Consider the following 252,555-nt stretch of genomic DNA (forward strand, 5'->3'; position numbering starts at 1 on the left):
GTAAGATATTGGCGGCATTATATATCAGTGTGCCCAATGTAATTGTTTTGGATTAACAGTAGGCTCTCCCGCCAGTTAAATCCAAGTATTCAACATTGTCCGGTTAACCACAGTGTAAACAAGATAATACAAAGGTTAGTCGCTATAGTGATATTGGCAACCATGATCGAGTAACGAAGTAACATTGTATTTGTATTTGTGATATTTTGTGAGCGGCGATTGTTTGCGTAGCGGCCATTTTTGTTAAACTTTTTCCGTCCATAGCGTGGTTTACCAGTTAAATTTTTCTCACACACACACGAGTCTAAACTTCGTGTAATTTGTTTGTGAATAATCGTAACCGAAATCTACTGAAGATGGATTTAAGTTTGGACGAATTAATCAAGAGCAAACGGTCAACGTCTCGTGGTGGACGTCGTGGTGGCGGAAGACAAGGCGGTTCTAGAGGCGGTGGTGTCAAACGCGGAGGCGGTGGTGGCGGAGGATCGAATTTCCGATCAAATGGTGCTGCCGGCGGTGGCGGAGGTCCTATGCGCAGAGGCAGACCGATGGCTAGGCGTTCAAATGGATTTAGTCCTTATTCCAAGGTGAAAAACACGTGAAAATTAGCGAGCTTTAGAACGGCAGCTATTATTTTTGTCCGCCTCAGTAAAGTAAAAGTTACAGAAGTTACCATAATGTAATCAATTTTGCTGGATGTTGATGTGGGGGAGTAAGATTTATTAAGTTTTCCCGATAAAACATTTAGCATCCATCGTTATTTGTCGCACATAATTCATGAATCGTAAGATGGATCGTCGTTTGTGTCGTGTGTACTTTACAGAACAAAATTTTGATTGTTGCTTACCATTAATGTTATGGTAATGACGACTATCTTTGCTCAAAACAAAATCTGTTAACATTTATCATTTGATGACTGCTGTCATGTATTTTAAAGCAAACTGAATTGGTTTCTAAGTAATTTATATTTAACAGTAACCATACAAAGAATTATTTTCTTAAATATTGCTATGTTTTTTATCATTATTGATTATGTATTATATTATCTACAATATATATCATTCAGTGGTGTGGTAAATGGATTTTTGATGCTTAAATGTCTTGGAATTTTTTAGGTGAGTGGGTAAATTATGGTATAAAATAATGTAATTATCAACTTTCAGTTTTTGCTTCTCTTCAATTAGAGTTTTTGAAAAATTATTAAGGATATCTTTGTGAAATAGGTGAGGTGGATAGGTGCTAAAATAATAAAATTATGGGTACCTATTATCAATGACTTATAACCGAAAACTGAATTTCCTAAATATTACTTTATTATTATATATGGAGTTTATATTTTTTGATGTTTATTTATTTATAACTATATTTTTTTTAGGGTGATGTAAATGGATCATGGACTCATGATATGTACGAAGGACCTAAAAGACAACAAATGAGGGGTGGCCTATCTACTACCAATATTCATAAGATAGTCATCTCTAATTTAGATTTTGGAGTTACATCAACTGATATACAGGTTTGATTAAGAGTATAATCTAAATTTATTTGTCAATGGTTTTTTATTAATAACACTTTTAAATGCCTGTTTCATTTTTGTTCCTAATTTAAATTGTCAATTTAATTATCTTTCAAACATTATTTTGATTTATTTAAATATCAATGTTTGGGTACAGTTAGTTGAATTTTTATATTTCTCAAATATATAAGTACCACTATGAATGGTATAATTATAATCCTATAACATTTTAGAAAAAATATAATGTTAATTTTTGTTTTTTTAAACACTTATCTATTAACTAAAAAATATTTAGTCCTATACTTAATATCAACTGTAATTTGATTTACACAAAAACATAACTAGTCTTAAGTTAATGAAGATGAACAAATTAATTAATTGATTTTTATAAATTTCTTATTGATTGAAATCTGGATAGTTTTCATAACCTGGGAATATAATACAATTTATTAAATAGTTATCTGCTAAAATTGTTAACTACTTATCATTATAGGCTTCATTTTAATTATTTAATGTGAATAAATTCGAAAACATTATTTTTCCAGGCATCTTCAGCCGATTGCAGCTTGAAGATACCTAGATAGAATGTTCACCACATGTTAGATCCACTATTGGTTCAAAGCTGGGGTTTCATTTGTGTTGTAAACAGCCTTCCGACAACTACCCACGGACAGTGTTTTCTCTTTATAATTTCTATACCTGGCTACTCAAGATAAAATTATTACAAAAGAATTCGGTTTTCACAACATCTAATGAAAAAAATTTTTTTGCCTAAATTTAATTGTGGGAAATGACCCAATATAAATAAGCCACTGACTACTAAATATGATATTTTGTAACTCATTTCTGAGTATACAAAATTTACATTTTTAAAATTGGTATATTTATCATAGTGCCTTAAGATATTATGGTAGTCATAAGTGCTTCACTGAATTATTGACAAGTATGAACAGTGACAATTTTAATTTAAGTAATGCACATGGCATTTTGAAAAGTATTTTTCACGGGTACACCATTTGTATTAATTTATTTTTGTTTTAAAAACATCACATTTATAATATTTGAAATTTATCTTCATGCTATCTACATCGTCAAGTATATCAATTCTACGTCGAAATTTAAGAAAAACAACAATATCTACATCTTTAAACAGAAGTCATTTTATCACAATTGGAAGAAGATTTATTCAAAATTACACATTTGGTGTACCTGTTGATAAAATCACAATTTTATTGTGCTATTACTCTAAAAAATATAAAATTAAATTATACTAGGCTATTTAAAAAAAAATTTTAACCTTCCTTTTTATGGGATGACCATTCAATAACAAAGTTATGTTGAATGATATGTTTATGAATTGAATACAAATTTCTGAGTTTTTAAATAGTATTGTTCTACAGTAAATAACATATTTATGAGGTACTGATTTGGAAATTAAATAGTCGGGTACTATAGTTATTGAGATTATAACTAATTTTGGTGATTTTTCTTGGATAAAATTATCTTTATGAGTTTTTGGTTTTTGTTGTTTTGTTGTTGGATTCAATGGATTGTCTGTAATATACCTTTAATTCAATTTGATATGTTGTCTTTAATAATGCTGCTGATACATTGGAGAATTCAGAATTGCAGATAATTAAACGTCCAAAAAGAAAATTTATTGTTCAGTTTAAAAAAAAAAAAATAAGATTTATAATTTTTGAACAAATCATATCTAAGAAGTTATGTAAATCAACATTATATTTGCAAGAATTCAGTCAAATGAACATAATAACTTCATCAACTGATTAAAACAAAGTAATTGATATTGTACGTTTTAAAGAAAAAATGGATTTTAAGAACACGTTTTTAAGAAATATTTACTGGATAATTAAAAAAAAAAAAAAAAGAAGAATTTTATTGATGCACTTTAATATTATCCGGTTATGTCAAGATTATTGTACTGAAAAGCTGCTGAATAAACATTGCAATGATGATTAAAGAAAAGTTATTAACTTTTTCTAGCCAGATAATATAAAAAAAAGTATATATAAATTAAGAGAAAACCTAATATCGAACCAGGAAGCTTGAATTACAACCAACACCATCACTATCGTCATCATCATCATCATCTTATAAACAACATCAGTCTTCTGAAGCTACACGATTGATTATAATAAAGTAATGATATTACTTGATGATTAAAAACAATTTGCTGCTGTCATTTCCTCTCAGTAACTAAAGACTTTTCAAAAAGTAATCTAAACTTTAGTTTATTCCTTGATTTTCTGGACTTATAAATATTAAAATTTGTCTTGTGAATGATTGTTTTGTATTGGCATGGATGGTATATATTAAGTGAATTGAATGTAAAAGATCTATTATAATGATATTTTTTACAGGAACTTTTTGATGAATTTGGACCTTTAAAAACTGCTACAGTTCATTATGATAGATCAGGAAGATCATTAGGAACAGCAGATGTTGTTTTTGATAGTAAGAATGCTGCATTGAAAGCAGTTCGTCAATATAACAACGTACCCCTGGATGGTATTTATTTTAATTATTAATTAATACATTTTTTTAGTAGTATTTAATTATGAATTGCTTATTTAAGGTCGTCCTATGAAGATAGAACTTGCTACGGACTTATCTACTGTTGCCAATCTTGCTACACGCCTAAGTAGACCAGCGCAATTGCCAATCCGGGGAACTCGTGGTGGTATGAATGAATCCAGCAATGTTTTACTTTGAAATAATATCAGTATTAACTTAGAAATATTAATTTGTTATAAAGGAGTTAGAGGTAATCGTGGTAACTCCAGAGGTGGTCGTGGTAATAGCCGTGGCAACACCAGAGGACGAGGCGGAGGCAGTAGCAGAGGTGGCAGGAATAATGAAAAAAAGATGCCAAATAAAGATGAATTAGATGCACAACTTGATAGCTTTATAAAAAGCAAGAATAACTGATTGATTTATATTGTACTTATTTCTTTATTTTCTAATATCTATTTTAAGTATAAAATAGTGTTTGACAATTAAAACAGCGTTATTAGTTATTAATTTAAATAACTCGTAATAATTTCTATTAGGTTATAAAGTAAATTAAACCTACAATTATACACTTTTATAATTTAACTATTTTCCAATTATTTGTATATTATTCCCTTTAAGTTTTCATGCAAAATACAAATTTTTTTTATTGTAATTCATTTATATTTTTTGTTATTATCATCAAAATGGTTGAAAATTCCTTGTTAAACATCTTCCATGTCAATTTTATTGATAAATATTATTCAATTGGGGTGACAGATATATACATAATATTATATATGTCTGTGATTGGGGTATATTTTTATATTCCTATTAGAAGTTTATTGTCCTGTTTACATTATATACACGATAGATTATCTATCATTATACATCAACATCAAAAAATTAACTAACAACTGTGTCACCAAAAAAAGGGTATTTTTTCATAATCTAACTACTGCTTTATAGAAAAATGTTGAAGGTGAATAAGAATTGGTAGGAGTGATGGAGAATGCACTACCAATTCTTTTAACAAGTAAACTTGACTCCAGGACCTATAAGAGATAGAGCCCCCTTAAACAGAAATCAAATTACATAGTAATACTAGAAAGCCTAATGCTAAAGAACTTTTTCAATAAATATAATTAATTAAAAAGTCTATTGTTTTCTTTTTAATGTAATAATTCTGTGATTTCCCTCAAACATGGATATACTTTTGGGGGTTAAATAAATATGCCACTTTTATATTCTTTATTATTAGATGGATGATAGCAAATAGTTTTATTTTTATAATTCTATGAGAATGTAATAATGACAAAATCAATTTGAGTATTTGACAAGATAACTAATAGATTAGAACTCTTAAGATAACTTTAATATGTTAGTAAAAGAAAATATTCTCATATAGTTTATTTTTCATTCATTACATATTGAGATAATCTGAAAAAGTGTATTTTAGTATTTTTATAATATATTCAATTTTGTTATCATTTAATAGTAAACATAATAAAGGTTCAATCTAATATTAGGAATAAAATTTAACATCATGTATTTATATCAATTTATATTTATTTATTGTAACATTCTTTTAGATAAGGAACAAAATATATAAATTTTTAGAACATTTTAAATTATAATAAATTATCTATTAAATATTTTATATACATATAGGTTACAAATTTTTGAAAAAGTGTAACACTTGTTTGAATTCACATAATAATTGAATCTTAATTTTATTACACAGCAACCGACAAAAAAAGACACACAAATTTAAATTGGAAAAATCTAGTCGTTTAGTAGGTATTCAAGAAACTATAAAATACAATGACGATGTTTGATGAAGTTTCACCCAATATAATACAAGTTAAATTATTTATAATCTAAAGTCTTTTTAATGTTTTCCTTTTGTCTTTAGTAATTTTTTTCTTTTCTAATGTTTTACTACCAGCATGTTTTTTTGCTAATGGACCATCGCTTGAATCATCTTCTCGTCCTATCTTCATACTCTTTGGTATCTGCAATAATAAAACACTGATCATTGTTAATTCATACTACTCTTAAAAGAGAATGCTACATTCACATATATTGTCTTCTTAATAACGTGCGGATAGAATTGGACTGTATTGATAGTTAAGACTACAAATTGATATATAATATGGCTGAGAATATTATTATTGAAATATTGTTTTTATTTTATTGATATCACATATAAATTGTTCCGAAAATCATAATCTTTTTGTTTTTAAACTTGAATAACTTTTTTGTAGTTCTTATGTGGTGAAAATGTTATTACTTAGTTATGATTGTAGCCTTTTTAGTTCTTTCCCATGTAAAATAGGTTATATCATGTTTTACATTTGTAAGATGGAAATATGCAGGTGTAGCATCCTCTTAAACTATTAATTTTGTAAATTTAAAATTCATAATACTTATTACATCTACATCATAAATATATTATAAAACATATACTCTGTCCCAAAAGAGAATACATACTTTTTCTACATGGTAACAGGTAGGGCTGAGACTTATGTCCTTTACTTTTCTAAAATGGTAAAGTAAATGTTTTGCAAAAATAACAGAGTAGAATTGTGATTGCAGAAGAGTAATACTAAGTTATTGGTGTAAGTGGCCCATGACTGTTTAGGGTTAGTTGTTTAGGTATTATTATTTTTGGAACATAGTATAGGTATACCAATACAGTATTTATGATAATAAAAACAAAAATGATATATCTTAAAAATCTAAATACAAAACTGAAATGTATACCGGTGCATGAATTTCTGTTATCATTTGTGCTCTTTGGAAATAATGGTCATATTCTTCTAATAGAAGTTTGCCAGCTTCTTCATTTAAAGCGGATTCTGCATTTGGGACTATTAATAAACATTTAATCGTCTACAAATAAAATAAAATACATTAATTAAACATTTTTAATGAAATATATATTAAATTACTTACAAGAAGAATATGTTTTATTCCTAAATCTTGTTTCCAATCCCTTTTCAAAGTGTTGACACATATTTCACCACTGCTTGCAACGTTGGGATGGAAAATTTTGGTAAGGAAATATGCCTTTGGTGGTGTGTGTGGAAAATCTTTACCCAACACCAACTTTACATTAAACCGACCGCCCGCATATGGTGTACCCGCTGTGTAATCAAAACATGTTCACTCAGAACTGTTAGTTTCTACATTAATAGTTTTGAACATACCGGGACCGTCGATGAATGCTTGGATATCGGTGACATCAGAATCATTGACGACAATCCGTATACCTTCTGGAGGGTCTTTTATCAGTTCTTCTTGTTCCCGGACTAGTCTGCGGATAGTTTGCGGTGACAGGTTTTCGACGTTGGAAATCTTGAAAGTACAAAAAAGAACGTGAGACAAACAATAAAATCACGAAACAACGTACGTTGTTAATACTTACGGAACTCATATTAGTCTGCTAACTGTTAAAATCCGATGGTACACACTACACAATTAACTTTGTTTAATATTTTAAAATATTATTTCGAACGCCGACCAACTATATACTCATTAAAGAATAAAATTTGCCTCCGTATTTCCGCGATAGGAGAGAATTCAAAATAAAAATCTCGGAACAATAATAAAAACGATATCAGTATAATTCAGTTTCTGTCGTGGCGTACAATAATAATTGTAAGACGGTCGACACGGACAAAGGTAGCCATTTTAACGTTTCATTCTCTCCACACCCCCACCAATGTGTGTCGAGCCAATGGGATTTTGGATTTCTGAATTTTGAAACGTAACGGTTTACTGTGATTGTTCGTAACTGTGGAGGGTCGACGAATAACAAGTCGCGTTATAAAAATCAGCCGTTGAACCGTCGGATCCAGATGAGTGCGTTATGTAATAACTAATAATACAATTAATGATATGGTAGGTAGTAGGATTGTATAAATACTATCAAGATCAAGCATGTATTCACGATCAATTTTCGTTGTGTACGTGTTTGGTGGGGGGGAGGGTAAAATATTTACAATACATGATTATATTATAGATATATGATGGCTACTGTGTTATTATCACAGAATAGATGAAATCTATTTATTTATTTTATCTATTCTGTGATATTATTGTTCTATTGGAATTTCTACATTCTACACTATAGTTACATTAATAAGAAAAAACCAATAACTATTTTCAGTTAAAGTAACACAATTATACCCGTGTATTATATTATTAAATATTTAGATATTTTATAAGTTAAATTTAATTTAAACGATACTATATGCAGTATCATTACTGTCATAAAATAACTAACAAGTGTCAGTCATTACAAAGAAAAAAAAAGATACGTGTACCGTATACGTCTTAGAAATAGAAAAGAGCATGTTATTTTACATACTAGTTGTGGTTATAGAACATAGATAATATTAAATAAAATTATAGCCGCGATGAAGACTAGAGTCAAGAATAATTTAATCTTTATAGAACTTAGTTACTATGTAGAATTTTAGAATATTACATCTCATTTTTTATGATTTTAGTTTAGTATAGTCACATAATAAATTAAATTGTGGTATAGTATATTACTATTTACCTATTTACCATATAGTACCATAACTCATGAGGCATGAATCATCATAGTTCGTGATTCTAATAGGTAATATATATATATATATAAATCATGAACTAAGATTATCTTATTAATATATAGTAAGATCATTGTCCTGTGATAAAATATACCTTAGGGCTTAGAGACTAGAGTATCTTAGTTTACGATAAATGTAAATATATCTGTGGCACGAAGTAAGATATACAATATATCTTAATTCTTAATTAGTGATCTGTGGTGAACTGGTGATACTACTGTTATTAGTTATTACCACGAATATAGATATCTATATCCATGACTATTACACTACTACCACGGTCAGGTCCATAGACCTATCAGCGCCGACAATTATCGACATCACGTATTTCTGTTTTTATTCCATGAGCAGAGATCGACCGCGGCCCGCCACACCAAACATTATGTGTCTTGATGATGCGGTGGGGAGTGGGGTCGGTGGAGGACTTGCGACGAACGTATATTGTATACGTATAATGGCGTCATATTCCTGTCTATCGGTGTTTACGCGTTCAAATACGCGTTCCACGGCAGAAAACGGCCCGGAATAACGTACTTCGGAGTACGTCCGACAAACGGTTGAGCGACGGGGTGAGTACATTTGACATTGTCGAAATTTTATTAGGTTAGGGACAAAATTGTCGACAGAATATTGGAACAAACATGTCCGCCCTTGGCAGATGTGACACTGTCTGGGTTCAGGACGTTTTCGCCACATCGAGCGTGCTTGGGTTTCTTCCGTTCTCTGGTCAAACGTAGAATATAATAATTATTAATTTATAACAATTGAATAATTTGAATCCCGTTCACAGGAGACGTTTATTTTATGAATATATATGTGCGAAAAACGATAATTAAAAACTAACCATGAAAAATAAATAATAATGGAGGAAAAGATGGCGAACAGAATTTTTTAGGTTATACACTTAAAGTCGGGTAAATAATAATATTTACTCGGTGCTTCGGTGGGAAAATGTTTAGTGTTTACTCGATCGAACCGATCCGTCGGGGTCGGTCGATAGTCGATACGTCGAACCCGACTTTCGGATTTCGGAGTATTGAATACTGACTACTGAGTACCGTTTTCACATAATGTATTGTAGACGACAGACGTACGTTTAAACGTACCTTATATGTGGCTATGTCGTATACGTCTGTGTGCCCTGGGTCATGGGATTCATCTGAATAAGATGATCTCGGGACCTCGGGTTGTATATCTAGTTGTATTATTTCTATTATTTTGTATCCAAATTTAGTTTTTAACGAGTTTCGGCGTTATGTATGGATTTATTAGTAATTGATTCTCAGTTACTGTCGAGGATACGGACGATCGTTATCGATCGTTCACATTCAAACTGCAGATATGTTTCTTTTTAGATTTTCCCTTTACCATCACCCCGTTTAACCATGGACACTGACTTTGTGGAAGAAATCGTGTCCATCAATTCTGGTAGCCAAACACTAGATTTTGATAGAAAGGACTCTATTTTATGTTCGGACAGTGTTAACTCTATTGTCAAGACAGAGTTCTTCAGTCCGGACAATGTTAATAACTCTATTGTCAAGACGGAGTACTTCAGTCCGGACGACATTGATGATGCTATGTCGTCTGACAATTGTTTAATACAAACCATTGAGCCCTCGTATTTCACCAACAGTGGTACACGCGAAAATGAGCTCAATAATATGACTAGAGCGGTCATGGAATCTGTGCCATATGCCGATGGGTTACAATACTTAGCTGCCATATCTTCATTCAGTGATAATTTTAAGGTAGTAGATTGGTTTTTACAATCTAATACTACCTAATCATATTTTACATTTTTATCTAAAATTATACTTAATTGTATAGGAAATGGACCCCGGGCAGCGAGTCAAACAAGAGCCTGTTGACCCTAGTGATTTATTTGAGTCTAGTGATGAGGAAGTTGTTCAGCAAATGACCCAAGAGGAATACCAGGAATTTTTTGATGTACAAGAAGAAGTTGTCGTTCAAGAATGCCCTGAGCAAGAAATAATCACTCAAAGTTGGGACATCAATCGCTCTACTAATATTGACACGTGAGTTTTGATTTAAGTTTCTTACCGAGTATATTTTTTTCATGCTTAATTAATGATTAACTGCCGGAAATTTGATGATAAGTTTTTGTCCGGTAGATACAGATGAGATAACATATTCATCTATAATGAATAATTGTACTTGTGAATCAGAATTGCTTATAAATTATGACCTATAACATTTCTGGGAAATTATTTTAGTGGTTGCAGTAGTTTTTTCAATTTGATCTTTCCCTATTTTTTTTTACACTACTAACTCTTACTTAGTTATTGATTATGCTCATTTAATATGGTACGTAGATTAAGTATGTAATAAACCATTTATTATTAAAGATCTAAAATTGAAAATGCAATACATAATTATAATTCATAATACAAATAATATTGCACAAAAAAAAATTGTGTTTATTAAATATTTTGTTCATTGTAATATTGTTATTAGTAACTTAGTAATTTATTAGTAATTTAGTAATAAACAAGTTAATTACTTATTTTGAGATATTTAATCCTCAAAACAAGTAAATCATAATATTTTTAAATGTTACTAATCAACTTTCACTTCAATAAGATTCATAAGCTTCTAGAAGTACTTGATAATATATTTTATATTTGAGTTCTTTTTAAAGATCCTTGAACTATTAACATTATATAGTTCTTTGGTTAAAATTATTTTAGAAAATAGTTTCTCTTCTAGAATCTTTCAAGTAGGTATAAAGGTTTTCAGTAGTAATAGATCGAACTCTTCGAATCTCAAACCGAACTCTTGATAATCGGTTCAGTTCAAAATTCAAACTCAACATGAAAAAAATTCAAACCGAACTATCAAACATTTTTTACTGTTCAAAAATTGAACTTGAAAATATTTTTCAAGCCAGACTTACTGGCCACAATAGTTCAAAGACCAAATATTTGTACAATTCTTTAAAAGTTATTTAAAAAAATAAAAGTTGATAATCATTATTTATAAATAATTAGACTATAAGCGATAGAAAGTTATAAGCTGTAACAGGCACTTTATATACCATTTATAATAATAATGATAAAAAGTATTTAGTTCGAGTTTGACTTAAAATAATTTTAGGTTCTGTTCAGTTTGATTTAAAAAATCAGGGTTCGACCCATTATTAGTTTTCAGATTACTCAATATTTTAAATGACAATAACAGAAAATACTGCTCAATTATAGTTTAATCATATCATATAAATTTAAGCTTAGATACTTTATTGATAAGTTATCTTTTTTTTTATGTTTCTTTTATGTGTAAATCAGTGTGGTATTATCTCTTGTCCAGAGTTATTATTTCTTATACTAATCCATGTCCCACAATATTTCTCATGTTCATCCCCAACATTTTTTCTTTCATAGAATTTGATTGCTTTTAAGTTTTAATACTTCATTAAGAGAATGTCATACCAACATGTGTTGTCTTCATCTTACAAACATACAACATGGAAAATTTTCGTTTATATTGTTAATATTAAAGTAAATTTACCTATTATCAAACTTCAAAGCTGGGTATTAAGACATTATTAAGTTAATTTAACTTTTTAACTTAATGTCTTAAGATCAAGCATATTGAAATATTTAAAATTATATTTTTTTCTTGAAATGCTAATTAAATTAAATGTAAGTTCTTCATTTCATATTGTATCATTCTCTATTATTCATTTATATTAATTACTGTATTCTAAAAATATGCTACTTGAGCAATCTGAATAATTATGTAAACTACATAAATTGGGTAGGTAGCTTAGTATCATATGATAAATTGTAGCTGTTACTTTATAGTATAATTAATATTTGATTTAATGATTTAAAAAAATGTTTCAACTTTGAATTTTCAAAAAAATATGAATAAAAAAGATTTTTGATGCATTTGCATATTTTTTGGTTAATTTTATTGTAAGCTTAAGTAAGTACAAAATATAATTCTTAATATATTTGATCATATATTGAAAATTAGTAACAAAAGTAAATATTCTGAAAGTTAACAGTTAAATCTTGCAAAAATAAGTATATGTATTGGGAGTTGGTTTGTTAGTAGGTGTATTTCACTTTTTTTTTTTTATGCATTAGTCCTTATATTTTGTTAGGCAGAGGAACTGACTTCTGTAAAATATTATAAACTGTGTTATAGTACAACATAAGATTATAATAATTATGTGTAAACGTTATGTGTATAAACTTCTAAAGCTTATAAAACCAAAAAGTTAAAATTTGTGAACCTAAAGAAAATAATAAAAATCAATAAAAACACAAGAACAGTGCTGGTAGAGTTTTAACTCAATAATGGCATTTTTAAGTCATTTGTAGTTTAATTTTTTTTTAGTTTAGGTTAAATATAAAACTGTATACACGGAATGATTTTTTTTTTCATGAACCACTCATTATTTCAAAAAGTAATCATGTTTTTGAAAACATTTTTTTACATAGTTTCAAGTTGTTAAAAAATCAATGTTTTTATTAAAAAATTATATTTTTTTAATATTTTTTATCCTTATATTTTTTTAAGTTTTTACTTTTTTGAATGACAACTTAGAGTTTTAATTTCATATTCCAAAGCAGAATAATTTTCTTAGTATTTTGATACATAAAAATCAAATTTAGGGCGAGTAGTTAATGAGTTGTACGTATTTAAAGTTTTGACAAGCGGAGTAGCGGATAGACATTTTGCGGGGTAACCCCGTACCATTCCATTCCGCACATCTAAACTTTAAATATTTATAACTCGTACACTATTTGCCCTAAATTCGATTTTTATGTACCAAAATACTCAGAAAAATATTCTGCTTTGAGATATGAAATTAAAATTCTATTCGTTATTCAAAAAAGTAAAAAACTTAAATAAAATTATGGATAAAAAATATATAAAAATATAATTTTTTTAAAAAAATGTTGATTTTTTAACAACTTGAATCAATGTAAAAAAATATTTTTAAAAACATTAATACTTTTTGAAATAATGAGTGGTTCATAATAAAAGGTTATATACAAGGTTATCACCCTGTTTATTGTATACTTATAAATGCAATCATAAATACTGTAAATTGGGGTACGATTAATTCATTCTACGTCTGGATACAGCAAAATATTTAAAAACCAATTCCTCATAGCCGTCTTTTCAATCTTAAATTATACTACTATACTAGTGGAGTAATAGTTAAATATTTCATGTTATGTTTTGTTTATAAACTGTTACCATACCACCTACAAATGAGGTTTAATAACATATTATCCATACTGTACTCTCAAATTGTGGGTGGGGCCCAACTTGCAACTTAATATTTATTGACTATTTGCTTTTTCTTTCATCCCATAAAATTATTCTAAATTACTTTATATCTTTATTTATTCTCAACTTTTCTGATTCCAATGCTTTTTCCTCTAATAATACCATCAAAATAAAAGTCATCTTCAATTTTATTTTTCTTCTTGGGTTTAAAATTTAATTGTTTAAGCTTTACACATGAACCATTCTTCTTTGTTTTTATTTTAACTATTATTTCTATGTGCAGTATAAATCTATATATTATCAATTATTATCATTTTTTTTCTTTTTATTTATTTTTCTTTTCATATCGATTTGTCTTCAAATAATTGAGATATAATAATTTATTGTTAACAGTTAATAATAATAATAAAAATATTCTGACTGCTGACTTGGTTATAAGACAGAAAAGTTGGATAAAATGTAGTAGTCACAATAACTATGATACTTGTGGTAGTACTCAAATTATTAGCTAGTTGCGATAACCGATAAATAACAATAATAAAGTAGCAATTATTTTATTTAGATATTTATTTTGTTTTAGCATATTAGAAACAGAAGTTGAATGTATGTCATCAACTGATGATGTTGATATACCCATACCTGAAGGCGAAGAAGCTTCATCTTCTGTTAATCCATATCCATGTGATTTTTGTAGTCGGAGATTTAATCGAAAATCACATCTTATGAATCATATGGTTACTCATCAATCTGAGCGTCCCTTTTGTTGTGCATTATGCGGTGTTCGTTATCGACGTAAATGTGATTTAGCTAATCATATGAAAATTCATATTGGTCCTGATAATCAATCAGATAATGGTTTAGGTATATAATTAATTTCTAAGAATATTTATATTAAGTTATGCATAATAACTTTAATATAATATTATTTGTAGATAACCAAAATGTATCTGTTACAAAAGTAATGAACAAATTAATGTTCGTGGATCCAATACATAGAAGGAGTGTTACACCTGGTGATGATTCTGAAGATAAAGGAGACACATATCAAGAACCAAATACAAAAATTCGTGGCCGTGGTAAAGGCCGGGGTAGAGGAAAAGGCCGTCCAATGAAAGATCGGTTAATTACTCTTGGTTGGAATTCAGAACTTTACTCAAAACCACATACATGTAATCCATGTGGAATTTCATTTACACGTGAAAAAGCACTTCTTAATCATGCTCGTCTTCATCATATTGATGATGGTGTAAATATTGTAACTACTCAAAAATCAAATTCAGATAGTTACGAGCTTACAATATTAGCTAATTCTAAATCCAGTGATGTGACTTCTTATTCTTGTGATTCATGTGGAGCAGTATTTGACAGATTTGATTTTTTAAAACGTCATCAAAGGTAAATAATTTAGTTTTTGATGACATCAGTCCTAAATTGAACTAAAGAGAAGCCAAAATATAAAATCATTTTTTTGTAATTTTTTTATTGAGTCAGTTTATATATATTTTACTATAGTACCTATTTGATTTAATATTAAATAATATGATTAAAAAGAAATTTTAGGATAATTATTAATTATATATATAAAAAAAACCGCTTATATACTTAAATAACAAATATAATATATTATGGTTCTTAATAACTCATTTTGAATTAAATATAGAAGTATAGTTGATATATATGAATAAAATATAAATTATATATTTTAATTATTGTATTTAAATTTGTTTATATTTAGGCAGCATATGAAAAAAGAACTTGGAAATGCCGAAGAAGAAATATACGAAGAAGCGCATATGTGTATACATTGTGGATTGTTCTTTAAGTCTATGCCAGAGTTAGATATGCATACTGAGCAACATTTGATTCCTACAAACATTTCTGAAGTATGTATTTTATTATTATTTTTTTTTAATATTAAAATGTTATTTATGAAAAATAAATTTAAATATTTATTATATAAATATTTAAGTAACTTAATCTATTTACTGTTTAGAAATCAAAATGTTTAGTTTGTGGTGAAACATTTGATAGTACAGATGAGCTGTCTGATCATGTATCTCAAATTCATACTGATTCATTAACTGAATATTCGTGTAAACTTTGTGGAAAACTATGCAAAGACGATAAAGCTCTCCAAAAACATTTAATGATTCATGACACATCTGATAATAATTGTATAATGTGTGGTAAAAGATTTCATTCCAGAGCACGTCTTAAACGGTAATTAGTAAAAACATTTTTAACACCTATGTTTTATATGTATATAAAGAGTGATTCTTTTATTATTAAATATTCATTATTTCACTAAATATTGACTTTTTCAAAATATATTGGTTCATGCTTTTCTCAAACTAAGATTTTTATGTTTTCACACTTTTATTTAATAGTGAAACCACTTTTTTTTGATTTTCCAATGGCAATCTGTATTTAAAATCTATTAAATAAATAAGGCTATTTTTTTTATGAACTTTATTGTTTAAATTATTATTTTTTGTTAATTTCTTAGCTAGATAAGCTTTTTAAAATTGGGTGATTTTTGGTTTTTAGACTACTTCTTGTTTCATATGTAATAAACTTGTTATCGTCTATTGATGTAATGATGAACTTTGTACCTGTAGTTACCAATGCCTCACAGCTGTAATAACCTGTAGGACGAATTACAAAAAAACCTCGAACCACTTAACTTCGAGGAGCTATAACTCACTAGCAGTTTAATGAAAAATAATAATTTAAACGTTAAAATTCATAAAAAAAAAAAAATAGTCTTTCTATTTTATAAAATTTGTATACGTTGCTACTTGAAAATCAAAAGTTGATAGTGATTTTACGATTAAATATACAGGTGAAAAAAAATCGAAATGTTGTATAGTTTTATAAAAGCATGAAACTAAAAATGTTGAAAAAAAGTCAATACTTTTTAAAATAATTAGTGTTTAATGATAAAAGGATTAACCCTGTAATCACCCTGTATATATATTATAAAAAGTTTAAATTGTAGTAGTAACATTTTTTTATTTTATTTTTTAGTCATATGGTAACTCATCGAGAAAAAGGAGTAATTTGTGACATTTGCGGTGAAGAAGTAGCTGATAAACGAGCACTCATTAATCATAAAGCCAGTCATGCAAATACTGTTAGTATTTCACGAAATTCAATGACTGAAAAAATATTTCCTTGTACTAGTTGTGGAAAAGTGAGTAGTTACTGTATTTATTTATTAATTTTTATTTATTATACTTCAGTAGGACCTTGGTTGTTTAGCTTGTAGCATAAACATTATATTGTCTTTGCATTGGCAGTTTAAAAAGTATAATATTTGTGTTAATATTTTACTAAATACTGGTTGTATGAGTATATTTTAATGAGTTTCTGTTATTTCATATGCATTTATATATTAATAATAATAAAATAAAAAATACTAATGCATTTCTTATCCATAAGTCATGTTTAAATGATATTTGCTATCACGAAAACTGTTTTTGTGGGTGTCATTATGTAAAAAAAGACCAATAGTAACTATCAAACTATTGTGAAAGCAACTATTGTACTAATAGTGGTGAATCCATTGTGCCCCAACTGTCAATGGACTACAGACAAATTTTTAAATGGTCATTTTTTTATTTATATATAGATATAATTTAAAAAATTAATAAATATCTATATAATAATTATATAGTCAGTGTTGAAACTTAATTCATATATTTTATATAATTTATTTACCGAAAAAAAAAATGTGCATCATCACTTGAAAAAAAAATGTCTAGATACTAATCATATATGCATAATGGTTTGAGAGCAGCTATCATGAAAGTGATAGTGTTGCTCTAAGTTTTTCCAGTTCTGGAATTCCTCCCTACATTATTAAAATTGTTACTGTATGGTTATTGTAATGCAACAAAATATTTCAAAAATAATATATTAAATAATATTTAAACAGAGGTTTTTTTAAGAATATTTTGATAATCGATTCATTTATTATGTAAATTGTATATAATAAAGAAATTTATATATGATTATGGTTTTAGCTAATGTAGTATATAGAATTTATTATTTTATTTAGGTATTTGGATCTAGATCATCTCAACAAATACACATACGAATACATACAGGAGAACGGCCTTATGGTTGTAGATATTGTAATAAAGCTTTTGCTGATGGTGGTACTCTTCGAAAACATGAACGAATACATACTGGTGAAAAGCCATATGCTTGTCCTGTCTGCCCAAAGGCATTCAATCAAAGAGTAAAATTATTCAGTTCCTATAATATTTTTTACTAAATACTCGTATCTATATTTTTTATAATGTAATATTATTTTAGGTTGTATTGCGTGAACATATACGAGCACATCATGCTGGAACTGAGGCAAAAGGTGGTCAAGTAAATTTTTATGAATGTAAAGTGTGTGGATATTTGTTCCGATCTTCAATGGAGCTTTGTTCACATTTAGTTCAGCACAGTGATGATAATACTAAACGATCTAGAGTAGTACCTGTAATTTTCTTTTTTTAATTTGTATTATATGTAATATGTATAATTTGATTAAATAACAAGAATATAATTATTTATCCTAGATTGGACCTCGCAAGTATAAGCGTCGTAGCAAGTTGGGTAATCGAAAAGATACGTGGTGCTTAGTAGAAAAAGTATTTACAGTTATGTCTGGGCAGTCCGACACAGAGAGCTGTGAAGATGAACCCATGCCTACAGTAGAAGAGCAAGCAGTACAATCAATAATAGAACAGGATGATATGCCTTACAATCCTCCTACTATAACTCCTCCTAGTCCTCCTAGTAAGTCTCCAGTTAAAACATACAAAATTGTTAATGGCAGGTTAGTAAAAAGTGAACAGAAGTCTTCTAAACAAGGTTCAAGTGAATCAAAACACACAATTCCCAAGCCAGAATCTATACCAAAAAAGCATAGCTTTGTGCTTAAAGATGGAGAGTGCACTAGAACATGTTCAACTGTTCTTTATTATTCTTCAAGATCTGATCCTACAGTTATGGATTCATCATTAGGAGAGGAATCCAAAGAAAATGATAATCCAGAAGAACCTGAAGATCAGATATCTGTAGAGGATACAGATTTTAGTAACATGAAGATCGAGGCAGTTAGTGCCCAGTCAATATTTAATGTACAAGATTTAGACAACATATGCAACATTGATTTTTCTGGTGAAAACGGAGTACAATATTTTGTAGATAATTCTGATGGTCGATATGGTGATCATTGTGATTTAATTGTGGAAGCTTCAAATGATGATTGTTTGATTGAAACAGAACTAGTGTTTGATACAGATTATGTTGAGGAGGTTGGTGCTAACATTGAGCTGAGCACTGAAGAAATGGCGCCTGTTTTTGCAGAAATTATTTCTTGTGATATTTGTGATGAAGTATTTGAGGATAGAAAGGAACTTATGAGACACATTCAAACCATGCACATTGGATAAATGATGGACTTTTTTTTTGTGTACTACTACTACTTAGTTGTAATATTTTCTTTGTATGTTAATAAATTTTTTTTCTGTATGTACGTTTTGCACATACATTTATATTTTAATTGCTATAAATATAATAAAATGCTGCCATTTTGCACCTAATTAGATAATGTGGCCAAGATGATGTTACCATATTAATATTATTTATGAGGTTTGTGTAGTGTATAAATTCTTTGCAATATTTTTGATATGATAAATTTTAATAATTTCATCATATTGAAATTATGTAAAATCTGGTTTTATTTATTCACAAAAAAAAAAAAAAAAATTGATTTTGAACAATTAGTTGTTATACTTGTGATAATTAAAATTTGTATTTATTGAATTGTTTTTGTTTTTATAAAACTGTAAAACAATTATATTTAATTTATTATTTGTATGTTGATGCATTATTTTTGTAACTAAATATACATAATGGTTTAAATAAATTCATCAATTTAAAGAGGCTGAATATTGAATTTTAATTTGTCAAATATATTAAAATCTATTTGACTTTAACTTTATTAAACAATATTTTGTAATATTGTTACATACAATTATTCTAAATGTGTAAAACACAGAACTATAACTTAGGTTATGCTAATAATAATTGTTAATACTAAAAAGTGATGCTAAATGAGTACAGTGTAAAATATTACAAAGAAATAAAGCCTATATTTTTTTTCACTTAATCTAAAACTGTATTATATTATATAATAAATACAATTGTTTTAAACCTTATTATGTACACATTAAATTCTTCTGATATGTTGAAAATTGTTAATAATAATTGTTAAAAGAATAAGTGTGTGTACATAAGAATTATAATTGTAAATACAAAATTATTATAACCATATATATATTTAATATAATATTTATAAAACATGTAAATTGACACATTTAATTCTTAGTATTATTATATAATATTATTAAATTATATTAAGTGCATATTATGTAATTTTATTTATACATATTTTTTTCACATAAGTTATAAGATAATTTCTTAAAATTAAATGGATTAAGTTGTGTAGCTGTGGTAAATTGACATAATGTGTATATTTTAATTTCATAAAAATTATCGTTATTATCTTTTTAACATTTATTTCGTTTATTTTTTATAAACTAAACAGCAATACCTATTATGTTTTCCTTTAAATTTATTTTAATTAGTTATACACGTTATTAGTTAATGATAGCATATGCTGCTTATGGTTTTACCAATTATGAAAAACTTATTTAATATGGTTTATACCAATATATTATATTTAATGTAACTTTTTTTGGTTCAAAATTGTTTTGAGGTTTAAAATAATTGTTAATGTTTTTAAAACCTGGGTTTAATATGTACTCATTTTGAAAGGTATATGTTTTATTTCTGTTTAAAATCAAAATAATGCAACTATAATTGTTTACATTTTTATTTTTTTGTTTTATATTTTTTTTTTTTTTTTTTTAACATAAATTTTAATACATCTATTTAACAGTAGTCTGTTTTTGATAGGTTGACATTTATTTACTAGATAATTATTATACACCTAAAGTGTGAATTAGTTAATATAAAATCAATAACTAATATTTTTCTTTGAGTTTAGTTAATATAAATTAGATAAATGGTCAAAGTTGAAATGTAATTTATATGGGTTTAATGTATAAAATAATGAATTAATTTCTTAGAAATTGATACATTTTTCAAATTACAGTAAAAATAAAAAAATAACAAATGACTAGATAGATTAATATAAAATTTTATTATCTAAATTAACTTACAACACACTCAACAAGAAAACGACTGTAAATTCTTTAATTTTTTTCGTATAGTTATTATTACACGTGGATCGCCACTAATACATTTTTGGCTTTTGGACGTCATAGGTAACAGTTAATTAAAAATGTAGATTCAGATGAGTTAACATTTGAAATTTAAGAAGTAAATTATTTCATACAGATTTAAAAATAGTCCAAGGTTGTTTTAATTTGCTACGTCTTGATATTTTTAACTAAATGCTTGATATAATGATTTTTAGTAGAACAATAAAAAGATAGTGTAGGCGCTTGTAGATAATTTACTTTACTATGTGTTGTATATAAAATAAATTAGTTATAATAATTATTAGGAAATTTCTTTGGTAAATCACGTTCTTTAGAGAATTTACGTTTAGGAATGCCATTAAGATTCCTCAATGTATATAATTCATATCACCTTGATTTCAAAATAGTCAATAAATAATAAACATTGGCTTGTAAGTGGGCATGAACTAATAATTTTGTCGGAAACTCGCCTAATAAAACGTCTTTGGGAATAATAATAATAATAAAAACAACGTAAAATTATATTTAAAAACGTATAATGCAATCGTCATTTGAATAGATCATGCTAATTTATAAAGTATCGTTTTTAAATCGTTGTTTGTCAATTTTATGAAAGAAATAGGTGGCTACTGCAAATAGGTATATAATTATTTATGAATTATGAGGTTTTACAGGAATTTGCTGTACCTATATTAACATTGTTACCTACCGATGTACCGTAATATTAATAAAAATGTCTGCACACTTGAAAATAAAAAGCAGGTAATTCCCAATTCGCATTATCGCCGATTATTAATATTATAATTATATTAATGTAATGATTATTGAGGTGAGTTTTATTATAATACATTAATACCGATCTACCTATAATGAGTATTTGATCTAGCCCACCCAGTCTGAATTTTTTTTTTTTGATATGTAGGCTTAACAACATGAAAATATAGAATATCGTTATGTATTTATTTAATAGTGAATTTATTATTTTTATTCTTATTGTAATATCTAAGTATAATTGTATTTACTTCAAAAATTATAAGCATCGATTGTATAATCATGTTTAAGAGATTGCAGGACTTAGAAAAATAGTTAGGCGTAAGTATAAACATTTTGGTACATGTACCTGGAAAATGAAGTTACCTAATATTAAGTTTTAAAATTGATATTATTATAATTTAATAATTGTATACCTATTAATCTGTTTTGAATAGAAATTAAGAAAAAATGATTGTACAACGTCCATTTGTGCTGGGGACCAAATCATGAGCTAGACCATTTTATAGCGTGCTTATATTTTAATATAATATGCAGTGTAATAATAAAGGCAGCCATAGATAGGTAGGTAAAAAACATAACGAAATAACACTTGATATGGAAAGTTATTAGTTTTTTTTTTATTATTATTTCCGTTATTTTAATCGATTTTAGCAAAACAATTTTTTCAATATTTTTTCTTTTACAATTACAATACATGCATATGACTTGACCTATTTATATAATACTATATTTGAGGAGTTAGACTGGTGCATATCGTAAAATCACTTAGTAGTTGGTGTATTGGCCATTGGGCATTGACTAAGCCAAGTATATGTATCTACATGTTCTACAACGTTCGAGAGAAACACAGCAATAGAGGTACCTACCTATTTATAATACAGTTTAAGTATATGAGATACCTTAGACTCTTATAGGCTATATTCATAATATTTGGTACCTAGGTATTTGTGTGATCGATAGTCATATTGCGTTGTACTGATGTGTCGTGGTAAATTTGGTGTTAGAATGACATAATGAACATCCATAAACAATTTCGAAATCACAGTCATTGAGAAGCGGGTAAGAGATGATGACGATGGAACAATAGAAAAAAGAAATAGTATCGTTTCCCCTAAAATTCGATAATACCGCAGCAATAAAAGTATACAACTATATTATAATAGTATATATTATTATGAAATAATAGTAGGTATTATGGGTAGGTAACCTAATAACCTAATCTGTAAGTTATGGCTATTATTAAGTAGTTATAATTTATAAATACCTATATTATTATAATAATTATTACGTATAAACAATAAATATGGTTGTTTTACGTCAATTTCTAAGGGACGGGCAGATCTATTTATGTTATAGGTACTCTTTTATAGAACACATTAATATATTATTAAATATAATAGTGTCATCTAGTGTCTAGATCTATCTATCTATGTATCTATTATTATTATTTTTAATTATTATAATATATTATTATGCGTATATGTATCGCGTATAAAAAGGAATAGGTCGTCACGTTTTAATATATAGGTATATAGGTATTTTATATAATAATATTTAATATAATATAGTGCGTAGAAATTTATGAGTAAAAAATAATAATATTACAGGCCGACCGTAGCGGCGGCCGTTACAACTGGGTGGGTTGCACGTTATTGTCGTTGCACGTGGACCGGGACGTCATGGTGAGCGCGGTGGACGTGTTCTCTTTGCTGACCAGTTCGGCGCGGCCGACGAGCGGTCCCGTTTCGCCGCAACACCCGCCGCCGTCGTCTTTGCAGCAACCGCCCGCGCCGCCACCGCCGACGCCGCCGCTGACCGCCTGGCACAGTATGGTGGTTGCGCGTCCGGTCCGGCCGCCGCCGCGCTCCGAACCGCCGCGGTTCCGGCGCGGGAACGTGCTGTTCTCCTGGTGCAGGCCCGCGTTCACGTCCTTGCCCGCCGCGCACGTGCACGCCTTGAGGAAGCTCTTCTTGAAGTTGTCGCTGAGGAACGCGTACAGGATCGGGTTCATGGCGCTGTTGCTGTAGCTCAAGCATCCGGCCAACAGGAATATCGTGATGACGATCTTGGACTGGCACTGTTTGGGCGGCGTGAATATTAGCGCCACCTGCGTGATCCAATACGGCAACCAGCACAGCACGTACACCGTGATCACCGTCAACACCAGCTTGGTCACCTTCCGGTGCGATTTCTTCTTCTCCTTCGACTTGTTCACCGGTCCTACCTGTGACCGTCACACGTCATAAGTATGGGTAGGATAATATGTAGGTATACATGACATAATTATAATATATAAGCAGGTATCATATTATTATTCATAATCGGTCACTATATTATTACATGGGATTTATATATATATATATATATATATATATATACATAATATTATACAAATTGTATTACTTCTAACTTATAAATTATGATAGTATAGGTTAGAGATATGAAGAAGACTACTATGTCCCATATAATCTTAATTAAGATGACCCGTGGGGGGGGGCTTCATATCTACTATCTAATAACGGAGGACGGAGGTGACTTTGGCTGATCAACTCGACCAAGTCCTCCGACGAGGTCCCCTAAACGCCTTCCTCTGTTTGCGACTATAATATGTATGTTATAAAGTGGCACTGACTCAAGTTTGGGTTTATTATAATATTTAGTTAGGTATAGGCAGCAGTGCAATTTTGATAATCTTAATACTAATAATATATTACAGTAATACGTATAGTTAGAGCCTGCTATAGTAGCGTATAACTTTAAATTTTTGATCTCTCGATTGAAATACTCAACGGCCCCTTTCTATGTAGTTTCATATCTGGACATATATATTATTCATAATGTGTCGTTTTAGACTTTTATGTTTATACAGGGGCGCCATTTGGGGTATCGCAGGGTATACATTGGTGGCCCTATTTTTTCCTATAACATATTAGCCTGACTTAATTTTATACTGCGTCGGTACAGCTAAAATGTAATAAATAAACTATTATAATAATTTTCGAAAAATATTTTATAAATAATAAGTATATTGTTTTAATCTTTATTTTCTTGACAGTTGTAAGATTATAATCAATGGATCAAAATTAAAAAATATATTTATCTGTCTTATTAGCTTCTTAAGATTGTGATATAAACATAAATTATTAAAAATTTGTAAAAATCAATCTTACCTTATTCATTTTGCTAATTATTTACAAACTCTTAATTTCAAACTTCAAATAATTTAACGATACAAATAACTGCATGCTAATAGCTTACACTGATTTTTTTTATAATATATTGCTTACAGCTTTATTTGTATAATCAAAAATTTGATTTGAATGATAATAGTCATAATAATTATTTTTTATAAATTGAGGTGATTAAGTTAAATGTATGAATTATATTTATAGATAATGACAGTATAATCAAGATTCAAAGTAAGTGTGTAGGCTGGTTGTGACTGTTGTGAGACTTCTACAAATAGGCTAAAATGTATAAAGAATGTCGCGCGCCCTATTTTTTAAGTTTAATAAATTTCAATATTTTAACTATGGTCTGATATGGTGGACAAATTTGGCCTGCTTAATAATTTGGCAGCCCTATTTTAAAACTGAATTGGCGCCCCTGTGTTTATAATAATATGATATGCATCTACAGTTATAACTTGTAAGTTGTAAGATATTTTTATACAGTAAATATTACAGAAAATGTTTTCGATTAATTAATTTTTTTATTGATGTTATTTTAAGAGAACATCGTCCTGGCATGCAAAACCGTGCCATTAAGATTTTGCGCCCAGGGTAAAATTAAAAATATTCGCCCCTATTTTATTTATCATTATGCGTTTCAATTTTTTTGGCGTCCCTTTAAACCATGCGCCAGGGGCGCATGCCCCCTAGGCCCCCCACGGCACGGCTTTGCTGGCATGTATTATTCCTGTCTGTTTTATAAATGTATTGTATAACTAATCTATACGTACCGATTTCTTATTACAGTTTATTAAATATTTAAATTTGTAGGTTTTATCTATTAGAAAAAATTTATATAATATGATCGATTTGTAGAGGTTAATAATAGAGTTTGATTTTTCATATTTTTATTTTATACTTGCAATGATGAAATTAACTTACAATTGATTATACTTACTTGAATAGTTTTTAAATTTCAAATTTATATTACTAGTTTTAAAATAAAAGTATGAAAAACACGCTTTGCCTAAGCGTAGTTTATATTCTCCTCTACAAAGTCGATAATATAATATAAATGTGTCCTACTATTAACTATAAGATAAACTTGTAGTATATAAGTATTAGTGTGTAAGAATGTAAGATAGAGACAATACATGCGGGTATGACGTTTGTTTTTTCCTTAAGTCTAAAGACAACTTCGCAAAGTCCAGTTTGGAAAATGCTGCCCTACCCAGCTCAACTCCTTGCAGCGATAACGATTCGTTTATTGTAATAAATTATTATAGATCATAATACTATCTAATATACCTAGTACCTACCTGTAGATGGCTGTTATTAGCCGTGAGAGCTACACACAATATGTACGTATAACTTAAATTAGAAAATGTTCACTTTAATCTATCTGTGGTACATTACTGTATAAACTTAATGCGCTTTATCATTTTGTAGGTATTTATTACACACACGAATTTTGACGCGGAAGTTTTAATGCATATGTATTATCATTGACTATAAATATATAAATAAATATAGTATTTATAATCAATGGTATTATATAATATAATATATATAACATATGATAATATATGATATTATATTATGCATTTAGTGCAAATCTTAACACGCGCGCCGGTGTATTTGTCGCGTTTTAGTTTTATATATTGTATAATATTCATAAATGTTATATTCTATATTTCAGAAATGATCTGGTCTCCGTATCTACGGTTTTTGCATAAGTTTTTAATAAAACGTGGCGTTGGCGACGGCGACGGCTGTGGTATACCGCACCCTTAAAACCGCTTTCGACAGCAGCCTGCTTTGCTCCGGTAGTCGGGTATAATATGCAACGTGATGTGTACCTACGATGTGTACCTACGATGTATCCACGGTGCGGTGGCAAAGCGAAAAGCGATTTCTAAAGGACAACGACTACGACACAAAGTTCGCTTTTATACCATTCGGTTTAGTATACCTACGTGTACATTATTATATTACTACAGTGTGTGTGTACGTATTGGGTTTGCCACTTTTGTAAATAATATTACTCTGTAAAGAGTGGGTTACGCCAAAAACGAGCTTTTACTCTATATATTCAGTACGCCTCATCCTCACCTAAATACAAACGGAACGCGTACACGTGGATATACTTATGTTATGCAATGACAATGATATGCCGTTTTCACTCTGTAAATTGATGTGACAGAGAATAGAGTAAGTATTTAGCATAATATATTTTATAGTATTCAAAAAATACAATATTGAGTAATAGTGTTAATAATTTGAAAATCAATGGTGAGATTCATTCAAGACGAGTTTTGGAGGCTCCAATAAGCCACTATCACTTAATATTTACTCGATTGAGAAGCGTATCCTGGGCGTCACGTTCAGTAATATCTCATTTATATGAGATTAACATTTTATACATAAAATTATGTTATAGTTATATTTTTTTATATAACACTCGTTGCTCAAGGGATATTTTAATATTTTATTGTAAACTTGGTCTGTTACTTACTTTAGTAATTATAATAAATTATACAAAGTGGTACGAAAACTGTTGGCGTGGAGGTCGCTTTGATTTTCGTTCCGATTTCCGTCGTTATGTTCGCAGCAAAACGTATTATATGATATGCATATTATTTAGTATAATTATATAGTCTATAATCCTATATGCTAATATTCGTATTGCTTTGATATATCCTTTTACTCATAATACACTTTGCGTATCATACTCATCAGTTATCACGGTAGTTAGATACAATTTAACATTATATACTATAATATTATACTGTATATAGATATCGTTTTAGTTCATACGAATTGAAGACGTTTAGCGAGATTTTTCTTTAAAAACATTTAACGTAATGTCAATTTATAAACTGTCATTTTTGACATTTTGTTCAAATTCCATATAAAGTATAAAATATCTTTTAAATAAACAGTTTATAATCTATAAAATTAAAAACATGATGCAAATTTGCTGTTTTGGACAAATAAAAAACTGTTTGGCGTGAATGAAGTAATGAAAATGTCAGAATAGTGAAATTAATAATTATTCAACTAAATACTAAAATTACAAATGTGACAAGAATAATATTTAAAAATAAGATCTAATAAGTTACGTCCCTATACTTATTATCATTAATTTTGTTATTGTTCTGTATTATTTTATTTTATTTTTGTTAGTAAAACATATATTTTTATATTTTAAATGCTAATCGGTCTTAGAATATATTTATTAATTCTATTATGTTATTGGTTCTAAACAATTATCTATAATATGATTGCCAAATGGCCTATGTTGAACAAAACAATAAGTCGAGTCGAAGTTATATATTATAAAACAAATGTTTTCACCATAAAAATTTAAAATTTCCTCTTGGATAAAAATATAATCCCAGTACAATATTATGATTAAAATTTTAAATGAAATAATTTTAAAAATACAAAAATGTTAATATAAGCGAAGAGTACCATTTAAAAAAAATTTTAGGAGGGATGCATTTTTTTAGACAAAATAAGTAGAGAGATGAAAAATGTAGGTTTAAAAAAGTAAAGGGATGTCATCCCTCCGTATCCTCTCCACTTCAGGCACTGAATACACTGATGGGATTTTACACCGATAGTATCATTGCCGACACCAAATAATACAGGATTAGGTCATGAATAAAGAATTAAAATAATAACGAGTTAATTACTACTACGATATGAATAATATTTTCTATTCTCATAATCATTAATCCTTTTACTTTTCTGTTTGATATTAATATATTATATTTTTTGAATATTCACCTATACTGTTATTATAAATTATTATTTCTTTAAAGTGTGGTAACTCAATTTTTTAACTCGTTACCACGGATCCACAAAAACAACTACTCAATTTACCAGCATATTTCTAAAATTAAAAAAAACAGCTTTGCTTACTTTACTTATTAATGCTTATTTATCATAAACAGTAAAAAATATTCATATCTAAAATTATTTCTAAAAATTAAAACTTTGCCTTCATCGTATAATTTGAATTTTGAATAATGCAGAAATAAGTGTTTATTAATTGTGAAAAAGATTATCAATATCAAGTTTCATGTAAAACTTAATATATAAATATTATTTACAATTCAAATTTTTCCACCTCTTTTAAAATAATTTTTTTCTTAGAAACCCTTCTTTGATGATGTTTAAAATATAAAACCATCATTCTCTCCAAATTTTAAATTTCTATTTATATAGTTGACTTTAATCAGTAATCGGTCAAAATATCCAAAGACAAAATATCAAATTGTACACATTTTATTTTCTAGTCCTTCCATTCACATTTGAGCAGAACCTTAGGGGTTGGTTTAGTTTCATGAATTAGTCGTGTGTTACGTCCTAATAGTGTTTAATAATTATAGTATTTGATGGGTACGCAACAGAAAGAATTAAACTTTCGTAGAAACCGCAGAGTTCCTTTTGAATATTATAAAGTATATATAGTATGGATTATGGATATTCATTACGTTTATAAATATATATTTTATATTAATATTTAAAATATGGCCATACTAACCCTTTCGTTCTCATAATTTGCGTTTTACAGTAAGACATGGACCGAAGTTTGGCCTGATATAAAATTTACGTTATAATTTATAAGATAAAGTTGTCAAATTGTTTGAAATCTTGGTTAGATCAATTTTTATATGATAAAATGCGATTGTTTGATTGAATTTTTTCATCAATAGTTAGTAGTTTATTTGAGAATTGTAATGTCAATATGTCTGCTATCACATATATTATGTTTATTATATTTAATATTTAAATTAAATTGTTGAGACTTATACGGTCAACAATTGTAATGCATTGAAGGAATGTATATAAATAGTTTTATTAGAATCTACGATATTAGTAAAGTATTAATCTAATGATAAAAAGAATATTGACCAAAATAAGTGAAGCGCTCTGTAAACCGAATTATAGATGCTCATTAAGTTATTTTGGTGATGGTATAAGTGAGGTTTTAGACATTACTTTTAATATTTTAAACTAAATAAAACCCTTTACCGTCAGTTTATTATACAATAATAGTCATTAAATTTTTTAATGCTCACACAAAATATTTACTAAAACCAAGTGTATTATATAAATTAAGTATTAATCAATATATTTATTAAATGTCATATAATATACAGCATAATTTCTGAAACGCGAGGTGTATAAATATATGTATACCATGGATTTTATGTATTCCCATTAAATAATTTATTATGTATTAATACTTATTATTGATATTAACAAATATAAATATTTAAATATAATTATGTGAGCAATATATATTTTACATCTCATAATGAAAATATTATGAAATAACAGTATGGTTGTAAGCAGTATCGGTTGTTGATGTGGAACGTAGATATAACCTAATGTAGATCATATATTTTATATAATTACTATTGTTAACAAATTAGATTGTCTTCTATTTATAAATTTTGAACGGATTATAATAATTCTATTTATTACCGTTTAGTTTAAAATTTTGGAATATTAAACTAAAAATTTCAAAAAATTTTGTTAGAATTTTTTTTCACTAAGAAAGAAATATCATGTATATAATATTATAATAAGATCAAATATTATAAAACAATAGTAATAAATCTATTTTTTTCTTCGCTTATTTTTATAAATTACGATTATTATTCCATAAAATTAACAAATTAGGTAAATTGTGAATACATATCGACATACTGTATAAAAAACTCAGATACTGCGAATGATATTGAGAATATACATGACATTAGGTGGAGTATTTTTAAACCTAATTATAAAGTAATTTTTGGAATTGTGCGTCGGTAGTATCAGTATGTAGCCTAGCACATATATTATTATACATCAGTTATATAGGTACTTACTACTTACATATTAAAACTGTAAATATTTCTCATGTAACATATTATTATGTTTTATTTGCGCCGACAAACAAAACTTTAACACAACTATTTGGTCGACGCCTTTATAGTCGAAAGAGAAGACAGCCTGACTAGATTTTAAACTCACCAAAATAATTGTATACATAATATGTATATATATATATAGTCTTGCAAAAACCTTTTTATAATCAACTCTGACCATATGTTTCTTTTCCACCGCCGTTAAGACGTTTAACGCTATTATATTATAATATGTTTTTTTTAATTTTTAATCTTATATTAGCGTTTCGCTTAAAATTAATTCAGTTTTTGTTTTAAGCTATTTTTTGTTATTTTAAAATATTAAATAGAAAGGAAAAAATTTGTATGTATTATGGTTTTTCGCACCATATCTTATATACATACAAAATATCCAAGAAGTTTATTAAATTATAGACTAATATAGTGATAGTATTTCTTTTTAATTCTAAATGTTCTAAGTGTTTCACCGATAAACAATAATATAAAAGGATCATTTTCTATACCCACTAACTAACTATCCAATCATTTTTTATCAGCTTAGTAATAAAATAAGATATTTTTATTTTTGAGTTAAATTTAAATTGAGATGTGTGGAGAAGGCTAATAAGTATATGATATTATATAAAATATAATAATATATATGTAATATATTAATATATTAATATATACTTATATTAATAAATATATAGTTTAATAATATTAATACAGTGGAATGGCGTCCACTAAGTGGATTGAAAAACAATTTTTTGATAAATATTCATATAATTTACCTGCATATTAGTTCTATGAAATTAAATTGTTATTTTTTAAGACATTAACCAATTAGAGTGCTTCATAAAATCGGTTTATAAGACTACTATTTTTAGTGATCTTGTATTTTTTATCTACTAATAAAATATTTGTATTGGTTACACGGCCAAATGGCTAAAAAATACGTTTAGTTGATTATCGATCACATCATAATAATATCATATAGTGGTTGGACCTATAACCCAAGGCACCGTCTAATTTTAATGTACTTTTCATAAATTATTTACATTAGGGATACAAGAGCGTAGGTTAAAAGCTTTATTTAAGAATTAAAATAAATATTTTTGTTAAACTTTGTATTATCTGAGTAGCTTAATACTCAATATATTTAACTCGGACTTTCGGTAATATCGGCCAGATATATGGAAACGCGTAAATACTCGTAAGAGTTGGTCTTCTGAATATAACTATAATAATTGTTTAATAATTGGCGAATTTCTATATTATTTAATTTAACACTCCTTAAATGCACTAAACGAAACAAAAGGTTTTACAAAAGTTGTTGAAAACGTTTACAGGCCGACTGAATAATGGTCGATATTAATTTAAATGTTTGTACCTTTGTATATTATTATAAATTATAATTATACTAAGCAATTTATTTGATTAAGTATCGCATAACTGAAAATATTTCAAAACAATGTCGTTTATAATAATTTTGTATTTATAACGTGTAGGCATGCATTAAGCAGTAGGTATACAGTATGTTTGTATATAATTCACCAAGTGGATATATAGTGTGTAATATTATATTTTCAGTAAGACGTGCGATATATTATATTATATAATATTATATATAGTTATTGCATAATATTACTCGAGGTTTTTATTTGTTTTGTATGTACTGTTATTTGATACGTAACAATGAATTATTTCAGAGAACCTATAGTAATATATGAAATAGGGAAATAATTTTTACTTGGTTTGAAATTGTATAGATTTTACACGCGCGGGCGCATATATGAAGTGACTACTTCTATAGGCAATATAATATTATAATGGCTATCAGAAATTTTATGTTTTCGACACGTGAAGAATGAAAAACAGCTACCGCGAGTATGAGCTAACGTAGTTTATGAAACTGCTAACGATATGTTTTATGCTTCTGTGGCTTCGTATATATAGTTCGTTTTTATTACGATAGGTGACACCTGAATGTCCTGCTGCAACGCGTTCGGCAATTCTGTTGGTTTTTATCGAACGTGGTCGTGATTTGATTTATATTTTACACACTTGTTTATCCATAAAATTGTACGTTTTAATATCTATCGATGAATCACAATATAAATAAGTATATATGTATTTGAATTTATAAAATGCGACAGGCGTACTGTGTGCAGTGTTCGGCACGTGTAACTTAAAATTTTTTTTAAACCATTTCTCCGTGTAATGTTTGACTGTTGAATTTAAGCATACACACGTCACACGTACAGTCAATGTAATATACCTATATGGCTATATTTTATATTTTATGACATAACAGGTATAAAGTATCAAGCTCTGTCGTAATGGCGGGTGCAACACACTAATGCGTACAATAAAAACCGATGTTTTTATTTGAATATTTTATGGATTTTGAGCGGAGTGGGAAACGCGTATACCTATAATCTACAGTAGGTGTTACAACAATAGTGTTGGTTTTTTTTTTGTCAAAAGTTTTCGTCAAATGTTGATGCGTTAAGAAATAATGCAAGCAGAAATCACGGTTTCGAAGAAAAATCTAAAAGCTAAGTTTTTTTAAACGCAATGATTTATTATTGTTTCTAAACTAAATATACCTATACCGCAGTGATGAGATGAGTATGCCGAGATGAGTGTCTAATACCGTGGTCCCTTTAAGTTTTTTGTGAAACAACTGTAGAATTTGATATCATCCGAAGTACAATTTATTGTTTATAGAGCGGCATGTAATGAAACTTTTCACTTTCCGAAAAAGCGTTAATCTTCGATGAAACATGTACAAAAGTTATGAAACCATCATACATTATTCCCTTGCTATGAACAACTTTTCATTAGCCATATTATGTAATATCACTACTTAAGAGAAAAATAAGTTTTTGATTTAAATCCAATAAACTTGTGGTCATCTATATTAGGTATATACTATACTATTATATGCACATTAAATTATCGCTATCGCTATAATATATTATTGTTATGTTATAATAATACAGCAATACACCCAAAACCGATAGGTCGTGATTTTGTTAATTTTATCGAAGTCATAATCATTTTTCCTCGTCCGGAATATTGTAAATTTCTTACTTAAGGCGGCTGTATAGATATAATAATTGGTGTGGACGTGTGTTATGCCATATATTATTAATATTATTATTATTATTACAAATACGCAATATCATAAAAAAAATGCAATAACGTAGGTACACGAAATTTTTATATTTTTGGCGGCGGTAACTATAGTTAATCCGCAACACGCGCTTACGACATTTCTCGTCTCGAAGAGTGTTTTCGCGATTTTATTATTATTGTACCTACGTTCATGAAATCTCGCGAGTATTAAATTATAATGTTTTCAACGTAAACGCACGTAGAGGTTTTGACACAATTATTATACTGCTGTACGTGTGTTGTACCCGCCGACGAAATGCAAAAGCGGCGGTGCGAAAACTCTATTACCGTGTGCGTATAACGACTGCGGAAAGTCGTATGTAATAATATAATATACTCTACTCGCGGCGGCGGCGCGGGAAAATTTGTCTCGCGAGAAATGTACATCGCTATATATCACCGCGATCGTGTTATAATCGCGAGACTGTTGGCCTGCAGTTCTATATTCGACAATAGGTACCTACGCTATATATTTGCATAAAAACGAGTCTTATAACAATTTTATGATAGTATTATCAATACATCACAGTGCGTGCTGCATAGGATAAAATCGTATAATATATCAATATGAGTATAATTAAATCGCGATAAGCCAGGCGAGTGTGTGTGATTGGTACCGTATACTCGGTTATGTGTGGCTTTTAAAATCACATTATTTTATAAACCATAGACCGATGAAAAAAATTGAAAAAATTCTGGTTATTATAAACGGTCGTGCTATTTTACTTCAACTGTATAATAATGTATATTAATGTAAATAATATTCTATTCCGTAATTGAAGTGAAATATAATCACTGAAATTCATTAAAAAAAAATAAAATCTCAGTAAATTAAAACTATGAAAAATATTAAAAAAATAATTTGTTTTCAAAATTTTTGTTATAAACGGCTTAAAATCATGTACAAATATATTTTCAAAATAAAAATCATTAATAGTTTATGAAGCAATATTAAGTATCATTCGATAAGAGAATAACTCTGCAGACTCACGTATTATAAATTTATACTGTATCTTGTTTTATTTTAATCCTTGTGTATGCTCCGCAAGATCTCTATCGCCAGTGCTTTTTATTAAGTATTTTATTTTCATCAGTCATCTACACGTATACACGTAGTATATGCTATAGTTTAAGCACATACGGGTACATATTGCGCGTTCGCCGTTCGTATTTACACGTCATGATCGTCATATATATACTATATTATATTATAACGGTAAATCGCACTTAAACAATAAAAATAAAATAAACAGGTCATATATAAAATGAAATACGGACCGTTTGCAGCTTCCTTATGACCAGTATGTAGAAGACGAATATGAGCATGAGCGGAATGGCGAACCCGAGCACGAACGAGTAGAGCGTGAACGCGGTCTGTCCGCTGAACAGGTCGTTCTCCGGCCATATGATGTTGCAGCTCTTGACGTTGCCCTTGTCCATTGTGTTGGCGTACATGATGACCGGTATCATGAGTATGATGCTGAACGTCCACGCGGTCACCGACACGATCTTCGACACGTACGCAGTGCGCACCTTCGACGACGATATCGGATGGCATATGGCTATGTACCGGTCGGCGCTCATGATCATCAGGAATATGCTGCTGGTGAACTGGTTGACGCTGGTGGTGGTCATGTACACCTTGCACATGACGTTGCCGAACGGCCAGAACTCCATGGACATGGTGACGATCAGGAACGGTATGCCGATCAGGAAACACTCGTCGGCGATGGCCAGGTTGACGATGTACATGTTGGTCACCGTCTGCATCTTGGAGAACCGGATCACCACGTATATGACCAGCGTGTTGCCCACCAGCCCGATCACGCACACGATCACGTACAGGATTTTGGATATCAGGTACAGCGACGACTCGTGTCCGGACGTGTCGTCGCAGTACAGCGCGTCTCTGTCGGTGCCGTTGCCGTACGGGCCCAAGTCGGTGCCGTTGTATCCGCCGGCGGCGCCCGATGGCGGTTCCGTCAACGTCCAGCTGGTCGTCAGGTGCATGGCTATTGGGTAGTCCATCGGCGCCGCAGCACGTGATCAGTCAGTTAACCGCAGTGCGTCGTGTCCGGCGGGTTAGTGTACTGCGCCACCTTCGTTGTCACGTTAGTAGTTGTACACGGTCGCTGTCACATTGTCGTCGCCGTTGTCGTTTTCCTGCGTGAAACAGAGTAAAAACAAAAAAAAAACATTATAAACGAATGCGTAAAGTCACCAAAACTTTTTCTCGAGAGACCTGCTTTTACGCGCTTATTATAGGTGGTGGGTAAATGGGTTGGCATTTTGGAAGGGAAAACCGCGATTCAACGCGTTTTTTCGCAAGGACTTGGTTTGAATGCTTATGTGGGGGAAGGGGGCTAAACACGTTTATTGAATGGTATAGGCTTCTCAATTTAAAATGCTATCTAACTTAGGCCGATTATGATACCCGGAAAAGCTTATTATGTAATATTATGCAAACATCGATTTTGAACGGCATGCCATCATTATAGAAAACTTTTTTAAACGTTCTAAGAAGTCACTAAGGGATTGCGTATTAACGGCGTACATTGCCTCGACGTCGAGATTTGTGATTAAAACGTTTTGAAAATAATTTGTAATATTTATTTTAATATGTATAATATGATATCGAGAAAATGGATCCGATATGGTGCACTATCCTAATGAAAATAAGAATAGTCCTATAAAAACTGTGTGTCTTATCGTACAAAAATTAGACTTTTACGATTTTCTGAAGACAGTTTACTTTTTATCTTTAGTTACTTCATGTATTATTTTCTACTTCTCGTTCACTAATAACCTAAGTATTTGTGAATGTATAGGTCATCATATTTTATAACATAGACGATCAAAATAAATTTCAATAGCAAAGCGGTTGATTATAATATTATTGGGTAGATGATAACGACAATAGTTAGTATAGTATTATTATTGTAAATATAGTGATCTACAGACTGGATATATTTGCTTCAACGGCATTGAATATTGTAGTTTAAATATATTTGACTGAGAGTTTGGTAATAATTATTACTAATGATTGTGTGTTTTTTGAATAAACCGAGTTACCGTGTGTAATTTTTCCATGTTTACATGATATACGATATACTTATACTTAGTGTTAGTGTATTAACATTAGATGTATTATTGTGCGTAAATCAATTAATGTGTAGGCATCAGTTACGTGTATATAGTACATAATAATTATTATGATGCACACATTTTTAAAATATTTAAGAGAACGATAAATAATTATGAATGTTTAAACGCTGAACCTATGAAACGCTCGTAATTATATGATAAATACCACAAATAACATACTATAAAATATGGTGTACCGGGATTTTCGTAATATTCCAATAATATCGGTAGCTTTAATAGTTTAATGTATCATGAACAGTTATTCGTCTCATATGCAGTTATTTGAAGAGGTCACTATTTCGAACGCGTGCCGTATATTTATTACGTACGAGTTTTAGGTTTCGTAAGCTTAGGTCGGTGGTGGGCGATCGTTTTGGATAGAAAACCGTTTTAACACATTCAATTACGTATAATTTATAACCATCGTACCTAATCACCGCGTCATCTGCAGCAGTGACTGGTCGATGAATCGGTCACTTATATTATATCGGCATTTTATTAGTTTTTTTTTTGATTATGTTAAAAAATAATAAAATGGTTGTTTTTTTTTATACAAAACTGTTATTTGTATACCTTTTTAAAGTATTCATCTTTATCGATGATTTATTACATTTTCGACGTGGTCATGCTTATGGAATAGAAAATTTTTTTGAAAGTTTTGTAACCGCAGTTAAAACTAATGATTATTGTGTTTGGTGGGTGGTGTTATATCTCTTCACAGTTCTGTTAACGAGAAATTAATTTTAACTTAAATATCATGCATGGATTTAAAAGTTAACACATGTTTGTTTAGCGATGACGTCTTATAATAACATTTATTTTTTGCTCCACAGTATTGTTAACTCAATTTTTTCGCCGACTGCTATCCTGTCAATCATCATATTAGTATTTATAATTATAATGCATCAAGTTATAAAGTATATACGATTATGATTGCAACAATAAAGTATTCAAATAATAAACTATTAATATTAGCAATTATTCTTATTATATTATCTCTTTATATATTTAAAAAAACCATTGGAATAATATTGCTCCTTTTGAAAGTTTACATACCAAATAGCTACTAACCATGATTCTTAGGTCCATTTTATAGAATACTGCACATATTGTTCTATGTGGATACATTTTACAAAAATAATATTTTTATGAGTATTTTGCAGCTGTGGTTTTAATCTTGTGCCCATCTCACAAATATTTATAATATTTCTATATAAATTCTCTCTCGAATTTTATTAATTTTAAGACCGTTTTCACTACGAAAGTAATTACAAGTTGATTTATTTAATATAAATCATAAATTAAACTTCGATTACTTGTATGCGTCTGCTACGGTATACGTGCCAAATAAATATAGTTACGATATTACTTTATGTTGGAAATTCGACCCACATATATTACAATAAGTAATAACGCTTTAATTATAACTCGTATGTGGCATGACTTTTTATATTGAAAATTGAAGTGTACATTGGTAATTCATTTTATGTTATGCTATTGAAATATTAAAAAAAAAATATTGTACTAAGAATAAGCTTGTACGTTATAAGATACACGTCAGTCGTAGAGACAATATTATAATTTAGCAATACCCACAGTGTATAAACTAAACGAGTTGATAATAATACATGGATACATTACAACCCTAAACCGTGATCAAACTCATCATGAGTTTATGTTAAAAATGAATTCGATTGTATTCATAATAAATGTACGGTTTCATAACCTGAGTTTTTGTGTGATTGATTTTCTCAATAATTACATTACACCTCCTTTTTAAATCATGAAGTCTGATTGTATAACTGAAGTATTGGGTAATACCAATCAAAATACATAAACTTCACATAGCTGGAAAAATGTATTAAAGTAATAACTTTCCAAATTTGAAGTAGTTTCATATTATATTATGTGACAAAAATTGATTGGATTTTTTTTTATATTATCTATATTCTATATTCTAGAACATGGTGATTTTTCGATTACAATAATTCCAAGAAGTAGTACTAGTATTCAAATCAAATCCTATAAGTGGTATAAGAAAAATATACAAATTTTCAATAGTTTATAAAAGGCACAAAAAAATTGATGGATGTACGTATAATATAATATGAACTATTTACTATATACGTTAAGATAAATGTTCGTCTTAATTTTTTGGCCTTAATATTATTATTATATATGAAGGAGAACACGAATTTAAAATTAATATTAACATCAATTATTAACATCAAGAGATAATATATAAAAAGAGTTTTACAGAAAGTCTTTTGATTATAGCAGAAGAATAATACAAAATAAGTAACATTTTACATAAACAACTTTTTAGACTTTCCACGACGTTATGAATATTCTGTCTTATCATAAGATATCTGTCAAACAAGTATGCCAACACAAAAGTTTTGCTTTACTTAGGATCTTTTTATACGATATGTGGTGCTCACTATTGATGGAAACAAAGTCACATCACATGATGTTTATGAATTAAAAATGATAATAAAGGCATTGTTTTGATATTTTAACTTATTATTTTAAAGTTTACAAAATTATGCCCAACAGTACATAGGAATATTTTGATTTTATATCGTACATTTGTTTCTCTATCCTATTTAGTGTATGCCTATAAAGATACAAACATCTGTATTTATGGTATTAAAATGTTGACTATAAAATTGAATTTAAGAGTAAAATACAATTTGTTTGAGCTTATCTCATTATATAGGTTTAAATTTTATACGAACTTTCTTGAATCGAAAATGCGACTTTGATTATATTAAATATTGTCATTTTTATTGTCATTTTATTGAACAATACAACTTAATGATATTCTTTATACGGTTTAGTATAGTTTTTGATTGGATCTTCGCGTTTTAAATATTTTGATTAATTAGCGCATATATTTTATGTTTTGATGGCTAAAGATAATTAATTTTAAATTTGAATGAAGGTTTTTTTTAACTGATTAAGTCATATTGTTACATAACTTAAAATGCACGTCACTGAGTTGTATAATAATAATAAATAAAAATATTTCAAATCTTTAACAATGCATTAACACCATAATGAAAAAAAAAGTTGGGCATAATTTTATTTTCATTGATTTGTACACGTTTGTTACACATATTATAATTAATTGTTTGAACTTAAAGTCATATACTGTAACCAGTAGGTATTTTCGATAAAAAGTTTAACTCGTAAAAATAAAACCAAGCTATTGAAATTAAAGGTTGCTTGCGAAACTTAAATATAGTATAGGTACTTAATATATTTGAATTCCTTTACTTTGTATATAAGTTCAAATTAATTGTTTTTTTTTTTATTATGTAAATAGTAATTAAATTAAATTATAGTACCTACATGCCAACGGTTTAAGTATAAAGTTAAAATTGTTTTTGTAGAGTTTAAAAATTTTATTTAACCGATGCCCTCGGGACCCGAATTCACCGTAGTGGTTGATTGCGGGCTAATCAAAATACAATAGATTTAATTTTGTTTCACAAACTATTGTTTGTGTTTTAGATCAAAGTTGTGGATACAATTTGATAAAATCCAAAAATATTTTTGATTTTCAAGTTTTGAAAAATATAGTAATCATGAACTTGTCGAATTCTTTTCGCCATTTTTAGAAAAACATATAACCATAACCAATTTATAAAAATTCCGCAAGAAACATTTACATTAACCGAGCCTGTAAGTTGCAGAAAAAACTAATATATACGTTTTATATTTTATAAATAAAACATATATATGTGGGTTATACAAAATGTGCTGGTCAAATGTGGTTTGAGTATGAGTGCATTACGAGGGAGGAGAGCGGTGTATTATAGAAAATGTATTATACTATATGATACATAAAAAATTGGAGACAGAATACTGTTATTGCTTTTCATTTGAAGTTCTGGATAATTTATTGTGATGTTTGAATGGTTGATATTGTTAGTTTGAAATGTTTACGGAAATAAAATACATCAAGTTTTGTTGCCGATAATAGTATTATCTAACGGTATAATGTTCATAAAAAATACACTGTATTCGAATAAATGGCCATAAATTGTTTTTCCGTTTTATTGGACCGTTTCTTTTGTGTAAACGAAACGCTTAATTAAATCTCGATATTTGGTCGTTTATACATTTTATATAAAGACATTTTTATGTAGTATGTTTGCATTCGGAAAACACATTCACATTGATAATAATTTTATATTCTGTTTGATAATTTTCTTGATCGGATTTAATATTCAAAAACAATAACTATTGATTTCAGTGGCGTCGAAGGGTATACACTTGCGTATTTAAAATCCAACATTATAGTAAATTGGCCCACGTTATAAATTGATTGCCCTGAATGATTGATAGTGGCTTGTGCTTAAGTGGCCTGATCTCTATGCCATGCGTATTAAAAAACAATTTGAAATGACACCACTGATTTACGTTCTCTATATACGCGTTTCCTAATACACCAGTTTTTATTAATAATTGTATTGTATAATATGTAGCGTACTAGAGTCGTCATTTCAATTATATTTTAAGTAATAATACTACACTGTCAGTGACTAATGGAGTAATAATATACTGACAATTTTTTCAAACATAGCATAGTAGAAATTAAAGTTTGACAAATAAATAATAGATAAATATTATATGCCCGAAAATTTAAATGATTTTTATTAACATCATATTTTATTCGTTTATGGTTGATGTGAGTATAAAGTATGATATTTGATAATACGTTTTTAAATGTAGTTGTTGATGACTGTATTAGAATAATAATATCTTCGGGAATTGGACAAATTGTATCCTATTCAATTAAAATACTATGGTATGTCATGTTTAAATTTTCTAAAAATAATAATGTATGAAAAGATTTACATAAAAGCGCCTACTTTATATATTATAACCTATTATATGTTATGTATTATTTAGTAAGCACACGTTACTCACTGTTATAAATGTAAATGTATTATTAAATAACAAGAATTAGTGTTTAGAATTTTCGTTATTCGCAAACCTACCCTTAAACTTGATATTTATTTATATTATATTGGTAATCGAATTATATTGATTATATTATTTGAAGATCGTTTGGATTTAATATTTATCCGTTAAATATTAAATTATAATGAAAACGTGCACACGTATACACTTTTTAATACGTTTGTACTATAATTATTGTTTTCGTGTCATTGCATCATTATTGGTTAGTAATATTGAACATATATATCTAATCAAAGCGAATTTTATTCGTTTTATACACTCAAATATATCTAAATGAATAAAACTTATCCGAAACGGTTTCCTTTTGTTTTATTCAAAATAAGTACTTATTAAAGGTGAAATTTACTATTGTTAATTTTACATTTTTTTTTTAAAATTATATGAGATATTAAGAACACCGAGAGAATAAGTGAAGTGCTTAGTAGTGACATCTAGAGTGGCAGTTAAATTGATTAATTTATATTTTTCTTTTTAATGTATGAGTCCGTCCCTTTACCAATTACAAAGAATTAATCTGTCTATAGCTGTGATGAAGAGGACGAATTTTACTTAAGAGGTATATAAAACACCGAAATAGGAACTTGGCCAACTGCAAAAAAAATAGGTTCTAATTAAATATTTCGGTAAAAAAATAAAATGCATAAGCAAGTGAGCAAAGATTTTAATAATTTAATTTATAGACATTTATAGCACTGTGGTTGCGTCAAAAATATAAAAATAAATATTAACTTCATACGTTACTAAAAATATGAATTTACGATTTCGAAAGTATCAGTTAGATTATAATATATACGTATGAAGCAGGAACTTTTTTGAACGTTCAGTTATAAAAATTATAATTATATTTATTGATTCTTTAAATTATTGTATATTTATAGTCTAGACGACTATACCTACTTTATAAATTCGTTATACACCCCCCTCCTATGATTTTCTTCACAATCAATATGAATTTGTAATTTGGCATACCTATATATTGCAGGTACTGAAGTAGTATGTATATTTTATAGAAAATAATTTAGGGTCTTTGATAAACTATGAATAGATGATAATATAAAAATAAAAGTTTCCATATATGTATACATAGTGTTATACGGTTAAACAATATGCTTCAAAAATGATAATTTTCTTAATTTAAATCACTCAAACGCCGTTAAAATGGAATTGATTACTATTTTATAACACGATAAGAATATTTTAATTTATAAGTATTCATTCATAAAATATAATATTATCTGTGAAATGAAATCTGATTAAGATTTAAATATTGCATGATGTGAAATGCAGTGAAGTTTAAACAATTTATCTCATTTAGAAATATCATACAATTAGCGTAAAATTAAATTATTTTATTAAAAATACGGATAATCGCATAGTTAAAGGCAACAAACTTTTTAATGGGACTAATCGAATCGTATCAGCGCAGAAACAAGAACAAAATTAATATTATTTACAGTATTATGTAAGTTGTTTCTTTTAATCGTGTCCCAGACGAGTTTTACGGGGGAGTGATTTTCTAGTTCAAAAACCATCAGACATTTTTGTCTCATTTTTCTATTATACATGTAAAATGTAAAATGTTTTTATTTCTTATCACAAAACTCTTATCTTGTCATCTCACTGTCTCATTAAAAAAAGAACAAAAGAGATGTATGTGTTATATTGTTATACGTTAAATTTATTTTTTTCATCAAAAAGAGTGTGCCGCAGGTGACCATGTAAAAACATGTGCTGAAAGCCTCAGTAACGACAGTAACATAATTATTATTACTATTATATTATTATATCGTTGTAGGTATACATCATTTCTTGTACCTAGCGATTTCAGTTTTGTGCAACTTATTTATTATTATTAGGAACTTTGGTTCTCAACCGGTGTCACATGAAGTATGTAAATTTTTTTTTTTTTAATTTTTCATGTTATTTATTAATAATTTTTGATCTCAATGAATTAAGTGTATTGTTTTGAAAAAATAGTTGAGAACCACTGATTTAGTATATTAGTACACATGTTAAACACTATAAATTGTATGTATTAATATAAGTAATAGGGAAAATCGTGGCATTTATATATTATTATTTTAAATTTTATATTATTATTACTTACTGTAGGATCTAGTGTGTCCGCGGACCACCAGCATTGCCTGTTCATACGCGCGAAATAGTAAACAGGTGTGCGGTACGCGTATGTACGATATTGTGCCGACTATTTTTTCCTTACCGTTTGGAATCATTCCCGAACGTTTGGCAACTGGCTACGATATGCCTACCCCCGCCGCGTGGACTTAAAACGAAATAAATCGTGCCAAAATGGTCGATTGAGGCGAGAGGAAAAAAATATCGCAAAAAACATTTCCGACTACCTTTTTTTTTTGGTTGTAAAACTTGACAGATTGAAAAAAACCCATATATACGGTTGCAGAATGTACTGAATGTAGTGTAGCAATAGTGTGCCGACACATAGGCATAGACACATTCACACACACACCCCAAACTAATATGAATACCGATGTACAGGATATTCCACGATGTTTTAAAAAAAAAAATTATATTTTAAGTATATAAACGTAATATTGTATGTAATGACTCGCTCATCGCCCCATTTTGAACAAGTTAAGCTATCTCTTACGGGTCACCCTATATAATGTATTTTATGTATAATATTATATTGTGGTTGTTATGATAAGGACACAGTGTCGTCAAAAAATCATTCAACAGTCCTCTAAACATAGTTTCGTATAGCATGTGCACAATACCGAGAAGTGTAATTCGGAAGACTTAACAGAAAAATTATTTTTTTTTTTAACGAATTGGTTTGGTGTAAGTTTCAAAGCAACAAAACACTTAAAATATTCTTTTTTATTTATTTATTTTTTTTTTACTTGAGAAATAAAACCTTGGAAACTGTGGCAATTGGTCTGACAGTAACTTAAATTATCACATTATTACATTTGATACATATTTCTTTTTATAAGACAATATATTAAATATTAATAATATTATATGCAATTGAAATTCATTTATATCCGGAAAAAAATTCTACTACTACTACTATATTACTAGTAGTATTATTTTATTTATGTATCATATATTTTTAAATTATTAATTCATTGGATAAAAATACAGTAATAATCTATTTGATAACTATGCTATTTTTGTGATAATATTATAACTTATAAGTGCATTAAAAAAAAAAAAAAAAAAATTACCTATATAATATTATTACTACCTAGCTACATGTACTAGTTTATTTCGTTTATTAAGTTTTTAAAATTTGAATTTAATTTAAAAAAAAAGGTTTTACGTTTATATTATAATTTATAGTTGTTGCTGTTGTTATTGTTTTATTTTTTATTATCTACTAGTATAAACTACGATAGTTTAATATTTAACGTTGATATAAGTGTATATTTAAGTATCGAATAAATAGTCTAAAGAATATTATTTTAAATATAATATTTACTTAAAGCATATTACCTTCTACATAATATATACACAATATACCTACTCTGTATAATAGTTGTTTTGTTTATTATACAAGTATTTCCAAATTGTATCTAAAGAAAATTAAATTTTTTAATACCATGGTTTACGACCAAATGTCTGTAATTTCTCATTAGTATACAGTATAAATTTATAAAAACGTAGACATATATCATCTTATGTGAAACTAATATACATTCCTAATTTTATCAAACTTGAAGATTCCTATTTTAATACTTTATTTTACTATACTTATCCTTATAAATATGTAATTTCAATGGAGTAGTTGGTAAAATTGTCTACATTAACTTAAAAAACTAATGACTTGCCTAAGATAATTGACTTAAATAAATGTAAAATGGTGTTAATAATATATAAACTTGACTTAAAACAATAGTTATATACCATTATTAAGTACCATTATCATAGACAGTATTGATAAATAATAAATAAATAAAAATTACTTATTATGTTTTACTTATTTTAGATTCTGAGCAAACTTTAATTACAATTATGTGTTTTCCTTATTGTGTTATATGTCACTTTTAAGAGTAATAACGTATTTTTTTAATAGTATTATTGAGACATGACATAATTTTCGAAATATTTTGGCTCTTTAGGTATTTATAGAACTTAAATTTTCGAAGTCGAAAAGCTTGATAATTTAACCCAAAGATTACTTACAAGTAGTTCTTATTGAAATTTGTACGTACGTTTAAAAATAAAATGTTTGTGTAATTGTATATTTATATGAAGTATAACTATTTCAGTTATTTTGTTGTAATTTAAAAAAAAACATAAATTGTAATAACCTGTACATTCCAGTGTTAGGTACTTAATTGATTGTTCTAACACTGAAATTTTAAAAATATATTAAAAATAATTTTGAAGATACTACGAACTTATTCACATAGTTCTACGACAGTTGACAGTACACCGGTATTGACTTATACATTTATAACAATAATATATGATATAATAGTAGTTTATAAGTACCTATATATAATAATAATGCATATAATACGTAATAAACGGTGTTAAAAAAAAGAAGCATATACTATAGATAAAATTCTTGGGATACACAATACACATATACCATTCAACACAACGTAATTGGATGCAACTTGAAAGTTAAAGCAATTTAAATACTATATGGGTGTGTGTAAGAGAACGTCTATGAAATAAATTGTATAGCTAGATTGTCGTCGAAAAGTGATAATATTTATATAGTGAAAAATAACATTTTACTTTAATACACATAATTTATTTTTGGAATGTGAAGCAATACATAACAATGATGGTAAAATCGTGTTTTGTGTCCATCATATAATAACAAAATATTTTGTTTTCATAGAAGACAATAAAAATGTACCGAACAGTTAGATTTTGATATGGAATAAACTACTGCTAGTTTAAGATTTTATATAGATAATTTATTTTATACATTTACAGCGACATTGCTGTAAAAGTTATTAATTGCATATAGTTTAAAATGCACAATATATCATTTTTAATGAGAATTAATCGGCTTAAAAGTAAATAATAAATAAAAAATTATTCAAAGAAAAATATAATATAATTATAAGGCTATAGAAGGAAAAGAGTGTTTTCGGAAAAGTAATGTGTTTCAATTTGTATTTCCAAAAATAATTTAGAAGTTTTGGTAGTTATCATATTGCAGTGATACATTTTTACACCAGACATTTGTGATTATGTGGAAGATTTAAGTATAAGTTATTTACTTATCTGATGTATGGAAGAGTCGGAGCGGAGATGATTTTAAAACACAATTTTTTATTAAATATTGGATACAAAAAGCATATGAAACTAAATTGTATTATTTTATTGAAATTATACATTTATTATAGATTTTAAATAGTTACATTGTATTCGTACAATAAATAAAATAATATATTAGTTTTGAGTGAATTGTGCTTATCATAATTTTTTAATTTTTCAAGGTTTTCAGTAGCCTTTATTTCTAAATACATTGAACAAGACCAAAAACTTTGCTAAACAGCAAAGATTTTGGTACCAAAGTAATGTTCCGGTCCAACTACCATGACTCGCCGCCCGCCGGCAGTCACATCAAAAACTTTTCCGACCATCTTAAAAGTTATGTTAAAACTGAGGATAAAATCAAGGTACCCGTAACCATTTCACTTTGTATATATACATTTATTTTATGTTCTACATTAAAAAAACTAATTTTAGTCTTCTACAATAATTAATTCAATTTTTATACATCACTAGGAAATTCATTTAAAATATTTAATTCACCAATATTTATAGCGGTGTTATATAGGTAACATTTTACTAGACATAATTCATAATTTGTATGTTTTCAAGATAATACGGCTAAGTACTTAATTACAGTTTTATATTGGTCTAAGTTATACATTATTATTATTATAATGATTGAAAATGTAAAATAAGCCTTAAAAATATTATCATTTTGAGTTTTTATTGTTTGACTTTTACTGTTCTTTTATTGTTTTTAAATTAAATATTTTTTCAGTGTTCTATTTTAGCATATGGGCATATTTGTTATTTATGTTAAGTATGCAATAAAAACCATAATTTTCTAGTACCTAAGCATTTAAATCAAAAACGGTCATTAGGAAACCGTAAACTGACAATAAACTTATAGAACTTAATTTAAAAAAATTACATTTAATATTTAAAAGACATAACTAACAATTAAAATATTCTAAACCATTACAATGTGTTACACTAGTGGTGCTGCAGTGTATCTATGTCATCATTCGTAAATTCGTAATCAATAATAAATGTAATAATATCGTAATCGTTACACGCACTACAATTTGGTAGTACATTAGTGATAATCGAAAATCTCATTAAAACAGTCTTAGTCCTAAAAGAATCTTTAACCGGCCAGCTATAAAAGCAAACAACTACAATGGCTGTGGTCATATTGATTAGTTTGTGGTGGAGGGGTGTACTAGGAATGAAGTAAAAATCTGGTTTAAGATATTTTGACCAAGTACCGGAGATATGTTAATATAGCAGTGTATTATGGTAGTCCTTCAGCATTCTTAGTCTTAAGGATCTTAAGGATCTACAGTGCAGTTACCCGTATGACCGTATCATGTATATTTTGCATTTATAATTTTTCACCTGTACCAGGAGGTCGGCTCAAATCGATTCCTCTGAAATTTCTCTGTCCGTGTAAATATTTTCTATTCTTTCCAGACAAACGGGTCCGCAGATTTTGTCCATGTTGTGATGATACCACCATGTTCCGTCGTATCAATTGTATATGTATCGTCGCCATCGCATATAGCTAACACTCCACAACGCGTCTTCAGCCACGAGAGTAAAATATTACTCATCCTCTCATCACTTCATTCCCTTCTCATCCCACAGATCCATCTCACTTTACCTATTCTTTCATACATATCGGGTCTCTCTATGGTGAAATATATGTATATATACGTGGTCGATAATAAAACGGGATTTTCCTACCCACGACATCGCGTCTACCACCACTTTTCGTCCTGTCAGCCACTGTTCCGGGAGTCATCGTTGCCGCGGCTGCAGCTCTCTCACCGGAAAGACCTGGGGTTGACGTCACGACGTCCGCCGCCGTGGCTCGGTCACGGTTAAAAGAGATTATTTCTTCCTCCCTCTTCTTCCGCGCGTTCCCGCTTTAGCAACACAATAAAACTTACCGACCGGAGACATTATGTATACGATTACGTATATATTATATATATATATATATATATATAAACAGTGTTTCGAAAATGTAGCTGGTTTTGGTGAGAGAGAGAGACGGGGTTCGTAGGGTTGGGTCAACTGCGTAGGACGAGGATAAATAGGGGCGATCGGACTTTTGATGTCGGGTCACGTTTCCCTACCCACACCGCGTGCCCGGTTAAATCCGCAATTTACAGTCTCAAGTGAACGTAAAGCAGTAAAAAAATTGCAACTAGCTATGGTGCCAGGGAGTAGGCTAATTAAGAGATCGTTTGACAGTTTTTAAGCATAGGGTTAAAATTCAGTCTTTTGTGATAGAATAATGGTAAGCGTATATCATATAATACACCGAACACACCGATCACATTTTTGTAACATTCAAAAGTGTTTCTTGTAAGAATAACTAATTAATTGTTTTTGTTTATTACAGTTAATATGTTTATTATCATATTCATTTTATTTATAGTTTTTATAATTAATTATTTTTAAATAATAATAAAATGTCATAAAAAAAGTATACACGACTGTTGTTTGTATATTTTGTTTATGTTATCGACGCTGGACAGTTATAATTATTTTTGTCAAACAATTAATATAATATTATTCAAAATATAATAATTGTAATAATATTGTTGAATCGTAATATTATTTTTTTTTGTAATGATATTATTAAAATTGACACTTTCAATTTCCTTATTTCTTTATTTCGGTTACATGTGATATTAATGTTTATAACATTTTATTTTATGATAAATGGTTTTATGCTTTATTCAAAATTCAAATATTTCTTTTCAATTTATTACACTTTAGAAAAATAGTTTTAGGTCTTTTGAGTTTTGATGCATGCATATAAATATTTCACTATGCACGTACGGTAAACGGAATAAGAAATTTAAATTGATGTAATTCATACGCAAGATGAAGACAAATCGTAAACGATTCTTTAAAAATTTGAGTAAATAATATACAAGTATGTAAAGCTGAAGAAATTGAATTTTCAGAAATATCGTTTAAAATTTATTTTGTTTCTTCGACTTTGGTTTTTGTACCTCACAAAAATATGTATTATATAAAACCTCCGTCTGTCAGTTAAATAATTTTTGTTTAATAAGTTTTCTCATAATTTATTTTATGAATTAGCTTTTGGGAATATCATAAACAATTGTTCAAATATTCAGTAACTTTTGTTATAATCTGGAAAGAGTTTTGAAACATTGACATGAATATCCATAAGTTAGAAATATAGGCCAAATCAGAATAATATTAATTAAATAGTTTTTTTATACATTTATAATTTAGACTATATATTATACAATATAAACAATTGTATTTTAGTTCTCTAATTATTTTAATTTTAAGTCAAATAATAATATAAACATAGTTATTGAATTAAAAAAAAAAGGTTTTTCTTATGTAATATTTTATAGATTAAAGAACAACCTCATTATTGCGTATGCATACGGTAAATTGTTTGAGATAAAACACAACAAAATATCAATATACAAATAATAATTTAAAATAAAAAAAATACATACATATATATATATATAATCTTATACTCGTATTCATATAATTATTAGTCTTTAATAGTTATTTTATTTTAAATATTTAAGATAATTGTCGATCAAATATTTTGTAAATTGAAATGAGCTTGATAATTATAAATTATAATTAGGTATGCAATATAAAATATTTGTTAACAGTTATATTTTAAAAACTGTCTGAGTACCTTACTTTAGTCTAAATACCTAACTAAGTATATATTTTTCGGTAATATTGAATTGAGTCCATGCTACTTGTTATTTTTTATAAAATATGAAACATTTAAATAAAAAAATTATCATGTAAATTTAAATTGTTGGTTATATATAATATAATATTACATACTCATATATTTTTAAAGTAGAATTTGTAATATTGAAAATCATATATATTTCATTAATTCGAAATATTTGTGTTTATTTTCATTTAAAAATAATAATTTATTTATTCATAAAATAATTACGTGAAATGAAAATAATCTCTCGAAATAAGTCATAATTAAGGACTATAGTTGTTCATTTTAGAACATTTTTTTTTGCTTTTGTAGCTCGTGCAAACAAAATCCTTTGAACAGATATAAAATAACTTAGTTATATTTTTGATGAGATAAATTTGAGTATTAAAATACTTTTCGAGATGTTCATATTGCTTTAAATGATACAAACTTTTTGTTCATACTCTACAGTGAAACTAAGTAAAATAATATTACTAAACGAAATAGTTCTTTTAACAAGATTTAGTAGTTGTTAATGAGCAAAATTGATTATTAGATTTCATAATGAATTGCTGAAGATAAAATATGATATTATTTAAAAACACAAGTAAAAACAATAATATTAGTGTATTTTGAAACAATATTCTTATTATTTTGTACTACATATATAATAATATAATAATTATATGTTTATTGTATTTAATAAATTTGAAAAAAAAAATTAACTAAAATGATTAATCAAAGTAGCTATTTATTTTGTAGAAATTAGTCTATACAAGTTTATAATTTGTAATGAACACTTCGTAATCATAAGATTTTAAATTGTTTTCAATATTGTTTATAGTGATTTTCGTTATTGATTTCGTATGCATATTGAACATTTAAATGGTTGTGATTTTAAAATTAAATTGATTTATAAGTCATTTAAGTTATAGATAATTTAGTGTTATAGTATTTTCTCGCAAAAAACATTTATTGAATGTAATTAAATAAAAAATATCAATTTATTGTAGTTTTTATTTATTTATAAATGCATCGATTAACACCTATTAGATTCTGAACGGAGCGATGAATGCATTGATTTAACAATGATGTGGTTTTTTTTGAGTACGAGTACACGATAGGTTGTCAAATTATTTTGTAGTTGGAAATTCATAAATTGTTTTGTTTTTATATCTAATATTTAAAAATTGAATAAAAGTTTTTATAAGTTTTTAAATTTATATATACATGACATTGTTTATGAAATGTTTACGACATTTGATATTTACCTGTAAAATAATTATTTATCTTCAAACAATTTTTGTGATATTTTATTGTATTAAAAAAAAATAGATAATAAACATTTTTATCAAATGTTTATATTATCTTTTTTATTATACGATAAACTTTACAAATGTTTTAAAGTTTTTTTGAGTTTTTTATAGGTAGACAAAATTTTTATTTTTTTTAGAATTGTTTTCATAAATATCAATAAAAGTTATTCTTTGGGTAAAAATTCTTGAAAATTTAATATAAGATTCCTCATAAGTACTTGATACAGAAACCATAAAAACTAATAATAATGTATAGAAAATTATTTCTCATAGACATTTTAAATTTAAATTTGGACATTTACACGATATGTTAATTAATTTATTATAATTTAAAGTAATATTTACCGGAACTTTAACTCTTATATATATATATATTATATTATTATGAATTTTACGATACACAATAACATTTTTGATTTATTTTAAAATATTATCTATTCATTGATACTATGAATTTATTTTTACTGTTTTACAATATTTGCAAAAAAAAAAAATGTTATTAAATTTTGAGTTATATAAGTTGATATAACTTGGTATAAATATACATTACTATAATAATTAAATACAATATTTTCGGAAAATATTATATCAACTTATTAAAATACTAGAATTAAAATAAACGACTTTAATAGTTATATCGAATAAACATATCACTTAGTGAAATAGGTTGACAGACCGTTTCCGCTCAGATTCGTTTTTCGTATACAATTATAACAATTATATCACTTAATTCAAATTTAAGATACTTTTAATAGTGAACCACTTGACACCCAATGTACAGTAGAGCGGTACCTTCTTGCCTACCTTTTTTTAATTAAGTTTAAATAATGATGTCTTAGTCTTGCCAAGATAGTTTGTAACGATTAAAGCTTATAACTGATAACTATTATAGCTTTTGTTCAGATTTGTCATTATGAAAGTTTTGTAATAATTACATTAAATCGACTCACAATAAGATTGTATATTGTTAATAAGCTTTGATATACAGATATATATATAATAATTTATCAGTATATTGTAGCAGAATAGTATATATATTATAGACATAATAATGTAAATATAATACACACTCTTACCTTACCTCTTCTACAAACTGGGCTAAATAGCTCGCCATTCGGCATCCTACATCTCTCTGAAAACCCCTGTGACTTCTCCCACATTCTTTTTGAATGCCTTGAATTGCAAACCAAATGTGTAACGTTGTTAATTTTTTTAAAATCCTTGAACATCTCTTCCAATTTTTTTTCCATTCTTAACTCAAAATCGGAACTCGTTATCAACAAAATAGTTTGTAGGCTGGTTTCCTCATTTGATATTATAGAATTATTGTAAAAATCTATTTTTAAACTAATATTGTATTTATCATCGAGTTATTATTGTATATACAAAAGATTAATAAAAAATAATAATAAAATAAAAAAAATGTAAAAAAAATGATATTTCTTCCAAAATTATTAGTGTGTCACTTAACAATTTATGTAAAATGCCTAATTTACGTTTTACTACGAGTAATTAATTGATAATTGTTAAAAAATGAATATTAATGTTTTTTCGAAGCTTTTAAAACGTATACAAAATATAATATACTTAAAGTTTAAAGTCTTAATACTTTTATACTGACGAAATTGATCTGAAACAGTATACGACTTATTGAAATGTAATGCGTATGCAAATTAAAATGGTTTTTGAAACATTTGAAATGTATATATATGTATATCATATATATTATAGAATATATAAAAATGATTATTTATTGTTGGGACGTGTTTCGTCATGTTAATAAGAGTTTTGAATAGTCGATTTATGTATTACCTGTATATACACTTGTATAAGAGAGATAATTTGTATTAGGTTTAGGTATACAAGCTTAGAATAAATAATACGGTGAAAATGCCTGATTAATAGCAGGATAATCTTTGACAAATAGGGAGATCAGTACACGTAAAAATATTTTAAATGAAATAGGTGGAGTATAACTTATTCACATTTAATGCTATTAATCATAACCGAGCGAAGAGGTAGTGTAATTTACATTGGTTGGGCGTTGCCTATTTGAGTGCTTTTGTACATGGGTGGACCTTAAACATGCATAATATGTAACTATATAAAATAATACACAATACAAAACGAGTGTAGACTAAAATTAGCGAAAAAAAAAAAAGAAAATCCCTTTCGTTCATTAGCCTTTACTCCCTAATGTTAAACGAGAAAATGCTAGATGAGAAAACACTGCTGAATTCTATATTAAATTTTATGTACAATAATGACATAAACAAGAACACAACCTAGTATAATCTATGCGACACGCAGAAATTCAATTTATACTTTTTTTACACGCACGAACACAATATCGATTTTGAGTATGTACTAACCATTAAAAATTAATTTTATGTAAATATATAAAAATATGACATGGTTTTTTAAATATTTTTATATTATGTATATTGTATAATTATCATAACATTTAACACGCATCATCTCGAAAAGTATTAAGGGTTTTGGTAATATATATTTTTTTAAATGATAGCATACTTTTTTAATTTTATATAGGTACTTAAGTAAAATATTTTCCAGATAATTTCAAATTTTTATACATAAAGGTTTATGTATAATTTTTTTAACTGTATGTATTTAAAATTTTGACAAATGGGATAGAAAATTAATATTTTACTGTAAAAATTGTGAAATCATGTTTTCTTTCGTTTCTTTTGTTTTTTTTGTTTTTTTGTGGTTAAATAATATTAGAAATTTACTTTTGACCTCTGAAGTAATATTAATACATCAAATTTGCAGCTTGAAACCACTCTCAACATTGGATATAGAAGCTTCAAAAGTGTCATGAGACAAAAATAAAAACAATAAATAATTGTAAAACCAAAACATTCATTGCTCCGCTCATATTCTAAAAAAAAAAAAAAATGGAATGTCATAGCGTATGAACACTTATCAAAACCAATGTCTTTAAGTAGGTAAGTAATATTTTGGATTATTCTTTATTTTATTTATAAATGTTGTTCTTTCTTTTATGCATTATTGCGTGGTTTCCGGAAAGAAACGTGAGAAAAATGAACACGCGTTAGTGAGAATGGACTGGAATAAAGAGTCCACCACGTGCACTGCAGATTAATATGACCAAAGTTATTATCCTGAAATAAAATACATATTTTTCATTTTTATTACGATCGTCAGTATTATGCGGAGTGTACCCGCACAATAAATAAATTGGTACCTACATATTAGTTAGATCATTTTGATGTTATTAAGCTGTAGCTGTCATTCAGGTATATATTATTAAAAATAACGTTCACGCGCGCAGTATTATGTATGTGTGCGTGTGTGTCTAAATCTATTGTTAAACAGATATGTTTGATCTACTTGTATCAGTGATAATTTTCTGCGTATTATAGACCGACCTACCGACGTTGCTTAACACGATGTAAAAACACGAAGTGATTGCCAAATGTGCGTACAACTCGTTATATTTTCCACTTGATGTTCTATATTGTAAACATCGTATTTGCGGTTTAATTCGAAATTAAACTGCCAAGATGCGGTAGAGATTCCGGTCCAGATAGACCGTGAAAAAGGCCATTATTACCATTTGCAGTCGACGATGGCTGTACTGTAACTTCATTACTAATAACCGTTTTGACCTGTACGTCTAATGTAAAATCGTATTGAACATTTTCAATTTGGCCGTCTGTTCGGGTGCGTTTGAAGTACTTATTTTCGTGTCAGTCTCTGGACTAGTGGAACCGTCGTAACTTCCTATATTATATTGCGTGTAACATTAGAGTGTTATAATATATACACAGTTTTCGCCACTACAAGGTTAGACAAACGTACATATCATACTAAAGTATACTACAGTAAATGTGTGTGTCGACGAGAAAACGTGCATCTATTTATCGGTTGGCACGAATCTTATTATCACTGCCTATTGTAATGTGGTCCGGTTCGGGTCACGGGTTGCATTCTCTAATCGATTTGTATAATATTATCACCGCACTGACTATATACAACGCGTATAATATATCGGAAATTTCTTTTTTGTTCCAACATACAATTTTACACGTTAAATGTCGAACATGCGTGTAAATTCATAACAATCGATGGGTGAATACAATATGTAAAACACGTAATATTTCTAGATTATCGGAATGTTATACATAGACTCATAGACAATATTATTATGTCAATTTTACGAAACCAATCGAAAACTCATTTTGTTGTATAATACATAATATTATTATTATGACGTACAAATTAAAACTATAAATATATATATATATATTTTTTTTTATGCTGGTGAAATCTTTTAATTATTCATACGATATACAGTGCATCAATAGCAGTACTTATACAAAAATAAAATTCTTATACATATATATAATGTGGTATTCCATTTTATTGCGGTGATCCAGCAAATACTGCTGGGATCGAGTATAATTGTTTATATTTAACTTTTCCGTGTCGAATAGGCAGTTCTTTTCGGATTTTAAGATAAATAGATTTTATTTTAAACTATTTTATATTATTTTTATAGTTTTAATATGATAAAACTTTTAAAACTAAATACAATTCTCACTTTATAGTTAAACGATAAAAAAACTGTTTCTATTTTGATTTAAATTATTTGAAAACATTTTTATGTTACGACTAACTAGTTTGTTTATATTTTGAACTATTTCAGTTATCATTAATATTTCTGAAAAAACTTTAAATTAATATGAACAATATATTTACCTATTTCTAAAATATTTTTCATTATCATATAATATTTTGCAAATCAAGTATTTTCGGTTGACCTAAATACCTTAAATTTGTTGCAAATAATTTTTATAGTTTGTATGTAAAATGTATTCATTCATGATTTATATTTTGGTACATATGTATATTATATGTAGATATGGACTAGAAAATATGGTTTAAATTATTAGCCATGTCTGATTACGGAATATTGTTTGGACTTCTAAAAGCTAGAAAAAATTGCACAGCAATATAAAATCGAAATAATAAGTAGGTGGTTTTATAAAACGAGGTCATACATATCTAATATTTTTAAACAAATATTCTGAATTACTGAATTATAGTAGTAAATAAAATATAAAATAAAATGCACGGATATTTTAGTATATTATGTAAATTGAGAGTATATAAAATGTGTTTAGGTAATAAATAGTATCCATTTGATACATTGTTGTTAGTAAAATATGTATTTATAGAAAAACTAGAACTGTTTTTTAATATTTCTTTTTAGTGTTGTGATTATTATTTATGAACAGGTAATAAGTAAATTAGATTTAAATGAAACTAATGGAATAAATAACATTTTTTTTTATAAAGCCAAAATTATTTTGCATAGATTCATCTAATTTACATTTCATTAAATTTGTTTTCAAAGTAGGTATAATAAACGTTTATTTAATAGATTATTACACGTTTTATTATTGTAATATATTTAGATTTAAGTCTGAATTATATTATAATAACATTATTATAATTAAAAAATTGTAATTAAAATTATAAAGATTTTGTGATTAAATATGTATTAGAAATGAAAACTTAACTTTGAAGTAAAAAATAATTGGTGTTATTTGTATTTGAGTTGGTTAAAACTACCAATAAAAATATATAATGTTGACATACAGGTGCCTAGAAAAATAGAATTCAATAAAAAATTTAAAATTTATATTTTAGAACTACATAATATAAATACAGTAGTATAATTTAGTTTTTATATTTTGTAATTTTATTAGTTAAAGTTTTTGTAAATAGTTTACAATATATAATTTTAAATATATATTCTTTGATTATTTTATTTATTGATTTTATAGTATCAAATACAATTTCAAAAACATTTTAAATTAAATTAAAGTTAATATTATCTTTAAAAATAATACGATGAATGTTAGTGGTACTCAATCATTAAGCACGAACAGTTATTGTTAAACACTAAAAATTTAATAGTATTAACTAAAACACTTCAAATTATTACTTATTTAAAATAATATAGTAATGTTTTATTTAATTAAAACGTTTTATTATAAATTCTTTAGTATTCATCAAATACTTTTATATAAATTGAATAATTCTGAAACCATTTTTACGCTATCTATTTAATTTTTTGTTTTTATAAATCATTGTTTACCTTTTCATTAATGTTGCCATGTTGGTATTCATTATATTATGTAGACATTTCATGATTATTGGTGATCATATCAAGAACTTTATTATCTGTCATTATTATTTTTTTTATAATAAAAAGTATAGGTATCCATCGTAATACGAATAAAACATTTTAGTTTTTGATTTCTAAAACAATGTTTAATATTTATTTAACGATGTCTGTAAGTTGGTGTGTTTGTGAATTTGCGAAAATTGATTAAAAACTATTTAAGTCGCAAAGTTAATTGCAATCTGGAGTTTCTTTTATTTGTTCGTTTATATACTCAATTGTTTTGAGTATTCCTGCAGTTTCTTTTATAATACATTCGAGCTGTACTTTGTATAGAGGCTTTTAGAGTTTTATTCATAGTTGAATGAATCTCTTATTTATTTCATTATACTATATTATGTATTGGTTTGAAATTCATTTTGAAATGTATTCTTGAGATTAATTACAATGTAACTTTTTCGATTCACGTTTAATTTGTTTTATTAGTGTGTTTAGTATTTTTGTGAATTATTAAATTTAAATTATCTTTTTATTTAAGTACCCATGTTTCGTGTTATTTATGTAATTTTGATGTTACAATTGATGATACAATTTATGATACAATGTATTATATTTTTGTTATTTTTAGTTATATGTGTAGTACAATATCAATTATACTTAATACCATTCTAGATTTATTACTTAACAATATGATATTACTCACATTAAATGATGATATTCCTACTCAATTTAGTATTGTTAATTTATTTGTCTTGTATAATCTTATATAGTAATTTGTTTTCTTATAGGTAAACTGTTAAATAAAAATCAGCTTATTATTATTCTCCACTTATATTTATGTTGTTTTAATTTATATTATCTTATGTGGTTGTAAAGGTTATTATTACAATAGGAATTATTTATAAAAGATAAATTTTGAAAACATTTCTTTGATAAAATTAGGTTTTTGAAAAATGAAAACATGACAAATAATTTTCATCTAATATATTTTCTTCTCTATTCGTTAACATTAATTGTTATTTAATCGTCAAATGTGGGTAAAGACAGAATAATCTTTATTTTTCATTCTTAACTCCCATAGGATATAATGTCTAATCAAAGTTAAATTGAAGATGATAGCCTTTGTGTTATTATTGGTTTTAAAACTGTGACAAGTGTAAAATTTGAAGTTACAATAGTTTAAAAGTCGATCACAGTATTAAATTAGTATTATTGTCTTAGCCGTTGGTGGATAATAATATCATCGCCGGTGTTCGGATCATACAATAATATTATACTCTCTGTATAGGTCTTTACGAATTTCGTGATGACTGCAGTGGATTACTGAAGTTGGAGAGTCTTGCCAAATAGCGTACATGCATTTGATGGTCTTCATTTGTCCTCGACCGGCACCGAGTGTTCGTATACTAAATTGAATGGCGCTAACAACACAATAGAAGAAAACAGCGTGGAGGAGCAAAGGGGTCTGAAAGCTCGGAAATCGGATTCGCATTACGGCCAAATATGCTAAATAAGAGAAGGATTTTCTGGGGTACGCCGCAATAGTAATCGTCGAATTACCATAAAATTGTACTAGACGTCTTGAGCAGGAAGAGAGTACTGAGCAAAAAAAAAACATTTATGATTGCTGCTGTTCTTTACAATAATTAAAGTTGCCCAATAAAGTCTTAGTCTTAAAGTTGAAAGAATGTCCAAATAACGGTAATATTTCTTGGCCATTTTAGTTATTTAATATTCAATATTATTGATCTGTTTTATTTTTTATCTTTTTTATTTTTCAAAATTTTCTTTTACGGAAAATATTCTCAAGTGTGCTTAGTTACAAAGATAGAGTTATGTTTATCTGTTATTTCTGAAATGACCCTTATAATTGGAGTAGCAACTGATGTTTATACTCATCAGTATTATTAACTGATGTTAGTTTATGTCAATAAGATTGGTTTTAATGTTTCTCTTGTAAATTAATGTAATATATTTTTTATTTTGATTAAATCATAATCAATGATCTATTACGGATTTGAAATATAGTATATCTTGTACATTATGGTATTTTTTACATCTGTGTTCATGTCCAGCATTGTTCAATTTTCCATGTAATATATTTTTTGATAATATAACGGTTGTTTTACTGTATTTTATTTTTTTAAATAGTATTCATACTACAATTTTTTTTATAACCTTTTGTTAATTAATATTTAAAGTTAAAATAGATTTAAACGTAAAATGAATAGAAAAAGTTATAATACCTAATGATATTGCATTTATTTTAAATATCTCTATAATATGAACATGCACACTCATACGTTTAATTATATAAATTAATAGTTACATAAAAGTCATATTTTTCAATTTAATATTGTTGCTCTAACCATCTTATACTCCTATTGTATAATTATTTTATTATTTTAAATACAAATCGAATTTTAACAACTCAGGAAATAATTTTTAAATCCATCTTTGCAGAATTAAAATATAAAATAAATATATACATTTAAATGCATTAGAATGATATGATCAACATTTATTATGAAATATATTAGAATAATAAATTGTATCTATATTAAACTATTTTTAACCCATTATAAAAATGCTGTGTCGGAAATAGTTTTTAAGATTTATACTCAAAAGTTAGAACTTTAGAAGTTAAAACTGTTGTAGGGTCAAGTAGCTTAAATTTCTATGAAAAAAAAAAATACCTAATTTACAATTTAATACAATACTAATCATAAGAAAATGTTAAAATAAAATAAAAATTATTTATTTAAAAAAATTATACACCTTTTTATCATATTAATACATTTGTATTTTGATTACAAATTTTTATATTAATTTAAATACAATTCTTAAATAAAAATGACTTTTTTTAAACACCAAGAGCTTAAGACATTATGGTTTTATTTAAAGTGTACATAATAAATTGATTAAAAACAAAATTCCTGTTTACTAAACACTTAACAGTGTTATTTAATCATGATTGTAAAATGATGTATTTTTTGTTGTTTTGAATATTCTAAAATTTATTATTCATCGTTGATGTATTTTAATATTGGTAAATGTAATTTACGTTAACTGATGTAAGTAGTGAATTAATATATTGGAAGTTAAAAGGATTAACTGTAGTATTCTTTGATAATTCAGTAACGCTTATAATTATGTTGTTACTATGAAAAAGTAAACCAAATTAATAGAAAGAGAATAAATAATTTGTTAAGTACTAGTGTGTGATAGGGAATTGTTTCAGTTTATTTGTTCAGTACTAATTTTGAATATTAATTAGGTACATATTCTATTTTCTGATAAAATATTGAGAGAGTAAATTATTTTGGTTTAATAAAAATTGTAATCAATTGAGAAAACTGAGTAGAAATGATAAGAAATAAATATAATATAGGTGAAAACTTAATGAATAAAATTTATTTGTACTTGTTAAGGTATTTTATTTCTTTTAAATTCCATGTAATTTAATTACATACATTACTAAAGACATTTTTAAAATAAACAAAATTATTTATTCCATTTAAATATTTTAAAGTAGGTATTTAATACTATGTTCTTCAGGGAAATTGATTTTTCGAAGATATTATTAAAATGTTGTTAGTTTCAGCAAAAATGATATACCTTCCTAAATTAATTAAAACAAAACACGCAATTGTTAATTTTTACTCAGATCTAAAAGCTAGATTACTCGGGCATGTTGTAATAATACTTGCAAACTGTACGTATAAAGTTTCAATAATCTACATTATACCATCAGCCATGCAGTTTTTTTTTTGTTGTACTTGACATAGCCACATAGGCATGAAATATATGTGATAGGTACATTATGAAAATAATAAATATTATCTGATTTTGTTATACATGTGCAACATATATACCTAGTTTAGCAAATATAATATTTTGTGTTGTATGTTGTCAACGGAATTATTCTACAACAATAAGTTTTTTGCTATATATATATATATATGTATATAATATATAGAGTATGTATATCACATATAATATAACGACCAGTTTTCTTATTAGTCAAACATTTAAAATTTTATTGATATCACGTACTAAAGGTCTATTATGGCATTTTTATCTACACTAACCTTTTGTTAAATGTGAGATGTGATAGTTATACTACCGTTGTAATTTGAAATAATAATACAATATCTTTTGAATTAATTGTTATAGTTATTGTTTTTATATTATGCATAATGCATTTGTGTGCAATTTTCTAGTACAGTACACTAACGTACATATTATAAATCACTTAACTTAAGATATATTTTTGTTGTAAAATGGAAGAAATTAAAACAGAATAGTATATGTAATATATTATTTAGGTTAAGTTAAAATATGGTGTGTATTTATAACATTGACTTAACGATAAACTGAAATTACAATTTATTTATTATTTATGTTTAATTGAATGAAATTGATTGCTTGAAATAGGTAATAATATTTTAAGGGTAACATTTATATTCTATTGTATATTTATTTTTTTGCAATGATGGAATGTCTTGACAAAACGGAACCTAACCAAATATTCCAGCAATAACGTTTTGAGAGGATAAGGGGGGATATAAAGAAACGGAAATATAATGTACGTACTACGGCATTTCAACATTTTCAATAACAAAAGGTTTTAAAGTAAAAGCATTATTTATATTATAAGCGCATTATAATGTTATTGTGAAAGCTATGCTGGTATAGTGGTATTTTCGACGATCGGTGTATCTAGTATTGTTAATTATTATTATTTTACGTCAAATTTAAAAAAATATATATATCCTGATGACCATAGATGTTGAAATCAAATAGTATTATCGTGTGATATCGGTTGGGTATGCATTAAGTGTTGTATGTGTATTATATCTGTCAAAAGTTTAATATTTATTTTATGGTTGTAGTTGTTGTATGTGCAGGTTTGGCTAGAGCCGAAGGTGTTGACAAGATTAATGCGTCTTCGACCGCCCCGTTGCAGGACAACACATTGCCTGCCACTTTGGGTTCATCTCGTGCCCATCGTCTGTTCGTTTTTTTGTCGTGATGACTGATGACCGCGATTTGTCACACACACACTTATTTACTAATGGTCGAATATTTAAATAAGTTACTTTCAAAAGTAACATCATTTTAGAATTTAGAATTTGTACATATTGTATAATGTATATAATATATAATAATTTAATTATGAAAATTGAATATTAGTATAAGCAAATATTTTATTATTACAACAATAGTTTTTGATTAAAAACGTCAATAATATAAAAAATAATCACATTTTAATGTAACAAATTATATTTTAAATTTCGAAAAAGTTAAAATTTCACACAAATTATGTGGTACCTAAAATATTTTTAACTTAGACTAAAATTACTAAAAATAAAAAGTGAAATTCACCTATGTATAATGTGTACAGTATATGTAATATGTTTGTAGACCACTTTAGTTGAAATGTATCTTTAATAATTTTTTTTAGGTAAATTAAATTATTTTATAAGCTTGTAAATTTACAATAGTGTTGTAATTAGAATCTATATGTCTAAGTAAATATTATTAGTATTAATGCAAGTTTGTATTCATTTTTAATAAAAATATATAGTTTTATGGTATTTTTAGAGAAATTTAAAAATAATTATTGTCTTCAAGATATTATTTATAAATGATTATCATCGAAATGCAAATAAGTTATTTTATTATTCTTAAAATATTTTTTTGACCATTGTGTATATTAATTTTAAAAATGTATTAAAACATTCCTGCAATAGTATTATTTAAATGTAAAAATTCTAATAATATTTAATTTTTAATATTATTATGCTTAATATTTCTAAGAAATATATTCAAAACATTTTGGAACTATTTTTATAGTACGTATGTTTAAATCGTTTATAAAATAATAGCTAGGAGGCATGTTATACATGCATTTTTTTTAAAGTTAATTGCTATTTTATAACAGGGTTTTCTTAAGTATGACATTCATTTTAAAATCATACCTAATATATTTTATTAACATTTTTTAATTAGATTATATTCATGGAGTATAACTCATTCTAATTAAAATAGCTTTTCCCGAGATATACACACTGGTCAAGTTTTCCATTCGAATGACTGCTAATTATTTTAAAGTTTACTCTTTGTTGTTTTTTTTAAATTTCGATTTGAATACTATGGTATCTTAATAAATGCAATTGTAAATTATATTATACTTATTTCTTTAAAAAAAATGTCATATTGTTATATTATGTAGGTAGTTTACCCTTGGAATCCATCTTGAGATTTTTATTCTGACAGTATTTTTTTTTTTTTTTGACAAACGAAGACTTACACGAGAAACCGGAAAACGATATATGGAGGCATTTGTGCAAAGCCTTTTTGTTTGTATATGCACGCCGGCGTGTAGGTACGCGAAACGTTTCGGTAGGATTTGCTGAGACACGACAATCCAAGATGTTTCTTACTTCTTTACTTTTCAACCCAAATTAATTTTTTTCCCTTAGCACTTTTTGTTTATACAAGATTAACAATCTATTGGTTTTTAATGTACACCTTGTCCACCCCTCAACACACATAAAAACACCTGTTCGGTATATTGGTTGACGTTTTTATTGTATTCTGCTTTCGCATTAAACTAAAGTAAAGCTGCAGCTGTGAATTATTGTGCACTTATAATTAGTGAAACAACATAATAACTATAATAATACTAATTCTAATTATTGTCGTCAAATATTATTTGGATGTGTTTTTACGAAGTGTTCACATAGTAAAATTATGTATAATGTACGGTTTTATTCAACAACTTGAAAATATTTGGTATTATAGTAGGTAATTGATTGTAGTATTCACATTGAATATAGCTGCGCACTAGAGAGAACGTTAAATCATAATTTATGGAACACTCAGTAACCGTTGTTGCCTTAAATCAAATATGGTATTTTATATGTATAAATGTAAACATTTTCAGTAGGTTGTTAATAAATTATCCTACACCGTGCATTTCACTTGTTTCAGCCATTTAGACCTTTTGATGAATAAACTTAATGCATAATTCAACAAGCTTTTAACATCAATGATCGATATAAACGTTATAATTTATAGTTAATTTATGGAGCATCACTTATAGTAAGATAATATTCACAAATACAGTTAACTATATAAAAATATATTTTAAATAGAAATGTTTTACAATCTATTATTTATTTTGATGTATAAACATACAAACTACCCAGTAAACTTTAAGTTTACAGTTTTGTAATTTTTAAAAACCAAAATTGTGATATATTTTTTTTATTGTATTGGAAGATTTTATATAACTAAGTATCTCGAAAAATATATATAAAAAAAATGCTATTCACATGTAGTAATTTTAATGGCTTAGTTACCAAAGCTGAATTTATCTGTTATCAGTAAAAAAAAACTAACAAGTTATTAGTGTTTTTCAATTTAAAAACATTTGTCCCAGCTGTTGTTCAAGCATTATTTTTAACTTATTAAAAAGTAATACTGTTTATATAAATGTTTAAATGAAAAATATCATACAAATATTATTGTATTATTATTTTTTTCAATTATAAGAATTCATATGATGAAATAAAATATACAAGCATGCAATTACGTAGTGTAGCTGATAAATTATTATATTATATGTAGACATTTGGAAAAATATCATTTTTATCTAAACTCAAATCGTAATATTATTGAAACAATGAAACACATTTATAGTTGAAATCGAACGAAAATAATTCATTATTTATGAATTGTATAACGAATGAGGGTTGATGAAACTGAACGGTGTCATCAAAGAAAACGGACGTAAAAAGTTTTTTTGATCTCATCTTGGTAGGAAGTTTTGTTGAATTTATAGAGGAAACAACCATATATAACTTTTCTTTCGCCAGAAAAGTTTGGTAGTAAACACGAAATGAAATAAAATGACTTTGTGAAAAATCAATGAGTTGAAAAATCGATACACACACATTTAAGCAATTAATAATTTATGGAACCAATGAAATATGTGTATTATGATAAAATAAATTATTGAAACGAGCTGCGGTAAAATTTAATAAGTTCAAAGATACGAGATGATATACACAGTATTATTTTCTGTTATTTAGAAATTGCGAAAAATTATTTTTATTTTAGTACAATACAATTTTAAATCAGAAAATATTTACGGATGTAAATACCCGATTTAGGTCATACGATCGAAGACGTTATATTTTAAGATCTTGTACAATAAAATTAACTAGGTTTATTATCATGAAAATAGTTGTAAGTTGCAATATATTTCAAAGTATTTAAGATTGAAGTTTATAATTAAAATATACAAATTTACACATAGGTAATATATACGATATAAGAATAGGTATTATAATCAATTATTAGTCTTGGGTTTATTATTAATGCATTCTGATTTACATAATAGCTAGGTACCTATTAAATATGTGTTTTGGTCATGTTATTATAATCAAATACCAATCAGTTTTATTTTTGTTTGTTTAAAAATTGTTTAAAATACGTCTATGTATTGATAAATTATATAATCACTAAGAAAAACAACATTTAGTCTTTTCTCGTGACTATCTAAATTATTTTTAGTAATACTGATAGTTGTAGCCTTAAATGTTTTTATATTGTAGCTCTAAAGGAAAACCTGTAAGTTTTTATTTTTGTTTAAGCATAAAATGTATATACAATATACGTATATTTATGTGTGTGTGTGTGTATCTAAACAAACGTATATCGTGGATCGTTAAACATAAAATATGAAAAAATGATTACTAAAAATATGCCTTTTTTTATTTATTAAATAATCATTAAGTGTTTTAACAGGTTGATTTCGTTACGAAAAAAAAAAATACTAAAAATTATCTGCATTTTTTGTGGCAAAATGTTGTACAGCATTCGTGACATATACGACGTATATGTCACGATAAATTGTTTATTATTTATTATAATTCAAAAACGCTCAAAAATCGATTGACCTTAATCTTTTCCATCTAGTATATAAAACAGCTTTAATAATATATGTGCATTATGTACCTATGTGTAATAATATATTGCATGTATAGGTATAGTATTTTTTTCTGTTGTTCGATAATTCGTGCCCACGTTAAAGACGTGAGTATACACTCACCTAGTGTGCTAATGAAAACGAAATCTTCCCAGTTTAGGCCTGTGGCCACAATATGTGCGGTGGGGAGTGAGTTGATGGCGTTTCGCGGGGCGCCAGTATATTAACTTGTGCATATGTGACCCAAACATCCAACAAACATTTTTACGCACTTCCCGTTTCGTACGTGACTAACCGCCCGCGCCATGCAAAAAACATGTTCATGTATTATAAATGTACACACGCACACACACACACACACATATAAGAGAAGCTAAAACATGTAAAAAAAACTCATATAGGTAGCGAAAAAGTCTGCGACCCTATCGTGAATGAATATTATTCGTTCCACTTTCTACGTGACTGAATCGGACTGGGAAAAACTATATATACACCTGTGGTATTTTTGTATACGTGTGTATTCCCGAGTTCTTTTTTATTTTTGTTTTTTAATTTTATTTAGTTTCGAAATCCGTACGTGTGGAACTGAAAACCTGTTTTGTTTTTCCCTAGTTGAAAAAAAAATGAATTGTATTTCATATTAATTAAGTATGGATTATTGTCTGCGGAACCGACGACGTGAAATGGAAAATTTCGCCTGTACCATACAATTCCGGTTATAACTCGTGGCGGGTTGTACGACGATCAGCAGAGTAATATAAGAAATATAAATCGGTTTTAAGTAGGAAGCAATTTTTGCGGATTTTGGACCTGGGCGCGCGTGCGTTATAGTTTGATTAATGTAAATGAGCTATAAAATATGCAGATACCTACTTTTTAACTTACGGTCGTAAACGTTGTTTTTTATGAACTGTCTCCTGTCTCTATAATATTAGTCTAGAGTAATGCATTTTATGCTAAAACGTATTGTTTATATTTTAATTTCATTAAATTCGTCTTATGAATATATTACATATCTAACTTTTAAAAAGAGACACATTTCTTAAAGTTTGATCCATTTCATTAATATTTATTAATATTTATATTTAACGTAGTATATATTATTTATACTAATTTTATAGTAAGTTATTACTTAAAAATATTGCGAAACCCGTTAAAAATATTATTATGAAAATAGTTATTTTATTAAAAACCGTTTTAAATGCATTATTTTCTCATTAAATTATTCATTTTTAATGCAATTAATATACCGTCTGTTGTACATTATTATTGTACTTAATGTTATATTAATGCTTTAAACAAACTCTTAACATAGTACAAATTTTATAGATTAAACCTTTTGTTATAATTGCCATGACTAAATAATTAGATTATTTAGTCATGGCAATTATAATGTCGATCTAAATTTTTAATGAATAAATAAGTAATATTGAATATAATTTAACATTATATTATTATGTTTATATAGTAGCTCCATTATACATATAATAATAATAATAATATAATTTTATAAGAAGGATTTTAACTAATTATGAATATAAATATTAAATTTATATATAATTTAATTATATAACCCAAAAAGTTTAATCATCATATTAATGTGACTATATTATTGAATGTAGTTCTTTATGTTTGTATTCATATGAGATGGCATGACCTCATTCATTAATCTATAAAACGTAAGCTGACTTTGTCAAGTATACATAAATATGAATAAAGTTTTTTTTTAATTTTACTTTATAATCTAAGCAATAATAAACAATTAATAACTTGTAATAAATATTAAAATTATTATTTTATACCTAAAATATATTTTATCTTATATTTTAAATTTAAGGACGTGATATATTGATATATTAATGTAATTATTTATGTTTAGTGTGGTCATTGTATTCATCTAATTTTTTCTATAGGAAATGTGCTGATCTATAATTTTCTGTTTAGAGAGTCATGTGTTCAAAGAAGATTGTTTTTTTTTTTTTTTTGGGTCGTTGTCGCTAGCAGTGGTACTCCATTAAAGACCAGGTGTCGGGTTTAATGATAAAACGACACCATTACTCTGTTCTACATATATTTCATCTAAGCTCTTCGCCTTTATGTGTATTGAGGCAAAAAGTGTCGTTTGAGATTCTCCAGCTTACTCGTTCTATAATGAGAAAAATGTATTCTCATTTTTTAATATTTTCGATTATCTAAGTAATCATTTCATTCATAATTATGTACATTTCTTTTAGTAAATAAAATGGCAAATAATTGCTTTAATAATCAACATTTAAGTTGTTTAATATTTTATTAAGTTAAACTAAAATAAACATGAATTTTATTACAATATTTGACCTTTAAAGTTGTTTAAATTTTAGATATATTAACCAAATTGTTTGTGTTGCTATAAAAATACGTGCGTGTAAATTACACAACAGAATGTAAATGTGTAACGCAACATTTCCTAAAAAATTAACATTTTTAAATAGTTTATTATTTTATATTATAATATATATTATTATACGTATGCATACCTCTGACAGCGTTATTTATTATTAATAATGTTACTTGTTCTTTTATATTTAATTTTTAATTCTAAATTGTTTAATACCACACACATTTTACATATTATATAAGTATAAACACTTGGGGTGCTTATCCCCAATGTGACAGAAAACTAGTTTGGCTATTTTCCTTTAAGTATAATTAAAAAAATTAAACTTGCTATATTTGTTAAACATAAATTGACAATCTATTTTAAAGGAAACAGAGGTCAATGAACTTATATTCATGTGTAGCGTAAATCTATTAACTCAGGCATATAGAAGGTAAAAACATTTATAGTGCGCCGAGCTTAATATAGACCAGAATAATTGAACAAGATAGCTTATTATACGTCTCATGTAGTATTACTATTAAATATTAAGAACTTTTCATTACGCTGTCACGTATAATATACACTGTATGTTTTAATGTTGTACAATACTATTATTTTGAATGTGTTTCGTTTTATTGTATTCCTTTTCTGGGAAGAACGTTTGAACAATGCGATATAGGTAGCTTACTCAATTATGCGTTATGGTATTTATAGCTTTTGAAAGATTTCCTACAATATTAGGTATAAGTATTGAATACTTTCAATATCTACCTACAATTTCAACTGATATAATTTCGTACGATCTATGCAGATTGGTATAGTATGCATATCACCATACATTTAGTTGAAATTTTACTAAATCAATGATTGATGTAACGAAGATATCATATAATTTTCATAAAATGTAAACTACAATGGGTTATTATTATTATTATTACTCTAACCCGAGATGACTAATTACTAACGATTGTATTATTTGATACAATCGAAGATTCTTCATTCTATTATAATACTAGTAACACAGATATTATAATGGTATTAGCGGAATTACTCGTCGTTCCGTAAGTTATTGATATAATGATATATTATATTATTATATAAACCTATTACGCACTTCCGTTGGATGTCTGTGACGATCGAAACAATTGCCAGACCGTTTCGTTACGCCATTCCGTCTCCCGTCACAATTATCACGATTCGAGTAAGTACGCACTACTAGTACTAACTCATACACGTAGATCGTATAATAAGGTACACATGCCACTTCTCCGCGTCCAACGACCATTATTGATATTACGATTATCATTGTTGTCTTGTGCACTAGCTACTAAAAAGTAAAAACATTGTCAACGAATACCTTAAACATCGCCGTGTAAATAGAGTTAAATAGATTTTTAACAGACATCAGACAAATAACTTGTATGGTGTCACGTCTCGTTCTCATGAATTCCACGATGCGTACATAATATTATACATTACGGTGAAGGATCTATGAAAAAAAAAGTAATGGTATCAATGGTAGGTGCCTATAGGTATTAGGAACTGTATGCTGTAAAATCGATTGTTCTACTGCACGTTTTTAATTCTAGAATTGCGTAAAGTAAAAAGCGTCGATGATTGTATATTTTAGAAATTTTTCTGGTATGTTACAAAATGTTCTGTTGTATCATAACGAGTAAGTATGTATCCGTGTATTCGTCATGATACTCGTGTGTATAAGTATATTATTTATAATTACCCAAATAATGAGTATAATAATCATTGGTATATAGCGTACAGGTCGTCTGATATTTTCATAACAAGGACTTGCAGTGGATGCGTTTTATTTACACGCCCATCGTTTACAATTATAATTGAATAATTTTTGAAAATATTGGTATTTTCTGTTATTTTTGTTTAAACTAACGTGGAAATATCATGTTTTAACGTGCATTTTCAAACAGATTTTAAATCATTGTTATTATTTTTATACACCAAATTAAAATCGTTAAAAAAATATTGACCTATTTTCGGTTCGATCCATTAAAACACGTTATGAGTCGCCTATGATAAAATATACATTTATACGCACAGATTGATTGTTAGATAGGTAATTCAATCTGATAGCAATAAGTCATCCAGACAGTTATTTTATAGTTGCATTGCGATTGCCGCGGTCAGTGCTCTTTTTATAGTATAAACAAATGTATATTGTGATGAATACAATAGTTTTTTTCGTCATGTTTAATATAAATTTGATGTAACTAATAAAAATATTAGATACGCGAATGATAAAAGTTATATTTTTATAGTAAATGCTCATGTTTTTTTTATCTGACGATCGTTTTTACGAATAAAAATGTTGTTATATATTTTAAACGATATTGCGCCATTTTCAATGAATTATTTTCTAAATATAAATAAGTTAACATATTTTATATATACAACATGGTTAAACATAATGTTGTACATAAAGGTATGTATTTTTCTTAAAAAAGTAACAAAAAAATAATACTATTATTTTGTCAAATGTGCGATCACAAATAAGTATTTGTAAAAGATGTTTGAAGCATTGAATGTGCCTCTTGTCGATGTGTGAAGAGCTCTTGTTCAGCTTTACAATTTTCCTTCGCGTCTATAAGTACTCGTGAAGTGTGTAAATATTATATCGGCTATAGCCTAAAATCGGAATGATTTTCTGACACTATTGTTGAACAACTTCAAATATTTTATTATAAATGCTCAAAATTTTCGGTTATGGATGCTCATTGAACATATTTTAACACCAATCAATTTTTGCGTGAAATGCCGCGCAATAAATAACATAATGTTATTGAAGAATACTACCTTTTTTTTTTTTTATTTACTTTTAATATTTAAAACACATTTGGCATCTAAATTATATTAATGAATACCTATTATAACATTAATTGCAAATTATATTTAATGGTATTTGTGAATTGTAACTAATATTTTTATACTATACGCAATACTGTTATTAATTTAAAAATTAAAATTATGTAAATAAATTACTAAAATGAATTATTAGAATGTTTATTTAAAAAATTAATAGTTACAAATGTGATAAATATTAATTATTTTTGTAAAACAATTAGGCTTTTATATCTGTATGATGGTTTAATAGTGAAAATAATGAAATTTGTATTATATTATTAAACGAATATAAAATTATCAAATTTCTTAGTGTACAAATAAATATAAAAAAAAAATTGTTCCTTTGAATTATAAATGTATAAAACTATAATTGTATGTATATATTTAAACGTAACGAGTCGCATAAATAACATATAAATCAGCAAGTTAACTAATATAATACTTGTAGATAATTTTAAGATTTTGTAACAAATACCTTTTCCTATTTGGAAATGAATAGGATATTACAAATCACAATAGTTAGGACAACCAAAACGTACAACATTATTTACTACGTTTCTACTTAAATATCATTGCGATTTATGATTCACCTTTACATGTATGTAAGTTAAGTTTGTAAATCACAATCTTCTACGTTTAGATAATAAAATATGACGTGTATCACAATTTAGGTGAATAATAATAATTATAAAGTTTAAAATTTAAAATTTAAGTTTACGAGTCTATAATAATAGCTTTAAGTTTAAATTAATTAATATTAAATATAGAATCACTATAGTATTGTTTTTATCTATCTATACTCTATAGTGTTATTATTATTATAATTTTTTCTTTTTTTTTATGTCTCATTAAAAAAGCAATATCTACTTTAAATTTAATTTAAAATATTAATATAAATAATGTTTATTAAAAATACTGACGTTAGCAATAGGTATTTTATGTAAATAATATTTGAGACTGATAATAATAAATAATAGTTATTATGAGTTTTATGTTTGAAATTTTAATTTTAGGTTCTTAATTTTAGTAGAATTGGTTATATATTGTAATAAATGTGTACACAAATCGTGTTAGTAAAATTAAATTTTCAATATTTTTAGTTGGTTAAAAAAATCACAATGAATAACCAATGATATACAATTAAAATAAAAACGCTAAATTCTTAACGAAATTGTGAACATATTATGGTTCTATTAAGAGAACGCGCTATCCTGCATGTATTGTCTTTATCTTACAAACATACAAAACTGGAGTTTTCTTACGAATACATGAAGATATAATATAAAGGTGTACGTATTAATATAATGGTACTTATTTATATATATATATGTGTACATTTATACTAACTATTAAGAAAAAAAATATAAAAAGTCTATTAAGAGAATATGGTTCTTTATGGCAAGAATAATACATTTTAATAGATGTCTTAAGGTCTGAAATGTTAAATTAAAAAAAAAATAATAATAATATATTGTATAAGGTGAATAGCAATGAAACATGTAAGACATATTTTGAAAACTATTATTAACTTAATTTCAATTTTTTTGTATTATGGAATAATTTTGTTGGTTTATATATTTTTTACACAATTATTTTTGTATAAGTATAATGGTATTATCTTAAACTTTATTTTAATTATTGACGGGGCTGGCACAAAAAAATCTGAACAAATTGTTGTAGACTCTTTACTTATGTACCTATTTCATTAGTTTGTTTTAAAAAAATCCATTAATTTTATGTGTAATAATAATAACGTAATGGTATTATATTTATTGAGTACTTAGCGACACACTTGAAAAGTTCAGTAGGTTTGTTGATAGTAATGCATTATTTACATAAATATCATAAATTATGAAAGCCCAATGACACGTTTTGGTTTACAGGGGCACACATTGTTACAACCTTTTGTCCCAATAAAAATAATGTTATATTTTTGATCCCTTCTATTGTTTTGTTTTTAAATTTTACATAGAAAAAAAATCATGAAATATATAATATAAGTTAAAAAATAAACCATCGAAAAAAAGTATTATAAATATATTAAATACCTACCTTAATACCTTAAAATGCCCACAACAAATTATTGCTTTTAAAGTGAATTATCTTACTAGATATTTATTTGAATTATGATAAATAACAATAGCTAGCCATATATTATAGGAACTATAGATTTTATTTTTCAGATAACAATGGGATGTTCTGGACTACGATGATTTAAGTCGAATTTCTCATGTGGAACAGTAAAGTTATATTATTTACTAAATTTCATTAAAACTTATTGATTTTACATGCGATATAGAATAGGTATTATATATTATGGACTAGGGTCCATACGTCATTTGAATCTAACTTATATTTTATCTATTTATTTTCAATAGTTATTAGTTAATAATAATTTGTTACTATTTGTTGTCAGATATAATCTGTTTTAACGTTTCGAGTTGAACTATAAAAATATATTCATATCAATCTAAATGAAAACGTTTATACGAAGATTAAAACACAAATACTTAAGTATTAATTATAGTCCCTACAATGATAACATTGATAACTTTTTTTTTTAAATGTTGTCAAATTTAGCAGTAAAGAATAGTAAAGAAAGCATTTCTGTTGAATGTATACTACCTAACTGACTATGTTCTGTATGTCATGTTTATTATGTACCAATATTTTAAACATACGTTTCAGTATAATATGATCGTGTTGTGAGTAGGCAGTACGATATATTTTATAACGTAAGCTGCAGCTTTCTGTAACAACGCCTATGGTATAAATGAACAAAATTAAAAGCGTATTAGATCGGTTGGTAATTAATTTTGTTTTTTGACATATTACACTTATATATATATATATATACTCACGCATATACATAAACATATAATACATTAATACACATTACATAAACGACCGAACGTAAACGTGACAAATCTTCAGTCGTAGAATCGTCGAATCGCAAGCGGCGATCGTTCGTTTTTAATCAATTAAATAAACTGCGTGTTGCAGCGTGTATATTGTTTGCCGGTACTTAGCGGTATTAAGCCGCCGCCACCGACGTTAACAGATTCCATTTCGACGGTTATCCGTGCCCATAAGTCATAGTCTACACTCGTATAATATATAAAACACAATACCAAAGTGTCAAAACGTTGTCGCCGGACCGTAATAATACGCGCGTGCCGCAGCGGGTACAACGGTGTAACCTACCACGATACAGATCGATACCTGCTCGTACACTGTTCCAACGTCCTCGGTTGTCCTCGTGCACAGTTTTCTTGTTATTCATCAAATAAAATAATACTGTTTAGGTGTAAAACGATTTCACCAGTCGTTAATAACACCACCCGGCACCTGACCACACAACGAAGTTGTTGAATATTTTAAACTGTTTGACATATTATGGTACACCTTAACCACACGTTCCCGCGGAAAACGGCGAAAGTGTAATTTAAGTACCTTTTCTGTAAACTATGGCGTACATAATATGTGTGCATATGCACACACCGTTGCTACTAAAACTACATAATATTATACAATAATTGGTTTTACGAAATTCGAACTATTTATTATTATATATTATAACAGTAGACACACACTAGGACGTATTTTATATTAATAATTTAATCTTCTCGAGTAGGTAGTGTTCCAATAACAGTTGTGTGTATGGTTTAAATGTAATTGCCTTCATTGCGTAGGCACACGGACGTGTCAAAATTAATTTGTATCATCTATAGGTATACATTATTATTGCGATTCCATCGTTTTCGTATGGACGCAATGCAAATATGACTTATTATTATTATTATTATTACGTTCAGCCTATAGGCTACAACGCAAGACTTGCCGCAGTACAATATATGATATACGACTGGTGTGCAACAAATTTGATCATATTATATTATTATCATGAACTCAACTATAATCGTATAACAAAAAAACTCAGTATTTTATAAGTATCTATTCGACGTACTTCTATACTTTGAACAAAATTCAAAAGTATACATAATATGTGAAACATTAACGATAACACGACCTCGTTTTATTCTTTAATAACACTTGCGCGTAATCGAGTATAGGTCATCATACATTATGGATGTATGAACATTTTGACCGTATTTCAGTATAATAACTAGTAAGTATGTAATATTATGAAACCGTGATAGTCGACTATTACTGTAGCTGTAAATTTGAACATACTTCAAAAACAATTATTTCAATGTAAATAAATTCTGTATTTAAATCCCGTAAAGGGGTTTTTTATGAATATTAAAATTCATTAAAGAACAATTAAAACACATTCGGATTTAATATGTTTTTTTTTCTTATACATTATTCATATTCATCAATGGAATGATGTTTTTTTTTTGTGTGCTATCGAGGGAATTTGCATACGTAGGTAATCCATATTTTCACGCAAGTGAATTAGATATTTTTATTGGTAAATTCTGAAAAACTGTTTTATAGTGACTGTATATAAAAAAATATTTATTTATTAAAAAAAGAAAAGGATATTATTTTCAAAGGTATTTTATTAAAAATATTTTTACAGATGCTGCCATAATTATAATATTATGAGAAAACAAAACCAGTTTTTAAAATTTAAAAATACTAAAGGTTAGTTAAGCGCTTGTATTCTTATAGAATATTATGTTAACGTAGTTCTTGCTGATATTCGATTAATAAGTCAAAATTTTTTTATTTTAAGATATTATTCGATTTTGATAATTATTTCAATAAAAATATATGTGGATTACATTGTGACATAAGGCTTTGGTTTCGCCTATGATGATAAAGATATTGCATTATTGATATCGTTTTCGTCACAGCAGGTAGTGTGATTATCCGATTGTTATTAGTTTTTCTTTGTGGCGAATGTTGTATTCGTAACATAAATTATATAAGCAAATCAATTTAAAGGGTTTTCTTAATGTAATAACGAATAACATTCTTAAAAAAAAACTTGTTATGTCTAATAAAAATTTGTATTATAGACTATAGTCTGTATAGATTGAAAAATATTACATTTGATTATTATTTGGCTCTTAAATAATATGCTGATTACATGGGTTGATACTGTTATTATTACTTATACAAATACAAAAATTCATTTTGTAAACTATATCTCGTAGGTATATTTTAATATTTGTTTGGATATTTCCTAACATAATATCATTATATAATAATAAATAAAAGGAATTGTATATGTTTTTGATAAAAACAGCCTTTCTTAATAATATATTCTTATTGATTTTACTATAATAAATTGTCTTGTAAATTATAGTCAACGATGAATTTTTAAATATAGCATGGATTGTACTACATTTTTGCAACCTGTGTAAAATATGTTATTAAAATTGAATTCTAATCTAGTAAATATTAATATTTATACTATAAAATTGTATTTAATTGATTAACTATGTTGTTTGGTTTAAATTAAATATTGGTCAATGGAAATTTATTTTAATAAAAAAAAAAATGTTCAAAGTTTACTTTGGATTTAATAAATTGTATTATTTTCTCGAAAATAAAATGTTAATTAAATGTAAAGTGATATTTATTGTACTTACTTAATTCTGATAATTTATTGATTATCAATATAAAAATTAAAAAGTAGGAAGATTAATAGCATATACTTATTGTAGATACAGAAAACTTTATATTTGTTGTACATTATTACATTCGAATGCGATCACTTTGTACAAGGGGAAAAAACGATCAAATTAGAAACGAAATTGGATTTTAGAAAACGTGCCAATAACTTTTCACGGTACAATTCAAAAGTCGTTTTTAATTTTAAAAAATCTTGTCTTTGAACATGACAATGTAACTTATTTTTTTAGTTTAACATATATTTTAATCAATTAAATACAGTTTTATTTAAACTTAATTAAATAAATTGTATTATAAAAACAAAACAGTGTGAACGTTAATCATATATTTTAAAACAACTTGCCGTGGTATTAATACAAATGAGATATTATAATGAATTTATATCATTATAATAATTGTAGTATCTCATTGATTTATTTATACACATAAAAAGGTATTTTTCACATGGTTTTTTTAGCGTGTATGTACCTTTAACATACAGAAATGAATTTATTGCATTATAAAAAGCTTTTCAAAGCTTAAGGTGTCATACTTGACTTACCATAAGGTAAATCGTACGTTTTTTAAATTTTTAAATGATCTGAAATTAATGTAATGCTCAATTGTATATTAGTTGAATTTGTAAAACTCTTTATTATGGTCAATTTATTAATTTTATTTTATATTACAACATATTAATATAATAAAATTATAATAGTTTTACTTTCTCACGTTAGTTTTTAACTAGATACCTATAAATTATTTTTGAACTAAAAAAACACATGTTGAAATACATTTGGATAGAAGAAAATCATACATAGTTTATAGCCGATTACAAGAAGTTTAACAAATGTATACAGATGTTTTATAATATATTATTTTTAATTTTCTAACGTAGTATACCATTATAATAATATTATGTATTTATGTTCAAATTTAATTTTTGGTTTTGGTATTGCTAAATTATGAATATTTAGCAAAATAATTGTAAAATATTGAGATTTTATTCACATTTTATTACTCTAATAAGAAATAATATTTTATTCTACGTATTATATTCTGTATAAATTATACTGAATAAATAAGTATGCTATTAATTGCAAGCGTTGTACAAGGAATTTTAACTGTTAGGAGGAGGAGAGTAGATGTTTGGAATTTATATACATTATTAGGCGGAACAAAATACATTTTACCTTACTGGCCATAAGTGACTGGGTTTTTTAAATTTTAAATAAGTGTTGAGTACTAAAAATTAAAACCAAATTAATATCACGATTTTGTTTTTTTTTTTTTTTTTATTATTAATTGTAGAATTAAATAAACTATTTCTGAATATTGTATTAAATTAATATACAATATAAAGTCATTTAACTATAATATAAAAACTTTAAAATGAAAAAGCTATACTTTTTTGTCTATATAAATATGTTTATTATTATTTATTTGTTTATTTATTCGTTAAGCAGTATTTGAAAAATTATATTCAACTATGTAAGTACTAAACTTAAAATTAATTGTACATTTTTTTTTTTTTTAATTTTGGGATTTGGTAAATTACAATTATTACGATGAAATTATTTTTTTTTGCTCGATTGTACTACAATGTTTAACTGCTGCAGTATAACGAGACTACAATTGTTGTTTCAGAATCGTCGTGATTAAAATTATTACTGAAAGTCATTGGAGAAGAACAAATCTGGAAAACTTTGAAACTAGCCGCGGTGAAAGGGTGCGTGTTGACGCGTTCTGGATTCGTGCCATTACACACAAACGCTTCGGCCTTAATGGCGTTTTAACGAATTAACACGAATCATTTAAAAGACGGTCTTTCGATACATGATTTTTATCCTATTGAACAGATCTATAAAACTTTTGTGTGTGTATTCGTTTACGAGCAAATAGTAGTGTATATTATGTTTATAATATTATATTGTCAATTCAGAAGTACATATTAACTTATCTACACGTATCGCGTTGATATATGCGATGAAGCTATTGAGATATAATAATACGACGTATACGGATACAATATCAGCTATATGTGCGGTAAACTCGCTCAGAAATGTTAACATCTGATACTACCGCCGAGTCGATTTTATTTTTAAAAAACGGCTGTTGGCTGTACGTAAAGATGAGAGAAACTTTGGCTTTTTAACAATTTAAATTTAAATAATATAATAATGGTACTCGAATTACCTGATTTATGAGAAGCGAATATAATATTATTATGTTGATTGAAATCACATTATATTTTACCTGCAAACAAAAAATAAAATACAAATAATTATAAAATTAGTAAATCTAGGGGTTACTAAAACGTATATAGTAATTATTTTCCGTTTTAATTCTAGTTTTAAACATATTTTATTCGATTGGGGTTTTAATAATTTTGTAATACGTCTCTAGAACATATTAAGCCGATGAAAACGTGTCCAAAAGAAAATTAATTATAAGCGTGTAATTTTTTACCGTTTTATTTTACAATTATAGAAATATTTAATATATATAGTCCAGAAAAAAAGAGGCTATATACATTTTATTATTTGACTGCCCTTAACGCCGTTTAAGAAAGTCTGTTCTCCTTCTCTTGCAGTTATTTCCCGCATTAATATACAGCTGTCGATCGGTCGTTTCCCCTCCAGCGCGAGTTTTCCACTGAATGGGAAACCCGACCGCGTCCACAGTCATACATTTTCACGTTTAGTTTGATCACGTTAACTGCGGTCACAAGTTCGGACATGTTTCAAACGGTGGAAGACGCCAACCATAATATCTACTGTTTGTCGTGAAACCCGACACAAATGGGCGTCAAGTATTTTTACTCGGTAAGAATGTATTTTTCTTTACCTTTTCATTTATTTTTTATCATTTACGTGTGTGTTTTGAAAGCTGAAATCGTTCGGAAGGACGAACCCGAAGTTATATCCGAAAAATCACGCGTTTTACTTTTTAGCGCTCTCGTAAAATGTCGTCAAAATACATTTTTGCGCATACGACTGGTTTTTTCTGCTGGTTATTTATTTATTTTATTATATATATATATAGGTATATAAAATTCCTAGTACAAAGCGTCAACCGACCAGAATGAAAATAGAAAAATACTCTCGTTTTTTTCGATTGGAAAAAAGAAAAAAATCCCGTGCTATAGAAACTATCCCAACGTTTTTAACAATAGGGATGTTGTCTAACTGTAACTCGTTTGTGTTTTGTTTTTACGTCCCGTCCGGACTATGTGCACAGACATTTGTCGCATTCGTCGCATTCTTTGCTATTCGTGGATAACTATACATTTTGACGTTATATTGTTTGAAATATTTTTGAAAATAGCCTCGAAATAAATTATTTGGAATAATTTACATACATGCCATTTCTTCTTCAGCGTGAGTTATATTAATATATTATTGTTATTATTGCGTATTCGTATTTTCAACGATTTGTTTCAACTTATAATCTCCTTGGCGCGGTAAAATAAAATAATAAAATAAATAAAATCACTAAAATACATATTTTCATTTTTTTCTTTTTGTTAATCTAATCTGGCAGACGTTTTGTTAAATCTCCAAGACGAGACGAACTTAAACGGATATAAGCTATAGCACCACTGGGAATTAAGCTTAAAAAAAAAAAAAAACTGCTGGTGAATTTTGCCATGTCGGATTTTGTTTTTGAAGTAATTAAATATTAAAAAAAAAAAAAATATTATATTGCAGTCTCCTCGGCATATTTTTCGTAATCCACTACAATAATGTTCAGTCATAAACGAAAACTACTGTAATTCCAATTGAAACCGTTTCATAATATATCATAATTTTTAATTTATCATTTTGTAGATAAAAAGTCGTGTACTATACGTATTTGAAAATTTTTGTACAACGAGATGAAGAATATTTGACCGAAATAACTCGAATAAACGCAATGCTCGAAAACAATCGCATAAAACAATTTATTATTAAGCTTTAATTGATGATAATCATATACGTTACAAATTATTTTTTTCGGCGCGCTATAGTTTTAAATGTAATATAAATACGTGTAGATAAATCGTATTGCCGGCGACCTATTAGCATTGTCGTTGAACAATTATTTTTCGAATCAATTATCGGACGTTAAAACGTTCGTAATTTATTAAATTAAACAGTGTAGATGTCATGATCGCTGTGATATTTTAAAACATATATACGTTTTAACTATTTTAAGGACACGGAGGTGAGTTACCAGTTACATATGACTTGTAGTGTTGGTGCAAACTACATATATTGTAAATATTAATGTTACATTTTAGACGACATCGACGGCGTATGATTTTTCAGTATACGCGTGACGTATAGAACAATGTACTATTTTAATGACATATCGCCGTAATATCATATGTTTTTGACAGCTGTCCGCGGTCGCTTGTTTCACGGTGGTATGCGTCAGTTGCGATTTGTCGTCGTCGGTCGAAGAGGAAACGGCGGCCGCGTCTTATGAGGACACGAAAAGGTCGCTGTTCGGCGATGATAGCGCACTGGAGGCGACGCATGTGGGCAGCAGATCTAACCAGCCACTGAAGCGGTTCATTGTGCCGATCAGTACTTCGGACCTGGGCCTCGAGACTTCCAGCTCAAGACCATACTTCATGCACCAACACGTGCAGCACCACAAACACCCTCGAAACCAACAGCAACAGCAACACCATCACCACTATAACCAACACCCACAGCACCAACAGTCGCCGCAGTATCATCAGCAACACCAACAGCCGCAACAGCAACAGCAAATGCCGCAGTCACAGCAACAGCATCATTCACATCAGTACCATCACCAAGGCCGGGGACAGGCGGCTGTCGATCACTTCGGATTCGGGCCTTCGTCTACGGGCAGCACTGGCGGTGGCGGTGGTGGTTATAACACAGATCAGTCAGACGGCTTTTACCAGTCGTTGAGCGGTGGAGGTGGTGGTGGAGGCGGTGGTGGAGGTGGTGGTGGTGAGAACATAAACTTCGATACGACTGGTTTCACAGACTTTGTGCCTTCCTCCGAGTTCCGGTCCACCAGTTCGCCGGCCATACAGTCTTCTTCGTCGCCGTTCTCGTCTTCGCCGCCACACCAGCAATCGTCGTCACCTTTTACCGAGTCGGCGGCGCCATTCCATCACTCGTCGACATTTGACGGCGGTTCGAGTGGCGGTCAGTTGCAACACATGACGCCGTCGTTTGATCCTACAGGTTTCGGTCACGAAGCCTCTCTGGCTGGTTATGGAGGCAGTGGTGGCGGCGGTGGTGGCGGTGGTGGCGGCGGTGGCGGATCTTCGGCTTATGGTTCGGGTGGTTACGATTATGCACCGCACCACCAGGCGCCCGTCATACACAAGTCAATATACGTGCACGTTGCACCACCCGACGACGAACCGCCACGTAAGCAGCGCGTCATCCTGCCTAACGTGCCACCCAAGAAGAACTATCAGATCGTGTTCATCAAGTCACCCACTCCGCCGTCAATCACCGCACCAATTATACCACCGCCGCCGCCCCAGCCGGCCGACAAGACGCTCATCTACGTGCTGCATCCCAAGCAGGAAGAGGCGCCGCCCATACATATACCGCCACCGCCAGTCACGCAGCCGCTTAAGCCCGAAGTATACTTCATCAAGTACAAGAACCGCGAAGAGTCACACGGCGGTGGAGGTGGTGATTACGGGGCCGAACATGGGGGTGGTGGTGTGGGTGGCATTCTGCCGTCGCCGGGCGAAGAATTTGGTGGCGGTGGTGGCGGAGGTGACTCTTCCGGTTACGTGCACCGGAGGTATGGACGGGGAGACCTCCAAACGTCTACGCCGCCATCGGCCGCCACGGCCTCCAACGTCCACACAGACGGCACCACTACCGCTGATGTAACCTCCACCGAACACTACGAAGACGGTGACGGTATGACACCGGAACAACGGGAAATGATCGAGGCCGAGACGACTTCCGCGGCCGCCACCGCCGGGTCGTTCACTTCCACGGCGGCAGACTTGGACCCCGAGACGTCCGACGAAAACGTCGACGAACTGATGCTCCGGGGCGGCTATAGTACAGAGTACAACGACGCGTCTGTTGACAGTACGAATCTAAGCGAGACCCACGTCCAGTTGTCTACCACCGCACCCAAAGGCAAAAACGGCCATTGATGTATACTTTATTATATTATTTTAGTTTATTCGCGTAACTGCGTATACCGTAGATTAGGCTATAATGATTAAATAATAAAAATAATATGTCATGTATAAAATATACATAAAAAAAGATATATAATATGCGTTATTATAATCGTTAAGTCCAGAAAGCAGGTATTTTATATATAGGTAGTATAAGTTTTCTGTATCCAACTTTATGTGTAAAAAATATATTTTGAAACAATTATTTATTTTTACTTATTTTTATGGTTTCAATCCGTGTAGTAACAATAATTAATATAACAGATATATTAACATTTTATGTGAAGTTTTAAAGACAATATCAATAAAATATAAAATAACTAAATTTTATGTAAATATAAATAAGAATCCCTTTTTCTTTTTTTTTTAATTCAGACAGCTACCGGACAGCGTATTCTTTAGTAAGTATAGATTTTTCATACCTCATAGGAAACAGTATACCATGCGTTCTTTGACATAGTGTTCTATTGTTTGATTTTTTAATTAATCTCACAAAGTTCCTGCTAAGTTCTATTTAGTAATTTGAACTTTTTTTGTGCGCAACGAAAGCGATTAAGCCTTTACCATCCTCTTTAAGGACGGTGAGATCCTGGAAGCATAATATCTGTTTCCTCGACTAGCTTGTATCTATATGACATTTTTTTTTTTATTCTATTATTCTTTATAGCGTTTCCTAATGGTATAAAAAGTGTTAATATTATCCGGCTAGTGAGGTTTCTGTGATTTCAGTCTCTAGAGGTAAATTTTGGAATTATCGTTAATCGGTATATAATTAGGCTTTTAAGGTATTTCCCACTCTCTATTAAAGATATCTCCTCATTTAATATGCGGAGAAAGAATATTTGAAAAAACTGGTAACCAAGATAGAGGAGTTGACTTAAGTATTCTAGAAATAATTTCCATTGCCCGATTGAGCCGAACATCTATTTTTGTTACATGATAACTGCTTAGCCATACAAAAGTTCTGAATTCTCAGCAGTGGAATACACTTATGTGAGAGTTGCTGTTCTCGAAATATTAGCCTTTACCTCCAAACCAGTACCAGCTAGTTTAGCAATGATATTGTTATTGTGAGTGCGTAGTTTTAAAGTTATTTTCTTTAGATAAACTTTATAGGTTAATCTTTCGACTGGCGCGCTATAGTGTATTACACGAGCAGACGCGTGTCGTACTTTATAAAGGTATTAATATATTGTTATACATAATTTTTTTATGATTTTTATAATAATTTAAAATATAATTATTAATAAAACATAATGTTTTTTTTATTAAGTATTGGTAACATAAATGTTATTGTGGAATAGAAGAAAACCCAGTATTAATCGGGATACGTAGATAAAAGTTATGTCAATAAATCTATAACTGTCGTATAAAATGCGCATACGGGCTTGATGAAAGGTTAAGGAATGATCCAGATTCGCATCTAGGTATTTTGATGAAATGTCATGTTGGGATGCGGATGATGACAACTTACACGTAGCCTACCCCGCATACGGCGTAATTTTTTTCTCTACGTCTTATCAGTGTTATCGATCCGGTGCTGCACTGATCTTAGACCATCGCAGTCTCTCCAAGGAAGTAGATTATAAATAAATCAGTAACAACTATAAATAATTGTAGCATTGTACCCTACTACCTATATATTATTCTTATAAATATATATAGTTCTAAGTTATGTCTTAAGTCATTTTTTCTGATTCCACATTACTTTTACGAACATTTTACGATATAAGTGTAGCTAGGTAAATAATAAAACTATCGAGATCTTACGTTTATCAAATTGAAAATAAAAATGAACAATCAACGCTCTCGTGTAATATAAAGGATTTATTTTAGTTTATTATTACGACACAATGTTATGAACAGATTAAGAAATAATAGCTTTTTACTAACTGTGAAGTATGTATTATTCACATGAATACAATATTATGTGACTTACAAGTAAGTTTTGAACGATTTTCGTGTTATGTAATATTAATTACATAATATATTTATATTATACATTCATAGGTATACTATTTTACGATTAATAAACATTTATACTTTCAAATAATATTTTATTTACGATATTGGTAGATGATAATTTAAATATATTAATTCATAGTAAAATGTCAACAAGCTAATTTCCTGAAATCTGTTTTTTTTTTATATGGAATTAATACTTCTAATAAACAAACGTTAAAATGTATGTACTATCAGAAATTATATCAAGAGATAATTAATGTTATAATTTTAGTTTTAGAATATTAAAATTGTGATAATTATACTTATTACTGATTCAAATAATTAATTTGTTTGTATACTTTTGTTTATATTGTAATTTTTCATGTAGTAATTTTAGTAATATTATCAAAATTAGTTACAAAAAACATGTCACGTATTTAAAATTAGACGACGCTTTAATAAATCAAGTAGAAAATAAAAACCATATTTTTCTCAATAAATTAATTTGTTTTTGATACCGACCAGGTACTCGAATTATATTTAAAATTATTAATAAAAATAAATGAACTCTAAAGAGTAGTGATTGTGTAGGTGAACTGTCTTGCTCCTGTACCTCCTACTCACAAATATTGAGTAAATATCGTTTAACGGATTTATATTAAAAATTGTATTTTTGTATAGTAGCCAATAGATACGAGAGATTTTATTTTATTTTTAATTTTACAAATGAATCAGTTTTTGTTAAACGTTACAGACTTTAAGCTAAATGTTTATTTTTTAGTTATTGGGACCAATACATTTAATTTGAGCATTAAACGATTTAAAAGGTTACAAAATGTATTTTAAATTCATAACGAACACCTACATAAAATTTACCATTTGGTTCAAAGTACAATTTTACAAATTCAACCATGTCACACTATACATAATATTCGATCTTTTGAGATGGAAAATAAAAAAAATTCTTTTTTATTGTAAATGTAGTTTAATATTGAATTTATGTGAATAATATTGTATATCAGTGTGCTCAAAATAAAGTTGTCAAGAGTAAAATTAAAAAAAATATATATATTTCCATTGCAATTCGTTATTCTATTCTAGTCGAATGTTTTGTTAAACCATCTTAATAATTTAGTCATGCAAATTAAATGTTTAGTTACGAGCTTATTGTAGTAAAAAATATACATAAATTAAAAAATACGAAGTCTTGGACAATCTCAGAACAGTACCAAGATCTTGAGTACCAAGATATAAATAAAGAATATAATTATAAATAATTAATAATATAGTTGTTTTTGTTTAGATGCTGTCATGAATAAAAACATAGAAACATTTGTAATTACGTATAATGAGGTCGAACTGATTGAATATTTTTTATGTGCAATGTGATTGATTATAGATCATTAAAAATTCGTTATGGATTGGATTTAGAAAAAAAAATTACAAAATAAGGTCGTTCATCAAAACAGTGCTTAGTTAACTAGTTATGAATGTCCTTTTTAACGTATTTCGAAATATTCCATGGATTAGTTTAGTATTTTTTTCATTCATTCTATTTTTTATAAATCAATGTTATATAATGTTATTAAAAAGATTATAAAATGATTGTTATTATATTTTTTTATAATCGAAATTATCTAATAATAATTGTGTTTTAGAATGTGATTGAGCTTTTATTATAAAAATCATAGGTATACCGACAAAATATCGCAACTAAAATATTGTGAACACAATATATAGCATGGAATAAATATCACCAGTATAAAATTTAGCAGAAATTCAATAATATAATATATTAAACTCAAATAGACAATTTCATATTATATTTTAAAGCATATAGTATTGATATAAATGATTAAAATATATATAATATAATTAAATTGATGTAAGTAATAAAAATAAAATATGTATATTAATTATTAATGTAAGTAGATATTAAATGCAATAACTACAATCTTCAAACTCTCAATTTGAATAATCTCCAACAAATTTTTTACTATTTCAGCCCAACTGAATGCCATGTTCTTTTTATTTTCAGCGTATTATCCTACTATACTTTAGCTTATTTTAATTCCAGTAGGTTTTGTTGATGTTTCAAACCATTTATAAATTTATAGATTGAAGGATATTGAGCAGAATGTAAATTGTTAAATTCTTCACATATCATGTTTATTCTATTCCAGTCACTTTGTATTGTTTCATAAACATTCCATAAAGGCATTACATTTAATGTCTACTTACAATTAGTATACACATATTTTTATAATTTTTATCAATACTGATATTAATATATATATATATTAATATAACAATATTATATGTTTTTAAATATATAAAATTGTCTATTAGAGTTTTATATATTATATAATAATTGAATTACTGCTATATTTTATATTTTCGATATTAATTCCATGCGATATATTGGTTTCACGATATTTTGTAGGTAATTCAAAATTATATTGTTGTTCTTATCTTTTCTCTATAACAATCTTATTGAGAGGTGTTTCTTAACATTTAATAATAAATAAATAAATTTGTCAATTTTGGTTTAAAAGAGATTATATTTTATATAGTACCAATAAATAAAACATAGTATTAATAATGCTATTGAGTATACAAAGTATATAACATTATACGTTAATTATTTCTTGAAATCGTAAACTACGAGTGAAAAATAACAAAAGTAATATTAAAGGATCTGATGAACAGTAATTAATTTCTACAGACATAAATCGATATTTTAACGTAGTCATATTTCAGTTTTATACAATACACTGGGTAATAAAGCATCTTCAGTCTTATCCAGGTGAGTATAAGTATTATTATTGTTATCGTTAAATGTATATCACATTTTAATTTTTAGTATTGTATATAATTTTTAATAAATAGTTAATTGGTAGCGGTTATAAATTATATTTAATTTAAAAATCAAAGTAGGAAATTTATTATACCTAGGTATTATAAATTTATAAAAGATTATATAATAAATTATGTATTTAAGTAATATTACTTATTATTTTAAATTTAATCTCAAATAGGAAGTATCAAGTAGAAATGGATAATTTACTTAGTAGGCAATGCGATCTTACTTTAAGATTCATTTTTTAAAATTTTAAGACTTATAGAATCCTCTAGAAGTTTGTACGAATGTAGGATTACCTACTTGTGCAAATACTTTGTTTCATTTTATATGTAAAAAATAGAGATTGGATGTGAAATATGATAATTTATGATTTAAATAAGTAAATAACCTCCCAGATATTTGGTATTTATGTTTATTTAATAGAAAAATAGCTAAAAATTAAACCTTGATATTTTAAGTGTTAGTATACATTATATTAAAATGTATTTTTTTGTTCTAAACAAAACTTTACATATTTTTAATTTTATTTAATCTGCTAGTTGCAAGAATATGGGTCACAGCTCATTTTAAAATATAAATTTAAATATATTACATTAGTTATGTTAAAGTGATTTTTAAAAATATTTAATCTTGTAAAATTTCATTTTAGTATACGAAATTACAGAAAGTTTTTAAACTTAGGTATAGTCTATTTTGATCAATCTTATAATCAAAAAAAAAAAAAAAAAAACTTTTCACTAAAATACTCTTTATTAAAAAACTAAAAAGTTTATTCATTTGTCTACTTTTGTATACGCATTTATTTCACTCCGTTTTTTTTATTTTCCATCAAAATGTGTAATATTACATCGATTTGTTAAATTTAATTAGACTTTTTTTTATGATTTTGTAGTTATAAGTTATGTTAGACATAATATTAATATTTCATAATTCGTTGTAAATTAAACACAATTACTACAGAGTTAAATTAAATTATAACAATATTTCTACTAGGTCTATAGTAATTTTTTACTTGTTTTGCAATTTTCTAAAACATGACGGGCAGTCTAATTTAGAACAGAAAACATAATATTTGGTACTGTTAACAACTTAATTTAAGCAAAATAGAAAAACCTTTCATAATCTATTAATATGTGTATATCATTTTTAAACTGTGGTATTATAGTTATATTTATTAATTAGTTATAATGAAGATAGGTATAAAGTATAACAAAACTATAAGCTGTAATAATAAAACCCAAAAACCTTTCTTATATTTATTAAAGCCTGAATAATTAACAAATTTCAGCTTTCGTGTCTGTAAAACAATAAAAAATAAGTAGGTGCATGGAAAAAACAAAAATTTTATCTTACACCAAGGACTTATAGAAGTTTTATCTCTATTATTCATATATGCTACTGATTGAAATCTAAATCACAGGTATGTGGTGAAGAACATAATTCGACTCGGTGCCAAAAAGACCGAGTTTTATGTAGTGGCTCACATCCAGCTAATTACAAAGGTTGCCAATCTCTTTCTAATCTTCAAAAAGTCAGGTGATCACAAATTATTAATCAACTCTTTGAAAACCCACATTCAGAATCAAGTACACCCGACATGATACTTATTTTTCAAACAAATGTCTTTATATTATTAACAGTATTCTTAAAATACATTTTGAACATTCTCATCTCGATTCCATTCATCCGTAGAATTTTCGAAAACGTTATTCTAAGTATAATTTATTACTAAATCTATAAAATGGTTCTCTTAAAATTGTCTTTTTATTTGAAAGCATTTTATGTGAATTATAGTTGATTCACTTAGCATTTTAACTAAATAAAAAATGAGTAATTATTTAGATTAATTTTCATGGAAATTTAAATGATTTAAGTTATTTGTTACGCCATGATGTTTTTAAATGATATTTAAAATCTTGAATCCGTCAAACGTTTTGTTTAATTTTATACATTTAACCAAAAATTATTAATTATTTATTATTTATTTTATTTCATTGTAAGCAATACCAAACGGGTTTTATTTATATAAATAATACAAAATGATTTAAAAGTTAAAAATTTAATACATTTCAATCATTTTTTTTAAAATGTTAAATATTATGGCTTAACATTAGACAAAAGGTATACCAAGATCTATCTTCATTTACATTAATTTAATATGTAAAGCTCAATAGCAGTAATTTTATCAAATAAAACTACTCCTTCGATTCAAATTGCATATATTATATCATACAGATGACTCTTATTATAGTTTTGTATGAATGTATTCTCAGTTTTATATGAATTTATGGTGTCAAACGTAAGAACGGTACAAATCTTCCAATCTATATGTATAAGGATCATTGGTAAAGCATTTGTGCATTACGTATACAAATTGATTCATAATGACATATGCGAGTTAAAATGATTATCAAAACTACTTAAAAATATTCCACGACAAGCAGCATGACCGCTCATTTTGCATTTGAAAAGTTTTTTGACATCTACTGAAGTAGATGACTTAATTGGAACTGGTGTAGAGACCTTTTAAATTGTAAAATAAAAGTAAATTCATGTATGGTTTGACTCGGTATTTATCTTTAATGTTCATCTCAGAAATATTTATTTACTTAAATTCAATAAATTATAGAATTTTTTTAAGTTTAAATCATCTCATTCTTTCTATGTACTTATCTAAATATTATAAAATCGAAATATTATTCCTATCCATTTAAAAATGTTAAATTATTAATTAGACAGTTAAAACTTCAATAATTGCATACAACTGCAGTTACGAGTATATACACATTAATTATTATAATTACATATATTTAATATACTTTATATTTTTAATGAAGTAATATTGTATACAAATATTTATGTACATTATAAAATATGTTTCATGTTGATCATATTATATTTTAATTAAAGCATTTCTAAAACATTTTGGGATTTTTTCTACGTGAAATAGTTATTTCAGTGAAATTGCTATGTATTTACAACATAATAATTATTCAGTAAAATTGCATCGAATTAGATAAAAAAAAAATATGTTATATTCCACGTGTGTGATAATTATTATTTATTTAATTTTAAAATCAAATTTTGCAAAAATATTTGTGTTAGATTTTTCAAAATAAACACGGTATATTATATATATTATGTATTCGTTATAACTTGCACTATATCTGAGGGGTTTTTTTGAAACACAGAGTAATTTTTCATGAAACATTCTTACTATTTCTAATTATATCATATCAAATGACATTTGAATATTATCTTAGAATTTTGATATAGAGAAGGTAGTTTTGTCTCCTAGTATTATGTTATAGAAGATTATACTCAGAAGTGTTTTACAAACATAATTTTGAAAATGAATACTATTATGTGTACAATTTAAACAAACACGGAGTGTTATATTATATTCCCGTGTTGACGCTTTAGTATTTAATATAGGGGTGCAGTAACAGTGAAGTTATGTTGGTATATTATTTTAACAATTTAATATTTTCAAACTATTTCACTTGGATAATATACATGCACCTATGTTATTTGGAATGCAAACATACTCTCCATATTTACCTTGACACAAAATAATTATAATACTGCTTGCACGTAATTCATCACTTTGTGAGTTTATACTTGAAAGTCGAATTGCTAACATCTACTATAGGGTGAACTTTTCGAAAATACACCCTGACATTTGGTTTTAATTCATTATTCTTATAATTAAACTATCTGTAATAACTTGTCTGCGAATGAAAAATATATAAAATATGGTGCTGTATATAATGCATATCAAGAAGCTCAGTTCACGGGCTAATCGGCGTCGGTATATTTCACTTGTAAATTAATTCAAACGAGATGGGAAATCTACTTATGACGAATTAGTCACAGCACTTAGTATTATTTTTATATTTGAATCAAACTTTTCTTTAAAAGTGTTGTAAATTTCAGATAAGTACATTTAAATCCAAGCTAAAATTATATGAATCATTTTGTTTTAATGCTATTACTCCATAACTAATGGTTATACAGTATATAAACAATAACATTTTCAATTTTTGTGAGCCAAAACGAAATGTATGTACCCTATAGAATCCTTTAGGAGTTAAAAAACGAATTCATAAACACTCACCGGATCTCAAGGAATCTGTGTGCAAAATTTAGTTCCAATTGGTTTAATAGTTTCTAAACTTATAAACTCAACCCAAACAAACGTACATATAATTTAAATAATTTTATTATATATTATTTAAAAATAATTCAACTATAAAATTAATAATAATAAAAAAAAAATTTAGTAAAAAAGTTGATGATATAACTAATATTGATGCTATAATCATTTAACTTATATATGCATAAATCTATATAAAATATTTGCACGATTTATGGACTTTGGGAAATATCATATTTATAATATTGAGTTATATTCAGTGCCGAAATTACCAATGTTTCCTGGGGGTGCTGTGCATCACTAGTTAAGGCCATTAAGTCATACCATGTCGATCGATTTGATTTTAAATATACTATATTATTATGATTTTAATCTATTGACTTATTTTACAGTACCTATAATATTGGTCAAACTGTATTTTTTTATAACTTCTAAACTACCAATTTTGGTAATTAAAAATAATATTATGATTCGATTGCAAATATACCTAGTTGTGACACTGGTCATATATTGATACAATATTTAGATTTATTTTATCATATTTTAGTGATTTTAACCATTATAAAAAAATTATTTAACTCATTTTTAAAATAATATTTTCAGTTTAAACAACAGTTATTCTTAATAATATTATTGTCATAAAGTTAGCTATAAATTATAATATAAACATCGCAAGATACTGATTGATTCATTAAATGATAAGCGTTAAGAATTATGTTACACAAAAAATCTCTTATGCATATAATATTTATGTATATATTATTAATCAATATTAAGACACTGTTTATTTTTCATTTTATTTAATTGCGATTTAAGTAAGTAATTTATTTTAATAATATGATACCTTGTAATATTTAGAGTGAGATAATAATACCGGACAGTGATACATTTTTTAGGGTTGTTGGTAGTTTGTTATTATCTTATAATCAACTGATCAAATTTGTTGTTTTTGGTCAAAAAATATATGTATATTTTATCGCACATAAAGCAATTCTGAAACGTTATTTGTTAGTAATACATATACTAGAGTGTAAAACTAAAATAAATAGATACTTTCTTATTTTCTTATTCATTGTATTATTTTATACATACTTAAATTAATATGTAATAATTTAGTTAACTTTTTATATTTGCCTATTAGGTATAATATTGAAAATATTAAAATATCTGTATACCGAAAATTATTTAAATACGTAGTATCTATGTTTGATATAAAATAATAAATCTACAAATTCTACACCTCATCTACTAATGAATTATATTGGTATAATATATTTTATGATTTTAGATACTGTTATTGTTATAACCTATAATCATACATATCATATATATTCTTAAAGTTTAAAATAAATAAATTTCATCATTTGATCACCAAGTGTCAAGAATACAGTGTACTCTCGATTATCCGCGAGCGGACCGCGTTGCGGATTATCCATTGTCTTTCGCGGAATCATCGGCACACCTGTGTGTATACAAAAAGAAATATATCTTTACATTTTTATACATTACTTATACACAGTTATGGGTTTAATTGGGTTGTGATAGCCAATTACTCAATAACAACGTAAAATACAATACGCTTGTTTAATACATATTAATACTTTTTGGTAATTTTTGATATGTTTAATTCCTAATTTTAATTTTTCTGATTAGGAAGTCGCTTATCCGTGGATGCCTTGCCACCCTATTCCGCGGATAATCGAAAGTACACTGCATTAATAGTAGTTTTTTTATTATTATTTCTTACAATTCTATTAAGTATAATACACATAATATATATGCGTATCTTATTAATAATACAAATACTATTTATGTTAAATGTATCGAATAAAACATTGTCAATAGACAGATATCTCAAGATAGATTTAAAATAACTTATTTTATAACACACCCTGTAGACGGTTTAATCTATTTTTAGATAATGTTGTATTAATATTAGTTTTCCTATTTGGTATTAATCTTAACTTGTGTGCATGTTTTCAGTGGCCCCAAATATTACTATGATATTTACGTCAATATTTTTAACGAATGAAAAATTAATTTGTGTTTAAATTGTTTGTAATATATGCTACATTAAATTTATGCGTCTTAAGAGAAAAATTAAATTTTTGTGTTGAAACATATATTTTTAAATTAGTTTTGTTTAATATTATTTTTTTAAAGTTAGTTTTAATAATAGGCTGAAACATTTTATGAGGTTAATTAATTTGAATGGTATAAACGTAAGCTGTTTAGTTATATCATTTGAGAAAATATTCTATCGCAAAATTATATTATTTATTTGAAAATTAAATAACTCATAATTAAATTAAATTATTGAAGTATATTATTATTAAGTGCTTAAGTTTAATTGATATACTTATTATGTTTGTTGCCATTGAAGTTAGCAATAAATAAACATAGAGAAATCACTTTAATCAACACATTTTCAAATGTTATGAATGAATGTTTATTTTACAGTTTATGTTATAGTAAAAAATGAGACTATTATTAAAAGTATTAATACATTTACATAATTGATGTGACGTACGTATTATGTCAATAAATTTATAAACGAAAGCGTTTATTTTTATGTAGATATATCTGTATAGTATAAAATATCTGCAAATTATGATCACAGGCAATATTATTATCAACAGTATATTTTTTTGTACTTATTGTAAATAGTTAATAAAATCATCCCCAAGGATTAAACAATGTGTTCCATTTGACTAGCTACACTAATTTTTTTTTTATAACTAAAAATAAAGTTTAAGTCTTATAAACAATTTTTAAAACACAATTTTAAATTTTTACAAATATAAGTTGTTAATAATTTCTATTTTACTGGTTTTGTATTTGTATTTTTTTTTTAATGATATCTAATCTGAATTTTAATTTTATAATCACGAAAAAATAAATTTGTATTTTTATGCAATACGCATATATAGATCTTGAATAATGAATAAATAGATTGTCAGTATTTGAATATTTAAAATTTAGACGAGCACCAGTGAGTAGTAAACTAGAACTTTTGCGTAGTACCTACTCTTTGAAATTTTACTCGGTCCATCTAAAATTTAAATGTTTATTTATCTAAAAAACATTCAAGATCATTCGATATTTATACATAAATATTTTTATAAAAGTATTCTTATTTTTGTCATTAAATATTGAAAATATAATACAATTATTATCATTAAAAAACTTAAAACAAGACCATGGTTTAAAATTAGTTATTTCTGTAAAAAAAAGGCTTGTGGTTTAAAAAAACTAGAAGGTTTCAAAACATTTTTTTAAAAAACATAAAAATCAAAATTGAAAATTAGCTGAGCAGTTTTTCGAATAATTAATCATATACAACTATATAAATATATAGGTGGGTATCAATAGTACATAATATACTTATATCTTACATAGGTAAATAAATTATAGATGTATATCTATTATGCTTTATTTATATGTGTAACGTGTATATATATATTTATGTCTCAATACGCCGTTGAACGGCACTCGTTTAAACAACTGAATTAAAACGCGAGTTTTACGATAATAACTGCATTCGGACCAGTTCTCGTCGAACATTTATGGAAGTCATGAATATAATTATTACAATGTTATAGTGTGGTATGCACGTTGATTTTTGTGAAGTACTGAAGTGTATCCCCGATGGCGCCGGTTCGGGGCAAAGTCAAGACTTAGGGTTGTATGTAGATACGACGAACGAGATAACAACGCGGAATGCGGGTCGTTAACGTCATCAAAGACGGTTTCGTAGAAGAATGGAGAGAAAACAAAAAAAAAGAATCGCAACATTGATTTATGCGTTTTGCGCGCTTTTCTTCAAACCGGTGTTGCCGGGGTAGTGCCGCTGCGGTACGGAAAAAAAATATAATAAACACTCGGCCGGAGACTGTGGTTTTTTTTATTATTATTGTTGTTTTTTATTTTGATGTAAAGTGTATAAAATAGTAAAGAATAATAAACCCATTTCACCCGGTTGATTAGGCCTCGGTGGTGGCGGAAGAATTGTTCAAGTGGACGTAAACGACCCCGCGAGTGAAAGGGCTATCCGCCTTTCCGGATGGGCGCATGGACGGAGTTGCTAGGCGGTATACGCTACGTACGCGTATATAAGACTCGAGGGAAATAATTGAAAAAAAAATAGCGAAAACCGTGGGAGGACGCAAGAATTTCGTAAGCCCGCGGAATTGCATAGATTACGAACTAGGTACTGCACTCTGTTTTCGTTTCCATATTTTTTTACAATTTCGCCGTCACACTATTTCCGTTTTTACTTTTACAAAATAGTAATAATAATTAATATAGTTTACAGAATATCTGTATAAAGTAAAACCTAATTACAGTCCCGAGTGTTGAACAGTTTTACGCCCGGGGACAAATTTTACAGTGTCACTCTTTATTTTATTTATTGTAATAACAAAAAAAATCTCTACGGTATAAGCATATATCCAGTATAATGAAGAACTATCAACTATTTTTTTTTTTTTAGTAAAACTCTACTAAAAAAACTTAGCTTATAAGAAATAAATAGCCATGCACAATAATGATACAAATAACCTAACACCTAAAAGTGATCACGGATGAATTATGATAAATAAGTGTGATATAAACGTACAATTGTTTGAAAATAAATAAATAAGTGTATATTTTAATAAAAATTTGCTAAAAACGAAGAACTAAAATAAGGTAGATGTTATTCCAAAAAGGACATTTATTTTTCTTTGTGTGATGTTTCTAGGTATTGATATCATAACCAATCATTATTTCAATTCGTAATTTGTTGAGGAGATTGCATAAGACTATATGAGATAAATATTATTATTATTAAAAAAATATAATATCTGCGACATTTCTTCACACCTCATGTCATTCCTAGTTAAGAAGCTACTAAAATTATACATTTTTCCGAAAATAAGAAGTCAAACGAATTTTACCAATCTAAAAGTTATGTTGATTTTTTTCGATATAATTATAGAATTTATTTCACCTGTAGGTATTTAATGATTAACAAATACGTATAATATACTAAATTTAAAAAAAAATAATTGTTTCTATAATAATAATTTAGTATGGCATATAAGACCACCTTAAAAATTGTTCAATTTCCAAAAATTTACCACCATACATATAGGTTCATGCAAGTGTCCCGTTTTCATATCTACCGCTCTTCAACACGTCAGCGCTTACCTTCATTCAACATAATTATTTATATCATTATAAATCGTCGTACGGTTTTAAGTTTTTCAAAGCGTCAGTGAAGGCGCGTACGAGCTCGTTGAAAAATGCCAATAACGATATTATTAATAATGACAGAGAACAAAATCGAAAACATGACAACGACACGACGCCTTTCGCACATGAGGGATGTTCTCGCGGAGACCCGTCGAATACGATTAATCATCGTCGGTGGCAGTGTCGGTCACATCATCGTTCGGGGCGATGGGCAGATATTGTATTGCCTACTCATCGTTGACCGGCTCGTGCGCGACGAGTTTGACCCCGTCGTCGGTTTTTGATTACAGTTGTCAGTTTTAACGCGTCGAATAAATAGCGATCGGTCCGCGTACCCGAAGCGTGTGCGGCGTATATATTATATTATTAGGTATATTGTGAATTGTATACATGTATATATAATATTAGTGTGCGACCATAAACGACAATAGAGAGTAACCGAAAGGTTCTAAATCGTATTGTGTGTGTGTGTGTGTGTGTGTTGTGTTATTGTTATTGTCGGGATATCGCCGTTGACGATTTTAAACTTTAACGTATAGTGTGTCATACTGTTGTGTGGCCGACTGTATACAATTATTCACTCTTTTATTTAGCTAAACCATCGTCGTTTCGGGTTTTATTATTTTTTTAAAGAACGCATGACCGTGTCGCATCTCGATCGGTGTATATTGTTATATCGATTGACGGTAATGTATACTAATAACCGACAATGGTTTTCTATGATGTACGTTTTTATTATTATATTCAACTCGTTTTCGGACGAACAATTGTTGTCGCTTCTCTCGCGTACCCGTGATAATACGTATAATAATATTAATAATATTATGCACGCAGTATGATCCGTTGAATAGTTGCACTTATTTTCCAAGTCGATTATTCTTCGAATTATTTACGATTTTTTTTTTAAACTACAGTGTTAAAAAATACTAGATTTGTTGTTTTTAGTAGTTTTTAAACTAAAATGATTAAAATTGGTTAAGGTTGAATATAAACGCAAAAATCGACTCGGAAAGTCAGTCAAGCTCATTAATTTGATTACCGTGTATAATATGATCGTAATCGGATTCCGATAACGATTTGAAATTGACAGTTGTAACGTAGTCGTATAGTCTTCATGTGCAGCGTGCCAATTTGTTTTACAGGCGAATGTCGTAATATTATTGTTATACGAGATGCACAACACGCGGATGGCAAATGATTTTAGTGCGTGTTTATGATTTATAACATTATACGCACATAGCCGTGTCACCGCCGCATGTTTGAACTAATAATTCTATAACACAGCCATTACGCGAAATCAAACGCGTTTAATCGTCATTATATCGATAAGTTATGGCGCCGGTTATTGGAGCACCGTTATTAATACTGATATCGAGTATAGCTACCGTTGTCAAATGGCGAAACAGCAACGATGGAAATTATAATAATCATTTTTGTAGCAAAAGGTTGTACCTATAATAATAATAATAATAATAATAATAAAATGTAGAGGTGGTAATGTGCACTAAACCTACACAATTAATATATTTAATACTAATTTCGGCATAAGCGTTTAATAACGATTCAAAATTATTACCGTTTAATAATATAAATTATTTATTAAAATATCAATTAAAAAATATTATATATCTTATCTTTCGTCAAAAGAATGGGATTTTTAAAATCCCATATTATCTATAGTATGTCCAAAACTTCTGTATTACTTTTAGTATCCCTATTTTAAATCAATTTAATTAAAAAATGATTTTTTTTTATTGTAATTAATAAGTACATTTCAATTAAATAACATACGTTTCAACTTTTTATTTTTCAAAAATTCAAAATATGTTATGCAATTTAATTTAAGAAGTATAGATGTGTGTTTAGTCTGCTAAATTATTCATATAGGTGCATGGTTGCCGGGATAAGAAATTTTTTTGTCTATAAAAAGTTTCAAAAAATTATATTTAACAATAGAAAATCTAATTTTTTCAATAGTTTCACACAGGTGATGAAGAAAGGCATTAACAAATTTGTAATCGGGCATAAAAATCGGACAGAATTCAAAAAGGATAAATTAATTTAAAAAAAAAAAGATCCATATTCCAATTGAGATTGATTTAGGCGTGCGATTTGTATTTTACTAACTATTATTTTTACGAAATCTAAAACTTAATTAACTTTAACTTAGTCGATTTCCACTAATTTTTAACATTTTTTTTAATTAGATATAATACAAATAATGGCTGTATCATGAACATTTTAAAAACGAAATAGAATAATTTTTTTTTATTACTTTAGAGTTGTCAGCATTTAATTTGCAAACTTATACCATTCAATTGTAATTTTCTAACTAATTGCTAAAAAAAAAAAACTGCATTTAAAACATAGATTTTCCGCAGAGATACTAAGAGTGATACGGGACTTCTGGGACTTGCTGACCACTGTGTATTACAATTGTACAACATGCTATATATTGTGATACACAATATGGACCTTTCTCGCGATTGTCACGATATTTGGTTCACGTTGGTCACTTAGTAAAAAATAAAGTAAATTATATACATACACCGCACGTAACAATAATATAATGTCTATATCACCATCACCAATCATCCACCAAGCTTAAGCGATAAACCTATGCCTACTCGGTATACTGTCTTCCGTCAATATTAAATTAGTTTCAACGTTCAACATATTAGTATGCTGTATGAAAATGGAGAATCAAAGCTTAGAAATCAACTATAATTTAGTCATCGTATAATATACGCATAGTACAATGCATATTGATCTTTATGTATATACCTATACATCTATACTGTACTATAGAATGATGGGGGTATTGTGTTTGTATAATATATCATATTATAATGCAATATGCATAATCGTGCTAAATAACAAAATGTGAGGATAATCTTATTTTACCGTTAAAACGTCAAAAAATGTCATGCTGTATTAAAAAACGATTTTTACCAGTTACAGTATCATATATATGTGAATATTTATTAATAATTGGAAAATATTATCAATTAAAATATTTAGTTTAATATGAAATTGTAATTTATAAAAATATGACTTAAATGACTGGCAGACACAACATTATTTTAACTGTTTTGTGTTGGCTTGAACTATTTTTTCGTATCTAGAAGTTTAAGTATATTGTTTTAAATACTATTTTATTTCAGTGTGGAATGTTTGATAGTTATAGTTTTAATCAACACTCATATTAAAATGTGTTTGATTGTTAATATGAGATTAAGTATGTCAACTCTGCTCTTAATTAAAATATTCAGTTGATTATTATTTATTCTAACTATTTGCATCGTAAAAGTAGCTAATAAAACAATTACTATGCATCTATTCTAATTGGAAACAAAATAAATTGATAACCAAATACACAAACAACAGACATACATAATAACATGGTATACATATATTATTATATATATAATACAACATGACCTATATAAATATGTATGTAATGTGCGCGCGCACGCTCGTAAATAAATATAATTCGGTGTATAAATATATTTTAATCAATGCAAGTTTTATGTTAAAAGAAGACTCTTTTTTTGTTACCATTACGTACAAAAATTGTTTTTTAAAATAATTTGTTATATTTTTTAGAAGTATACAAAAAACAATAAAATATAAACTTTTATTCAAGTTTTTTCTCTTCTTGTTATTTTTTTTAAATTGTTGTATTTGTTGTTGTGATCACATATTTATGTTTTTCAAATTAATATAAATTTATAATGAGATGCGTTGGTTCATATTACCTTGCGGTAATTGATAAGTACCAGATAGTAGGTACGCACCATAATACGTCTTGTTAAACATGACATAATATCACATTTGTCTGTATAAAGACTCACACGATAAGATGAGTTGTATTTTTTGAAGATAATTTATTTACAACCCACTTTGTCAATGTACCTACACAGAATACGTTAAAGAAAACTGGACAATATACGAATAGTGTCGAGACTGTAAACTGCTGTATAACTAAGACAGAGTTTTCTTTAATATATTGATTTGCTCACTCATTGAGGCAAATAATTAGTAATTAACGTCGCATAAATTTACTACAACCGAAATTCAAAACCGTTAGTATATAATAATGTTATCATTATATTATTAATAAAAAAAAATAATAAATCGTTACTCTGTTTGATAACTATATATATATATATACAAGAAAATTCTAGGAATCAGGGGAAAAGTTCAAGGTATCAAGAATTTTGAGTTAATAAAATTCGAGTTAACTAAGTTCGGCTATATAATATTAATTGTACCTAGACATCTACGTATAAAGACCTTGGAATACTGTCATAGAACTTCAGTACCAGATGATTGGTAGATCTAACGGTGGACTGTTAACTAGTGAGTATATATGAATAATGTATTTCATATAACTGTAGCTTGTTTAATAACCGTATCAAATATCAAATATCGAAGAATGATTTTCAGACCTTCCTGACGGGAGTTATGCGATTTTTTAGACATATCTACATGCATCCATGTAAACAGTAGTTTCGTCTCACAGTCATAATATTAAAAATATAACAAATCACTAAAAACCAGAGACTACGCCTGCAGCTGCATGTGTTGCTTGATATTCTAAATTTAAAACCGTCGACATTCGTTTGGAAACAAATGATTTTGATCGGTACGCTCAGTTCGCGCTCGACTTTTTTGCATATCACAACAGATTACGTGAAAACATTATATCGGAGGTGTATCACAAAACCATTCACGTGCGAGAGAGATGGATGGGTGAACGTGTCGTGGGGTAAAGAACAGTTTGGCGCGACGGTCGTCGAGGAGCTGTTGTATAATATAGAGACATAGAGTACTGTACGAGAAAATATATTAGCGGCATTATGTTTGGTGGAAAATAAATACAGACCCTCTGGAATAAATACGCACACTTCGGGTAAAAAGTGACGGTTCGCTGTATCATATTATGTGCATGTATATAAATTGTACTGGACGGTCGGCGATATAATAATAATAATAAGCGATATTGTCGAGTATACAACAATGGGGTCGTCGTCGGAGTGACCCGATACAATTTTTTTTTTTCATTTCACCACTACAATATTTTAAAACCAGCGGTCCATGATGTACCTATTATATTATGTACTTTTCGAGGATAATATAAGTAACCCAAATACAGTATATTTTAATGCTTAGGCTGGTAGGTAAATAATAATATTTTATACCAAATGAGTACACGACGTGACTAAATATTTTATTAAATATTCGTAGATCTCGGTGAGATTTGTAGCCGGATACACTAAAATCATTATATCATAATACCATAGTATTGTTTTTAATGTTACCAAACAAATTTTAATGAAACATATTAAATTTTCATGTTTACAGAATGTTTTTTATAAATATATTATTTCATTAAAAGTTAAATATGCTGTTTATGTTAACACGCATACACATGAGATTATTTTGTACTGAAGGAGTGTCTCATAGAGATAACATTTTCTGTTATTCAAATTTCAAGTGACAACCCGTCTCCATTTTTTTTTTTTTTTTGTAAATTATTGTGGACATTTTTTTTTGTTGATGTAACTAATTCAAAACGAAATGAGTAGTTTTTGAGTTATTTAACTTTGTGTATTAAGGATATTAAAACTATGATAATGAGTTTGAAAAAATGGGAGTTACGGTATATTGAAAATTTTAGCAATATATATAAATTTATTAATATTAGATATAAAAATAGTCCAACTACAATAAATTAGAGATTTGATATTATATCAATTTTTAATTTTTGTAACACCATTTTTAAGGGATGTTATCCTTAATATAAATATTTTAATAACTGAAAAACTACTCGTTTAAGTTTAAAATTAGTTACATCTACATTTTCTTGAAAAAATTTGACTTAATTTTTTACAGTAAAAAAAGGCGGGGATCTCATTTGTAAAATAGAAGTTTAGATCACAACATACTACTCCTTAAAAAGTATAAATACTCATTTCTCGAAAATTAAAAAAAAAATGATCTAGTGGATAAGCATATTTAAAATTTTTAAAAATCAGAATATGTATAGATTCGTTATTAAATGAAAAAAATGGGAATGAGCATGTTTAGTGAATCACGCTGTATATATACCGGTATCGATGTTTTCATAGAATTTTTTAATTATTATATTTAGTGAAGAAAATGTTTTCAGTGAATTTTAATTTATAATCTCCATCAAGCGATCTTGATGTCATTAATAACGGTTGGTTGTTTTCTTGCGATAATTTTACTCCAACATAAAGGATACTCTTATCCAATTTTGTTTTTTCACTAAACTGTGTTGCAAAAAGGTATACACATATTGTATACATTTGCATTATTAATTTTAAAGTTCCCGAGACTTATAAGGTAGAAACGTTATTTCTTTGAAGATATTAGGTATACAGAGGTTCATGATAATTACTGATTCGAGCAGCCTGAGCATAGATATGAAGTTAAATTTCCCATAGGAAAAATACCTGTAACGAGTGACATATTTTTAAAATTCCATTAAAATTAATATTTTTATTCTTAGAAGGTTAGTATATACAACTATTATAGTATTATTTAGTGTAAATTTCATAGATACTAAACTGAAAATAAATCTATAGTGAGGTAATCTAACTATAATTAACATTATATTATCATAATATTATACCTATTTATTGTGTGTAATAAATAAATTAACGGCCGCGAAAATATGAAATTCAATTCGTTATAAAAAAACAAGTGTAAAGATGTAATGGAATTAACAACATTTGTAGCTGAAATTGTTTTTTATTAAATACGATCTTTTAAAATATACAAAAAAGTGTGAAAAATATCAAAATTGCGAGAAGAGATTAGGGTTTTCGATCTGATAATATTATATTGAAATGTGACTTAATAATAAAATAAATATTGTACTATGTAACAATAAATTTTCGTTAAATTCATGCTTTATAATAATAATAATAATAATAATAATTTTTTTTTTTAAATATTTGATGAAAATATGATAAATTAATAACGTTGTACAATTTATTTATAATAATATAAATGATTCCAATCAAAAAAAAAAAAAAATCGTCATAATGTGATTTATTTTAAATATTTATAATACATTTTTGTTTTGATTGAAAAAATGTAATAACAACGAATTTTCAAACATGTTTAGATTATAATTGAAAGTACTTGTAATATGTTTTTTATGTACGTAAATATTGTACGTGTATTTGATTTTTTTGTTTTCCATCATATTTATGATACATATTATAGTCAACCTAAACAATAATATTTTTTGTAAAAATTGTTTAGGTTATAAGCACATAATACGTTTATGCTGTTATATTATTTGGGTATGTTTAATATATATATATATATATATTATATTATATTATATATATATATCTAAGACCAAATATCAACGGACAATATTTAGACCATCTAAACGTTGCGATATTGTTTTGTCGCAATAATGCGTGAGCGCTGTCGAGGGACACAAGGGAATAATATTATTATTACTGTGTTTATATTAAACTAAATTTAATAACGTTCCAGGTAGAAGTATTATAAAGGTACATAATAATAATAATATTATAATGGAAGGGTTAAGGAATTGTTATACGTACTGTTAATACGACTGTCGGTCAAAAACCGCGGACAGTCAAAAGTATAAGTGTGTAACAATCGAGATTTATAAAATATGTTGTTATAATATTTAATATTATATTATATTTTATAGGTACCTACAAGTTGTAGTCGAGTTAGACGTATTGACTTAAATATTATGCATAATACATAAATATATGTATGTATAATAACTGAATATAGTTATCAATATTTCAGGTTACTATAGAATATATATATTATACTATATCATAATTTCCATGCAACCAAAATTAATTATTTTGTACATTTAAAGATGGTTAGAAGAGGCTTCAGATATTAAATTAAGAACGTGCGTTACAAATAAAGAACAATATAAAAAATAAAAAAAATATAATAAGTAATAATATAAAAACAAATTTAGAGTAAGAACAAACAGATGAGCCAGAATTACAAATTAGCAATAAAACAGAACAATTTTAATTTTGTAATGTTTTGTACCTGTAAATTGGTGATTTATAAACACTTACTGTCGACACGGAAAAGTTAAGCTCCTTTAACATGATACGTAACCATAAGAATTGAAAGTTTTATTGTACGGTGACAGTGAAATTAATAAACAATATTTAACAAAATATAAGAGTTTAAAATAATTTATTTGCACTGGTATCTTTTAATGTTTAGAGAGCTGTTAAAAACTCGGGTGATGGTATTTTATTCTTAAGAATCACGAGTTAAGCATGAGCTGAAAAACCAAAATTTGGACAAATTTATATGTATGACGACGGAGTAGCTATGATGCGTTGTTAAGAAATAGTGAAATGTAGGTAATGATGTATTGAGGATAATTCATTCGTTATTGAACTAATGTGCGATCCAATTTAAGAATTTGTATGAAGTATAAAAAGATATATCGATAGAGACGTATTCTGAAATATTTATACAAGCAATATGGATAATTCATAAATCCATCCAATGTTATCCGTGAATTTATAAACGCTGATAAATGTTAATAATTTTTAATATTTATATTATTTTTCATTCAGATTTTTTTAAATTTATGTTATAAAATCTCAACTAAAAAAAAAAAAAGATTGATAGTAGTTGGTTCGGCTTATATATAATTAAATTTTGAGTTTTGAAAAGGCTTACATCTGAAAATTAAAATTGCTAAGGAAACTATAAAAATTGATATTTTGTTTAAACATTTAACCTATTTTATCTATATTTGAGAAGTAGCATCTACTTTTAGTTGTACCTATTAATGTGAAAGGTCTAAGGCTTTCGTTGAACTGTGTAAGGAATATTATTTGATTCTCCTCCCCCATAAAAAAATTCTTAAATACGCCACTATTGAGTATTGTAATATATTAATTAGGCATGTTAATACTTGAATCAATCGGTTATAAAATATCAAAAATATTTCATACTAAATTTATTATAATTTAAATCTTTTATAGTCTCAGCAATAATATGCATAAAAATCGTGCCCAATGTTGTGGTTAGATGCATTTTAACGATCCATGGGTAATGTACAATCAGACAAAATCATTTTAATTAAATTTCGAGCGTCATGAGGTATAATATGTCATACTGTTGTGTGTTGTTAACATTATTATTTGCCTACGATACGAAAACCGTTCAACTAATTCTCAGTGGTAATGTGTACAGAATGCATCTTTAATCTGTGTAATACACGAGTTTGATGAAAACGACGAACTCTGGTTACGAATGTTCGACCGTGTCTACACATAGAAATGTTATCCGCCTATGGTGTAATAATAATATTATTATATTATATATAGTTGCTGACGAATACGGAACGCGGATCGACGATCTTTCATAAACGCTGACACAACAGACAATAATAATCACGTGCGCAATAGTATGTTAAACGGTCCTTTTGCTATACCTGTACGTATTAGACCCGGCTTAATATATATAATAGCACAATATTATTATGTTCGACGACCATACGCAATACATAGGCAGTATATATATATATATACACGTATATCATTATTTTAATAATATTAGATGGCATTATCTACGGAATCGGAACGTTTTAATACGAAAAATATATTATAGGTATTATTATAATATCGTGTACCACTGTTATTGTTATTATTATTATTACTATTACTATTATTATTATGGTATCTGTGATTTTATGTATTACATAAATATCCAGCGTTTTTTTCTCCATTTCGACCAGATTATTTTTCTTTATGAATAATGATAACCTAACACCTAACCGGACGTCACGGTGAGTACTTACGACACAAAATATCGCGTTATTATTATCATGCTGACACCTGTGCAATAATTATGTAGCCACGATATAGTACAACCTACGCCTACCTGTATATCCCTACGACACTGCGCAATTAGTGTCATTTTCTTCTACACAAACACACGTGATAATACAGTTATTATTATTATTATCATTATACAGGTAGGTGTGAAATATTTCCTATTATATCGTAAACGATTTGTACACAATAATGCGGTTGTATACTCGACGTCGTACGTGCAACATTTCAGTAGCCGTCATATATGTCGTTTATTATTATTATTATTATTATTGGAAAAACGTCATATCTGATGATAATAATGCAGGTACGCGAAACGGCCGATGATCGTCAAATACGTTCTGTCACTTTCTTGGTAGGTTGGCACACGAAAATATATAATGATATTATACGATCGGCGTATATTATTATACACATTGCATGCAGTTTTACGCACGTCTAATTGTATTATACACAATACAGTATACACATATAATAATATGGTAGGTAGAAATTTCGATTGATGTGTATAGAAACAGAAAAATTTTCTTTTTTTTTTTTTAATCATTTTGGTGATTTGTTTTTTTTTTCGCAAATGGATTTGTGCTTGAAGTACAGCGTAACGCTTTTACAGGAAAACCAATTTTATATCCCATCACCAAATCACCCGATTTGAATTTGAATTTTTATAATTTAATAAATCTCGTTAAAATTTGGATTTCTTAGATAATTTTTCATAACATATATAACTATATTCGAGTCTTTTTCCGAGTTTCTTTGAAGTTACTTTTATAATAGTATATTAATTTTAAATACTTACTTATATGTGATATTTCTATGTTTATTGGAAGCTTTCCACGTAATATTTAAAGTATGTATAAAAGTACTTTTTTGATACTAAAATGCGTGTGTGGTATACTCATGCACTATGTAAAATATGTTAAAAATTAAAAATAAATGCTTAATTTTCTCATCTCCCCTAAAAAAAAAAAAAACTATATAATATTCAAAATATACCAATTCTGCGTTGCGTAATTAATTTGTTCCAGACGTTGATGTTTAGCTCTAAATTGGAATAAAATAACACGCGGTAATCTACTTCTCATAAGTAGTGGATCGAATAATGAGTTAATGGTAGATAAATCAATTAAGTAGTATTTATTAAATCGAGCCACCGTAAAATCGTTAAATTATTATTACATCACCACATATATCATATTAAATGTATATATAATTTTGCCTTCAAAATTAATTGTAATGTTAATAAAACAAAATGTTGTCAGTTTCACCCCAAGTAGTAAGTTTTTGTACGTGGGATTTTAAAAATATTCTTCAAAATTGTATGTTTGTATATAGCATTATTGAAATTGAAAAACTTTTCTATTATATATATATATATATTTGTTTATGGAATACCTATACCTTGCACATTGTAGTCCGTAACCGCCGTAAGCTTCTTTCAAAAAGTATTTTTTTTTTGTTTTTTTTTTTTTTTTTTTTAATAGCTTTATTATTTATATAAGAAACTTTGACACACGTAAAAGGGGATTATAAAAGTTTGTTACAGGTAAAATAGCTATGCAAAAATTTAAAGCAATAACCGTTTAGTTGGGCAAAATAGATAATCCATTTAGCTGTGTAAAACTGTTGAGTATATAATCGTTTGAAAAATGCCGAGTAATTTTAAATCACGGAGATATGGAGATATTATACGCATAATATTTTACATATTATATTCAAACGAGTAGTTTTTAAACATTAAGTTTTTTTTTTGATGAGTTTGACTGTGTCAATACCAGCCAAATATAACAGTTAACATTTTAATTATATTAAATTTCATAAAAATGTCGTATTTCCTAACATTATAAAATTATGCGAATGAATATTGATAAATTATGAATATTATAGTTATCACGCTAAAGTCTAAGAGATGTGGTAAAAACATGAAAAAAATTCATCAATAAAATATGTTCATCGTAATATATTATTTGAATTTTACTGTTCTCAAATATCGCAACGTCTTTTTGAGTTGACGATTTTATTTTTTATCCAATAAAGTACTTTCCATCTTCTACGTACTGAATATTATGTTTTATACATTATGGCTAGTAATAAAAAGGCGCATTGCCCTTAAAACATATAATATACCTATGGGTTTATTTTTGATAACCCATAACTGTAGACTATATTTCATTGGGTAATGTTTACACAATTTATGCGGTGATCTTCATATGAAAGTTCATTTTTTTCAAACCATCATACTCAGTCGTATTGCGTTCAATGGCAAGTATCATTATATTTTACACCGACAAACAATATTTAAAAATAATTTGATAAAAGCGAATTATAATATTTTTAATTTTAAATTGTATCGTTATCGATTAAATGTAAATTAACATTTTATAAATAGTTAAATACCGTTTAACATTTTGAGTGCTAAAAAAGTTTGAAAAAAACCTCGATTGAAAAATAATGATGATTTGAAATCAATTAAATGATTACAAAAATATATTTTTTTAATCATTCAATAATACTGTAAAATTCTTTTTCTAATTTTGAAAAAAAAGGATTTGGAGAATTCCTCGAATAAAATAGGTTTGGAACAAAAAATATGTAAAATAGTTAATTTAAAATTACGGCAGTGAAAATGTAAGGTAAAATAAGGTAGCGAACTATATTTAGATAAGTTAATTAAAGACATATAAATAATATTTGCAAGGTTATTCAAATTTTATGTTACAGCAACCTTTCCTATGAGAAAAAGAGTTTCTAATAATATATAACTATAAACTCATATGTTATAGCAATGTATAGGTATTTAATATTATTAATAGTACATATTTATTGGTGATGCGTAAATGTCATTAAAAATATTTTTATTAATTATTATAGTTTTTTATTAATAGAGGTAACTTTAATACAAGTAACATAATTCAAATTTGTATTTCATACTTATCATAGTTAAATTTATATTTATATATTTATGGTCAGTGTAATCAATATACAATAATGGTTGAATATTTAATGTAATCTACTAACGAAATTCTCGATACAGAAATTGTATTAATTTAATCAACTTTTTTGTAGGATAAAATTTATTATGCATATAATATAATATTACAATGTTATGAATATTATGATAGTTGTATTGTTCTTATTCTTATCAAGGCTAATAATCTTAATTATTTTTTTAGAATCTGAACGGAGTGATGAATGTATTGATTTTACATGATGTGTGTTTTTTTTTTTTTTTTGTATCTATCATCACGTTTTTGAGTAGTAATAATGCTTCGATTTTCGACTTTAGCCCCTCTTTGAAAAGGAAAATTCATCTAGTTGGTACTTTAGGGGGGTCAAAAGTAAAAAAATTCCAGTTGTTTTCAAAAGTGTCGGAAAAAACCTTGAAAAAATAATGGAAAAACGGGAATTTTTACGCATAACCACTTTTCGACAAAATCGATATTTTGATTTTGCTATAACTTAAAAAAAAATCATTATAAATACTTGAAATTTTCACCAAATATTTATATTATGGTTATCTATTTACGATTAAATTTTCAAAATATTTTGACTTTTTTAAAGCTACAAATAGATAATTGAAATTTTTGACTTTTTTAAGTTTTATTTCTTAAAATGCCGATAAAAAAATTTGGCTATCCAAAAAATCTTTAAAATTTAATACAAGGTTTATTATAAGTTGTTTTTTTCATAGTAAAAAAAAAAATCAAAAATCGTTATTCACAATTTTTGTTTATAAACAGTTAAAGTTCAAAAATTTACGAAATATATCAAAATCGCGAAAATTTGCAAGAAATTTTACAGTCATTTTACAGTACATTATCATTGACTGACAAATCATCTCCGTTCAGAATCGTTTTTCGTATACAAGGATACCTGCCGTTGCATTCTGCATTCAAATTTAACATATCCATTATAGAGACCAGTGACCTACTCTCCATCTCTATTATTTAATTACATAGTTATATTATTAAATTAATAAAGAAAAAAGTTTGTTTGATTAAGTTAATTAATTGAAGTTATAATATTTATATAAAATGATTTACTCATTTGTTATATTATGCATTGAAACTTATTCTGTTTCTATATAATTTTAAAATATTGTATGAATATCGTCAATAAATTCCTATATTTTATAATGATAAGTTGAATAAACCCGAAGCTATTCATTTGAAATTTGAATTGTTAATATTTTTTCAAAATTTAATAATTTAAAATCATTACATTACCATGTATTTTTAATTTTAGATTCTGAGAGAAGCGATCAAATAATATTTTGATTTTTACAATGATGTGTGTGTGTGTTTTTTTTTGGCCTGTGTAAACGATAATACGATTTTATTCTTGGGCCGTATTATACATTTATTATGACCAACAATATTTATTCTTTGAAACTTGTATTTATTTTATCATAACTCATAATGCCTACCTACATAAATACGTATTCACCAACCGACCAACTGTTGTATTTTCTATAATAGATATAAAGATTGAAGAAACTTTGGTATTCTATTTATTATTTTAAATGTATTTACATTGAAAACGAAATTGCTATAATTTCGAATGCAAAGACATGTATATCTAAACTAAAGAAAACATAAGTGAATCTTTCTGCGTCTCTTAATATATATTTTTGCGTCAGTAAGTGTACAATCTTGATTTATCAGCCACATTCAGTTGATAGTAAGTTATTCTGCTGCCTCATAGCCCATAACATTTCGTATCGCTTGTACACAGCATTATGCCCGTTATGTCCGATAGAATCACGCGGTATAGTCGATGCGTCGTCGTCGTCGAGTTGTTGAGTCGTAAAACGCAAACATATTTAGATGTATGCGCCGTTTAATCGCAGGTTATATAATCTGCAGGCGTTCAGATACACAAGTACAGGCCGAGCAAAATTCCTAAGGTGAGCCTCACTGATGGGCGTAATAATAGCCATTCGATGGTTGCAACGTAATATATTGACGACACTGTGGTGAGAACTATTATTATACGGTACCCGTTGTTCGTGCTAAGGAAACAATGGGGAGACAAAGTTTGTTCCAGAAAATCGAATAATAATTGTTACAAACGCGCTGCGATAATATTATAATACAACCAGCACTCGGGACATCCAACATTATATACGTGTGTCGGTATAAATGTATTTTCATTTACGTAATCGAGAGTATTATAATAGGTATATATAATAACAGTCCAAATAATAATAGAAAAAACGACATTTTTTACATTATTTTATGCGTGAGTACAATATTATTTTCGTATTACCGTGTACAGATAGTTAATTATTAAATACAACTTTAACTTGTGTGCGATATAAAACGTAAGTCACTATACCTGAATTATGTATTGTACGTAGTATCTATTGTAATCCATACATAATATATGTAATAATTTACTTGGTCAATAATACTTTTTTATTCATCGTGCTTTATTTTTTAGAGAAATATGACTTATTTATTAGATATGAAATTTTGAAAAGAATTGTGTTCCGGCATTGTGCCGTTGTTAAAAGCCAAAAAACTCGTGTTCTGAAACCTTCGTCTGTCTATCAGGTACAATTTATGAACCATGCACTATTATGTCTGTGCCAAAAACCATTCGTTCAACCACAAAAAAAAAAAAAAAAACTAAAGAGACAACAGTATACGTCGGCTAAAAGCGTCTAGTATTTTTCATGGCGCCTAAACGGCTGGACTAACGTTTTATATTATATATATAAAAAGCATGTGATACAGAGTCTTATCGAGTCGTGATTGAAAATCGAAATGATAAAATGGTAATATAAACGTATTTTCATAGAATAAATCTATTTTTCGAATATATAATGTATTTTATTATATTTATTATTTATGTTGTATTCGTAAGAGTGATTATTAAAAACTTTAACGGATTTTAATAATACATATGTTCTTAATAATATTATGGTTTTAAAACCAAAAAATATGTAGTACAACGATAAGAAAAGATATGACATTATATTGTAAGTATATCAATAACAAATAATTAACTAATAAACTGAACTGATATAAGAAAAATACAGTTTAAATTTATTTTGCTTATTGAACGTATTGAGAATAATTTCATAAACTATACTATTCCTATAAGTTTAGTTTTTTTTTTTAGGAAAAGGTATTTTTTTTTTAATTTATCAAAATATTTCATGAAACGATTCTATTATAATTTCTTATTATCTTATGTGTTAATAATAAGTATAATTATTTTTTTTTTACATAATATGTATTTAAACATTATTAAAAAGCAAAATATAATTAATATTAGAAGTTTAAGATTTTTATATAATATAACCCATTTGAAATTAATGTTGATTTACTGATGTTTAAGACGTATACTGTAGTAATGTCTTATATTGCTGATTTTACATGTATATTTTGGTAATATATCTACTAAAACTCCATTTGTAATGTAACGTTGTAGTTAAAAATTGATACTACTTTTTATATTACGTTGGTAAAGTTCCAACATTTTTTTGTACTATTTGTAGTTAGATTAGCACATATATAATTTGTGGTCCTGTTAGTAAGTTTGAATTATATATCATTACGAACAATGCAGTAAAGTGTCTTGCACACAATTTTTTTTTCCTCTTTGATTTATTTATACGCTGAACTACTGTTTCTTAAAAGCTGTAACGATATTCGAATTGTATTGTTTCCTGCTAAAAACTGCAGGAACAACGGAAATATACGTACACTGATATGCAAATATTCCGTCCTTGTCCACAAAAGTGTCTACTAAATTACTCGATTACTCGCGGAGTGCACAACTTTTCCGCGTTTTTATTGTTTGTTTTGTTTTAAACTGTTGCCGGAGACTAATTAACCGACATTGCATAATAAATTCAGTTTTCAAACTTTCTAATGATCCCGCGCCAGTGTGTTTTTAACACGCTTTGACCAATTTAGATGTCTATAATTATTTAGGACGCGGCGCCACCGTAAAGTACTCAGTCGCGTAGTTGGACTCTCGAGATTAGCGTTATCCCGCCGAGTTTCGTTTTGATCCAGGAGTTTTTAAACGTGCCCTAATTGCCCAATTCGTATTTGTCATTGTCGCACCATTATAATATGTATATACTATCTTAGCAGCCGCCATCTTGTATACTCGACGTTCCCCGCTGGGATCGGAAAACTCGCCCCAGACAGAAAATAAAGCCAATTTGTACATAGACTCGGTTTGGCTCGTCACCATCGTGAATGTATTATTTTTTCCATTTTCGTGCATCAAAAACCGAATATTCCCTAACCGACTGCCGTCGAAAATAAGCGTTCTCACGGTATGACATTCGCACCTATACGTGTATAATATTATACGTCAACAAACCAATTATTTTCGACGCTAACGATCGGTATTATTTCCAAGTCCCCGCAATTGTAAGCCTGATTCTTGGTCTCAGTATCAGGCATGCGATGATCGTATTATGTAAGGCCAGTAGAGTTTATGAATAAGTTTTACTTAGTCAAGTATTATAAATGAAAATATGTGAATGATTTACAAGTTCATATGGACGGTAACATTTCTTTAAACATATCTGCTCATAGCAGTTAAGTTATTAAAATTTGTAGTATTAATAAATATATATAGTCACATCTTGATAAAACAATGACACGATTAAATAAAAAATAAACAAAGGTGGGCAAGTTTATCGTTTTGTTGTACAGTAAGTGTCTCAAATTTGAATAGATATGTTAAATTTGAATTAAATGATACATCATTGTACACGAATAACAATTGTGAGCGAAGACGATTTGTTAGCATGAATCATTGCATGATATTATATATATATATTTTTATTGTTATTAAAGTAATTTATTTTACTAATACGAGTAGTATTATGGTAGGTTGATTTAAGTTTTTACGAAAACATTGCATTTACTATATTAATATTATTTAATTATTACCTAGTATGTACTTATACTTATCAGTTTATACAATACTATATAATTATTATTAGTTTTCGAGTCAATACCACTTTATTGTAAATAGTGTGAATAGGTTCATGGTATAAATAGATTATAGCTTGAACAATTAACCAACATATTTAGAAAATATCATTGTGTTTAGTAAAATGTATAATACAATATATAAACACATTATTTCTTCTTTTAAATTATAGTAAAATAACTAATATCGTTATTCTTAAACTAAATTTATAATTTCGTTCAAATTTGAACTGTAAATTAAAGTTAATATTTTAAATTTCAATTTTAAATCTGTTATTTGTTTTTGAATAACAGCAAAAAAATAAAATGTGGCCAAAAATTAATTGTGTGTACAAATTCCTGTTTTTCTTTAACTTCTGCTTGGTTTTTCATGATTATTTAGAAGAATACTTGACATTTTTAATTTTTAATTCTCTAAAAAAAATATTGAACTTAGAATCTAAGATGGTAAAAATTCTCTAATGCAAAAATTATTAACCTGTTGACTTAGTTTAATTAATAGTGTGCGTATGAATTATTAATATCACTAACTTGATTTTGTGTAATAAGTATTCATTATTATAAAACAAAAAAATAGCTAAACCAGACACAGAAAGCTTGAACCTTTGGTGCCTTAATTGTATGTGTGTTGTCTTGTTTGATTTTTCTTGTTGGTCGTGATGGTATAAGTGTAGGTAGAAGCAGAAGCGCACTGTTAAAAAAAAGCCTCTAGGCTCAATATTCATTATGCACATTTAATGTGGTCTTATTTAACATGAATTTAATTAAATATATCTTTTATACAACAGCATGTGATACCACGTGATTCGTAGCTATCATACAATATCAGATACATATTATATTACGATTATATTACGTTATAGATGTTTCGAAGACTATTCAAACATTAAAATTATCTTTCTCCAAATCAGTATTTTAAAATAAATATAGTAATTATCTTCTATATTATAAACGTCAATCAAAGAAAAAAAATTATATACGTTTTAAAAATAACAATAATCACATTATTATATCTTTAATTCTTATTTTTCTTCTTTTTTTTTAGCAAAGTACATTTAAATTTTACAATTCAAATCAGAATATTTGTCGGAGTATTATGATATTACATAAAAATTGAATTTTGAAGAAAATAGTTAATTAGTAATATTTAATAAGCATTTATAGTGTAAATGAGGTTTATAGACAAAGAAACAAACATAATTTCAAAATTAATATATAATTTGTTTCGTTAAGAATTTAATTACGATTTGATTCCAATTACTGTCAATTAAATTATAAGAATATAATTATAAGATATTATGATGCTGTAATAATAAAATTAATAAGCTATATTATATCTAAAGAAAACCCTAATAATTCATATAAATCTTAACCAAATCTTATTTAAATCGTGTTTATATTATATTTTAAAGTAAAAAGAAAAAAGAAAAAAGTAAATGATACAAGCTGGTAAACTCTCGGATGTCGATAAAAATCCCAAACGGTCATTTTACCTAGATAACATAAGATTATACAAATATTTGTTTCATGATTTTATTTATACGTCATCATCATAACTCATTATTTATATATGAATAAATATTTAAGGACAAATTAGCGTTTTATATTTTGTTTATTGTAATCCCATTATTATATTATTTTTCAAGTATTTTAAATTTTAAATAGATGCCATAAATTATGATCATACGGCGTTATGGATAGGCAATTCAGGTACACCACTTTTGTATGTCCATTTAATAGTACAATTAAAATGCCTCTTGTTAATGTAACATTATTGAACATAAATGTAGATTATGAACATTCAAATAAAATTATAATAAAAAAAAAGGAAAAAAAAATAGTGTGTTTTTATTGTTTCTAAGTATCATAATATATTTATATAACTATTAAATAACATTTTAAGTAGAAAATATAAAATAGATTGATAAAAGTTTTATTTTTAACAAAACTAATAAGCAATCAAGAATAATGTATAAATATAAATACGCATCAAACATTTTTATTCAAAAGCTTACAGTTATTAACATTTTATTGTGCTGAATACTATTAACTACATGTATTTATAATACCTTCAATTTTCAAGTAGTAAAACAACTCTTTTGATTGTATTTAAAATTATCTTATGCTCTTATTGTTACTATATTTTTTTTTTGTAGTTATTTTTCCCCATGATTCATAAAATTTATTTGCTGATTTGGTGATTTTTTTGATCACTCATTGTATATATATATATATATATATATATATTCATACATAATACACATACACACATAACAAAAAAACACATCATTTCAAAATCATTAAATCAATTATTAATATATTCGTCGCTCTGTTTAGGATCTTCAAAAGTTACAATTCTGTAGTGAAAAAAAATTAATTTGTTGACTTATGTTTAACGAACTGTGTGGTAGTGTATACATAAATTATGAGCATTTAAAAATAATAAAACTCATTAAATAGGTTTTATGTGATAGGTATTTTTTTATTATGACTAATATTATATCGTTGTAAAATTAATATATTCATCGCTTTGCTCAGATTCTAAAATACACTACTACAGTTTTAACTCAATTAATATGAATTATCTTAGTTACAATATGATCTAATATTATAATTAAGCTCTAATTACTTAGTTTCATAAAAGTTCCATTTCTTTGACATTTAAAATTATATTTCCTAAAGTTAACTAGGTATACCTTTTCCTATAAGCTGTAAATATTCCATCAAATGCGTTATAAACTTAAGTATTTTTTTCCATCATGATATTTTAATAAATTAACACCATATTGTTTGAGGTTTAATAATACAAAGTATTTTATATTTTTAAGTGTTCAATATCCATTAAGAATAAGCTTAAATTAACCGAATTTCATCATAAAATATGAACTAATATTCAGGAAAATTAAATGTTATTTTTAATTATTAAATATATCTATAACATTGAAACCTTTGAAACTTAAACAGCGAACAACTAGTACAAATGTTCGAATACGTTATATCTTGAAGACATTAATATGTTTTTAAAAATAGTTATTCAAAAAATAAACATCGGTATATAATTATGTTTTTCTACAAAATACTTCAATACTTCAATCTAATACATTAAAAAAAAATGTATTTAAGTAAAATATTTGTTGTTCGGTGGACTAATCATCGATAATAATGAGAAAATAAATGTTTATTGGGAATAAACTTGAAATTGCATGCAGATTGTTTTGCTTACCAGATATTATAATATGTATGTTTATTCAATTAGATGAATTAAATAGTAAAAATGTATTATATGTATGTGTGTGTGTGTGTGTGTGTGTGTGTGTAATCTTTTAGTTCATTGCTCTGACCTAAAATAAACCATATTAATAACATCTCTAGAATTTATTATTCCCAGTGATACTCAATTTTAAATTACATTTTAATATGAACGAAAATAAATATAACGAAATGTGTAGGTAAATTATTATGTGATCAAAAATGTTTTAATAACATTTTTATTTTATTTGTTGGAATTATTTTAAATACAATTTATAATATTCTTTTCAACGTTAGATTTTTATTTTATAAAGGAAAATTATTGTTGACAAAACGTCTGATATTTACATAAACAATTTTAAATTAAAATGTTAGAGTTTGCTTTTTTTGACTTTGTTTTTATATTTACAATGTTTTGGTTTTGTATTACATATATATATATATATATAATATATGTTTTTACAATACCATAACTCAAAAAATAACATTGTGGTTTCAGGTTATGTATCAGTATTTTGCTTGTATAAGAAGAAAATTCAGAAATCAGATACAATTTTTAAGTAAAAAGAAAAATATTTTTATAATTTAAATCCCATTTAAATATTTTTATACTAAGGATTATGATTTTATAAAATTAAGATTTAAAAAAAAATGTATATTTTGCTAATGGCCATTATTATTTGAGGTTAAATATCGTTTATTAAATTTTAAAGTGATTTTTATTTCTTCTAAATAATATTGAAATGTATAATTTATAAAGTTTTAATTATCAATTTTTCGTTTAAATTACTTATTATAATAACTGTGCTATAATATATATTATATTTATTTTACTACCGTTTTATAGTTAGATACATATATTATATTATACAATATTCATATTTTTGAATATATTTCTAACACTGTAAAAATATTCATATACTGACACTGTGCTGTGCAATTTTTCATAAAACGAGTTATCTGTATAATATATTAAATAATATCCACACATATATTTAAATGATATAGGAGAATTTTTTTTTTTAAATTCTTACATAAAACATCTTTTGAATAGGAACAACTGTATTAAATCATTCTACTATGACGAGTCTTAATAGTTTAACATAGCAAACAGAATTTGGAAAATTGTAGTTGGGGAAAGAGGATTAAATAAATCAATTTAGGAGATTGGCGAATGAAAGTCTGTTAAGTCTATTTTTATTAAATTCCTAGTAAATTGAAAAATATTATATTGTACTAAGGCAATTCAAAAAGTTTCTATGAAGGTAAACCATAGCTTATAGTAAAAGTTTTTTTGGTGTTACTATAATGAATTGAATCATAAACTCTTTTTCGGGATATTAACAAGTTAATATAATAAATACGGTGAGTTCATTTATTTTAAAAATAAAATTATTAGTGGTGATATACAATAAAACTACGATTCACAATATGATATTAATCAAATTAATGATCGGGTAATACCATTAATTAATACGCAGCTTGTTATATAGATTTCATCATCTGCAGAATGAAACTGTAAAATTTATATTTATAACGTGAGTAATATTACTTAGGTTCTCATGATATAATAGAGACTGCAAATTAAACGGTTGGATAAACGATTCTATTATATAGGTTAATCAACCGATAATTGTGTGTTAATAGGTAAGCTTCGTATTGAAATGGTATTTTATAAATTAATATACGACGATAATAATATTTAAAAATTAATATTCATAGTTATAAAATTTTATATTTTAATCACCCTAGTTACTTATTTTAGTAGTTATAAGCCAAAATTGAAAATTTGAAATTTTGTGATCAGTATTAGATCCCTATTCAAAATAATATACGTACGATATAAACAGTTATTTAACCTGAATCTCAATTTATAAAAGAATTGAAATATTATAAAATTGTAAATACATAATATATTAATTACATGAATTTAAATAGTAAACATACCAAAAAAAAAAAAAACATATATTAAACACATCGCTGTTAATTAAATAACACTCGACAATATATTATCTTGGCTTGAACTAAAGAATAACATATGAGAGAGAGGGTGTAGATTTATTTCCATATTATTAGCGTATCTAGTAGTATTGTCGTGTATAAACACTTAAACATGATTTTAAATGTTCAGTATTGGAGGAGAGAAGTTGATAAGTGGATTACTAAAATATAATAGTAAAATATAAATTATAATATGTGAGTATAATATTATGTGTATTATTGTTAAATACATGATGACAACCATTTAACAAAAGTGACACTTACACAATTTGTAATTTGTCATCATTAAATTATTGCTTGTAATTTTACTGTTTTGGCCTATATATCCATCAGTATGTTTTTTTAATAAATAAATAAATAAATAAAATATAATTCCAATTATTAGGCTATATTAAGATCGAAATACTTTTGATTTTACATAAAGTTTCAAAAAACTGTTAAGTATTATGGCAATATAAATGTTTATTTATTTATTTTTAAATACAACCCTTGTATGAGTTTATAGTGTTTCACAGAAGTAATTTCAAGAATAATATTATTAGATTCTACGCGGAATGATGTTTTATGATATTGATCTATCAATGATGTGTGTATTTTCTTGTTTAAAATTTCCAAAGTTCTTTCAAAGTTTTTATTATAGCCATTTAAAGATATTAAAGATATATTGTATATTTTTTAATCAACATTTAAAATTTAAATTTTGACAAGATTATTCATAACCATAAATATTTTGGAAATTATTTTGTAATTTATAAAGTTTTCATTTTGATACTTACGGGTTGAAAATGTAATACAATTTTTTTGTAAGTAATCCATATTGAAAGCAAAAATTTAAAAATATATGAAACTTGTATTTGACAAATTTTGGCTAAATTCAATATTTAAACGATGAATAATAATTTTAGTTATATTTTTTGTAATTAAAAATAATTTTTCGTGAGTATTTGGAACTTTTACCTTTATTATTATATTTTATATACACATTGACATTTTCAAATTGTATTTAAGTAAATAATTTTTATTATATATTATGTAGCTTATACCATATTATTAGTTTTAGTAAAATAAATAAATAATTATTATAATAATAATAAATTAATAGCTGTATAAATATATGATAGTAGTCTGATAGACTGTCTCCTCTCTGAACCATTACAATGATTTATCATTGAATTTAATATGTTTTTATTTATTACAGTGATCTTTCATTGACGAGTTACTACTGGCTTCTATAATTATTATATAGTAAAGTGGATACGTTCATCTCTTCTTTTTTTTTTTCAATGACATTTTATAACCACATTAATGTCAATTATAAAATTCATAAAACAAATATTTCGTTAATGATAGGTATTTTCATAATTTAAATAACTATATTTTATTAACTGAAATAGTCAAATATTATATTGTATTAAAATTATATATGTTTTTAATTCACGTGTCAGTAAAATTTAATGTCTGAAATTTACTTTTAACCTTTTTAACCTAACTTATATTTTTATTATATTAAACTTAATTACTCTTCCAGGAACTAAGGTTTATGACCGTCATACATGCAGATACCAAAGCAATAATTTTTTAGAGTTAATTTCGAAACACCTATGTAGTTTTATGTGTTTGTTATGTGGAATAATATTATACAGCAATTATTAGATGTTTCATAGAATCTATTTTGAAGCTGTAAATCTTTAATTTATTTCAGGTAGTATTAGTTATAATTATATCTAAATGTATTCTATAAGACTTTGTATTTATCTGTAAATTTGTAAATTAAATATTCTTTGAAATAAACCTCATTACGAGGCATGCTTGAAAATAGTTTCCTGATTTAAATTGCTACATGTCACTTTATAATCAGAATTACATTGTCTACATCTAAATAGCTAATAAGCTGTACTGTACATACCTACTTATAATAATAAGTACAAGAAATTATCGTGTTATGGTGTATATGTAAATTTTAATATTTAATTATTCAAATTAATTTATATAGTTGGATTTACATGCACTAACGAATTACATTAGTAATTATTAAAATATTATTTTATACCAAAAATCCAAATAAAATTTTAGAATCCATAAAATGCACTGCAGATATAATATTTGTATATCAATTCTGGGCATGTAATTATTTCTTGGAATAGACAAAATAAATTGCATAAATAGACTATATTATACCAGGTTTTTATGCATTTAATAATACATATTATTGGATTAATATACATAATTACAATTAATATTTATAAGCTTATCATTGCACACGTTTTATGATATCTCCAATGGTTGCTTGTTACTATAATAGATGTATAATTATTAATAAAAAACAATTATTATATTATTTTTTTGTATTTACAAATGTAGACGGTATATACTTATGATAGTTATTTAAAATGTTTATTAAATACGATCATTTTGCTAAATTAAAGTTTTTAAAAAATAAATATTAAAATATTTATTTCTATGGATGCAAAATTATCTAAGATTGCTAAATCTAAACAAATATAAGTATATTTCTATTAATTGTTAATATGATTAAACTTTGGGTGGTTAACTGTAAGTATGTTTGAGACTTTGATTATCTATATATTTTTATTATTATGTATTGTATTTTGAAAATTATTTTCATTGGTGGTAATATTATTATACAGTTACTTACTTTTATATCATACATTTACCATACAATATCAGCTACTAAAATTTTACTTGACTAAATTACTAAAGTAGGTCACAGTATAACATATCATTTTGATCTACTGGCATCTAATATTACAACTATATAGTTATGATTTGTATAATAACTAGATTTCGTTACACAGACAATAACTTTCAATTTCCCACTAAACAACATCATGAAACAAGATTTAATATAAAATCTATTATATACTATTACCCAGCCTATATGTATTTCCATCATCTACGCACTATAATTTTGTGTTTTTCTCCAAGGAAATCCAATTAAGACCCATCCAATTGTTGTATATTCTTAATTTTACTTTTTATTTTACCTTTTTCTCATCCCCTTTTAAGTCGTATAAAAGATCATCTGATTTATGGCATTACTACAACTAGTAGTAGTAAATTGTCCTTTATCTATTTTAAGGACCCCTACGATGAGCTTGGCGTTCTACCCCACCTCTGCAGGAACGGTTGTATATATATTAATATATATATATATACATATACATTAATAGCGTTTCGGAGAAAAAAAAATAAAACAGGAAAAGCCCTGTATACAGTTTGTTTCCTTTGTGTTCCCCCGGAGGAGTGTAATTCTGTTAAATGGGTCTACAGATAAGGCACAGGACTACGTGTTTAATGGTTGCTACCTCTTACCGTCCATCGTTTGACAAGGTCGAGGACAGTGTATTTGTGTGTGGGTGTGATTGTGTAAAATCAACCGGAAAATAAAAATGAAGGAAACAATATTTACGATTACCAAATCATTTTCTATTATCCATACTGTAACTGTAACGTAGAATTTGGTATGCTCAAGCTCTCACGATTTGTCTTCTTAATTAATATTTATCTCAGAGCATTCCCCGGAGCTGTAAACAGTTTCCATTTTATTCACATTCGAATACGCACGTTTAACTCTTCCTGTAGCGATATGACTTACGCCACGTGACGCCCAACGAGAAACACTAATATTATGTTATACAATTTACTCCTATATTATATGATAATTTATAGTGGTTTGTGAGCCCAGAGCCTATTAAAAAAAAAAAAAAATTTATAGTAAGTTGTAAATTTGTAATTTAATAAACGTATACAATTTTATTATTTCGTATAATAATATTATACACTCCCATACTATTTTCAGGTCGATTCTGATGCTTCATAATACACACTATACGTGTATATTGTATCAATTTAACACTTAAATGTATACAAAATAAAAACTGAATCTAATGGTTATAGATTTATAGTAAATAATTTATTGTTTATTTGAAATACAAAAAGTAAATAAAGTATGAGAAAAATGCATTATATTAAACATAATTCATTGGTGCAGAAAATAATTTAGTCAATTTATTTTTTAGGTTTATCACAATATCCTTGTACTTTTTTTATTCAATGAAATAATATTGACTATATATACAAATTCCTGACTTTGGTAAACTTTATTAAATATGTCATCAATAAAATTTGTTTTTTTATTTTCTCTAAAATATGGCGCGATATTATTCATAGTAATATTTTAAATCATAATCATAATCTATAATATTTGTATACATTATGTTATTTCATATTACAAAGTTTTGCGGCGCATATTACTCAATATAACTTGTCCTCCTTATTGTGACATCATCGCCATCATAACATAGTTTTGCGGAGCAGACAGTGAAACTGCAGCGTGGCAACTTCGGGGCGGTGGTTAAAAATTGTATCGTAATAAATAGCCGCGAAGAAATTGATGACTCGACAGTACTATGTGGATGTTCGTATGTAAAATTTGCGGTTAACGAGCGGCGCCGTGCTGCCAGTCCGGTGTATCCATTTTCGAAATTACTTTACGCTACAAAAAGCCAGTTTTTCCTTTCCCGCTTCCACCTGTCACAGCACCGCTGTTGCATTTCCTCACTCCATCGTCATACTCTCTATCGTTATCTCTCGTTTTTTTTTTTGTTCTAATATTCATATTGTACTGCAACGATATTATGTTTGCATTAATTTACAGAGTTGGATTGGTTTCAAAGCGAAAAGAAAAGAATTACGTGTTACAGCATTATATCCGGTAGTGTCGTTCGGTCTATTTGAATACCGATCGTTATAATGAAACGCAATACTACATTTGACTAAAATTTCATTTAAAAACCATATAACCACTTTTTTGTTAAAAGTTTATCGAATCCTACATTTTATTTTTTTTTTAACAAATGTGTTTAAATAATTATAATCAAAAATCATGTTTCATGTGTCTGCATGAATTTACGTTAAGTCTATGGCATCATGTATAATACGTTATTTTTTAATTTTTAAGCATCAAGAAATTAATAAAGAATAAAACATATTATTAAGATGATTTTTGAAAACAAATTGTTATATTTTACAACACAATTCTAATATTTAACACAAATTTACCTATATAGTAAAACTAAAGTGTTCTGGTTTAATTATAATTTGAGATAAATAAACAATACAAATTATAAAAATAAATAATTGTATTTCATACAGTTCTTAAAGAACGTAATTATAACAAGTTTTTTATACTCTTAATTTTGATGAATGTAATGAATTAATTAAAATTTGATGTTTATTTATGTATACAAATGTAAATATTAGAATATAAATTTTATTTATTTCGTATTAAATTTATATTATTTTGTATAACAATTTATGTAAACTAGATTTCTATTATTCAAAGTGTTATTATATATAATAATATATTATACGGGTCTTGAAAAAAGAATCAAACTGTAAATAACTTCCTAAGAAACCACAAAGCTCATTAAATTCCGGATGTCTGGTAGTAAACAAATAATTTGCTGCCATACAAATTTTTTGACAATCATGTCAAATAATGTTCTTAAATAAAAGCAAAATATTATTATTTGTTTATTCTTAACGAATAACAAATATATTTTCAATAGTTGATAGATTAAAATGATACAGTTAATACGATTTCATATTTTAAATAAGTAAAAAAAAAAATTGTAAGTACTTAATTAAAATTATAAAAATAGTAAAAAAACATACTGATTTATAAACTATAGATTAAAAAATATCTGTTTTATTGTTCAAGTCAGTATTATGTTTCCCATATTAATCTTGTATTTAAATAATTTATTTTTTAATAAGATGAACATTTTTAAAATTTATAAATTTTTCAAAGATTAAAAAATATTATACTATACGAGTAGATAAAACTATCTATATATGCCTATATGCGTGATGACATATGAACAGACGAAATCATTAAATTACATACAGTCCATACTGACCAGATAAATTGCTATCTTGTACATACCTAAACATAAAAATTTAAAATTATATATGAGTACCTATAAGTACATATTGTACTTCAAATAATTTTATATTGAACTAATTAATCATGAAGCTTAAAGCGTATTAAAATAACATAAAAAAATATTATAGTATAAGATATAAATTCTATAATGTTTGATGTATTTCGATAATAAAAATAATTTGCACACTTAGTTAATATGGTTTAAACGGGGTAATTAAAACACGTTTTTAGGGCTTTAAATTTATATATAACGCGTGGTTCTTAGAATTTCCATCCTCATTAACCTAGCACGTATACGTATATTTGACACGTTTCAACAGCGTTCATTAATATTGAAACAAACACCTCTAACCTAAAATTGATTCAATCCTAAAGTGTTTTAGACATTTCAAGTTTCCAACCATGATTTAGACATTCTACCACCTGCACTTTCCACCACAAATGAACGATGAGTTGTATATGCGCTGTCCGGAAGCTAACTAATTGCCTTTCATACAGTCACGTGTACACAACGCGTATTACGCACGTACATATGAGCTAATATTGTTACACAAACTATTAAAGTTCTGGAAACCAGTTATTAAAAATCTAGTTTAATTTTTTACTCACCGCACGTTATTTTATTTCTTGTACATATTATGAAAACATCATAGGTGTAAAGTTATTCATTAGTATAATGTTTCCACTTAAATAAGTTCTTTAAGTACGCGTGCTGGGTACCATTATCTGTTTATTAAAAATTATTTGGTATATTTTCTAACAAGTATTTTTAGACTACATTTTAAGGGTCATGATGATTTGGGCTAATAATTGAGCCGAATATCTAATGAATACAATTTTTTTATTTATTTTTTTAAGAAATTTACTCAAAATTTCATATTCAAAGTGTCCAAGATAATAAAAATACAAAGTAAATAAGAATTAATTAGCTTAAAAAATCAATTTTTTATTTTACCGCTTTGAATTTAAATGTAACAACAAATAACTGGGTTGTTACTTTACTTGACTTAAACATAAAATAATATAAAATTCAGAAATTAGGTACATAATAATAATAAAAAAAAAATATAATAATAATAGCTAACTAACCTGTTGCTATTAGGTTCGATGCATTTGCAGAATCTTCCAATTAAAAGAATATATTTGTCATTCAGCAACTTCTGAAACTAAACATATAACAATTAATTCAATTATAAAAAAAAAAAATAATAATAAAATTGTATTGCGTTAATAATTAATGAGCAATTTGTATTTTTTTTAGGAGAGTTAATTTGTCATAATTTAATCGTTTATATATAAAATACATTTAACCTATTATAGCTATATTGATATATCACATTAGGTTAAATAAATACAACATATGGTTTAACTACACAAAAAGTGACAACCTGAAGAAATTTGCCTTAAGTTAGATTATACACGAAAGTGCACGGTTATTTGATGTATATACATTGGTATACATTGGTATTAAATACATAATTGATCCAACAGATGAGATGACAAAAACATTATTTTTGGGATCTTCTAATCATTAATTTGAATAATGCAGATTAAATACTGATTTGTTTTAATAAAATTAAATAAATAACAAAACTTTATGTATTTTTTAAAATAGGTACAAGATCGTGTATATTTTCATAGTTTTATTTATAGACAGAATGAATGCAATATGATAATAGTAATAATGTTATTTGCATATATTTTTTTATTAATATTATATTATACAAATCCAAAATAAAGAAAACAAAAAAATGGGTAAAAAGCCTTGATAAAATCATTTAGAAGAAACAAACATATAATTTTCCTAAACAACGATAGTGACAATAAAATGGAACGGTAAAATTAATGATTAAGAACGTGGTTAGTTATTTAAAAAAAGTGAATGTTACACAATTGTTATTAGATATTAGAATATTAAATTTTTAAACTTTAAATTATCTTAGATAAAATTTATCTTAGAAATCAATGTTTTTTAATTGCCTTTTAAACGACCAATTATTATCATTATTATCAATATTCGAGAACCGAGAGTACATTTTAGCATTTTTGTGATTTTACGATAATTAAAAAAATTCATTTGTATAAAAAACTGAGCATAAACATATTCATTCTAAGAAAAAAAAATAAAGCTTTTTCATCATATTCATGAAAATCCACTACAAACTTGTATTTATCGATACATTGAATAATATGTAATGACTAATGACCATTATTTAGTAAAAACGTATAGAATATTTACAATTTAAGAGGTAATAATACATTTTTAAATTATTAAATAAAAATAAACGACTGATTTAGTACCCATAAGTAAGTACGATATTTCAACATTGAACCCATCATCAATCATTAAACCATGCCACTTATTATAATACACATTGAATTGATTATACATAAAATATTTAACATCAACTAGGTAGTGGTGATTTGACTTAAACCATAATAAAGTATTATAAGTTATTATATTTTATAATGTTTATGAGAATTTATAAAAATAGAATTACTGATAGAAATATTAAATGCAATAGTAATTAAATAGATCAGTAATATTTTGGATTTTTATTTAACAATAAATATATATTAAATGACGTGTAATATTAAAAATTAATTCTTAGTAAATAAATAAAATTCTTAAAAATCTAATATTTAAATCTTATAACGAAATATAATTAGCCATTTTGTTTATATTATTACTTTTTGAAACTATGATATTAAACTCTTTCTAGTAATTGTTAACGAAATAAATTATTTAAATCATATGACAAGGCATAAATAGAAAGTCAAATCATTCAAAGGTATTGAATAAAATATATTTAATTAAAAACCAAAATTAACTAACTGATAAATTATATTGTATAAAACCTCTATGTTTCATTATGGTTATGTGCAGCTTCACAACTTAAAGTAGACCTAAAAATAAATGAAGCCTTAAAAAAATGTTGAAATAGCTTTACAGGTGGTAAATGCACCTTAGTAATTGTAATTGAAAAAAATATTCAAAATTGAAGAAATAACATTGTAATTGCGCGTTATTTTTAAAATGTATAACAATTTAAAATGTAAATTTTATAATTTGTAAATATCTATATTTTAGTATTAAAAGTGCATATGTTATCGCATATATATATATATATTTACTTTATTGTTATTTTTACAACAAAAGTACAGATTTAATTAAATCAGTATAGTATTAAGTATTTTCAACTAAATAATAATTTGTTTTCAAATTATAAAATATTAGCTCTGATTCAAGTATTGGGTGGGCGACATTTTTTTTGTTTTACTGATTTCTAGCCATCACGTTTTCATGAATAAACCATTATTTTTTTCATACTTGTGTTTCTAGAAAATGAATCTCGTGGGATTTTTGGTTTTCCCAGAAGTACTTTAGATTCATACAGTTATTATTATTATTTTACATAAAAAATAATCGAATATTTGTACTTTGATACTTTGATTTGCATAGTTTTCCAAAATAATTTTCCAATATATTTTTATTGTAGAGAGGGCTTGTTTACAGAAAATATACATTTAATGAATATGGCATCGTGCTTTGGACATCTGAAAATGTTCGTTAAAAACATATTACGAATTCTATAAAATATCATATGCAATTTCAAAATAAATTAAGTATTCCATTACTAGTCATGTGTATAGATAATGTGTTTATAATAAATATGTGTTTGTGTGTGTGGGTGCGTGTGTTCAAAACATAATATTTTGTGTTTAAATATTAAACGATTATAATATCTGTGTAATGTGTATGCTAAGGTTAACATACTAAGTTATTGCAAAAAATATATTTAATTTTGAAGGATTACTGACATTTAAAAGTACATAATGTTTTATGAACATTTCTTTCCCATAAATATAATTATTGTTTAAGGACAATACAATTTATTGAATACCTACCTAAAAATATATATATATTTACGAGTATCTAAAAAAAAAAAAAATATCTCCCTAATATTTCAATTTCAATTTAATTTTGTAATTATATTGTATGAATGAATCTATTGTATCATACTAAATAATTAAACATTTCTTATGTAGTATAATTATATTAAATGTATAATCGTTATGTAGTGTACAATGGATATTGTTGTTTCTATTTCTAAAGATATTGATCTATTGAAATATTTCTCGATAATTGAATTTAGTTATTTATTTGAATTTAAATTTATGAACAATTATTTATCGAGTGGTACATCTGAACTTAAACTATTTATTTTTAATTATACCTACATAATTATAACATAATATCTTAACATATTATGTTATAATTCGATACATTTTAAATGTTATATTGAAATATTTAAAATTTATAAAAATAATTTAGCTTTAAATGGTCCAATAAAATGTTACTTTTAACTTTGTAATGTTCATGATATTTTATACATTAAAATGTTTAAGTACTTATTCGATATATTTTAATAAATTGTATATATCTCTGTAATTATTGATAGTTCTTTATAAAATACTATTTTAAATATATTGTATCAAAGAACGATTTAAATTAATTTAAATAAAATTGATTGACAGATTAAACTAATATACCTAATAATTTATATTACATAGTACATGCTACATGGTGAATAATATATGATAAATTAAAATAAAAGGAATTATATGAATCTCATTATATACCTATATATCGATTGATTTTTTATAATTATTTCATTTACTCGTAGTATGAATGGCAAGAAAGAGTGTAAGTTCAAACATAATTATTTAGTTGACGAGCTACTAATAACGGTTGTCCTTGTTTTCAGATAGATTATTTTTCCAAAAATCCGGTCGGAAAACATCTGTTGGCTGCTGTAGATGAGTTTTGGTTAGCTGACGTGAACAACTTGAGATGCAATTAACTTTCCCCTATCGCATCAACCCTTGTTCCGCAGTTCCATTCCTATAACCAACTGACATATTCGTGCTCTCATATCACAAATCCGTCATTATGTGGAGAAAAATAAAAAAGAGAAATGCTATTGGCATGACAAATATCCGTTCATCTATATACATATATCATATTATGTATAATTTGTACTCGGTTCTATAGCAAAAATAATTTAATACTCTATTAAAAAAAAAAAAAAAATGTTTTTTCTTAGTATACCTCGTCAGTCAAAACTAATGTTTTAAATTATCTTAATAATTTATATAGATGACTATGTTTTGTTTAAAAATTTAAAGTTTTTAAATTCTAGTTAATTATACTATCTACTTTATTATTGTCATTATATTTATTATATTATGTTTTAAAAACTTAATTTATTTAATGAACTTTGTAAGTTTTTCCTTGAGTCTGTTATGTTTTTTTGTTACCAATAATATTTGTAAAATTACAATTTTTCCGTTATATTTATAATAAATTAATAATTGAGAGTTCATAATAAAACATTGACAATTTGGATTTATTCAAATGATGTTGTTGCTTTTACGTTTTAATTGATTTAGTACGTTAAGTTGGCAGTGGCATAATATTAAATGTATTTAATGAACATACCGATATAATATTGTTTAGAATCGACAACTGATGAGTTTTCTGATAATATGTTTTCAATCATTGTTGATCTAAGCGACGTGTATATTATGATTTAGAGGAAAAAAAACGGATCCAATCGCGATGTGCGTGGTTAAATTGGTAGACACTAACGTAGTAACGTCATCGCATTCACATAATGTGAAAAGATTGACGGATGAGCGTAAGAAATACAAAAACGAGATAACAGTATAGTGTGTTTGCATTTTATCGACAATATTATAGATATAGTGAACAAAATATAAGGTCGGAACATTTCCTATTGAATAAAATTATGTAAAATCTAAAATTGTTGGAGACCGGTTAGTAGAACCGTATGCACATATTTTCAATATCGCATCGTCCAGATCGAAGTCACGTAGCTAACAGAATACATTCATTATTATTATTATTATATATTTATAACAGGGGTAAGGCCATTGGTTTTCTTTTCTCCGTTATGATAAATTTTTGGTTTAATATTTTATTGAGCTTATATTGTCTTTGAACAATATATAAAAGCATAATAATATATTAAACAGTACAGTCGGACTAACGGTTGGTATTAATTGGTCGTATAATTTGCCTATAGAATAGTCAGCAGCACCCGATTTATCAACGGAACGGCGTTGGTGTGTAGCAGGGAAATCGTGTGTCATTGTATCCGTTAGTCAACCCAAATTAATCAAAATTATCGAAATTAGGTCAGCAAGTTATTACCGAGACGGTGTTGCATTTGTTTTTAATTTCATTGACAAAACATTTTTACTAGACTGAACAACCCTATTATTTCATCACGACAATGAATATTATTTATCGGTTTTTTTTATAAATTATAAAATCAATTATAGATAGTATATAGGTTGGGTGAAATCAATAGCTCATAAATAATAATAATTTTATAAAATGTGATGATGTGTAATTCAAAACCTAAACTGAATATGGGGATAGACAATATCGCCTAGGCAAGTATAATATTATGGTAACAAATTAATTCTTAATTTGGAAATAATTTGACTGAATAGAAAACCACAATTATTTTTCAAAATTATATAGATTAAATATTTTAAAATAGTAATTAACTATTCAAAATTATTATTCTAATATTTTTTTTTATATAGTTCTTGATGGATTAATTATTCGAATCAAATTCGTATTCATTAAACAATCGTTAAGTAGGTTTATGCATGCTTATTAGTAGTATGTTATAAATTCTAAAATATGGCAACAAATATTTTTTATAACGATTATATTATTATAGTTAATTAAACAGTTAATAAAAATTAACACAATTCAAATTCTAACTAATGATTGTTATTATTGTCTCATTATATATCACCACTAATTTTTAATTATAAAAATATTTAATTCAGGTTAAATTGAATCTAAGCTATTATAAGTTTAAAAAAAGTTTAATATGAATTTTTATATTTAATGTATTTTTGCAGTTTGGAAAAGAACTTTTACAATATTTAGGCAATACAGATGATTAGTAAAATACAATAACATTGATAGTAATTATTCTTTATTTCTTTTTTTTTTTTCTACAAAAATATATCAATAAAACATTGTATTTTGTTATTTATTCTATCATAATATTATCAAAATACAGCTCAATATTTTAAACGGCTTTTACTTAAAGCCTCAATATTATAGTTATAAAAAATATCATATGTTTAATCTGTTTTTATAATTATTATTAAATTCAATATTCATAACAATACCAAATTTATTTTAAAAAGTTTTGGGTCGAAAATCACTTACGCTTTTCCCAAGGTGTAACACATGGCCATACATTTGTATATGGCATATCTATATATTATATTTACTTGAAAATAATAAAATTGGTTTTATAACAGTCATAACTGTGAACAAAGGCTCTTAAAGTCTGATGTAAAAATATGTATACCTACTATACCTACATCTATAATTACAGTGTGTTACATTTTATTATTACTATAATACTATGTACAATATGTTGCACTCTAAAGTTGAAGTAGGTATTGTGTTCCTAAAAATTTATTGAAAGTATGTTAGTAAAACATACAGTTTTAATTGACTTGAGGGATTTTATTTAAAATTTAAAACAATATCCAATAACCTTGAAATAAATTGTACGCAATTAAGTTTCTAAATGTTTTGTATATATATTTTAGGTATTGAACGTGAAAGATACGTATATTATGATTTCAGTGGCTTACATATTATTTTTTATTATTTATTAGAATTTTTATATTTTCAAATAGTATTTATTTTATTTTAGTAATAGAAAGACTAAAAATTTAATAACTGATTAACAATAATAATAATAGTAATAATATAAAAACGCATTAAATGATAAAATAATTACAAAAAAATGAATTAATACAATATTGTTAAAATAACAGAATCCACTACAGTAAATGTTTTAAATAATGTTTTATAATTATAAATACACATAATTCGTATCTAATTAGTTTACTGTAAATAACTTTTTTAGTTGAAAAAATAAAATAATGAAAATATATGATTGTATAGTAATTCATTGTAAAAATTCGCGTAAACCGTAATTAGTAATAACTGTCGAAAGATAATAATTATTACCACACAAATTACAGAAATAATTTTGTTTTATCTTGTTTGGAAGTATTTAAGTTTATTTCGTGCAGTAAGCGTCTAAATATAAAAATGTTAGTTTATAATAATATTTAGGTATCATTGTTATGATCTATAAATGGTACCGATGACATAAACGAATAATATCATAGTTATTTCTCATACCGCAGATAAAATCGTATTGTATAATGGTTTGTGCTGTTCGCAATTTATAAGCCAACGCTGCAATGTTATACAACTTTAACGCTATGCAGTTCAATTATACGACTATACGAGTATATGACCTATTAATTCACTGCCGTGTCATACGATGCATGTTGTTTACATATTATAATATAAAAATGGTTTAAATGGTTCTTGGACGAATTACGATGATGACGGCGACAGGTTAGCATATACCACAATAATATTATAATACGATAATATTACAACTGAAATACACGCATATTAAAATATGCGCGTGAATATAATACTAAATCACACCACGAGTACGTACAATAAAATGAATATTATGATTATTATGACACAATTTGTTTTCTGTATAAAAATGCAATTAACTTGATAACATTAATGATATATTATATATTTACGCTATGGATATTATGATGTCATCACCTTTCCAATAATGAGGTACGTCGAATTGAAAGCGCAGTTTTTAAAGTAATGTTTATGTTATGTCAGAAACGAGCGACAATAAGAGCAGTGATACCTAAATATGTATTCAGATCAATATTAATAAAACTAATGTCGTCGTAATTTTTAATATTTTTGTTTGGTTAATTTTTTTTTTCGAAAAAGATTAAAGGTAATTGGCTGGCTAGCAGCGCCACGTCAATGGACGACAACGAAAAAGTGTTTAATGGAGCTATCGAAAGACTAATCCAAAAACTCAGCGGAGTTTTTTTTTAATGAGAACCCACTGTTGTAGTACATCAGTATTAGCAGACTTTTATGCTCTGTTACTGACTGGATAGACATAGGTGCATTCAAAATATATAAGTTTAAATGTGTAGGATGTGGAGGGTAAGAATAAATTGTAAATATTCCCTCCGATTATACACCGTCGTTAACTCGGCTACTACCGTATTACGATTGTTCCATGTTCTCTATACTGAGTACTTAGTATTATATATTTATAATGTTTTATGTGAGTTAACTTTGGTTCAGACGACGACGACAACTACGGTTATACCAATAAGCGTTTTGGTGTTTACAACCATGCATGAATCGTATACCTAGATCTTTTTGATCTTATGTATGCAATATGCATGTATACATAGACTTATTACATCCTGCAGCTAACGAGTTATACTGCGTCGGTGCTAATTTAATTTTGTTTTCATATATTTGTAGGATTTGTAGGATTTGTAGGATCACTATGTAAAACGAACATTAGTGAGATGATTTCTACAGCTGCACCAGTAAGCTGCACACATCGTGTACAATACCTATCCTTCACTCGAATGCAGTGTATACGGAAATAAGATATGCCCAGTACTTGCAACAGGAGCAGTGTTCATATCGTGATGCGTACTTATTTCACTCCTCGTATTATCTTATCTTGTACCGGTGTGGAGTGATGATATAACTAACTTAGTTTATTTTATAATAATAATATTAATATTAATTCGCAAGACCATTATACGTATTATATAAGAACGATAATAATGATATAATAAACTTACCTTTTCAAGCTTTAATAATTCAACAAATACTACTATTATGTTCGGTGTTCAAAATTATTACGTATATATGGATTTCTGGAGAGGAAATTTTATATTTATTACTAGGTGAGTTATAAATAAATTTAATGAAATTAATAATTAAACATCAAACGTCATTAATTCGTATTTGTAAGTAATTATTTTAAATACAGATTTTTTGAGCTTTTAAAAAATCATTCCAAGATTTTTACATTTTTTTTTTTTTTTTTTAATGTTAATTTATCATTTTACAAAATAATTATGGTGATAAACACAATCCTTAATATTAATACGGACATTTTAAAAGGTTCAGAAATAAAAAATAAAAAGGTTAATTTTAAATTCTGATTAAGCGATCATAAATTCATAACAAAAGTTCATAATCAATTAATAATTACAATATTTTATTTCAAACTTGTATTTATTATATTATTGTATATTGTACTACGTGCGTTTATTAAAATCAATTAAATGAAAAGTTGATAATAATGTTTATATTTTATAAAATTTAAATAATATCAATATTTGAATAAACTTATTACAAGTTTAAATAAAAATCAAACAATAAAAGTACAAGCATTTTTTGTTCGTTTTTTAGAGCACAGCAATTATTAAGTTTTAAGAGTTTTTAAGTTTTAGGAAATGAAAATCCAAAATAATAAAATAATATTATATTTATGAAATATTTCTCATATAAATTGCGTATGAAAATTTTCGTTTTTAAATCGTAAAACATTTTATTAATTCGGTATAACGTTCATTGTATATTGTAGTGAACATTGTACACAACGAAATTTCCGTTTTTACTATTTTGTTTTCCCGCCAATGACAACCTCGTTTCGTTCACAAGCATTTTTGAAAGAGTGTGTAACGAAATTGCATAAGTGGGATGCCGTTCGATATTGTATTTTGTTGTTTATAATATAGTGATTTATTATTTCGTTATTTTTCTTAAAATTAAGCTCGAAAAACATTTGTAAAACGAAACCAAGTTACACCATAACCAATGTTTACAATTTAATTTTAACGTTTACTGATTTATGTTTTTTTTTTATTTAATGAGCACACTGAAACATTATTTAATTTGGTGATATGTTTGGATATAAGTGCATGCAATTTGAATCTATAAATATAATTTTTGTAAAATGTATAATTATAAAATATAAACAAAAAAATATAATTTGAGTTTATGAAAACATCGTCTCGGGGTGAAAAAAAAATGTAAATTAATTTATTATTGATTATCTGTGTTTCTTATTGGCTTCACATATTTTATGATTCGAACAAAACGTGCAGTTGAATAGAACTATACATTCATACTATATGTACAAAACAAAAAAAAAAAAAATGAAGTAGAACAATGAATATTTGGTTTGTATTAACAATTTCTTCTTTTTTTTTTTTATCCAATGGACATTTATGTGTTAGAATATACAATTTATTTATTTTATAGTATTGTTGACCTAAAGGAAAACTCCGTTTTATGTTAATTTTAACAAAGCAATATATCTCAAAATATATAATATATTATTATCTTTGTTGTTAAATTTATGCTGGGAGTAGTAATCGTATAAAATTGTTTCTCATTCAGTTTTTACTTAAATGCCTCAAGGGTACTAATTTAATATTAAATTAAATATTTTATTTCTCGGATTTAAAAAAGTGTAATTTCGTACTTATTTTGATATATATATATCGAGAATTATAAGGATTTTAAAATGGTCTTGTTAATTGATTTAAATTTGTTGATTCAAATTAAAAATTTTTGAATGGTTTTTATTGTTTTAAATTTTAAATTAAATATAAACTATTAATTATATAACGGAAATTGATTATTTATCACGATTTAAAAAAAAAAATTACACAGAATAGAGGGGTATTAGAATATTTTTGAACAAAACGAGAAATTTAATTTGTTAAGTTTTGTAAAATAAAAATTGTAAAATATCTTTGTAAGAAAATTCTGAACTTTTTTTCAATTGATGTTAAGAACTTTTTCAGCGTTTGTTAAACTTTTATAAATTTACGTGGTGCAATTTGAAATATGTACCTAAAATAACAAATGATTTTAAAATAAATTTCATAAACTTTACAATATATTTTCATGGTAATTAAAATATTCCCACAATAATTTGATTTTTGACGTTTACTAAAAACAAACTATTTTGATTTAGATTATTGATATCATTTAAATTTACTCATAGTATGACAATATTATGTTTTTATAAATTTGGTCGCTAACAAAATAATATTCTCAGTGTACATTTTTAAAACTATACCATTTGAATAAAATACAGATAGACTCGAAACATATTTTCGTAATTCTTGAAAATAATAATACGCTATTATTTAAATTAGTACTATTTAAACTAGCTTTGTATGTGTCACAACTTTTTCATGAAAATTAAAATAAAAAAAAAATAATAATTAATGGAAATCTATGTATTATATTATAATAGCTTTTCGTGCCACACCCCACAAAAGCATTTGAATTTATTATAATTAATATACAAACTACATAAAAAGCACTGTACTAATGTACGTACATTTTTTAGCCAAAAAATTTGATACATTAATAGGAAATCTAGTGTAGCGAATTATTTTTTAGTATTTATTTTATTATTTTGTCAGAAAAAAGTTTCAGGGTAATCCATATCAATGAATAACGTTTCATCATGTATCGGCAATTTCATGTTTGCTAAGAAAAATGCTTTTTTTCTCACTGGGTACTGAATTTCACGGTAAAAGAGCCTAATGGAAAATAATGTTAATACATATTTCTTTGTTACGAGTAGTGTATTGGAACGGTCGATTGTATAAATAACAAAATATTTTAGATGCTCTATAGTCTATAGTACATATATATGTTACTATAAGAGTAATTTTTACAGATGAATATTATTACTCAAATAAATATATGTGGTTAATATTTAAAAATGTATTATTAATATATTATTGTGTTATAGATTCACCTGCTTTAAGTGTTGAAGTTATTATCTATTATTTAATAGAAGAAGTATGACTTTTCAGATCGCATTTTCAATACGTAGCGATGATTGTATTTGATAGTTAAATTATATAATCTTAAGTCCATCATATGCTCTCGATGGAAGGCCTCTTAACCTACGCACTGTCAACCTAACACTTATCGTACACCACTATAGCACTAACTGTAAATAATTATTTTATAGATTGTACACTGAGAAAATGAGTTTAGAAAAACAAAATATAATAAACCATGCAGTAATTTATTATACCTTTGTTTTTAAACAATTAATATATAATATGAAGCGTAAATAGATATTATATTATCATAAAGAATATTATTTTATTTAACATGCATAATATTATATTTTTTTTTTTTTATAAGGACTCCAATAATTTACAACGTCCATATAGTTTTTAATAAAAAAAAAAGATTACCAGAAGTGTTAAAAACAAATTGTAGATTATAAATATAGTCGTATATTATATTATATATACTCAAAAAAAAAATTTAGTTTTTGTTAATATTATCGGTTTAATATTTATAAATTGTTTCTCTTAAAAGGAAATATTGAATTACAATGAAGGTATAACGTATATTGTCGGTTTAATACATGTTTTTGCAATATTTTGTATTCACTGCCAGACATCGCATTGCCCGTTCTTCCTCTCCGGGCTACGTACTTTAATCGAATTCCGGGAAACCTGGACGGGTATAAATGGACAGGGGTCGAAGGGTGTTTAGAACACACGTGACAGTATTACCCCACATGTCGTGCCCCTGTTGTTTGTTAATCAGCTCATGCCGGATGTCGGTGCTATACACGCACCGTACCACTATATTCTATAAATATAATATGTATTATCATGTACCGCATGGCCGAGCATTCAACAGAAATCCTTTGTTTTTGCCCGGTAATGTTTGAGGACACTTTGCCAGTAGAATTATTCCGAAGGTTGTCCACTTAGGTGAATATTACACTCCTTCATGGGACCTGAACACGATTATTAGAAACACTCGATGCGTTCTTAAGTGCAACCATTTAATACTCAACAAAGTAAGTATGTCCTTAAGTACGCAGTACTAGTACCCTAATCAGGATGGATGGCCTTAAAGTCCCTAAACGGGTAAAGCTCTTTATCGTAGAGAATGATGGGTTGTGTATCCTAGGGACTTTAGAAGGACAAACATAAAATCGTTGTATCTGTGGTATAAGACATGATGGTTACCTGAATAATTACACGCATTAAATCATTTTGTTCAATATTAATTATATCGTTTGTGTCATAACAGTTCATAACTACAGAGGTTTTCAGTTTAAAGTTGTTTCGATTATCATAAATGGAATTATTAATGATGTATAATTGCATAATATATTTATTAAACTGTAGGTATTCGTTATAATATTAACTATATTCATAAATGATGATAAATACTGTTATTTGTTATAACTTTATTTTTGTGATCATGTAACGTCCGATACATCAATAATTGTTATATAATTGTTAACAGAGTAAAATTATTATCGAAAATAGATATATTATAGCCATTATTTAGCACGAAAACAAACTATATCACTTTGACGTTTATGAGATCGTGCACGAATTTAAAATATAAAAATCATATTTGTCATAATATATTAAAGGTCATTAATATGTAAGTTAATTAAGCACACACATACAGTGTATAGAAAACATAATGTTTCAGTTAACATGTTTCGTTTTTAGTTTTATATTATGATATAATATCCTATGTTTGTTGTAATTCGTTTTTAATAAACAGTAGGTATAAATTGTATATAATTTGTTTATTTTACGTCATGTGATCGCGAGTACCTATGTTTTATAAGGCTATAACTATATTATTATGTTTAAGTAGACTTAAGTAAAACACTTAAAAAGTATTTGAAGTAAATAGTTGAATTATACTTGTGAAAAATAGTATTTTTAGTAAAGTTTTTTAATATTTTTTGTTTTAAATACTAAAAAATTAATACTTAGGGAAAATTTTAAAATTATATTAAATATTAAAATATATTGCATTTTTATATAATCATATAATATAAATATAATAATTGTAATGCTATAAAGTTATTCAAAATACTGTATTTTAAATAGTGCTCCAGTCTAGGTTTAAGTTTCTATTCCGTGTCATTCGATCGTTATTCAAACACATTAGTTATAAACTACACTGCTGTTAAATACCTATATTCACCAATGCTGCGACGATTTAATCATTAACCTTTATTGTTGTTTAATGAAAGTACACTTTTTATAAAGTGGAAAGAATAGACTATTATCATACTACATAATCAACTATATATGTAGTTAAAATTCTATTGACGCCGGGTAGAAATAGATTAAGCACGTGAAAATTAGCACGTTTGTGACAAGAAGAACGGCGTTCCGGTCGGCAGATCCACAATAGGTCTATATGGCTCGAATGAATGAAACTTCAAGAGACCCTTCTTCCATATTAACAATACGATAAGCTCAATTTGAGTTGTTGCATAATGATAAAGTTAGAGTATATTTTACTCCAGGGACTATGAGATTAAATTAATACTAACATTACAACATAATTGTTTCTCATAAACATCACCTCTAATTTCGTACGAAAATAAAATATTATTGTTTGCATAATACAAATATTTTTATTTTTAATTTCTAATGAGTTAAAAATTAAATTTAAAACAATAATAATAATATTAAAACGTAATTATGATTTAGTTTATAATTTAGTAATATGGAATGTTATGTAAGATATTATACTGCATGGACGTATTGAAAACTATTATAATAAGCAAAACATTATAAAAGTAGGTAATATTGTTTTGTGTTCATATTTTAGTTCATATGGAATTTGTATGATTTGATAAAAAAAAATTACTTAAATTTGTATTAGACTATAAATAGTGAATGTTATACTATAATAGTATTTTAGATGTTTTTATTATATTATATTTTAAATAATGTGTAATTTTGGAATTATGTTTATAAAAAAAATAACGTTATAATACAGATGCAATTTTTTTAGAAGATATAAATATTATATAAACGTAAAAAGTTATGTTTATAAGACGTTTAATGCAAATACATTGAAAATAAATAGGAAATGGATAAGAAAAAAATATTTTATTTTATTCATTAAAATCTTAAGACTAAAAACCTATTAGTTTTAAAATATGATGTATTTCCCGTTATTTGAGATTTTTTTTATGATACTTATTAAATGAACATGGACCTTTTTCCAAAAATAAATGAAAGTGGATTTTTTTATTACAATTTGCACTTCTTATACACGAAACAAATTTATCAAAATGTACACTGTTAATAACGATCATGTGGAATAGAAAACACCACGTGGTTCTATACTTAACTCTTAATTTAAAAAAAAAAAAAAAAAGATAACACATAATATAAGTTTATGTGAATCAATAACAAGGAATAAGTAAGATAATAACACGACACAAGTACATAACATAACGCATTAATTTTTATTATCGTTGTTATAACGTTAAACGATTATCGGCTACAATAATTTGAACGAGATAACATCGTTGTAAAATCGTATTGCCTACCAAATAATCGACGTTATATAAATACTTGCGTTTCGAATTTTTATGTTTAAAATTTTTGTTAAGTGATTTTTTTTTTTTTTTGTAGCGAAAACATTAGAGCGCAGGCTAATATTTACGGGACTAATAATGTTAATATGAAATTTGAAGTTATCATTAGAGTTAATATATTAAAGTACAAAAAATGATTTAAGAAAACACATATAATGCACAGTCTCATGTGATCAATATAATTAAGTACAATACTGTCTAGCGTTGTTTATAGCCTTCAAACAGATGAAGAAATTCTTCGAAAGTGGTGTTAAAATTATGTAAATTACATTTGTTCGTCAACTGTTACTACGTTATTAGAAGTTTCAATTATATTTACAAAACATTTGCTAATTATCGTGTGTGCGAAGAAAAGTATGCAAAAGTTATTTCTCATCGCTGAATTAATTAATGCGTGATAGCGAAAATCTGAATGCCACACAGTACAAAAGTCGTGTACTAAAAACGCGTCTTGGCTGTGCTTCGGTTTTGTTTTATAATAAATACGACACATTTCATATGTGAGATTTATTATGATCGTTTGTTTTGGGTAACAAAAATGAAGGCCAATATAAATATTATACAGAATGCTTTTAGATACGAATCGTCGTAAACCAAATAACTAATAAAAACAGAAGAATAGTCCGGTCCACACACTGATTGCAGAGCAATACTGCTACAACTACAACAGTATAAAAACATTAAAGTTCCTTACGGTTTGATGTCATAAAGTTTAACATATTATTATGTAATGAACAAAAAAAGAAAAAAGAAACCAACCCTAAAACACTATTAATGAAAACGGTAGTTGGAAATTTCAAGTCATTCTTTGCGAAACTGAAATTAATTACATTTAACGACTTGATATCTCTAGTCAAATATATTACGAACACCGAAAGCGCAGTGTTACAAGATGTTAAAAAATATATTAACATTTTTAAATAATATGAAAAATACATTAAATTACACTTAATTTAGCAGGAGCGCTAGAGCGCAGGGGGGCACACAAACACACGTTTACTGCTTCTATTTTTTTTTTCACAGTAGAGGCGAAAATCACTAAATTTCATAATTTCGTGTGATTTACTTCCTGGTAGGCTTTAGATAATAAATATCTATTACAAAATAAATAATAATATTTTAAATCCAAGTTTTTGAAATTTTTTTTGTCATATTTTAGATAAAAAATTGAGTTTCTATCAATTTAAGGTAAGTTATAATATATTTTGACATTAGTAATTAATTACAGCTTTGACAATTAGTTATCGATTAACATAATTTTTAAATGTTAATGGAATACATAATTATGGAATGTGTATTTAACCAGAAAAAAAAACAGCTTTTTGTAAATAAAATATACATGCCATAATGGTTTGTTTTATTATATAATATGCAATATAAATATGCATATTAAGTATCAATATTTTTCATGATCCGATTAAAAAAAATCTAAAACGTTTTATATTTCCGTGTTTATATAATAGGTAGTTTTTTCATGGTATTTATGGACTTAGGACAAGAGCATACATTTATATTAAATAATAATCTGAGCGTGTATCACTTACCGGCTGCAGGAATGCGTTGCCATGTTTTCAGACTTAAACTAAATATACGTAAAAATTCTATCTGTACATGCCATTTTCTAAATTATCGTTGAAGTGGTAAAAAAAATACGAGAGCAAACAAAATGTCTTTAAAAAAGGCTACGGGCCTTTTTCTCTCTCGTAAATCATTTAAATCAGATGTTATTATCGTAGCACCTGCAGCAGATAACACCGGTCACTGTTATATTTGTCTAGCTTAGAAATATCAAAACGATTTTTATATAAACATATAATCAAGTAGTTAAATTATATTATAAACAAGCGTATGTCATATTAGGTATTATACTAGTAAGGTATATTCTTTTAATAAAACCGTTTTTTTATGTGTAAGCACATGGCATGCTATAGTTTATCACGTAAAACAGTCCCATTATTTATGTTTTAAAAATATAACATTGAAATTAATATACATTAATTGGTGTTTTCCGTCATTCTCGCACATGAATCATGAATAATTCTATCTATGTTTTGAAATGTATAACCTGTATTATGAATCGTATATAGGATTGACATTAAAAACGTCGTTCAGTCGTTGCACAGCATCAGTAAACGAAAAAAATATCATTAAAGTAATAATATTAACATATTTAAAGTTTTTATTGCTCGTTAAATTTAAGCGCAGGCAATGATACATTTTGTATTTGATATAATACTACTGTGACAGTTTCAATTGCATACATTTTGTCATTTATATTACTCTTGTATTATAATATAATTAAAAATAAAATTTACGAAAGAAATTAATTTTAGTAATTATTATTCCTCTATTTTTGTCCCCAAATTAATGTTCAATATTATGTAATGATTAACCTTAATTTTTTATTAATAACTATTTCTTATAAATTCTCACACCATCATACATTATTATCTAATTTTAAATATATTCTAACGTATAATTATTATCTATCACTCTAGTCTATCCTAATATAATGTACTTTTTGTAATGTAATCGTATATAATTTTATTATACTCTTAACTCTTTTTTTATATTATATTGATATAGTATACTATCTCGTTTGTGATATTTAAAGCTATCGGGAGATTATAAATAAATCAACATAAATTAAAACTTGTATTATCTCTCTATTAGTTTTTAAAACAAACCGATAAGCTAATTATTATGATACAAGATTTTTTTCAAAGATTTTAATAAATTAACTTGATAACTACTCAAGTAATCGTTAGTAACCACGGAAAACTTATCTTTTGATATTTCAAATTCATTTGTAGAGGAGAGGAACGGTAGGTTGAAACACGTTTTTTGTATATGTGGCAAGGATTTGTCACTAAAATCCCGGGTGGTCACCCATCCGGGAGAGCTAGTAACACCGGCCGATACGTACACTCAGAGTGTTTCCGCAGTTGAATGTACGATCGCACCACACCAAGCCACAGTCTTATGTTTGGTGAATGATCAATAAGATAATATGCTTTTATGTTAAAAAATTATAGTAATTTATAGTTTGACTCAATAAATAATGAGCAATGCTTTTCTCGTATAAATATAAATATTTGATTACTTTTGATTACTCCTTAAATTTAAATTCCTAACTAGCAGTTCGCTTTTTCATATTTTTTGCTTATGTATATACACGATGTTATTGAATGCACATGTTTAAGTTAATAGTCAAAGGGCTTATAGTAAGCAATTCCATGAAACCGTTTATCGTATAAATTGAAACATTTTTTGAATACTAAATGGATCATTCATGCATATATTTATAATAAAAAAAAAGTGGATTATGTAGTTACATATTATTTGATTTTTAAGTTGCTTAATGGAACGGAAAGATTATAAATCAGTAAAAAAAATAACATGAATATCCTTTTTTGATAGTTCTTAAGTAAAATATTAAAAAATAATTAAATTAAATTGTACGTATGATACTTTTAATTTTTAGTGTTATGAATATATTTTATTTAAATAAAACTACAAATTTGTATCAGCTTTAATTGTCCTTTAATTTAAATGATGTCAGAACCATAACAACGACTGTGTATACTTTATAATATTAATATATTATCGCTAATAATATAATTATATTAAACATTTTAAGCACTGTTTAGAAATACAATTACAAGTATTTAAAATATACAATTATTGTAATAATTTGGATAAATAGTATAATGTATGAGTTATTTGATGATTATTATATATTGTATGAATACATTTAATTTACATTTTCTTTAAATTAGATTTGTAAGTATAATTTTTTTTTTTTGTATTGTTGTGTAAGGTCATGTACTCGTGTTTTTATTGTCTTGCCAACGAGATACCGGACAAAGTGTTGGAACACACGCCGGTTGTGTAGCTAAATTGCCTATATATATCGCCGTGTAACATGATTTCGATATCAACAAATTAATATCAAAGTTTATTTTCAATCGATTATTTACTACTTACCATATTTATATATTTATTAACTTTTACATTTGAAGAAATTTCACAAATACGAGTATGCTTTTTAATCCTTTCCTCTGAGTAATAGTTGTAATTAAAAGTTATACACTTCTCTATTTTTTTCTTGAACAACTATGCACTTATGAGTGTTAATAAAGTACAACTCAGTATACATATACTGATAATTTTCTAAAAACATATTTAAATATAATAATTTAGTATTGTAAGTTGCATAAAACACAATTTAATTATGCCTAAAAAGTGTTATTATTCTTTTTAATTTATCAGCATGTATACTATTGTTTAAAAAAAACCTTTCAGTTCCCTGGAGTGTAATAATTTTCAAAATGCTTTATAATTTTAAGAACCAATTAGTGTTACAATTCAATTTAAATACTACCATTATTGTATCATATTAACTGTACTCAAACTTTATATTACACCAACATTTATTATATATATATATGATGTATATGTATTTTTTTTAAAGCTAATAACTTTTCTAATTGATGCTGAAAAAAAATGAAGATGTTTTTAACAAACTCAAACGTTTTATTTTAAAAAATAAACAAAGAAAATACTATTATTTTTGTTTATAAGCCACAATAACATCATACTTTTGTTAACTTTATTTTAAATCAAAAATGCCACCATATACTTTAAATTTATGTTTGCATAAAACTTAATTTAAAATATTGTTTTCGATTTATTTCAATTATATATTTTTTTAATAATAAAAAATACAGTATCATCAAACAATAAAAGTAAATTATCTAATTGTAGTGAAATATTAGATAATGTTAATTATATGTTTATATTGTTTCATAAACAATATTATCAATATTACTAAGACAATTACGCTTTTTCAAAGTAATTTATTATGTGTGCATGAAATTCAAAGAGTGTATTCAAAAATTATGCCCAACGAAAGAATATGAAATATTCAAGTTATTTGTATATTATATGTACATTACGAACATGTACATGGCAAATGAAATATTCCACGAGAACATCTCAAAATGTATTAAGAATATGTGAATTATTACTGTTATTAGATTTTATGAAAGAGAAATAAATGTTTTATTATCTTATCATTTAAAAATAGTTTAAACTGTTATAATGAAGTATTATAGGGATTAAGAATTTTATTAAAGCGAATTTATAAAATACAATTATCATTTTCTATAAAATATGTAAGTAAACTTTTATTTATAATAATTTTAATACATAAATGTTTATTTGAAAAAATACTGTTAATACTGTTTAATATTGTTTATTAAAAATTACGAGGAATGCAAGTTAAAATGTTATTTTGTACATGAACCTTATAAACAATATTATCAAATACGTTGATTACCATTAAAAATTTCTCTATGACTAAGCTTTTTTTTTTTTAATAACAATCAAATTTTTTTTTAAATAGAAAATTGTTAATTTGATGAGTTTTATGAAATTGTTGTTAATGTATCTAAACTTAAATTTGAACTAATAGTATCTTTTTTCGTTTAAAGTATATACTAAAGTCAATTTAGACATATCAAAATTCATCTTATTGACAAATGCATAGATAACAAAAATGCAATTGTTATTTAAAAAAAATAGTATAGTCACGGAAGACTTCTCGATGGTATAAAAAATCGAAGTGTTCGCTAATATTGTTTATATGATTCCGTTATTTTACAAACACATTGTAGAGGTATTTTAATATAATGTAACGTTATATTCGGACGGCCATCGTAATATATTATGCATTGGATAATACGCGCATATCTATTTATTTATATACGTACATAACTAAATTCGGAACGGACAATCGATTTAGAAAAGCATTTTCCCGTGCACTGTGGACGCTATTAGGATTATTGTTGTGTGGAAGATTTTTCAAAGCAAAACCCGCGATCCGACTCGCAGCAGGATGTTTTTGTTCATTTTAATTTCGGCGAGCTTTTATCCGACCGCTCGACTGTGTTGTATGTGTGTGTGTGTGTGTGTGTGTGTTCGTCGGTTAACGAGTATGCATACATGTACATCGTACAATCGCCGAATACGCGGTCTACATATATGCAACGGTTACACGTCGAATATATTGTATATTATTATATACACATAATATAGTAAACGGGACACGCACAAAAACTTTGACGGTTTTTTGAGCTATTTACGCACGTGGCCGGACGTAGAATAGAAACAACGGGGAAAAAAATTGAAGAGAATAACGAAAACGGGTCAAAGGTGAACGAATGTTCAACCGTTTTATCGTTATCCCGCGCAGCCCACCCACCCATCGGTTGTCGCCGCCACTAACTTTACCGTTTCGCATATATACAAATGCACACACACACACATACACATACACATAATTTTTATACATATATTTATGCATCATTGTACATGTAGACGGTGCGTGTATTCGGGGGAATGTGACCGGAAGATTGATGACGTGATTTCTAAGTCCCGCGCTTATATCCCGTATACCGCTCGTGTACTCCGTAGTGGTACCGCACCCGGTCCACTTGTCCGGATTGTAACCGATTATCTGGTGACCGAATTTCGTGAACGACGACCGTCATCTCACGTGGAACAGAAAAAAAATGCGCATAAAACAAAAAAAAAATCCTTCACCCGGATGACAACAAGCACCCTTCCCCGATGCATTATAATAATATAACTGTCTTGCTATTTCAGCTTAATACCTAACCATTATATGTCGTGTGCGCATCATTTTTTTTTTTCTTGACCAACCGAACGATAACTACGTATTTTTTAATAGAATACATAATAATGTTCGTAAAATATGATATTGTATACGTACATGTTTGTTATGTGTTATGATGTACGTTGAACATCCACGGTAGTATTATATTATTATAATATATTATAATATGACCGACGATCGAAAAATTAATTAATATAGAAACTCCGTGTATACTCTTTGTGCCATTTAAAGGGTAAAAACGTACGGTTTTAAAAAAGTAATTAAAAAAAAAAAAAACCCCATCGTCGAGTTTTAATTGAAGTAATATTATAAATTGCTAATTTTAATAATGATAAAATGTTCGTTTATGACGAAAAAAATATACGAATTTTACACGGGCTTATACGACTGGTAAAATATATTATATCTTTCAATAAACTTTTTTTTCAATTAAAGCTGGTGGAAAATTTGATGGAAATATTTACGGTCTAGTAACTTTAAGCATATTTTTTATGTCTTCTCCGAAATATATATACCTGACCAAATTAAAAGCTTAATAACCGGGTGTTTAGTTTACTACTCGAGTAACGTATTATGTAATTTACAAACGATGATAATAAATTTAAACGTTTTACAGCCGAGGGGAAAAAATATGTCTTTGAATATGTATGCATAGATGGAGTTTGCATATAAAGGAAAACGTGGTTTTTAATGAAATAATGATAATATAAATATCGTTACAGCTGAACAAATGTTAAAGGAATAATTATGAGCTAGAAGGGATAAGTATACTTCTCATCCGAAAATCCGCTATATCGGATTTAATCCCTTGAGCACGTTTACGAAGAATGATACTAATCAATGTTGGGTGAGTGTTAAGTATAAAAATATTTTATTGTTACGCTTTTCGAAACAAGTAAACCTAACGTTGTTAATTCTGGTTCTATTGTATACAAATGTTTTTACTACAACCTTGGTACCACACAGATTATTCCACTAACCCGTATCTTACGCAATTCCTATTAGTCGTAAAGAAATGTATATTATTATTAAATTATTATGCGTAGAGACAGGCACGTTATTATGTGTTCCAAAAATGTGTACATAATATAATTAATATATTTATGCGTTTAGTAGTGTGTATTTTCATTAAAAATGAGAACATTTTAAACTAAAACGTCACCGATTCTGGGATAAATAGTACTTTAATAATAGCACGGGTAAGTATGTCATCAACAAGCGAAAACCGATTGGCCAAATCGTAGTTAGGTTAGTAAAAATAAATTTCAAAATAATCATAATTTGATAATGGCCAACTATTGAATCTTTCAAGTTTGTGAATAGATATATTTTATTTTTAATTAATTTGTTTGCAAATAACATTATAATATGCGTCTTGTGAATATCCCAAAAGTATTGCTTTATGATTAATAATAAAAATTGTTCCGAATATGTATCTTGAAATGTTAACCGATAGAAACATTATACCATGCTCAAATTGTATTGTAAATAAACATTATAGATACAAATAACCATTTTTTAAAGTAATCAATAAAAGTATTCGAACGCGCAGAAATCCGGGTCCTAATTTAATATGCGTTTACACGTTTGACTGAGTTCTAGCAACTTTATATTATATATTCGGATTTGTAAGGTAAACGTATCAACATTTAAAAAAAAGAATAATGTTTTTCACGTGCATTCAAATGACTCAAGGGATAATTGATTGTTTGTCAAGCTTGATGTTTGAGTTCTTAAACATAGCCGACGGTAGTGTAAAGTTTTAATGATTGTACAAGTGACTACGCCATGAACAGTATGTCTGTTCCACCGACGTGTTCTTAACGCGATTCAACATGCATCGTGTACGAAACAATTATTATTAATGTTTCAATTAATGTTAAACACTAGAAGTTACAGTATATGATATAGCAGAAGGCTTATAAAGGAGTTTACTTAATTCGATTTGAAAACATTTTGCTACTACTTTCCTGTTGTCTATTATCAGAAAACTTTTGCGCGTAAACGGGAGTCCAAAATTAAGCGTATCATAAACTCACGACGTGAAGTATACGGCCGATGTATTGTATTATTATTGACAAGACAAGATGTGTTTTAAAAAAAAATCAAAACAAAATAACAATAATGAAGAAACGTATTAATAATGGCATAATTAGGTGCATAATGTGTCACTTATTATAGTATTACAATTATTATTCTAAATTAAAATCGAAAAAAAATGCGGTATATCGTAAAAATAATAACCTTTGATAATTATAGTAGGTATGATATAATACCGACAATCAAAATAAATCAAGGAAATACAGCTTAATCAAACTTATTATTCTATTATTCTTTATCAATTACGTACCTTAGACTAGACACTGTATAGTATAAAATGTATTGGACGATATTATAATATGGTAATTTAATTTCGTAAACGGTTTCTTTTAAGCTTTACGGGTACCTTTCTTGTTCAGGTAACATGTTAAACTAATTACTCCCATTAACTTTGGTACAAAAGAATTACTAAATTAATTTGTATTCATGAAACTTATTCAGTTAGGTCTACTTAAAGCTATACACAAAAAACATCGTGAAAGTGATTTCAATATTTCAAAAAGTATCAACGTTTATAAGTTTTTCCCTCTTGGATCACAGAAATAAGTCTAATGCAGAGTAGTTTTAAACTTATTTATATGTTCACAACTTTTAGCTAAATCAAATTATTCAACAAATGGTGAAGAGTTGAAACTTGTACATATTTATCAATTATTTATTTATTTTTTAATTTTAAATATTTTAATCCTTTTCTTTATACACATTTCATTCAACTTTTACTCTAATGATCGAGTAATTGTATTATTAATCGATTATACTAACAATATTGTACTAAACTCTGTTAATAGTTAGAAGCTTCATTCTCGCTTAATCAGTAAGACAATTTGATCAAATTATATACTGCCATACCAGATATATTATAATTAATATGTATTTTTTATTAGCTCTATGTTATGGCCTGAACAATAATACATTTTAAACTTTCAGTCTAATTAAAAGTAGCTCAACATTTAGAAAACGGAACAATGAAAATAATCAAAACCTCTGAAAAAATAGAAAATTTTCCTGATTTTAAAATACATCTTAAATTTAAAATATAATATTTTAGAAAATTAACATAATATATTGTATAACAGTATAAGGAAGTATTCTTTATTTCACGTTTTCATCATTGCGACGCATATCAATATTATTTAATACTGCATTTAATTATGTTAAATTATAGGATCAATGAAAATGCTACACATATATTATATAAATAACGATAACGGTAAATTATAATAATATGGAATATTGAATTGAAAGTTCGGAATATAAGTAGCGGTGTACGTATATAGTATACTTGGTACCTATCTATATAATTTTCTGATTAAAATCATATAATAAATTAAATGATTTGTAAGGCAAGTTATTGTTTTTTACAACCATTAATACAGATACTTAAAAATTAGATTGTATTTCTATATAGAATAACTGTCGTGAATATAACTCCGTGTAATAATTTGGTGCGATAAAAAATTTACCGAATTATAAATAATAATAAAATAATGTATTAACCACAATTGCATTTCAAAATAACAAATTTTTTTATTTATTAATAAAATAATTAATTAATATTTATTTACTGATTCAGGGAGGTATAGAATGGTTATGTAATTATGTTTAACACTTAATAATTTATAAATATATATAAAAATAAATATCTCGTAATACTACGGGATTTTTCAGTGATGAAATCTCTACAGACATGAATAAGTGTAACTTTGTTTTTGATATCCTGATACCTATACAGATATACAATATTGATTACATTTAATCATAATACATTTTAACTTTTTTACTCGCAGTAACTCGAATCAAAAACACTTCGATGACAAATCGTGCAGGTCTTATCGTTGTTTGTCATGTATTTTACGTTACTGCATAATAATATACTCGTATGGCATTATCGTTATACAATAACTGTTTAGTGGTGTACCTACTGTTTGCGAGTCTTGTAATTGTATTTACATCAAATAATAAAATAATAATGAACACGCCTACCTAAACATAAATATAATTAGTGTTTTCTTTTGATAAGTGGCGGTGGAAGTCACGGTCTCGTGCTCTTGTATAGCATCAGAGCTTTTTAGTTTACGTATTCGATTGGCCGACGGTAAGTATTTCGCAAACAATTCCGAATCAGCGCAATGATTTCGTCATTATTTAGCGCACATCCGACGCTGTGCAACATACCGAATTCAATTCAATTGGCAACAAATCGGCGGCGGCGGCAGTAATTGTTTCATAGATCGCGAACACGTATTGTGGTGGAGACGGTAGCGGGGGTGACGGTGGCAAGGGCGTGTGCGTCTACATAGCCACCGGTCGCTGTGTATCGTGTGTTTTATACCATACAAGTACGTGCCGGAGACGATGGCGATCATATAATAATATATTAATAATATTATCGTCTCGTACACGATTTCGGTGCCATATATATATGTATTCAGTACGGCGGAAATTCGCGCGTATTCTTTGGCCGACTCAACGACGACAAAATAATAATAATAATAATAATAAAAAACCGACCAACGATGTGAAATCGTAAGCGAAAAAGAGTGCTAAGAGAAAAAACCTTCCGAGAACAACACGCTGCGGCAATATTGCATTATACTCGTGCGTAAGTGTGTATGTGTATGTTATTTCGTTTCCGCACGACGAGAAAGCAATAATGATAAATTCAAAAGCTAACGCGGTGGCGGCGGGAGGATCGCACGCGGACCGGCAACCAGATATGTAATATCGCGTTTTCCGCTATTCTTCGATATTTTCTCTTACACATATTATATTTATATACATACGAGGAAATATATTATACAGATGTTTGTGTGTATTACAGCAAAATATGAACAACGATAGCTATATATAAATATATATACATATATTGAATGTACGATTATATAACCACTTTTGGATACGCCACCACGAAATACCGACCAAGTTTTCCGGCTTTAGACATATTCGCCAATTAATTAGTTTATAATACAATAATATTATATATTATTCTACACAATATTATACGGCAGACGTCCATTATCACGATATGATAAATCGTTTATTGTACTGGTCTTGCACTCGAATAATATAATGCGTTTCAATAAAATAATATAACGTTTTATCGGTCACGTGACGGACAAGGTTTATACTTTTTTGGGGTTAATGTTATGATTTTTTTTTTGTTACGAAAATTTTAAAGGGTTTACTCTTTTAAAAGGTGATGTCTTATAGGTATATTAGTATAATAATAGTTTACTGTATAATTTAAACTTAAGAATAAATATCTTTATATACTTATAATATAATTACCATCGTAAGTAACATATTACCTATGTAAATTTTACTTAGTAAATAGTTAAACTCGTAAATGGTAAACAATATACTAATCTGAATATGGTTTCATTTTTAAGTGTATTTTATGATGGATAATTGAAAAATATAATGCATTAATAGGTACAAGAACAATAAATATTATGTAGTTTGATCATTGTCAGAAAAAAAAAAAACTTGTGCATAATTCAATTAATTACAATTTGTTAATATTTGTTCGTTTTGAGGATAATAGCTAAATCATTTATTTATAAACCTGATAAATGCTAATTGATCCTTACAACCGAATATACCGAACAACTATGACTTGATTTATACATTTTCCTTAGCCAGTGGCATAGGTAATTAATATAATTTCGAGTAACTATTTCAACGCTGATGAATTTATAGTAAAGTTCGTAAAACAAAATATGTAAACCACTAACCATTCTAACAATATCTATAGAAATTATAGATAAATTCCATAATAAATTAAACAACGTAGAGAGGCTTAATAAAGTACGAGTATAACAACAAATTATCTATTTTGTCGTTACAATGCAAAACATAACGATTGGACGTTAAATATTATTATTATTATTTATAATTGTATAGCTAAAATAATAAAATAATTGAATGGGAACAACGTCGAACAGACTACTATAAGCCAATAAATCGTGTCGTAGCAAACGGAGATTAACTGCCAAACATAATTTATATATAAAAATCCAAGTATTTATAGATAGAGAAAATAAAACGTTAGAGAGGAAATAAACTAGGACAACTGCTGGACAAAAGCACTACACGTGGACGTGTTTCGGATCACTTCCCAGCATGTATATATACCGCCGGAGCGAACATAAATGAGAAGATCCCGGTGAAGTTCATGTTCCCAGTTAACAGCATCAGAGTGTCCCAGGAGATCACGTTATTTAGCAACCATAAAAATAAAATAACCCAGCCTCGGTTGTCCCCGTCGTAGATGTGTCTTTTCTTTGCTGTAACGAATCGCGTTATTCGCATAATGTCGAGAAACTCGATGCGCCAATCTGAAACTTTTTACCTGAACACGAACGACTCGTTTGTATTCAATAGTTCAACATTACCACATTACCACTTTTAAAAGACTACGTGGTAATAATTGGGCAGTAATAAAAAATAAAACCTTCGTTCATTTAAATAATGTTCATATAACAACAATAAATTCAACATAAATTAATACGCTGGCCTGAATTAATATTTTTACTTATTTAAAAAAATAATGGCAACAATCATACTTTATGTAAGTAAAATAGTTAAATAGTATACAATATAAATAATAATAATATACTATTGTCTAGTGTAATTCAATAAAAATATTTTTTGATTTAAAATACTGACGACAAGTTAAAAGTACTCAAAAATACAACACACGTTTTATCACGCCTGTAGAAAACAGACAGTTCTAAGTTTGTTGACGTGTGAAGGAAAATGTGTGAAAATGTTTATCAACATTTTAAAATGTGTTTTTATTCATATTAATGAAAAACTATTATAAACTCAATATTTTATAAATACAATATAATTTATAATGAATTACATTACTTTGGACGAAACCTTAGAAAAGTTTCCTTGAAAATAACTTTTTTTTTTTTATGTTGTGAGAGATGAAAAGTAGCAATAATTTATTGTCTTTCTATATTCGACGAAATAAAACAAAAATGTATTTCGATTGCGGTTTCCTTGTATTTACTTGGATAGGCGTTACGTATAATACAAACAATTATTTTGTAAAAAGTGACTTTTTTTTAAATTTAGTTCATACTTAAACACGTATTTTTTTTATAAATTAAATAGGTATATACACGTTTGTACGATCTTAGTATTTGTTAAATTCACGAATAAATAATAATAAAATTCGTCAAAATATTATTATTTATTATTATTTGTTTATACATATAAATAAATATGAAGCTACGCTATAAGAACAACGATTTATCTAATTACGGAGAGAACATACAGTTGTATAATTTCTCACAATTACATAATTTATAGGTAGGTTAGATAGTTAGGTACCATTTATAATTAGTAATGAAATATCACTGTAAAGTTATGTGTACATAAAATGAACGAAATTAAATTTCCAGAAATGAGCTAAAGTAGAAAATTGGCTTACTATAATATGTGTGAATAGGTAAGGTTCATAATTTATCTCAATTTAACTTTCTGCCAACATATTAATATAAGTGTTTATAATTATTATGCTTACTATTATAAAGGTTTCATACATTGTAAGTTACCAAGCCTTTCGGCTTATCATTCATTTTTATTTTTTGTGTGGCCTAGTATCATTAGGTAGAGTTACCTTTTTACACAAATTATGCATCGATGAAATCTTCTATATCGTTCAGCAACTATTGCTTGTTTTTAGTAATAAATTAAATTAAATTAGTACATAAAAAGTTTAAAAAAATATCCAATACTTATACAACTAACAAGACAACAAATTGGATATCCATGAAATTTTACGCAATATCAGTTTTCAACTAAATCAATTTTGTTTTTTTGTTTCAATTCAAACTTTGAAATGTTCATATTACTATTAAATAAACATGAAATAATATTACAAATAATTGAGTCTTAGAGTTATTATTATAGATCTTAAAACATTTTAACTTAATTAGTATTTTTTTGATTTAAGTTTCGTTAAATTATTTTTATTTTAGGTAAATATAATTAAGTGGTTACATAATTTAAATAATTCAATTATATGCTGCACGCTTGATTATTTATAAGGAACGCTATGTATAAAAGCTCAAATTGTTAGTTCAGCGCATATTTAATATAATTAAAGTAAATAATAACCATATAATATTTTTAAAAATTTTCTTTAATTTGATTATATATGAAAGTATCTATATGTTTTTATTTTCAATAATTATATAGTCAAGTAAATTTAAGAACTAATTAAAATGTCAGTTATACATATCTCTTTACCTAGACATTAGTGTACACAACACCGTATATTAATGTTATTTAAAATGTATATATATTTTAGATAAATCATTGTACATGAAAGAATTTCAGAAAGACGGTACTCAAGATGATCACATTTCACAATATTTTCGAAGTACCTCGAATGAGTCGAATGCCTTTTTTCTAACAAACGAGGAAATCGAAAAATTATCTCATTATATAATCGTTTGTGTTCTGCAATATTCAATCAACTAATAGATCTATATGAAAAAATCGGTATACTACTCGTATTTTAAAATGCGTTTTTCAAAAAAAATTAAAAAGCATATATTTGTATTGTATAAAATCAAAATATGCTCTATATAACTCATTGTGTGACTTTATTAAATTATATTGTTTGTTACACTAGCATATATAATAGAATATAATAACATATTGACATTAATAGATAAACTATATTATAAATTATATTTTTGGACTATTCATAATTGCATATGGCGATTCTATAGTAGTTTTTGTTGTATAAATATCTGATTAACGTTTTTGTTAAGAAAGCTACCTAGGAAAATATGGATAATTAAGTGTCAGAGGATCTGTTTCCAGGATCGCGTTCTGTGTCTTAGGATTTATAGGGCTTGTTCAGGAGAAATTGTAAAGGGAAATAGTTCATTTTGCTGGATAATTGATAAACGGCACCATTGGCGAGCGACGAATGATTATAATAAAAGACGCTAGTCAGCCTTATTAATCGTCATTGGCGCATATGTACAACACGCAAATATTATGCCTTTATAACTAGCTAATTAAAATTGAATATTCGTCTCTCGTATTTGTTCATTCATTCTTAGAGACTAATAAAAAATCAATTGAATTAAATGAAATATTTTTAATTTATAATTTACACGACATTTTCGTTTTATAAAACGAATATTATACTCAAATTTAAATAATTTGTACGTATTTACTAATATACAGATTCGACAGTGAAGTGTAGACAAATAAACAATTATTTGGAAGAAATTGGTGAATAGATGAAGAAAGTATGATGATAAATTTGGCGAATGACTCTACAGATTATTCAACTTTAAACAAAGTCTGTATTAATCATAATAGTAAGTAAGCAATTAAAAATAAAAATAAATGCTTACAAACGTGTTATAATAATAATGTAACGTTATTACAAAATATGGTGATTCTTGTGAAAATATGACAAAAAAGTAAAGCAATATAATGTTTTAATACTTTTATATTATTATAAGGCATACAACCTCAGCGTATCTTATTTATACATATTTATATTATATTGAATGTATAGCCTACGAATAACAATGTACCTATATATAATAATGAAAAATACATTTCCATTAGTACAATTTTTCCTTTGTTGAGATGTTAGATAAAACCTATGCCAGTGGTACGAGAAAAAATCGTCCGGCGTTGCGAGGCTTCCGTTATTTGGAGGATTTTGTATAAGTTATAAATGAAGGTTTTTCAGTCTATAATAATGTATATAATATTTGTTATATAAATATGTGTATAGACATATTGCATGTGGTTTTGTATTGTTATAAAATATACAAAATGAAGTCATTTTTTTTTTCAAAAGTTAGATAAAAATTTAAGTAAATAAATATATGAGAGACCGATCTAACATTATAGATAAGTAGGTGCACAATGCACATTCACGTCCACATCGTTAAATATGATTGTAAAGAGTCATTCACCTCCATAAATATAGGCCCGTTTTATCTGCAATGTTTACAGGTCGTATTTTCCGTTTTGAACCATAAACTTTATCTTAATATTTTTGAGTATTAGAGTAACAAATTATTATATCAAAATTTTATATGGCCATTATTATCTGCCTAGTCCCCTAGTATAATATAATATTATATGTGTATTACTTTTCATTACTTTTTTAATGCTCAAAAGTTTATACCAAATATTTGATGAAATGCTATAATACCTAATAATATGTTCCTGTAATGATCAAATATTCTGAGTAAATAAATTATTACTAGGATTGGTTTTTTTAACGACTAAACAGTTTGACGTGTCCGAATTTATTATGATTATTTTTAAAGGCTTTAAGTATAATAACATAAAGTCAAGAAAAATAACGTAAATTACATAGTACAACCATTGGTGTGTATTGTGTACTTACGTATGCAATTAAGAAAGAATAACAACACATTTAATTGAATTATTACACATATTTAATTTCTGAAAATCGTGAACCTGATATGTCGTAAAATTAAAATATCTATATTAAAGTTAACGATTTTATTATAAGTTATAAGTATACTTAATTTGTTGATTATCATATATTATTATTTTTATTTATTTGATTACTAAAAGAAAATTTAAAAACGTTATATGAAACTCAAAACTTCCGAAAGATCTAGTACAAAAGCCTAAGAACCAATACAAAAATAAGTCGCTTACGACCTCGACTATCACAATGGACATAACTTTATCAAGTTACATTGACAAATCTTACGTCTACAAGCAATATTCGTACACAAACTTTATATTGTTTATTATTGAATATTTATGTAAGTTATCATTAATAATTAAAACAGATTTTTTTTACAATTTATTTAATTATATATATATATATTTATGCATGTAACATTTAATTTGATTATACTACTTGAATTTATGATATGTACTTAAGTATGAATAAAATTATCAAATATGTAATGGCGTGTTAAACGCCGATTAGTTTTAAATAAATTAAATACAATAGTATGATTCTATTGATAATTTGAATGTATTTTGTGGATACTCTATAATATAATTATAATTAGTTATGTTATATGAAATATAAAACATAATATACCGTGGACGTAGTCGAAATTCATTTTATTTTTATATTTTCGAGAATATTTTTTATCTAGGGGCTTCTTTGAAAAATAGATTACTTTCAAATTGTTTACAAATCATACATCAACTGATGAAATATATTAATAGCAACTAGCGGGTTACGCTGAGCAGTAACGATTTGTTCAAAGGTCGCATAGTGTTCGATAGTACAGTTTTAAACTTTTCATAATATATTATTATGTGTTAAAAAAATATTGAATCACTTTATTTTGACGATTATGTCATTTTATAGTAATAAGTTATAATTTATTTATAATAAAAATGGATTGACTGTAGACTTATGTGTTCAAAATGATTGCACCTAATCATTTGGTTATGTGGTTTATTGGCCAGAATTTTATAATACTGATTACATATACTGTTTATGTAAGTAAAACTAAAAAAAAATTGAAAAAAACAAAAGTTAAACAATACATGTATACTATGTGTAAGTATTTTTTTAAAACATAACTTTTTATGCGTACGCTAGACATTGAGACATTGAACTCATTTTATATTATAATCCTCATCAGAAAATAGTCATTATCATAATAATCATGAATTTTATCTCAATGATAAACTAAGAAAACAATCATATATTTATCAATCGGTTCTTGTTTACAACGTTTCTATGTATCTTCTACAGAGCGAAGTAATTTATTTGATTTTTACAAACATTTAATAATATTATTGATTATTATTGTAAGTTATATAGAAAAAAAACACTATAATTACTTATATATAATTTAATTATGCTAATTTAAAGTCATAGCTATGAATACGATGCATAAAAGAGTCTGAAATGTTGTATGTTTTTATTTTTTCCGTTGTAGACAATTTCTGAATTTTTTTTTTATTAATAAATTTACAAAAAAGTAGTCTTTATTTTTTTATTATATTATTATGTTAAAATTAACAATTTTAAACTAAAATATTAGGTGAGTTTTTAATTATTAATCATATACGTTTTGGGTAGAAAGTGTATAGTAGGTTGATAGTTGGCTGGAACTAACACTTCAGTGATTAATTACTAATTGCATAAAAAATAATATTTATTTTTATAGTTGAATTATATTAATAGAGCACAAATGTAGTGTATTTACATTTTTAACGCAGTAAGGTAAATTGAGAAAAAATATTTACTTAATATTAACAAGATTACCATTTTTTTTTTTTTGAAAAGTCTCACAAACAAATATTTTAAAATTATAGTAATGATCAAGTTGAATTTAAGAAGCCTCTTGTTAATAATATTTATATTTTAGAAAAAAAATTAACGAAATGTATTTATGGATGTGAAATTTGAAAACCTAAGGGCTACAATAATAATTACGAAACTGATACAAACAAAAGAAAAACTAAGGTTAACCTAACTCGTATTACTTGTGACTAAAAAAGTTAATTTGTGAGGTTTCACTCACACGGAAATTTGGAATATTCGATCGGCTGTTTGATAGTATGATACATTTCTAAAATATATTATAATAATTTAAAACGTTATTTTAATTATGTGATATTCATAATATATAATATATATTTTTGTTTAAAATTAAGATGCAACAACAACAACAACGATTATTTATTAGTCTTATGAATTTATATAATACTACAATATGGTATATACGAGATGGGTGTTTCAAATTATTTATAATTTTATCTTAAAAATAATGAGACGTACTATACTACAGTGCATTATAATGTAATTGTAGATAATGTTTGTTATCACCGTTTAAAGAAAATTAAAATGGAATACAATTTTAAAATTAATAGCTAGAGAAATTATAGTATATTATTATATTGTTTTATTTTTTCAGAGAGGAAGAGTAAATAATGATCTACTATTACCCTTAAAAAAAAATTTAACAGACGGTTACATTGAATTTCCTTTTTATTTTAACTGGCTAAAAAAAGGAAAAAAGAAAAAAAAATATTACACTTTTAAATAAGTAAAGCTGTTAATTTTATTTTATTTATATAAAGGATATTTTTAAACAAATATATATTATATAATCTATTCATTATTTGTAAAGTTAATTTTTGATTAATATTAGATTACTAACACTATGATAATGTTAGAAATAATAAAAAAAAATAATTTTCAGCAACCACTTATGAATATTTATTTATATTTGATAGAAGGTTGAAAATTGATTAATATTAATATTGACATTAGAAGAATATATAAATAAAAAATGTAATAAAAAAAAAAACATATACATGTATTAGTTATCGTTTAATATATAAAATAAAATATCCTGTTTGACTAAAATCTTAATTTTAATAATTAGATATTTATAAAACTTAATAACTATTATTTAAAAACAAAATTTGAAAGTAAAAAATGTTATGATAATTTGGACGATGAATATATGAAGAAAAAAATAAATATTTAAACAAATATTTATTTTTTAAAAAAGCAAAGATAAATGTAAAACGAATATTATGATGAACACTGTTTGATTAATTTGTGTTTATGAATTTCCTTGTTTATTAAATCTTACAAATAAGTACAACTGGAGAATTGATGATTAATTTCCTAATTCCTTAATCCTTTTCTTGTTTTATGACATTACTATAATATGACGTTTAAGATGTGTTGTCTGTCAAAACTTGATAATAATATTTATTTGCTAAAAATATTCCAATCTGATAAAAAGCAAAGTAAGTAATTATTCATTTCTCAGTATTTTTGTTTAAAGATGTTTCAAAATATAAAATAAAATAATATTGACATATTTATATGTTATGCATAAAAATAAATAATTCAACTCTCTCTCTTTCTTTGTACATAACTCATTTTTTCAATGTAAATAAAAAACATTATTACAGAGATAATTAGCTTAGCAAATCTTCATACCTAAAAAATATCAAATAATGTATATACTATATTCTATTAAGTTTATGGAATTTTTAGGTTTTGAACAAAGAGATATACATATAACTGATTTTAATTTATTTTGCATGAAGGATTTTTTAATATTTAGTTTCTTAAAACTCTGTGAATATCTAATTGCTTATTTTATTATTATCTAGAATAAATTTTAGTGATGCCAAAATTTACTGATAAAAAAAATTGTGACCTCTCTTTCCTCTGAGATGCAGAATTGTATCCTCATGTTTTTAATATAATAATATAGGAATATATTAAACATTACTTGTATTTTAGTATTTGAAGTATCAAATAAAATCTCACTACCGAGGTGTAAAATCGTCATTTATAATATGAAAGTTACTGAACAAGAATATATATCTTCATTCACGAGTTATATATTTCAGGTTCATGTGGTAAATGTGTTGATTTTAACACCTATCCCTTTTTAGCCATAAAAAATTCACATTTCAATCTGTATTTTATTCTTTGTTCAATGCTTGGAGCAGTTTATAAACAAAACAGTCATGTGGCGGTCATGGCAAAAAGCCAGTGACGGAGAAACAAATATTATTTATGATCGGAACCATGTTTGCCATCTTATAACTGATTTTATGGTGCCCCGTAGTTTGGTTTTAAATATTATCCATACTGGCTCATACGATTTTTCCCCTACAAAATTTACCGATTTACATGTAGGTATCGAAAGTAAATCGGGAATTCGGAAAAAAATACCCGTGTAATGGAAAACACAATGAAAATCGTTTTAGGGTGGATTTTTTTTTTCTTGTAACTTTAGGAGAAGGGACTATAGGAGTTGAGGTGTTCAAATGTTAAGCCAGTACAATAATGGCGTAAATGAAAAGCCAACATCACTGTAGAATTAATAAGTACACAGAAGGGCACTCTAACGTCAACAGAAAAAAACGAATCCATGATAAAATGAAAACCTTTTTATTTTGTATAAAGGTTGTTTTTCGATAAAATAATTCATTATGGGCGGCAGTAAACATGGCTGGTGGTTTTAACTTACAACTATTATCTTTCAATGAATAATCAAAATGGAAGCAATGCAGGACACAATCAACACATTAACAATTACGCTGTTACGGTCGTGTAACGTTATTTTTAATTAAATCATTAACCGATCGTTGAAATAAAATTCCTGGGTTTTACACTTTTAATTAATCTAAGAAATTAGTATTAAGTCAAAAATCTCACTGCACAAATACATTATATTATTGCGAGAATATTAAGTTCATTAGAAAATCGAATAACATATTAATATGAAGTACAAATGGTTTATAAGGACTGTGGTATTTAAACAGATTAAGACTATGAAGATTACTCATAGTGTTATATGCTTATCAATTAAAAAAAAAATTAAGTGGATGTTAAATTATTTATTTACGAAACATAAATAATATCATATGAAGATTGCAGCGGTGTTGAAGTGGTTCATCTGAATGTCTGTATTTTTCCAGATGATTTGATAGTTTTACTAGTTTAATAACTATGGCCAGTATATAAAAAATGTAATATAATATGTATTTTAATAATAATAATAAAAGAAATACCGAAACATAAAGATATTTTTTGATTTAAAAATCATACTTGAACGAATTTATAAAATAATTAACGAAAACATACTGTAAATTGTATCATTTATTTTTTATTCAAACTTTTAATTGATTTTCTCGACATTTAAGATAAATTATATGAAATAGAAATAATATGAAATTTCTTGGTTAAAATAATGGTTTGTTTGTCTAGACTTTGTTTAGATAACACATGGTTAACGGAATAATATATTTGTGTCAAATCATTGTGGTCGATTGCAGAGAACTGAACATTGCGTATTGATATAAAAAATATTGATAACCATTAAATATTTAGATAACAGATCTGAATAATGGAGATAGAATACCATACGCCGTTAATGTTGTCCAATGGAATGACTTTAGAAAGTAATTGGCATCCTTTGTTATCGCAAACAAATCGCTATCACACTCGTTATAGCACTCAAAATGTACTATTGTTTAGTTTAGTGTAATTGATATTATGACAATGACGAAGATGGTAGTGATAATAATAATGATAAAATTAGGGGTGGAAAAGATATAAAGCGATTTCTTTAGTATTTCTATTTTACGATTAAATCGCTCTATGGAAATTTTGGATTTAATCGTTATTTTTCTGTTATTAAACATAATTTTATAATTAATATAATATCATACTATAAATTTATTTTTTAAATGTATTATAGTACTTGCAATAACACGAAGTTAAATAATTAGAAAAAATATTCATTGAAAAGTTTTAGCTGGGGAATTACGTAGGTATACTATGGAACGTTGTTTTTAATGAATCGTTTGTAAAGTTTAAATACTTGTTGTCATTTGTCATTATACATAAAATTTCACTATGGATAAAAATGTGAGGTATTTTTCAAGAGTCGCTGAATAATTATTTAATGGCTTATACTTGCTATTATTAAAGAAGGCATATATTACACAGCTTGGAAAAATAATTATTTAAATGTCTGAATTTTACGTTTTTTCACGCCTTCTTTGCTTTTCAGATGTATTAAAATAACAAAATATTATGTAATTGATGTATACTACATAATACCAACCCTAAAAATGTATATCAGATGACAAGGATTTAGTTTAATTATAGTATTCTTTTTTTTTAAGCATAATACTTTAAAAGGAAACTTTTAATCGTTGTATTTTTAATCTCACCGGTGAATATATAAAATGTTCAAACTCAGAGTAATCTTTATATTATAATATAAAAAATTTATTATTAAAAAAAAAGCTACGAATCCTAGGTAAAAGTCTGGGTTGTCTGTAATGGGGTGTGAGCCAACCGAGAGAGAAATATCCTGTGTGTTTACGACTGCCATGTTAAAATGGTCACATAAAATGACACCAAGATCCTCCTCTACTATCAAAAACGAAATAGTAAATAAAAAAAACGCACAGGTTTTCGTCGTTAAATATAGTATGAAATTGTGGAGAAATTTTACAACTTTCTTTCGTATTTATTATACGCCGTGCCATCATCATAATTATTTACTAGAAATAGTGAAAACTCACAACGATCAGGTGAACGCGAAAGCAGCTTGCATCAATTTCGTGCCACAGTAATATTAAAAACGATTTCGGGCAAACGTTTATTATTGGAACTTTGGATTTTACATGAAAATTTGTATATTCATATTAAGAGCTTCGATAGTGCTTTTATTTTTTCGTTCATACGCAAATTTGATAATATCGTTAAATTTAAAGTCTTAGGGGCATATATTATTAAATATTATCGTGTGTGTTTAATGTTTACCTCATATATTTATATAGGTACATGATCAATCTGTATGTAGCTATATTATATGTAAACCATTTTCATAACGAATAACTTTAAAATAAATCTAAATTTTTAAATAATTATGTTGAATGTGGCTAATTTAATAGTAATTTCATTTTAAGTATTTAAAACTGCCTAATAATGAATAGAATAAAAATTAAACCACGTGAAAGATTACATTCATAAAATGTTTAAAATATTAAATATTTTTGTGTTTGTTTTTCAAAAACTCATCGGATAGAATAATATTTATCAATGACACAAATATACATATAATATTAAATCATTTGGTCACTTTTACACACACAATACGTTACAAAAAATGATTTTGACTCAACTTGATTTTGGACAAATATTTATCATGACGTGTCTTGTTAATATATATAATTAATTATGTAATTATGTAATTCAAAATAATTTATTCATAATAATTGTATGCAAAATACGGAACTACATATTATATTGAAGTCATAACATAATTGAATGCATTGTATGTGGTCATGGTATGTGACATCGAACCTTCCTGACGAATAGTTATTTTATCGAAAGACCTAAAAGGAATTTAAAGGGAAATTAAATTTAGCCCGTCGGAGAGTAAGCGTCTTATGCAGTATAGGACTTAATGCGCATAACCTAAGGGCGTATTATACTAAACTTAATATAATGGTATTATATTATATACTGTGGATGATGAAACAAATCGACTATACGTTATGGTTTAATAATAGAATTTTCGGCGGAAGTCCGACGTTTTGTTTCCAATATAATAATTACTACGAGAAGGTGGCAGTTTGTTCTTTAGTTTTGAATAAACGTGAATTGTTTACACGAAATCAATATTATATTAGTATTACGCGTCATAGAAATAATAATATGTTCAACAAATATAATTAAATACGCATAAAATGTCAAGGTAGCAGTGTAGTTTGTATTTTTTCCAATCGAAAAAAGAAAAATAACAAATCAAAATTGGTAAAAATAATACGCAGCAAACAGGTAGGTACTGATGATTACCGAATAATTTAATTTTTGTTGACGTCAAATCAAACTGCGTATTATTATTATCATTATTATGTTATGTTTTATTTGATTTATCTACTTCAATGCATGTTTTACATACTTGCTGATAAATATGTATGTATATCCAAGACTTTTTTTCGTAAAATTAACCTTACGATAATAATGCACATTACAATTAGTATTATATAATTTTTATTAATTACCTTTCTCTTATGTATTTTATTAAAAAATTAAATTAAATACGTGATTTATTACTGATTTGCTAAGATTCGCGTTTTATACTTTTATATAGTCTATTTTTGTATTGGTTTTAACAAATTATAATTACGAATTAATTTGTGGCTTTTACTTTTAAAGATATCATTAATTTGATCTTAAGATAATTAAATATTATAATTAATAATCAACTGATTATTTATAAATATAATAATTTGAAATAATTAGAAAGTTTAAGGTCGATTTTCTAAAAATCTTGAATAACATTTATAACGCATATTATTGGCAAAATTATAGAAAAAAAAAACATTTTGTTTTAATTACAAGTACATCATTTTTAATTTAATATAGGTAATAAGTAGAATTATTTTTATTCAAATATAAAATTTTATGAAATGTCTTTATATTTGAAATGTTATATATCTTATAAACATAACTATATGATATTTTGATAATTTAATATCATTAAAGTATTAATCACAAAAAAACACGCAACCACTTCTTGAAAATATACATATGTATCAGAAATGCCTATACATAATGCCGTATCTATAATTTGATATTTTATTATTTATAATCTTGAGTTTTTATAACTTAAAAAATAATTATTGCTCATACTTTTTATTTTATACCCCGAAGTCAAAAATTAAAAACTATAAAAAATATTTTTAAATTAGGAAAAACAAACAAAAAAATAAAGTAAACGGGAATCGTTACTCTATTTAGATTTTGACTTAATTGATTAATTTGTTTTATTATACATAGTTGAATAACAAATAACCACAGTTATTTTTTTACCAAATATCTATATTATTATTTTAAATATATGGTATAATTTTCAAAATATTTTAAAATTGTTTAGCTAATTTATAGACAATTGAGATTTTATAATTGCTACTATTTTTAATTATATTTTTTTTATAAATTTCAATATAAAAATGTATGAATGGTTAAATATAATTTAAAATTTGATACAACATTTCTAATAAGTATTTCATTTCATGAATAAAACATATTGGAAAATTATGTTTTTTTATAAGCATTCTAATTTAAGATTTTCGTGAAAAGCTTGAAAAATAGTTATTTTGTAGTTATAATATATAAAAAATTTCTGTTTGTATACCTAAGATTTTAAAATTGAACACAAGTTTTCTCATAAGATTTTCAACGTATGTCAAAAACAAAAAAAATTGTTCTGGAAGCCAAGTTAATTTTTTATAAGCATTTGAAGTTCAAATTTGTATGATATCAGATATTACACTCGTACAATAACTATTTCTTTCGAAATTATAAGCAGAGTTAAAATTCTTGAAAATGTAATAAAAGTTAACATTAGTAGTTCTTATATTTATATAAAAATATAAAAATACATATGCACAATATTTTTTTATATGCATTTGAAGGTAGAATTTTAACGAAATTCGTCAAAATCACAAAAAATTGCAAGTTATTTTATAGTATAAATTCATAGAAACTTTTATTTTCTAAGTTCTGAAAATATAATACGAGATTTTATCATAAAAAGCTCATACTGAAAACATAAAAATGTCTAAAATATATTTAAAGGCAATCTCTTTTTATGGACTTATTAGTTTTGAATTCGAATGAAATTACTTATTTAAATAATAATTATTGATGTTAATTATTTTGTTATAATTTAAAAACATAGTTCTAACATAGGGAACCTAAAACTTTTACGTATACTATATTATTTAAATTTTATTATTCGCAATGACATTTTATTTATTTTATTATATATTTATACTATTTTACCGTATTTATAGAATGATATAATTAAATATTGAATTATATACTTATTTAAATTAATATAATATGACATTAACACATATTATCATAATAATTAATACTAATATTATTATAAATGCAATATTTTCGAAAAAAATATATTAAAATACCGAAATATCAAAAGTAAAATAAATTACTAATAGCTATATCGAAAAAACATATTATCTTGAAATATAATTAATTATATAAGTTAACAAACCGTCTCCATTCAGAACCATTTATTTTATATAATGAAAAAAATAAAAAATAATTTTATAATTTTATAATTTTATTATTTTATTATTAAATTTAAATTTAACACGCCTATAATAGTAACCCGCTTGACACCTAAAGTACAAAAGTACAGCAGTACGGTGCCCGCTGGCTTACCTTGTGTTTTATTTGATAATTAAATCATATATATATATATATATAATATATTATATTATACATTAAATTAATAAGAACCACTTATACAAAATCTTCATCATCAAACTTATTCGTTTTACTATAATATTATGTTTGATTTATATTATATGTTTGAAGTAAAGTCAATTTTGTATACTAGGTATCTACCGTTTTAAATAAAATCCTACATAGTATAATTCCTAAAGAATCATAGCTAATATGCTATTAGATTCTGTCCTGTTATATCTTACTAGATGAATTTGATGATCGATGAGTTATAACATGTAACATATTTTTTGTAATAGAAAAAATATTTTTTTGGTCAAAGCGGACAATCAATATAATTTAAAATATAAAATAATAATAATAATAACTGTATGAAATAGTTATTTAAATATTACTATTTATTTATTAAGGTAATAACCATATATAATATACAATAATATAAATTAGGAATTAATAATTTTTTAATTGTTTTTGTTTAGATACATTCCAAATAATAATATATTGTGCAATGTTATGTTTACTAGTTATTCATGTGCATTATAACTTTGTAAAATACCTAACCTTAAGTACTGTTGAAGAAAAAAAAAATTTATTACCTATACGTTTACTATAAATATGTAAAAAAAAGTTGCATATCCAATTCAAAGAAAACACAAAGTACTTGTAAAAGTGTCGACAGAAATAAAATTTCTTGTTGCCTTTCAAACTAATTCGATTTGACATAATTAAGGCTCTCGACATAATGTAACATTCTCGTAGATTCACACAGTTTATAATCGTATTATTTTTGACAATTGAATCTCGGATATCTTAGCAAAGTGTATAATATAAGAACATGAGAAGTTTTTAGTTCTTTGTTACAGTTAAGACAATTTTTTATTTGATTTACAGCACATCAAATCTTCGATATTAATGTTCAAAAGTCGTTCTCTAATGTATTTTCACGTTTATTTATTAAAATATACACTTTGTATTATCAATTTAAATAATGTATTCGGTGTATATATATTTATATTACTAAATACTTGTTTTAAGTGTTATTGCTATAAACGTAGTTATTTGTTCTTTTTTTTTTAAGAAATAAACTGCCAAGATCAATTTTTATTATTCGCAGTACCAAATGGAAAATACAATTGTGTATAATATTATCGGTTGTATTGTAACGTTCTAACATTTGAAACGCACTTTACCAATTTAAAATATTTTTTAGCGAAAATTCGTTCGAGCCGTTTAACAAGAATAACTGCAGTCACCCGAATCGATGTTGTCTAGCATGTCGATCGATGTAGTTGCTGTTGTTTTTTTTTTTGTCTTTTTTTTTTAATATCAACGACAATACGAATAATTCATTGGACTCCCTGAAACGTACATAGGCGGATAAATAGTTTTCACAAAAACTGAGTCATAAAACGTCCCAGCAGATTGTACTGCAGCAGCGTGTACTCGATCCATTCAACATTTTTGTGAAGTCGTAAATTTCGGGAGAGGCAAAGGAAAAAGCAAAATAAAAACTATATATGGTACATGCGAGTGACTTTCGTCGGCAATTATCGTATGCCAATGAGATTTACGGCATGACGTGTCCGATTTGGAATTTTATATTTTGTAGACGGTAATCATGACGAAAATCGGTGGGATAGAACATTAATAAAATACCCGAGGCGGAAAATTTCTAGTTAAAATCGTTATGTTTTTAAATCGATATTATGGGAAAATCTATTAATCAGATAGTGTGAATAATTTTTTAGTAAGTAATAAAGTAATAATTGTGTTAATAAACTATAAATAATAACCGACCGAAATATGAATTGCAAAATACTGCTTTTAAGCATTATTATAATTGTAACTTATATGACTACAACTATTGGTAATTGTATTAAATTGTTATTAGTTATTTATTAAGTATATAATATTGATATGTCATATTATATAATAATATTAGTATTTACTTAATACTCAGTCATGGTATTATAGTTTAATTATGCATGGAAATAGAGTTAGAGAAAATATGTTTAAAACTGTACTTATTACAAAATACAGAGTATCTATAATATGTATTATATTTTTATGTGTATGATAGTAAACTAACATGTTTCTTTCTTTTTGAAAATTTTACAACTTAATGACTGTAATATTTTACCACGAAATCTTTAATTGAACGTTTTTAATCGTAGGTGAACAACAATAATTAAAGTTATAAATGACATACGCAATGTTTGTGTGTGCGTCTAATATATCCCCCGAAGAGACCTATTTAACATAATAAACAATTGGTACCTATGTTAATTAATAAAAAATTAGAAGCTCTATTTCAAAATATAAAGTGAATATTCTATTGCTGTTTATTTTTAATATAATACACCCTAGTTTATTTATATTTAATGGCCAACCTTTTATTATAATTAACAAAAAAAAAAAAAAAAAAAAAAAAAAAAATAGAAAATAGGAATTTCATAAAGACTTATTAATTACTTATTAATTAAATACTATTCATTACTATTTATTAAATACTTATTAATTCGCTTGAATACAGTTGGTAGTGAAAATTCAATAAAAACACACTGCTCGTTGATATTTTTTATTTTATATTTTAATACTATTTATATTTATTCCGAAATAGTAAATTTAAATTTATGATTTATTAAATTAATGAAGAGAAACAAAATTAAAACTCTTGTTTATTTAAGTTATTTAAGCGCATTTACGCACCTGTATATAATACTTTGATATACAATTTTAAAATTATGAAAGATAAACAGTATTGACACTTTTTAGTTACTTCAACAAAGTATAATCAATATTTTACTCGTGTACCTTTAAATGTCTTTAGGTTAATTAATATGATATTATTTGATTAAATCTGATTGCCCGTATATTCGTATTATATATATTATTTTGATTTTTAACTAGAGCTACTGACAAAAAATTAATTAATTACTACCTGTATGCATGATACATGTTCAATTTTTATAGTTAAACATAATACACTATCGTAATACTCATATTTCAAGGTCAATTATAGATTTTATAGATAAAAATGATTTGTTTAAGAAAAATATGTAAATTTGACTAATACTAAATTTTAACATATTAAGCAAATGTAAATCTATCGATAATTTTATTTTTAAATTTAAAGTTCCAACACAATTTGAATGTATATTTTCTATCCAAATCTAAAGCTAAAACTAATTACACTAGGCATTTTATTTTATGGATTATTTTTTGTATTGCTTAATTTATTGATTTATTATTATTATTATTATGTGACTGTAGATTATGATAGTAATAGTAATAGTGGTTCTTAATAAAATTGACGTTCTATTCTGACAAAACGTACTAATAAGTAATAATACATTTTCCAAATTATACCTTATCATCATAGCAATGTATTTATTTTTTAATTTCATTTATATATAAGTAAAATTGCTACGCATAACAGTTTTAATTTTAATTTTTTGTTTTATATAGCTGAATTTCATATTAATTAAGTATCGGTAGAGTTGACATTTAATTGCATAAGTTTAACAATTTGGTGACAAAATTTAGGTACATTCTATAAATCTGAAAGTAAAAGCGATTTAAAAATCAGCGGAATATACATGTACCTTATTTAGATACCACAAACACGTATTCGAACGAATCAAATAAAACTATAAAAAATTAAAAATAGATCTTGGTAATATATTTATGTTTTACTATACAAGTAATTGTATTAACCACGTCAACTCAATAACGTTATTCTCCTCATCAGTATTATATTACAGAATGTCTCACTAAGATTTATGTCTTAAAGCAATGGGGTAGCAGATCGTATTGCACTACTCCGCCATTTTAAATTAGTGAAACTTCGTGGGATACCACAACGAGAAGTATACAATATGCTATGCATACTCTATATCGGGTTGGTATAAAACACCAATATTACGTATGAAAAAAACCTGATCGTTAAAAGTATGCTAAAAAACTATAATATTATTTACTTATTCGCTCATATTACCTAATGATCTAACGGTCAGTAGTTAAATCTGATATATATTGAGTATATCGAGTGTTAGAATTGAACATTTTAAAGCTATTTATATTATTGTACTAAACCTATCAAATCTCTGGACTTGATGTTATCAGGTTATATTTTGATAAAACTGATCCATAATAATATATGATTATTAATTTGTTTATCATTTGTATTCAGTTGAATTTAAAAGATATTCTTACCGTTCAGTTTTTTTTCTCGAAATTAATTGTGATAGCTTTTTATTCGAAACATTTATACTTAACATGCACGGCTCTCATACCTGTAAATAAATAAAATAAATTTGTAAAAATATAAAATAATAATTATTTGTTAAAATTTACTAATATAATTAAATCATATCTATACACTAGGTTATAATAGGAGACAACAAAAAGATGTCTCATGTAGAGTAGGGGGGGGTGCCATGCCCGGCGTATGTAAGGATCTCTAGTTAGGCAGGTAATAAACGAAGAGTCTATAGAGGGAAAATATATTTTAGGGAAACCCTGGTTGAGATTTGAAGACTGTGTAAAAAAGAATATAAGGACCAGCAATCTGATGAAAAGAAGATGCAGAGAACAAGGTCAAATGGCAAGATTTGTATTTAGCGGGATGTTCATAAAGGTCGAAATCAAAAAGAAGAAAAAATAAGATGAAGAAGTTTATAATTATCTTATGTCTATACCAAAAAAACAAACTAATAAGATAAATGAAAATAATAGGGAAAATCACTAAAATCGTATCATGTTTGAAAGCTTTAAAATTACCCTGCACATCATATATTATAACAACTGCAAAATGTATTTCTCGGTTTTAAAATATCTTTATTATATTGCTATTTTTAGTTTTGTCTAAAATCTTAAATTCTATACCTACTAAGAATTCACACCCACGAAATATTATCGTGTTTCATTAATGGTGCATATTAGGTTCTTATTCGTTTTGGTTCTGAAATATCATAACGATAGTTTATTAAAATCAATATAATATTATATTGATATGTTATACTTTAAGTATAATATTATGTAAACATATAATAATAATTCTAAAATTGAATTTTGATAAATATAATATTAAAATACGTGTATTAGTGTGAACTTTTAAAAATTATTTAACACAGCATAATTATTTTTATAGCTAAATATTAGAATACAATTCTAAACTATTCATTTTAAATTTTATAATGCTGTATATAAGTATCAACTAAATACAAAAGACGTTATGATCCATAGTGAATATATGTATCTAATAATAAATTAAAAATATTATTTAATCTTTTTCAATCGATATTATAATACTATAATACACAACAGTGCTAACAAAAACTCAATATCTGCTTTATTTATATTTATTGACATTTTCATATCAAGTGTATCGCATTTTTATGTTTGGCTAATTAATGAACTAAACATGATATTATGATAGAATTTTTATTTATTTTTTTGTTCAATTACTTCAACTGATATTTATTTCAACATTGGATATTAAGCGGATTATTTTTTTTTAATTTAATTTAAAATATTAAGGGAATATGAATATCAGTAATAATAAAAATGTAAAAATAACTTATATATATATATTATTTTTATTATTGTACCATTTAAAACAAAAAAATCAAGTTACGTGTATGTTACATACTGCAGGTTTTTTGATTAAATAATAAAAATTTCATTTACAATGCATTTACTTTTAAGAAACCTATATTATTTTTAATAATAATTAATAAACATAATATAATACTATTTTGTATAATATTTTTTATTTGGTATGCAATTGAAGCAATTAGATTTTTAAATGACAATGGTAATGATTTGATAATATTTAAATCAGAATTTAAATTAAATTTTTTTTTTCGAATGTTATGACTATAATGACTTGAATTTTGCATATTAAATCAAATTTTATAATAACAACCATTTATTTCACAAAGTTTGTAACAAATATCTACTGTTTTGTTTAAAAGTTTATTTTTAATACCTTTCATTAAATTTGCTCTTCAATAGTATAAATAGTTTATGATATGTATATATATATATATAAAATGCTATTGTTACAATATTATGAGATTATATAATATTTAACATACTATGATCCGACTACTATTATAATTAACTGACAATTGAAAAAAAAAACATAATTTTTGCAGTAGTATTCAAATGTTAGTTTTTAAAATTTTAAAATAGCAATGATTTGATTGTTTTCAAGAAATTAAATATCAAAAACAAATTAATTATCAAGCATTTGAATATACATGTTTAAATTGTATCCCTAAAAAAATAAAATGAAATAAAAAAAAAAATGGTGATTGGTCGTGGTTATTATACAGTAATTTTCTGTTTTCCTTGTCGTTGCAGCTGATAAGCTCGATTCAAAAATATCAACAATACAAACATCTCCTAAAAATATGCTAAAGACACTCATGGGACATTCAATCGGACGATAGAGAAAGTCTAAATAATAAAAACTTATTATAATATTCGTGGTCGAAGGGACACGAAGAAACAAAATGTGCAACGATATGAACGCTATATAATATACGTGCTATTCTAAATATGTTTTCCAGTGTATATTGCCAATTCCTATTCGAACCTTTTATTTCCAGTGAAAATAAATAAAATTATCATGGATTCTGAAGTTTTCTAAAACGATTTTGCAGTAGGTATTTGATTCTGTTAAGTTAAGTGATTCAAACATTTATTCCAAAATATCCGAATAGAAAAACCTATTTTAACACGTATACAGTTCGCATCGGTTTAAATAAAATAAATACGCTAGTGATACTTTCAGCAAGATGAGTTTTGAAAATTTCATAAAAGTCATCGATACAATAATAACTTAAAAAATTGCATAGGTAAAAAACCCATATTATATGTAATATGTATGTTTAAAAAAAACCACCGTTTTGTAATAAAAATTGTTGATATTGTATGAGAAAATTATACTGGATTCGTGCTGTAACATACATCGTTTTTGTTGAAAATATTTTTCATTTCTGGGTTATTAAATGTTTTTTTGTTTGAAAAATAGAGGTTTTTAAATTTATTTTTAGTTATTAGTAAAAATTGTTATTGTTCACTAATTGAGTTATGTAATGTAAAATTTAAACAAAAATCTTCTAAACTTAATTCTAAAATATAAGTGTTAATATTTATGTATTCTTTAATTTCTGTAAAAATCATTATTTTAAATACATTGTATACTATTAATATAGTAGAATGAATCTTTAAAATATTAATAATAACAATATATATTTTTTATTCATAAATGTTCAATTAAATGAGTAATTAGATGTAAATATAAATATTTAAATTATAAAGAATTTATTAATTATCATCATTGATACCGTACTCAAATTTTAGTTTTTATATACCACTTAAAAATATTTTAGTTACTTAAAACTAGCTAGAAAATACTAAATTGTGAAATTATATCTATATTTGTATGGTATCTACTAACTTATATCTAATGATAATAAAAAGTTGCTTAGACTTAGCTAGTCTTACCGGAAGGTGCTTGAATTTCGTTATGCATAACAAAACATAAATATGTTTATATAGTCAGATTTGTTGAACCATATTATAATGTCGACAAAGTAAATATAAGTACCTAGGTATGTTTGAATTAGTTACTGCATTTCAAATTAAAAAGTTAGTTAGTTCTGATTTAAATAAAATTAACGAGTTTTCCAAGTGACTTTTAAAATGTCCACGTACAGTCAAGATTATGTTATTTAATTTTAAAAAGACATAATTAAGTATAATATTTAAATTCCACTATTTTTTTTTACATATGATAGAGATTTTATTAAATTGCTATAGTTTTTAGTGAAAATATATTAATTAATCCAAACTCATAAATTCTTTAAATACAATTTTAATGTATGTGTTAATTAAGTCAATGAAAAATAAAAATAAAACTCAAGTTACAACTAAATTACATTATCAATATTACATCTGCATAGTGAAAAATAAAAAATAAAGTGTAACTGTTCTCTTATAAGTTATATTATAATCTTATAATCTTTAAAATGGAATTGTAAATTTATCAAAATAAATAATACTATTTTAATAGTTCTTAAGATTTATATTTTAATATTCTTATGTTTTTATAAAAAGTATCCAACATTTATTAAATATTCTTACTCGTTTATTTTGTATTAATAGAATTTTATAAATAAATTAAAAAATTTTAAGAAACAACTCATAGATAAAACCATTCTCCATTAATTGATTTTGTTACATTTATAATTTTCATCTGTTATTATATATGCGTTAAGTTTGTTTCCGTATAAGCTAACAAGAATGGATGTTTAAGTGCTTCATTAAGGCCACATAATTATTATATATTTAGCCACAATCTGTGCTAACTCCCATAAGTTATCTTAATGTCATAGTTATTAAAATAGTTTAGGATTTATAAATTTTTTTAATTCATATACATAATGTAGAGTAATAAAGAGATTAAATAAAGACATTTTTATCGAAAAATATTTTCTGATTCCATAAAAATGAGAGGTAGGTACTATAAAAACACATAATTATTTAAATGTTTAATTTTAACTTACCCGTGTTTAAAAATAATTTATTTCTTAAAAAAAAAAAAAATTGTATTATATTTAATTATATTACCTTTACTTAATAATAGTTATTTGTATAAATAATATTGAAAAGACCATTTTTACCTATAATTCTTATATTATATGGAATACTATTAATATAAACTTAAACAATAGATTATAAAATATGCATATAAACAAATTTACGTTCGACAAAATAAAAAAAGTAAATTTGAAAAAAATAAGAAAATAGGTAATTATTTTTTTTTATCGGGAATTTTTTTCTAAATTTATCGATTATCGCATTGTCAATATAACTTATCATCAATATTAAATTAAAAAAAAATATATATAACAAATTCGATTGTGTTATTAACTTGTTATACTATTTTCTTAGGTTGAATTATGAATGTTAAAATATTTTTAAATGCGAATAAAATAGAATATGACAAATTAAACTACACGATAAACTCAATATTTAATAAATTATACAATAGTATACGTTTATAGATTTAAAATAATTTACATATTTTATTTCTTAGTTCTATTCATGGTATTAACTATTTTTTTTTTTTTTTTAATTTAAATGAATAGTTATTTAATTTGGTTTTTAATTGTTTATATTTTAGAATATTTCAAAATACAAAAAGTACTCTCGGATTAATATTAGAATAAAATATTCGAAAATGCTTAAGACATTCAAATGTTCACTTTATTAAAAAAAAAAAAAAATGATTTGCTGATGATTAATAATATGGACATTTTTATTATTATAACTTTTGAGTGTTATGATTTTTTAAACATAGTCTGATTATTATTGTATTAAACGCGCCGTTCGTATACGATAAAAAAAAACGTGTCAAACACGATCAAATACCCATTGACTCCATGAAGACCTCTCTTCGTATTTGAAGAAGAATGAATCCTAACAATTAGCGAGGTCGTGTTTTAAAATGTAATTTTCATGATAACGTATGCATATTTATAAATAGATAATCGTGTTTTATTACCGCTACGGTGCTAACACAGTAACAACCGGTTAATTATGCGTGTACGTATTATACTATTATTATGATAAAAACTACAGTTTATGATTATTTATTTTTTTAGTCATAGGCTATTATCGTCACCCCTCTCTTACCTATCGTCTTAAAACGCTTCTGCTAATATTATTTTGAAAAAAAAAAAATTACTACTCCCCTGCATACTGTACTGACACTTAATATTGTATAATGTATTTAGGTATACAGTTTACTATTCTATTATATTACGCCGCCTTTGGCAATAGGGTCATTCGAGACTTTTCTTAAAACGCCTTTTCCAACTAATATTATTTAGTACGTAAATTTTTAGTAGTTAGTAGTAAGTTTTTTTAAAAATCACAATCGTTTGGTTTTTATACTATTTTAAATGTTTATTTTGACGTTTTGTTTCACTTGAAAACAATTTTATTTAGTAGGTATCATGGTTTTGAAAAAAATAAAAGATTATTAGCACTATAATTTATCATCATTACTTCTAAATAAGTATTGTAATATATTATTTTTTAGAATGGAAAATGTTTAAAATGTCTAAATGTCTATAATTTTTTCATAAATTAGTAGAGAACGTATCTGCATTACAAAGTTTTTTTTAATTTAAAATTTAAATCAGAAGTTTTGAGAAACATAACTATGATTGGGAATTTCCAATGGATTGGACAGCAGGATAGTAATAAAACTTGTACGTTAAATATGTGTGTCAGATGAATGATTGCGTATTGGTGGAGGGAGGAGTTAGCGAGTTATTTCATCGATTGTAACTGAAGTGTACCGAACTGAAAACTCTCTGAGAGAGAAGCTTTAGAGTAGAAAAGTTAGGCCATGTGGTGAATAGTCATCGATAAGTAATCTATCAATTTCGTCGGATGCTTAAGGGATAATCATTTTGTTATGTGCCTGGAATAATTTTGATAAGACATGTTGCCGGAAGGTCTCAGATTTTTTTATCATTATAGCCCAACTGCTATCTGTTTTTTTCGATATGTTCGTGATAGATTTGATATGTGAATGCCTCTACGTTTTGGTAACTCTACAATACGAAAAATGCTTTTGAATATTTAAGTTTGTATAAATCGTCCTTGTGTGATTTCTTAAGGTATATTTAAAAATATAGGTAAGTACATACACGAGTTTGTATTATGTACTATAAACATTACTTATATCTGTAACTGTTAAACGTTGTAAGGTATATAATAATTATATTTTTTAATTAAACTTCAATGAAAAAAGCAAATATTATTTAATTTTATCTGAAACATTAACAGTCATTAACCAGTATTGATGAAACCTTAAAATATTGGTAAGATTTTAAATTATATATGTAGTAGAAAATGTTACTATGTTTAAATAAATTGATTTAAAAAAAAACTAGTTGAACATTCTCTGTACCTTAACATTTAAAATTAAAATAAATAGTACTTAATACACCAACAATACAAATTTATAATATTTTAATGATTTTTATAAAAAGAGATTAAGTTGTAATAAGTAAGGTGAATTAAAAATCATAAGCATATATTGGAAGTAACTGAAATTGATTATGTATAAAATAAATAATATAAATTATACATTTTCATATTAAAAGCACACTTAATAAATAAAAATTGTAATTTTTTTATGATTTTGTTGTTCGTAGATACATTTTTTCAATAATATTAAAATATTGGAAATTTCCCCGTTTTATTTATTATTTAATGAATCATTGATTATTTTGTCTAATGGCTTAGAGTAGTATGGATTAAGATAATTGGTGAATGATCCGATATAGTGGATTACAGAGATTTTCTGTCCGTTCATTTAAATGATTCGGTATTTTGAAATAAATATAATGTCTAAATTATCTGAGCGCTTGCTCGGGGAATTTGTCCAGTATATTGGACCTGGCGGAGGCATGATTGAATCACTTTTTTTAATTTGTTACGTGTCGTAAATAATTTCCTTTGGGAGAATTTGAATGACATTCTTATTTGACATGCTTATAATTGAGATTGCCTTCTAACATAAAATTATTAAAATTATATTTGAAGTATGTTCGATCTTATCTACTCATTTGCACTCTTAGCAATTATTGGCAGGGTACAACTGCGAATGCTCTCAATTCTATTTATGACTAATTAATTAGGTAAGAGTTAATGGCGTAAAATGTTATATTTGATTATAAATTATAATATCGGAGTAAAAATCGATCGTCATCAAGTGTAATTATAAGTTGCATTAAAAATTGTTCAATTTTTTTTTTTTTTTTGAGAAAGAGATGGATGGATAATAATTGCTGGAGTTATCACGTATATAACTGGAATCCGAAACCAGATGATTTGTTATCATTCTTAGTCAAATAATTTAATTCAGTTTTGAGCCACTATATAATATATCTTTAGTTAAAATCTTGTTTATGTTTTCCTACAAAAATGTATCTTATAATTTGATTTAGACTTGTATTACTTCCATTATTAGTATAGTCATTAGAGAATTATTTTTAGGTACTTAAATCCCGTGTGATCAATTTAATGATACAATTAAAGACAGCTGGAAAGTCACCAGTGGTATCTCTTATTATAATTGTTTATTTACTTAGTAATTATCCTTATGTTTATTTTAAGACACGACAGATTATTATTGTTTGATGAGAACAATTGTACTAGAAAAATTAATTTATATACAAATAAGGATGAAAAAAATGCAAATTAACACAAATTAACAGTGCCAATCGAAGACAGTCATCATATAAATAATTAATTAATTTCGTTTAAGAGTAATAGGAAATTAACGCTAAAAATACAGATAATTAAAGATATTAAAGTACATACCTATACAATACAGTTGAAAGTGACCTAACATTATTTTTAACTATCTTCTATCTGCTAAGTCTATATTTTGAAAATAATTCTTATGTTACTTTAATTTAATTTACACGTTTGTCGTTTATACATCTTAATTAAAACTATTCAATGTACCAATTGTTTACTGTAAGATGAAATTCTTGCATTGCAATAATAATGTGTAGATGCGCTACGCGCATGGATATTATATTACTTAAATTATTAATGTAGTACTTACAAAATGTAATATCTTACATTTGGAATACACATTGGACTGAACAATAACTTTGTTTTGTAAATTATTTGATAACAATGAAATACAGTAACTTATTTTGATATGAACACTTAAGAAATTAAATTACTAATTAAACATCCGCCTATGTACATTATCCTGCAGCAGTACCGATACGAGATCAGAGTTTTAGATTACACTAGAATAGTAATTCAAAATAATAATATATAATGTAAGAAAACTTTATATTACATCATTATATGTAAGCACAAGGTCATTGCCAAAAATAGTCTTACTGAGCCTAACCTAGAGAAATCCGAGAACAAAATCTATTCGACGTTTTTATGAAATATTTTCAATACATTTGCCATACAATTTACGGCCACGTGCCGTTTGTTTTGTTTATTGTTTAAATGATACATTAGTATTTATAAACAGCTACAGTGCATAATATACGAAATCGATTTCGTTTTTTTTTTCAATTATTCCTATTACGAAAACGCATTCGTGGTCTACGACCGTCAGAACATATATTATTTACCGAACTTCCGTCTTGTAAATGCTATGTAACAACATATCAATTATCAATCAATCTCGTGATGTACGAATGAGAGGACACCGTAGCTTAGGTTGATTAGTTTTTCGCTCGTGTATAACGCGAAGTTTAGTTGTACACATTTAAGTGAGTATATAATCATATACCAAAACTAGGTCAAAAGCTCGGATAATATAATATTTGAAAACCCAAACGTTTCAAAACTCACATCATTATTATTAATATATATTTGTACCTTACATTGCTATATCGTACTCAGAAATTATAACAAATCAATCAAATGTTCATTATCAACATTTGTGCGGCTTTTGTTTAATAAAATATTTATATAATGCTCAAAATATAGCATCGTAACATAAATGAAAATTTCTCATCGCAATAATAAAAGAAAAACATAATTAAATTAATGGTTATGGTAAGTTGACCTAATGGTTATTTTTAAAAGAAATATATTTGTATACATTTAATTGTTTAGTTAAAATAGAATATATTTTAGTATAAAACGCGAATTCAACATTATATTATTTAACGGTTTGGTATAATCATTACTGTAAATATTGTAATACTAAACTCTAAACAAAACGATATTTATATTATTGGCTTTCTAGATAAAATGAATTTAATAAATTTAATGAATATTGTACATTCAAATTTGAAATCGTTTAATTTTATTGTTAATCACATAAATATTATCAATTACATTAACTATTATAGACTAAATAAAATAAAACAAATATTGCACATATGAATCATTATTTATATTTTATTTATTTATTTTTTTAAATTTATATCTGTTATGTTAAGTTAACAGCTTAGAATGCTAAACAATAACAATTACATTTCTTATCCAAATTTACAATTTTTTATAAGCAACCACCGTGTATACCTTTCGATCGGTCGCGTGGGGTGAAAATTTGTCGAATTATTTTATTTTTCTTTACTTACATATTGCTTTGTGTCAATGAATAGATGAATAGCAAACATGCATTGTAGAGTATTTTATTATATTATTATAGTATATTATAGTATTATACATAATAATTAACACATTTGAGTTGTTTTTGATAAGTTTACTGTAATATAATATATAAAATGCCTGGAAACACTCAGAAAATGTGTTAACACTATATTTAGAAAGCTAGACAAGATAACAGCATTCAGGTAATACAAATAAAAATAATACGACGATAAATATAAGATGTGGGGTAATAAATTACCCCTCTTGACCTACTGAAGGATACAGATACTAGAAATCACTAATTAGTATTGTACGTATCATGTAAGTATATGTTTAATATTGTTATAACTTAGCCAATAATTTGGGATGCAATTTAATATTTTTCTCGCAGACATCACGAGTAAATATCAGCTCCTCTCTCTGAGAAAAAAATATACACTGCCGATGCAACGATGAAATTATCTGGTGTGGCTCATCATCGGTTGTCTAAAACGAATTGTGAAGATTTCGAGAGTCGAGCCCCTGTCGTAAATCATTCAAGATCAAAATTCGACTGACGCCGAAGCCGTATAAAAATTCGACAGTGAGCGACGATGAGTGTCCTATATATATATATATATATATAAATTGTGTATATCTGCAGGTTGCAGCCATTTCACAACTGTTACTGCAGTAGTCGTCCACTAAACGTTTTATTCTTTTGAATTCGCATCTTCGATCATAACACTTATAAAGGGTGTAAGAATACAAGTGTGAAATTTTCACTGTTCTTGAAATATCGAAAGATTTTTTTTTTTTTTTGGTAATTTTACAAGAGTGCGGAATTATTGAGTTTTTTATTTTTTAATTTTAAAAGTAAAATTTGGTTTATTAAAATACATTTACTAGGGTCTATGAATATAATTTATTGGTAAGATAGTTAAGTGCAAGAAACACACATAATGTGATAATATTGTATTCAGTGTGTTATAAATATTTTATTAATTATATATATAAAAGCCATATATAGCCATGTAGTTATTACTATTAATATGGAACTATGACAGAGTATGGATTATGGATACTTAAATGTCTTAAATCGCATTGTTGTATTAAAGTTACGTATAATTATAATATATAAAATCATCATAAATCATGTTTAACAACTCTAAAATTATAATATGAATTGCATATGCCTTCCTAGGTTTTTTTCAATTATGTATACCAGGAGTCTTCAACCCACGGCCCACCTTGTCATAATATGCGGCCGGCAATCGCATTTGAAATTTAGCATCTATATATGTTTTAATAATAATAATAGTTTGTAATTTACAATTTAACCATAAAAATTGTTATAATAAAACTGAATTTTTGTATAAAATACATATTATTTTTACTACGAATGCGGCCCGCAATATTTTGTAAAAATTAATACGTGGCCCGCTACATAAAAAGGTTAAAGACCCCTGATGCGTACGATATGCAGCTAGCAATGTGACTAACACTAAAATTATATTATATTGAAATCCTAACACATAATATTATTATATGCAATAATAATATTATTATTATTATCATAATAATTACAAAATGTAACGTTTGTTGAATATACATTATAAAATATAAATAAACTTAACTTAAAAATAGGTAAAGTACAGTATTTTATTATATTTATAAATTATAATATATTAGTTTTAATATTTTATATCACGTATTATAGTGTAGGTAGTAGACGCGTATTCGAGTTAGAATTTCGTTCAACGTAGTTTTAAATTATAATAATGATTATTTTTATTTTTTTCCAATATAAAATGTTTTATTTTACATTTTAACCCTCTATAATTAATACTAAAAAGTACGCATAATCATTAAAATAATAATATCGAACTTAAACTACCCCGAATAGGACGTAAGCTAATACGAAAATATATTTATCCCGTACCTATTTGGTCGTCGATAAACTAATAATATGATCATGTTTTCCCCCTCACTTACTCTTTCACAATTTTGGATGTCTGCCCGACATCGTGAGTGTGCGTTTGCCCTCCGACACGAACCCAATGTATAAATTATTTGATCATCGACGTACGATGTACAGCCTACTGCATGATATTATTATAACGTCAGGGCCGGATCCGGGTAAAGGAAATATGCCTTCCACAAATACATTTCTCAATAAATTGTTGTCGGAGAAACATATTATTATGCGTTAATTGAAAAAAAAAATATATCTATGGTTTTCAATAAAATAGATAACGTAGACAAGAATGTTAAACAAAAAATAAATAAAATAATATGCAACACTTTTATGATTTTAAAGTTTGCAGTTTAAAATATACTGGGAATTCAATTTATCATAAATAAATAATAACAATAAAAAAAAAGATAAAGTAATTTGATCATATGATTATTGTTTATACGCACTAAGAGGACCCGTGCGTGTTGTCTCCATCTTACTAACCATTAAAATACCAAATTTTACATTCATTAAGATCTATTTTACTTTGTTATTTCCAATAATATATTGAATTGACCTATTATTAAATTTAGGTTATTTAATATGTAAGAATATTACTTACATAGAGAACCCTACCCAGGACTTTTATGATATTTTACTTTTGAAGTGACTTGAAAACACTTAAAACTTTAATATTTTAAAATGGCCATAGTATAATATTAGTTCTCTTAAAATCATACAATTAATAAAAAAAAACCTATATACAGTGTATTAGCTTTCGTTAATAATTTAAGGTAGTTTATCTTGGAATTATACTAAAAGTTCTATCATTAACTTTTATATTAAAGATATTAGAGTAAAATGAATTATTTTAAATACCTATGTGTAGTGTTAAATCCGTTAGTAAGATAGGAGTTAAACATATGTGTAACAACACGTCCTTTTTAGTGTTTGTAAACAACGGAGTATGATAATGATACGAAATACATCTAATTATTATTACAACGACTTATGCAACTGATGGTCATCGTGTCTTCTTCGTGTATATTCAATTATGAAAATCCTATTTGCATACAGAGTGGTCACTTATTACCTCTGGAGAGTTCTGACGGTTTACCGAACGCACACAGATCGTAAAATGTTTTAAATACTACTATTATACGAACCTAGAACACTTTATAAGTACGATTAATATACAACGATTGTGTACAGCGCTCTCCGGCCACACTTACGTGACGTATAATCGTATTAAAGTCAGTTTATGTTTAAAAGCCACATTCGAATGCACTTTACCTAGTTGAGTTGAGTTTACGATATATATTAACAATATTATATTATTATTATAGTATTACACGAAATTTTGTGTGTTGTACAAGCGTTCTGGAATAGTATTGCCGCTGTCTAAAGTGCTTGAATTTTAAATTTAAAAAAAATTACACAACTTAACCGCTCTGTGTATGTTATTGAACCCGTTAAACGGTAACATTAAAATATGATACTGACAATATTAGTTATTATAAACGTTATATTGTTCACTGTAATACGGATTTCAACCACAAATTAGATATTATGACATTAAGACATTGTATTGGTGTACTATATTATTGTGTCTATGGGTTATACGAAGAGTTGTTGAACATTGAATATAAGACTTACACATAGAATATACCTAATATATTAACGATATTTCTAGGGATTAGTGTTAGGACTTGACGATTATTATGGGTTAACACACTTAACTGTATTCCTTTTCTTTCCTTTTTTTTTCATTTTTCATTCGTGTGAATTCTTGTTTTGTGAAAAATTAGAGACCACTAAAATGTTTATGGGCTTACGATTTATAATAATTGTCCAACTAACGTTATGGTTTGGGTAAATGGACAACGGAATATAAATTGTATACCATTTTCCGACCTTTTGTAAATTACATTAAATCGGCACAGTGAAGATATTACATTATTATATTTGGTTTACGAATTATTATACCTGGACAAACTTATGTTTTAATATATATTATAATAATTTTCTTCTTTAGGTGCGCAAAAAAATTTAATTTGTACATTATTATATTATCATCATTTTAAGTTCAAAATTAATGTATGTTTATTTCGATCAAAATCTGAAAAGTAAATGTTAGAGCAAGGGTTGTTTGGGTCAATATTGAGTCATCAAATTTGAAAAACAATTTTAAATTAAACTCAGTTTAATGTTTATAAATAATACGTAATAAATAATATATAATACGCAAACAAATTTTAAGTGTTCATAAAAAAAATAATTGTTTGTTAAGACGTTGAGAATGAGACGTTTTACATTCACTTAAAATATGGTTTAGTTTATCTGACTGTTGTTAAACTACTCTAGACAATTCAAGATTGACCTATTTTAAGTTCCTTTTTTGTGCTTAGTTTCTAATACATTAATAAAACAACATTTAACTTATAAGATGACTTTTTATCCGAAAAAAAAAATTATAACACACCTTGTATTGTAAAATTAGCTATGATTAAATATTATATATTTTTTTATTTTAGTAGTTTTCTACATAACAGGAAAATCATAATAATAATCATACTAAACATTCATAACATTAGTTATCTCATTTATGAAACATTTTTTGTGACTTTTGTGCATGTACTATAAAGAAAGTAATGTATTTAACTTTACACATTTATTATAAAACCAATAAGTTATATTTCGGCCTGTAATGGTTACAGCTGTAAAACTGTTAATTTTAGTAATAATTATAATATTAAATAGTTATATCACTTTTTTCATTTATTTTAAAATTTTGTTTTTTGAATATTTATGAACATTAATTATTTAAAATATTTAAAATTGATCATGATTTGTGTAAAGTTATGATACTTATGAAGTTTCAAATACTGATCAATAATTATACTATATTAATCAATACAAAAATATTATGTGAAGATTTTTGCCTATATATAAAACATGCACAATAATTAATTATCTATAGTAAGAAAAATCAAATTTATTAAAATATTATTATTTCTTTTATTAATTATTTTAATAACTTCTTACTTAGTCTTAGTAGATATTAATATACATATACATAATTATATCATAATTTATTACAAACACGAATTTCTTCAAAGATTGTGTTATTGTCTCTACCATACTTGCAAAACTTTTCTATACTACTGACTTAAATTCAATGACGTGTAATATTTGTTTTAAGCAATCATGGTGTTATTTTTAGTATATAAAAATAATAAATAGATTGAAAAAAAAATGTATACGAGTAAATATAAATTACAAGATCTATTTGATAAAGTAGAGAAAGTATAAATAACTTGTATGAAATAATTACAAAATAAGAATTTTTTATTTTTTATAATAATTGTTTAGAGCCATTTAGGTATTACCATTACCTAATTATTACTTTTTCCGGTGAAATAAAAATCTTATTGATCTTAATATGGACTACCTATATAACTTCTATATTATTATAGATGAATATTAGTTTGTATTTGTTGTAAATTGTTTATGTCTAAAGTTTAATTTCAAGGGATTACGTAATCATTGAATACAAATTAAAATTATATTATTTTTTTTTTGTCTCATTAAGTCATATATAAATATTTAGTTCATTAAAAATATAGCTTATTTCATTTAAAAGTTAACTGGTGCTCAGTAAACAATTTAAGCATTCTTGACGAAAATAAATTATGTTGAAAATTAAATGAATGAAAATAAGAACACATCTCATGAATTTATTACCTACGTATAGGTTTATCTTATAGTATGTGATAATAATAATTACGGAACTGAAGTGCCAAAAACAAACAGATTTCATCGGTAAAAGATATTGCGATTCAAGACGAATTCTCCAGGCATTAATAAAACGTAACATGGTTTTAAGCAGCTACACTATTTTTATTTATTGATCTAAAAATATATATTGGCAACTGAGGCCATAATTGTATAGTTATGATATTATCGAACATTTTTATAAGTTTCTTGGCTATAGCAAAAATAGCTTTTTTAATACAAAAATAAACAATAAAAATCAAAATTTTTATAATTTAAGTCAATTTAAATTTAAAGCATTTCAATAGATAATACTAGAATGATATGGTTTTCAATACATGATGCTTTAATATATATATATATATACATATATATATATATATACATATACGCCAATAGCATTATGATATATTATAATAAGATACGTCTGTGTGACGCCAAAGACTATGTATACAAACAGAGGAATCTAAAAAATATTTGGATCACTCTAAGACATGTAATAAAGACTCCAAACGGCAAAGTTGTTCTTTTTAAATCAGAAATAATAATGTATGCGCATATAATATATATTATAAATACATTATAAAAATATATCAGAAATTATTTCTATTCAAACTTTTCTATGAGATATTATTATGTAAAACAGAAAAATGTTATAGTTTAATATATATTTATATTATATTTAGTTTAAATGGTAATAATAGCAATATATTATAATATTACGTGTACAATATAATACTTTAGTATATACAGTAAAAGGTACTGTTAAAATTATTCATAGTTTTGGTTTACTACTAATTAATTAATAGTAACGAATATTATAAATAAATTATACATCCGTGTTCTGAAATATTCAAAATTAATTTGACCACAATAACGTTTAGTTAATTCGCTGCCGATAATAATAACCATTCAAAGTTATTATTACTAATAATAGGTTATTCAAATTTAAAATATATAAAATCAAACGATACCTTGTGTGTAGTGAGTTCCAGACAAGCGTAGGTAAACTTATTTTGTAGACAATTAAGTATCAATTTAAGAATATAAGGTTTGTTGAAATTGTTACATGTTTTTTTTAAATAATTAAAATGTAAATATTTTTTACAACTGTTATTATATCATAAAAATTAATAATATTATGTTGATAAATTAATTTCTGAATAAAAGTGATTTCGACAATGTATTTTTTTTTCTTAATCATGTACACGTGCGTACCTAAATTCAAAGTTTAATAAGTACTTATCGATAAAAATTATTATTTTCTGTTATTAAATATCAACTTCAAAATGGTGTCACGCCTTTCTTATATCGAAAACGTTTAATACAGATTTAATATGAAGGATAATTCCCTGTGCATAAATTTACACGTGTTACTTGGATTATTTTAGGTTATGGCAATGTTAATCCTGAATTTTGAATTAGAAATGTAAATCGGATACAATATAGGTTATAGATATATAATATACATAATATGGATAATGACTTAAACCTGTGATAAACAATTTTACATATTGTGCGTATTCTCAATCGATAGAAACAACTATACAAAATATTGTTGTACATCTTATGTATCTTCCGCGAAGATTCTATTCAATACAAACATAATTATTATTATATATATAATCTATTTAATGAAAATAAAAAAAAATAAATCTTGCATATTATAAATTTATGAAATAAAAATATAGAGCTTTTAGGCTAAGCAAATTAGTTAAAAGCTTAACATATCTATACTATTAGCTATAATACCGGAATATTTGTTTCGAATTATTTCTGTTTTTAAACTAAAAGCGATTAGGAAAATAAAAATAAAAGATATTTAGGTTAATACTTGACCAAATTATAATATAGTGCAATATGGCGCGTTCGTTCTTGGCGTAGATATCAAACTTCTATTATATATTGAGCTGATAAACAACTCTCATCGAACGTTTGCGTGCTGTGACATTATAGGTGATTGATATTGTTTTTCCATTTGGAAAATTTGATTGTACCTATTATTTAATGTAAACATTATTCAAAAAATAGGAAATCTGTGTCCTCTAGACCCCGGACGTTAAGTAGAGCATTTTGTTACGTTTCGCTAAATAACAGTTTGCGTGTTTAACCTTTATATATCTATCAATAAAGGTACATAATATGATAAATATACATACCTATCAAGTTGACACGGTAATTCATAATACCCACACTTATCGCCATATCGGTGGTGGACTTCAAGTTGTTATTTTGAAGTTGAATACTTCGGTGTAGATAGTTTTCAGAATTTAGATAGCTATACCACGTGTATACGTTATAGATAATAAATACGTTGATAGGGCATCCCTGTATTATACACACAGTATAATGTGTTCGAAAAGGATAAACATTGACACGTTACAGGTTACATTAGTGGTTGATGATAAAATAATATTTTTTATCAATTTCATTGAATGATAATATTAATACGTTTAAAAATACAATGTATATTTTATATATAAGGTGTAACAAGACTATTTAACAAACTTCCATTACAAATATTACTTATATTTGTTAAATAGTCATGTTACACCTTGTATACTTATATTTGAATTTAAAATTAAGATTGATTGTAAAATCTGCAAATATCTTATTACAATAAGACGTGGTGTTTAAAGTTCACTTAAAATAAAATTTAAAAAAACAAATACTAAATTACATAGCTAAATTTATAAAGATTGAGGACTTGGTTGATTGTATACAAGTATATGATTGAACTTCATAACATTTGCCAGTGGGAGTTAGACAATCAGTAAATACAAACACCATATTAGGACGAGAAAGAATTTTATGTAAAATTATTATTTGACATTTTTGCTTTTTAGAAGACTTAATTAGTTGAAAGAATAGTTGTGAGAACATAATATGTTTTTTTCAGCGTATCATATCGTGTTGGTCTTGACTTGATTATTTAATTAAACAATGTATTTACTTTCATATTTTTCCAACGTTGTCTAAAAATACTTACTTATAACGGTTATTTTTTTTGATTTGAAAGAACCACTTAATAATGTTGACTTTTGGTGTTAATACAATAATAATTATAACCGTATGTAACCATTGCAGTTGCACGCGTATTTTCTTCAATCACACTAAATACCTACTCATGTCCTATGTATGAATATATTATTATCTATAGTCTACATACGCACTTTAAATTCATTAGCAAACTTTAATGATTGTTATATTTTACGGCACAACTACATACGTATCAACAACAGAGGGTTTTATACCAAAAACGATTTTAAATATTAGTTTACATAATATTAATACGATTTGATTTAAAAAGAATACGACAATGATCCATAATAATAATATAATAAATCATAATATGTAGTTTTTCTTTTTTCTACAAAGTTTGATAATAAAAAGAAAAAAAAACATCAGATGTATTACAATATGTAGTCCAGAAATATCGTGATTAAATGTTGTATCTTGTTCAAGTGTTTTTATTTTGTGTAATAAACTATAAATGTTACAGAGAACAAGGCCTGTACAATTTAAATATTATAACTAGTTTGTGAATTAATGTACGCTATCTAAAAGATCCTTAAATACCTATAGCCTAAATATAATATTCTTAAGGAATTTAAATATACTTCTAAGTGTCCATAATAAGATGCATATTCAGATTTTTACAAATAGGTAAGTTATATAAATTTACTTTACATTATATGGTACTAAATATTTTAATGAAGACGTCTTAAATTATAAAATAGTTACAAGAACTTAAAATTATACACGCCTTATATAGAGTTAAGGTACCTGCAGGTAGTAAAAATATTAAAACAACACTTTTATTTCTGTACTCTCGTTATCTTTTTTTACTACCTATCCATTTCTTCACTTAAAACTTATTTTATATGGAGGGTACATAAATTATGTATAAACATGAAGATAATCTAGTTAACCTAGTTATTTTAATATTTCTATAGAGTACCTAAAAGGCTATAACATATGTATTGTTAACACGATGAAGTTATTAGGTACCTACAAACAAAATGTGATTTTTAGTGTAATAAAATGAATAGTTTGATGTAGTCATAAAAAATGACCAAAGGGCAATATATTACAAACGGAAAAATGTTAATTTATATACTTTATAAGAAGACGAAATTCACATTGATAAATATTTATTAATAAATAATAATAGTAGTTGTTATACATACCAAATATAATACAGTAGTAATAGTTGTATGGTCATTTATCATGTTATGTAAAAACGAACATGATTATGACGTATTTTATATAAATACATTTTGTTACGTCATTATTAGTATAAAAATCGAGTTTGTAGGTTTTTATTTATAAGGATAAAATTTAATATAGAAAATGTCATCGCATCTTTAGATGACATAAGTACCAATACAGAAACTATAATCAGCAAATCTCGCGTATATATATATAATTGTTATTTAATATTAATATTTTTTTGAACAATATTAAATAAAATTCATATTTTGAAATTTAATTTTCCAACCTAAACATTGGTAGCTATAAGTTTCGAAAATAATTAGTTTTGGAGATACCCATTTCAATTTTAATTTTAAAAGTCATAATGTTTTACACACAGATATTGTTGTAATAAAGTGTTTGAATTAATTAACTTTTTTAATTGTATTACTTCTCTATTCACTCATTGGTGGACCGCTATAATAGTAACACTAATTTCTTATATCGAATAAAACCAGTAAAACACAGTGGTAAGCAGTTTCCCATCCTTTGTTTTACTGTCTGAAGGTATAAGCGTTAAATAAAAAGAAAATTAATTAATTCAATTTAATATTAATATTAATAATATTGCAATAAAATAATAATAAAAACGTATCACGTCTTAAATACCTTATCTTTAATTTATTATCTATATACTTATTATAAATTGGTTATTATTTATTAAAATCACGGACAATAGGCATTTTACGTATAAATTATATAAAATAAAATAAAAATAGACAAATAAAATCCATCTATAATATTACTTTTCCATGTTTTGGTGGATTCAATTTTATTATAAAGTCATAGAGAGCATAATTCTATAGAAAAAACCACAACTGGTAACGATAATATATGAACTAGAGCGTCTCTAGACTAAGTGAGCTGGTTTACCCAGAAATTATCGATTTATCATTGAATACACCGATTGACCAGTAAAATCTCATTTTTTTTTTCATTTTTTGATTGAATTTTTAAGCTACTTGAAAATAAAAGAATCAGGTACTTCTTTAAAGTACTGCAGTTTATTAGATTTCCAATACAATAGGACAATATATCATGAACTATTTGAACCATTTTGACGGTTCTATAAAAGCAAGACAAGTTAGGTACATATAATAATCAGTAAAGTTCACTTAATAGTTCCGTATAGACTGGTTAGAGTTAAAAAAATATGTATATATTTATTTTAATTATATATATATATATATTTATATGATAATAATTAAAGTACTTGGCCATATTACAAAAAACAGTTATGTGATACTATTATAATTTATATTATAATATTAGTGTTGTCTTATGATAAGTAAATCATAATAATATATTATAAATATACCTCATTTCTTATGTTCATCTTCTATCACGTTGTTAAAAAATAAAAATAAAATATTATAACCTTCGATTTTTAAAAAGTATTATATTTTTGTATATATGATATAAATTTTTATATTTTTGTATTATTATGCCCTAGGATTTAAATATTTTTGACATGGCTATACAAAAATGAATGAATATTGTATAGATAAAAGAAACGTAAAAGGTTAATCACACACATACTAAGTGTAGTATTTTTTATTTTTATTTTATTGTATTTTGTTCGCGAGAATTTTAATCAATTTTTTATTATATTTTAAAGTGATATTGTCTTGAATAATATGTAGTATTACATTTAAGAAAAATATCAACTGTAATGTCAGAAAATGTTCAAAAATATCACGTACTTAACAGACGTGCCAAAGATACCTATGCTTTATATTATTAAGAGCATCATAATTTTCTGTTTTGAAATGTTCGGACCAGCTCATATCAATTGAATATTATTATTATTTTGTTAATTAATAATAATGTATTTTAAAAAATAAACACATTAATATTATTTTATAATTTAAAAGCTTTATTGAAGTTAATATGTCATTAATTTTACATAAAATATTATCCATAAAATAAAACCATATATTTTACGTTCCAAATAGTTTTATCATGAAACTATCACCATACACAACCGTAGTATAGTCATAAACTGTATAAAGTCATTCTATTATAACAGTTATTATGGTAGTAAAAATTTAACAATATAAAAACCGGAGCATTTGTTCTGCTGTATAGTAAATGTGTACTGTACCACATCGTTGAGTAGGTCACTGTTATAAATGTGTTAAATTTAAATTTAATGAATATAAATTTCTATTGAATACATTGTTTTATAATATAATATAATTTAATATAAAAAATACATTCATCACTCCGTTCTGAATCTAAAACTATTCTAAGCGGAAACAGTTATTCAGCCTATATTTATTATTTTTACATTTTTAAGACAGTAGGCTTCACTAATATTTTGAAAAAAATCATGGCAAGAAGTTTCAAGCATCATCAAAAAAATTGTTTGAATATAATTACAGAAAAATAACTAAAATTTATTTATGGTTTAAATTTTCAAATTTTATAAAATTTGAACAAAATTATGTTTAATTTTTACGAAACTTAATATTATGTATTTTTGATGTTTTTATAATTTAAACTTATGAGGAATCTTATATTAAATATTCAAGTTTTGGTTAATTAATTCCAAATATTTGTTATTATTTTACTAATTTTGATAATATAATTAGGAATACTTAAAATATAATTAATTATTTATATGAATTACAAATTTGTTTTATTAGAAACAAAAAACTGTTTATACAATTTTGTCAATTGTACGTAATTTAGGGTATGTTATTTATAGTAGGTATGTATTATACTTAAAAAAAAAACCTTAATGATGGATATTTATTTCAAAAAAAAAAAACTAAACTTTATTTATTTTTAGGTAATTTTTCATTTTGAACTTAATGCGAAAATCGATACGTCATTAGATACTCAACGGGGGCCAACGAGAGGTTAGATGGATGTACTTTATTTTAGCGTTAATCTAATCAGAATTTGCGATCAAATGTAAAAAAATGAACACGAGAAAATATGAGGGTAACCGTTAAGTAGCGATTTAAGCAGTCTCTTCTAGCATCTGACGTATTTACGACTGCCTTGTCCTGGGGATTTAAGACCTCGAAATCGTTTCCTAAGTTGTACGTGGTCAAATTTCAACAGTCATAATAAATCTGGTCTTCTAAAAATGTCATAATATATACAAAAAGTTGTAGCTCGTGACAATTAACTACTATCGCTGTGACAACATACTATCGGATAACTTTTAAAGTGACTTTTTTGAAATGTTCGTCAAGTGAAACAATAGTATTTGTCAAGTCGAAGTCGCGGTGATTCTTCCCATCTCCCCCACTCACACATACACACGCGCGCGCGCACGTGCGCACCACATATCTACCCACTCATTCATGGCAATTACTAGTCTCCTTTTTCTTGAAAGTATCTGTCCTTGGAAAACCATTATGAAACACAATTAGAACAATATTTCATAGTGTATTACTTACCCGGGTTGTTTTAAAATGTTTTTTCTTCATCGATATCTCCTAACCGAACCTTACACTATTAGTGACCTACAGTGAGTCAGTATGCGATTAGAATGCATTTTGCATCAAAAAAAAGAACATAGTGGTATAAACGTATAAATACATACCTATACATTATTTTTAAATCATCTTGTATTAAGTATAGTATATATATATAGTCAAATTGAATCCAATAAACTGTATTTTGTTGAAAATTGCAACGTACATACGGAAGAATGGTTGGAATACTAAATATGTCATAATATTGTTTAAATATATAAATGTTCACGGTGACATATGAATGCATTTGACTTACCTAAGGGAAAAATAAAATATATAATATAGGTGAATTGTATGAATGTATATGAGTCGTAAGACGTATTAATGACTCATGTGCAATACAAGATTATATTTATTAAATAAATTGACAAATTTTAATAAGTACAATTACCAAATAAATGGTGTACGGTTTTATTTAAAGAAGTTTAATTGAACATAATATCAAGTATTTAACATATAATTCTGTTTGCCATTCGTACAAAAAACATACATCAGTCTAGCATGTTTGTTTATTCATGACGGCATGTAATATGATGGTTATCAAAACTTATGTTTTTGCCTATTTGGCCACCGAAATGTTTTAAATATTTTGTACTTATATAAATGCATTCCGTAACTTGGACATTTTTTATTCATACCAATTTAGTATTCTAGTCTGCCTTTTAAGAGTATTAAATATCAATACTTGTAGGTAGGTACTTATTACATTTATTTTTAAGTAGTGCCTCGTTAGTTTATAACTGTGTTAAAATCGAATAATATGTAGAAATAATAATTTAGATATAATTTCATTTATAGCAATTACGTATGTTTGAAAATAAATAAGAAATTTCGTAATATCTTGACAACTAGGTAATTATTTTTTTTTTTTTGAACACGTTTGAGTTTAAAAGCAAAAGAGTAGAAAATTATTTTTAATCCACAAAAAAAAAAAAAAACAAAAAAAAAATAAATTTATGTATGAAAATGAAACACGTATACATTATGTGCTAAATATTTCATCTTCAATTACAAGATGAAACAAATATTTATTTCTTATCATGGCAGTAAATATAATTTATATTCTTTGATGTTGATTGTATTTAATTTATGCGAACATTTTCCAGATGATATTAATTTTGCAATTTATAAATATAATTTTCTTAACAGTTTAGACGGGTAGAATTATCTAATTATTTAATTTTAAACATATAAAATGTTAAAAGATCAACATATATTTGATTGTCAATTTATAAATTACAGTGTTTAATTGTTATGTTTGTATTGAGTTAGTAAAAAAATCGATTTTAAAATATTGAAATATTAATAAAATACATACCTAATTTTTAGTATGAGTAATTTTAATGGGATAATCGAATTATATTTAATATATTTAAGTAAATAAGTCTCTAATAACAACATATCTTAGTATGTATAACATAAACGAACAATAATTAGTCAATATATTTTTATCATAAATTGTAATTACTAAGCTTTTCATTTTTAATTTAAATTACATGTTGAAAATATCTATATTATATTAAGAATAAATATACGATAAAACGATTTTATTTTTTTAAAAACATTAATTTTAAGAAACAAAATTGAATCATAATATTCATAATATTTATATGTCATACAATCTAGGTTATTTTTAGAAAAACTTATTTATTACTAGTTCATTTCCTATTGATGTTATATTTTGTTTTCACTTGAAAAAAAAGAAACTAGACAAATTTTTAAAACGATATAACTAAAAATATAAAATACATTAGGTAGCTGTTAAAAAAATATTTCCGAAATGGATTTGAATCGTAAATACGCATATGATGATTGGCACCGTGAAAGTTATAAATAATTATAGAAGTTAAATAAACGTATAATAATTTATAAACATTATTTTTCAATATAATTTCAGTAAATTAACTAAATATAGCCTTTGGTCAAAGCTAAATATGTAAATTTATTTTTTATTCAAGTTGGATTTTTAATTATTCTCCATCCCTCGCCGTAATTGTAGTATTTTAATGTTTTTGCGGCAATGTTTTACCATTAATCTTAATAATTATAATATAATATTAATATGGTTTCCTTTTAGACTACCCTTGATTATCAGTATTTATATTTTTCACGACAATATTATCCATAGGTAAAGTTAGGTAAAATAAATTAACAAAATATAAGTTGTGGTGTTATAGAAGTCTATCTTGGTTTTAGTGTACTTCAGTTTACGAGAAAATCTGCATCGGTGTACCTCACTTTATGACATAATTTGACTGAGACAAGCATTTTGGTTGTGGTGTATTGGACATAACATTTAATATATTTTCAAACTTGGGTAAACTATTGTTCAATTTTTTCTTATATCTCTAAGAACAACCTTTGAAATTTTTATAAAAATCAGTCAACTTGTATTTGAGTTAATAAGCAATACAAATGTGGACATTGATTTTTGATGCACGTACATTTGAATAACAAACAATAAAAAAAAATCTTATTTAAAAAAATAAAAAAACGATTTTCATGTATGAGCTACCCTTTAGAAACCTACGTGGGTTCAAAAACGAAGCAAAGAACCCTTGTCGCGAGTAATATGATACATTGTGTCCAAAATTTGGTGCCAATTGGTTTAGTAGTTTCCAAAAGTATGACCTCCGTACAAACATATAATTTATATAAATATATATACATAATATATAGATTTACATTTGTCATATTTCGGCTTTTGGGCGCCCACGTTCTCCCCGTCAGTATATAGGTATGCCACTATGGGAGTGCAATAAATCTAGTCAAAACATTATTACTTTATATATTGCACACGTCGTTATTTGGACATATCATTATTTTATTTCGCTTTCTTTGATTTTTTACCAATTCCTGTTTTTGAGTTCGTTTTTAATACGTTTTATTCATCGACAACAGAACAAAGCTGTTGACGCGAATTCAACTGAACTGCTGGTCGATGGTCTTATATGAAATACGATTTATTCAAAAAAAAAAAACACGTTACAATCAATACAAAACAAATATCGAATAAATTCAAATGTCTCTGTACAGATATTAGTATTTCAAAAATATAAACACTATATATTATGAGTTATGTCATAAGGGTAATACACCTGTGCAGTCTGTGTGATTACCGTCTAAATATAGATTTAAGCTACTTTTTAGTTTTTATATGATTACCTCATGTAGGTACGAATTATAAACGCTATACCTATATGTTATATATATTTATAATATAATACTTAAAAACAAAATTAAATTATATATAAAAAAATAATATTTTTTAATTTATTTATTATAAAATATACGAACTATGCCCTTTAGATCAAATTATGGTTTGCTGTTAAAGAAAACATTAATCGATAAACATAAACAACATTTTGGAAATTAAAATGAAAGGTAGGTCAGTATTAGCATGAGACATCAAAAGTCTTATACTTCATTACTCGTCTAATGAGAAGTACTCAATGAGACGTGGAACGTTGGGGAATTAGTTTATTAAGGGAAATAAGATTACAGAACTTCGCTTGTTTATAAACCATTCAAAATTGTTGTCCCAAAATAGCACCTGCTAATGAAACTAATCCAAGATAAATTACAATACGATAATAATCGTGTGACGGTCAAGCGCAAAACCCACGCCGAATTTATTCGAGATGCTGATAAAACATATTTACTATTGTATACATTACATAAAATACAGGAATAATGAGCGTCGTCTGTGATATAAATAATGTAAGATTTTGGACTAACGTATGGCTCGATTTGCTCTATGTATACAACACATTTATCAGATGATTATTACGATTTGATTCGATCGCGGTCGAATATATTCCCCTTAACTACAATATGTACACAACATCTACCAAATTCGATTTTCCTCTGGACCATAAATTCCAGCACAATGGCTGTAGGGTTTGGTTAACGGTACTGAACGATAAAATCAGCAAGAAAAATCGAACGATCATTAACCATTACGCTACACACATTGACGCACCGATGGTACATCGATCAATGACAATAAAGTTTCGATTAAAGATATCAAGGGATATTTTTAAAAACGAAGATAATATGAAGTTTGAAGTAATGTTATAATTACAAAGATTTTTCTATATTTTACCAAAAAATTAAAACAAATATGTTGTATACGTTATAAATACGACCTAAATAAAAGCTATATGATGTATAATTGATTTTATTCAATTAATATTATGTACTACCGAGAACTAAGTACGAATAACGATGTTTTAGCCGTCAGTACGTATCCCAAATTCTTCATCACGACCGTATTACCCGTCAAGTCGGAACGTCCATCGGCAATACGCGATGAGAATAATTGTGACACATATAAAAATAAAAAAAAAAAATTAAATATATATGTGTATAATGTATATTGTGTGTGTAAATATATATATATATATATATATATATATATCACATTCGTATTTAACCATGAGCTGAGTATATACCGTCTGCAGGAACAATATTGTAGTTAAAAATTGAAACATATATGATATATACATTGAAATAGTAAAACACGATTTTAACCGTACAGTTGTTCTGCCGCAGTTTTATAACATTTACAGTCAGTCCCTTAAATGTTGTAAACATCAGACGTTACGGATGGATGTAACGCGAGCAAATCAAAATATATGTTGGAACTTTGCACTTTTGCAGGAAGCACAGACGCCAGTCCTGAAGTACATGCAAGGAACACAGGTCATTGAACAAAAGGGCAAAGTTGCGCAACGAAGTTCACCAGCGGAGTCGAAGTGCAAAACCATAAATGCTCGACGGGATGGGAACGGGGGCTCGGGCGATGATGAGGCCTTTGATTTACAAATTATATTATGAAAATACATGCGTTGCCTCTTGTTTTGGAGTCGTACAAAAGAAAACTTAAGAAATAAATAATGGAAACTTACACAGTATAAAATAGTGTATATCCGCTATAGAACCACAAAAAAATACTATATATCTGAATATCCGTTTATAATGTTTATATAATATAGGACTTGTCTTCCTCAATGATTTTCGAGACATTATAAGTAATAGCAGGAATTTAACAGTTAGATAGACTACATTTTATAACTGAGTATTTATTAATTGTTTTTCAAAAACAGTCGACCAGTCGACTGAAAAATTACTATATGCTCTGTGTTTTGAATTCTAAATTTAAGACGTGCAAGTAGGTAATTCATTATTATATTATACACTTCCAGACTTAACTCGACAAGATGTTTGACTACTAACTATTTATAACACAAATTATACCAAAACGTGTTGGACGTTTATTAATTGTTATGTTAAACTATTGTTTGTTACGGTCTTACAGATGCATAATTTTCGTTAGTTCAAAACTACAGGTAAATATCGAATAGTTTTTTTTATATACACATATACATATATATATAATTATGTTATATATAGATATTAATTAAAAAATTTGCAAGTATAGAACTGAATTCTGTGACTTTTTCTTTTCAAGTATTGTAATGTAATGTCTGTAATGGAAAATTTACGAATCAAAAACATACATAATATCATATTTAAATAGGTAGTTATATGTCCGTGCAGTATAATAGTACAACTCGACGACTTTATTGAATAACCAATCGGGTGAATTATCCGTCTAACCTAACACTCTATTATTTGGAGGTAGAAAGTGATGTATTTACTAACGATAACGATAATCGGGTTTGGGGCGAGAGTATTAAAAAACTTGTCTATATAAGCAACCGGCAAAGTGTTTTTTTTTTTTTTACTTGATTGGAAAAATCGACAAACCATGTTTTTGAGTATAATATAATGTCTACCGTTCTCCACAGCTTTGGGTGAACATTGCGTTTTGATTTTTTTTTTTTTTTCATTTCTTTGAGCGGGGACATGGATATCCAATTTATAAACGTTATATCACGTTCTCGTATAACCATCACGTCCAGAAATGGTAAACACTAGTTTTGAACTGCAAACCTATATACGTTTTGTAATAAAAACCTATACCTGTTTTCTCGACGATCCGGAATGTTATTACACACACAGAGAAAAAAAATAACATAAATATCTATATAATATATATATATATGTATATGTATTTTTAGTATTATTATTATTATTATTAAAGTCTACTGCTGGCTGAACTTTAATGTTTCAAGTGGATATTTCATATCAAAAAGCAAGTACCTACTACACTTCTACCGTTTCAAGGAAAATGCAATTTGATCATCGTCTCAGAACAAAATTTATGTTTACTATTCAAGTTAAATAATATGTTAATTTTGGTAGACACGTATTAACTAGTTAATATAACCTTTTAAGCGTACTGTATGCAGTTTAATTTATATACTATTGTACTGTTAAATCTTGTTTATTAAAAGTTTTAACATTAATGGTAATAGCATAATAATTATAATAACATCATAACATTTTTAACATAGTACAAAATCACCAACTCCAAAAGTACATGATAATTTTATGTTTTTCATCATTTCAAAAATATGCATCAAATCAGTATAATATTTTATATAATAGTATATTAGTTTTTGTTTTTGTAATTAATCATATTTATATTAAATACGATGTTTGTATTAGTACTATAAAGTTATTTAGTTTTGAATTTAAAAGGAGAATATTTATTAAGTAACTGTATCATAACTAGTTATAAAATCACATAGTTGACTAACTTAACTATAGATTATTAGACGGTAGAGAGAATACGATTCGGAAGTTACTTTGTCTTCATGTATTAAACGTGTTATATATATAACAGAAAACTCTTTATTGTACCTAATATCAAAGCGTTTTTGTAGTTTAACAACTTCTGACCTTGTGGTCGAAACATTATATTTTAAAATATCTTCACTGTTTAGTTAAATATAAATACTTTATGCCCTTAACCAATAACAATAATATGACATTATCATTTAAATTAATTAATTAATTAACAATGCAACATAATATGATAAAAAGATTAAAAAATATAACGATTAGCTTATTAAATTAATACAATAACAATTATTTTAATATAACGTGTTGCTATAATATACTCGAAAAATAATTATATTAAAAATGAAATTGTAACACAATTTCTAAAAAGCTATATATTATGCAATATATTATAATATGTACATAGTCAACTCAACTAAATGTTTTATGAACACAATTTACAGCTAAACTATGTAAATTTATTTAAGGTATACAACTACTTATACACTGCACTGCACAATTGGAATCCTTATATTTATTAACACAAAAAAATCCGGTTTACATCGTTTATTGATTCCTGTCGTGGGGTGCACGATTCCACATTATTTTTCCGTACAATTTGTTAACTCGTACACGCAATCTATAAACTATTATAGACTATTTCGTATACAAAATATAAGTTTACTACCATAAACAGAAACTGAACCGAACAGATATTTAAACAATTTGCAGAATATGCCATGTGTTGACAACGTTTAATGAGACAACGTCAATTTCACTGAAATTCTATTCTTGACTAGAATATTTTGCATATACGGCACATGAATATAAATGATATTGCTTAATGCAATACATTTATATATGTGTAACATAAGGATAGCTATTTACTTACAGACATTATATACCGAAAATTTCAATAATCCATCATCATAAACATTATGGTTTTACTGTTAAAACAATATTATTCAAATCTCATACAATCGATGTGTTGAGCTTCATCTATTATAAAGACGAAATGCATCTTTAGTTATAATTTGTATCAATACATAATTAATATTTAATTATAACTATTAAAGTGCAATATAAAATTAAACTATTTGGTACACGAAACTAAGAATATATGATTTATAGACATTGAATATTTTACGCGATGACATCGAGAGAATGTTTGTTCTAAAACGTTTATATTAACTTGTAATATTTAAAACAGGCGTGGGTAATAATGATTATGAATGGAATTACATAATCGATTCATTTTATCTACATTATTTGAAATGTTGTTAAATGGTTTGGTAGAGTTATTTGTATAAAGATGAAAAATAAAAGTGATTTTTATAAATCTATTTCTAAAATCGATGTTGTAACGGTAACATATCGGAAATATTCAACAATCACTACAGAATTAAAAAAAAAAACAATAAATGATTAAGATGCATTTAAAATATACTTAAATATTAGTAATTTATTTTTCGATCAGCATAATAATTCTTGTAAAAAAAACTACATACATTTTGTACTATATATTATTAAAATACTATTCGACATATTGAAGACTGAAGCATTTCATCGATCCACTTTGAACCTCAAATGAAACATTTAAAACAGAACTCACATAAAAATAAATTGTTAGAAGTATTAAAATATGAATTCTTTCAAAATATTTTGAAAAATCAGTATAATTTTTATATGGTAAATTGGCAATACATTATTGTCGAGAAAAATCGTATAGGTAATAAATGATAATTGAAATACTTTTTAATTTTATTTTTCAATAATTTTTTCTCAAAACTTAGTTTCTATTCTCGAATAAACTTTTTTTTCAAATAATAATAAAGTATAGGTACTATCAAAATGTTTTTCAACAACGATTCATATTAAATTGTATTTGGTATAAAATATTTAAATTCTATAGTTAAATTTAACCCCAGTAATCTATAAAAGATTTTTAATAAAAATAAAAAATAAAATAAAAAAATGTCATACCGAGTTTAATAATACGTATGCATCCTTAAAAATAAATTAATATATTTTAAAATAATACTTAAGTAAAATTTGTATATTCAAATATAGTTCAATTTTGAATAAAAATAAATAAAATGAAAACAACAGTTTCCTTTCAAAATTATAATTTATCCTTAACATTATTGGTCTTTAAAAAATTATCATTGTAATCTTGCACACTAGACTGATATTAAAAATTATTTTATGTTGAAAGTATAAATAATTTCACATTATATCACGCTTTTGTTTGAAGTTCCCCTTTTTAATTATAGGTGCACCAGACAAATTTAAAGGTATTTTTTTTTTATAAATGAATTTAATTTAAAGTTGGGCTTGTTGAATGTTATATATAGTAGCATTTTAGATGTCCTCCTCTTTTCAATAAAAAAAAAAAATAAAACAATCTAAATTGGTCCGATGAACAAAAAAAAAAAATAAGTGACGGACGAACCACTAAAGTATTTGTCTATTTGACATTTGGCAGCTGTCATTTAACGGAATTCTAACTTAGTAGTACAATAATTAGATAATACGAATAAAAGTATGTATGTAAATACAAATTAAACTTTGTTTATTTTATTAATTAGACTCTTTTCGTTTTTATTTATCAATATTAAAATTTAAAATTTTATAAAATTTACTTTTCATCTTCAAAAGTATTTTTTAACGGTGTAATAAATAACAACAATAATATTATTAATTATTATAGTTGTGTTAACATAATTAATAATATCTATACCTATAATAATATATATATTAAACATGTATATGTTTTACTAAGTACTTCAAATACTTATTTAATATTGATTTTTAAAATAATTTTCTAAAGTAGTTATTTTAAACATAAATTACATTTATAGATTCATAGTTATAAATTCACTAATTTATTTATAATTACAATTTTAATTAAAACAAAATGTAGAATTGCAGTCACAAATTAAATAAAAACGTGATTTATTCCTCAATTAAATTTCTGAAATACATATTATTTTTTTTTATTATTTTATCGTAAAAAGCAATTATACAGTGGTACATCTTATGTTCTATGCTTGTTTTTTATAAATAAAAGTATTTATATAATATATATATAATGGATCAGCGATTGAATTGAAATTGATTTAACACTCACCCCAATTATAATTTAGTTGCCTCTGATTATAAAATTGTATTTAATATAAAAATATATAAATGTTTGTATTCATTTTTCAAAAATGTATTCAAATAATTAAAAGAGTTTAAATCGTTATTAAATTATATCACATTATATATATAGTAACACTACCATAGTATTATCAATTTTTGAATAAATCAAATAATTTCGGATATAGATATCTAAATATTGAATAACTTTATTATTTTTCGATATGAAGTAAAATAATTTATTACGTGGATCGTTTATTTATAAATATTGTTCGTAAAACAGTGTAAAAATAAAATTATATAAAAAAATATACGTAGGTATAATATTGAAGCGTATTATGTATACTAAAGAAATACTATACGATTAAAAAATTAAACCCAGATTAATCAATGTGTACAATAAATATGAATAATATACCTAATAGTGATATCTACCTACCTATATAAATACGCACGTATCATCAATAAAATATTAATATTTTGTATTGACATTCGGTTAAAATTCCCTGTCAACTGTATTTATATTATATTTCGTATATTAAGAGCGATGGCGCCAAGTGGCAGCTTATCTGTATCGCAGGCAGCGGATGGGTTTAATGATTTTATTTTATTGGCGACGATAATATTAATTGAAGCGGCTTTTGTACCGGGCCGAAAACGTTTTGTTTTTCGGCACTATCAGAATGGTTTGCGTGGTATTATATTATATTCATATTTATTTTTCTATTGAATGTCGATTTTAACAGCACAACACAGAATAAAATATGTGTAGGAGTTGAAGCAAAAAGTTAGGTTCATAATTTGCAATGCGCATAATATTATAATGCCGAATAATATAGGGAAAATGTAAGCATAGTTTTTGAGAAAAATAAGAATGTGGAACTGAACAAGTGAGCGAGTCCAGTGATATGGTACTTTAAAAATAATGGGCACTGTGTAAGTGTTGGAGAGTAGATATTACCAGTTAGGACGTTGGATACAAGTACAAGATTAGAGCTTCAGGTCTGCGTCAGCAACAGATTTAGAAAACATTGAAGGAGGATTACAATCATATGTGAGAGACAGGGATATACAGTCCAGACGCAATCGTACGTAGTAAGCGTTTTTGGAGTCTTTCGACCTCTACACAGACAATGATGAAGTACACAGATAACGTCTATCATAACATTATAACGATTGGATCGACGAAATCCGCAGAGTAACATACAATTATGAGCGCGATTAGTCATTGGTACAACTAACCGGTATCTAAACGATAAATTATGATATATGATAATGTTCTCAAGTGATACACGCGCAGATTACTGTTATACGTATTATATGCGAGTTGTTGAAACGATGCTAATCGATCCAGTGCAAAAAAATGATATTATATATATTTATATCGATACAATGTTATAGTAAATGTTTTCCAATCCGCACGATAAATTGTATTAAACTAAGATCAGGGCAATATTTTACGGACATTTGCCTTTGTCTCATATTTTTAGGAGCCCCTAAACCGAAAAAAAAAACATACAAGTATAAGATTACTTTTGTTCAGAAAAATCAAATGATTGAATCATCTAGAAAAATATTTTTAAATGTTATCAAATTATGCTCGGTTTTTTTTTCTCTGAGTTCCAAAAATCAAAATCCGACACTGGTTTTCGTGCGCAGAACGCAGAATAAATAAATAAAACGTATAGCTAGTTGATAGAATACAATCAATTATCATAAGATATGAAAAAATGTAGGTATTGATCGTGTGAATTCGCCATCGAAAAATAATAACAACACCTAATAATATGATAAACTATATTGTTGTAAACAGTGTAATATTAATATAGTATAATGAGATTACCTGATTTCAAATGGCAGACACTACCAGCGTCGGGCGTGAATAATAATATCGATAATAATTTAAAATAAAAAAAACAATAATACTACGGCGGTGGGTGCGATAATAAGGGAAGATAAAATCGTCGACAGACGATGTCGTACGAATTTACGAAAAAACGTGTGCCAGCGAAACGGCGTAAGGAATCGGTGGGACCGACACCAGAAGACGGTGGTACGCGTTCGCGGCAACGGCGTTACTGAACCGACGGCGGTGGTGGAACGGCGTTTTTCTTCGTGCGGGGAACGACCGGAAACTATAATATACGTGTGGCGGCTACCGCCGTCGCGCCAGATATACGCAAGCGCTGGGACACGACGCGTGTACAACTGCGGAGGACAGGTATTATATCTGCGTAATGATAATAATAATATGTGTTGGACAACGTTTCTGTTTTTACAAAAAAAAAAATAATAATAATAATAATAATAATGATAAATCCGTTGCTCTTCTCTCGGACGCAGTGTCACAACAATCGAGCATCTCTGTACAATATAATATATTATATTATGTAATTTGCCAAATACGGTACATACGCGCATTGTTATGCTGAAATTTATTAATATTTTACAGAAATAAAATGACTTATAAATAGATAAAGAATCTAACGTGCATGCTCAGTGTGCTCACTCGTGTTTTCTTTTCATTAATTGATGAATGTATTCGAATTGTAGTAATTATAATGTTGAAATAGTGGTGCTTAAAGGACTATGTTTTCAATTAATTATATTTTCGTAATATTTGGAGAATATATGTCCTTTGCAGATCTAAATCGAAATCTAAACGAGTAACTTTAGAGTTATTGTATTTTTTGTAGTGTTAAGTTCTAGTTATGGATAGGTTCTGATCGTTTTAAAATTGCAGTATAATAAATATTAAATATTATAATAAACAAAAATCATTAACATTTTATAATTATTTTGTAAATATTATTGTTCGAATAATAACAATAATAATATAAAATTTAATATTACATCGATGTTATATATTTAAATCCACTCTCAAGTATCAAGTATCCTTTATGTACAAATTTTAATAATTATATTAGATTAAATTTTGATTTATATGCATACAATTTTTCAAAAACCATTTTCCGCACAATTTACCTACATTCGAAAAGGTAAGTTTTGATTTGAAAAAATTAGTTTGTATCCCCAGAGGATATTCCTTATAGTTATATAGCATGAAAAAATCTAAATAATTGAAAATATGTCCTTTAAAAGTACTTTAAAATTCCAAAAATAAGAATTTGAATAAAGAAAATTATTATTATCAAAGATAAAAATGTAGGTAAACATTGTTGGTAAATCACCCTGTGTAACAAAACAAAAAAATATCAATGAATATGATTATTAAGAATTATTCGACTATGAAACCTTTAAATTCGCTACTAATAATTAATATATTGTCCATTACAAATACAACTATGAACTAACGCAAACTGCAGATGTGGTATGGTTATTCATTTTAAGATTTCAAATGAAAATTTATGATTTTCTAAATTAAAATATTCATAGAAACACTAGAAATAAACGTAATTTTTCAAAAATTGAGTATTGTTTACAGATTTTACGCCATTCTGAACAATTTTGATGTGCGCCCTTTTAACTTAACTAATCGTCGCCGACCACACACTCTAAGATCATATTATAAACTATTATAAATCTATAACTCATATTCTATTATATAGATAAGCGAAACTATATGATTTTTTTTTATTTACAGAAATGAAAAATAAGTTAGGTACCGTTTTTTATCGAATGGAAAGTAACATGCTCTCACTAAAGCCTCGGGGTGTAAACGTTATTATACATAGATCCGTTTAAATATTAAACGTGAAATAATGTCAGTTTTGAACTAGATTCCTTGAATTATATATAAGAATATTTAACAATATATTATGCATTCTAGTTATTTGTACAACTACTATATATTACGGATGGTTCATTTTGACGTTTTGGAGTGATGCATATAGTTCACGCCCTTCACGGCTCGGGAGAATCTATTCAATTTTTAACAAACTATTTATAAATTAAATAACCAGTGATCTAAATTTTCATTTGAATAACACGAATGGGGGCACAAAACGATTTGTTGATCATGACAAGAATGATTAGGCTCTTAATAATTTTGTCCTGATGTATTAATAGCTTATAACAAAATATAATTTTTTTAAATTAATTTTATGGTGCGGTCACAATTATAAATTAATTTTACCAACTAGTATAAAATATAACGGCTTGAGTATTATTATGTGTGCGATAGACTGATGGAGTACCTACACTGCGGATTATTATTTTTGGCATTACACGAATAGGACATATATTATATAATATATATAAAAAATATATATTTTCGTATACTTCATACAAATAAAACAAAAAAACTCATTTAATATTGTTGCTTAACAGACCAAAATTCAACCACAACATTTATTATTTTCGTGGTATGTATAGGTATATACGACCTACAATAATAATCGCCATTTCACTCGCAAATAGTATTTGGATTAATATTTACAGTGAGAGGTAATACAATTTACATAAACCATCAATTCGTTTTTGACATTTTATGTTTATTATTTTATTTTTTCAATCAAATATTTAATTTCATTTGACCAAAAGCCCCATATTACCAAAACGCGAATGGGTAATAAATAAAATTCAAAATAAACCATAACTATATTTTTATTGGCGTAAAATTTAAAAGTCCTGTCATTTTGAGATTTTTTAAAATAAGAAACACAGTAATACATTAAGTAATTGTGCAATAGCGGTAATTGTTTTTCGTTAAATTAATAAAACTTATTTTTTTCGTAATAATTATATGTGATATTATAATATATTTAAAAAAACGAAAATCCCTGTCTAGGTACAGAGCCATTTCACTCGTCTACCTCAACTGATTCATGCAAGAGATAATAAGTTTTTTGGATGTAATAAATGAAATGATAAATAAAACAATTAGAAAACTCCATTTTTAATTATAATTGTGTATTGATAAAAATCACTTACAACTAAAAACTTTCTTCTGAAATTGTTATATATATATATACATATATTAATACGGTTCAATTGCGTGTAATACAAAATAAAGTGAACGTGTACATGTTAATTAGATTCCATTGCATTTATTCTCTTATTATAATTAAATTCGATAGTTATTATTAAATGTCAGTATCAATAATAATTTACAAATACTTTTGTATTATGCCAAATATAATATAATATGTCTATATTCGACACCGATATCGTTTTCTTTTGTTTTAGTAAATACAATACATGATGACCACTATTATTCAACATATTCGCTATTGCTGTATTAGTATTACGTAACGCCCCTTTTGATATTTTCCGGTTAAACGACATATAAGTATATGTATAATACATTAAAGATTCCTTAAAAAAATAACCAGCCACATCAGTTTGTGCAGAAATGTCCGGAACAAAAACCGGATATAATAAATATACAGTATACATACGCGCGCGTATAATATATTATATATATATATACCAACATAATCATCATCCGAAGCGACATCATAATATCATATATTGTTCATGCTATTTAACCCTGAGAAATATAACATAATAGCGGCTGACGTTTGGAATGAAAACCGTATCAATATGAGTACTGTTTTGTTTTAAATTCTATTTTCATCTGCTTTTCCGTCATTAAGATTGTGGTGTTTACGCGACGCCGATCGTTACTACAGAAAAATAATCGGTCTTTATAATACGCGATCGGATAGTGCAATATTATTAATGATACGATTATTTCAACGGTAACATATAATATATATATATGGAAACAATGTGATAATACATTAATACCGGTCTGTTTCTATATGTAATAGGTGTTCTATATCTGCCTATACGGAAACGACGTGACTCTAATTTTTCCATCGCTCTTTCGCCGAACGCCGTTCAGCGCCAGCCGTCCGCACCGCCGTAGTAAATCGACACCGACTCGCCGGCGGCGGACCAGGGTTAAAAACATTTCCGGTGCCTAAATATATTATTATTTGCGGTTTTTGTCGAACGACCGCCGTTCGGCGAGGGGAGTTAATATAATGTTCGACGATATATTATTATTACTTCACTGTGTCGTCACAAGACATCACGACGACTTTTCGGATGCTTTCGGGAAATTTTTTCACTTACGCCGCACAATGGGTCGTCTTTCAGCGTTCGACATACTATATGGTACTGTCAACCAATATATTATTATTCATAATAATAATATGCGATTGTCGTTATATTTTAGTAGTTTGGTTTTTTTTCGGGCAGAAAACGTGGTTTTAAATTCAAATACAATATGGGTACGTTTTTAAGATACACAAGCCATGCAAATAATCTCTCCGATAACTTTTTCGATTAAGAAAGTAGAAAACGAATATCGCACTTTTTACATTTATTTAATACCTAAACACGATTTTAGAGTCGAAGCGATGCATTATTAGTATGCTGTGAATATTTTTCCAGTTGTATATGTAATATAAATATATTACGTAAACGAATAAATCATAAATATATAATAAAATATAATAAGTTATACAATATTTTATCATATTTAATCATATAATATCATGATATATTCATCAACTATATTATTATTATTATTATTATTATATTTTATACAATATAAAACTTTGTTTTAAATTATTATTATTATTTTTTTGTGTTGTATATTTTAAAATTATTATTGATTATAAATTGTTCTATTTTTTTACAAGAAAAAATTTAGAATAATTTCCTCATGTAATATAATGATACTAATAATGCTATCTAATCTTATATTCCATTTATTTATTTTTTTAGTTATTCGTCATATTTTGTGAATTACCTTTTAAATGAACATTTTCACAATCACCACAAAAATGTATTTTTACTTTTTATCAAACTATTCAAATTAAACGTATTATGTAACTGTAATAAAACTGTATTATTATGTTTTACTATTCCGTTATATTAGTCAAATAAAAATTATATTAATTCAAATTTAAAACGATATAATATCAAAATGTACCAACGTAGTATATAAGTATATTAGTATACTCGTACATGCGCAGTGAAGTTATATACACAAATTTTTTTTTTTAATTATTACTTCTAAAAATAATGATTTTTTTCTACTACTTAAATGTTGTGGACACACAGTTTCTTGGAACATAAATATTAATAAATGATCCTTCAAGAACCATAATAAAATCAAAACTCTAAAAAAAATTAGAATGTAAACACCTACCTATACAAACAAAATTAATGGAATGAAATGTACGAGTTTTTTTAGTTTTACGGATTAAAAAATATAATATATGCTAATGCGCTGTTATGATAGAAAATACATAGCACTCTTATATAAAAAAAGAACATTATTTTTACAGCTGTTTACGGCTGTACGAATAGATTTTTTGGCAAAGAAATGCATGACATAAATCTAATCAGACAAACGATGAGTTTGGCACGAACTTAGAAAGAACCAGGTTAAAGTCATGTGTCTTTTTACAATAAATTTGTTAACAATTAAAATATGATTGAAATATATTTTACATTATAACATTTTCACAGTAAGTTAATAAACGTTAAAATGATCCAAAAGAATTAAAAATTAGTCCACAAAATAACATTTATCAAAAAAGTCAGAAAATGTACATACCGGTAAGATGGTGAAATGGAACTCAGAATTCGGGTAACATGCAGCTGTGGAGTAATGTTTGTACGACCGGTAGACAGGATGACACTATGAAGATTTTACAAACCGTATTAAATCTTATAACTCACGTAATTTCGATTACAAGCGTGTGGTTCGTTGTTGCATGCAAAGCGTTCGATATGCTATTCCGTTATTTTTATTATTATTACCAGCACATCTACTTTTTCTATTTACAAAAATGTAATATTATAATGGTAATTTTTGTATTTTTTCTTAATAAGACTTGTGGATTAATTATCGTTAGTGTTTTTTATGAACTACACAAAATAACGTGTATTTGTATTCAACATTTTATAATAATGCACTGCGTGTAAAAAACTCAGACACATGCGACCGATTTGTAATATTATTTTTTTTTGTTAATCTTTTTGTTGTTTAATCTTTATGATACGTAGCGTGTTTTTTGGAAATATAATAGATTCGTTTTAGTCGACCAACCGTGCGTTGTGTTTTTTAACACAATATTTTTATTTTTTAAGTTACTATACATAACTAAGATAATATGCTCAAATGAATGTGTTGCAATACAAATAGCGACAAAAAATATTTCTTAAATAGTTTTAATGGTGATTTGTTATACAAATTGTTTTATATGTATCACGTATATAGAAGCTGCGTGAAACCTAGTTTAAGATAAGAAATTTTATTTTTAAAACTTAACAATATATTATTTAATATGTATATATGTATCCAACAAATTACTAAATGTATACGTATAGTATACAACATACTACGTGCAATACGGAATTCAAAAATATGCAGTGACAACACCTTTAAACCATTTCTATTTTATTTTAATATAAATATTATTACACATATAGGCTTATGTATGTATAAGTATTTGATATATCCCAAACGTGTGAGTGAACTTACATTCGTTGGTTTTTGATTGCTGTATAAAAGTTATAAGAATAATCAAAATTATTTTAAAATGTATAAATGTATATTTACTTATCTTTTAATAATACTCCACTGCCATCGATAAGAGATTACCCTCGGTGGCTAGATGGTCCATTTAACTATAATGTTATATACATTTACTTAATAATAATTGTAATTTTTTGGTAAAATATATATTATTATTATTATTATTAATCCTTGTGCATGCTATATATTAGCTATAGGTACATATGTTGAAGTATAGTCCCATTTTATTGCTTGTCCGTTGCTACCAAACCATCGATAAGGTTAAATATACTATAGTTTTTTTTTTTATTAAAGTATATTATGTTATATATATATATAGTACTATTATATAACTAAGTATCATTTTTAATTATTAACATCAAATCCTTTGATATTTCTTGTTTAGTTTATTTTATATACTGTATTACTATTAAGATAAATAATAATTTTTAAAATAGATATCTTTGAATTAGATACTTATCATTTACTCCATAATTATTATGATGATTTAATATTAATTTAAGTTTAAGAAGATTTTATTTCTTTATAGTCATAAGTCATAACACTTTAAAGATTTTAATATTAATTTAAATAAAATATGTAACCACTCTTCTGTCATGAATCTGAACTTAATATTTTCATAATGCCTTCCAATTTATTAAAGTCTTAGGTTTTTAATTTTTTTTTTTTTACATATTTGATAAATGTGAGTTGTTTTTATTGATCCCAATGATACCTGTGATTTATTTTGGATGTTTATAAATCTAGAAAATTGGATTCTTGTTGTACACATAATCTTTTAAGTGAGAGAATAAAGTTGTCGGGTTAAATTTATTTAATTCTGAACAATATTATGGGGAAAACCCAAAAGGTATCCGTAGATCATTTTGAAATTTTCAAGAATAAACATTACATTAAGAGACTTAAATTCAATAAAAGAAATGAATTGAAGATAAGAGAATACAAAAATAGTGACACATTTTATCCTATCTAGCTTACAAATGTTCAAAAGGTAAGTAGGTAATAATTACATTTTTGTTTTTACATAAATTATAATATAAGAGGACAAACATTATCCTAAATTGTAAGGAATGTAATCAAGTATTATTCACTGATGCATTTTAACAGAAAACTCCTTATACATAATACTATACTTCATTTTCTAAGAAATAAAATTACATATGAACATTTCTACTCATGAAATTCGTTTTAAAATATATCATTTTGAAAGGGGATTATATTCTTATACAGTTTATATTTTAATCTTATATTAATTTAATGAGTTAATAATATAATATAATTAAGGTACACAAATTTAAATACATACAAGAAATCAATATAATTTAATTAGTCATATTCTTTTTATTTTTGTTATTAGACAGTTTATTTCATTAGCATATTTCTATATAATAAATTAAAAGTTTTAATTTTTTTCAATAAATTATATTTTAGTTTTTTTGCATTATTTATGAGCTATGGTATTTTTTTAAACTTAAATACTATAAATTATAATATGATAAAGTAACTTTTTATACAATGTAGCTATAGTAAGAATGACATTAGTTTAGTATTTATAATTTAATTCTAATATCTGATTAAAAACTGAAATAAACTGAAATCTATACTAGCAAATAAGATTATATTCAATAATATACACACGATTTTTTCAGAGGGGTTAATAATAATTTCTCAAAAATATTGTAGAAATATATTTTTATGTAGTAAGAAATGTCAGAGAGAAGGGATCATCTCTTAACTTTCAACCACTTATTCTTATATACGACACTGTATATATTTTTACTTTTTAGCAAATTATAATGAGTTATTTCATTGCAAATTTAGTAGGTAGTAGTTATAGTAGTTACATAAACTGAGTCTAATTTGATTTACTCTGTTACTCATTGAATATAACATAGTTTGTATAGTATTAATTAATTAGTTTTGATTCACATATAATAAAGCGTTTTCACATTCTTACAAATTAAATTAAAATTACATTTAATATTGAAATGTAAGGTTGCTAAACAAAATATTCATCGACACTTAGTATACAATTAATGCAACCTAGTGATAGAGTGTTGTAAAAAAAATGAATACATGACATTAAAAAATTAATAGATACAATGCTTAAAAAAATAGATTTTTAGATATTTACAGCTAAAAATTATGTTAGATATACAATATACATACAGTATAGGCATTTGATTACTTACATACATAATATTATGAAAATTGTTTGCATTAAAATAATGAATTATGATTATATGATACTATTGTTTTATCTAAAGATTATAAAATATTCCAGCAAAAGAGAAAAGTATGCAATATGTGTAACGCGAACTCGGTTCTTGAATGCCTGCAAAAGAGTATACACGTCGTGTTAGATATTATCTATTGTTAATACAATATTATAACACCAGTTCGCTTTATATTTATAGTTGAATCGGTGTTTCTGATCTACAACTTTCACTAAAATTATTTAAAATCTTTAACAAGCCGAAGGCGATAAAACCAAACTAACACTTTAATCGTGTAACTATAGTTTTGGTTCTTGATGTAATTTTTATCATTATTATAGTTATTATAATAATATAGTTGTTGTTATAGTATGTATACTATCTAAATAACGAATTATATCATAATTCATACTAAATAAATTATAATATATTAACTGCAAATAGGAAATTTAATATGTTATGATAGAAAACACAATTCTATGTTAAAAATAGAACTCAAGAAGATATTTTCAGCAGAATATTTACCAAGTAAACTTTAACAAATATTATCTTTTAATCTCGCTATCCCTCTATTTATATATTGTATACATATATGAATTTGATTAAACTATATAAGCCATAAACACACTACCTACAATAAATATAAAAATATAAAATTACCTATAGTGATATTTATCTATGAAAGTTAAATAAAAACAAATTACATTTTATAAAAATGTATTAATTCAATAAATGTATAATTTATTGTTTGTATTAACACTTTTAATTTTTAAAAAGTAACAACTGAGTTGATTAAGAAAATAGAGCAATTTAACTAAATATCCTTTGAACGTGATATTTTTTTATGTATAGAAAAACTAAATAAGACCAAACAAAGAAAGTAGTGGAAGTAGTTTATTAAGGCATCAAAAAATATTATTCCAATTCATTTTTACTTATCTGTTTGTGATATTAATTATAGCGGACACTCTATATCTATAATTTTAATTATATTAATAATATATAATTTTTATATCGTTAAGTTTTTAAATTGGTACCTAATAAATCATAATAGTGATAATATTATATTATTATAATTTAGATTAAATTAATTCATGGACAATTTATTTATTTGGCAAAATACCTTATTTTTGACACAATGCAAACATATTAAAATGTGGGAAAGTTAATAGTCAGAAGTTAAGAAACTAAAGAAAAAATATAGTTGAAGAGTATACTACAAACGTATTAAATCGTATTATCGATTGTTATAAATAAATTGTCAGGGTGAGAGGACATAATTGCATTATATTTTCAAGTTATAGCTTATACGCACGAATCACATGGATAATATTTTAAGTAGGTATACCTATTTTTAATGTAACAGTGGAAAAAATAGAGAATGCTAAGAAATTGGTAATTACTATTAGTAGTGTGAATTTACTTAAAAATAACTAACTATTAAAACTACTAATTAAGCATATTAACATTGTTGTGTACTAAAAACTAGCCTTATATGATGTAAAAATAAAAAAATATTGCAAAACGTGGAATTTAAAATTAAAAAATTAAAAAATAGAAACTATTTATATCATAATATTCTGAATGAATAAACGGAAAAAAACCTTCTATAAGCAGGAATACTAGTTATAATATTATATTTGTATTCTTGCTATAGGCATAAACTATTAAAATATGTAAAATATATAAAATACAATTTTTAAAATTTAAATAAATCATTTATTTGTTTTGCTTATTGTACAGCGTAGCTATCTGAAGTTCAAATCCTGCTCGTATTTAACTATGACACTTTTATTTTAGGAATTTTTTTCATTTTTTGTGGGATTTTTAAATACTTTGTACTTATTTACAACGAATATAAACTTTTTTATCGTAAATTATAAATAAAAATTATACAATAGGAACCATTTGGTATTATTAAGATTTTATGGTATTTATGTATGGAATGGTAGAGGTAACATGAATTTAATGTCAGATTGAAAATCTTTTGATAATTAATTAGTTTAGGTAAATTTTGTAAACTAATTACTTTTTTCGGCGTTTATCAAACTGTACACTTACGAAAAAAAACCGTGGCTCAAAATCCCAAACTTTTATGTATTATAACATAATACTCGCACACCTTTCCTTAAATAACATTATTCAATTCTGGACACTTCTATTTTTATTAATACCGCACATTTTTACATGCAAATCATAATTTTAAACATAAGTATACTTTTATTTATTTATTTTTTGCACCGTAAAGTTTCTCTAAAATCACACAATTTAACCAAGTGTTAAAAAAGAATTTGTTATTAAATTTTTATTTAAAAATAGTTTAATAACTGCATATTTGGTTGATTATAATATTTAGTTTTATTGAAGTAGTAAATATTATAGTTTGCTTATTTACGTAGTTATCACTTAGTAAAATAATTAAAGTTATATAATAATATTAACAAACATTACGCGTGCAATAATAATTATTAATAATTTTAGTTGTATTTGAGTACATTTAAAAACATTGCATTTTTTGGCTATAATGTTGGTAACATAGTTTTCAAAAAATATATATTGGTATTCATAAATGATTTAATGTATAGTTACTATATTTTAATTTTAAATTGTCAATCAAACATTTTAAAAATAAAATATTAAAAAAATAACGAAAATTTGACTGATGTAAAAGGCGAGATTTTGAATAACGCCCACATTTTACACTTTACGCAATGATTTATACACTATATAATTACATTTAATTAATTTTCAGTATATCTGTAACTATATTATTTTATTGATGTTTCGAAAGACGTAAGAAATAAATACTAATACAATTCCATTTATGTATGAAAATAGTTTAAGGTTTTTACTTTTGACTATAATTAACATTTCGACTGATTTATGTCAAAATGTGACGTGTGTACATCTAAATCATCTAAATTAAATCGAATATGATTAAAGAAATTATCGTTTATTTTATATTTTAATTGTATATACTAATAGTATGAACGATTGTCAGAAAATATAAAGATTCATTTTTGTGATAAACTCCAAATCATATTAAACCACGTGAGTATAGATCAATACGATCTATTCGTATAAATGATGGACAAAAAAAAAATCTTGGAACGCAAAAAGCTATACACTGCACAAAACATATTATTTGAAATCAGTTGTCAAAACGGTTGTTCAAATTATTTACAGTTTTCCACGTTTAATAAAATAAAATAATAATAATAATAATAATAATACTTGTGGAAATAAACAATTCGTTAGCACATCAGCACGCATTGGAATGTAAAAAAACAGAATGACCATACAGACGTACCTAAATATATACATATATAACATACACACACATATGTTACATACAACATACAATATAGGTGAGATAAAAGTCATACAATATAATATAACACGTGTATCTGCTGTTAAATTTCAAAAACAAAAACAATTAATTTATCATGCTGAAATACAAATCATTATTTTCGTTACAAATAATATAAGTATTGGGACAAAAAAAAGAAGCTTTTATAATAACTATGTGCTAATAATTATTATAATATAATAATAATTCTATGTTATAAAATGAATTTTTTTTTTTTTTTGTGAAGTTATGAAATCACATTAGTAGATCATATGACACGGTTTGTGATACAATGCATAACAATATATTTATATATTTTACTTATATTTTTTTATCTACACTTATAGTAAAATGTCATACTTTAAATATGTAATCAGTGCATTTTTTTTACTCTAATATTTTATTTTATTGCATTTTGTTTTTTAAATAGTTGAACTATTTTTTATATTGAATATTTTAAATATTTAAGATTGTATGTTATTACAATTTAGTTTAAATATGCACCCATCGATAATATTGTATGCGTGCATGATAGACAGTTAAAAGATACATTTCAATGGATAACGAGTATTTTGTTGTAATATAAATTATAAATTTTAATATATTTCAACTTTTTACACAAATCACCCATTTATATTATCATATATATATATTTATTTATTTATTTAATAACTCGATAGTCAATAGTTGTATTATTTTAAAATATTCATTAATACTTAGCAAAGTAAAAAAAAAATTAATGTATAAAATCTAACAAATTCACGATTGATATCGCGGTTAACATACTTTTCCGATTTGAACACGTTCACAAGTTCACAATATAATTATAAGTGCGTTAAATATTCCAGTGGTATATCCAGCAAAAATTAATTGGGTAGGCTCGTTTTTTCTGTAGTGTGTAAAATATTTTTATAATTATTAGGGAATATTTGTCCTATCACATGGGATGTTAGTGTGATAATAATATTCAATAATAAATATAAATAATATTAATAGTAACTTATTTAACATCAAACGATCAAATAAAAATTGGGCATGCCCGGGCCTAGTCGGCCTACTCTATAAACACACCACTAAAAAATATTCATTTAGTCGTATAATAGTCATCTTGAATAAAAAAAACAATAAAAATAATTAACTTTTTCAAAGACAACGAAGACACGAAAGAGCTCCTAAACCAAACCTTGTTTTACCCACCGACGTTATCAAACGCAGAGACTAAAATATTAAATATTTCATAAAATTTAACTGAATATCAACTTAATACATTGAATTGTACTTCGAAATTGAATTCATCGAAATCTGAGAAGAAGTTATTTCACCTCAAAAAAAAAATAAAATTTAATAATATTCTATTATTGTTAATAACTATATTTTAATAAAAGTAAAACAAAAATTAACAATACAGTAATACATTACAGAATTGTATATTTCCCATTGCATTAGTAATATCTTTCTTATTTTATGTTATATAATATATATATTTCATAGACAGATTAAGTTTATTTAGAAAAAAGTCTATATTAAAATAGAAAAAAAAAAAAATAACAACTTCGAACAATCAGAATTATATAACACCTAGCGGAAATAATAACAGCAAACATTATCTTTAAAAAATCACAATACAAACAATTAATAATTTCGCGTAAATATATCGAAGGACCATCGTATGTTGCAAATAATGAGCAAAAAATCATACCTGAAATTTGATATTATACGTTACATTCGGTTGAAGTATTATATTATTATTATTATTATTATTATCATGTACAGTCGGTCAAAACGATAAATCACAGTTCGTTGACGTTTTTCGATTAAATTCGTTTAACCGGGGCGAACGGATTGGCGGGGCGTTGTGACCGCGGACCGCGGATAACGCGCGTGTTCCGGTGGACAAAGCTTAAGCGCGAGCGCCCGATAATACTATACTCGCCGTGCACTGTTGTGGCAAGTTACCTTTATATTATACATTTTACGAGTACACAAATAATATTATAAACACAAATCGTTTATGGGATCGCCGACTGGGCGCCGACGATAACAATGATAATCGCACCGAGACGATAACGAGTGTTTAGCCTATAAATTTGTCGAAGTTTCCATGCGATTTGGTTTATTATAGTACGAACACGACTTGGAAATCTCAAAACACCTCTCTAGTGAAATATTATGGTGTTTTTTGACATACAACTTACGAGTGAAACTTTTGACATCTTTACCATCGATATCTGTACATTTATCACCTCCTATATATGTACATACTTGCAAACATTTTCAAACTCTAACATTTTTTTTTTATTTTTAAGCTGGTCGTCTATGCCAACCTTTCAACGGGTAAAGGTCAACGATTAATTTAAAATCATCAGATATAATACACACGGAGAAAATGGCTCTATTGGAAATGTCATGACAAAGTCTGTCATAATATATTATTATAAACTATTTTGTGAGATCACAAAATAATAAATGCAAATATATTATTATAAAATAGCGCTTGCATCTAAGGGTGCCAATAACTAATAAACCGGTTGAATAAAATATACAGTAATTCGGTGTAAGACGTAATTTACCGATTAGACTGTCTTCCGTGGTAAAATATATCATCGTTATCCCGTCTCTATACGTACCACATTATTTGAACGTCATGGATTCGATAGTGTCGATGCCCAGCGGCAATTCGTTTTTATAGAATTTTTCGCTATTTTATTTTATCGATAGTACTACCATAATATTGATAGATAAACCAAGCGACCTACACCAATGAAGCCTTTATTAGCACACACTTCGTTTTTGACATCAGACCGGTTTCAGTAGTCTCGAGTACAAAATAAATGGCTATTTGTTCTATTAATGAAACATTATCGATCGCAATTTGTATTGATGCTGACTCGTACAATACTCGTGTAGTAGACGTATAACGTTGCTATCTTTTCTATACCGAGTTGGCCAGGTTCAATCATATAATACAGAGGTGGCCAGCGAGAAGAGACTCTTGAGCCGCCAAATATATTAATAAATATGAAAAAGCCAAAATGTAAAAAAAAAAAGTCATGCATAAATATAAATATTTGTAAATTCATATTAAAAAAAATTTATTGTAAAAATGTTACGATAAGATGCAAAAGTCTATGACGCGAGCCGCGGTCTGGCCACCGCTGATACAATATAATATATTCGCTCAGTGTCATTAGTGTACAGAGCACATCCCGTAAAAACTGATCTAAGCCTGACCTACGCGGTAACCGAATTATTATTATTATTATCATCATTCTATAACCCTGCACACACAATGACACGCATAAATCGTTGTGTACATTGGGCGGCAACGAACGGAGCGTAGCAACCTACTACACAGCTGCGTGCAAAACTTGTCGGTGGCGTAAAGCGTATCGTAGAGCGTCGTCAGTGGCGTACCGGACGATATATTATTATGATAATATCTGTTCGGACTAGCATATAATAATGAGTACATGCAACTATGCGTATAGTATATAAAACAATACGTAATGCCTCACACGTCCGGCTTGTCGTGAACCCTTTCTGAAATATTTCGGTACTCGTAATATACAACACGACACACAGTAAAAAGACCCATCCCACACAGGTTAAAACCGCCGCGATTTCATATCTGTTATATACGATAGGCTCGACTAAAAGTCATTGTTCTTTCTCCCTCCCTCTCGTTCCTTATTCTTCCGTTTTATCGCTCCTTCTCTGTAGTCGGTGTGTACATATATATATATATATATATATATTATATTGTCCCGTCTGACTAGGAGGCCTCGGGCAATTAATCACGAGTTGGCCTCTTCCCGCCCTTCGCCATCCAGCAATAGCTGTGTACGTATACTGTATATTATGTATTTTATATATTGTAATCTTTCTCGCCGTCGTCGAGGAGACTGCGCGGACAATTCTGCACAATTCCCTTCCCCCGTGCCTGTTCGGCCTTGAAAAACGTCAGCACAAAAAAAATACATAAATAAATATACCGTATATATATATATATATATATATATATATATATATATGTATAAATATGCGGTGAATTTGATATTATGCCCGTTATTATTGCTTATCCGCGTCACGGCGGCGGCGAAAGCTGCAATATATAGCGAAACACGAAACTAAGAGCCCGGAAACTCGGAATGCTAAATGGACCTGTTCGGGACAATTAATCAAATTATAAACGCCGGGCAGCAGCTTAATGAGATTCGGGTTGTGGGGAACGGTTGCAAACGAAAAAAATATTCTATATAGAAAGCCGTGGTGTACCGTATACCCAAGGGATGACAAATATCGTAAAAAAAAAAAAGAGAGGAAATTTTGATTTTCATTCCACAGTATATTGTCCTGCACGCGCCCAGTGGTCGTCCGCAAGACTGCTATATATAAATATATATATATATATATATATATTATACATGCGTATATCGAGTCCCTGACAGGTAAGTTTATGACTTTTGATGAACAACAATAGATAGTCTGATTCAGTTTAACTAAAATCTGTTGATAACGGCTTTAAGGTTCTAATAAGATACTGCGGTATAATAATGACCGGAAAAGATATAAATAAAACACTGTATTATGTAAAAATACATAAATAATATAATATGTGTATACACTATCGTGTACGGAATGATTCATTTGACTATTTAAATGACTACATTCGTTTTCTAAGTCAATTATTATGCTTATTGACAATAAAAAAAAATTCTTATATGCACAATTTAAAGTATTTATAGAACTATAATAATTTGTAAACGGATAAATCTAATTTTTAATATGTCAATTTTTACTTACCTGATAAAAAACTATATTTCTTAAATATCTTATCAGAAGATCATTACTTTCCTATAGAAATTAATCACAAAAATACTATCAAATTCTGTGAAAAAAAAATTTAATAATAAAAAAAAAAATTAACTTAGAAATCTATAGTGTATATCTATTTAATATGGTCGCATCTATAATTTGTGTGTATGTAACAATATCACTAAACTGAGTTGTGCAGCAGTCAGTGAAGGCGGTGTTTTTTATTTGATAAAAAATAAATAAATAATAAACACCTATGAGATGTATATATCGGTTATTCATTTCTCTCCTTTTTTATACAGCCCTAAATCAAAATGTGGGCGCATTCCGCAATAATATTATGTACAAGTAGTCGTTTAAACGAGTTTCGTAGACACGATTTTTTCCTCGGGCAGAACCAGTGATTAACGATTTCGGCACTGGACTACTATTCTTATAACAGCGTTGTATATAATATAGGCGTTATACAGTACTAATTAAATATTCCTAAACGTATAAATGTGATGCTTTTATAATTGAAAATAAAAACCAACGCTTTTATTCAGATAAACAATGATAGAATCAAGTTTGAATGTATCTGTTTATAATAATCGTAAACCTAGTTTGAAAATAAAATAATAAATCTATTATAAACTTAAGATTTCTAAATTATCTCTGTACTTACCTGTAATTACGATTAAATGCATCACTGACATTAATTTATTATTATTATAGGATAATTTATTGTTGTTTCAAATTAAATATACAAGATAGACAATTTCTCTGTGTTTGTAATTATTATAATCAAAAACAACTTTGAAGAAAAATATAATATTTGGAATTAAAGAATAACGTACATATAAATTAATTCAAACTTATTATTATACTATAAAAAGTCTTGAAAATAATTTTTACAGTGTGTATATGTTATTTTAAGTATCAAGTACTATGAAATATATACTGTTCTAAAATTATACAATGAATATAAAAATAATAAAACTATATACGTACAATTTTCAAGTATTTTATTCTCTAACAAAATAATAATTATAAAACTATCCAAAATGGTTAAAATAATAATATAAATATTTCATAAAATCTTTTTTGAATTATAATTTGTAAGCATTATCTGATTAAAAATAAAAAATTAAATTAACACATTTTCAAAAATATATTCATCATAATATTATAACAATGATTATTTAAGTCTGTTAATACATATTATAATATAATTGTTTAAGTTTTGAGGTGAATTTAAACTGTGATATTGGTTTAAGAAAAATTATTATTTTAATAAATTAAAAACTATGAATATAGCTTATCTAATTTTTAAATTTCAAACTTTTAAACTTTTAAAATAAATATTTATTGTTGCATATTATGTTAAAAATTATTAAGTGGAAATCAAAATTTTAAATAGCTTCTCGTCAGGCCATGAGTTATTTCTAATTAACATACTAAAAGTGCTAATTTATATAGTATTAAATGTAAATAGGTGATATAAAAGCCTGCCAAAATACAGTCGTTAGATATTTTCAAATATGAACATGACTTTTTTTATTATTCTATTTACTCTTATGCTGATTCTTTTACTAATGTATGGGTTGTATGATTAAAAGAAAAAAATAGTTTTCAATAAATTCATTAAAGTCATTTATTATTTACTAGTAATTAGTACCAAATACAACAGTGTAAAAACAAACCCTAATAATCAATTAGGAAAAATATACATATATTGTGATTTGTCATTCGTATAGTATTTAAAAAGTCTATGTCCTTATATCATACATATCACGTCATTGTCACTGCAATACAAGATTGTTTAGGAAAGAGAAAAAAACATTTAATCTGATCACGAGAAAAAATCATCATACTTATTTCTTTTAAAAATTAATAATAGAAGCTTAATATAGTTTTAAAATGTTTTATTTATATTTAACGTATAGTTATTACGAGTCATTAAAAGGTCGAGATATAATATTATGTTATTAAAATATAAAAATATTATAATAATAAATAAAACAATATTATTTTATTAAAGTTTTATTTAAATTACTAGTATTTTAGGTATTATTTTATTAAAATAAAACTACAATACATGATATAAAGATACTAACAAATAGTATGTGTCTTTATAGATATTAATAATATTTATAATCAGTTAACATAATATAATTTTATATATAGTATTTTTAAATATAGAGTTCGACTTTAAACATTATTTTAAATTAAAAAAAAAAAATGAATCAAGTATTTTTTATAATAAAATGCATAACATTTTTTACCAATTGATGAAACAAAAAATATAGGATATATCATAAAATAATTGGCTATAAATAAATAAATGTCTTACATGGCTTAAGTTCAAAATAATATTTTAGTGTAAATATATTTATACAAATATTATATAATTGTAGAACTAAGTAAACATTATAACTTCGTTTACCTACCTAACTGCCTACACTACAAAATTGTTAACATAAATTAAAGAAATACAAAATTATTTGTATAGGTATCCAAAACTTTATATTTTAACAATATGTATCTCAATTTGACAATGCCTTATACCTTCAATTTATACATCAATTTATATTACATAATTTTTATGCGACTTTAAATTCCTTATATTAATCCAAGGGAGGGGAACTCAATAATTGTAATTATATAGTTAATGATATTGCGATGGCTAAGAAAGTAAAAATTAAGTTTTTTACTATGTTTAAAAAATAACTTTATTAATATTAATAATTAAGACGTAAAAATTGCAGTATTGATTATAGTTTTTTTTTTTTTTTTTTTTTTTTTTTTTTAATATAAAATAATAAGATAATATATTAATATTGGAATAGTGAAACCAATGTTTTTATAATAATAAGTATATTTATTATAATAAAATATTATATAGTTAACAATAGTTAATACTGTATAATATAAAATATAATGTCGTTTAGATAACTGACTATACTGATTCTTAAAAATAAATGGTTAAAATTTAATTATTAGAGTGAAATAATTATATTTTGTTTATACTATTATACTATACAAATTAACTTAACTTTATTTTTCAAGTTATGATAATTAAAATATAATTTATTATACAATCTTATTACTCGTTATTTTTTTTTAAAAAAAAAACTTTAGAATAAACACATTTTTTAATAACAGTGTAAAACTTTACTAAAATTATAGTGTTATGCATTATTGCTGTTTGTTTATAGCATCCCGTAATCTGCATAAATAATGTGTATGAGCAAGAAATTGCTATTAATATTAAAATGATAAGATAAGAAATACATATTATTATAGCCACAGTACATGGTGTTTTTTAAATTTTATTTAAAGGCAACTAATAGTATAATTAAATTGATAAATAGGATTCAAAAGATAATTTTTGTATTAAACTAATGTTTAATATTTTAAAAGTAAATTTTAAATATTATATTACTGAAAATCTAAATAGATTTTTATAATATTACCCTATTTTCAATAAGCTGAAATTAACTTGAAAAGTAAGCGTTTTATTTTTAGTTAGTTACGAACTTTTACAAAAAAATGCATTTTTTATGATTAAACTTGTAAGTATAATTATATTATGGCCCTAATTTAACTATCACAAAAATATGACGTATGATATAATTTAATATTATATTATGTACTATAGTAATTTGATTAAGTTACATTTTATTTTCTAGAATAACCAAATAAAAAATATATATAAATCGAGTTGCAATAATTTTTTAAAAAAACGTTGCATAAAAATTTACTTTAAACTGAGGCAGGCGTAAATGTTTAGAAAACTTTCGAAGACTTAAAAAATATTTAAGTATGGCTTGTATATTAGATTTAAAATGCATGAAAGTACTGGACAAAGAGGTTTGGTGTTTTTTTTACTAACTCACGATGTATTTCTTGAGGAGGGTATCTATGTTAGTCCAGCAGCTTTTCAACAGCTGTTCCGTTCTTTCTCTTGAAATATTTTTTAAATAGACCAATGTCGCATGAGAAAAAACTGTATTATGTTTGTACCTACAGGACATCAATGTTTAATGTATAACACGTATATAATATAAAGGGAGGATATATATTATTATTATTTTTTTACTAAATAATAATATCAGTGGGTTACGTATTATTATCTTATAATACATATCATGGATAATGTTTTTATCATTAAAATGTAATTTTCTCTATACATTTATATGAAAAAAAAATAATTTTTACATCATATGAATTTATTACAAATGTACAGCATATAATTTTTTTTTACATTTATTTCTTACTAATTTAAGTGTTGACAAATTAATTTTAATTTTATAAGTTTTTCAAAATCCTCAGTAAAATATTCGGCTTTGAAATATGAAATTGTAACGGACTTTGAAACACAGACAGTCTACCAGTTATAAAATTAATAATGTTTTTCAAATCATATACGAAAAGGAATATGACATTTTCAATAAAACATAAATATATTAAGACAATTATAAATCACCGTTTGTATTACACATGATATAACCTATAATGATGTATTCCGTACGTTCGATCGCGATTTAATATTATGTATAAATAAATCTTGGTCTGTTTACGGCGTTTTGTGTAAAATCTGCAACATGACAGTGGATACATAAAATATTTCCTTATCTTATCATATTATTATAAAAAAAAAAATCTATCCACACAAACGACCGACGACGGATCGAACCATTTCCTCGGCGAGGACGTCGAATGACGATGGACGTTGAGAAACGGTATATTTTCCAGAACGCCATAGTAAGACAGTCTTGACATCAATATGAATCACAGTGTTCGTTTCTCAGGATTGTGTCTCCGGGGACGTCCGACTATGTTTTTTTCTCGACCGGAATCCAAAGTGTTCGCTGAACATACTACGGAGCTTCACGACTATCGAATCGGTGAGCCATTACCGCTGTCGTATAACAGTACGAGATTTCCGGTCCACGTTTCCGGTAATGTGATATATTCAAATCTATTTTCTGATATTTGTCACATAATCATAGGCGCGACTACTATCATGGTAGCGTAAGCTACATGTGCCATCTCTAACATTTAAAAAAATATATATCTGCGCTGGTTGACAGTTAAGAAAAAATTTGCATATTCGAATTAATATATAATAGTACTATAGCGTGTCACATACTTCCAGCATATCTGTTTTTATCTTTTTATTTGTTTAGACATTTGTTAGTATTATTGATATTATATTAGTGATATAATATAATAAAATACAGATAAAAATATTACCTAGAAACCATCTTCCTTATGTTGAATCCTGAATAAACCTTATTAATTTACTCCCCCACCCCATCCAAAAAAATACCTTTATCACCTTCTTCTATCATTAATTTTAAAAATTATGATGTCGGCATTTTTAATGACTGCATATTAACGGGTCTACGAAAAAAAAGTAAAAAATCACGTCTATCCACATACTAATAATAGGTATATGAGATTTATAGTTTGTTCACTGAGATACGGGATATATGAGTGTTGTCTACAAAAAAAAGGTTGATAGATATAAATTATACACATCATCCTGTTAACAATATTATTCGCACTTTATCCTGTATCTATTGCGATACTGCCTACACGATTATAACGAAACACGATGATGATTGTTCTTTTTAAACTTCTTTTTCTTAGGCTTAAAACAGACCATTTAGGTCTAATGCCGCTTCTACAATACCTCTCCAATGCATTCTATCAACTGCCAAATTGATGTTGTAAGTAGGGTCCACTCGTGTCAAATCTTTCTTCACGGTATCAAACCATCTTTGCCGTGGTCTCCCTATGGGTCTTTTTCCATTCAGATTTTTATCGAGCACTTTTCTTATAAGACATCCTTCTGCACGCCACATATGTCCAGCCCATTCTAGTCTTTTGCTACTAAGAAATTTGCAGATGTTCGGTTTATTATAGTCTTTGTAAATCTTCATTTTTTCTTCTTTCAAAAACTCCTAGGTCTACATTAAACACTGGAGCATAGATTCTCCTTCGTATTTTTCTTTCAAAGATGGCTAGTTTTCCCTCATCACCTCCTGTGATGGCCCACGTCTCGCATGCATACGTCGCTGTTGGCCGCAAGTAGGTTATGCATAACCTTTCCTTTGTTCGTCGCGACAGTAACTTCGACGTGAACATCTCTTTCATTGCATGATAGCTTTTGTTTGCCAACATCAGTCTGATCTTTATCTCCTCATGCATGTTATTTTCCTCATTAATGTTCACCCCTAGATATTTAAACTCTTTTACTTGTTCTAAAAAATATCCGTATATCTTGAAATTGTTCTTCGGGGTTACTTGTTTTGACATAACCATGTATTTTGTCTTCTCCCCGTTCACTATTAAACCCATGTTTTGACTTGCTCTAAATAATTTTTCCGCACTAGTTTTTATTTCATTTATAGATGCTCTAAAATTATTAAGCCTCCTGCATATCCTAGAATAGTATTTTTTTAAATATATGATATTTCCAAACAATATTTTTATTTTTAGTTTATAATAATAAAAGTATTTTATCATTTTTAAAACTCTTTTGAGCAGAATTAATTCCATTTTTTCCAGAAAATGTATCATGACAATTTCTCCATTTCCACATTTCCATTGTAAAATTATATAATTAGCTTCATTTTCATAAAAATGTAATATTAATAATATAATATGATTGTATTGATTTAATTTTTCAACCGTAATATTATTATAATTCAAATAACAACTAATGAGCAGTAATTATTACTTATACTAGAAACTACTTTGCATTTTTGAGTGTAAATTAAACTTTTTTATTAATTAAAAAATTTAAAATATTGTATAGCTATATTTATAAAAATAAATCATTTGTAATTACAACTTATATTAGATAGGAATATTATTGGGATTACTAGATGTTAATCGAATATAGGGTTCAAATTAGACGTTTTCGTTAATACAACGGTATAATAGCACATTAAATGCATAAGTCAATGCTATTTTTATACTAATGTTTTGTTATACTATGTAGTTGGAATATTTGTGTGTTTTCGTTCACATATTATCATAATATGTAAAATGTAAATGTTTAAGAAAAACCAGAACTAATTGTTAATTTTTACACCAATTATTACCATTACCTATACATTATAAAATAATAATTTTCAGAATGGCTAAATTAACTAACTTATAATGTTTAAAAATTATATCATCTCCAATTTATATTCCAAACCTTTTTTGTATAGGTAACTTATAAAATTAGTTGGGTGAAATTCTGAATTTCATAATTAAAATGCACTTTTTTAATGTCATTCAATAATATAAGCCTGTAAAATGTGCTCTGCTCCAAAAGGTAATGACAAACACGAAATTAAAAAAAATATATATCCATATAAAAAGAATTATAGTTAAATGATACATAAAAATAAAAATAAAACCACTTATTTAAATATTATATTAATTAATACTCGAATAATGGTTAATATTTAATGCATACTTAATAAATAATAACTATCTAATATCATTTAAAAAATAGTAGTCAATACTCATGTTTCTTAAAGTTATATACCATCTACAACTTAACTGTTTAGAGATACTTGGGTATAAAAAAAATTAATTTTTGCCAATACTCATAAAACTTCATTCTTTAGGTGATATTATAATTTGCTCTCAACGCGTATTAAAAAAATCCCATATTATACTAAAACCATATTATTATATATACTTGTGATATTGGCATATTATATTAAATTTCAATTACATTTTATCATGCTTTTATAACAAATTAGTAAACGTAATATAATTACCATTTACGAATATTTTGAAATGAAATAACGCATACGCTGTTCTGAAACAGGTAAATGGTTTGCTGAAATATGAAATTATAAAATGTATAGATTAGGAAAATCGTATTAAATAGTCATGTAGAATTTTTTTTTGCTGGTATATTACAATATTTATCATTCAATTACTTTTATAATACAGTTAAAAAAAAATCGAACATTATAAAATAGGTAATATAAATTATTATATCAAAAATATAAACAACGAATGCGAGTATGATCGTCGTATTTAGAATTTTTGAGTTATATTCTTTACACCTACAGTATAAAAATAGATGTACATATCTAATATTAAAACAAAATATTCTAATGTAGTGGATTGATTAAATTAGGCGTTAATTGAACCCCAAACTTCTACTTAACTATATATACAACGCATCAAAAGTATATAATGTATTTATATAATACAACATAGTATATTGCTAGTTATTATATCAGATAAAATATTGTGTACAATTATCGCCAAATTAGTTCACATTTAGGATTTGTAACGATAGATAATTATCACAATCAACCGTTATATTAATTGGCCCGGGTGTTTAGATTTTTCGTGGTTTCTATTCGTTTATAAGCGAATTAAAAGTAGGATGTTCAGTCATCTGAATTATCGTTTGATAATTGGAAAATCAAACGAACATTATTTTTGATAGAAGTATTAAAACTAAACTTGAACTGGTGAGGCGGTGAAGCTTAACATTATCCCTTGTATCGATTTCCTAGTGACTATCTTGGCAGGTCATCTTTTGTCCGTACACTTTCTTTTCAATTTAAAAATATCTTTAATCAGTATCTAAAGGCGTGTACGTTTAATTTTTCTTTTTCTGCTTGTGTAATCCGATTAGAAAATCTTACTGCTGTACAAAATACTAAGTGGTGTGCACGTATTTGATAACAATTAAATTAGAAAAACGTGTGAGACTTAAAACCTAAATAAAACCATAAACAACTTTTGTATCATACCATCGAAATCGTGATGTAATAAAATAATTAATGGTATAGGTAACGAGTTATTATAATTCTACCATAATTGACTCACAAGAAAATCTGTAATGTACGTCTGGTGTTTATTTTTTGTATACACAAATGTTTATTTTAAGTGACCATTATTGGTCACTTCAAATGCTGTGGTTTTCAAAAGCGTGTGAGTATAGTCATTGGGTGTTGATTTTTTTCATTATAAAGTATATACCGAGCGAACACTTATTCTCCTTGGCAATATATATAGGTATCAATGTGTTTTGCTAACCTATAGACTATACATATATTCTAGAAGGTCACGCAAATGGCCAAGTGATCAACATTTTAGTTGAAAAACAACAACAATATTATCATAATTATTATGAGAAACCAGAAAACCCCAGTCTCTGCATTAGTGTAGCTAAAATGCCTATCTATGACGCCGTGTGATCTTAATTTTATTGTTAAAAAATTATGATGTATTTAAAAAAAAATAAAAATTGATAATTACTATAAAGTTTTGTGTAAAACAGACATCATTAGATTGACAATTGTCCAATGAAAACATTAAAAATGAATCGAAAATGTCTATTGAATAAATTTACCTTAAATATATCATAAAACTAAGAGTTTTTTTATGAGTAACAATATAATATATTATATAAGTGTGAGTACAATAGTTATATAATTTACATAAAGAATATAACTTATATGTCTAAGTATAAGTTTTCCCTCGATTTTAGCAATCTAAAAATATATTTATATCAAGATTTTGGAACCATCAACTTATTCCAATAAGATAAAACCTATTCCTATATCTGTCTATATAAGTAGTTTAATAAATTTCAATTTTTTTATTTTAATAATACAACATACACACTCACACACACACACATATATATATATATATATATCACTTTATTGATTGTCCGACATAATTCTTGTTCTGTGATTCACATATTGTCTAATTATTTCGTGTGAACATTAATGTATGAATAACTTATACATGGCGATTGTAATATAAAATATATGATTTAACTATTACGTTACTGATATTACGATTTATGACCGTTTTTTATAAAACCTCTATTAATTTAATTTTATTATTTAAAATTTATTATATTATTATAAAATGGAGCAGCAATAAATCGATATCGAAATTTAACTTTCCAATTATTACTATTTAAATAGTAGAACTACTTAATAATTTCAGTCGTTTAATGTTCACGTTTTTACATTTTATTTTCAAATCTTGATATTAAAAAAAAAAATGTCATGTTTTAACGTTCATTTTAAACTTTCGGTAAATTCAATTTTAACGTTGATCTACTTTTAAATATTTTAACTTAATTTCGAAATTTGATTTGTCATTCACTCAAATTACGCTTTACACGCTTTACAAATCACACACTTTATTTTTGTGTTGAACTCTGCTACGTTTTTGACATTATGTCATGTATATATATATATGGCCACTGAAATTAATACATTTATTAAACGAACCAATTTCGTATAAAAGACAGTTGACGATAACAAAATATTTATTATCAAGAAAATATATTAAGTAAAGGTACACGTATTTTTAGATTTAATTAACTTTTATTTCATATTACTAAATAATGCATGCAACAAAAAATCATAATTGTATGAAAGAAAAAAACAAAATAATGATTGGTTTATTTAAAATTAGTATAACACGAAATTGCATATATGAATGTTCGTTCTACCATTAGTAATAAAAAAAAATATATCATTCCACAAACACATAATTGCTATTACTATAAAACTATAAATGAATGAGTGATATGACTGTTCTAATTATAACTACACTAAACCTAAAAACAAAATAAATTTATAATATTTTATTTTATTTCTTTATTCTTGTTGTGTACATATATTATTTTTCCCTGGTGTGCCACGAATTATGATATTATTAATTATTATTCATTCAATTAATAATTTAAAATAAGTATAAAACATTACTATCATGTTTATATAATATAAATAATAAAATACATGCTTGATGTTATATCTTACTACATAATATTCGTGAATAATATCTAAATAGTTGTTGTGTCAAGACTTAACAAGTTACACAAATATATATATATATTAACAGTGAGTTTGGAATCAATGTGGTATGAAAATACAGCGTAATGTGGAAACCACCATCACTGCGTTTTGTATAGCATTATTTTAACTGAATTTATGCATAAAATATAAAATTAAGCACTATACCTGCATATTGATTCAATTAACACTTATAACAAACTGGTAATAATTCGCGCATGAACATAGCTTGCATATACATTCATCATTCCCCATTATGTAGTATTTAATCCTTGACTCATACAAACGATGCATAATTCACCTATAAGTGTCAAAAAAAAAAAAAAATTAAATACATATCTCTGGAGTGTCATAAAATATTCTATCTAACTCGCAATAGTGTCTTAAAATCTCACATTTACGTGAATGTATCAATAATAAATTTAAACGCTTGCACATGGGTGACACTCATATTTACTCAAACGTATAAACTGATAAAGGATCATAAATGTTACAATTTATAAATTTATTATCCGTAAACATAATCAAAATGTACAGTCCAATCCTAATAATAATCATAAATAGAAATCATAGTTCACTAGTAATAAAAATAAATAAATAATTTTGATTTAGTAACGATCAACTTTATTTAAGTTGGTTTTTAGTACTTTTATTATAAACGAACGCATTCGTTTAAGTTACATTGCACATTTATAAATTATTAATATATTTTTAATAACTGTAATATACAGCGTATGATCAAAAAAATACAGCTAGAATTGCAATTTATAAATGTCATATATGTATAACTTCTATATATATACATTATATTATATCACATAATTTTCGATAATAACTCGTTTTGGACTTTTAGGTTATTAATTGAACTCATTAAATATAATTGATAGTCTTCAAATTTAAAAATGACATAAAACCACCCTGTAAAAACGTCCAGCTTGAACCAATATTTGTTGATCAATATTGCACTTTATGTCCATAAATATCCATTAACTGAAACAACTTGTATATTCTAGAGGGTAACACCCAAGTAGTCCAAAAATAACACAATAAACTCATAACTATATGGGAATGAAAAACATAAAGAAAAAAACTTAAGTAGTGTTATTTATCAAACAGCTAAAGTAGAGTCTAACAATGAAACATATTTATAAATAGTCAATAAGTAACAAACATGTCACTCTCGGACTCATAGGTATATTATAATTTACATGAATTAATATGTAGTAGATATACTTGTGTAACTGAAAAAAAATTAATTAAAGCCTAGGTTTTAATTCAAGAATATAAAAACGGTTTTAATTAAAAGAAGAAAAGTATACGACGTGAATTAATCATGAAGTGAAATAAATAATAATGCATAAATAACAATTTGTTATATTTACATTTGTTGAAAATTGGATTGTAACGTCATGTTTGAACTTTATTTTAATCAAGGTTTTTTTTTTTTTTTTTTTAATAAACTTCTTGCATGAAAATTTGCTTATTAACAATTTTTTTATTACGAAGATAAAACGCTGTTAATGTTTACCACGTTGAATATAAAACATGGGTATTTTAATCAAAAAATTATTTTTCTTTAACAATAGTTAAAATGTTGATAATTTTTCTTTCCTTACATAAATTTCAACAGAAAAGACGATCTGAATGTTTATTATACTTAACATATCTAACCTCTATAAAATTCATAAACCCTTTAATATTCTAACGGTCTTACAAATTAATGTTAAGTCTTTACAATACGTTGGTATAACAATAATATTATTAAAGTTAACCATGGTCAACTGTTTACACAAAAAAGTTATAAAGAACAATAATATATCTACCAGAGACAAAACATAAAAATAATTGATTTGATTTTTAAATGTAATTTACTTAATATACTTTAACATTGTAAACAGAAGTGACTCATAAATTTCAAATGCTATTATGTATTTATTTTAATTTAATCTTATTGTATACAACGCTAGTATTATAAGCTTAGATAACGGGTGCAAGTAGTCAATATTTAAATATATATATATTTATTTATTTTAGGGAGAGGGAACTTATAACTTCTATTATATGGAAAAAAGGTTTATTTTATTTATTTAAGTACAATATAAGATGGCATTTTTTCGTAAATAATTATTATTGGATTTATTTTTTAAATACAAGACCTAAATCATAAAAATATTATTAAATATATTTTTTTAGGACGAAGGACTCAGTTCTATAACTATTTAAACAATTGTTTAAATGTTTAAGTTTTATATTTAAAAATAAAAAGGTAATATAAACAAAAAATAAATAATAAAAAACACATCATCATTGTAAATAAATACAATTATCGTTACACCCAAAATCTAAAAATATATAATATTTGTTTGCGATGTATTTCAAACTTATTGTCCATTTGTAACTAAATTATAAATTATTATAAAAAAGTAGATTATATTTTATAATGACTTTAATTTAATTACAATTTTTATTTTTAATTAACCAAAATAATTTATTAAATTATAATCTGCTTAAATGTGACACCACGTCTATATATATATATATATATTATGAAATATTAATTATTTATAGATATTTTGATCCCAGCTTTATCCATTTTGGAGAATAATTTCTACTACTAACTACTTTCTAACTATCAGGTTGTGGTGGTATTGTTATTGATAATTTGCATCAAACAGATAAATATAATTACTATGTATAGTAGTTTCCTGCAACATGGTTTACATTGATTGAGATTATAAGATAAGATTATTAGATCTTTGTGTTGATTGTATAAGTAGCGTTATTTTGAATATGTAAAAGGAGCTTTGGTATTAATTTGACATATAATGTGAAAACTCTATATCTCTTTGAAGTAGTTAGATGGTTTTACTGTGCGCTATAATAGTTTGTTGTTTATTGTAAACTATAAAGCTGTTCTAACGGATATTCTATAAAATAGGTGGGAGTTACATGGAAATTTTAACTTGGTAATTTTTTATTTAATTATAAGCAACCTCAAATTTTCTAGAAAAATACCTACTAAAAATATAAATTTAGTTATGTTCTTAAGAAGTCAAAAATATAAGTACATCGAAAAACACAAAATTCGTACTATAATTGCTTTTTCTTAGATTGGCATGTTTTTAAATTGAAAACCATATTGTGTTTATTTTAAACCATGATTCTTTGTCCGTTACATTTATATAATCAATTCTCAAAAAAATCCAATATTGAACGTTATCGAAGTATAATATATTTAAAGCTATTGATTATAAATTGATGACACGGAGCCAAGGTTAAAATAACAAATCAATGTCTTTATTTTTAATAAATCATGTTTCCAATATATCCTAAATATATTATACCTAACTAGTGAATATTGTAGTATTTAACATCGAAAAGTTCCTTCAAAATTAAAAAAAAAAATTAAGTACATTTAAAATTAAACATTTTAATTAATTGTACAAAAACGGACACTAAAAACGTTTACAATTTAATCCGTAAGATCGTTAATTTATAGCTAATAGGTAAATAAAAAAAAAACACACAAAAACAACTAAGTTCGTCCATTAACTATACTATAATATATAGTACTGTACCGATACGCTTGCTGCGCTCGTCGTGCGAGTCGTAGGTCAAGTGTAACTCTCACGCGCAGCGAATGTTCATTATAATATATTATACACATAGTATGCTAACGGGAGAGGTTAGGTCGTTAAGGTTTCAGGGCGGGTCTTCCTAGGCCTAAATCGTAGTACTAATGCATAGTAATTATCGATTTTTATTTTTTACTTACGTATTGTAATTAATGACGTTTGTTCCGAGTTCTGATATAAATTAGAATGCACAGTCGATCTAGGATCATTCAAACTTATGAATACACATCATTTTAATATTACTAAATGATATAACTACGCGTTTTATAAGCGTGTTTTTCCAAAGCGTGTCGCCGAAAAGGTCTCAATAGAGGAAACTATAGTAGTATTAATATTAAAAAACAGCATATTATACGCGCACGAAGGCGAGCAATTTTTTTCACGTCCATTTCGAATTCGCGTTAAAACAGCTATAGCGCCGACGATACGCGTTTGTTGTGTTTACAATACAACATTAAAACGTATACACATATACGTTGAATCCGACGTAATATTGTTATATCTATTGTGTGTGAACGAGTTGTACATAATATGAACAGCTGCAGACTCACGCGCCACTCGGCTATACTATTAAATAATAATATGTTCTATGATACCTATAGACGAATATTTTCGCGATTTTCGGTATTCCGTGTCGTGGCTGTATTGCATTATACATTTTTCTCCTTCCGTGTCGGCTCATTTATTTTTCTCTGTGTTTGCAGATTTTGCAGCTAAAACGTACCTACATAACATGAGATAATATATTATATTATATACGTCCACGAGCAAACTGTGGCGTTGTCGTACGGCGGCGGTGGACGACGAAACACATCTGCCGAGGACGAAATAATAATATTACGGACGGGAAATATAAGGCATCATTTTTGATAGCGCGCATATCGTAAATTGTATTCTTACATCACACGAGCGGCTATTATATGTAATATTACTATTTTCCTCGCGAATCGGAGTGAAAATACAAAAACGACGAAATACGTGCGCGGAATCCTTTTTTTTCGCATGCAGGTGTTACACGATTTCTCCTATACGTCGCGTTATAAAAATGACCTCCAAATATGTATAAAGCCCCTATTTGTCACCGGTGTCGCGCCACCAGCCCGGCAGAGTTCTCGTTGTGATTTCGGGGTCCAGAACCTCTTTCATTTGAATAATAACGTAAACTTGGTAGGTATATAAATCGTTTTATATTTCATATATATATATATATATGTATATATTCGGTTATTTGGTCCCTTTTAATTACGCGCAGGGGTTGGCAGCCGCGACAACCCGCACGACAACCCACATTAACTATTTATACGCAATCCGATATCGTTTCAGCTATATTATAATATTTTGTGCTTATTTTATTATTATTGTTATTTTTTTTTTTCAGACGCGGATATCCAAAACATGAATTACCTACCTATATAATATATAATAGGTATTAAATTCGCACGTCAAGGTCAAAGCGTTATGTTTAAACTGTTATAATTTATGACTGATTTTGTATACATACAATATAATAAATAACAATTGGTTAGTCTGTAGTCATGAATAGAGTAACTGATACATATTTTAAGCGTTGACTTTTAATGAATCTATCGTCTCAAAAAAAAAAAAAATAATAATAATAATAACAAATCTAAAATTTAGAAACATGAAAATATTTCAATTGTCTCCTTTTCATTCATCCAATATAATAAGTTATGAGAGCGCTAACTTTAAAAACAGTATGATATTCTATTCAGAACCTTGAACTTTTGGCAAACTTGGGATGTAAAAATTAATAGGTTACCTATACAAAAGGTGAATTTAATTATTATTCAATGATCTTTTCGGTAAAACCTTATTGTATTTACTACTCAAAAAACGATGATCAAAGTTTACTCATCAATCGAAAATCTTCCGTACGTCTTTCACCATCATAAACTTTAAATCGCTGTAAAGTAAATTAAAAATTAAATGTTCATGCCTTATAAACATGTTATACGTATTTTTTAAACCTTATTATAGTGCACTATAATAAATGTTATACAGTTTTATATTTAATGATAAGTATTTTTCTTGGGTTAATGTACCTATATAAACGTTAACAATTTTTCTTGTATCTCCAAATAAAAACCTATTCGTTAAGTTATAGTTTCTGTTAAATAGGTTTGATGTTGAGACGTACAATACACCCAACATAAATTCACAGAACCGATTTACGTATTTTAAATTAAATGTAATATAGGTATTTAGGTAAATCAACAAACATTGTACAAATGCTATATAGTTTTCTAGTTCATTGCTCTATTTCACCTAATCGAAAAACATTTCGCCTTAAAACGAGCAACAACGAGGTATTAAATTTATTAATTGTGAGCGTGTGTATGTTATGGTTATTTAGTTTTTTAGCAATAACAATACATTTTTATTATATTGGCCATTATTAAACGTTATCCAACACAAACTTACTTAATACAAATAAAAAAAATGAAACCTAAAAAGGAAAACCTATACGTATAATATACATCACTAAAGTACATAATATAGATATTATATTATATGTGCAATTGAAACATTAAAATATCATTTTAACGTATCATTATTGCGATCGTATTATTATTAAAATAAGGTAGAAGTTTCATAAATAATTATTACCCAGACCCAGAATATTAGAGAACACGTTTTTTTAAGCTTCAGAGTATAATAACGTACGCATTTCATGAATAGGAACAATTTATAATAATGTATCAATTGGCACATGTGCAAATTATATTAGAATGTGGAAAATAGGGGAACACAATCTGACACGACTGTAATAATGTATATACATTTTTATATAACATGCGGGTTGATTCCATTAACAAGTTTTTATACTTAAAATGCGTAAAAATGTAATTTAAATGTTTAATCGTTAAAGGTAATTACAGATAAAATAATTAGTAACTGGTCTAAATAAAAGGTGTTAACCAATGGATTTAGTGACAAAAGATAGACAATATAAATTTATTTGGTTATCTAATGCTGAAATTCTAGTGATAAAAATTAAAACTATAATTACAAAAATTAAATCAACTTAAAATGCTGATAAGCTGTAATTAGTTAGTTATGCTATAGAATACATTAACCTTCAAAAAATGTGTTTAGTATAACTATCATATCATATTAAATTTAGATAACCAATAATATTATTTATGGAGATTTCAATACTATTAAACTATTTACTAAAATGAAATCTAGGTCTTTTGACTTAAAATTTAACAAATATTATAATTTGTATAGGAAAATTTTAAACTATTGATAAGCAAATCAATACAATTAAACAACCAAAATAAATCAAAACAATCCCATCTGATAGTAAACAAGTTCACAGACAATCCAAGTGAATATAAAAATATATTAAGAAGATTGCAAATAATGAAGGTGTTATTAATGATTCTAAAACTAAAATTTGGAATGAATTAAATTACTTTTTTGTAAATTTAGTAAATTATTTAGAAATAAAGTATATAAATTAAAATATTTTTTTATTTTAATATATGTATATATAATAGCAAAAACAATATTTTTATTAACTCAATAGCAATGATGAAATTTGTGAGGTTATTGAAAAGAATAAAAATTATCATTATTTTTATGAGTATAATTTGACAAAATGTATTTTTAAGAAAATTTCTAATTCCATTTATTTTCCATTATCGATAATTTTTAATAAGTCTTCATTAGTTAGTTATTATCCTTAAGAGTTTAAAAAACATATTATAACCACATTATTTAAATAAAGTGATAAATTAACATGCAGAAATTATAGACCAATCTCACTATCACTAATTGTATCAACATGTTTTGAAAAACGTATCGAAAAAAAACTTATTAAATAAAAATCCGTCTTTTCAAATTCACTATAATTTGGTTTTAGAACGGGTTTGTCAACAACTTATACACATTTTAAGTTGGATAACTTTGTTTGCAGATGTATTGTTATGAATTATAAATGTATGGATATTTTTCTGGATGTACAAAATGCGTTTGATTGCGTAAATCACAGATTCTTGCTAAAACAAGTTGGAATATCTAAGTATTCGTAGAACAGCTAATAATCTTTTAAAATCTTGCGAGAGAACTCAAACAGTAAAAATGTATAATAATGCAGTATTCCCTGCAGTATGTAAGAATCATAACTTGTGGAGTACTACAGGGAATAGTCTTAGGTCTCTTATTGTTTATCACTTTTATAAATAATTTATTAAATATAAAATCAAATATTAACACAAAACTACTAAGAATTGCAAATGATACAGATATATTATTATCTGAACCAAAAATTGATAACTTTTACTATGAAACAGATGAGATAAACAACGTGTACGTTTAATTTTGTAAGAATAAATTAAAATTCAATTTACTAAAATCTAGTTTTAATTAACCCACTTCCAATGATTTGCATAAAACTAGTTTGATTATCCATTATCTAATATGTAATTCTATTTTAATACTAAATAGTGTGACCAAAATGTATGAAATTTGAAAATATTAATGAATTAAAATATTGTGGCCTTATAATAGATTATATAGCTACTTAAATGGTATAGTCATATCAATTATATTAATGGTATTTTAACATAAAATGTTCTACATATTTAATAAAGCCAGCTATATGTACATATTAGATATGAATTAAAGAGTTATTTATGAAAAACTTAATTTAATGAATTTTGTGATCACTTATAAGTTATAACCTATCTATACTAGTAGATTTATATAGACATAAACATTTAATGCCTGTTTCCGATTATGAATATAATACTAGATATAAATATAATACGTTAGAATAATACATTATACGTTTACTTTTCTTTAAGTTTTTAGACAAAAAAGTACTCTGTATATTAGTGTTAATTTATGTCACTTGTTAAATATTAATAACAATAAAGTTTATTCTTACTAGTATTATTCAAAAAAAAAAAATAGTGAACAATAATTATATTAAAAAGTTTCAAAGTTGCAATGTTTTTTAAAATATTTTTTACGCTATTTGAATTATTTAAAAAAAAAAAATAAGTAATATTTCTATAAACAAGTTATAACATTCACTACATTGTATATTGTAATATAATTTCATACATTTCTTGATAATTTTTCTAAAGCATAATACGCTAGATGCTGATGCATTAAAAGTATCAAACTTTAAACAAATATTTAATTAGTATAAAGCATAGATTAGGTATTATACGATCAGTAGCATAATTAGATGTTTAAAAATCAGTGGCAAAGTAATACTCTTCAAAAAATGTTAATTGAATACCCCGCTTGTCTCAATTCTAATAACTTATGAGTATTATTTCCAATTCATTTCTATCAATTTTTGTAATCAAAATTTTGTTTCAAAATTTCAGAATATAATATGAAAGTTAAAAATGAATACCATCCTAGGAAGACATTTTTTTTTTTTTAAATATTGTTTTTAATGACTCCAAATTATGTAAGTATAACAAAAGATTTTTAAATACGTCATTGTTTTTAATATAACGCGTTAACTGTTAAAATAATTATTTAGTACCTATATAAAAAGATATATTATTTATATCTATCGACATTAATAAATCGAAGAGCCTAAGAAAATAGCGGTAGCAACAAGATTTTTTTATATAATACGCCCAGGACTAAAAACGAGTTGATTTTAAAATACACCCGTTTCATGCGTAAATATTAAGATGTATTTATATATTAATGGAATGACTTTTAAAGTTTCAGTTTTAACGTAATATTTTATATTAATATTAGGCTTAAGTGGTAAATTCATATTAAAATTAAAGTATATGGTTTATTAATCATTACATTTGTACAATCTTTTATTTTGTGTACACTTAGATATTGTAAATTATCTTTTTTCTAAAAAAAAATTATGATGAAATCTCATCAAAAATTTTCTATTAAGTTTACCTTTTAAGTTGTATAGTATAAACATTAAGATTGACGAATTGAAATAGTTTATATTATCAAACATATTTTTATAAAAAATTACAGTAAACATATTTTCATTAAAAATGTATAACACAACGAAATAATAATAAATATTTAGCGTTTAGACGCGTTAGGTTAGTTCGTTTTTTTTAATCCAATTACACTCTGATTATATTTGTTTTATACAGTTTACATTTACCTAAAACACACTTAATATGTTGTATATTATAGAAATTGATTACGATCCAAATAAAACAATTAAACTTGTTTTCTATACATTTTTAATTTGTAAGTTGCACAATAGTTTTTCCTAATTCTTTGTATTTTTTTTTCGTTTATATTTTTTCTTACCACAGCTGGTACAAAAAAAGGACTATGTTCTTAATTTAATAATTTATTATTTATATTAAAAGTACTTACTTGTTTTATCGTTTGAGTTGAAATGGTTTATACCCAGCAAAAATTCTGGAGATCTATCATTCTACGTTTTTCTAAGTCCGAATGTAGTATCACAACGGATATATATCCAGAAAGATGTGTTAAAATTGAATTCAAGTCGTCTTTTTGTATTAAACTAAAGTAGTGTTCTTAGTAATTTATTATATTATTTATAGTTAATTAAAACAATAATAGATACATTTAAACCATATTATATCAACTTATATAACTCAAAAATTAATAAAATCTTACTGTAAATAACGTAAAACGATAAATATTAATTTATAGCACCTGTATAAAATAAATACTATTTGTAATATTTATAATGTAAATAGATAATAAATAAAAATTTTATAGAGCGTGATAACATGTGATAATATGAGATACATAAAAGTTTAAATTCCCACGAATAATGTTTTTAAATTATAGCAAAATAATTAACATATTATCGTTATTTATCGTTTAAATAAGTAATCTCGTCCAAATTGAAACATTTCTATAAAAAGTAACTATCTTTATACATTTTTTAGATTTTATGGTTTATTTATTATCAATGAATTACTTATGAAGAACCTTGTATTAAATTTTTTAAATTTAGACACAAAAAGAAAAGTTTTTGTACATTTTTAACTACAAAATAGTTTGTACATTTTTAGTTTTTATGAGATTTGTCAAGATTCTAACTTTAAACACTCATAAAGATTGTAACTATAGATTTTTGATATTTTTTAATTTGGAATTTAAAACGAAGTATGAGAAGATTTGTATTACATTTTCAAGTAGTTCTAACAAGCAAACAATTTGTAACAAACATTTAAAAATTAAAATTTCTTTTGCTTATAAATAGCTTGAAAATATATTTGATTTAATATTTTTAAAACATTATCGTACATAAAAAAAATAATATAAACATTTGGTCAAAATTAAAAGTATTTACGGTTATTCGTTTCGGGTAAAATAAAAAAACAAAATCGATGTTGTCTAAAATTAAAGTCGCATTAAAGTAATATGATTCCTATTTTTCTTAATTTTTTGTTTTTTTTTTACAATTATAATAATAAATACTGGGAATTTTTAAGCTTTATCTCTTAAAATACAATTTAGATCCGATTTTATATCCAATTCACCCCTGTTGTTGAATCATGTCATCATTTACTTATCGTTTACTCATTCACAACAAAAAAACACATATTAATAGGATTAGTACATTCATTACTTAGCTCAAAATCTAAAAATGTTTGTATGTAATACCATATTTTAAAAAATATGTACAACAACAAATTTCAGTAATTTAGTGTTTTTTTATAAAATGTTTATAATCGTCATTGTAAACAACATACAAATTTTTAATAACCAACTATAATATATTTAAGTTTAGTACATCGTATTGTGTTTATGAATTTGAGGTGCATTTTAATAACTATCACTTATTACAAATAAAGACCATGTCTGCAAACCAGACTAATAAAATATAATAAACTGCTATAGCGGTCGGTTACAGTCACGGACGCTTTAATTAAAATATATTATTGTTTGTTAAAATCCCTAACTTCTTGGCAAAAATTAAATTGAGATGATCTTATTGTTGATTTTGTTTAATTTATTTGTTCGCAATCATCGTACACGTGATTCTGATACTACATATAATATAATAATATCTACAGACATTCCACAGAAGGCACCAGATCGTAAAGTTTTGCAATTAAATGAAAAGTTTTGGCAATATATAATATCCTACCAGCCCGTCACCAGAAAAGCAATTCGATATGTTGAAGTCAATAGTCAGATACAAATATCATACTATTATGTTTGTGAAAATACAACCAACGATTACAAACGATGGTGATAGTGTATTGCATATCGACGTAAGACGAAAAAAATAAAAACAATACAAAACAACAATATTACATTTTTCATGAAATTCATACTATTCAATTACTGTCTAACGTAAAAATACTAAATGTAAACGATGTTTATGGCGCTAAAATATTATATGAAATAATACACAAACTTCCACAAAATGCAATTCCACTAACATTTTTCATTTATTTTGGTGTAACATAATGAATTCAGAACTTGTACTTAAACTGCGTAAAATGTAATTTAAAAAACTAATTACAACAAAACCTGTAAAAGGCATATTTCACAAAAAATCATAAGCATCCATAACAATTATTATTTACCGAAATAGTTCTATTTTAAATGTTAAAAACATTTTAAAGGAGCATTAATATAATTAAAATAGTATAGTTGTATAGTATTGAAAATTTTCATTTTCATTTTGTATCTTCTGTGTATTAAAACTTTTTACTATAAAATTAAAAATAAGTTAATTTAAATATTTTATTTGTTACTATATTATAATGTATAACTAATATTTTATATTAATCGGTGGTAGACGGTGATAAATGAGCAACTGATAATATTGTAGAAAAGGTACTTTCCTATAGTTAAACGTATTGAAATATTATCTTTATTCTGTACTATTCCTCACTCGTTTCTAATGTCGTTCAGAATTGGATACGGACAAAATTGATATATATATTCAGTATTGATATTTTCAAATTTTTACTGTTAACACGAATCAAAATATTTTATTGACTTTTTGCACAACAAAAATGTATTATATTTATAAGCAGACCGATAAAACTATCTACAGAAAACACAACATGTTATTCTTCTTATGAGTGTCTAGAATGAATACAGTAGTGCACCTATTATATGGTATGTCTACAAATTGAATATCATCAATATATTATTATATATTTATCAGAAAATGCAGTTATTCAGTTATAATATTGCCAAACACATATATACATATATATATATATATATATATATATATATACAGTGGCGGATCTAGGATTTTTTTATGGTGGGTGCTATATATTGTTAATAATAATAGTCCTAAAGTACTTATTATGTACAATTTGGGGGAAAAAAATAATAATTTGGTACTTAATTATAATTAAGCAATATAAAAATTATTTACAATTTAACATATTCTATTTTTTTTAAATTGGCGAATTATTAATAGTTTTTAATACAAATACGCGAAACGGGAGATGCTTCAGCTCGCAAGCACCCCCTCTAAATCTGCCACTGCCATATATAAATAACAATATATCATGTAGAAATGAAAAAAACTGAGACTCGTAGACTGCAGCTGATAACATCGTTTTACTTTGAAAGTCTGTATGTATATATATATATATTCATTTGATATTAAGTGAGTACATCA

The 252,555-nt window shown here is 26.0% G+C and overlaps 5 protein-coding genes across 12 annotated transcripts; 3 read left to right on the forward strand and 2 right to left on the reverse strand.

Moving 5' to 3' along the window:
- Positions 1 to 190: 190 nt before the first annotated feature.
- LOC113549393 (THO complex subunit 4-like) lies at positions 191 to 4,633 on the forward strand. Its single transcript, XM_026950671.1, has 5 exons — positions 191 to 587; positions 1,376 to 1,516; positions 3,898 to 4,045; positions 4,113 to 4,217; positions 4,293 to 4,633. The coding sequence occupies exons 1-5, from the start codon at positions 357 to 359 to the stop codon at positions 4,463 to 4,465; spliced, it is 798 nt and encodes a 265-aa protein (XP_026806472.1). The 5' UTR covers positions 191 to 356; the 3' UTR covers positions 4,466 to 4,633.
- A 943-nt stretch (positions 4,634 to 5,576) lies between these two features.
- Positions 5,577 to 7,729, reverse strand: LOC113561039 (ubiquitin-conjugating enzyme E2 S). The gene is made up of 5 exons (XM_026967222.1): positions 7,458 to 7,729; positions 7,240 to 7,387; positions 6,986 to 7,176; positions 6,794 to 6,922; positions 5,577 to 6,042 (listed from the first exon to the last, which is right to left on the reverse strand). Exons 1-5 carry the CDS (start codon positions 7,464 to 7,466, stop codon positions 5,908 to 5,910), a joined length of 612 nt encoding a protein of 203 aa, XP_026823023.1. The 5' UTR covers positions 7,467 to 7,729; the 3' UTR covers positions 5,577 to 5,907.
- A 1,319-nt stretch (positions 7,730 to 9,048) lies between these two features.
- Positions 9,049 to 19,672, forward strand: LOC113549195 (zinc finger protein 569). Of its 6 annotated transcripts, none has more exons than XM_026950382.1 (11): positions 9,049 to 9,218; positions 9,989 to 10,400; positions 10,480 to 10,688; positions 14,498 to 14,778; positions 14,850 to 15,312; positions 15,653 to 15,800; positions 15,911 to 16,137; positions 16,945 to 17,110; positions 17,978 to 18,160; positions 18,238 to 18,411; positions 18,492 to 19,672. In XM_026950382.1, exons 2-11 carry the CDS (start codon positions 10,035 to 10,037, stop codon positions 19,368 to 19,370), a joined length of 3,096 nt encoding a protein of 1,031 aa, XP_026806183.1. In that variant the 5' UTR covers positions 9,049 to 9,218; positions 9,989 to 10,034; the 3' UTR covers positions 19,371 to 19,672. The 6 variants fall into 6 exon arrangements, with proteins under 6 accessions (XP_026806183.1, XP_026806181.1, XP_026806184.1 ...); XM_026950380.1 differs by having other exon boundaries at positions 10,005 to 10,400; XM_026950383.1 differs by having other exon boundaries at positions 9,050 to 9,218; positions 10,130 to 10,400.
- Positions 19,673 to 21,054: 1,382 nt separating this feature from the next.
- LOC113551885 (somatostatin receptor type 5-like) lies at positions 21,055 to 211,632 on the reverse strand. Of its 3 annotated transcripts, XM_026954440.1 has the most exons (4): positions 211,418 to 211,632; positions 129,195 to 129,271; positions 35,515 to 36,399; positions 21,055 to 24,204 (listed from the first exon to the last, which is right to left on the reverse strand). In XM_026954440.1, the coding sequence occupies exons 3-4, from the start codon at positions 36,262 to 36,264 to the stop codon at positions 23,608 to 23,610; spliced, it is 1,347 nt and encodes a 448-aa protein (XP_026810241.1). In that variant the 5' UTR covers positions 36,265 to 36,399; positions 129,195 to 129,271; positions 211,418 to 211,632; the 3' UTR covers positions 21,055 to 23,607. The 3 variants fall into 3 exon arrangements, with proteins under 3 accessions (XP_026810241.1, XP_026810250.1, XP_026810260.1); XM_026954449.1 differs by lacking the exons at positions 129,195 to 129,271; positions 211,418 to 211,632 and adding an exon at positions 44,480 to 44,572; XM_026954459.1 differs by lacking the exons at positions 129,195 to 129,271; positions 211,418 to 211,632 and adding an exon at positions 37,954 to 38,025.
- Positions 81,338 to 84,989, forward strand: LOC113551875 (DNA N6-methyl adenine demethylase-like). The gene is made up of 2 exons (XM_026954429.1): positions 81,338 to 81,470; positions 83,027 to 84,989. The coding sequence occupies exons 1-2, from the start codon at positions 81,447 to 81,449 to the stop codon at positions 84,794 to 84,796; spliced, it is 1,794 nt and encodes a 597-aa protein (XP_026810230.1). The 5' UTR covers positions 81,338 to 81,446; the 3' UTR covers positions 84,797 to 84,989.
- Positions 211,633 to 252,555: the final 40,923 nt, after the last annotated feature.

Source organism: Rhopalosiphum maidis, chromosome 1 (assembly GCF_003676215.2).
Source record: "Rhopalosiphum maidis isolate BTI-1 chromosome 1, ASM367621v3, whole genome shotgun sequence".
Classification (NCBI taxonomy): domain Eukaryota; kingdom Metazoa; phylum Arthropoda; class Insecta; order Hemiptera; family Aphididae; genus Rhopalosiphum; species Rhopalosiphum maidis.

What these genes read in the sequence shown, in the direction of transcription:
- LOC113561039 (XM_026967222.1), bottom strand. An exon ending in AGCATTCATCGACGGTCCCG is followed by an intron (nt 7,177 to 7,239) that starts GTATGTTCAAAA and finishes TTGATTACACAG; the next exon opens with CGGGTACACCATATGCGGGC. An exon ending in GAATAAAACATATTCTTCTT is followed by an intron (nt 6,923 to 6,985) that starts GTAAGTAATTTA and finishes TTTTATTTGTAG; the next exon opens with ACGATTAAATGTTTATTAAT.
- LOC113551875 (XM_026954429.1), top strand. Translation starts at nt 81,447, where the DNA reads ATGGGCGTCAAGTATTTTTACTCG. An exon ending in GCGTCAAGTATTTTTACTCG is followed by an intron (nt 81,471 to 83,026) that starts GTAAGAATGTAT and finishes TGTTTTTGACAG; the next exon opens with CTGTCCGCGGTCGCTTGTTT.
- LOC113549393 (XM_026950671.1), top strand. Translation starts at nt 357, where the DNA reads ATGGATTTAAGTTTGGACGAATTAATCAAGAGCAAACGGTCAACGTCT. An exon ending in GATTTAGTCCTTATTCCAAG is followed by an intron (nt 588 to 1,375) that starts GTGAAAAACACG and finishes TATTTTTTTTAG; the next exon opens with GGTGATGTAAATGGATCATG. An exon ending in AATCCGGGGAACTCGTGGTG is followed by an intron (nt 4,218 to 4,292) that starts GTATGAATGAAT and finishes TTTGTTATAAAG; the next exon opens with GAGTTAGAGGTAATCGTGGT.
- LOC113549195 (XM_026950382.1), top strand. Translation starts at nt 10,035, where the DNA reads ATGGACACTGACTTTGTGGAAGAAATCGTGTCCATCAATTCTGGTAGC. An exon ending in CATTCAGTGATAATTTTAAG is followed by an intron (nt 10,401 to 10,479) that starts GTAGTAGATTGG and finishes TTAATTGTATAG; the next exon opens with GAAATGGACCCCGGGCAGCG. An exon ending in TTTTTAAAACGTCATCAAAG is followed by an intron (nt 15,313 to 15,652) that starts GTAAATAATTTA and finishes GTTTATATTTAG; the next exon opens with GCAGCATATGAAAAAAGAAC.
- LOC113551885 (XM_026954440.1), bottom strand. Translation starts at nt 36,264, where the DNA reads ATGGACTACCCAATAGCCATGCACCTGACGACCAGCTGGACGTTGACG. An exon ending in TCATAAGGAAGCTGCAAACG is followed by an intron (nt 24,205 to 35,514) that starts GTCCGTATTTCA and finishes TGACGGTCACAG; the next exon opens with GTAGGACCGGTGAACAAGTC.